At 41.3% G+C, this 280,466-nt stretch overlaps 24 protein-coding genes and 1 long non-coding RNA gene across 56 annotated transcripts in view; 10 read left to right on the top strand and 15 right to left on the bottom strand.

Moving 5' to 3' along the window:
- obscna (obscurin, cytoskeletal calmodulin and titin-interacting RhoGEF a) overlaps positions 1-3,995 on the bottom strand; it is a 42,728-nt gene extending 38,733 nt beyond the window's left edge. For 5 of the 6 annotated variants that reach the window (XM_026304641.2, XM_026304639.2, XM_026304637.2 and 2 more), the window contains exons 1-6: positions 3,746-3,995; positions 1,789-1,898; positions 1,441-1,707; positions 584-745; positions 280-384; positions 1-180 (exon numbers count right to left, since the gene is read on the bottom strand). The exon at positions 1-180 is cut by the window's left edge and continues 87 nt beyond it. In XM_026304641.2, the coding sequence (XP_026160426.1) occupies positions 1-180; positions 280-384; positions 584-745; positions 1,441-1,707; positions 1,789-1,828 (754 nt within the window). In that variant the 5' untranslated portion in view covers positions 1,829-1,898; positions 3,746-3,995. Of the gene's footprint in view, positions 181-279; positions 385-583; positions 746-1,440; positions 1,708-1,788; positions 1,899-3,150; positions 3,214-3,745 lie in introns of all 6 variants that reach the window. The other variant, XM_026304635.2, reaches the window with a different exon arrangement.
- Positions 3,996-5,875: 1,880 nt separating this feature from the next.
- Positions 5,876-11,655, bottom strand: LOC113128957 (dynein regulatory complex protein 11). Its single transcript, XM_026304580.2, has 19 exons — positions 11,518-11,655; positions 10,434-10,761; positions 10,179-10,298; positions 9,811-9,993; positions 9,651-9,722; positions 9,217-9,422; positions 9,016-9,100; positions 8,813-8,905; positions 8,588-8,663; positions 8,268-8,374; positions 8,020-8,106; positions 7,876-7,937; positions 7,663-7,745; positions 7,215-7,322; positions 6,923-7,122; positions 6,742-6,828; positions 6,478-6,655; positions 6,140-6,378; positions 5,876-6,014 (listed from the first exon to the last, which is right to left on the bottom strand). Exons 1-19 carry the CDS (start codon positions 11,526-11,528, stop codon positions 5,901-5,903), a joined length of 2,439 nt encoding a protein of 812 aa, XP_026160365.1. The 5' UTR covers positions 11,529-11,655; the 3' UTR covers positions 5,876-5,900.
- alkal1 (ALK and LTK ligand 1) lies at positions 11,088-19,437 on the top strand. Of its 3 annotated transcripts, none has more exons than XM_033325134.1 (6): positions 11,088-11,162; positions 12,641-13,558; positions 16,005-16,058; positions 16,373-16,453; positions 17,574-17,646; positions 19,303-19,437. In XM_033325134.1, the coding sequence occupies exons 2-5, from the start codon at positions 13,267-13,269 to the stop codon at positions 17,636-17,638; spliced, it is 492 nt and encodes a 163-aa protein (XP_033181025.1). In that variant the 5' UTR covers positions 11,088-11,162; positions 12,641-13,266; the 3' UTR covers positions 17,639-17,646; positions 19,303-19,437. The 3 variants fall into 3 exon arrangements, with proteins under 3 accessions (XP_033181025.1, XP_026160367.1, XP_026160366.1); XM_026304582.2 differs by lacking the exon at positions 11,088-11,162 and having other exon boundaries at positions 11,621-13,011; positions 13,277-13,558; XM_026304581.2 differs by lacking the exon at positions 11,088-11,162 and having other exon boundaries at positions 11,621-13,558.
- A 3,891-nt stretch (positions 19,438-23,328) lies between these two features.
- Positions 23,329-29,199, bottom strand: mindy4 (MINDY lysine 48 deubiquitinase 4). Of its 2 annotated transcripts, XM_026305634.1 has the most exons (18): positions 28,871-29,199; positions 28,676-28,795; positions 28,445-28,608; positions 28,095-28,371; positions 27,816-28,021; positions 27,675-27,721; positions 27,486-27,595; positions 27,282-27,398; positions 27,077-27,156; positions 26,776-26,877; positions 26,462-26,525; positions 26,069-26,134; positions 25,912-25,979; positions 25,755-25,818; positions 25,151-25,312; positions 24,637-24,817; positions 24,388-24,466; positions 23,329-24,298 (listed from the first exon to the last, which is right to left on the bottom strand). In XM_026305634.1, the coding sequence occupies exons 1-18, from the start codon at positions 28,928-28,930 to the stop codon at positions 24,250-24,252; spliced, it is 2,016 nt and encodes a 671-aa protein (XP_026161419.1). In that variant the 5' UTR covers positions 28,931-29,199; the 3' UTR covers positions 23,329-24,249. The 2 variants fall into 2 exon arrangements, with proteins under 2 accessions (XP_026161419.1, XP_026161420.1); XM_026305635.2 differs by lacking the exons at positions 23,329-24,298; positions 24,388-24,466 and having other exon boundaries at positions 24,660-24,813.
- Positions 29,200-30,339: 1,140 nt separating this feature from the next.
- nexn (nexilin (F actin binding protein)) lies at positions 30,340-39,492 on the bottom strand. Of its 2 annotated transcripts, XM_026305459.1 has the most exons (14): positions 39,338-39,492; positions 37,192-37,548; positions 36,866-37,063; positions 35,685-35,769; positions 35,439-35,587; positions 34,010-34,210; positions 33,705-33,878; positions 33,360-33,548; positions 32,754-32,945; positions 31,899-32,093; positions 31,530-31,751; positions 31,170-31,358; positions 30,696-31,059; positions 30,340-30,557 (listed from the first exon to the last, which is right to left on the bottom strand). In XM_026305459.1, the coding sequence occupies exons 2-14, from the start codon at positions 37,501-37,503 to the stop codon at positions 30,544-30,546; spliced, it is 2,484 nt and encodes an 827-aa protein (XP_026161244.1). In that variant the 5' UTR covers positions 37,504-37,548; positions 39,338-39,492; the 3' UTR covers positions 30,340-30,543. The 2 variants fall into 2 exon arrangements, with proteins under 2 accessions (XP_026161244.1, XP_026161243.1); XM_026305458.1 differs by lacking the exon at positions 30,340-30,557 and having other exon boundaries at positions 30,661-31,059.
- A 3,685-nt stretch (positions 39,493-43,177) lies between these two features.
- On the top strand, positions 43,178-49,979 carry tab3 (TGF-beta activated kinase 1 (MAP3K7) binding protein 3). Of its 2 annotated transcripts, none has more exons than XR_003295598.1 (7): positions 43,178-43,354; positions 43,929-44,100; positions 44,343-45,603; positions 46,363-46,523; positions 46,971-47,064; positions 47,146-48,782; positions 49,142-49,212. XR_003295598.1 is itself a non-coding variant. In XM_026305232.1 (7 exons), exons 2-7 carry the CDS (start codon positions 43,999-44,001, stop codon positions 49,279-49,281), a joined length of 1,836 nt encoding a protein of 611 aa, XP_026161017.1. In that variant the 5' UTR covers positions 43,178-43,354; positions 43,929-43,998; the 3' UTR covers positions 49,282-49,979. The 2 variants fall into 2 exon arrangements, 1 of the variants encoding a protein (XP_026161017.1); XM_026305232.1 differs by having other exon boundaries at positions 48,705-48,782; positions 49,142-49,979.
- A 73-nt stretch (positions 49,980-50,052) lies between these two features.
- Positions 50,053-57,133, bottom strand: tmem47 (transmembrane protein 47). Its single transcript, XM_026304791.2, has 3 exons — positions 56,189-57,133; positions 52,013-52,153; positions 50,053-51,593 (listed from the first exon to the last, which is right to left on the bottom strand). The coding sequence occupies exons 1-3, from the start codon at positions 56,412-56,414 to the stop codon at positions 51,415-51,417; spliced, it is 546 nt and encodes a 181-aa protein (XP_026160576.1). The 5' UTR covers positions 56,415-57,133; the 3' UTR covers positions 50,053-51,414.
- Positions 51,507-55,505, top strand: LOC113129071 (uncharacterized). Its single transcript, XR_003295571.2, has 3 exons — positions 51,507-51,645; positions 52,019-52,104; positions 55,436-55,505. It is a non-coding gene; the product is annotated as an uncharacterized LOC113129071 (long non-coding RNA).
- A 2,141-nt stretch (positions 57,134-59,274) lies between the features above and the next one.
- Positions 59,275-64,036, top strand: prrg1 (proline rich Gla (G-carboxyglutamic acid) 1). Of its 5 annotated transcripts, none has more exons than XM_026304786.1 (4): positions 59,275-59,349; positions 59,978-60,014; positions 60,749-60,909; positions 61,518-64,036. In XM_026304786.1, exons 2-4 carry the CDS (start codon positions 60,005-60,007, stop codon positions 61,980-61,982), a joined length of 636 nt encoding a protein of 211 aa, XP_026160571.1. In that variant the 5' UTR covers positions 59,275-59,349; positions 59,978-60,004; the 3' UTR covers positions 61,983-64,036. The 5 variants fall into 5 exon arrangements, with proteins under 5 accessions (XP_026160571.1, XP_026160574.1, XP_026160570.1 ...); XM_026304789.1 differs by having other exon boundaries at positions 59,280-59,357; XM_026304785.1 differs by having other exon boundaries at positions 59,286-59,883.
- A 404-nt stretch (positions 64,037-64,440) lies between these two features.
- cpox (coproporphyrinogen oxidase) lies at positions 64,441-67,443 on the bottom strand. The gene is made up of 7 exons (XM_026304784.1): positions 66,894-67,443; positions 66,652-66,795; positions 66,442-66,552; positions 66,170-66,311; positions 65,426-65,644; positions 65,043-65,147; positions 64,441-64,959 (listed from the first exon to the last, which is right to left on the bottom strand). Exons 1-7 carry the CDS (start codon positions 67,441-67,443, stop codon positions 64,875-64,877), a joined length of 1,356 nt encoding a protein of 451 aa, XP_026160569.1. The 3' UTR covers positions 64,441-64,874.
- Positions 67,444-68,299: 856 nt separating this feature from the next.
- On the top strand, positions 68,300-73,030 carry ccdc181 (coiled-coil domain containing 181). The gene is made up of 7 exons (XM_026304583.2): positions 68,300-68,795; positions 69,164-69,249; positions 69,476-69,586; positions 69,954-70,922; positions 71,071-71,217; positions 71,503-71,666; positions 72,092-73,030. Exons 3-7 carry the CDS (start codon positions 69,485-69,487, stop codon positions 72,261-72,263), a joined length of 1,554 nt encoding a protein of 517 aa, XP_026160368.1. The 5' UTR covers positions 68,300-68,795; positions 69,164-69,249; positions 69,476-69,484; the 3' UTR covers positions 72,264-73,030.
- On the bottom strand, positions 73,030-75,103 carry LOC113128961 (prolyl 3-hydroxylase 2-like). The gene is made up of 6 exons (XM_026304584.2): positions 75,066-75,103; positions 74,583-74,623; positions 74,290-74,381; positions 74,041-74,168; positions 73,808-73,903; positions 73,030-73,421 (listed from the first exon to the last, which is right to left on the bottom strand). Exons 1-6 carry the CDS (start codon positions 75,087-75,089, stop codon positions 73,377-73,379), a joined length of 426 nt encoding a protein of 141 aa, XP_026160369.1. The 5' UTR covers positions 75,090-75,103; the 3' UTR covers positions 73,030-73,376.
- An 895-nt stretch (positions 75,104-75,998) lies between these two features.
- On the top strand, positions 75,999-88,249 carry mfn1b (mitofusin 1b). The gene is made up of 18 exons (XM_026305114.1): positions 75,999-76,146; positions 76,576-76,733; positions 76,912-77,047; positions 77,471-77,633; positions 78,883-79,007; positions 79,200-79,308; positions 80,527-80,634; positions 80,893-81,046; positions 81,369-81,436; positions 82,938-83,059; positions 83,312-83,438; positions 84,153-84,257; positions 84,376-84,478; positions 85,125-85,351; positions 85,514-85,714; positions 85,964-86,160; positions 86,476-86,610; positions 87,178-88,249. Exons 2-18 carry the CDS (start codon positions 76,586-76,588, stop codon positions 87,245-87,247), a joined length of 2,298 nt encoding a protein of 765 aa, XP_026160899.1. The 5' UTR covers positions 75,999-76,146; positions 76,576-76,585; the 3' UTR covers positions 87,248-88,249.
- Positions 88,250-88,793: 544 nt separating this feature from the next.
- Positions 88,794-109,325, bottom strand: LOC113129326 (guanine nucleotide-binding protein subunit beta-4). 5 transcript variants are annotated; one of them, XM_026305256.2, is made up of 11 exons: positions 104,235-104,575; positions 103,898-104,039; positions 99,108-99,281; positions 98,674-98,712; positions 98,259-98,365; positions 96,028-96,091; positions 95,444-95,606; positions 94,754-94,820; positions 94,212-94,413; positions 93,331-93,547; positions 88,794-92,790 (listed from the first exon to the last, which is right to left on the bottom strand). In XM_026305256.2, exons 3-11 carry the CDS (start codon positions 99,162-99,164, stop codon positions 92,684-92,686), a joined length of 1,023 nt encoding a protein of 340 aa, XP_026161041.1. In that variant the 5' UTR covers positions 99,165-99,281; positions 103,898-104,039; positions 104,235-104,575; the 3' UTR covers positions 88,794-92,683. The 5 variants fall into 5 exon arrangements, with proteins under 5 accessions (XP_026161041.1, XP_026161042.1, XP_026161039.1 ...); XM_026305257.2 differs by having other exon boundaries at positions 103,898-104,146; XM_026305254.1 differs by lacking the exons at positions 103,898-104,039; positions 104,235-104,575 and adding an exon at positions 109,189-109,325.
- actl6a (actin-like 6A) lies at positions 109,281-121,120 on the top strand. 6 transcript variants are annotated; one of them, XM_026305248.1, is made up of 15 exons: positions 109,281-109,384; positions 109,856-110,031; positions 114,408-114,484; positions 115,241-115,415; positions 117,077-117,177; positions 117,304-117,401; positions 117,604-117,698; positions 118,263-118,369; positions 118,583-118,672; positions 118,785-118,846; positions 119,087-119,201; positions 119,367-119,447; positions 119,896-119,991; positions 120,097-120,183; positions 120,478-121,120. In XM_026305248.1, the coding sequence occupies exons 4-15, from the start codon at positions 115,298-115,300 to the stop codon at positions 120,556-120,558; spliced, it is 1,131 nt and encodes a 376-aa protein (XP_026161033.1). In that variant the 5' UTR covers positions 109,281-109,384; positions 109,856-110,031; positions 114,408-114,484; positions 115,241-115,297; the 3' UTR covers positions 120,559-121,120. The 6 variants fall into 6 exon arrangements, with proteins under 6 accessions (XP_026161033.1, XP_026161034.1, XP_026161035.1 ...); XM_026305249.1 differs by having other exon boundaries at positions 109,856-109,974; XM_026305250.1 differs by having other exon boundaries at positions 109,293-109,361.
- aldh7a1 (aldehyde dehydrogenase 7 family, member A1) lies at positions 109,980-113,053 on the bottom strand. Of its 2 annotated transcripts, none has more exons than XM_026305244.2 (2): positions 112,974-113,053; positions 109,980-112,193 (listed from the first exon to the last, which is right to left on the bottom strand). In XM_026305244.2, the coding sequence occupies exon 2, from the start codon at positions 112,186-112,188 to the stop codon at positions 110,566-110,568; it is 1,623 nt and encodes a 540-aa protein (XP_026161029.1). In that variant the 5' UTR covers positions 112,189-112,193; positions 112,974-113,053; the 3' UTR covers positions 109,980-110,565. The 2 variants fall into 2 exon arrangements, with proteins under 2 accessions (XP_026161029.1, XP_026161030.1); XM_026305245.2 differs by having other exon boundaries at positions 112,804-113,034.
- Positions 121,121-121,318: 198 nt separating the features above from the next.
- On the bottom strand, positions 121,319-124,244 carry mrpl47 (mitochondrial ribosomal protein L47). 2 transcript variants are annotated; one of them, XM_026305601.2, is made up of 8 exons: positions 124,161-124,244; positions 123,424-123,554; positions 122,845-122,975; positions 122,525-122,585; positions 122,350-122,446; positions 122,128-122,258; positions 121,785-121,880; positions 121,319-121,647 (listed from the first exon to the last, which is right to left on the bottom strand). In XM_026305601.2, exons 1-8 carry the CDS (start codon positions 124,242-124,244, stop codon positions 121,536-121,538), a joined length of 843 nt encoding a protein of 280 aa, XP_026161386.1. In that variant the 3' UTR covers positions 121,319-121,535. The 2 variants fall into 2 exon arrangements, with proteins under 2 accessions (XP_026161386.1, XP_026161385.1); XM_026305600.2 differs by lacking the exon at positions 124,161-124,244 and having other exon boundaries at positions 123,424-123,580.
- On the top strand, positions 124,168-127,493 carry ndufb5 (NADH:ubiquinone oxidoreductase subunit B5). Its single transcript, XM_026305603.2, has 6 exons — positions 124,168-124,351; positions 125,137-125,219; positions 125,814-125,880; positions 126,040-126,101; positions 126,734-126,840; positions 127,274-127,493. The coding sequence occupies exons 1-6, from the start codon at positions 124,234-124,236 to the stop codon at positions 127,392-127,394; spliced, it is 558 nt and encodes a 185-aa protein (XP_026161388.1). The 5' UTR covers positions 124,168-124,233; the 3' UTR covers positions 127,395-127,493.
- A 977-nt stretch (positions 127,494-128,470) lies between these two features.
- usp13 (ubiquitin specific peptidase 13) lies at positions 128,471-154,247 on the top strand. 2 transcript variants are annotated; one of them, XM_026304991.2, is made up of 21 exons: positions 128,471-128,788; positions 130,329-130,454; positions 133,183-133,243; positions 135,307-135,428; positions 136,113-136,255; positions 136,753-136,937; positions 137,365-137,462; positions 137,579-137,769; positions 138,236-138,307; positions 139,481-139,574; positions 141,206-141,331; positions 142,532-142,685; positions 143,156-143,330; positions 143,483-143,571; positions 144,233-144,355; positions 146,870-146,893; positions 147,279-147,422; positions 149,554-149,723; positions 151,332-151,512; positions 151,710-151,794; positions 152,110-154,247. In XM_026304991.2, exons 1-21 carry the CDS (start codon positions 128,678-128,680, stop codon positions 152,204-152,206), a joined length of 2,571 nt encoding a protein of 856 aa, XP_026160776.1. In that variant the 5' UTR covers positions 128,471-128,677; the 3' UTR covers positions 152,207-154,247. The 2 variants fall into 2 exon arrangements, with proteins under 2 accessions (XP_026160776.1, XP_026160775.1); XM_026304990.1 differs by having other exon boundaries at positions 128,678-128,788; positions 139,481-139,586.
- A 651-nt stretch (positions 154,248-154,898) lies between these two features.
- pex5la (peroxisomal biogenesis factor 5-like a) lies at positions 154,899-196,101 on the bottom strand. Its single transcript, XM_026305045.1, has 13 exons — positions 196,018-196,101; positions 188,581-188,692; positions 185,076-185,285; positions 183,380-183,503; positions 182,895-182,988; positions 180,306-180,401; positions 171,068-171,184; positions 169,948-170,091; positions 168,286-168,356; positions 166,133-166,351; positions 164,534-164,699; positions 162,163-162,320; positions 154,899-159,869 (listed from the first exon to the last, which is right to left on the bottom strand). The coding sequence occupies exons 1-13, from the start codon at positions 196,084-196,086 to the stop codon at positions 159,668-159,670; spliced, it is 1,782 nt and encodes a 593-aa protein (XP_026160830.1). The 5' UTR covers positions 196,087-196,101; the 3' UTR covers positions 154,899-159,667.
- Positions 196,102-254,294: 58,193 nt separating this feature from the next.
- LOC113129545 (leucine-rich repeat-containing protein 15-like) lies at positions 254,295-259,746 on the bottom strand. Of its 3 annotated transcripts, none has more exons than XM_033325151.1 (3): positions 259,655-259,746; positions 257,239-259,481; positions 254,295-254,404 (listed from the first exon to the last, which is right to left on the bottom strand). In XM_033325151.1, exon 2 carries the CDS (start codon positions 259,470-259,472, stop codon positions 257,256-257,258), a length of 2,217 nt encoding a protein of 738 aa, XP_033181042.1. In that variant the 5' UTR covers positions 259,473-259,481; positions 259,655-259,746; the 3' UTR covers positions 254,295-254,404; positions 257,239-257,255. The 3 variants fall into 3 exon arrangements, with proteins under 3 accessions (XP_033181042.1, XP_033181041.1, XP_033181040.1); XM_033325150.1 differs by lacking the exon at positions 254,295-254,404 and adding an exon at positions 256,154-256,284; XM_033325149.1 differs by lacking the exon at positions 254,295-254,404 and having other exon boundaries at positions 256,551-259,481.
- LOC113129007 (leucine-rich repeat-containing protein 15-like) lies at positions 256,279-264,235 on the bottom strand. Of its 2 annotated transcripts, XM_026304671.2 has the most exons (3): positions 264,122-264,235; positions 262,327-263,948; positions 256,279-256,552 (listed from the first exon to the last, which is right to left on the bottom strand). In XM_026304671.2, the coding sequence occupies exon 2, from the start codon at positions 263,937-263,939 to the stop codon at positions 262,338-262,340; it is 1,602 nt and encodes a 533-aa protein (XP_026160456.1). In that variant the 5' UTR covers positions 263,940-263,948; positions 264,122-264,235; the 3' UTR covers positions 256,279-256,552; positions 262,327-262,337. The 2 variants fall into 2 exon arrangements, with proteins under 2 accessions (XP_026160456.1, XP_026160455.1); XM_026304670.2 differs by lacking the exon at positions 256,279-256,552 and having other exon boundaries at positions 261,600-263,948.
- Positions 264,236-265,560: 1,325 nt separating this feature from the next.
- LOC117152651 (leucine-rich repeat-containing protein 15-like) lies at positions 265,561-270,020 on the bottom strand. The gene is made up of 2 exons (XM_033325183.1): positions 269,736-270,020; positions 265,561-267,858 (listed from the first exon to the last, which is right to left on the bottom strand). The coding sequence occupies exon 2, from the start codon at positions 267,850-267,852 to the stop codon at positions 266,140-266,142; it is 1,713 nt and encodes a 570-aa protein (XP_033181074.1). The 5' UTR covers positions 267,853-267,858; positions 269,736-270,020; the 3' UTR covers positions 265,561-266,139.
- A 723-nt stretch (positions 270,021-270,743) lies between these two features.
- The window catches only part of ccdc50a (coiled-coil domain containing 50a), a 31,289-nt gene continuing 21,566 nt past the window's right edge, over positions 270,744-280,466 (top strand). Inside the window, exon 1 of the mRNA XM_026304668.1 lies at positions 270,744-270,825. The gene's annotated coding sequence lies outside the window, so the exon portion shown is untranslated. The remainder of the gene's footprint in view (positions 270,826-280,466) is intronic.
- LOC113129004 (platelet glycoprotein V) lies at positions 276,850-279,782 on the bottom strand. 3 transcript variants are annotated; one of them, XM_026304664.1, is made up of 2 exons: positions 279,634-279,782; positions 276,850-279,419 (listed from the first exon to the last, which is right to left on the bottom strand). In XM_026304664.1, exons 1-2 carry the CDS (start codon positions 279,653-279,655, stop codon positions 277,468-277,470), a joined length of 1,974 nt encoding a protein of 657 aa, XP_026160449.1. In that variant the 5' UTR covers positions 279,656-279,782; the 3' UTR covers positions 276,850-277,467. The 3 variants fall into 3 exon arrangements, with proteins under 3 accessions (XP_026160449.1, XP_026160451.1, XP_026160450.1); XM_026304666.1 differs by having other exon boundaries at positions 276,850-279,393; positions 279,634-279,733; XM_026304665.1 differs by having other exon boundaries at positions 279,558-279,695.

Raw genomic sequence — 280,466 nt, forward strand, 5'->3', positions numbered from 1 at the left:
TCAGCTGCCTGTAGACATCTTGGCTGATCAGATGGTACTTCTTACTGGGGAAGAGCTCCATCCTGTTCTTGTACCACCTGACCTGAGCGTTGGGCCGTGACACCTGGCACTCCAGCAGACCCCTGTGGTGGTACATGGCTATCTTGACCCTCAGAGGACGCGCTATTTGGACTGGGAGCTCTGAAAGTAAGAGGAAGAAGCTGAAATCTTCTAGTGACCAAATGGACTTTTACATTATTTCCTCCATGTTATGTCGTAAACAGTGAAGTAATGACTCACCTTCCACTGTGAGCATGGCATAGGATGAGACGCGCTCTGCAGTGAATCTGATCTCTCCAGTGTGCTCAGGCCTGACTGACTTGAAGGACAGGGTGTGAGTTTTACCTGCAATCAGATTAAAGTTAATGTTTTATTATTTCTATGTATTTGATTTTAACCATGTTTTCTATTTTTTACATATGTAGACCTGCCTGGTACAATCGTTAAGGCCATTCAAAGTAGAGTGCAGTCTGAAGTGTGTACTGGGGGTATTTATACCATTTAGTCTGGTGTTTCTATAAAGCACAAGTGGCTGATCACTCGCCTTGGTGTCTGATCTTGATGTTGTCCCCAGGTCGGATCCGGCAGTCATCTCTGTACCATCGACCATCCACATCCACCTGGTTGACCTCACACAGGAAGGTCACGGGTTGACGCTCCATTGTGTCAACATCCTCCAGCTCCTTCACTATGTAGATGTCTCTGGCTGGCAGAGGATGAAAGGAACCAGGCAGAAACTTTTCATCGGTCTGCTCTTTAACAGTCACATCAGGAGTTTTTTTAAGACTATTGAAAGTGTTGGAATATTTTTGGTGCATTCATGCAGGTGATGAGACACTGATTCAACATTACTGTACTAAAATGAGACTCAGCCTAAGTCTACAGCCATGCAGGCTAATATGCTCACAAAAGAGGTGTATGTTTATGATGTTCATCTTATTTAGAATAGGCCTGTTAAGGCTGATGGAAATGTGATTAGTCATGTGGGTCCATGACAGGGTCTGCTAGTTCGTTGTCTCCCTCTGACACATTGGACTTATGAAGATGTGATGAAGGTTTTTCAAATCGAGTCTTTTTTGCTGATGTCCTGCTGCAATGAGGATTTTATGTTGCTGGCCTGCTGCCCAACCCTTGGGGCTCTGAGTTGGTCTCCCAGCTGAGTACCAAGTCATTAGAATACACACATGGATGTTTGTACAAAACGTCATGGAAATCCAACCAACAGCTGTAGAGATATTTCAGTGTGGAGTGGTGGTAGGTAGCTAACCAATTTATGTTCTCACCCAGGTGAAGTGGTTTCATCAGGTCTGTGATAATGTCAGTCATGATCTTGGACATACAGACAGAGAACGAAATACTGAGGCCACAGAAGTAGCTCAGTCTGTTGTATTATGTTATTACCTCTGACAGTGAGTCGGCCTGAGGTCTGAATGCCATTGGCCTGAAAAGAGAACAAGCCAGCGTCTCCCAGAGTCGCCCTGCTCAGTAGGAGGGAGTGTTTCTTGCCATGCATGCTGATGCGACAGTTTGGTTTAGACTTCAGCTGCGTCCCATCCCTGGTCCACACGCCCTCTATGTAGGCCAAGTTGAGAGTCACCTTAAAGGAGCAGCTCTCACACTCAGAGACCTCCACATCCTCCAAGCCATTTACCACCTGCAGCCGGTTCTCTGGCAAACACACACAACATTGGAGATCGAAAGGCTTCCTCCACACTGAAAGGTAAAACTGTACATGAGAAGAGAACTTACTTGCAGCTGCTACTACTCCTCTAGGTCTGTTGTCTCCCATGTCTTCCTCACTTCTCTCGTTGTTTAGGGATTCTTTAATTTTTACTTCAGTAGTCACAGAAGGGATAGAACTATAATATAATAAAAACATATGTAATAAGAACCAGTATCCAGTCACACATCATTCACACCTGCTGTCATTCACACACTTGTTTTGATAACATTTATGTTTCAAAGCACTTTATGATACAAACCAAAACTTTTAAAACATGGGCCTTTCAAAATCGAAACACATGGCAACACACACATGGCATGATCCCCGTGATGGCATGATCCCCGTGATGGCATGATCCCCGTGATGGCATGATCCCCGTGATGGCATGATCCCCGTGATGGCATGATCCCCGTGATGGCATGATCCCCGTGATGATCCCTGTCATGGTATGATCCCTGTCATGGTATGATCCCTGTCATGGTATGATCCCTGTCATGGTATGATCCCTGTCATGGTATGATCCCTGTGATGGCATGATCCCTGTCATGGTATGATCCCTGTGATGGTATGATCCCTGTGATGGTATGATCCCTGTGATGGCATGATCCCTGTCATGGTATGATCCCTGTCATGGTATGATCCCTGTCATGGTATGATCCCTGTGATGGTATGATCCCTGTGATGGTATGATCCCTGTGATGGTATGATCCCTGTCATGGTATGATCCCTGTGATGGTATGATCCCTGTGATGGTATGATCCCTGTCATGGTATGATCCCTGTGATGGTATGATCCCTGTGATGGTATGATCCCTGTGATGGTATGATCCCTGTAATGGTATGATCCCTGTGATGGTATGATCCCTGTGATGATCCTGTGATGGTATGATCCCTGTCATGGTATGATCCCTGTCATGGTATGATCCCTGTGATGGTATGATCCCTGTGATGGTATGATCCCTGTCATGGTATGATCCCTGTGATGGTATGATCCCTGTCATGGTATGATCCCTGTGATGGTATGATCCCTGTGATGGTATGATCCCTGTGATGGTATGATCCCTGTCATGGTATGATCCCTGTCATGGTATGATCCCTGTGATGGCATGATCCCTGTCATGGTATGATCCCTGTCATGGTATGATCCCTGTCATGGTATGATCCCTGTGATGGTATGATCCCTGTCATGGTATGATCCCTGTGATGGCATGATCCCTGTCATGGTATGATCCCTGTGATGGTATGATGCCCGTGATGGTATGATCCCTGTCATGGTATGATCCCTGTGATGGTATGATCCCTGTGATGGTATGATCCCTGTCATGGTATGATCCCTGTGATGGTATGCCAGTCCTGCTCAGTAACAAGGAGCACAGTAATCTCTGTCACCTCACTTGGCTGAGATCAGCTCCACCGATTTAGACTGATGCCACATCCATCAGGCTGCATGCACTGAAAGGAGGAGGAGCTTCAGGAAGCAAACAAGAGGCTAAATAAGAACTGCCAATTACTAAAGAGGTTGATATGATATTTAAGAATGTCTGCTCCTCCCACTATTAGGGCCATTTAAATATCCAAACATGGGTCATTCTGTCTCATTACCTGCCAGCTAAAATGGCATTGTATTAAATTTGTTCCAATTGTTATATATATTTCCTCTATTGGCATTAATTGTTATGTTATGAACTTTCCTGAGACCTTCTTCTTAAAGATGGCATGTAGAATGATAAATACCATGGAAATAAAAAAAACATTTGCATTGAGTTAAGATCACTCAAGAAAAGCTGAAGTGATACTGACTTGTTAAAGACTTTGACCTTTCACAAATTTCCATGTTTTTATTTTGCAATGTATGAGTCAATTTATTAAAAAACAATAATAATTTGTTCAGTAGAGTCTTAAAGTCTGGTATTGTATGCAACCAAACAAAGTAAATGATTGGAAATACTGCCAAAATAAAAAAGTATATACTAGATGTACCCACCTTCAGCATAGACAGGTGCTCTCTAGAAAGAATATTTCCTTTCATAGTCTGTTGCAGCCCAAGACAAAAAAGAAAACAGCTTCACCTGAAAAAACATCCACCATGGCAACAGATCTTCCCAGGTCTTATCTTGTGGCTCAGAAAGCCTTTAAAATTAACAACATTCATTTAGCCAAAGGAGAGCATGCCCAGGTTTGCAAGCTGCGTCCCTGTCCCCAAAGCAGACAGCCTATAGCACTTTCTGTTTTTTTCTCAGTGCAGTGGAGCATAGTGCTGAACAGCTGACATATCTCTTCCCCAAAATAGTCTTCTGTCAGTGTGAGGGCGAAGTTAGATTTGGATTTAATGATGCACAGCAACTCATTTCCAGCATCAGTGGAACCATCAAAAACATTTAGATGTATACGACAGGTTTAGCGTGTTTGATGGTTTTCTCTGATGCGTGAATGAGGAAGACAATAGTGTAAATTATATGAAAGTAACTCAATCAGGGACAGTTTGTTACCTTCAGGTGGTATAGGTGTGTAGGTGAGTGATCTGCATAAACTCTACTTTTTGCACATGAATGCCTTGTTCTACACAATCAACCTTTTCTATAAGGTTGTTTATGATAATTTTCTAAGATCTCTTCCAGCAAAAGGACTGGCCCATAATCGAAGTATAGAATATTCTGTACAGTATGTGACAGTTTAATCACATGTTCTTTACACTATATTGGTAAATGCCCTAAGCCCCAGTTGAGAGGGATCAAAGTCCATGCAGCTCCACAGGGAGTTTCCACCACTGCCACAGGTTTGATGGCACAAAAGATTAATCTCCCATTTCACTGGGTCATCACTAGTGAGGGCAAACACAACAGCACTGAAACATAGACCTCTCCTTGGATGGATGACTGATGACCAAGATCTGTAAAATAAGGGGATATGACATTGAAAAACACAAAACACAAAACCAATTAATGCCAGTCGTCCTCTAGTCCCTCCTTTTCTGAGACATAATGGGCTAAGGAGATCAGTTTGGTTTGTGGGGTTCCCTCCTCCAGCCATCAGACAGAACAAAGCCAGCACTGTCCAGCATCGTGTTCACCTCAGGATGATGGACAGCTCCATGTGCCACTACGCACTTCTAAGTCCAGTGAAACTCTATAGACAGGATAATCTCTGTGCTGTTCTGGTGGAGCACAAAAAACAACTTGTCGTCACTGAGGGGCGGAGTGACCCACAGCAGCAAATCACTCTCACTTTTCAGATGCCCAGCGCGCCATTTATTACAATGCTTTCATCACAAACCAACAGTTTGGGATAAAGTTTGGCTGCACCGTAAGATTTTTTTGTTCCCTGCAGATCATTGTGAATTTTATTGGATTAACATTATACGGCCCCCAACCACATCCTGTGTCAGTGAAGATGATCAACAGTATCAACTTGGCATCTTAAAATATGGGCCTTCACGTGTGTAGCGTCCTATTGATTGTGCACATAGGCTAAAAATAATGTTAAAGGAACCTGTGAGGGCAACGTGAGGATGTGTTGAGTGAATTTAGAACTTGACAAAACAGCTGAACACTCCACCTAAGCCTCTGGGTCCGTGTTTGGAAATACACTCCGTGTCATATATCCTCTGGTCCAGACAGCGATCATAATAAAGGACTGTGGCAATGTTCAACACATGTGCCTACAGTAGTCATGTGATTATGAGCCCAGACCTAAAAAGCCATTAAATCCATGTTTTGTAACACCATAATGTTAGTGTGTTATTTCTGGCAGCAAATAACGTCCTAAATGTAGAATTTATAACCGTTAGAGCCAAGCAGCAATTGAAACAACCTCAGCATGTCTACTCAAAGAATGGCCTTGATAATATGATGGACATAGACTGCACTCTCACATTCAAAGTCTGATTTGAAGTGTTTTATCATTTTCTCCTTTATCCAAGTCTATAACAGACCAAAGAAGCTTCATGTTTTTAATTTCTCACATCAGGCACCACTGGAAGCATCCAGCTTCAAATGTGCACTAATTACTAGCAGCAAAACAAAAAAATACAAAATGACTTTTAAATATTATTTATAATATATAATATATTAAATAGTATTTATTTGTTTGGAATTTAATGGGACAGTGTTGAATATTTCACTGCACTCAGGATGACATATTTATTTCTTCCCTTTCTTCTTTGCATCTTTGCCTTTAACTGGTGCCTCTTCTCCGTCCTTTCCTGTGGCAGCTTTAATTCGTTTCTTTCCCAGGGGGGTCTTAGCGTACCAGCTCTGGTGACACACGAGGAAGAAGTAATACTGTATAAACAAGCATCTGTCTACACTGTTAAAATAAATGAACAATAAAACAACTGCAGTCGAGAAAATGTGATAAGAACGTAAACATGACATCGTACTTTAAGGGCCTCTTCCTCTTCCTGAAAAACAGGGTCGATCTTGGCTAATGGACCAACGAACTCATCAGCAGTCAGAGGTCTGGTTGCCTGTTTCAGGATGCGATCTTTGGTGACAACGCTCTGAATCACCTGAACCATGTGACCTGGAGTGTAGCCATCCGAAATCTTTGCAAGACAGCTGAGGTCCAGGGCCTTGGTTACCTCACCGCTTCGCTTCTCGATCAGTTCTTTCCACAAGACTGGAGGTAGGGTCAAAGGTTATTTTTTCTATCAAATCAAAAATACCATATTCATATTTCACAAAACTAAAACATGTTTCACAGTCTGTCTTCCCTTACTGTATCTTGAGCCATAGTCAGGTCTTGGGATGAGGATGATTTTACTGTACATTTTACAAAGTGACTTGATGTCAGCACTTAGAGGGTCTTTAGTTGTTCCTATTATAAGAACACGATCCTCCCCTTTGATCATCTTAAGAGACTTTGGCAAATCTTTCTTCAGCCGCTTAGGGTCTAACTGTTCACACATAAAACAGTTAAAATTACCACATGAATAAATAGCTGAAACATCCTGTCCCCCTGTGTTCATCTTGCTCTGACTACCTCTTTTTCTTCCTTGGGAACTTTCTTGTAGAACATTTTCTCTGCATCTTCAATCCATATTACCGAAGGTTGCAGCAGTCTTGCAACCTGTGCAAAGAAGAAGCACATTTGAACCTTCCGGAGCCAAAACATAAATTGCTGTAAGAAGCAGTTCTATAAAGTTTAAGTACTAGTGGGTTACCTTAAAGACCATGTGAAGCATCATGGCCAGGCCACTCTTGCCCGGATACTTTCCTGCCGTGGTCAGAGGTGACAGATCGAACAGGTTGGCACCTGTCTCGTGGCAGATTGCATGGACCAACATCTTCTTACCTACACCTGCTGGGCCTGCCAGTAGGATGGCCTTTATCAGAGGAGCTTTCTCATGTACAACCTGAGAGCCTGCAAACAAAACTAAGCTTATATTCAAACACCAAACAAAATTAATGGTTAGGTTTGTTTTTAAACAGGAAAAAACTGAACAGCTTATATACCTAAAGGTAAAACTGCATATAGAGACACGACTTGTCGCACATCTGCCAATGATGGCATGGGCTCAATGTCGTTTTGCCTCAGTGTTGTCCCAAGGTAGCTATAGTCCCCTAGGAACAGGAGGAAACAACTGTTAGACCATTAGTTATCAATCTGCACTGTGAATGACTGAGCACACTGAGACAGCTTGATTCTCAGCACAAAGATTATTGTGCCCATGTGAAACTGTTCATTGTGATCACTGTCTTTTGCAAACCAGAAGAGGGCAGCACACCTCTATATAATCTCCAGATACCTACACTCACAAAACATGCTTAATTGTGAGATTTCTGTTCTGCGACAGCTGATCAAAGGCAATCACATTAAAAGCCAACATACAATTATGATAGTAAAAGGCAAAAAGGGTCAAAATGCCACACGAGTCTACACAAATAATATACAGTGTCTTACCCAAGTAATCCTGCAGCCTAACATTATTTGCCTTTTTCAACAAGCCCTGTTCCACCAGCTCCTGAAACAGAGACTCAAGAGCCCTAGTAGACGTGAATAAATGATGTGATTGTTTTCTCTGGCATGTGCAATAACTAATTTATCGACTTGATGCAACTCAATTCTATGCTGAAAATGATATAGTTCATAAGTACAGGTAATGTATTTTATCACCTATCAGCTGTTAGGTCTTTCTCCTTTTTCTTCTTCTTTCCACTCTTAGATCCTTTCTTCTTCTGTGGAGTAAAACACACATTGTGAGCAAACAGCTGGAGGTACAGTAACATGAACTGTGCCCACTGTCCTTCATTTTAGTACCTTGGCATTTCCTTTGGTTTTACCCCCTTTGTCTTTATCCACAGTCAGCTTCCATTCAGCCAGTTCTTGTCTCATCTGCTCATCTACCTGATTTGACCAAAACAGACCAATGAGTGAAACTGTGGTTTGCACTGTTAGATTTTAAAAACCAGCCACTCTCTCTCACTCCCCCACCATGATCCCTGTATCCCCTATCAGCCTGTAGAAAATACAGTACTGGCTCATTTGTATTCTGTTACCAGCATCACCTGTTTTCGAATCTCTTCTTCAATGATTTTCCTCTTTTCTTCCTTGATCAGCTCAATCTCGTGTCTCTGGTTGAAGTTTTTGGATTCATTGCGGGTTTTCCAGAAGTCTGAGGATGACAAACACTCAGCTCAGGCTTTATCATGAATGAAGAAAATAAAAATAACTATTATGGGACCGAGAGGTGCCAACTGGGCAGAAAACCTTCCTGTCAGGAGGGAAACTCGTTGTTGTACATGCTTCTCTCTAAACAACAAACTCTCAAACTGGCTTTGAACAGAATGTGACCATAATATCGCTGTTATTTTTCATTTAAACATACCTACAAAGGTTTTGCTTCCCACCTCCAAGTCTGACAGAAAGGCTGAAGGTAACATCATCAACCCTGCCTCCTCTTCCTGTAGGAGACAGTGGAGAGAAAAAGCACTTCAGAATAAAGTTATCACTGAAAAGCCAACAAGTGAAATCCCACTTAATCTATCGTTTTATCTTTATGTTGTGTTAAAGGACATGCGTGAACAGCTGACTAATAACTATGAACCCTTACTTCTACATCGTTCCCCTTTTCCTTCTTCTCCTCCTTCCCTTTTGGTTTGTTGTTTGTATCCTCCTCTTCTTTTGCTGCTATTTCTTCAATTAACTGAAAAAATACATGTAACATCAAACAGAATTCTCTCCATGCAAACTAAAAAATGTGCAATACATCAAAAATTATTATAGTTTATCATACATGCTGAGAGTGTATCTTACCTGCTGAGGGCTCTTTACAGCAAATATGAGGGCTGAACCTCCATCCTCTTCATCAGGGTAGTCTGGAAATGACCCCGTGGCATCACTGTTACAAGAAAACACATAGAAGAGGAAACGGGTGACAACACAACTCAACAGTTTAATTTCACTAAATGTCTGAATATGCCATTATTCAAGAGAGGGGACTCCGTGTCCCTTTACCGGCATTCAATGAACCACTGGCGGATTTGATCTTTCATTGTCTTGCTCATGTCATGACCCTCCACATTACGTAGTTGGTTTGTGAGAGTCACTATGGACTTCTGGTAATCTTCCTCATGCTCCTCCTGTTTAATCCATGTGCAAGCTTCAATGGCCTGGGCAGTGATTTCTGCAGGGCATGGTACCTGGTGTTTTGGATCAACAGCCTAAGATGGAAGGACAAAAACAAACATATGTTAAAAACCTTTGCTTCAGAAAGAAAAGGCAGTAAAGCACTACTCAATGCTAGAATGAATAAAGGAAATGAGTACTTATGTAGTTTCCCCTTTTTAAACAAGGTAGAAAGTGAATGTTTCAAGTAAGATAAAGAATAAGATAAGTTAATTATTGACTATTTTTACAGTTTAAAACAATTAGCAAAATTTTTTACTCACCATTCCCAGAAAAATCATTTCTTCATCCCGAGCAATTTTTGTCCTCTTCCTCTGAACGTAGCCGCGCCACACCTGTAAATCATATCCAACCAAATCTTCAGCATGAAAGATGACACATGAGAAAAAAGAGGCATGTACCACTGCGTTTACAACAAAAGACCTTCTGAATGCAGAGCGCAGCTAACTCAGTGCCAACTTTTCCAGAGCCCTTGATCCTGTACATCCTGTTCATATTCCAGCTCTCTTCATTTAACTTTGCCCTGAGGCGTCCCTGGCGGGCTCTCTCCATCACTTGTATGATCTTAATGGCTTCCTCTTGACTCATGTCCTTGGTCACTAGAGGCTGAAGTGACCATGAAAGAGCAGACACAAAAAGTTTAGTGTTTGTTACTGATTCATTAAGTATCCAGGTAATGAACGAACAATATTTTTGTTGTTGTTTGTGTATATAAAATAAAATGAAAACTTAATGTCAAAAGGTCCTACACACTCAGTCTTTAACTATGACGTGGCTACTTTTCAACTCACTTCTGGGCTTCCAGTAACCTCCATCATTTTAAGGATATCTGCCAACATCATCTTTTGCTCTTGGAGTTCTTTGTTGAGTTCACTGGAGAAATAGCGAGGAATAGGGATCTCAAGGTCTCTCTGAAGTGAAGCATAGAAAACAGCTGGTGACATTGGCCGCCATTACAAACATGCATCCCTGAGAAAGCCAGTGTCTGCTGTGGATAAAACAGTAACTTTATTCAGATCTCAGAAATTCAAAAATATCAAACTCACAGGTGTGAGCTTCAAGTCGTGAAGAACATCATCCATGTAGTGGTACTCCGAAAACTCCTTTTCCACCATTTCATTCTTCAGCTCTACCACCCTCCCCATGACACCGTCAAGAATCGCCCGAATAACTCGTCTCTTCTGAGGGTGGACAACCTGGTCATAGACCTTCTCCAGCTGTCTGAAGATCTGGATATAACGAACATAGAGCACGGCCAGGCGCTGGAAGAACACTACTCTGTCCTTTTCTGGGCGAGGGGGCTCAGCAGACAGTTCTTCAATTAGCAGCTGACTCAGCTCCAGCTGGGCACCTGCCCACATCTCATTGTATGTCCTGGAAAAGGGGAAACGATCTAATGAGGGTCAGCTGAGAAAGCCCATTAAATGCTAGGTGGGTGATATTTAAGAACAAAGACATCATGATTTAAGCTCGCATACCTTATTTATAAAGAATTAAAATAATAATAATGATTAATATTTTTACATTTGTTTCAGAAAAGGTTTTTAATGTTACAGCCCTAACAATAATGAAGATAGCTAACAGCAATAACCACATAGCTGTTCCCTCAGTGTTTACCCCCTGAATACCCACCAGGTGGGGGCGCAACAGGTAACATGTGTAGTTAACACCTGACAGGTAAACAGGATTTGCCTCTACACCCCCTTGTGTTGTGTCCCACACTGACATTATGCTGTCATAATGTCATAATGTCAGAAACTGCTGCCACAAATAAGGTAACCAGCTCATATTGCATATAATTTAAAAAACAGACTTTCAAATATCTACTTTTAATATTGACATGTATCTTTAACATTTTCATGGTGCTAGATGCTAATTTAGATTAAGTTAACTTCACTTCCAAATGTCGTGTTCACTTGTCATCACTGTTGAACCAACTTTCAAATGTATTTGGAGTTAAAAGACTCGAGTTTCTAATTCTATGTGCTAATACACATGTTATATGACTCAATGTTAACTTTGAACGATCAGCCTTTAACGTTGTTTGGCTTGTTGGCTAAAGTTACCCCTGACAAGCTAAGCTATGCTAACGGTGACTACGGAAGCCGCTGTGGCTGCTGGGACCTTTACCTTTGCGACATGACTTTGGCCCCGGGAGAGAAAAGTGTTTTTTAGCGTCTGATCAAATAACCAGATCCCTGTCCAGGTGAAAAACTGAACTAAAGCCCCGTCAGGTTCAGTCTTCCGGGCATGGAGTCCATGTTGACGCGGACCGTCTCCATAGTAACGGGCACTGCGGAAGTAACTCGCTAGTTTTTATTTACTTTATTTACTTTGTAAACACGGAGAACAACAATTCAGTCATGCTGACGTCTTTTCCTTTATGCTTTAATGACACGACAATAATCAGAAGGATAAAAAGAGAATAAGGATCAATTGATTCTTAAGGTTTTTCCTACTGAGGCTGCTTTTTAAAAAGCGCCTGTATCAATGCAAACATGCACCAGTTGACCCTGATCCTGAGGCTTAACTGGCTCTAAGATGCGTTTTTTATTTAATATGGGCACCTGTATAATGTATTGGCATATAAATTATATTTCTCTTTTACTTTTATTTATTTATTGTTGCTGTTTTTGTTGTTACTGTACTCTCAGTCAGATTCTTTTACATACAGCAGGTTTAACTACTTGGCCATAAATCTGATCCAGAATCTGGTTCTGATAAAAGTGCAAATACGATGAATGACCGTGCAGGTATAGCCGAGCTAAGGAGAGCTGCACCTGACCAACCAATCCCCACTATAAATAACAGGTGGAAATATGAACTTCTCTGCAGACTCCATTCATTCATTCATTATACCTCTAATTTGACCTAAATACTGTTTAGGCTGCAGGGGTGGCAGAGATCTGATCCAGTATTGACCTGACTCCAATGAAAAATGTAAATGTAGGCTGAATTTGAATTTCATCATTTCATTAGGCTGCAGTAGATTTTTAATCAGGGGTGGAAAACGCCCGGGTGGCTGCTCCAACAGGCGCATTGTGTGCGGCGCTTATGCGGTCACAAGACTTTACCATCGGTGGACATGCTGACAGGTCATCTAGAGGCTCACAGGCCCACACATTCTTCTCTTCTCTACATCCAATATCTAACAAGTTGCTCCATTTGCAAAACTACTTTAGTGCGCGCTGCCCGCCCCACGGTGTTTGTCGTTTATTTATTTATTTTTCATTTTTGTCTGTGGTGATTTCAGTTGTGCGTTAAAACATCCCTCTGTCTGGAAAAGGGTCATTTCATTTGGAGCTGAATAGTCCCCTAAAAGTACAACTAGTTTTATTTTGGTGCGTAAAGGAGGGGCGCATGCCAAAGTGAGCGAGTGCCACTGGAAGAAAGTGCACCAAAGATGTCAACATTGCTTTACCACCCACTCGACATCGATTGTATTACCTTGAAGAAGGTGGCTCCTCGCATAAATACGGACGCATTATTTGAAGAAAGACGGCGGTGAGCACAATCTGCTGGCTGTTCTTTGTCTTGTCGGGAACATAGACGTCGCTTGGAAGAATCTGCTGTTGGCATCAGTGTCCACTCCCCAGGACATAAACGTCTTTAACGACTGAACTAGTAAGTGGAGTGAAGTTAGATGAACTGTATTTATTTTATCCTTGTATTAACTGCATAAAGTGGATTGCACCATAGTGATTAATTCAACTTTTAGAAGCTACTGTGTGTATGTTACCTCTGACATGTCATTTGTAAAAATGCATTTTTAAAGGCTGGATCTCAAATGGTAAGCAGTGCTGCTCCTTACATTAAAACAAATAGGTCAGCTGCCTTATAGGAACCATGTGACCCCTATAGAACAAAATTTGTTTGCCTATGTTTTCAGGCAGTGAAGTCATGCAGGTGGAGAGGAAATGGCACATGCTATTGACTATCTTCTTTCTGCTCATCACCTCCGGCCAGTGTATGGACAGCAAGGAGGTCAAGCAGAAAGAAAGAAGGACCCTGCTGGATCTAATCTTACAGGTTATCAGAGACAGCCAGCAACGGGAAAAACCCGTCTCCCGGCGCTGTAACAGTGGAGCGTTCACTTCAGCCCAAGACATGAAGTTCTCCCCCCGTGAAAACCCTTTCTATGTTCCTAGGCTGGATAACAGTAGACTCATAGGTAAGCTGATAAGATTTATTTTTAAGTCTTGATGAGGAAGGCAATATTCCAGTTTTAGCATGAGAGACAACTGTCATTGGTCTGTTTTATTTAGGAGCTTGATATGTCCATGTTTATTTTTGAGATATGGACAAGAAAATTAGGTTTGTGGATTCATAGGTGATATTTGGCAATAGTATAATTACAAGACAGGGTGCAGTGTCCAGATCTATCTGTCCTCAGTTTAGTGTGTTATTATAATTGATGTATGTGTTCCCAATAATGCAGGGGACACAGGTTATATTACATATTGTTCACATTGTTCTTATGTCTAAGAAATACCTTTTCACCACGTATCTTCAGGGTATCGCTCCCTCACTCAAGCTGTGACTGGCTGCTGGGCAGACTTGCATAGGTACTATCAATTTATGTAGGAGGAGCATTGTCATGAGAAACTCGTGAATGATTCATTCAGTATGATTCATTGTGAAATCGTAAACCTGAAAGATGGCCACCCCACAACCACGCAAACACAACATGACGTCCCAGAAAGCATCTCCAATCACAGCGTCTCTGCAAAACATATGAGACAGAGCGAATAACTGCTGTGTCACATTCTGAAATTCCACGGCTGCAGCCTTTTATGGTTTGAGACTCCACAGACTGGAGTTCATTTATCTGTAAATAATAGTTTAGAGCACTGTGATGATTTGCTTTTAAGTCCTGCATAAGGAAACTGGCATTCACTGTGGAAGTGGAGATGTGTGTGAGGTGTCTGAAAAGTGAGCTTGGTTTAGCTTTACATAAATAAAACAATATATCCAGACTGGAATTAAGACATTTGAGTCAATCCTTTGACACATCTTAGATCAAAGACCAGTCAGACTGTAAGAAAGAAAAGTAAAAGTCCTTTTATGTACAGTGATTGCTGCAGCAACAGAGTTAACTCTGTTTAGGGTTGTGCCTCATTAGCATGTACAGTGACTGTTTATTAGGTCCTAAGCAAACACAATGTGTTGCTTACTGTCATTTCAGATTCTGTCTACCAGTATGTTAGTTAGATTATGTTTTAGAGATGTTGCACAGGCATCATCCAGTTTAAGGTCTATGCATTTGGAAAAGTACCTTTCTCAGACCACTGACTGGGTGGAATTTATCTTCTGAGGATATTAACAGTAGCATGTTAGCAACTGGTGCATGTGACATTAACAAAAATTCAAGGTTATACAAGGATAGATGTTTTGAACCCCAAAATAAAACTCACCCTTTAGTAGCCCCATTAACACTTCACAATAAGGGTACAAAATATTCACTGAAGTAATGTTTAATTAATGCATGATTCACGATGATTTCATGCATGAATTAATGCAAGACCATGCATTCTTCTACGTCACTGTTAACAAATGATCTGTGATTAGTTCCTACTTAATAGATCATCAATTAAATAATAGTAATTCACTTTTAATTCATAGATTTATAGATATGTCACCAAATTAGCAGGATTCCAATCAAACCAAGCTTCATTTTAGAGCCATGGATATGATCAGCCCCTCTATAAGCACAGAACCTTGTTTTTCAGCTAAACCTTTCATTGGATTTACATGTTACTGCATGTATTTATGTACACGTGCACACACACATGTATGTTGTATTTCAAAATCACAGCTATGGCACTAACCCTAACCCTATTACAGTTTCAGATTCTGTCACAGTTTCTCTTTTCACATGTGCGACATGAGAATAAGCTATAGATTGTTCACATCTGGGTTTGGACTAGATGGCACAGACACGTCCATAAAACTTTTTAAAACACTTACAGATGCAGGGCAAGATGACTTTGACAGTGTCACTGTTGCACCTTTGGTTTAGAAGAGACACATCACACTTTTTTATAAAAGTGAAATATAGAGGTGTGTTTGTCCTCATAGTGTTGATAGCCTGACTTATTGTGGTTTTCCTGTATATCTGGACTTTAAAACAATTTGAAACTACTTCCTTTGATGGATTTGGAATTGAATCCAGCACATTCTTGGGGCAGGGAGCTAAGTTACTGTTAGCCCAATAAGTAACTGCATGATGAGCATTAAACTCCCCTTCAGTAATCTCTTTAGCCTGTTAGCATGGCCAGTGTGTTAACACAGCCGTATGGATTACCTGTGCAGGACCAGCTGTCCATTGAGGATAACATGAGTGTGTCAGATCATCATAGGAACTCTGTGTTTTGTGCTTTACTGTGTTTTTCCGTGTTTTCCATTATAGAACAACAGCTGAGCTGGTCTGAAGAAATAGTTGATGTAGAATCCTAATAATACCAGTGACCATGTGTGATAGACGCAGGGCAAGATGACTTTGACAGTCACTGTCACTTTGTCACGTTTGTCACGTTTGTCACGTGTTCAGTAAAATGAGTTTTAATACAGCGTGAGCTGATAAGCTTGACATGCCTAACGGTGATTTTCTTTTCTAGAAATCGTTCCCAGAGATGTTAACTTGAAAGGAAAGTTCATTCAGCATTTCACAGGTAAGAAACTTCAGCTAAATACGCTTAAGTTTACTGCTAAGACAAAATCATTTCCACTCCTGTAAGCCACAATACTTCATGAACACTGGCAGCTCTGTGGGTCAGAAGAAGTTCAGTCTGAACCCTCAGGTCTAGTTATCCCGGACTCCTTAACCATGTCTGTGATAGTGAACTTTGTGACTCTAATCTGTTGATTACTCTCATACTCTCTGTGGTGTTAGGTGGGCTGGTGCTAGTAGACTGGACAAAGAACAAATAATGAAGCCACTGAAAAATATTTTACTTTCCCTGATGAGATCTTTTCTATTAAGCAGGACCAGTCAAGTTCTCGTCGGAGTGCAGAACACACTTCCATAGACTTTATCACAATACAAGGGACTGCTCAAGACCAGCATGTACGTATGCCTGTTTCCTTTCATGTTGCTCATTGAATACTGTGCTTAAAGTCTGATGTGCCAACTATTGTGATTGAAGTCGTCCCACATGAACAAAACATTTGTCCATGTTTGAACCAAAGTTTTGGTGATTTCAGTTTAGACATTTCTGTTTATTCGGGATCTTTTTCTTCGTATTGTCCTGTTTGAATTAGTCAAGATTTAAATGTATGAATCAACTTTTGATCACAGATCAATGGCTGGTTTGCCTCTGTCAATCAAGATTTTCACAGCTAAACTCTTAATAATAACAAAGTATGTTTCCCAGTAGCATTTATTGTTGTATATTTAGTCATGAATACTTTAAAACCAAAGTTTTAGAAGGTTTCTTAAATCACAGAAAGGCATTTTGGGAATATGAAGGATGGTTAATTAATGCTAACATGGCCTGTTGAGGTGCTGTCCAGGATTTTGTGATACTGTAATTACTTCCTGTCAATGGAAGTTGATCTAAGTTGATAAACAGCACAGTGGTCCCCAACTCTTTCAGCGTATTAGCCTTTCTGGTCGAACGGTGTAGTTCTGACTCCTTGGCCTTGTAACAGGCTGCGTATTTCTGTCACTTCAGCCAACGAGGGACGTTCCCCTTGTCGAGTGTTTACTTTGAACAGTTAGAAGAATTTAGAGATATAAGACTATCCAGTATTTCATAATAAAAAGACCAAAAAATAAACCTAATTTTTGTAGCGGAATATGTTTATTTCCTTTTTCTAATCCTGTTAATCAGCGAACTTCCCCTCAGATTTAGTCTGTAACCCAAACCCCAAGATATGAACTGCTGAAGCGCCCAGAGCTGGAACCAGAGATTTGGACCTTTCTTCTGGGAAAATGGCTTTAAGCAGACAGTGCAGAATAACTGCAGATAATGTACACTTGTCAGAGATGTGTCTGTTCAGTGATTTGCTTTTGTATGCTTTTATTATATTGTCATTATTATTATTAGGAATATTATTTGCTTTGAAATATGAAACTTTTCATTTGGTCCCAATGCTTAAGAATTCAGCTATTTAGAGAGACAGAGTCTGTTTTTAGGTTTTAATGTTTACGTCTTTATGGACTTTTTCCCTCTTTCTTTTTTCAGATTACAAAAGATGTGCAAGATTGCTAACACGATTAGCAATGAGTCCAGTCTGCATGCAGTCATAGATTAGCATGTGAGTAAAAGTTCTGTTCTCTTTTAAAGTGGGGTTCACTGCAGTACTTGCACAACTCCGATTCGACATATGCTAATGTGTCAAAACGAAGGTGGTTAATTGGTCAGAAAAAACAGGTGCCCACATAATCCGAAGCAGATCTGCAGCATCTATCTACAGTTTGAGAAGTTAGCAGCCTATTTGTTAGTGTGGGATATGCTGAAACGCATTCCTGTCAGAAAGAGGCTCTAATGTTTGAATCTCACTTTAACGTTTATTTATGGTTAGTGCTGGTTGGCTGAAGTTGCAGACAAATCAATTTCATCACTTATAGGAGTGAGAGCAAGACAGAAAGAAGAGAACACAGTTTTCACACAGTCATTTCTCTGGACTCATGAACTGGATATAGTGAGATTTTAATTCACTTTTTTAAGCAAATGTTCCCACATTTGAGCTCGTAACATTTTAGATCATGTGTCACTTCCTGCAGCAAGTACGTCAAAGAATTTGGAAAGACCTTGGGGCGACACTACTTCTCTTGATTATGTCATTTTTATTGTCTCTTTGTTAATACAGTATTATATGCTCAGTTACATATTCTACTGATCATATCCAATTGGCTGCTCTGTTACTGCATCTTCAGTGTAACCATGGTAACTATTTTGATTGTGCATTAATCTGCTGATTATTTTTCAATTAATCCATTTATATAATTAGGGATAAAGTTTTTGTTCTGTCCAATCAAAAGCACAAAACCAAAGACGTTTAGTTTGTAAAGTTGAGAGAAGCAGAAAAGACAAAATAACTCTGATGATTAATAGATGAAATTAAAATTATGGAGTGACTGTATCTTAAACGGAAATGGATTATCCAGCATCAATGAAAAGCCAGTCACAAAGCCAAACCATCTGCTTGGTAAACACCCGTAAACACACTTATACCAGAATATGTGTTTTTTGTGTGGACCAGTTGTTATTTGCAGTAGCACTCGTCCGTTCGTCTTACGCTAAACGTACACACACCAAATCTGAACATAGCCATCCTCAGGACAAATGAAGAGCTCAAACCACCGTCAGTGGAGTAATTTGAACGCAGTCGTAGTCATCTTTTGTTAAGTTAATCTTCAATGACAGCAAGTCTGATGCGTTCACTGACGTCTAGTCCTAAAACCAACATGGGTAAAAGCTTGTGCCCTCAGTGAACGCAATTAGGTCCTGCTGGTAAGTGATTGCTGCGAAAAAGTTCATCTACACAAGTGGTCATTTCATTTCATTAGAGTTTTTCGTGGTATAGGATTTTTGGTGATTAGAAAATTGAAGAGGCTGACACATTCTCGGGTATTCAGCTTCTCAAATGAATCAGATAATGAGATCCTGTCCGCACTGTTCCGAGAAATCTGACAAATGTATATCACAATCAAGAGGCTTTTGAAGCCATTCTGAAGTATTCATTATTTAGTCATCCTCACTATTTCTGAATGACCTAAGACATCGAGGAATGCAATAATGACAGGCCAGTAATGACCCTCTTTAGAGACTGAAAACACGACTTCCTCGGGAGGGTCAAGATGTCATGATGTGTCTTTGCTAGTACCGGACAGAATAATTTTCCTCTAAAATATAACTTGAAGCATGCAGACACTGCAGCTGTTTGAATCCTTTTTTAATTCTGTTTCAGGTCCTAAAATCATGGTAGAGGGATCAATGTGTTGCCAAGGAAGTGCCTTCAAATCCACAGCGGTCACAAAAACGTTGTTGTGCTTATAGTGTTTTGTTTTAGTTTCTTGTCATTACTGAAAAATCTAATGGACATTGTTGGTTATTTTTTGAATGCGTTTGCTTTTTATTTTAATGTACCTGTGTGTACCATATATTTGTAAGGAAAGTTTAATTTAATATTAAATACACCTATTTATTGAACAGGTATGTATATAATAATTTCACAGTCATTCAAAATCAGATTATTTGGGTTCAGAAAGTTATAAATAGTCACATGGGCACTGTTATGCTGATATTGTTTTCTGGTACAGGTCTGAGAGATGTGTCATGCACCATCATTATCTTCATTACATTTTATTTGGCACTTGGGTGATTGCTGACAATGCGAACATGTGGAAGTGGTGATAATGCACTGCAGTATTGAACAATAAAGAATATTGACGCACAGCATATTTTGCTATTATTGGGGACAAAAACATAAAGAGTTGGAGCAGCTCTGTAGATGCAGGCTGTGTGATGGGTGTGATCAGATTAAAGCGTATTGCAGCCCCAGTATTTGGCCACAGTATTGGGAAAATGCAAAGTCCTGTTCTCAGTTTAAATTTGTAAAAAACAACACCAACACTGAATAACATGCTGCACACTTCTTTCTTCTCTTTCTGTCTTTAACATGTGTTTTTAGGCTTCCAGCACCTTTCCAACCCAGTCTCGTCTGTCCCTGCTCCTCTGAGCAAGTGTTTCTTTATTCTCGCCTCTAACTGCAGTTCATTGTAAAATTTCTGTCAGATTCTTGTCTTTGTCTCTGGCAGTTACAGTCGTACCTGTTTGAGATTCTCGGCTCTTCCATAAAAACACGATGTTGACCAATTTGAGCTCAGAAGATGCTTAGGGTAAGACCAGCAAAAGCTTAGCACACATTCATAACCACCTCACCCCGTCAGCAGGAATAAGAGGTAGATTATCTTAAACGTGTAGCTGTAAGTGGATAATTATACATTTATTTCCTTCTTGACAGAATATTATTGTCTTTTGGCTTTTTGTAGAGTTGGCAAATGCAGTTAAAAAAGCATTTTAAGTCAGTTTGTTCCCAGTCGTCATAGAGCAGTGAATGAAGTGTGACCATGAGCCTCGTCCCACTTATATCTGTGAGTAAAGTGGATGAAAGCTGAGGTGAGCACAATGTCCAACCTGACAAGAATTCTCCTGAAGGCTCCTGCCTGTTTGCCTTTTAACTCTGTAAATGGAAATAACAAACATGAGAATTTGAAGAGATGCAAACAATCAAAGTTGTCGTTTCCTCACAGTGACGTAAAAGGCATCAAGCTTCGATTTAATGTCTATTTGATCACTGTTAATGCAGGGAGTTTAAATTGCCTTCCCCTATAGTTATAGAGCTATTCTTCTCCAGAATAAACAGGATTTAACATTCTTCCCCTTCTCATGTTGTAAATCATCTTGTGCTGAAATAGAGCATGTGTCAGGGGAATAGTTACAGTCATTGTGTACTGTTTTTGTTTGGGTAGTGAAATAAATATTGAGCCATGCATACATAGGGGTGCTGATGGACTACTTTATGAAGAAAACATACGCTAAGCCAAAGATTACAACAGCTCAGTTCTCACGCCAGCAAGTCTGTGCAGGCGCCGTAGGATCGGTTTATTACTCTGGATCATGCGATCTTCGCTAAGTTTCGCTTGTTGTGAGATCATTAAATAAAAAAACATCCACAGAAGCAACCAGTTCAAAGGGTTGGGCACTGAAATTGTGTTGAAAGGACATGTTTTCTTTAGCTTTACAGACCTTATGAGTGAGATTGTGATCTCAATCCATGCAGTGTTTTAAACTTAATATGAGATGGCTTTGTGCTGAAGGGCCATAAAATGTGTAATTGCCTCTTCTACAAATCACAGCTTCCTCAGGAACAGAACAGTCCGGCCTAGAAATTTATGCTCTATCTATTTTCTGAATATTATCAAAACTGCAAAACCAGCTAATAACAGAAAATGCCTGTGAGGTTTTTAATGACTAAATAGCTAAAGAGCTTTCTTTCTAGCACACTATATCATGATTACCTGTGACATCTAATGGACAAGGCTGATGTTTTCTGCTTGAACTATAAAAGGATTAGGCAGCTATAAATACAGTTGCACCTCATGGGGATGCACTGGGGACAGGACAGAGACAGCAGATCCTAATCTGAGGAGGGTATCACTTATCTGGAGACAAACAGCACAGATTAGGAGAGGAGACAGAAGATGCACTGGGGACAGCATGTGGGAGGGCTCAAACGCAATTACACACAAGCACCAAATCCCTCCTCTGGTACCTCAGAGAAATGCTGGTGCAATAAATAGTAAATAGAGACCAAAGCCGAGCCATTTCCTTCCTGTCAGACTGCACCCTGCTGCACAAAAGCTCAGCAGCAGAGAAGAAACATCTAAATGTTTTAACTACAAGCCAGTTGCCTCCAGCTGCTCTGTTTTGTTCTTTAAAACACATTTACAAGTTTGATTTTTTTCAGTCTTTTTCTTCTTCATTCTGCAAATAAGGACCATGACTTGGACTGACGGTAACACCAGTCTTGCAGACCTCACAGACCTTGGACCTGTTAAGCCAGTCCTAGATCTGAGTTGATCCCTGCTCACCAAGTCAATGTCTAACTGAGTCTGATTCTCGCCTTTAATTGGATTTGAAACTAAACACAGTTGTAATTAGTTGGCCCCTTAGTTACTTACTTACTTAAATATTTCGCACGCCAACTATTCAGACAAGATTATGACTAGAATAAAACCTAAACGTGGGTCCTTGTGACGTCTATAAAAGTACCCCCATCCGCAGAAAGAATTCTGTGGCGAAATCACTTTAATCCAATTTCTTAGACCCCAAGGCTTCAGTCAAGCAAACCACCTTATTTATAGTGATCACAGTAGCCGTGATGGCTGTAAAATTGTTGCAGAGGGCTCATTGATTCACTCCATGTCTCATGATTAATTCATGGCTCTTCACGTCTTTTGCGGAGTTCATAAATCTCAACATGAACCATCAGCAATATACGTTCAGAAATACAGCTTCCATTAGGAACTGGTCCACTGAAAGGTGAATGAGCTGTCACCATTACAGTGAGCTCTGCTCCAGTAGCTTCATCATGCCACAATGGAAATATCATAGACATGAGTGACTCTGACAGCTTTAATAAAGAAGGCGTCTTCTGTCGTTTCGTTGTGTGCAGTTGCCAAGTGAGTTTGTGTTGACTGGTAAACTTCCACTATATCTTCCAAGATTATACAGGGACTGTGGTCCACGTTGCAGAAGACAGTTTGATGGTAAGTGAGCTGCTGCAGCTCTGTGTGCGCCAGCTGCAGCCTCTTTGATCCCATGTGCTGGAGGTGTTGGCGCCGGTCTCTCTGCCACCCCCTCTGCCTGCTCTGATGCCTGCCATGGCTAATACTAAAGGCACCGACTGACTGCAAGGCATCTTCCAGCCGAATCTGTCTCCTCGCCCTGACATGTGGCATAGTTAAGAGTTAATTCCCAATTAGCTTCGAGTTTGTTTTCTGTGTAAGAATTACATAAATGTTCATTTATCTAATGAGGTGAAATGCCACAAATGCAGTAAGGTTATTTTTATAAAATGGATTTACACATCTGCATCACCAGATGTTTCTAAGAATTATATACGGCTCTGTTATTCGGCGTTCAGTAATTCACGCTTTAAATGAACAGTAACAAATAGCAGATGACACTGTTATTGAGGTGGCATCACATTTACATTTAACATACAGCTTTTGTATATCAAATGGATAAAGATGTAAACATATAGTGAGCTGCTTCACTTTTACCAGCTGTAAAACTCTGTAATGTCCGTGTTAAGAATGCATCATGTTATACTTAGCTTATTCAGGATTTCTGCATGTTTCAATAGAATTTATCAGCACAACAAACTACAGTATACCCACCAAAATGTTAATGAAGGTAAATTAACACGTCTCTAAAACATTTTAATCAGAAACACTGTCACATTATCACCTTGATGGCTGTTTTTTGTAGGACTGTTGTATTAGTCAAACGAGATGTACCTAATACATTGACAGCTGGTGTGGAAAATAAAATAGTTGCAGAGGTACTTTCAGTTTTAAGATAAATGCTTCAGCCGAGCACACACTGTCTTAGAAGGCTTTTAGACAATAACAAATATATGTACAATGATTTCAATGTTTCCATTTACTTGTACTTGAAGTAGCTGATCTGATTCTTCTCAGTATGTTCTCTGTTTGGCAGGTTAAAGTACTGAAAAACAATATACAAAAACTCTTCTGCCTAGCAACAGAAGTGGTATTTTTAAAGCCTCCAATGTTGAGTTACTGCTGTCGAAGGTGAAGAACCATCAAGGTAAATATCAGCAATTTAATGTAATATTCAGTGTCACACTGACAAACATACGGATCAGGTCAGTTTCAACACAAACCATCTGAATTATTATTGAGGCGATGAAAAATACTGTATAACATAACGTGACAATTATCGGACTTTGAAAGGGAACATGAAATAAAAGGGAACAGCAATTTTTTCCATTTCAAAACCAAATTGTAAAACAAGATAATAAGCTGCAAGTGAAATTCAACATTACTGTCTTTTCTGGATTCAAGTATCACAAATTCATTTAATGTCTCATAAGCAGGGAAATATCAGTATAACGTACAATACAGACAACAATCTGTGAGCACAGGCAGAGAGTGAAAGGCCACTGTGGTCAATACTGTATTTTGTACCAATTTACATTTGGTAGAAAGAGAAAACAATGGCAAACATGAAATATGCTGATAAATATCAAGAGAGTATAAACTGAAAACTGTATTGGTGATGCACAAATGTCTGTGGTCCATAATTCAAATAGCAACATGATCAGTTAGAGGATTGGCTCTGTGTCGTTCCAACTGATAACTGCATCTTTCCACCTGAAAAAAAGAACAAAAAACAGAACTAACGCAGGAACATTAGGATTCTCTGATCCTTTACAACCTAAAGTTGTTTGTACATGTGGTACCTTGTTCGGATACAGTGCTCCAGTGGAGGAATGAGATCCGTGTCCACATCCTGACATCTCGTGGCAAACTTGCCGACGGCTACAACACAAACAATTAATTATTATTAATAATAATTAAGAAGTTTTGAAATAGTAGTGAAATAGATGAACTTTAAATAGATGAGTACTCACTGGGATTATAAAACACAAACATAAATTAAAATAAGAAAGGACGAGCACTGACACTGTGAGACAGGTGATGCTACATACAGACAGTGAGGCGGATCTCCTCCTGTTGATTGGCCAGTCCGTCGTAATAGTACAGGTCAAACTCCAGGTCTGTGTCCATACTGGTCAACAGCTCCCTCTGCAGGCCGAACAGCACACTGAAATGGCTTTCACTGCACACCACCCAGATGGGGTAACGCGGAGTCTTCAGGTAAGATCCTACCTTCGGGTTAAACAGAACACGAGACAGCAAAGTTTGTCGTTTGCCATGTCAGGTCAGATGTTTCCTACTCTGATGTTGTATCACTCAAAGTGTCATTAAACCATAGGTTTGCTCATGTCATAAGAAAGAGCCACAGGCCTTTTCCACAGCAGACATCAGAATAATGTTGGCGACTCTGGTCTTATATGTGACCCAGGCATGACGGTTGTTGCTGTGCTGTGTTTCTGGCAGCACAGATGTGTCCACGATTACAGTAAACACATCTCAGTCACTTGAATCTAAGTGGAATCTGGACTGTCAGTAGCCAGAGGTCCAGCCAGCAGTGTCTCTCACCTTACAGATGTTATAGTGTTCAAACAAGGACAGCAGGCCAATGTCACAGTGGCCTTTGATTCCCTTGAGCAGAGTCATGTTGGCGTTGCCCGAGTCTAACTCCATGTCATCGTCAAAGACATTAGAGACCGCTCGGCCGCAGAGGAACAGGTTGACCAGCTCCTGGTCAGTAGAGACAAAAAGGTCATGTTAGAACCAGAATGGGTTTTATGAATACAGTAGTAGGAGGAAGTAGTATTGCTCACAGTCTGAGAGTCATCAACATGCAGGAGTGGCCCACTGCCCACTATCCCTGCCCTACCCACTGATGATTACTTGGATCAAGTGTGTTCAGCCAATCAAACGTTGTAAGATACCAATTCACTCTGTCTTCCCCAACTCCACCTTCACCTGAGACGGTATTTTCCAGCTTCAGACTGACTAGGCTCCCATGTTCAGCAGTGGGTAGGGCCCAGCCGAGAGCTGCCCAGCCCTGCTCTACGGGCTTAAAGAGCATTGATGTCATTTAGTTACACCTACCCAACACAATGTCATCCAAAGGAATACACGTGCCTTTACTGTTCCTAACAACATGTGATTCTGATGACAGAAACAACACCCATACCTGAGTGCAGTAGCCGTGGGCTCCAACCAGGGTGGTGGTGGGCACGTCCATATCCTCTCTTACTCTTAATTTAAAAAAGAGAAGGCGGATTTAAGTGTGTTGTTTCTTCATACTAGAACAATTTTTAATGCCCATTTGTTTTGGTATTTGCTTTTACTTTTCAACTGATCTGGAGAGAACAGCAGATATGGTGAGCAGGACGCATCCTAACGCCCCAGTCTCAAACTGTGAGGAACAAAGAGAAAACCAAAGTGTGGACGATGTTTTGTCTGACAGGAAAATAAAACTCAGCAAGTTGAGAATGAATTTCTCACCTGTTCAATATGCTGCTCAACGAGCGACTGCAGGTCCTTGATGCTATCTACTGTGAAACATGTTATCTAAAACAATAATAAGGTGTAGTGATAAACAGAACGCACAATACCATAATAATAATAAAATATTGCTGCAGCTACACTGTCTATTATTCTGTCACTGAATTAATCCCAAATAACTACAATTCAGATTCTACCCAATGTGCAAAGGTGTTTTTGAATATCCCAAAATAGCTACTGATCTCCCATGATAACACTTTAGACTCGTTGTTGTACTGCTGAAAAATATCTGTGATACAGACAGAAAATATTTCAGATGTTCTGATCTACGTGCTGCTTCATTCAGCTGATTTCCATCCGTGTCACTATATGAACTGCGTCACCTGTCAATACCTTTTCAAACACTCCTTCAGATTTGTAGTGTCCTGCTGGGGTGAAATGATTTCTTCCTGAATTCCTGTTTAACAACAAGAAGAAAATCAAAACACAGATATAATAAAGCACATAGTTTGAATCTCAGCACCACCTGAGACAACAAATGAATGGGTCTGCCTGGTGGAGGTGGAGGTATAGATAAGGATGATATGAGTCCAGGCAAACCAAGTCAAACCTTTAACCCTTCACAGTTAAACATCGAGGCTGAGACTGTTTGTTGGTGAATATTTGGACGTTGAGGATGAAGGGAACAAAAGTATAATCTCACATACACTGCGAGCGTAGCCTGTTTCTCCTCGCCAGCCCTCCACAGGATTTCAGCCGTGGCTAAAACAAGACATTTTCTTCTGCAAGTGCTGGATGGTCTTAATCTCCTGAGAACAAAGTAAGATCTGAAAGCAGGCTGGTCTGGGATAATAATAATACTTTTAGAACCAAAATGCAGAGGTCAACACTTAATAGTAGCTGCAGCCCTTGATGTGATTTAATGGCTGTAAAAGGCATTTGGGGAATTAGAAGAGGGCACAGGGAGGTGAACGTTAAGGGGGAAACTGAAGTGAAGGGTAAACGTACTGGAGGCCTCCAACTTTCTCAAACAGCAGATTCTTTAGAACAAACGCCTGGATGGACGCCAGAACACCACAAGGACCACCCTAGAACACAGATGGACAAATATGAACTTTACATGTTACGTCGTCTGTAATACAGATTCAATAATCACAGGCAAATGCATTTCCAACACTCTTGTAATTCAGCAGGATGGCAAAGTTGAAGGTACCTTTTTCTGCACTATTCCATATCTGAGGTCGTGTGTTTCTGAGAATGTGAAACCCTGATTCCTCCACTCAACACTAAAACAATTTAGGCTGGAACCAAGAAGAAGTGTCTTCAGTTCCTAGAGGAAAAACAGAGAACGCACAGAAAATCACCAGCAGAAACGACACCCAGCTTTTCTAACGAAACAATGAGGTGAATCACCAACCGCGGCCCTGTGCTGGTCCATGGGCCGGCCTCTGCAGCTGGGCTCTGCCACGGTTCTCTCAAAGGACACTTTGGAGAGATCTCGCAGATCGTCATCATCATCAACATCATCTGGAAACGAATCGAACCATCTCTCAGCAACACGATGGGAGATGCCCTTGAGTTCTAGCAGCACATTTAACACACTTACCTAAAACCATTTCAGACAGGCCAGACGCAGCAGGACACGTCTCTGCTCTGGGGAAAAGGACCAAAGGACACAGACACTTAGACCCTGAGACCAGTGGCACGAAGAGCATGAAGCTGTTTAAGTGGAGTCAAATCTATTTACTCTGGACAGTTTGGTCCCACTTTTCCAAAGCTGTTTTCACGCTGCACTCTGCTCCTCCACCCCCGACTCCCCCCTGTGCAGTCGATCTGAGCTATGTCTCTTTTTGGATGTGGGTCCGTCAGGGGGGGTCCTTCCCTTGTGTTTTCTTCTTTTGTGAGCAGCTGAGGACCTTCCACTCTCTGACTCTGTCTCTTTCTGTTTGAGTCCTAAAAGGAAAAACAGGAAAGAATAAAAATATGATGAACATGGGAAAAATAAATATCAGGGCCAGTTCAGCACCTGAGGCGTAGGCCTGCTGGCTATGGGTCCAGTCATCATGCCACGTCTCATTTGATTAGTTCTGGTCCTGTGGGTGTTTTCAGTCCGGGGGGTCTTTATTTCGGGCTCTCTTCTGATTGAGCCCTCACTGTCCTGGAGATCGGCAACCAGCGACTGTCCTTCCGGGGCGTCTGAGCCGTGGGCCCACAGAGCCGCTTGCCTGGCGGGCAGTCTGCCCGCCTTGGGCAGCAATGAGATGTTTGAGGGTTCTGAAGGGCAGCGTTCGTCCAAGCCCGACCTGTGAGGGCAAGAAACACCACGTCAGCATGAGCCAGTTTTCAAACAGTCCAAACAAAGAAACTGTGCCACACCTCAGGTCGGAGCCGCCCCCAGTCTTTGCTGCTAATTCTGTGACTGCAGGATCATCGGACCGAGGAGGCCCACTTCCATCGCTGCTGGTCTTGTCTCTCCCAGAGCCCTCGACGTGATGCTTTACAATAATCTCCAGGAGCGTCTTCAGAGGGGAGCCCTGGACCTGAGACGACAAAGCTACAGTCCGTGTGCTCTGATATTACCTGCCGACTCAGCGGCCCCACACTCACCTTGTTGTTTTTATAGAGAGCCTCCATGTTGAGAATCTGCCTCAGGTGAGACCTGTTGTTGATACTGGCCGCAGTGCGTGGATGCTCCTCGTCCATGCAGGCCATGGTCCTCTTCAGGCCCTGCACGTCAGAACAGCACAGGCTGACACAAGCTCTTTAGCCACCGGGCCCCGGTACCGGCGTTAGCCCGCTTACCTTCCGGCTGAGATATTCCCGCACAAGGGACGAGGACACGTCTTCTACCGAGACCACCATGATGGGGACCTGGATCCGTCGGTCGGCGGCTCCCTGGTCAGAGAAACATAGCGAGGAGGGGGAGTGCGCAGATCCGAACCAGGATCAGGGACCGTGGTCGTCTCAGAGTCCAGGGTCTCCAGGCTCAGGACTGGATCCGGATCTTGGAGGAAGTGAAGCCTGTGTCCAGTCGTTTCCATGGCGATGGGACTCGCCCCGCCCCCGCTGCGCGTACGGTCAGTGGATGAGGTAGTCCAATATGGCGGCAGACTGTTTACCGTGGATTTAGACACGTGGACCTGGCGGAAATGACGTGTGTATCCCGAGTCCCGTATTTTATCGTTCCGGCCCGCTACGATCAGGGAGGCCCCAAAGTTCTGTCCTGGGTATTTATTATCAGGGTTAATTCTGACTTTTAGAATTAATGTTAAAATCTTTTTTTCTTTAAGGTGTCACAGGCCAGAAAGGTTGGGACCCACTATATGATTTTGAAAAATAATAATAGTTTAGATAGTTTAATTTTCTGTGATGAACATTCAGATTTTAAAATAAACTTTCCCACCACTGCCAAAGGATAAAACTCACTGTCCCAGAGGATGATCCGTGTGGGACTTTCAGTGACGGTGACTCCAAAGAGAATAAATTGGCTTTAAAAATGAAAGTTAAAGAAGTTAAATGTTTAATCAAGCAGGCAGCAGGTAGTGATCAATCAAGTCTTCCCAGTGTAACAATAAAATACATCACAAAAAGTCATTTTTGTTCATTTTATTAAAACATTTTCATTTATAAGACAAATATTGAAACTAACCTACAATATCAAACCATAAATGGTTAACTACTGTCCAACACAACTGAATTATGACAGCTTCATCACGAGTATCACATTCACCTCGAAAAGAAGAGAAGGAGATTGGTGCATGAACAATCAACACATTGAAATCGTTGTGATGTTACGATCAAAGACCTTGAGTTTCATTGAAATCAGGATTTAAACATGAGTTCAGATTGTTTTGTTCCTGCAATATGTGGCTGCCGTTACAATGTGATATCATTGCAAACAAACCCTTGAGTGAAAACTAACAAGTTACCCCGTCGATATAACACCAGGCAAGTATCACGATACCTTTTACTAAAAAGGGAAAGAGAACAGAAAACTAGAATACTCAAACAAACATGTGGGATGTTTCACTGATTTACACTGATCTTTTTCTTTAAAATTAGTGCACGGGGATGTTTTACAGTTCACATTTCAATGCTTCAAGCATCACATCTGCCAGGCATGGACCATAAAGTGTGATATTTACAATACAGAAGTGTGATACTTTAAAATAGCTGGTATCACAAATATCCTTAGGGCCTCGCAGTGAAGATAGTTTGAAGTTTTGTGCAACCTGTGGCATGGGAACAAAAACCATGTTTGTTTTTGGCACAAGTTTAACAGGGGAGTGCAGCTTTACAATTTAGCAATATGTAAACAACATCTTGCATATTTTAATGTTGTGTATCCCTCCCTTAGGAATGCCAAGCATACTGCTGTTTTCTTCCCCCTGCTGTCTGACCATAACAAACCGTGAGGGATGAAGTTTTTACAAAAGCAGTGAGCAACAGGAAAGTTTCCAGAACGTGGAAGGGCATCAGTAGTCATAAGCTGCAAGAAAGAAACAGAAGAGCAATTATCCACACCTGCCATTCAGTGTGAGCTCATGAGGAAGAGGAGCATGCGGTCCACTTCACAGAGAGAAATCCAGATGGGGGGTATCATGCAATTACACCAAGGTGGTCTTACTCTCTATAGTGAGGATGCAGGTACTAGCTGCTGTGCCTCTGCTGTTCACAGCCTTGCACATGTACTCTCCCTCGTCCTCTGGAAAGGTCTCTGGCAGGTAAAGGCAGTACGTCTCTCCTCGCTCTATATACTGATAATCCTCACAGTCCTGGAGCACCTCTCCCTCAAACCACCAGGTCACCTCCGGCTTCGGCTCCCCGGTGATCTTAACAGTGAACCGAACTGGCTCAGAGTCCACCACTGACTGATTCTTAAGGGGCTTTTTAAACCACGGAGCGCCTGACCTGGCATGGTCCTCCTCATCTTCATAGGCTGCAGAGCCATTGATGATGCTACTCTCCTCCTCCCCATCATCCTCCTTCTTCTGCAAACAGATGACAACATGAATCACAAGTGTTTACCGGGCTCAACGCAACCTTAAAGACTTTCTTAGCTGTCGTGCAATAAGAATACATGTCTGCTTGCAAGCTTTACTTTTTGGAGGGCAGCATCAATCTCTTGCTGCTCAAACTGCATTCTCTGCAGCTTCTGCTCCTCTATCCTCCTCCTCTCCTCCTCTTCCCGGGCTTTGGCCATTTGTTCAAATCGAGCACGCATATCCACCTTCTGTTTGAATGGTGACTCCTCGGCCCTCGCGGGAGTCAACGCTCTTTCCTCATCCTCCTGAAGAACACAGTAGTTATAATAGTCATAGTAGTAATTCTCTGTGATATTAAAAATGGAATTAAAACAAGACATTTTCTGTCTTTGAAAAAGATTTTGCTTGTGACATCTTGAATTACTGATGTTTTGTAGGAAATTCAACATCCATGTATGACGTGTGGGCATGCTTACGTCCTGGAACCTCTCCGCTTCTCTTTCTTTAATTTCATCGTCAATGGCCTTCCTCCTCGCCCGCTCCATCTCAATCTTTTTCTGAATTTCCTCCTCAGTCAGCTCCTTGATCTTCTCAAACTTGGACTTGAGGTTTTTGGCCTGGATGGAGCCAGTCCTCTTGAGCTTAGTCAGCTCTTCATATTCTTTGCTTACAACATCCGAGCTTTCATTTATCTCTTCCTGTGAAATACAAGCCAGTTGAACTGTTAGTACTTTGTATGTTTATGATGCTGTTAAACATTTCAAAGTAAGACCAGGACTGCTGACTCTGGCCTAATTGGCTGAGAGACCTGTGTTGATGGACATTGATCTGTGTTCTAGACTCACCTCGCCCATTTCTTGTCTGAGTTGTTCAAATTCCTGCTTCTCCTGCTCCAGTTTCTTTTTGCGTTCCTCCGCCTTACGTCTCCTCTCAGCTTCCTCTTTTTCTTTCAGCAGCTCTTCAAAGTTGATTTCCAGTTTTCTAGGGTGCAGTGCTTCCTGAGACTCACTCCTAACCATCCCGTCGTCCTCATCTAGAGCCTACACGCACAAGGCAGACATTACAATTAGGGAATTAACTAACCAGGATTATGTTCATGTTGTATTATCATGTTAGTCACTACTGGGTTCAGTTAATAATACAGTGAAATCATTTAAGTCAAACTACTTACCCAATATTAAATAATCCCATCAAAAGCAGAAGCCATTCTTAGCATTTAAAAATAACACGCATCCCTAAACAAACCACATCTTCATCTGGAGCCCTCCATAAATACATCTGTCTTTGTAACTGACTGGAAATAACATACATCTGAAATTGAAGGTGTCTTACTGTTTCATCTCCATATTCGGCCTTTTCCTGATCCAAGCCAGGGCTCTTGAAGAAATAATTTGGAGAAATAAAAGGCAATGCAGGTGCACCATTTGAGCCCATATGAATGATGTAATGCAAGATCAAAAAATGATTCATCTGCATCCAATTAGAATCGGTATATAGATGGCATTTAGATAAAGTTGGTCTGAAACCTTCCGAACAAATGTTACGGTAAAGTTAAACCTTTTACTAAATCAAGCTGAGCAGCTCTGCAGGAGCAAATTAAGTCACAGCACAAACAGCAGCAAGTCACTTCTAAAATGTTAGTGCTCAGACAAATGCATGTACGCTGTACAGTGTTTGGGGACTGACTCAGGTAGACTTACCATGCTCTTGCGGGCCTCAGCAAAGAGCCTCTTCTCCTCCTCCAGCCTCTTCTTGGCCTCCTCCTCAGCCTTCCTCTGTTCCTCCTCTCTCCTGTGGCGTTCCAGCTCCTCAAAACTGGCACATATTTTTCCAGGCTCACTGCCCTCCAGGTTCAACAAGGCCATCAGCACCTCATCATCCTCGTCGACTAGCTGCGTGGAAACACAGTAAGGTAAGCTTTCAGTGCCGCAGACGAGAGCTGGCTGGTGCGGTCGGCGATTGTATGTTTTATGAAACTTATTTGTAGAATAAACATTTTTCCATTAGTGCAGCTACTTTAAAGACACAGATATTAGTCACTGCTCCTCTTCATCCAGCACAGAGCCATCTGTTAAAATGCCACCGTAGAATCTGTGTGTATGAAGCTGATTGAGCTTATTGAGCTTTTGTGCTGTTGGCTGTTAGAATATGTTACCATGCACAGACGCACTATATTTTAATGTAACATGAACTACTGTTACCAACAGATGATGACTCTGCAGGAGGATTTATCATAATCTGAGAGAGATTACTGGCTTCACTTTTTCATACTGAGTTTTGTGTTTATTTATGGGAAGCGTATTGACCATGCTCTTCCTGGCTTCAGCAAAAGCTCTCCTCTCCTCTTCCATTCGTCTCTTCGCCTCCTCCTCTGCTTTCTTGCGCTCTTCTTCAACTCTTTGCCTTTCCAGCTCTTCAAAGCTCAGCCTCAGCTTTCCAGGCCGCAACTCTTCCTTGTCTTCTTTAAATTCCTGACTGTCCTCGTCGTCCTCTCCCTGATACGAGACAACAATCCTGATTAAGTCAGCGCAGCAACAGTCACCGCTCAGTAAATAATCCATCCAGTAAGAGATGCTGATATTCCTACACTTAAATATTTTTATATTCAAAATGTGTTGATATTGTGTATTGCAGAACCAGTTCTTGATTACCATTCCCAGCCTGGCCTCCTCAAAGGTTTTCTTCTCCTTTTCCAGGCGGCGTTTGGCTTCCTCCTCAGCCTGCTTCCTCCTCTGCTCCTGCCTTTCCTTCTCTAATTCCTCAAACGTCATCTTGAGCTTTCCAGGAGTCACCTGCACCTTCTCAGAGGGCTTCTCCTCTTCGTCCTGTAGCCAAATTAGTGTGAGAAAGCACAGAGCACTGTTAATCTGCATCAGCAGTCATTGTAACAACCCGGAGCAGCCTCTAATTTAAGCATTATTTTGATGTATCTGCGTTTAGCTGACCATATTCCTACCTGTTCAACAACCGAGCGTCGCTTGGCCTCCCTGAAGGAGCGTCTGTTTTCATCGTACCGTTTTTTTTTCTCCTCCTCCACCTTCTTCTTCACCTCCTCCTCTCGATTCTTCTCCATGTCTTCAAAGTTCATCTTGATTTTACCCGGAGGTCGTGACGGCTTCGCTGGAACCACTCTCACCAGAATGGTATCATCTCCTTCCTAAATGGCGTTTGATAAAGTTTGATGATCCAAGGAACGGCAAAGGCAGAGAGAGCCAAAATCAGAAAAAGTCAATGAATGATGAAACTGGCTGAGCATGAAAGACATTCACACAGTCCGGCAGTCAGAGTGTCAGTGGGTTGGGGGTAACTGTAGTCACCATTTGCAGTAGGTCGGAGGATGGTATCAGTTCAAGATAGCAGTCACAGTAAGGAGGTCTACGGCTAATTTAGTCACTGGGAGGTGTGGGAAACATTTGCCAGTCATATGCTGTCTACACCTGGCAACTCCAGTTGTTTCTCCATCTCCAAGACAAAGAGGCAGTTTCTTTACATTTAAACTGGATCGTTTTAATCGTGAGACATTGGAACAGATCTAAAGCCTCATTGGTTGTTAATATACAGGAAACATAAAGCTAATGATATGGAAAATAAGAGGGTGTGACCCAGTGTGCATAACAGATATAAAGAAAATACACTAAAATTCCATAGATTTACTGTAAATGCCACTTTTTGCCATTAAACCTTTAAATAAAAAAATAAAAAAACATTAGGGAGGTTTTTCTATCAGTGTTAAAAAAAACTACAAACCTTTTAGGATTTTAGAAGTCTCAACATGTTTTATTATTTTGGTTCTTCCAATTATATATTTAGTAAAGTTTACTGAAATCCTCAGAAAATCACCAGCTGCTTCTAAAATGAAGGACACTGACTGAGGTCCTGCTCATTACCGATGATCATCAAAGAAAATCAACAACAGAGTCATTTAAAGCATTAACTTCATTATGACTTTGACTGTTCTCACTGTAACACAGCAGCATTAGGGCACAGAAGTATATATCCCTATAGAAGTAGCAGGTATTACCTGTAAGGATACTTACATAACCATTCCCAAGAACGACACTGGAGGTGGAATAAGCCTGAAAGCTCCATTCGCTCTGCTCTATTGATACTGCACTGATTGGAAATATTCAGATTTGGTTTTTTACATTACGTGATGTTCAAATCTACTGTGAGATGAAAATAAAGGCGATTCCTTTACAATGAGTTCAGACGCTGCTACTGGTTTCAGACCTATAGCCTCCTCAAATGCTGCTTAAAATAACTGATCAGAGTGGCAGCTGAGGATTAGCTGGATCCTTACAGATACAAGTACACCCTTCTCAACAGAAGACAGGACTGAACCATCAAGACGTGCTGTCCCGCTTCACTGTGAAAGGTTCACTCACCTCAGCTGCTTTCTGAGCCAGTTCTTTCTTTATTTTGGCTTTTTCCATTTTGTCCTGGGCTTCCCTCTTCCTCCTCTCTTCTTCCATCTTCTTCCTTTCTTCTTCTTGTCTTTGTTTCTCCATCTCTGCAAACTTCCCCTTCACACTACCTGAAGATTTCACATGCCAGGCCTTTAGGTTCCCCCTCATCCCAGAATATTTTCCTCCTCTAACCTTTATGGTGCAGTGCAGTGGTTTGCGTCTTACCTGTGATTTTGGGGACGTAGGATTTTTCTACCTTTGCTGGCTTCACCTCTTCCTCCTCATCACTGGAATCGAGTAGCTCCTTTATCTGTAGCGGATCAGATGGAAAGCGATGCTAAGGTTTAGCTGGGATCATCTCTTTTGCCACTCAGGGGCCATGCTGGTCCCAGCAAGAACATGGGCCTAATCCCTGCTAATAGCTTGGTCATGTGACCTACAGGCAGTTCTGCGATTGGGCCATGGTGTTGTTGCACAGACAGGAGATGAGAGCAGGTGTCCAAACCTGGCCAGCTATGGCACGGCTGTACACCAGGAGGTTGTTATATCTGAGTATCACTGATAATCCACTCACTGTCTCAGTGCAATTATTTCACTGCAAAGAAAAGCTGTGTTAATCTTTAGATTCTTGATTTAGAAAATCTTTCTGCTGAGGCTGAAGTGACTGTTTTCTAATCTGCCCATTTATTTCCCCATTAGTCAATGGATTAATCCCTAAAATAGTAAAATACAGTGAAAACCTACAGTTTCCTAAGGTGAAGTTTTCCACTGTCTGAGCAACAGATATTCCATTTACAGTGAAATAAACAGATTAAAGCAACAAACCCATTTAAAAGCTGGGACCAGCAGTGGCAGAAAGTACATTTACTCATGTGCTGTGTTTATAAGTACAGTTTTACAGTATTTGTATTTTCATTATCTGTTTCAAAGCATCACAATAAAAATATTGCACAAATTGTAACTATATTTATTATTTATTTATAATATTAATTCTGAAATGGGTCAAGCTGCCTAATGTAAGTATGTTTTCATGTTTATACTTTAAGAAGATTTTTTTATGACATGGCTTTAAATAGCGTGTCTGCATTATGGTGTGCAGTTTTTACTCCAGTAAACGATGTGAGTGTCACTGGGAACCAGATGAACTTTAATGTTTGGATCCAGTGGAGCGTTTGGTGCTTTAGTATTAATAGGTTTAATTACCCTCTTTTGTTATGAGCATATGCCAAAGTGGATTATTTGACAAAGTAAGTAAAAGGTTAATTATATGTTAACAGTGTGGTTGATGCTGCAGTGCGGTGCATAGAAGACTGAATTCTCACTCAGGCTGTCAGCACTGTCACCCGTCATGCCTCGTCATGCCATGCAGGTCACAGTCGGGGTTAGTGAGGTTATCTGTCTTTGACCTGCTGCTTCCTGCGATTCCACTCTCTCTCCTTGATGTACTGCTCTTTCCTCTTCTGCTGCTCCTCCTGGTTCCTCTTCCGGCTGCGCTCCTCCCTGGCCTTCTGCATGGCCTCGAACTTGCTGGTCACCTCCCCCTTGTCTTTGGTCAGCTTTGGTACGTAGGTTCTGGCCACCGGCTTTTTGGATCGGAGGAGTTTCTGTGGTTTAACAGGCAAAAGAGGAAGGTCTGTTATGTAGCAGGGGGATGTTTTTTTTCTACAAATTGATTATTCATTTTATTTTATTAATTAAAATGACTGTTTTTTATCTTAAATTTCTGTCTCACCTCTTTTTTAAGTGCCACATCAGATATATTCTGGTCTTCATTTGCATCAGGTTGTGCATCCTTTGTTTTCGTGTCCTCTGCCCCACAATTAGCTTCTTCTGATTTTTCATTTTTCTTGGCAGTTTCGTTCTTTCTTTGCTCCACACCGTTCACATGTGTCTTCTCAGTCCCTTTGCTCGCTTCATCCTTCATTTGGCGAGTTTTTTTGTCTCCTCTGCCTGATATTTTCCTCTCAGTGTCACCTGTGTTGTGCTCGTTTTCATGTGTGACATCATCCATGTTGTGGGCGACTGCAGCCGCAACCTCCGTCATGTTTGTACCACAAAGACAAGCTGGCAGGCTCTGTTAAAAGGTGACCTATGAAGGGAAGGGAGGGATGGTTCGGATGTTACTGCACAACTAATGGATTTCCATTTCGTTCTACACATCCCAGAAGGTAAATGTGCCATGTGCCTTAAACCATAATTTTTATTTATCAGATATCTTCCTTTTTACGTTCCTCTACAGTCGTGTGGCCACTGCCATTAAACAAGTCACAGCAAAAGGCAGTTCAGTTGAATGCATTTAAAAAATTACATTGGATGATATATTTTATGATATATTTATGATTTTTTATTATGTCAGTGCCGTAATAACGTCATTAGCCAGCACCCAAATTTAACATCATATGTCTTTGCTCTCATGCAGCTTTTATCCAATCACAACAGATTCACTTGTTTTAGCATATCATTGACTAATATAATAATATATTAAATATAAATATAAATATAAATATATAAATATAAAATATTTTAGCAATCAAGTTTTCACTGCTCAATAAAATTATTGTGTATCTGCTCCATAATTTTATTTTTCCTTAATGGTTTGAGAACAACTAACTCGTTGGTCTAGACCCCCTGTTTTCCCAATGAAAATATGTTTTTAATAATAATAATTTTTTCTTAGCATTGTACGAGGATTTCTATGAGCATCAGGCCCCTGATGAGACCGAGTCCACTTCCCAGTGTGATTTGAAACAGTGCAATACGAAGCTCCCTGGCCTCTATTTTTAACCCACTTGTGGAACCAGGACATGTGATCATGGCTATTTCTGCTGAGCGACAGGCAGTTGGACGGAGCTCAAGTTGGCACCCAAATGTCGCCCCACAGACCCTCGGCAAAATGGCCAGACTAAGAGCAAGACAACTGCATGGATGAGAGACTGTTTGCACCGTTAGTCATCCAGCAGTCAGACCGTTGCTGTTTATCTGTATCTTCAAATACCTTTTCTATTCAGGCATGAAGGTCAGAGTGTGACATGATGCTACTTAAACTGGGCCTTTCCATTTTAGGGTCTCATGGTGTACAAATAGTCATACAGACATATATCACATACAAACAGTGGAAATGTAGAGCTATGGATGTGGTTTAGCTTGTATTTGGCCAAAAATCATATCAGTGAGCTTCTTTACGACACAGTCTCCAATCAGTGACTGGTATTAACTCAGTGCATGTCGTCATGTTTCTGTTTTCACACAAACAAACAGAATTTCCCGATGTGGTTGAGTTTGTGGACTCATAACAGACGTGGGCCTGATACTGAGAGAAGGTTCAGCTGTCGTCTCATTATTGTTTCTGCTGCTTATTGATTATGGTCATTCTGACTCCTCCACCCTCAGTCCCAGAAACAACTGGGTGACAGTTTCTATCACACCCACATTAACCTGCAGGCTCTGACTGAATGTTTGACTGACCCAGAATATTAAACAGAATCATTTTTGATAAGTTCTCAGTGCCTTGAAGGACGATCATGTAAAAAGGTAATTACAGTCACAGGCAGTTGTTGAGGTTTTTCTGGTAATGTCGCGTTTTTCTCCTCAGTTGATGCAAAATACACATTAAAGTTTGACCCATAAACATTTGGATTCGTTCTGTTGATGTGTGATTCTGACTATAACCCACAACAACATCAACAGAACCATATTATTGCAATTATATTGAAATCATACTGGACATGAGCTGTATCCCATAGAAAACAGCAATGATTTAAGACACCTCACCTGTTCCTAAATCCAGGTGTATGACCTGTCAGGAGAGTTTTAATTCAACTCAGGTCGCTCAGACCTTGTCAGGGGCCACGATCCAACAATCATGTCGTGTAATTTACCTTTTTATCGCGCTGCTCCTGTTTGTCTTAAAATCCTTCGGGTGGGCACGAACCAGACGGAGTGAAACTCTGGCCTAGCGAGACAATCCGAGCTGCACCAACTCGACTGGCTGCTGGTTGTGTGTCGGTGAAGCCGTTTCCATAAAAGTGCCGTTACTTTCTACCGGACACCGCATTCCGCGCGTGCCTGCGGCAGGTTCAGCTGTTGCCTCGTGAGCGCGCACTGTGTCACAGCTGCATCCAAAAGTTAATAGTGTTTAAAACCCATTGAGGAGTCTGTTCAGACTAACGGGACAAATGATTGTAATGTGGAGGCCCAGTCTGCTAATGGCACAATACACCGCGTGTGTCTGCGCTGCTTCGTTTCACCTTAACGTGGGATTAAAAGACATGATATATGTAGTTTATATAATTTAGCCGTTCATAACTGCACTGTTTTAACACTTTAGCATTAGTAGAAGGCTGATAATACACTATAGTCTAGTGACTGCAGTTTGTGGTTTGTTAATGTGGTTATTCATGAATTTAACTAAAGTATAACTTTTCCTATTGAGACTTATTTTATTACAACGGTGTTTTATTTTGCAGCTATTTGTTATTATGTTGTTGTGCATTGCTGTGTGCACTTTTAGGAGGTAAAGATAAAATATGCTTTAACTCCTTCGTTAATAAACACCACTGTGTTATGAACCATCTACTAAATTCATACCTTGAGTATAAATATACGGTAAATATCCAAATAAATAGAGGAATTTTAAATGAAACGTTGCCAGTTTGTGCTTTTATCTTGGACTAACAAGATAAAAGTGGCTGAACTGGCTTAAGAGGAACTGGACAGTTTTCTGGTGAAGTCTGTTTGAAAGCACCACGACATAAACGCAGACAGACGTTATCATTATCTGCTTGTTGGCCCTTTAGTGCCAGGATTCCTGACTTATCAGTGTAGAGGGACACCAGCTTGTTGTTTTTCCCACTTAACCTAGATGTTAATGTCATTCTGCTATGTAGTGACGGTTGGAGCTCATATTGTCACGCCAAAGAGCCACACATACCAGTTTATCAATGATTGAAGTCATAAAAGCTTTCAGCATACTTTCACTACATTACCCAGTGGGCGAGTCCTAAGACAAGTCAGTGGTTGTCTTTCTGGGGATGCATGTAAATAGAAATCATGCTGCAGACGCATTTTGTCTGCTCTAACGGCTCCATGCACAGCTGCTGACTCACTGACCAAACAGGCCTCAGGCAGAACATCCAGTGTGTAAAGTCCCCATTCAGGTTTTGTAGGACTGTTCCAGACTGTGTGCACACAAAGTCTTTAATGATGTTGTTGTTGGACTGTTTTATACTACTGAGATAATAATTATCTCTAGGCCTTTTTGTTTCCTATTGTATTTGACATGTGTATTAAGCAGGATTTTTTTAGTAGCATGCTGTGTCTGAACAGGGCTGAACATAAATCGAGCCTTTGAACATTTTCACCTTGTTATTTATTTGCTTCCTGGACAGATAAAGGTGTGAGCTGAATGGGGGTGTGCTGTGTGAACTGTCGGGGCAAAGGGGCTCCATCCTGCATGGCAGCAGGGACAACAAGGGGACTGCTTTAAATAGCCCCACAGCTGTGGCAACTAATCAGCACTGTAAAGACAGCAAACCTGAGTCAGTCCAGGCCTTAGTCTCAGCTGTTGAAACACAGCCCAGTCACCCTCATGAATATACTGTGGTGGTTCAGCCCCACACCCCTCGCTGACACGAAGGTGCAAGGTCTGCAGAGCATTTTCAAGAAAACAGAAGGATGCCACCGAGCTGCACGACAGTCTGCTGTTCCCGGACAACGGGAATCTTTTTAGACAGACAAATGTTCTGAACGTCAGATATTCTCTGTTGTGTTCTTGCTGTTGGGCTGCACGTTCTAACTAGAATACTACATACTACATACTTCTCAGCTGTGAGTGAGTGTTCAGCTGTTATGTGCAGAGAAAAGGCAGCTCCACCACAAAACAGGTGCTGCCTATGGACCGAGCAGGCCGCGCTGTTACCAAGCTGCTTCAGACACAACGACCACAACGACCACAAGAATCACAACAATCACAATAATCACAATAATCACGATCACATACATGTGAGAAAAGAGACAGTTTTTCAAAACTACGTCAAATAACTTAATAACTCGACTGTGCAGCTTCCAAAACCAATTGGTGATATTGGCTCGGTTTGATGAAAACCTTCACGAACAGTCTCAACAGTGCTGCTAGACTACTTCATAATCAGATACATGCTTTTTATTTCACTACCTTTTTTCAACAGTATCTGTGCAAAAACTGCGTAAAATTATCTGGAGGCCCTGGAGTGGGCTGCATTTTTAAAATGAAAGTCTACAATCGCGAGAGAAGCTTATGGCTTTTTGAGAGCTTAAGACTTTTAAAATACACATCTCAGAGTTTCGTGTCCTCATCTCCTTCTCCACGTCAGAGGGGTCATTTCCTCTTGTCTCATTTTATGCGTCCACTTTGACTTCAGCTCATATCTCTATCCCATTAACATTAACATTTCAGACTTTTTTAGGACATTTCAGTGAGCTGGTTGTAAAACACCTATCAATGCTCACACTTCTCCATCTTTGTCACTAATTACAAATGTCACTGCCCTCAGTTATACATGTTGCACTTTATTATTATTCCAAAACGATGCTGCTCAGCTCCCTGCTTCCAAACCTGTCTGTTTAGGCCTAAGTGCTTATTCATTTTATGTTTGACAGCGTTTAACAATGCATTCACTGTGAACGCCTGTCAGTTCACGTCAATGTGACAGAACCAATTATCAAGTCATGCATTATGAATTTAGATCAAGTGACTGAACTTTTCTGTTGTTTGTGCAAACTGCAGACTCAACCATGTGAAACACGACACATAACGTAGACAAACACACAGATGGCAAAAAGGCTTTTCTTTAGTTCCTGCTCCTGTTTTTGTTTATGCTCCAGCTGCTACATGTGTCAGGAGTTAAAGAGTTTGTCATATATGATCCATCCATCACCTGTACCCCCTTAGTCCTTTAACCAGGGTCCCAGGGATCTGCTGGAGCCTATCCCAGCTCTCTTTGGGTGAAAGGCAGGGGTCCACCCTGGACAGGTCCCCAGTCCATCACAGGGCCACATAGAGACAAACAACCTCACACACTCACACTCACTCCTATGGGCAATTTAGAGTCACCAGTCAACCTGACATACATGTTTTTGGACTGTGGGAGGAAACCAGAGTACCTGGAGAAAACCCACACAAGCACAGGGAGAACATGCAGACTCCACACAGAAAGGCCCCTGATGGGTTTCAGACCAGGAACCTTCTTGATGTGAGGCAACACTGCTAACCACTTAACCACCATGCTGCTTCTTCATATATGATGTTCTATGTAATTTGGATACATTTAGGCCAAAATGAACAATAATTTGAAAACAAACCAGTTTTGAAAACTGACTTGTAAAACCTTCTGGGAAGAAATGCCAGTTTAATTTAATATATAGATACTTTATGCAATAATAATTTATATTTTATATATATTAATATATAGGCCAGCCTTGATTTGAAAAGTATCTTATTGTATAATTATACATGGTGAGTGTCATTGTGCTGTATTTACAGTACTGGTGATATCTAAACTATAATAGTTATCAATAATGTTCGATGGGTGATAGATTTGAGAGCGGTAGTGTGATCTGTCTGTGCCTATAATGCCTGATCGATTCTAAGTGTTCAGTAAAAACTGAATGGAGTTCGGTCACATGATCAATCCGCTTTCAAAAAAAAAAAAAGCATCGATCCGCTGATTTGAACTTCCTGCTCCGGGAAATCTGACAGGCTGCAGCTCGGCAGCGGGGCCTGACGCTGGAATGCGAAACTACAAGTTTTTCAGCCGAAACCAAAAATTGACAAACCTCAGCGGAGCGTTTCAGAACCATCTCAGCTCTCCCCGGGACTGAGCCATGGCCCGAGCCGCGAAGAGGGCTCGTACCGCGCGGTGAGTTGGACCGAGCCTCGGTGCCTTAGCATGGCTAGTTAGCATTAGCTCGTCCGTCAGCAGCGCTGACAGCTGCCCGGGCTACATTAGCATTAGCGCTAGCGCTACACATGCAGCGTTTCGGGGTTTGTGAATCAGCAGCAGGTAAAATCGGACGGAGCCATGAGCGTAATGATGCTGGGTGTCCTCACAGGACACTGGTGTTTTGTTTGTTTGTTTGTGTGTGTTTGTTAGTTTGTTGGTTGGTTGGTTGGTTGGTTGGTTGGTTGGTTGGTTGGTTTGCTTGCGGGGGTGATGCTGACAGCTAGCCTGCTAGCTAGCGATGGTATGTCGTCGTTGCTTGGTGCAGCGTCGGGCTCAACAAACAACAACAGGCTCGTCACGTCAACCGGCACCGCTGACGCTGGACTGTGTTTCTGCAGCATTTGCACCTCTCGCAGTGTATAAATGCATTTCCGGCTCGACCTGCCTCACACTGACTCGGTAACGATAATATTCGGTGCTGACGGGGTGTGTGACAGGCCGGCCCGGATACTTGGGTTCGTCTTCAGCTTTGTCATCTCTGCATCTGCAGGGGATGAGACGAGTTCGGGTCTTTGTACAGTTGGATCTTTGGGCCCGTTGACCCTGTGTGTTGGCTCAGGATGGCGCAGGGAGGCTCTCAGCTCGACTACCACATCCTGCAGGACCTCAAGCAGCGTTTCCCAGAGATCCCAGAGGGGGTGGTGTCACAGTGCCTTCTGCAGGTACACGCACACGCGCGCGCGCACACGCTTTTTCATGCACATTCTCAAAAAGCTGTTGGAAAATTGTGACAGTGTGAGATTCACTTGTGGTGCAGGTTGTTCTGTTTGGGGATATCTTGCTGTTGTAACCGCTTGACTACCATCCTCTAGTTCGGTCCCATGTACATTATTGTCTATGCACAGTAAGGCAGGTACCACCTGACCCAAACTACATGTCTGAGACTGGTCTCTGTTGCTCTCAGAACAACAACAACCTGGATCTTTGCTGCCACCTGCTGGCTCAGGAGAGTAACAGATACCTGTATGGAGAGTTCCATCACAGCCCGGACGAGGGACGACTGAGCCGAAACCACATGCTGCACATTAGCGTGGGCTACCCTGAATCAGATGCAAGCAAGTCAAATGGAGGATCAGTCGGGGTGGGGCGCTCCTTAGTGCACAGCACCAGTGACAGTCACATCGAACCTCAGCGGCCCAGCTACCCTGAGCCGTTGTCGGCCCCCGCCAACATGGCGCCCTCCCCAAGTTACAATCCTTTCTTCATGAACGATCAGAGCCGCTCGGCCAGCACACCCACACCTCCACCCACGATTCAGGGCATGTCTCCCACATACTCACCTGTCCAACGTTATACCATGACTCCTATAACAGTAACACTTTCACAAAGTATACCCAGCGTCCCACAGGCTTTGCAGATCCCTCCTGGGCACTATGCTAACAGCACCAACACCACCCTGTATATTCGCCCTTCACCCTCACAGAGCCCTCAGCCAGCACCCTGGTCCTCCTCTGGGGCACCTGTCTATCAGCATCAGCAGTCCCCATATAGTACTCCCACATATGGTTCACCTTACGGCTCACCGCAGCATCAAGTCCAACCGCAGCCCCAGCCGCAACCCCAACCGCAACCCCAGCACCAGCAATATGTCTTCCTTCCCATTAGCTCCCCAACACTTCCCAGCATGCCCTACCATCATCAGCAACAACTCCAGCAACAGCCTGCTGTTTACAGGCCCTACCATACAAAGGGCTCCCTCAAGAACCAGATAGAGATTACCTTGGAGGGTCCACGACCGCGCAGCAACTCACCCGTACACAACCCACACCCCCAAGGAGCGCTTTACATGGCCACCAGCCCCTCACCCAGCTCCCCTTCGAGGGGGATCACTGTGAGTGCACCTCCAGGCCCGGCAGCCTTCCACCCTATGTACCTGCAGCACCAGGGCCCCACGAGGCCTCGGCCTGCATCTTCCCCTCAACCGGGCCAGTCGGCCTACACCTTCAAAATCAAAGTGTCTCCCGGTGGTCAGGCCCAGAGGCCACCCAGCTCACCTCCTGTGGCTGAAGCAGAGTCTCTTCTCAACATGGTAGACCAAGGGGAGCAAACCGCTGCCCCTGCACCCATCCTTCCCATCTCCGCTTTACCAGGGAACGTTGCCAGTCAGTTTCAGCAAATACCCCGACGTTCAAGCTCAGGCTCCGATGACTATGCCTACACACAAGGTAAGAGAGGCTTGTCTTTCTATTGATTATGCTGCGTGTGTGCTCTGACGCTAATGGTTTCCTGATGTTTCCTGAGTCGACATTTAAGCTGAGCTGTTTAAAACAAAGACCAGAGTTAGTGTTTAGCCTTTGATTAGCTGACTTCATCCTAGAAGGTTGCTGTCTGGTTGTGGCTGGCTGCATTTCTTGCTCTCTGTTCAGGGTTTGATGTATGTGTCTACACAGGAAGCAAATTTTTACCTCACTGATATTACAGAGTCCCACAGTAGGTCAGTAACTTCCATGTTCACAAAATGAATGTTGTTGCAAATGTCTAAGGTCTCACCTGTCGCAGGTTTGTTGCTGGTCTCACTGAGAACTGTTAAAACTTGGAACTGTTAATTATTTTATTATCAAACTCTACAACTGATCTAATTATTTTATTATCCAACTCTAAAAAAATACATCTTGATTAAGTGCGAATGTTTTGTGGTGCTCATCTGCTCTTTTGTTAGTGTGTTTCGTCATATTTGAGACTTCCCCTGATTCTTATAGGTTTAGTAGTTTATGTAACTGCTTTGTGTCTGTCCATCGCTGTTAAAGATTATTTTTTTATGTTACCTCTTTATTGGTGTGTCGACGTCACTGTATCTTCATGTCAGTATTGTGCTTGTATGTTAATTTTTACTCTGTATACAGAGTGAGGAAAGGGTTTATATGAAATTGGATTTTTTCCTCTTGAAGTATAAGCTTTTCTGTGATGTGCGTGTTTCCCACCAGCTCTCTTGCTCCACCAGCGGGCCAGGATGGAACGTCTAAAGAAGGAGCTTCTGCTGGAGAAGCAGAAAGTAGAGCAGCTCAAGGCAGACGTCAACAACATGGAATACGACGCCCTTCAAAGGCGCTTTCGACGAGTCAATTCCACCAGTCTTATACCCAGAGTAAGGACCTAACACGTAAATGTCCTGCTGCACTGTTGCTCTTTACACATCTGCAGCTCTTTTCAATTATTTTATACTTTTCCACACACTGACCAATGATGATGAACCACAGTCAGTGACATCATTGAAGATTTAGACCCTGTCTTTGTCATATAGTCATATAGAGGCTCAATAGGCTCCAGCAGGTAGGTTGGAACTGACATTGTGGGTTTGAATCAGGCTTTGGGCATGTCACTGTTCAAAACGCACATGATTATGACGGTTAATCTTAAGAACAATTACACTTTACTTAGGCATTTTCAGGGAAAGAGCCACAAAACAAGTGTAATGTATCATACAAAGTGGTGTTAATAATTTCTTATTTGTAAGGAGTTTCAAAGGGTAGATGGGGAATACTTGTCTATTTTTGTCTGATCTAACTGGGTTGTGTGTTTGTACCGGCTGCAGCCTGAAGAGATGACCCGATTGCGGAGTCTGAACAGACAGCTTCAGATTGATATCGACTGTACCCTGAAGGAGATAGATCTACTGCAGTCTAGAGGTATACATACACACCCATGTGCACACATAACTGCACATTCCTACACAAACCTTTGAAGTGTGTCTCTGATTTATTTGAAAGCATTGATCTTGAAATAGCCAAGCCCAGAAGCAGACAGAGTTGCGCCCAAAGTGATGGAGGAGGTTGTGTCTCACTGCATACAGATGCAGCACTCTGAAATGACTGGTTGGTCCATGACAGGACCCAGGCTGATCCATGTTGGACCCTCACTAGGTTTGTGCACCGTGTTTGACTGGTGTCTTGTGGCCCATGTAACTGATGGCAGTATTGCCTTGAAAAGACTCTAGCCACAGTTTGTGGAAATGAGCTGCTGTGCTTTATCTATTCACCCGGCGTGGTGATGTTGGAAGCTGAAACCATCTAACTGGCAGCAGGCTCAAGAGTGTGACCAATTTACTTGCAATCAGTCCAGTGCTGCTGAACGTTTGAGCAGTGGTCTTCCTGCAAAATAAATCCACTCCCAAGTCACAGTTCTGTTGCAGACTGCAGCAGAGTTTTCTCAAGGGTTTATTTGCACTGTGCTGTATTTCTCTACTGTCACAAGTCTCGCACGGCTGGCCGAAGAGCGCGATCACCAAAGAACGATGCTGCCGTGAAAGGTTTTATGGTTCGGATTTCTGTCTGTGTTGAGCTAAATGGAATAAAACAAATTTTGTTCTTTTGGGACATTAGAGCGTTTTCCCTTTTTATTTCACTCTCCAATGCCCTTTGGCAAACACTGGCCAGGATGTCATGTAGGCACATTATTTTAGTTTTGTCTCCACTCGATAACAACAGTGACTGTTGAAGCAGCTGCTTCTTTCACCAGCACCATGGTCTGATCTGTCAATAAATAAATCTTTAGAATTGGATTTTCTAGTCAATGAGTTTAAGCATTGTATTTATTTCAGTGTCAAAGTGTTAACCCCTGCTGACACGCCAGCAGTAACATACATGCTCTGAAATAGGAAATCAGACTGTTTGCATGGTTATATGCAACTGTTGTTCACATTTAGAGATTATTCTTACTTTTTAGCTTCTGATGTCTTGCAAAATGTTTCATGTTTGGGACTTTGACCATTTTGGTGGCCAAATTCACAGTTGAACGGCTAATTTTGTTATAAGCCTATGAAAAGCTGTGAATCGTGTTCATTATTGTGACAAAGTGCCCATTTAAATGTATAATTTGAGAAAGTGATCTCTTACAGTCCAGCCTTTCATCCACTTGAGCTATTATTATTATTGAGCTGGAAAACTTTGCTTGCAGAAAATTAAGTCAAATTACAAAATAAATCAGTATATGAAGTTGACAGTGTCATCCAAAGAGCTTAGTCTAAACAGACCCATGTTGACAATTGTCCTGAATGTGATTTGGAAAAAGCTTCATAAGATTTAAATTAAATACTCAAGAAAGAAGAAATTTCAACATTTTTTATTTCAGTCAACGTTAGGGTGAAGACAAGACCCTTTTAGCTGGAGTCCTGTGTGATGCAGTGAGGAAGTTATTGTCTGTCTGAACGCAGCAATCAGTCAACAGACTCAGAGAGAATGGCTGGAAACTGATTGGCCTGATTGGACCTCTGGCTGGAATGGGCACTTCTAAACAAACTTCTGTATCTGATTTCTTCTTTCCTCCACAGGGAAGTTTGACCCAAAGGGCAACTTTTATGACAACATTCAGCCTGGTCCAGTTGTGCCGCCCAAGCCTGGAAAGGAAGGTGGGAATTGTCCAAAGCAGTTTCCAGAGACATAATCACAGAGATGTGTAACGAAGAGACACAAAATAGATGATTTGCAGGATAAGTTCATTACTGTTGCCAACTACAGATTTGCATTAAGGCTCAATTTGTCTTTTTTAACTTACAGCACATTGAAGATTTGGGGCATTTTAGTAAAATATTAGCTGACTGGTCTGTGTTGTCTTTGCAAATCTGTCGACATAAACTACACGAGAAACCTTACTACTGACATTGATACTTCAGTGGCTGACTTTTGAATATGTGTGTCACGTGTTTAAAACTCAGTTTAGCTAAAATTGTTATTGAATAAACTTTTTTCATGTACTACTTCTCCACAGCCCCTGGCTCCAAGCCTGTGCCAGGGCCCCAGAGGGACGAGGACTTCGAAGGCGCCCAGTGGAACTGTGAAAGCTGCACCTTCCTCAACCACCCTGCGCTCAACCGCTGTGAACAGTGCGAGATGCCGCGCTACACCTGAGCTTAGAGCTGTATTGCCCACCCCATCCCTTGGATACTAGAGCCCCGACCCTTTGTAGAACCTGTCTACAGATCTTCGTCTGTCAATCAAAAAACAAGTCCTTCTTACCTGCTGAGGTAGAGCCACTATCCCTCTCTTCCCTGTTGTCCTTCTATCTACTACTCCCATGCACTTTGACCCTCGTTTCCACTGGCGAGTGATGATTCTTTGGAGACTCTTCTCATGGCAGATGTGTAAAAGAGGGAGTGACATGTTGCGACTTTGGCAGTGGGTGGGATGGGGCTGCAGAACGGTCAGATCGACCGAGGAGGAGCTACAGTTTACCTAGAGAACATTCCATGCAGAATGAGTGACTGCCCTGTTTACAGAACTGCACCCATTCCTGAACTCAAAATGGAGGCACTTCCACTTTAATCCAGGACCTGTAACTCCCTCTCTGACAGTGGAACAATGAAAACAAAGGTATAAACGTTCTGACTAATGCAAAATGTAGACTGTACACTGTATCTGGCTCTGTATTAGAGCTTATTTCACTGAAAGAACACTAGAGACACTTGCATATAAGTATATTCCTGGTACTTTTATGCATATTATGCCACCCTGTATTATGTGTTCAAAAGATGTTGATTTCCTGTGCAAATGCCTCAACTTGCTGTACTTAATAAATGAGCTGATTCTATGTGACTTGACCACTCACAGATGGCATAACTGCGTAGTTTGTCAAAATTCACAGATCTTCCATTTTCCCAAACTAAAAAAAAAAAAGACACCTTTTTTTTCCACAGTACATATTTATTATGTTAGTAATGAACCAGTGGGAATCAGAAATACAGCAGCTAATGGTAGTGACATGCACACACACTCACTTTCACTAATATTGCAGGAGGGAACAGGAGAAGTTTTGACGTACTTTGAATGAGGTTTGAGAAGTTCGGCTCAGGAGCCCGTCTGGTCTAACGTCTCATGACAACACTGCCCTTCAGGTTTCAACTTAAATCTTTGAGTCCTTGTAACACTGTTCATGCAAAGTACAAAAGTGCTGTATGTCAGACCCCAACTACAGACGCTCCCTATTTAAAAAGCTTTGTATTGTTAATGGAGCCTACTCTACGCAGAGCATTCCCATCGCCCATAGAGTGAGAAGATAAGGAGACATCACATGGGGAAGTGTGTGAACACATGCTGGGTGGTCTGATCATGCAGACGTTCACATGCAGCAAATGTGATCGTTTGCCATCTTCTTTGCTGCTGGTCTGCTTGGCATAAACTCTGTTTACTGCACATACTTACATATAATACAACAATTTTATCAAAAAGCAGGCAGACCTGGGGTTATGCTGCAATCATGCGTTTGCAACTGTTAACGCCCCTGTGCTGTTTATTCACCAGCAAACGTTCTTCTCACCAGTGTGATACCATATAGAAGGTGCCTGTGGAATGTCTTCCATGCTTATGTTCACTGTCAGTACTTCAGATTGTTTTAATAGAGGTGGACGGGGGAAATAAAGCCAGTCTGTTGGAGCTTCTTGGCACACTTTCATCGGCCTATTATACTTTACGGGAAGAAGAAGGCTGGTCAGAGTTACAGATGTGCTGTATCTCTGGGGAAATGTAGCATGCTGCATTTCCTTAGATGTGCCCTGTCTTCCGCACTTTGTCATCCTCAGGATATAAATTCAATAGGATGTTTTCATCTCCGGAGCCTTTGATTCCGATTGGCCCACGTTTACATCATTTCTTGCCTGCTCTGCTCTGATTGGTTGATTAGGCCCCAGCTTGTCCTGGTATGGGGTCACTGATTCCATCTGTTACCTCCGGATTTTCTGTCCAAGTCTAGGACCTGCAGGAGAGCCACTTAAAGGGGACACACACTTATCTGAGTGATGACTTTCCATAAAAAATGAAACTGGTTTTCTTTCTCTGAGCTTTCTGACAAAACCGTGGACCAGGGTTGAGGAGAATCTTTGAGACAAGACAGTGAGTTCATAGTGTTAAATTGAAGGACTTGATTCTGGTCCTGACAATTACAATAAGCATTTGTTTTTTCCTATTGCTCTAGTCTGTGTTGAAAATGTATATTACTGAGAGAACATGGGTCAAACAGAGTCCTGGTTTCTCCTCGTCTCACATATCTTAGTAATAGTCTTCATAGTTCTTGGGGTTGAGGCAATAGAGGATGGCGCCTCCAAAAGAGAAGATGGTGGATCCCCAGGCCAGGCCGTAGCCCCAGTTAAACTCGTGGTACACCCTCAGACTGACCGTCTCGATGAACTTGATGGGGAACAGGACCAAGCTGCACGCCTGAAGCACCACTGCAGATGGAAAGTGAAGAAGAAAGAAGGCACTGATGTTAAAATGATTATGGTAAGTAGAATATGTTTTATCTGCCTGTATAAACTAGAAGAAAGAAGCAATAAGACACTTTGATTATTAACCTCCGACCTGGCGTCAACATATGTGGACATCACATGTTTGGTTGTCTGCACCATCATAGTTAATTCAATGTAACTGAAACCTGTTGTACACAAACGTGGACACTTTAGTGCTTCAGATAATGTGGTTTTTATATTTATTGGTTCCATCTAACCCCAAATAGCTAGAAGAAATCTAAAATGCAAAAAGCCAAAGCAAAGTTCAGGTCTGAGGAGGTTAAAGAACTGCAGTGCCTTTCACGTTGTTTGTTGTTTGTTTTCTTTTTTTGCTTCCCATAGAACAGACTCTCTTTACGTACCTGCAGAGAACAGCATGACAGCCACCGGCTTGTAGCAGCGACTCCTGGAGCTGGAGCACAGGGACAGCAGCGCCACAAGGAAGGACAGAAAGGTGAGGGCTGCCCCCCCCACCAGCAGGGCCAGCGTGGCGATCTGCCAGTCTGAGACAAACACACACACGAACAGGGACAGGGGAGGGAGCGGGATGAGGGAAGAAAGGCATGAAATCATCCTGAGATAGAGAGTGACATCGGTAGCTAAAACGAGGTTAGTGTGGAGAGAGCTGTGTCTGCGGCGCTGACAGGGGAGAGGAAAGTGGAGAGATAAATGAGGAAGAATATAAGGAAGAGAGAGAGGCAGCAGAGTAGGTCACAGGCCATATTGGGGAGGAACAGTAACACTGCCAGGCTAAAAAAAAAAAACGATTCCACTACAGTGAATTACCACAATATAAACACCAACTATTCGTGGTTCAGAGGCTGAGACGAAGACTCGTGCATTGTGTGAGAAGCTGGGATGCCTCTTAATGTTTTGATGTGAGCCAGTGGCAGAAGAAGAATGTGAACCATGTGGTGAATAACCCTCAATCCAATCACACCAGTTTCTGGCAGAGAAGAAATAAACAAACATGCACAGATTTCAGGCATTCAGTAACAGATCCCAAACTGACTCTGTGAGGTGATACTGACAGTGATAGATGATAATATCCTTCCTTTTTGGCTGATGCCAGCTCAGCAGCATTCTCAGCTTTTTATTTAGATTTACTCCAAAATCACCCAACTGGAAATAACTCAGTCTCATTTCCTATCCCAGCTGAAGTACCAGAGAGGAAATAAAAAGGAAACAAAAACAGAAAAACATCATAGTAGAGATTTTTGTTTGTTTTGATGAGAGACGATTCCTTCATAATGAAAGTGCATTTAAAGGAAACCCCCAGAATTTTAGATATGTAGTCATGAGACGTTGAGTGGGGGCTGTTGAGAAACATACATGTTGTTGTTTAGAGATTAAGGTCTATTTTCTAACTTTACTGTGTACTCAGGGAAACAGGAGGTCTATATGTAAACAGGCAGAGGATATTATGCTAAGGCGTTTAATTACACAGGAGGAAATAATTTTAAGTGCAGTGGGTGGAAAAAAATAAATAACATCAAAGCATGAAGGGTATATTTCAAAGTTCACAGTGACTTTGGATATGTATTGTCTTTTTTTTTTTACTGAGTATACATAGTAATGTCTATTATGGAGCCAAAGAAATAAAAAAGATTAAGCACTGCCAAGAATATTTCCTCTCTATTGAGGCAGAAAATCGTTAAAACATCCACCAGTGGGGAGAAAGTGACGGAACATAAGCTGCTTAAAATACAGTTCCCACTCTTGTTGGAGGGAAACTTTATTTCAGGGGCCAAGCAGCTCAAATATAAACAAGCATCAGCTACTTTTGACCAAATATGGTTCAGGATTGAGAGTTTAAAAATGGGCCCTGTCACCACAGGATGTTGGAAAGAGCCCACAAAAAGCAGAGCACCCTCTCTCTCCAGCCCACAGCTTCACATCACGAGGCCCCCTCGAAGACCGGCCCCTTGTCTTTCTGTGCCGCCGCCTCACTGGCTGCTTCTCAGCAAACGGCCACAGTGACTTGACCTGCAGTTGTTAAAGCTCGTCCTTGGTGAGATATTTTCTCTGGGTCAGTTCGCTGCCTTCAGCCCAGGCAGTGTGCAACAGAAAGCCTTATCAGTGTGCTCATGAAACAGCAGGGTGCAGAAAGTCATCTCATCCCAGATTTGGAACCGATCCTGAACGCTGTGCAAGAAACACGGCCAGAGCGTGAGTGCTCAAAGGCTTTGACGAACAGGAAGCGCCAAAACTATTAATCTGAGCCCCGTATGATGACAGATGGAAGAGGAGATACTGTACACAAGATCCAATCTGAGCATTAATTATGGTCCCCTGTTTGCATGTCAGGGGCTGTTGAAGTCTTAATCCGATTTCTCTGTCTGAGACATTGGTAGAAGATCTGTGTCACAGAAGAGCCTCAGGTATGTCTCTCACTGTCCCACACACTGACGCTGTGTGAGCAGCAGGAAGATCTTCATCCAGAGGTTCAACACATGGAACCACTGCCAGCTTCAAACCTGCACTGTGCTGTGACCTCCTCCAGGGAGGGCAACTGCCCGTATATGGGACCAGTGAGGCATTGTTAAGAATGTATGATTCATATGCTTTGCCCTCTCTACGTCTGACTGGGCTGGACTCACTCACGCTAGTTCCACTTTTGTTCCCCCCCCCCCCATCTTGCACTGACTTGGTATCAACCCACTGCTCCTTCGTGACTGTTCCACATTCCTAGGCCTGTGTCAGGTCAGTGTATTTTATAATTGACCTTTGACAAAGTGTGTGTATGTGAGAAGCAGAGGCAGCACTGTGTATAATTCACATTGCATGTTACTGTGCTTTCCCAGACGAACATACACATGCAAAACATCTGAGCAGCCAGCTGGTGTTTCAAACTAACAGGATTTATTTAATGCCCAGAGCATGACACTGAGGAAACACTGGGGGGTGGGGGGTGAGGAGAAACTGATTACTGGGATTCAAATCAATAAGCCTGGCCAAGCACAAGCCGGAGGAAATGGGCAGTTTGCTGTGTGCATTCACTGTGGTATGCTGCCGCTGCCGCTGAGAGCTGACACGGAGACTGCATGTCTTTATATGGCACCAAAGTGCACTTTGTCTGTGCTGACAGAGAAGGATCGGGGCCAACGTGACCCACAGTTACTCATCTCTCAGACTAGAAAGAAAACATTTTGCCAGACTAACGAAACACACTCTATCACTCAGCACACAGGAGGAGGTCACAGGCAGGAAAACATTATATGTATAGAATAATAATAATAATATCTAATAATAATAATAACAATATTATATTATTATATATACATAGATGTGACCACACGTAGACACAGACACACAAAATGTGAGATGATGTAGTCGGGGATGCAGTGCTGGATAATCCTCCATCTTTTACATCTGAAGAACAGACTTTAGACAAAGTGTGATAAAAAACCATTTGAGTAATTCAGACATTATTAAGTTTAGTTATTAAGTATGTCAGTAAGTTACTATGGTTGGACAACACCTACAAAAGCAATGCGGCCCTTTAAAATGTCCCGTAGAAGTCAGGAACATTTTGTTTTGTCAAGCTCAGTTTGACATTTGTGGTGTTTGTAATGGGCTTCAATGATATTTTAACATGCACCACAATTGAATGCAACCCTGCCACAGTTGATCCATCAGCATGAACGTTAAACCACAGGGTTGTTGTATTGGATGTATTAAATGTTGTGGTTGTCATGTTTCATCAAAGCGTAAACAAAAAGCTTTTCTGAAATCACAAGTAATTGTTATTAATTCTGTTCGTGCAGCCATTTCTCTTTTATCAGTGAATCACCAGCTGTGATGGAAATATGAAATGCTTCCAGGAACAAAAAAGAAAAGCTGAATGTGTGGACCCCGAACAGAAGTTTCTCTAATAGAGAACATCAGCATTTCTGGAGTGCTTCACTTGTCTCCCTGGTTACTAATCTCCAGGCATCTGGATCTCTGGGGAGCTCTCTGCTCTGAGCTGCCCTCGCTCCTCAGCCAGTGAACAAACCCACACAAAGGCTCATTTTGTGAGCAACAAAAGGCCAAATGAAACCCCAGCTGGTCCGCTCCTGGCGAGGCAGAATTCCCACATCATTCAGAGGCGCACTGGGCAAATGTTTCCAGTGAAGGGTTAAATAGCCCAGATAGAAAATCAAATGCGTCTTATTCTTTGAGATAAGGACAAAGTTTTTTTAAAGTCATTATTTTCAGCTTGGATTGTTCACTTTCTTATTTCATGAAGAAAGTTCTGCAGTTTAAATTAACAGGCCAATAGCTAATTATAAAGTAATTAACATTTACCAGTCTCTAGGGTGGTGTTTTATAATTCTCAGCCACAGAACAGATTGGATGAGACGTGCGCTGTCTGCAGGGACCCTTTGTTATCCCTGAGCGCTGACTTTCATTTGAATATGAATGTGGGTGTCTGTGTGCACCCCAAATTCTGCCATTTCCAGGGTGAACCGCCTGTAAAAAAAACTACAAAACCCAACTGGTTTAAAACTTCCAGACAACATGTTGGCGCATCACCCCATGAGCGTGTCTCTCACCGCTGGCCAGCGTGCTGTTGCAGGACCACTCCACGGAGCTGACGGGCTTCCAGCAGGACACCCACAGGGACAGGTAGTACTGATCATCCGCTGTGACCCAGGCCGGGCTCAACATGGCCCCGACGTCCAGACACAGGGCGAGAAAGACGCACACCAGTCCCACGAACTTCAGGGGCGTCAACGCCGAGACCCGAACCTCCTCTGTGCCGCTCACGGATGAAGCCATGTCGGCTACCTAAAGTATCTCAGTCATTAAAAAACAAGGAAGAAGAAGGATGAAGTCTGGTTCTTTCTTCAAGTCTAGAAAATGAGACAGGGTGACGTTGTGGTCGTCTCCCCTGCCCGTGCGGTTGGTAGCAGGATGAGGAGCCGCGCTCACTCCGCGCCCTGAGTCCCGAGGACGCTGCTGCCGCTTCTGTCGCCCCGACGCTCTGCTGACGGGACCGTGCTGTGGATCACTGAAATAACACGGTGCCGCACCTGCTGGGTCCTAGTGCCGAGACCCGCACAGCATCCCTCCCCATGTTCACTGACGTAGCAGTCAAAGGAATAACATGAGCTGCGGATCTTTGTCACAGTGCAGAGGAATGTGGCAGCACAAGCAAGAATTCAGACGCGGAGCCGCCTCACCCCTCATGAGCGCACCGATAAGCCTCCTCACTAGTCTCATTGATCGCAATATAATGAACAATCACTTGGTCACCTGCTATACCATTTATTTAAACTAACAAGCCAGCAGCTTGTCAGTATCGGGTACCTGTTCAAACGGGTCCTACCTGTTCGAACTGGTCCTGCTGGGGATGAGCAGCAGCAAAAAAGAGATAAGAAGAAGAAGAATAGTTCATGGAGAAAAGGCAAATCTTCATCAAGCAGAGATTTTCTGTCACCACAGAATCAACCTCAAGAGTTTGACAAAGAGGCTTCTGGCTGCAGGAAGATCCTCAGACAGCGGCGGCAGCAGGAAGGCTCCATCAAAACCAACAGCTCAGGGGTCAGTACGTTTACTGTCCTCACAGCAAGAGTCCAAAGCAGCTTTTCCTCCTACACAGTCAAACTTAATGTGGAAAACTGAATTTTAAAGTGTCTGCTGACTGACTAAGCCCTGATTTCACATTAGGTACATTGTGATGGGACTAATGCAGGGAACAGTCTGAGCTTTGTCACTTTTATATTGTGTCGTTCTCACCTCTGACCACAGCCTTGGCTTTTTCTATACATTTTAATAATAAAGGAATTTTTGTCAGTCATTGTTCTGTTATCGTCTGATGGGAGGAGGCCTAGCAGACCAGGACCCACTGCTCCTGTATGATCTGCCTCTTGGAGGGAAGCCGCAGGGACCTGGTCCCAAGAAACCATACAAGTTGGAAACTGACTTGTTTTGTACATGATCTTACAGATTAGTTCCTAATGTTTTATACAGATGTTAATCTGGAACTTCTGTTTTTCTGTTTCAGAAGTTCAGAGGTCCATCATCAGGACTATCAGAGTTCTTCGCGGGTTACAGGAGGTGGACTCCCTGGCCCTTTTGTGCTCCCCCTCCCTTAGATTCCTCCTGTTTCTTTTGTCTGGAGGCTCCAGCCTGTGAGACGTCCATCAGACTTTGGTCCACGAGGGACACAAGCTCCCTGCTGTGCATCCAGGTGCATAATCCATATACTAGTTACTTAATCCAGACCTCCTTCTTTGGACTGTCATATTCTTAAAGTATTTTAAACACAAATACAATATTCACAACAATCTTAGATTATTATCACTTCAGATTCTAATTTTTATTTCCTTTATTCGTTTCTGTAATTGATCTATTGTGGCGTGTGAATGTCGCCCTGTGGGAAGTGATGCTGCAACCAGCTGGTGAACAGGGGACAAGTGTGGCTCTTTCCATCTGGTTCATCCATTCACATTCTCACATGTACAATTTAAGAGTGTTGTCAGGTTGGTGCGACTTCTGTTCATGTGAAAAATTATTAGAGGCCTTTCTTAAATTTACAGTAAACCCTGGGTTTGTGAATGGGCCATTACAGTTCCTGCTCTAACCAGCAGGGGGACTGTGGAAGCTCCACACCGTGAAAGTGAAAATATTTCACCAGAGAACTTTAAACATGGTTTTAGCATAATTTGCCAGGTTTCCAGTTCGCAGGTGTGTAATGATGCAGTTGTTCACTGTTAGATAGGTAGGCACACACACACACACACACACACACACAAGCTGAAAGAAGCTTATGCTGCTGTTTTTTTCTCCTAATTGAACACAGCTAATCCTTTGCCCTTAGGGAAGAATCTGTAATTAATACTGATTAACATGCACACGGTTATACACAAACGTTTTGAATCAAATTAACTTTAGAGTCAGGTTTAAACAGATCTGTGGTAGACGGTGTTGATTTGTTGTACGCAGATGGAACATGCAGCTTCTAGTGGTCATTTAATGAACAAAACAAAGTTTGTGTGAGATTTAAATTTACAGGTTTAATTTTAGATTTTTTTGTTTTTAACAGCAGTTTTAATTAACTTTGTGTTTGATTTACAGAAGTTCATGTCAAGGGGGGCATGGTGGAGTAGTGGTTAGCCCTGTTGCCTCACAGCAAGAAGGTTCCTGGTTTGAAACCCATCAGGGGCCTTTCTGTGTGGAGTCTGCATGTTCTCCCTGTGCTTGTGTGGGTTTTCTCCAGGTACTCTGGTTTCCTCCCACAGTCCAAAAACATGTATGTCAGGTTGATTGGTGACTCTAAATTGCCCATAGGAGTGAGTGTGAGTGTGTGAGGTTGTTTGTCTCTATATGGCCCTGTGATGGACTGGTGACCTGTCCAGGGTGGACCCCTGCCTTTCACCCAGAGAGAGCTGGGATAGGCTCCAGCTGATCCAGGACTGAAATTTGTCAACATGCTGACATTATTCCTGTTTAAAAAGAAGAGTGATTTCTGAAACGATGATTGTGGGTAAAATAGTTGTGAGAAATGTAAAAATAAACATGATTGTGTATTGGTCAGGTGCTTTAAGTTGTAGTTATTATGTTAATGGATTTTGTTTTTGTGCGGGCTGCTCCTTTAACTCCAGGCACCAGACGCTGTGCGCATGCGCCTGCACGGAGCCACAGAGTCAGCGGAGGACCGAGTCTCGTTAATACGCGTTTCGGTCACGGAAAGAGGCGACGACGTAAAGAGGTAAAGAGGTAAAGAGGTAAAGGTGTCACCGAAAGACGCGAATCCTCTTCAGTCCGACTGTTTCGACACGAAGTCTAACAACCGTCACTCGGACGCGTTTCCATCGATCCCCGTTTCTTCGGAATCGCGTTACCCGTTAAATGGAGTCCGAGGCGGGAGCAGCCGCTTGTCACCGCCGTCCCCTCGGGTTTCTAACCGGGGCCGAGCCGCACACCGACACGCGGCCACGGGAACAGGCGGTTGGTGCCGCTTTTGTTGTGCGGTCGCTCAGAAACGTAACGGGCGATGGCGCGTTGTTGTCATTACCGATGATTCACATGCGTGTGGACACCGAGCAGCCGCCGCCATCGGGCCCCGGTTAACGGGGTCTCGTGTTGTTACGACTAAAAGTGTGTCCAGATCTTATTCTGCCCTAAAACGTTTACAAAATGTAAATGCCTTTATTATCGTCAGCCTCTGAAAACGTGACGGCGCCTGTTTTTCAGATTATACGGTGATATCACAGCGATGTTCAGTGACCATATGAAGGCAAAGGTGCGTTAACACACCTGTGTGTGTTAATACACACAGGCCCAGCACCTGTTGTCTGTTCAGATCAGAGCACTGATGTGACTTTTGTTTCCTGCAGATAAATCAGCCCAGACGTGCAGGAATCATGGGGAGCGGTAAGTGTTTGGTGTTCGAGCCAGTTTCCTTAGAAACACTTCTCCAGTTTATTGTTTTTCTCTTCTGTTGTAGTCATTTTAATCTTTTAGCACCAGGAATGTGACTGTTCGGGTTTTTCTGTCACACTGTTCCTGTTCTTTCCTCGGGGTATTTTCCACTTTCCTGCGTTCCTGGTTCCCATTTCTGCTGTTACAGTCCTGGTCTCATAGTGTGGCCCCATGTTCCCGATGTCACACTCAGACCTTTATTTGCTAATATGACAGCAGCTGGAACATTCCCATGTTGTGACAGTGTTCAGACAGTTTCTGTTTATCTTCTCATCCTGCATGTGTGAAGTTCATCCTCCAGTTACTTGCTCCAGGGACGGACGACTAAATCAAAGCTTGCTTTTGTTTTTATGCAGAAATGTGGGCACTAGGCAGCTTGGCTCTGCTCTTCTGCCTTTGTTTCAGTCCCCACGTCCCTCCCTTTCCCCTTTTGCATCTCTGTCCTGTTTTCCTCCCTTTGCCTCACTCCTCCTGCTTTCAGTACACTCTCTTGTTTAATTCCCCCCCTTCGCTCCGTCCTCCGAGCTGTTTGTCTTACAGACTCACCCCCTACTCCTTCCTCTTCTCTCGGATTTTCTTGTCTCTGTTTATTATCTTGATTCATGCATTCCCCCCCCACGCCCCTCACACGTCTTTCACTCTCATGATTCTCTGCCCTCGTCTCTGCCCCTGTCGCCCTCTCCCAGTGTTCCTGCCGGCGGATGCGGCCCACTCGGTGCTGCGGCGGCTGCGCAGGGCCAACTTCCTGCTGGAGGAGCTGAAGCAGGGCAACATTCAAAGGGAGTGTCGCGAGGAGATCTGCACCTATGAGGAGGCCCGCGAGGCGTTTGAGAATGACGAGAAGACGGTGAGGGGACTAGAGACACACCACAATTGCTCCGCTCGTGAAGACCAAATACACACAGGAATAGAAAAGTAGAGCACAGTAAAATATCTGCCACACATTGTGGATGGTTACAGGAGAATAAACCAGTTAAGGGGGACATGTGTTGGTCACATCGTGACTGCAGGCAACAAGTACCATCCTTCAGATGGACTCATCCTACCCGCTCTAACTTCAGAAAACCCAAAGTGTCCATGAAAAGTGCTGTTTTGTAGCGTTTATGTGGCCGATACAAATCAAGTAGCTTGTAGAAGTTGAATGTTCTCTCTTCAGGAAGTGATTGTTATCAGCAGGAAGAATATGCAAGGGAGGGATGTGTTTGTAAAACTATTGTGACAGGCCAAGAGCAAAGTCATGCAGATGCACATGCACAGTTCTGTGGTCTGTTTTCGTGTGGGCGTTGTTGTCTGCTCCTTTTGTAATAGGCAGCGTTCATACAGTGGATCCGGCACTTTGACTGTGGTTTTTGGAAACAGTATTATGAAACTGTGTTTACGCTGTAGCCTGCATGAATGTACCCAAGTCTAATCTTGAGCAAAAATTTGACTGGCTTTTGTTTTGGTTGGCTGCAGAGGCGGTTTTGGGAGGAATATGTGCGAGAGAGCAGTCCGCCCGGAGGACTGGACACAGTGGTTGGCGGCATTCACTCCCTCTACTTGATCATACCACTCCTGCTGGTTGTGTTCGTCATCGCCGCCGTCGCTATCACTGTGTGGCGGTGCCACTCCCGCAAACGCTCACAGCGCAACCCCAGCCTGGGACGCTCGCATCCCGACCACGTCTTGTCAGTGGTCTCCATGGACAACTGGGGGAGGGATTACCACCATGGTGACCAATCAGAACTCAGCGTCCACAGCAGCCCAATTTATCCAGGCTCAGAAATCACCTCAGGGAGAGGAAGTGCTGGAGATCCACCACCATCTTATGAGGAGGCTGTGGGCCATGCAGACATCCAGATAGAGACCGAGCCGCCTCCGCAGTACGAGGACATAGCCAACACCAGCAGCACTAGTGTCAGCGGTGGCCGTGGAAAGTAAGCCTCGTTCTATGACTCCAGGAAAAGCCCTAACCTACACTAAGACCTATCATCTGGCAGTGACACTGTTGTGGTATCACCAGCCTTCCCTTATTTAACACAAACAGGAACACTTTTCACTGTCTGGTTAATGGACTAATGCAATCTTTGCCGGAGCCAGAGCTGTTGAATTTTGCACTAACCTTTCATCAACGAGGTGATGTGATGGCAGGAGGGAGCAGATGATAATGCAATACCAAAACCAACCAACACCTCTGCTGAATTTCTTCAAGTTGCATCTGTGCTGTCACACTGTAGCAAATATTTAACCCAGCGGGCACAACAAAGGTGCATGTGGTGTAAAAAGTATATACATATATATGATTGCCATAATAAAGGGCACAGTTCTAATAGTGTATATGGGGGTTGGACCGATGCTCGTTTAAGCTCAGTGCCAATGCTTTTTTAGACTTAAGCAAACAGTAACAGATGTTTTGGGCCTTAATAGGAGTAAATTTGACTCTTTTTGACCTACAATTTTGTATATTGCATTTTGACCACCAACATATTTAGTTTTGCTCAGCCTGTTAAAATGGCAAACAATTATAGAATCATGTGCAACGTGAGTTTCATCCCACTGTTTGTTACCAGCTGACTAATCTAAGTCCAATATTTGCTCGTTAGCTCTGCTTTTGGTTGAGCAATTCATGACAACAATATTTGGATGTTCTCCATCAGTCATTTATATCAAATATTTGCTGTTTTGTGCCAGACAGGTAGTGCACCTCCAGCTTGTCTGATCTTGTTAACTTGTGTAGGCTGCCCACAGTTTTATATAGCAGTTAAAAAGAGCACTGAGACCCAACATTACATCTTTAGGCCAAAGAACTGAAACAAAGGCCAAACCTGTGCTGACTATTCCACTTAACAGTAGTTTGACTCACTGTTGACATGTCACAAATTGCTTAATGCAGGCTCAGACAGTCAAGTTGCCAAATTCGTGCATTGGTCTAACTTCACTATACACTTGTGAATATTTTTGAGTTTAACTTGTACGAAAAGGCCAGCAGTTGTAACATGGGTGCTGAAATACATTGTGTGAATATGTGTCAGTGTGCTTATGTTTTAGGAATGCATGCAGCTTGGTCACTACACCCGTGGTTGGATCTGGCACTGAACCATTTGTTGACGGTGCTCACTGGTCCATGTCCATCTTTGGGCTGTTGACAGTTGCTCAGTCTGCTTTAACTGAAAATCCTTACCCACACTTTCTTGCTAAAGCAAATGGACTGGTTGATATTCTGGAGGTGCAGGGTCTTTTGCTGTGCTGATGTAGAGAGGAGGACTGTTCAAGCAGGTTTGCAGCTTGACGGCAAATTTAAGTTGTGGAGTGACATACGCAGCATCAGAGACAGAAGCTTTAGAAAAAGAGTAATCAGAGAGTTTGGACTTGCTTAGCATGAGTAATGTACCTGTATATAAACATGTATAATCTGTACGTGTGAGACTAAGTTACAGATTTTAGTCAACACAAATGCAGTAAATGTGTTGGCACTAATGTAACTATTATACACTAGGTTGTGAATAAATGAAGGCACTTTGTGTTTAGGCTCAAATTGAGCTGCTTAATGAAGACTAGGACAGTGGTTTGGCATTTTCAGCAATAACAATGTCACTGTAACTCTGAGGAAAAGTGCTCATACTTTATATGCAATCCTGCTGCGTACACACTAGCAACCAAAAATACCTGTCAAATTTTCACTGGCACTGATAAATGCCACACACTACTCCTCCACCTGTCAGCCTTTGAGCACTGATTATGATTATGCTGTGTGTGAATTAACCTGTGAACCTCAGCATTTGCTTGAACTTGCTAGAAGTGAGTTGTGCTGGTAGGGGTAGCTTGTTTTGGTTTAGGTCAGTTGTTGTACTGTTACTTACAGAGGCCTGTTTTTACATTTGCAATGCCTTATCAAACAAATAACATGTTATATAACACTAAAATGAAAGGGAACTTGTTATAAATCCTTTATGTGCACAAGCTTGAATTGATTTGTAATAAAACATTTTAAATGCTTTGGCTTTTGTTAGTTTAAATCAGTGGTGATGGGATAGATCCATCATTCTACAAATCCAGGACACTGCTGATGTTTGTTACTTCTGAACTGGAAACACAAAAGGTGTCGCACAGGAAAAAGATCTTTTCAATACTGAAGCCATTCTTTTCCAGATACTAATTTTCAAGGATATTTCCCAAAAACAATAGTTTGAGACACCTCACCTTTGATTCACATTTGTCCTTTCTCTGTAACATGATCCAGAATCAAAGTATTGTTTGCTGCTGATCAAACAAACCAGGAAGTGACTCATTAACCACAAATGAACAACCACCAACAATGTAAACGGGGCTCAGGGCAGAACAGCATTCTCATTATTCCTCAGCCTGTGAAAAATAACCCATTGTTGTGAGCTGACGCACCTTAACATCAAAAACACATTTATTAACATTTGATAGCAGTAGTGGTACATGTACAAATATAGAGTGGCTCAGTTTGTCGCTAAGAAGAGTAGAGCTCTGAAAGCTTCGAGCAGAGCGGGCTGGATTTAGCACAGGCATAGAAAAGAAAGAACACAGCTGCTGTTGGACAAACACTTCTTAAAAGGCTCATCGGTGTGAGATGATGTGAAGCCCACCTGTGACGTCACACTATTTGTTCTCACTTTACATGCAGTAGCCAGGCAGCCAGCAGTGGCACAGAGCTCAGTCATTAAGTTTCCCAGCAGTGTCTCATTATTACAATCCCATGTGATCAGGTGTTAACACAATAACCTCACAAAAGATAAAAAAAAAACAATAGGAAAGAGAACCCAGACGTTTCCTCGATGTTTTGTTCATACTGACGTAACGCTGAAGTTACACCCACTCCTTGGGGTTTCTTAACACCTCCATTATCTCGGCCTCCTGGGTACCTTTGGCTGGTTCATGCATGTACTCCCACCTGAGGATAAATCATGACTTTGTTACCAGGCAACACCGGACGCTCGTTACCGATGCAAGAGCAGGGCGACGGCGTGACCTTACCTGGCAGTGAGGGGGAGGGACATGATGATGCTTTCAATTCTGGAGCCAGGCGTCGCCAGGCCAAACTTCACTCCCCTGTCATACACCAGGTTGAACTCCACGTATCTACAGCACAAACACAGATAACAGATAAATCAGATCAGTCCACACTGCAGTGTTGGATTACTGAGTGAGCACTTAGCTTCCTAACCGGCAGGCACTGGTTTCTTTTTACAGTATCTGAACTACTGTGTGAAAACACACACTAAAACTGTCTTCAGGTATTTGGACAATGCAGCACAGGAAACATCTGTAGTGGTGTGTGTTTACTTACGTCTTCCACAGTCTTTAAAGAATCTCCTGTGCAGAATGAATGCCTGCATTACTGTGTGTCTCTTACTCACCTGCCTCTTCTTATCTGCTGCCAGTTCTTCTCCTCGTCAGTGAAGGAGTCGTTGAGATGTTTGTATACGATGGGCAGGTAACAGGGCACCACGGTGCGGGCGCAGCTCTTGACAAAGTTGAAGGCCTCTTCCTGACTCGGAGCGTCCAGGTCATCAAAGAAGATCCCTCCTATACCCCGACTCTCTCCTCTGTGGCGGATGTAGAAGTATCTGTCACACCTAGAAAGGTTTGGAAAATTGTTTTGTTTCCATATCAGGTGAATACACAGATCAGCTATTTATAACTGCTCTGCTTTGTACCTGCTAGTTGTTTTTTGTTTCAGTCACTACCTAAAGGAATCCCAGTAACAACCCAGTTCATATTTAATGGGATCGATACGAAAAGAACAACTTACACTTAGCAAGAAAGAAAGCAAGTGCGTTTCCCAAAACTTCAAACCATTTCTTTAAAATTGCACTTCAAATTAAAATAACAAAAAGGACTTCTGACAAACCACATCTGATAAACCACACCCCCATGGTCATTCCCTGACTTGCATCATCGCTCAACGGTTTTTCTGCAACTGCAGATTTTAGGCAGAGACATCCTCTTATCATTATCTTACAGGGAGGATACACCCAGTTTAATCCACACAGAATTCAGGATGCATACGTGCTGTAGAACACACACACACACACACACACACACACACACACACATACACACACACACACGTAAGGAACTAATCTGAAGTCAAACTGTACCATTTCTTAAAGTCAGGGTAGTACTGTGGGTGGTGTTTGTCACAAGCCTCTTTCAGAGTCTTGTGGAAGTGAATCGCATCTTCTTTATTAATATAAACTGGAGTCAGGTCTGTTCCTCCCCCAAACCACCATTGCTTAGTGCCTGGAACACACACACACAGACACACACACAGACACACACAGAAGGAAACAAGGGTTATCATTCATTCATTTACTCAATAGCGTCACTGACACCAAGACACAGCTGCTGGTGTGAAAGGACCGACACTCACCATCTTCCTCTTCGATCTCAAAGTACCTGTAGTTGAAGTGCACTGTGGGGATGTGGGGGTTCTTGGGGTGGATCACAGAGCTCACACCCATGGCACAGAAAGGCAGCTTCCCTGGAGGAAAACACAGACCACGATAAAGTTCAGACACATCCAGTGCTCTGGGCCGGAGCATCCTACAGTATCACTACAGGTCAGACTGACAGGACTCACCATCTTTGCCCTTGAGGACCTTCCCTCTGCTCCTCATCTGTTTGGCAGCCTCCTCGGTCAGTTCTCCAAAAACCACCGACACATTGACTCCCGCCTTCTCAAACACCTTTCCGTCCTGCAACACACAGCTGATGCCTCCACCCCCTGACGCGCACCGGGACAAAGGGGATGCATTGAAGCACAAACACATCATATACATCCGGAACTAAAATTTGTCCAGCTGCACATCAGGACCCCCTCACCTTCCTTCCTGTCCCACCGGTCCACCTTGAACGTCCCACCGTCCACCTCCTGCAAAGCTTTGCAGAATTCGGCTTGTGTCTCCATGATCATCAGCTCCATCCTCGTACGCATGTCCCCTTTCCTCGCCTGCAGCACGCCGACGTCGGTCACCGGAAGACACATGAAGCCCCGGCACCTCTCCACGATGGTCCCCTCGTCCTCCTCCTTCTCGGCGGCGCTGGAAACTCTGGTCGCCATCTCTGCGCGCTGGAAGTGCTGCGCATTGGCCAGAAGCCCCGTTACAGCCGCCGCTGCTGTTACTGCGGCGGCTCCACGGAGCGCCAGGGACCCCCGTCTGGCCGTCCCGGACCTGCCTGCGGTCCCATGGGACATAAACCTTACTCCCGTTCCCCTGGAAAACCACCTCGCTCCCGGAAGGAGAGTGTGGACGGAGGGTAGATGGGAAAGCGCGTCTCCTGCACTAGAAACCCGCTTTGAATGAGCAGCCAAACATCGTCTCGTCGCAGTTTGAGCCGCTTTGTTTACCGAGCAAAAAACGATGGTGGCCATTGGCAGAAAGTCCCGGTCTGTGCTCGGTGCGTAGGGGTCGTGAGTAGTAACCACGTAGTTCCCGACTCCTCAAAACATGATCAGAAGTTGTGTCTACGTGAGATCTGTCAAGTGCTGCTCTTCAAGGGGCGTGTACTTTATCCGCGATGACTGAGGCACCACGGGAAATGTAGTTCATTCCGTTTGCGGCGCTGGCTTCTCCGTGTGGTGAAAGCCACAGCGAACTACAAGACCCAGAGTTCAGTGCGCCTAAACTACTACGTAGTGTTCAATGACTCTTCAACCACGTGGGAGGAATATACTGTACATTGTATATTACAGTATATTGTATATTGCTGTATACTGTATATTGCTATATATTGTATATTGCAGTATATTACAGTATATTGTATATTGCTGTATATTGCAGTATATTGTATATTGCTATATATTGTATATTGCAGTATATTACAGTATATTGTATATTGCAGTATATTTTATATTGGTGTATTTTGCAGTATATTGTATATTACAGTGTATTGTATATAGCTGTATATTGTATATTGCAGTATATTACAGTATATTGTATATTGCAGTATATTGTATATTGCTATATATTGTATATTGCAGTATATTACAGTATATTGTATATTGCAGTATATTGTATATTGCAGTATATTTTATATTGGTGTATATTGTATATTACAGTGTATTGTATATAGCAGTATATTGTATATTGCTGTATATTGCAGTATATTGTATATTGCAGTACATTATGTAATAATGAGATAATTCGTGTTTCATATGTGACAGGTTGCTTTTTGTTTTGGAGTTGTATAATATATATATATATAAATAAAGGTAATTGTACGTCTTCACTGCAGGTTATTTCTTTGTCAATACGTGTCAATAAGTGTCAATACAAGATTCTGTACGTCAGTTAAATTAGTGGCTGGTGCTCAGCAGAGCTGCAGTGGATCACAGGGACAGTGCGGTGAAACAGACGCTAGAAGCTGCGGTCAGTAGAACAAAGAAGCGGTTTTCTGAACAGAGCTTTAATTAATTAATTAGCTTTAATAAATCTCATAGAAAGAGGACGAGAACAGTTAATCCTCGTGTTATTTCGCAATTTAATCTCGCGGTAACAGGCTTTTCGTCTGGTCTATATTAAACCAAGGGAGATGTTTTTGTTTTAGTGCGCACACGGAGACTGAGAGTGCGCCTGACTACGCATGCGCCAGTAGTAAAGCGTGTTGTCGGTCTCCATGACGACGGGTCTGCTAAACCCTCAGAGGAGCCGCAGGGACTTTACGTGCACAGGTGTTGCTGCGCACACGGCCCGGCCCCGTGGGCCTGTTCACGGACAGATACTGGTGAGTTCACTGCTCGTAGCTGAAAGTGCGGTCGTCACGAAGCTTTAGGCGCAAACTCCGCCTTTGGTTTATTGGTGTGAGCCACAGAGCCGCAGAAATAACGGAAGTGCATAGGCTCTTTGTGTTCTAGTCCGTGAAAATGCTACTGCGTTACAGCAAAATACAGATTCAAAAGCCAAACCAGACTGAACGTCCATGGTAGCGACCAGCTGGAATAAGAGTCCACTGCTCACCCTGCAGTACTGACCTCTGTCCAGTAGGTCACACAAAACAAGTGGAGACCCCTGTGACCAGTTTCCACCAGGCCCACCAAGCTAATGCAGCCTAACACACCAGGTCTACCATAAATCTTTCATTTGTTCTTTTAGAGAGGTGCTGATTCAGCTGTTCGGGTCTTTGCAGAGGTTGTGTTCTGTGACAAGCTGTTGACATCCTCCATCCAGGAGACACTCAGGTATGTTCACCTGTGTTGGCCTTTGCCAGCCCAGAGGTCATGAATATAATAAGTAGAAATTAAAGATTATGATCTGTGATGTTCACATATAACATATTTTCCAGTCATCTGTATATTATTTATAATATATTTAATTTGTTACAGCACTAAATCCAAAATCAGCAGTTACGTTGACGTATCCCACTTATGAGCAGCTGTGTAAATTCTGAATCTGATTTTCTCTCAGTGGTAGACTATGACTGAGGTGGTCTGCACAAAGTCCCCGGAGGAGTATGAGGACGACTTTGAGAAGGACCTAGACTGGCTGATCAGTGAGGAAAGCCGAAGCGAGGACCAGGTAAGTTTTTTTATGACGGCTGGGCAGACTGATTATATCTAGTCCTGCTTTTCATCTACTTTGTTTTAAAATGAGCTCGTGTGATACAAAGGAGGACACTTAGGGTGCTGCTCCACTTACTGCAGACTGGGTGCTCAGCGGGTCCCTGACCCTGTGAAAGTGTGACAATAGTCTTGAGTTACCTGAGCTGGCACACCTCACGATTCGCATGTGAAACCTGCACTGTTGACATAAAGTGACAGACTGCGCTGCTGCTGGATGCAATATTGATGAGGACACACATGTCTGTTATCACACCAGCACACTGATCACCTGCTAAGTATTGTACTGATGGCTGCAGCGTGTCTCTGCCCTTTCCACCCCACAGGACCCCGACTTTGATGATGTTGAGGCAGAAATTGACAAAGAACTGGAGGAGGATGAGGAACACCAAGGAATGGAACAGAAGGATAAAAGCTGCAGAGAGCAGAAGAAAGGCAATAAAACAGAGGAGTTGGAAGAAGATGAAGAGAGGTGGCCCCCACCTATGGAGCCCCTGGAGTACGACTCAGACAGAGACAGTCCAAACAAGCCATCACCTATAGTCCCTCCTCCCCCTGGGATGGATGAGCAGACAGACGAAGAGAAGAAATACATCCTGGACAAGATCCAGCAGGCAAACCGGGAGTTGCAGGACCAGGAAGTTCCGGATATGACGAGGCACAGGCGGCTTCATTTTAAAGAGATGCTGGTTGACCTGGTGGTGCCTTCACTGGAGTTTGATAAAGATGACAACCCTGGTGAAGTGGAAGAGGCAAAGGGCAACAAGGACACAGAGACCGAAGTGTCAGGAAAGTTATCCAAGCTCAAACTTTCCTCTAGGGGAGAATATGCCGCCGAGAGCAGTGAGGGAGGCCAAGGGACGAAGGAGGGCCGAGTCCTTGTAGAAAAGGATGGGAAGTTTGATCTAGTCAGCCTGAAAGAGGTGGAGAGTCAGGGGCTTCTCCCTCCTATAGCAAACAGCTACAGTGACTACTCCCGCTTCTCCCCACTTGCCAAGGAGCAGAGTCTGAGCCCCAGGAAGACCCACAGTTCCTCCTCCTCTCCACGTCCTCCTGCTGGCTCTTCCCGATGTCAGCAAGATGTTCATCACCTCCTGGCCCCCAGACCTCCAGCGGAGCCCAGGTGCAGGCCCAGCTCAGCCATTCACATCCAGAAAGGCGGCCAGAGAACAGGCAGCAAGAGGAGGGTCCAGTCGGCCACTGGGGCACCTTTCCAGGCCACGTACACCCTCTCACCCCAACAGAAAGAGCTGCTGCAGAGAATCCAGGAGAGGAAGGAGAAGCTGGTCCAAGAGGTAGGAAGGAAGCACTACAGTTGGTCTAACAGAAGTTAATGAACAATCTGCAAATTCTGAACTCTCACCCAGAGAGTGGGTCTATATCCATATTTGAATATCTCACGTACAGGCAGATTGTTAATTACTCGTATTTATTGTTTCTCAGGCAGAGCAGAGGAAACGTGAGGAAGAGGAGCAGAAGAGGCAGGAGAATGAGCTGGCGTTCAAAGGCTGGCTGCTGAGGAAGAGAGAGCAGCTTCAGGAGGAGAGAAGGATCCACCGAGCTCAGGAGATGGAGAGAATGAATTCTAAGGTAGGGCCTCCTACAAATTTATATAAAGACTGAGAGGAAGTAAAGCGGGCAGACATTTGTTCGTATGGTACCATGATTAATGTGTTCAAATTTAAATACGTCTCATAGGTGCTATAACAAATATGTCATTTAAAAAACATCACAGAGGTGACATGAAAAATATGTGTTTTAAAATGACCCCTGACCCGAACCCTGACCGTTAACCCTGTGACATATTTATATCCCATACGTTATGTAGGTGCCATGAAAAATATGGGACTACATTTGTTCCTGCCTCTTCTGCAGAAAGACTCTTCACACCCGGACCCGGAGGAGGCCTTCAGGCTGTGGCTTCAGAGGAAGCAGGACCAGCAGCACAAAGAGAGGCAGCTGGTGGAGCTGAAGAAGCTGGAGGAGAACAGTGTTTACCTCTCACGGAGCCGCGAGGAGTGTGAGCGTGCCTTCAAACTGTGAGTTCATTTCAAACCTCAATTGTTTTTTGATTCCCATAGCATTTTCACATTTTTTTTCCCGACTAATGATGTTATAATTTCTGAAGTTGTTTTAAATCAAGTAACATTTCACTTTCTTTTTACTAAATATTGCTTGGTGTTTCTGTTTCTTTTTTGGGATGACAGTTGCAAACTGTTAAAACTGTGCACTATTTGTGGAAAGGCGCTTCCTGGTAGTGTCTTCCTCTGACACAGATTAGATATGGAAGTGTTGGCTGTGGCTCAAAACAGAAATCTGTAAAAGTGTGGCATTTTTGTTGAAAACTCGAAGTATTCTGGAGTGTTTTGTGTCAGTAATTTGCAAATAAAGCATTTAGTCAGTATGTGTTTGCTCTGAGTTGATGTTAGAGGCTGACATTAAACACACCTGTGTCCGTGCTCAGGTGGCTGAAGCGCAAACGGGCGGAGAAGCGAGCGGAGCAGCAGGCGGCTCGAGAGCGCTCCCGCAGGCTGGTGCTGGAGGAGCGGCGTGCTCGACGCATGCGAGACCTGTTGTGTACTGTCAGTGAAACCAAAGCTTTCAGGTTCAGTGAACAGCTGACCTCCCGCTTCTGAAACCAAGCCCACATCACGCAGCATCGCCTCACAAGGCCCTCGTCAGAAATCATCCTCCGACTTCATTTTAATGCTCTGGTTCTGGTCGTACAGTAATTTATCCACAGGCTGGACAACACAACACACACTAGTGACCTCTACTAAGCATTAATAAATCTAAATAATGAGAATAACAAAATGATGATGAATAATGAAAATGTATTGAGTACAGGATTTTTTTGTTGTACTTATGTTTTGCGTAGTGGCAGATGCCATTTAAATGTACTGTAGTGTTGTGTAGCTAAAGTAGGTAATTATTTATTTCATACTGTTTTTTTAATCAGGCTGCATAGATGTGATACAAGGACATGTAACACTTTGGAAAAGGTTTTATGTCAGAGGAAAATACTGCTGTTTAAACAGGCCTGCTGTTGGATGATATGGAATATAATATTTGTTCATTTGTTTCTTCATAAAAATGATTCCTAGGTGATATATATGAATAAATGGTATTATTTTATGCTGAACAATATTGAATAAATAAATTATATGCATATGGAATAATATATTTTTAATTTAAAGACATGTACAGGTACATTTTTGTGGTACAGCATCTCATAATTAAATATCAGGGAAACAAAAGTGACCTGCCTCATAAAATGATTGGCCTAAGTTTCTGGTCAGCAGTTTGCTAGATTTTACTGTCAGTACTCTGTGTGTCCAGGAAGGAGCGGAGCAATTTGTCACAACAGAAGAAAAAGTGGACAAAAAAGTAGGGACAAGACATTTTCACTTTCAGTGTTCACACAGAGAAGGACAGAGTGCAAGATCATTAACTATTCAGCATATTAGAACTATTTTTGTATGAGTGCTATTTGAAACTTAAATACCCAAATTAGAAAAATCAGTGCACTGCCTACTTTGAATATAATTATTACTGGCACAGAAATAAAAAAACCTGGAATGAAATAATATTATCATTAATAACATACAGGCTACAACAGTACATGTAAAAAAATTACTTTGAACTACTGACCACTGAATAATAGCTGTAATGTCTTTTAAATAAAATCTTTTGAATATGTGAATATGAATGTTGTCCACAGCAACAAGCACAGTCCAAAGCAGAAAATGTCAATGCCATCCGTCCTTCATGGGCACCCTGCCCTCATAGCCATACTGCAGGGAAGAGAAAACAAAAACAAAAAGACGCTGTAATATGAGCAGTCAAATAATAAAGAGCGACAGGTAGTGAGTGGCAGGGTAATGTTGATCACAACACAAGATATACAGGAACCAAAGTTGAATAGGTCTGTTTCAGATTTAGCGGCATCTAGTGGTGAGATTGCTGAATGCAACCCTCACCTTTAGAATAAATTAGAGCCGGTGTCATGAAAGGAGACCTGCTCCCTATGTACATTTAAAAGGCTCATTCTAAGACTAATACACACACTAACAACAACATATTTATGAATACTATATTCCATTTCTGCTAGTAGATCACAGTAAATATTACACATTGAACCTTTAATGTTTAAATAGAATTAAAAGTTAAGTTCATGTACCTGCAGGGTTTTGAGGACAGTGGCCCCTTCAAACCTCTCATTGGGAGTGTGTGGAGACATCCTCCCTTTGTAACCGTCTCCTGCCAGAGTGACAGTCTGGAAAAAGTGAATGTTGCTGTTGGTTCAGTATCAAACTCTCATTTATTGTTAAGTGTAATTTGCAAATCTGTCAGTCAGTAACATTTATTGTCGTCCACACCAGTTCCAGTGATTTAAAGTGTAAATGTCTTTACATGTGCCAGGTGTCTGAGCTCTGCACACTCCTCCTCAGATATAACATGATCCAACAGGACCCGCTGGCGTCCATTCAGGGCGGCAGAGTTCTGCACCAGGAGCACGCTGTCATACAACAAGGGCCCGCCTACACAGATCCCAGAATAATATTGAGAGGATGCAAAGTCCTATCTCAACTCAGGTGGTCATAAAGGTTTGAATGAACAGTGAAGAACACCGTTCATCTGCAGTGGTAGTGAAGGTTGTACCTTCTTTTAGCTGCTGTGGAGCAGCAACCGTGACGTTCTTCTTCTCTGAGATGGGAACATACTCCATCCAGCCATCTGTTCCCGAGGGAATCCTGAGAAAGCAGAGAAACAGGAGTCAATATGATTAAATTTGTATTAACTGAAACACAACACTGACATTTTGCCAAACAGTTGTCTATCCAGCAGTTGGGGAGACACATGGTCTGAAGCTGTGTCCAATATTTTCTCCATTTGATCCATCGTTACTGTAAAGCTGCTGATTGATTTGATGTTATATTAAAGATCATTTTTACCTGTTCGAGTCTTCTCTTCCACCTGTGCTGCTCCAGTAATTCTACAAGACAAAGTGACATTTTAGGGAGGAAGGAGGAGATAAATCCCTAAGGATCACACCACACTAGTGATGTGACTAACGCCTCAGATTATTTGATATTGTGCAATTTTATAAACACTCAAAATGACCAGTAGGTGTCAGTGTTGAATCAGAGGACAGAGGTGCAGGGCAGCTGTGCCAGACACCTGTTACCCCTGGTTTGAATCAGCCAGCAGCAGGGGCACATTACGGCTGCACCACACCACAGTAGGAGATCTGCTCTATATCAGACACATGTGGCCTGGCTTACCAGTAACTGTCCGTTAAATTACACAAGCTTTGTTCTTTTCTGGGTAAAACTCTCAATTAAAAGACACTGGTCTGTCAACAAGAGCTTGCAGCCTGCTTTCAGGCAAAAATGAAATGTGAACAGTAACGCTGAGGTGACATTCTGTTGACTGACCCCTTCTGTGAATTCTGCACCCATGATTGTGCTGCCAATCAGAATCAGAAGGAGCTCCAGTTCCTGTTTTTGCCTCCGCAGGTACCATGCAGCTGAAAGATTATCAAGTTTTCTACAAATGTTAATGCATATTAATTTATATTAACTTAAAAATAGACAGAATCAATGTAAATATTGGATATGTAAAACTTTGGGCACTCATTCCCTTGTTTTGGACATTCTCTCAACATCATAGAAGATCTGTGGATAGATCTTAAGCATGCTGTGTGAGCCTAAAAATATCTCAACTTGAAGTGCTCAGCGTGAAGAATTGGTGAAAGTTCCTAAAGTGAGAATAGTTAACACTCTAACCCTCCTAAAAAGCAGCTGTGACCCTAACCCTAACCCTGGGAACACCCATATTAATCTTGGAATCATGAACCGAACACGTGATTCAAGAGCTGTCAGGTTGGACACATTTTCTCCTCACTGATTGGCTGCTGCCACCAAATAAAAGTCCCGCCCCCTGTCCCGACGTGTCAAGCCACATGTAGTTAATCTGAACAGAGCAAAATAAAATAAAAGTTTGAAAACAATCCAATGCCCTTAAAAATGTATGATCGAAGTTACATATCTGCATTATTATGGTAAGAATATAAAAATAATTTGAATATACACCTGTATACATTGGAAATATACACATTGGAAAGCGTACTTTTTATTCCTTTGTGATGCTTTATATTTTGTTTAGAATCAGGCTAAAGCCTGCCATATTTAGCTTTTTCTAAATAATTATCCTAAGTCTGACTACAGCTGAGGGCAACGTCAAAATAAAGACAACTATTATAAACAGCCACCTTAAAAACAACGGATATTATGTTAAATCAAAACTCTGCAGGTCACATTCAAATGGCATTCAAGGGGGCTTTTATTTTGAAATGCATTCAGGAAGCATACTTTGTAATTACTCGCGTTGACGGTGAGGCCATTGCTCGACACAAACAGAAGGTTAGCCGGTCCGACCCAAGTCATTTGTCCGCCCTGACGCGGAGCTCCCTGAATTGTGTTATGACGATTTGCTACCTGGTGTCTTAGGACTCTGGTAAGTAAATAGTTCCACAGGCTGCTAATGCTAATGCTAGCTTAGCCCTGTGTTGCCGCTTGCAAAGTTAGCTAGCTTAGCCTGTTAGCTTGTGTCGCCTCAACACGCGTCCGCTCGTTTCCCTCAGGATTTCAACTACTGCTCATTACTACTTTAAAAACATTAACATATATATGCGTCCTTGTTTATAGGAAGGAGACACTTTATGCTATACTGACGGTCGTTTATGACCTCGGTGACAGAGAAACCAGCTCACCGGTCAGCTCTTTAGCAGTGTGAATTACCTTTAATGGTAAATGAAAAAGTTGATAACCATCAGTCAGTGATAATCAATCATCATCAAGGTTAATCAATGCATTGAGATGTTCCCATCGTTGTGATAACTGGTACGACAGTGTTTGCTCCTCCTGACCCTGGTCGTGTCCACAGATTGAGCACCATGGCCGCAGCTCCTCCACTGCGACGGACAGATTCAGCTCTCGGCGAGTTTTCTCCTCTGAAACACTTTGTTGTGGCCAAGAAGAACATTAGTGATCTGTTTGACCAGCTTCTGACTTATGTCAAAGAGACCTCAGCGTTTGTAGAAGGTGGGAGTGTTTGCTTATCCCTTTGTCACCTGTAGGTAATGTTTATTTTAGTGGACAGTTCGATGCATTTAATGTGGTTTGTCTTGTTTGTGGTGTGTCCTGGAGCTCCGACAGTCTGAATCACTGGTAAAATAGGTTTTGTGTTCCTCTAATGGGATATGACTGTGTGTGTTGACAGAGACCTGTGGGAATAAAGCTTTGGAAAACATTGCCAGTCAGCATCAAAAGCTGGAGATTCAGTCATATGCGAATAAACTTGCTGTCATTAAAGAGGTGGTGGCACGCAGACACATGAAAGTGGCCTTTTTTGGCAGGTAAACACACCTTTACATGCCTGAGATCACCTTTATGTTGTCTTTAACACTAGTCTCTCAAGCTGTCCTTTTCATTTCAGCAACAGGTGACGTGCAGCAGTTGTATAATTAAATCACTCTCCCCATATTTTTCATGTGTCTGTTTTGCTTTCACTTTTTGTTTTTATTTAATTTTGAGCAGTGTCCTTGAAGTGACACTGTGTAGTCAACTCAGTGTTTTCATATTAAAACCCCTTCTGTGTAGTTGATTTAACACTGATGCTAAGTGAACCATGTTGTGTTGCAAAAGAACAGTTTTGACTTGATATGTGTCAGCAGGAATTGTCTGTTGTCTGTTTCTTCATAGGTTTTAGAAAGAACTTCGACATGCAAGCAAATTATTTGGCTCTGTGTGTACATAGTGATTCTTTTGTTTGTTCTTAGGACCAGTAATGGTAAAAGCACCGTGATCAACGCTATGCTGAGGGACCGTGTGCTGCCCAGCGGTATTGGCCACACAACCAACTGCTTCCTGAGCGTGGAGGGCACTGATGACGACAAGGCCTACCTGAAGACTGAGGGCTCAGATGACGAGAAGAGCATTAAGGTAAATATTGTATATGTTGAGACCTGGGGGCTCGTGTGGGAAACTCCATAACTACTGAGAACCGTTGACTAGCTCTACAATTTACAATCCTGCCATGTCCACTAATCAAAATGTCTGTTGCCTTTGTCAGTTGTCACCCATTTCCACTGATACATTATGGTGGAGTTTATGTTGTTCTTCCTTATGATGATTGACTGGTGTTTGTACAGTTGAACTTATTAAACTTTGACTTTAACTACAATCATTTTTGATGAGTTTAAAGATTTTTTTTCTTTTGTTTTTTATTTACTATTGTTATAAAGTTATTCATTTTGGTCACAGGGTCAAGGGTCAAGATGATTAGATTTAAACCTCAATCAGACCACAGTCTGACCACAGTGTGTTTTGGTCCTGACTCTTCAACAGATAACATTAAAAAAGTTTTAATAGACAAGTTTCTTCAAATGAAGTGTATTCATACATACATATATATATATAATATCACATGCACTGACAATAAGGGTAATCTGTTCTATTCTGTGTAGTTTGGTATTGCTTTATTAAGGATAATGTTGAATGATGCTTGCATTTGTCTGTTGGCTTGTGACTGGACATGTGGTAATTGAGCAAACCTGCAGCTGTGTATGAGCTGCAGCAGGAATGCAGGATGTTTACTGTAGTGTCGGGTGTCTGAAATATGAGTATAACATGGGAGACTTATCTCTCTCGTCACCCTAACCCTCTGAGGTGAATAAAGGTAACAAGGGTGCGACTGAATGAGTTTATTAAATTTTCTTTTTTTAAAATTGTCTTATAGTTTCTCAACAAATCAGTCTCATCCTTTTACATTGTGTAGTTTAGTCAGACATTAATATGGATTGTCTACTGAAGTTAACATAATTAGTATTATTTCAATAAAAGCATGATGTCAGAATAGTATAATACGTTATATATTTTGAAAGTCAAATCATTAAGTAAATTGTCCTGTGTGTACCTCGAGTACCTTTGCGCATAGAAACAGCTAAAATATTAAATGTCCTGGAGAAACATCACCCCTCACAAAGTGTTACACCCATGTTCTGTGATCAAGACAATGATAATTATTGTAATATCGGGAAAAATGCTATTTTAATACCCCCAGTCTTTACTTTGGTGCAAATAAATTACTTCAACAGTAATATAACATTATTACTTGCAAAATGCTTTTACATTAAAAAGAAGCCATCACATCACCTTCTGTGACTTCAGTCTGTTTGCAACTCTTCTGCAGACTGTAAACCAGCTGGCTCATGCGCTCCACATGGATGAGAGTCTGGACGCCGGCTGTCTTGTCCGTGTGTTTTGGCCAAAGACCAAGTGTGCTCTGCTTCGAGACGACCTGGTGCTTGTGGACAGGTAACAAGATAAGTTTTTCAGATTTGTAAAATGTTTGGACAGGTTTGTAAATATCATTTTGAGAATTTCCAGACCTCTAAAAAAAATCAGATGTACACCATTAAGTCTATCAAGGTGCAGGGGGAAAAAAATATGTCACATTTTTAGAAAATATCATGGATTTGACCTCTTGACCTTTGTGCCACTCCCCAGCCCAGGAACAGATGTCACAACACAACTGGACAGCTGGATTGACAAGTTTTGCCTGGATGCCGACGTCTTTGTGCTGGTAGCAAACTCTGAATCCACACTCATGAACACGGTAATCTCTTCATCTGGCCACTATCCTGTGCAGTTTGTTATATGTTTTATATATAGCTTTGGCTAATGTTGTTTCTGCATCAGTCAGGCTGACTAATGCCACCAATACGCCTGCACTGTCATATGTAGTTTACGCTGATAGAATAACTTAAGCCAAGGATAGACTTGTTGAATTTTGAAATTGTAACTGACTGTGAAACAACTTTGCATCGCTCACCAAATGTAATGACCAACAGATCTTTTACTCACTGTTGTATGCTAAGCTGCTATGTGCCTTATGCTATTTGTACTTATTTTTATTTTTTTTTACTTTATGTTTTCTAAGTTTATTTTGCATGCCCTCATTTGTAGTTTTTACATTGTACTATTTCGTGTTTAAAGTTTATCTGTATGCACCAAGGTTTCGATTCTCTGTATGTGCTCTACATGTGGCAGAATTGAAAAAGACTTTAACTTGTCTGACTTAGACATTAGCATTATTTATATGCATGGCTACAGCACTAAAAGCATCGTGGAGTTTTGTTTGGGAAAATAAGAGTGTAAACTGGAATTGATTTATGTCTTTTGCATATGGATATGTATAGCTTAGACTTAAGCAGGAAAGTCCTATGATTAAATATAGAAAAGTCTCATCCATAGCCCCTCATCCCTGCGTGTTCTTTTAAATGTGTTCACTTAAGGTGAGTACAGTAATTTGACCACTTAAATTGTAATAAGTAATAGCCAGCCTAAGGTTTTCAGTTACATTAGTCACTTACATGTATTGAAGAGGGCACTGAAGGGGAAGTTTCCTATGCTGGGCCAATTACAGAGTCGAGAATGTGGTTGCCTGTGTTTCTATGTAGCAACACGCAGGCTCAGGCCCCACTTTTGTTTCTGTCTACCCAGGCATTTATGCAATGTGAATCTGGGTAGACGACCACAAAGCTCCTTACCCGGCAGCAGCTCTTTTTAAAGGAAAGCAAAGACACGCTCCTGTTGAGGCAATTGAATAAACCTAGGCATTAAGTAGGCAATTTAAAATGGTCAAGTAGCAAATAATGCGTTGTATACCAGTAGCCATGTGTGCTAACCAGGAGCATTAGTTTTCATGTTGTAACATCAGCTGTGCAGTGTGACGCAGACAAAACAGAAAATGCTGTGTTTTTCTGGACAGAGCAAGATGAATGATGATCACTAACATCTTTTCTTTTTCTCATTTCACTCCTCCACCCTCAAGGAAAAGCACTTTTTCCACAAAGTGAACGAACGTCTGTCAAAGCCAAACATCTTCATCCTCAACAACCGCTGGGATGCATCTGCAAACGAGCCAGAATACATGGATGATGTGAGTCAGTCCCCTGTTGTATCTGTGTCGGTTTCATGTCACGTTATTGTTACAGAATATGTGTCAACATTTTTACTCATTTTACTTTTTACTTGGTTTACTTATTTTTTTAATCATTTATTTAGTTGGTTGGTTATTTAGTTGAACTTTAGTTCACTGAAGCAAAAACATTGTCCAAATTGTTTTGGTTTAACTGAATAAACCAAATTTCAGTGTTTGCAATTACTGAGAATATAAATGTGACACCTCTCCTTCTAGGTGAGGAAGCAGCACACAGATCGATGTGTGAACTTCCTGGTTGAGGAGCTGAAGGTTGTGGACCGAGAGGAGGCACCTAATCACATCTTCTTCATCTCTGCCAAAGAGGTGCTCAGCTCACGCATGCAGCGTGCACAAGGCATGCCTGAGACAGGTGAGGCATCAGCTGAAGGCTGCTGTTGTGAGGAACAGTGTTAATTATTATTCACAAACAAGATCTGCTTTTTTGCTAAAACTTGCCTTCAGATCTCCGTACACCTGTTTGTGTGCAGCCATTGACATCCTGCTAATTGTTTTTCTTTGTGTGTGTGTTATCATTAGGGCTGTGCATAGAACATAAAACAGTGTACACTGTAGGTTCCAGAGGATGAACACTGCTTGCAGTTCTAAATGAGCCAAAACTAAGGAAAACAAAACAGGGAGGCTAAAGTGTTTATAGTTGCAGATTAACTGGATATGAACATTTCATCCAACAGGTGGAGCTCTGGCTGAGGGCTTCCAGGAAAGACTAAAGGAGTTCCAGAGCTTTGAGAGGAGATTTGAGGTCTGTGTGTGTGAAATTCAGGGTGATGACTTGGGTTAAGGTTAGGTTAGTGTCAGGTAAGTAATGGTTAAGTTTAGGGTAACTCACCTGTAAATGAATGTAATTTAATGAATGAAAACCGTGTATCTTTGTGTGCATTAGTGTGGTCTCCATGTCTTCTAATAATTTGATTTCCATTTCACAAAGCAATATATGTTTCCTGTCTGACTCCTGAGAGACAGACCTTGGAGAGCATGAAGCCATGTATTGCCATGTATTCAGCTGATGCTGACAGTGTATATTTGCTACTAGAAAGAAATGGTAACAGACACAGGCTGAGGTTAAATCAGTGCAAAGTCAAATAAAGCTAAAGCAGCTGGTTCTGCTGATAAACTCTGAGCAGGGTGAATCAGAAAGGGATAAGCAAATGTTTCCGATGACATCTGGCCCTCAGCTGTTGACACCAAGTCACTAATATTAACTATTTTTTCATTCACTCCTTCATCAGACTGTGAACTGCAACTGACACACCTGCGTGTGTGTGTTTTTTACCAAGCATCTGTTTAAGGTTACCGTACTCTGACAGAAGTTGAATAAGACGAGCTACAAGTTAGGAGTTCTTCTCCTAACTGTAAAAGCTCCCCTGAACATCAACTACTCAAACCTTACTCACTGGTTAGATGACCTCACCAACCACGCAGTTCCAGACTGGCACCCTTCAGACCAGTCGCTGTGCCTTTTTCATCAACCTGAGATTTCATTGCTGAAGTCTAGATTCACTTAGGCGAGGACGTTGCTTAGTTTTTATTCCTCTTGGATTTTGTTGCCTTAACCTTTTTTTTGTGTGTGTGTGTGTGTGCGTGTGCGTGTGCGTTTGTATTTCTGTGTTTTGTTGCCTCATCTTTCATCTAGATGTTTTGCATTTGGACAGGGAAAATTAAACTGGTGCACTGTAGAAGAAACTTATCACAATGCTGACAGCAACAGATAATATGGATCATAAGCAATTGAGAAGTGCTTAAAGATAAAACACAGAAGTTGTTAGTTTATGATTTTTTTTTTTTTTTTTAAACCCACCAAAAGCAGCTTTTGATGGTTGTGAATTTTATTCCTGAAGCCGGTAAATGATTACAGCTCAGTTAATATGTAGACACCTGTAAAAGCAACAGTCTTCAAGATGCTGTGAATATAAATATATAATTACCAACACACACATTCCTACAGTATTCCATTTTCTTTCACTTGCATTCTTGGTTGTATTCTCTTATGGTTTTTTTTAATTTTGCTGTGGGTTCACCGGCACATTACTGTGACTACAAAGCCTGGGCAGTTGGACGCAAGATGCACACACTGCTACTGTCGTTGTCACACCTGTGTTTCCATTTCTTTTCTTCTCTTGTGTTAAAAGTAGCAGGTGTCTGTCTTGTCCTCTGTTTGTCCCTGGTAGGGTGTCAGTTCATGCACCTTATCTAGCAGCAGCCCTTTTAACTGTCACAGTAACGTGTGTGTTATGGCCTCGCAGGAGTGTATCTCGCAGTCAGCAGTGAAAACAAAGTTTGAGCAGCACACTCTCAGGGCCAAGCAGATCACAGAAAAGGTCAAGAACATCATGGACGACATCAACATCAAGGCAGCGGAGAAGAGGTAAGTGTTCTGCTCCAGAATATTTTTAGTGGGAGTGGGCTGGTAAAGAGAACTGTCTGAGTTTACTGATCTGGTATTGTCTCTTTTTTGTCAAGTTCTTAAAGGGCATATATGTAGAGGTAAATTTAAAACCTTAAAGGTAAAATCTGATTGTTGAACATAACATAACTCCCAGTAGATAAAACATTTAGTGTTGCACCTGCTAGTTTGCGTTTGTAACATTAGTTCCTGTTTGGTGGGGTGGGGCTTCAGAGTGGCAGCGCTGGAGGACAGAGAGTATCAGATTGACCGACTGGAGTTTGTCAAGAATCAGCTCAACTTGCTCATTGATGACATCAAGACGAAGATCAAGGCCATCAGCGAGGACGTAGAGTCCAAGGTAATGTAGATGAGATCTGAAGCAAAAACTGTTGAATGCATCTGCTGGGTTTCAAGTGGTCTTTCTGGAGTTACACAGCCAGTCCAAGTGTTGTAGCTGTGCAGTGTATATAGACAGCAAGGTAGACATGGAGCTGTGTGGCCTGATCTAATTTACGAACGTTAATTGCACCTGGTGATAATTATAAAAATATAAAAATTCACATACGTTTTGATTAAATTGTAGTATAACACTTGTGCTATAATAAATGACAGGAAATCCTGAAGATTGAAAAAACTCCTAAAACATGTTTCATGCATGGACAGAAACAACAGTTGCTTATGGACATACTACATCGATTTCAAAGTGATCTTACTGATGTATTTTCAGTCTTAAAAGGCCACAGTTTTACTGTATTCAGCATTGCATCTTGAGACCTTACAGAGCCCCCTCTGCTGGAGGATCTTTGAATATTCAATTAAATTCAGTTTATTTGTATAGCGCCAAATAACAAAACAAAACCCAACAAATCCCTTATGAGCAGCACTTGGCGACAGTGGAGAGGAAAAACTCCCTTTAACGGAAGAAAAAACCTCCAGCAGAACCGGGCTCAGTTTGGGCCTCGACCGGTTGGGGTGAGTGGATAGAGGAGAGAGAAAATACAGAATAGGAACCACAGCCTGGCTTCTTATGTGCAGTTGATTGGACTGATGACTCTGGGCATGTGTCATGCAGGTATCCAGCGCTATGGGGGAGGAGATTTGCCGCCTGCACGTTATCGTTGATGAGTTTCGGGCTGATTTCCACCCCTCACCTCAAGTACTCAAGATCTACAAGTCTGTAAGTTCAGGCACATTTAGTACCATTCAACTACAATTTAAAAATGGAAAGGTCTCTTCTACAATTCCATATGGGCTTGTTCACATGTTTTCCATGTGACTGCTGTTGCTGTTGGCAGGAGCTGCTAGCTCATGTGGAGGAAGGGATGGGCAAGAACCTGGCCTTCCGCTGCTCTGATGCCATCAATGCTTCTGTCCAGTCTTCACAGGGATTCATGATAGGTAATTTAACTGCAATCACGACTTGTCCAAAAGAATTAGATCACCTTGGGAGTTCTGATTTGCATTGTCAGAGTTTCAGTTTTGTCAAGTGAGCAAATCTGTTCACTGTGTGCCCTTGGGCCTTAGCTTTGCTGACCCAAAGGAATGGCTGAAAGGAATTACCTAAAATGGTAATAATGAAAATTATAGAATAACTTGCAACTGGTAATATACAGATGTTTTTGTTGTACCATTCACTCATTCAGTGTTGCTAAACTTAGTTAACTCTGGGCTATGATCTGCTGCAACCAGCTCGCTGCTATATTTACCCTCCTCGCTGCCATCATCCCATGCCCCATTATTATGCTTCAAATGCGTCACTGTGTCAGACACACATGCGAGCGGTGCTCGGTGACAGCGATGTTGAAAAGGTGTTAATGTGCCCTCTAATGAAAAGGCTCAGGGACTGTTTTGAATTTGTGGTGTGATATTTTTCCTCCCAAAGGAGAAATAAAGATAATTAAAAAGAAGCAGTGATATCTCAGATACTATCAGATGTACCTTTATGGTTTTATAGATCAGTCATCATGTGGTGGTTTTCATTCTGTCCTCCTGTTATTACTGACTGACTTTTTATTTATTTATTTATTTTTTTATCATTCCCCAGAGAGCATGCTCCCTTTGCTCCCCTCCTCAGCCCAGAACCAAATCCACATGTTGGTGCCAAGCAGGAAGTTTGACTTGAGTTATGACCTAAACTGCGCCAAGCTTTGCAGTGACTTCCAGGAGAACATTGAGTTTCAGTTTTCAATGGGATGGACGGCGTTGGTCCACCGCTTTCTGGGATCTGCCAACGCACAGAGAGCACTCAGACTGATGGACCAGAACTTCCAGGTGCAGACTGGAAAGGCTGTGGGGTTGAGTTGGCTATGTAGATGGACCAACCTAAATTCATAAAGTCCTATTTAAATTCAAGAGTTTGTCATACGTGTGATGTGGTGTGATGTGGTCTGCAGTGAAGTCAGATTTTAATATGCTCTGCTCATCGTTATCCAGGTTTCTCAACCAGCGCTGCCTCCAGCCCATACACCGTCCTCAGGACCCAACTCCATAGCATCCCAACCCAACTCCATAGCATCCCAACCCAACCATGAGACAGCCCTCATGACCCAGGACGATCTGATGGTAGCCATGGCAACCAATGTGGCTTCTCTCTCCTCCCGCACCTCAATGAGCGTTATCATTGTTGGGGGAGTGGTATGTTTTCTTTTTCTTTTTTTTTCTTTGTACTTCTGAGCTACATCTAAAAAACTAATAATAATATAAAATTAAATACGAGTAGTTTAAAAGTATTTCTAGGTAAAACTGTAATATTTATTTCCAAAGGAAATACCTTGCTGAATAATCCCCTTTTATATCATTGCGTTCAGATAATTGGCACAGAAAACCACCTGTTAATGGAAGTTTTTCACCCTAACCCTCGGCTGTCTGTCTGTTTTGGCTAAGGTGTGGAGAACAATCGGCTGGAGGCTGATTGCGCTGTCAGCTTCACTGTACGGTTTGTTGTACCTGTATGAGAGAATCACCTGGACCACAAAAGCAAAGGAGCGCACTCTGAAGCGCCAGTTTGTAGACTATGCAACGAAGAAGCTCCAGCTCATCATCAGCTTTACCAGTAGTAACTGCAGCCACCAGGTCCAACAGTATGTCCTGACACAGCACCATTTATGTCTTTCAGCAGTGGAATGAAGTAGACGTAGAACTACATGAAATGTGCCTTGTAACATTATTACTATTGTAATAATATTTTGCTGACATCAAATGCTCATTTCTCTGCACTTTCTTCCATCTCTCAGTACCATTGAACCCACTGACAAAGCCTGACTCCCTGTGACGCTCCTAATTTACACACACACACAAAACCCAGCCACACCCTCCCCCGTGCCCCACCCAGCCTTCCCCCCTGTACCACGGCTAAATAAATAAGCAGTGTGACGCTGTGCCCTCTGTGTTGCCAGGGAGATGGCTACGACCTTTGCTCGGCTCTGTCAGCAGGTGGACGAGACGCAGAAAGAGCTGGAGGCAGAAATCCGCCAACTGACAATCAACATCGATCAGCTGGAGACCGTCCAAAGCCGCTCCAAGAGCCTGCGGTCAGCCCAGCTCCTTCTCTTAGGCAGCAACATGAAGGGTGGATAACTGGGGAGGAGAGTAGATGGACATCTGGAAAATTTAGTCTGGGAGAATTTGACTTAATTAGATGACAGGAGTGATGCTGCCAGAACAGCAAAAGCTTTGAAACAGTCAAATTACACAGCAGCACTGTGCTTGATGTGTGTTGTACTGTGTGCAAACCCACGGGCAGTCAGCTTATTACACACAGTACTGTTAAGTATAAAGATAAGCTGATAGGTACAGAAATATTATTAGTTCTTTAAAGTAGAATGAAATCCAATGAACACTGGGCAGTTTTAGGCAGATCTGGAGAATCTAAGCAGTTTCACTATTTATTCAACAGTCCTACACAATATTTGTTCATTCATTGAGCTTAAACTATTCAGTTTTTGTTGGAACTGTAAATCATGTGAGGATAGTCCTAGGACATATGGAAAACAGCTTTAAATGAAAGAACAGTTTGAAATTGATGGTTTAACAGTTAGAAATGCATTGAGTCACAAAATAAGACGCTTTACCTGACTGCATGTTTCTTTCCACCGCAGACACAAAGCCACAGAGCTGGAGAAACAGCTGGATGCGTTCACAAAGCAGTACCTGCAGCCTGAGCAGTGAAGCTGCTGCTCTTCATCGCTCCACAGCTCGGTTCATGTTGAGCCAATCGTTCCTCAGCCCAGCAGCGGCACCTCACCTCACCTGGTGCTCCTCAGACTACCCCGCAGTTTCTGTGTGGACAGCACTGCTGAAAAGATTAATTGATTATTCTATCAACACAAACACATTTAAGGCTGTTTTGATAATCTAAAATTTTAATCATTCATCAGTCAAGAATATCAAACCTCCGCTGCTCAAGTGGGTAGATCCAAGACCCTGTTGCTTCATTTCTAAAGTTTTGTATGTTTTTCTTTCTTTTTGTAACAACTTAATGACGGTTTTGGTAACTTTTAAAGGGACTAATCTATTAATCATTAAAAAAAAAGATTACTCAACAATGGGGAAAACAGTCTGTAGTTTCACTCTCTGTGGACAGAGTGAAGGCCCAGCCTCAACAGTATTTCCCCTCTTTGTTTCTCAACCAGGTGCTTGAGAAACAGCAGTGAACACTGTAAAACAAAACTGCCTGTAATACAGACCTGGACTCGTGGGTTTGCTCCACAAGCAGGCAACAGAATCTTGGTCGGCGTGAAGGTTAACGGCTGGTTGGGTGCTATATTTTTTTTTTTTGTTTGTTTTTTGACAAACTTTTGTCAAGCAAATGAAGTTTGTGTGTCTGCTGAGCACATGAGCTACTGTACGTTAGCAACAAAAGACAATAAATATATTTACTAATGAAAGAAAAAAAGACTCTGAATTATATGGAATTAAAAGAAAATTCGGAGAGAAATGCTTTAATTTAGAAGAAAAAGCATGTCTAAAATACTGTAGGTCCATTTTGATTTAAAAGGCTTTGGAGATCTTCTTTTTTTTTATATATATATAATATATACATATATCCTGTTTTATTCCTTTCCTGTATAATGAGAATTACACCAGTCTGCACTTTATAAAGTCTTTCTCTGAATGTGTATTGAAATACATCCAGATTTGCAAGACTATTAAATCTGCCATGATGCAAAACAGGATTTTTGTGCATTTATTTGAAAGACTTTCCTCAGAGCTCTGCATTAAAAGTACCCAGTGTTGTTTTTTCAACACAATACTACAGTTACTTGGCAGAAAATATGGTAAACAATGTATAATTTAAAAAATGTTAAATTTTAGCAGATACAATGAGAAATGTTAAAATTTCTCATTTACAATTAAACTTCACAGGGCACCTTAGACTTCTGAAGTCTTTTGATCTGCCCAGATATAAAATGTTTAAACCCTAAAAAGAGCTTGGCCTTTGACAAATGCACATAAACTTGTCCCAAATAAGACAATTAAGAAATTTTACTGTGGAAAAATTGAGCCTGTTTTAAAACTAGCTCTAATGCCAAGAAGCAACAAATGAGTTTAGAAATTTAGCACTGGAGAAAAACTGATTTATTTTTTTTTGTTTCATTTTTCTTTTTTTTTTTCAGTGCACTACAATAATTTAACTCCTTAAAGGTTTATAGGAAGATACAATATTTTTTTTGTACTTGTCTTGTTTTAATAAAGCAGGTCAGTCAGACTCTTGTTCTTGGTTAAAAGCTTTTTTTATTGGTTACAATAACTCATGGCAACATATCAGTTATCACCAAGCCACTGTACAAATACAAAAAAAAGATCAGGTGTGAAAAAGACTATAAAAATTATTCCATAACAAGTGATTATAATTTCACACAATAGCACTGTAAGAGAGTTATCATGGCACCAAGTCCCTGGTCTTCACTGGCTTAAAACATAAATCAATAAATAAAGTTGAAACATATGTCAGAACAGTAGGTTGTAGAGTCAAAGGGCAGTGCATAATTTATGTGATGGTGCTGTGTCAGTGTGATGCAACCAATTCCAGAGGTGAGGTGTCATGAAGTTGCTTCCTCCTCTGTTGACGGTTTATCAGAAACTTAAAACATTTTTATATATTCCAATATTAAATTTGGGAAAATACAGTCTTCAAATTCTGCCTTAGCTAGTGCAGGCATTTTCACATCTGATCCTTGAAGCCAAACATGAGAAATGCTAATGCCAAACATGCTTCACAGGCACAGATGAAAATACAGTCTTCGAGGTTCCGGTTTGGTCTGGTTAGGGTCTGGTGCTTCTGATACTTCAAACCTTAAAGGTAATACGTACTGTCAGATTCAACACCTCCCCATCAGTTGTGTAATTAAGGGAATAAACTGGAGGAGACTCAAGGTAAATACAATGATGTGAAATTAAATGAAGTCAAGCACCTTAATTTCATTGAGTCTACTGCAATACTCAGATGAGTGAACTGCACAGGCACATAGAAGTAATAACTTACTACCCTGGGTCCAGCTGCTAATACTGCTGAATTACACACACAGCGACAAAACGGTTGCCTGCTCAGAATCACTGTAATACAGATGATCCTTCTTTTCTGCTGTTAAGGGCTATGGTGGTTTTTTTTTTTTTTTATTTCACACACACACAGCTCATGATGAAATATGAACATGAAAACTGGGAGGGTTTAGAGCAATAGTTAATCACTTTGGGAAATAATTGATTGGGTTACACTTTGCAGGTCAGATCTGACAACACTGCCTGTAGCCTAAAACCGAATGGACAAAATGGACAAACATTTCCCAAAATGTCAAATATTCCTGAAAATAACATACATTCAGCCCATCATCATCTTTTCCTTAATCTGAGGACAGAAAACTGATGTCCACCGACTAAAACTAATAATCAACTTAATCACACCTTAGGATACAAAAGAACCATGTTCAGATATTTGCTGTCCATCTGTTTGATATGACAACACATCAGGTATAAAACAGACACTCGTGAACATAATCGATGGAGCAGGAGACGTCTGGCACTTGAGTAAAGGGAGCTAACTTTTTTTTTTTTGTCTCAATGACTAGTTTTCAGTTCACAGCTCAGGATCTGTGGATATCATTGGCACAAATGAGGAAGTAACACGTAACCACATACATCAGCAAGTCATCCCTCCTACCCCAACCCCACACACCTCAACACTGATCACATCCTACTCACCTCAAACGTATTCTCAGACTAAAAACTACAGCTGCTGTTTTTAACATTCTCTCAAAATGGATTCATTAATGCAAAAAGCTAAAGAAGCAGCTAAAACATTGCAAAAAAGATCACTAGAATCACTGTACGCTAAAGAGGGCTGTCACCTCTCAGCTGATCGAACCTTAATAAATACTACAAACTGTACTGTAGTAGAAAGCAGAACTGTATAAAAATTGATGTGAAACACTAAGTATGGAGCTGCATGTGGTCGCAGTGGTTTTCTGTAAGCATGCGTTTAGTGTTTACTAGTATCAATGTGCTTCTACTGGGGGGGGGGAGTGGTAAGAGACACACATCACTGTAGTTTCCCTATAATGAATGGCATTGTAAGGCAGAATGGAGACATATTAGTGCCACATCTCACAGGAGCACAAGCCCTCCTTTACCCTCCTTTAGCCCACGTGGGTTAACTGTTGATATTTAGAGATAGGCACCTTAGACAGCTGATGGATAGGTCCAACTCATACATATTATCTGTGTTATTTTAAAAAATGAAGCCTTTAGACGAACCAAAAATAATAGAAGCCGTATGATGAGAACATACTAAACTTAGAAATGCCACCTCTATGGGTAAATAAGTCACGTGGTCAGTTGTTTACATCTGCACTACAGTTTGTGAGTGTATTTCTAGTTCTGGACTACGTGTACATTTCAGCCAACCAAGTTGTACGTTCTTCGTCAGCAATACTTAACAGTTCATAACATGTTTTTGGTGATAGAAAAAAAATCAAATCAAATCAGTGAAAGCATTAAACCCATTAAAAATATATTTCTACAGGCTTGTGGTGGCACTGGTTTGATTTGGAGCGGCTAACATTTCAGTCCAATGCAGTCACTCAGTTCATACCTTGCTGACGACAAAAAGGACTCACTGATCCTTCATTCAGTAAAAAGAAGAAAAAAACAACATGGTGAGTTCTGACAGACATGGTTCTCTCTCGTCATCTTCTCTCATCCTCCTAAGAGGCCGCTGACAGAGTTACTGTCGTCCTGTATGGTCCTTTAATATCTTCACATAACGACCACCGCTCTCCCGTTTGTCCATATAGGTTCCCAGAGGGAGAGCGGCTGCTGCCCTCCACCTTGTGTCACTCTCCACATTGCCCTTCTCTCCGTCAGTGTTGTTTGTATGGGCAACTTGAGATGTTTGTCTCAGCTTTAAGAAACAGTGTAGATCCTATAGGCCACACACAGCTGTTGATTGGCTGCGGTCTTCAGATATTCAGCATGAGTTGATTTGAAACCACAGTCCACTTGAGTAGAGGCCAAAGTGGGGCCTCCAATAAAATAAAAGTTTTCTATCTTAGTCTAAACTTCACTGGTCTCTAGTTTGGAACTACAGATGATATCAGGCTAAAAACTTACAAACACAACTCGCTGGGTGTAAAGTTCTACTCACATCCATCTGTAATCATAACCATAGCAGTGTAACACTGTCCCTCCAAAACACGAGATTATGGTGAGGAATACTAGTGGCTGTGTTATTAAAAAAATGTTTAAATACCATCACAGCCAACATTCACATGAACACAACATTTAGAGCTACAGTACAGGATGCACAGGTTATGCCCACTGCCTGTAACCACAATACACATACACAAATGAAGAATGTTCAGCTAAGCCAACGTATATTTCTGAAAAGTGTTTTGTTTCCTTGTATTTTCCTCTTTTTGTTGCCAGATGACTGCACTTGACTCAGTCAGCAAATACCAGAAAATTTAGAAAATTGAAGGAGACTTTCCAGGTAAAATGATGATGCGTTGCTGTTTCTAAATAGTTTGACACTCACAGGATATAATAAATGTTTCTGGCATTTTCTTGTGTGGTAATGTGTGTAATAGAAATTAACCCCCCCCCACCCCAAATTATAAAAAAAAATAGTGGGAAATGAACTACAAAAATATATACATACACATTATATATGCATATATGATGCATATATACACACATAATGCTATACATATATACTGTCTTTATATATACATTTACATATTACACAGTCATCGCTTGTTAGTCAGTGACACAGGATCTTTATCGCCACCTATAAGTGAATCGGTGTAAGGGAAAATTCTTCTATTTTTTTTTGCCTTCAGTTTTTCTTAACTCTTATTCTGATTGGACAACTCTACTGAAAGCTTCTCATTTCTGTTGATGTGTAATAACTAGGTGAAAAAAAATGTCACTTGGAAAGGTACAAAGAGTCGGTGGAGCGAGGAGAGCTGGGGGTGAGTTAGGAGGATTTCGGCTGACACGGTGTGCACCCCTCAGGTCCAGCCAAGCAGATGAGTTGGGATATGCAGGACGAAGTCGCGGGGAGGAAATTGGCGGGCAGTGATCGAGTACAACAAGGAAGAGGTTAGTTTAGTTCCAGATCCGGAGGAAACTGTCCCAGGAGCCGGTGGCCACAGCCATGCCATCTTCTGTCACTCCTAAGCAGCTAACTCTGTTGTCGTGACCTGCCAGCACACCTGAAGGTCACGAGATTAAAAAAAAAGAAAAGGAATCAATTACAAAAAAAATATTTATATTCATTCTGACACTTTAATTGTTTGTTGTGGTTTGTTTGATATGAAACTATATAAACAATTAAGCGTGTTCTGCTGGACTTCACTGAAAACAAGTTTCCATCCATAAGCCATCCATGTTTGGCATCCTGGCTAATAAAAAACAGGCACACATCAAAAATTAAAAATACAAACTTTGGCAGGACATAATCCAAGATGCTATGGGCTCACAACAGAAGATCCATGTAATGAAATGAAATTAAAGATAATACAAAACGACACAATGAAGCTCTTGCTCTTCAACTCTTTCAGCTGGTGTGTAAATGTGCAATTATCATTTGAATTTGCTAATAGCGATAAAGCTACGCTCATGTCATTGTTTAAAACCGCCTGAATCTTTCAGGTTTAAGAGGGTTAGTTATCCTTGTTTTAGCAGCTGAGCTGACGGGTTTAAACGTCACATGAGGCATCGTTCAGTTAAAGCAGACGTCAGACAGCACTTACCTGCACGCTCGCCTTTCAGAGTGTCCCACACGTTGCAGTTAAAGTCATCGTAGCCTGCCAAGAGCAGGCGGCCGCTCTTGGAGAAAGCCACGGAGGTGATGCCACAGATGATGTTGTCATGGCTGTACATCATCAGTTCCTGGTCAGCGCGCAGGTCAAACAGCCTGCAGGTGGCATCATCTGAGCCTGTGCCAAAGGCATTCCCATTGGGGAAAAACTGCAGGAAAATTAAACCAGGCAGTGTGAATGTCACAGGGCTGGTCTGGGAAGAGGCTTGAGGCAGTATGGCTTAAGATGGTAACCTGCTTTAAAACAGCACTTTGACATGAGTCATATTTCCAGTAGGGAAGACGATGATCATTATATGGTTAAATGACATATACAACCTCTCACACTGATGTAGATTACTGCAATAAATTAAAGATAATAAAGCCACATTAGTCTGGGTTATTAGGACAACAAAGGAAACAAGGAAACATTTTTCAATTCACTTTCATTAAGTTTACTCATCACCTAACGTCTAAACGTTTGCTCTCTTCCAAATGAAGTGAATGTTTCAGTTTTGTGTCACATCATTTTCCAGAGTACTGACGCTGAGCGATGAAAGCTTCCTGCCGCCCCAGTGATCAAACTACTGTGGCAGCAGTTTGTTTGGACACGGTGAACACAAACCGAGCAGTTGGGATGAGAAATGACTGCACAGTCTGCCATTTAAAGAATCTCACTGTAAGAATGAAGAGAGCAAACGACCACACTAGTGAAACCCAGTCACAAACCACACTATGAAACTTGTGGTAAAGAGAATCAAATGAGATTTAGCTTTTATCAATCTGTTCTTCTCCCTCCTGTGTTGTATTTGTAACTACAGGTCGTGCACTCACGCTGACAGCATTGATGTCGGACACATGGCCGGTGAAGGACTGTCTGCACATGCCATCGCGTATGTCCCACAGCTTGGAGGTGGCGTCGCAGGCTCCTGACACGAAGGTCTTGTAGTCTGGACTTAGAGACAAGCTCATCACGTCGCCTGTGTGGCCCGTGAAGATGGTAGCCTGTTGGCCCGTCTCTATGTCCCACAGAGCACTACATGAAAGAAGGAGTGATTAGGAATAAGGTACAAGAGAGTAGTTGTGTTATTAAGAGGGTAAATACGCAGGTTTTACACCACCTGCCAGATGGCAGCATTAAGACAATAGGTAGATTGTATAGATTCTTTTGACCATGTGTGTCTATGACTGACAATGGCTCCTCTCAATTATTAGGTTAAGATGGCAAGAACAAGAGGATGGACACTGGGCATAAATTTTATTCAGTTTGGAGAAGCACATCAGTGTGTGTGTGTTTGCATATGTGCAGCATGTGAACAAGAGTGTCAGTGGAATATTTCTGGGGTAAGAGGAAAGAGCAGAAAATCATCACTCACCAGGCGGTGTCTCCAGAGCTGGTCAGTATCTGGTTATCATCCAGGAAACGACAGCAGGACAAATAACCTGTGGGTAAACAGGGGATCAGCAACAGACAGGATGAGAACTGCCCTGCCTCATCAGCACCCCTGAATTTTTACTGTTGTCCTGATCTCTTATTTTGGTTGTGGTCCACCCAAATAAAGCGTAGTTGAGAAATGAGCCTGTATTTTTTAAATATGGGATGAAGCAGACAGACATGTCCATCCTGCACTGTAGCTGCCCAAAAACAGAAGAACATCACCCTATAGTTTGAAGGATGTGCAGGTTCTAAAGCTGCAGCAGTATAGTGGTGTCACTTCTGTAAAGGCAATTTCTCATGCTGACAGAACAAATTATACTCTCAAGAACAAGAAACACCAACACACTGAACAAGGCGAATACAAATGCATCAGGAAACATTCAGAAATCAATGAGATGGTGCACAGATATAAGATCCAGCAGAATTAAACAACAGCTTGTGTTTCATTTACCACTGTCTGGCTTGTTAGCCTGATCAAGCATTTTATACATAACATTAGCAATCTAAGCTACAAAGGAACATGTGACTCAGGTACAGTATTACTCAAACAAGAAGCAACATCTTGAAAGTACAGTTTGTGTTGAGTTTCCTTTTGTTTGTTTTATTTTTCAGCTTGCCCTGTGCCCACCTGTGTGTCCAGGTAGCTCTCTGGTGACGCGCACGTTGCCTTCACGGGTTTTCAGGCTGTATATGGAGCAGATGTTGTCCAGGCCACCACAGGCCACATAGTTCCCAGAGGGGGCGTAGGCGCACGTCATCACCCAGGAAGAACGCAGAGGGATGGCATGCATCTGAGCACAGGAAGAGTCATTTCATAGTTTAACACAATGAAGGAATTAATGTTAAAATTAGGGCATAATTAAGGTTAAAGGCAGTGACATTAAGGTCAGTAAACTGGGCTGCAACCCAAACATGTGGTACACATTACTTATAGAGGTTTATTAGTACAGTTACTGAATAAAATTCACTGGGCACTTGTTTTCAGCGGATATTTCATTATTTTAAGACACAAAAAAATCTAAATGTCCCTAGCTATTAGGCTGCGGGATACTGTTTGGCCAGACTGATTTTTTAATACGTCTCTCCAAACTAAAAGTCACACAGGAGAGTCAGTGACATCTGAATGGGAGCAGCATGCTGCTCGGTGCAGAAACCAAGGTTTGACTTACTTATTGTACTAAACATTCTGCTGTTTATAATTAAAAATCTCACCTTATTTGTTGTATAGCTATCCCAGATGATTAGCTTCCCATCTTGCGAGGCACTGACAAGTAATCTGCAAACCATTTAAAAACAGCAACATCAGAGTAGGCTCCCATGTTAGAAAACCCACATGATCTATGGTACATGCATCTGGTTCATAAAAAGCAATGAAAGCCAGCCACCCTACAGACTACAGTGCTGAATGAATCTGTCTGAATGAGTTAAAGGAAACTCCGTCAAAAGGCCTGAAGTGCCCTACTCCTTCTCCCAGTATTCATTTCCCTGCATGTTCCCTCTTTCTCCCCTTCCTGGTGGAAGTCTCCTCATCCAGGGAAGCCATTTTTAATGTCCTACTCCATGTAATATTCATTAGCCCAGTTATGCAAATGTCCCAACAGTTGGGTGAGGGGTGGAAGCTTGAGGGACGGGGAAAGCACCACAAAGAACAGCGAGGGGGAAAAAGACAGGGTAGATGATGAAGTATAAACAGGGAGGATAGCGTGAGAGCTGGAGATGGTGTAGATGCAGAAACAGTTGGAACTTCTCTCTCTCATCCTGACTGGGTGTTTCCATCTCTCCAGGGACAGGAAATGGTTTGATGGTGCTACGTTAAAATCAAGAGGAAAGCCATCAAGCTCAGTTGTCAGTGTCTGTGTACAAAATAAACACTGGCCTCCTGCAGATCACCCTGACTGTGCTAGGCACACACATGCACACAAACACCACAATACACACACCTTTACGATATATATGGGACTGAAGGGCCTATGCATCACAGTCTACAGGTACTACCATTCTTAAGCTTAACAGTAAAACGTAGGTGAGACTGAAACACAGATTTGAGTGCTAACAGAAGTGTGAGATGTGTTTTCTAAAAATCTGCCAAATCTTGCAAGAAATATTGCATTTCTTTGGCTGTAGTATCTTTTCTTTTATTAGTGTGCTGCATGCATACAAAAATATGTTCCTGACTGATACTGTAGCAGAGAGTTAAAAAGGCAGTTTGTAAGTTCGCATTGTGTGACAACTCAATATGTGCAGGCACAGTCCAAGCGGGATACAGAAACTGTCCTCACTGATTCATTTTGAATCCTCATAACATTTGGAAAACTGTCAAAGCTTTCGATCTTACAAACTGCATCTTTAAGGAATAGATTAAATAAGCTGTGGCAGCTGTCTGTCTCTGTGCCTATTGAATATCACTGCTGTGCTCACAATGAGGGTGTAAAAAAGTGCTAGCACTTAGACAAACGCACAGTAGTAGTGGAGGTGGCAGTAGTGACAAGTCATTTATGGTGATATTAGTCATATTAGTAGAGTAGTAGTATTTGTAGTAGCAGTAGGAACAGCAGTACTGATAATAGTAGTATAGCCCCACACCTGGGACTGCCGTCACTGCCCCAGTGCATTGCATTGGGAGACAGATGGACAGAGAGAAAGACAGAGTGACAGAGACACATTAAATACAGAGGAAAAATCCACTGAAACCACTAAATCACAAGTTAGTGTTCCAGAAAATATTTGCAGTGACAATTGCAATTTGGTACTGACATGTTTTCTTAAGTGAAATTATGCTTTTCAACAAGTCTGTTGGTGGTAGTATTATGGAGTATTCTTATATGACTAATAAGAAAATTAAGTAATTAATTTTATAGGACAGAAATGAAGATGGTGCCAGACTGGTGTTTCCACAGCTCAACTCCTGTTGTGTGGATGAAGGAGTGTCCATGTGTGTCTGGAATAAAAACCTGTAGACTGACACATTGTCGCCTATTCCTGGCAGTGACAGGGTAGTGTAAACCGTCACCATGCTGTCACCAGCAGTAGAGAAATTCAACAGTCTGCTAGTTGTACCAGAAATTAAGACTGGGTCAGGGGAAAAATAACCCACGTTGTCTTTTCATTCTCATTAAATTAGAAAAGAAATAAGGTTAATTGTGATGATCATTATTACTATTTGTTTGTGCTTTTTATGCTGTTAGTTTTTCTTCTGCGACTCTTGGCCCCTACAGGCCACCGTAGGTAACTCATGTCAACTATAGAGCAGATACAGTATAACTCTAATGTGTTCGGTGATTAAACAACTAAACAGGCTCCCCAAAGCAGCACACTGCCAGCAGATGCAATTACAAAACCTACACTAAATACTGTTGTGAAATAAAAAAAAATAAGTGCAGCATTCAGTTTTCACATCCTGCTTGACGCTAGTAATTGTGGTGTTTGTAGAATAGCTTCACTACCTGGAGTCGCTTGCCCAGTGCATTGCATAGATCTTAGCCAGGTGGCCCCTGAGGGTGCGCCGCGTCCGCATCTGTATCCGGCCCACTGAGTCCAGACCAGCTGTGATCTGCCAAAACACAGGAAGAAGCGTCAGTGGTAACAATCGAGGGTGACACACACACACATGCTTACCACTACTGGGCACTAGCTGGGGCTGCAAAAACAGCCCAACATCACTCAGTTATGAATAATAGCAGAGCTTATACTGCTGTACAATGTCTGCAATATCTGCAGGGCTTCTGTATCGATGACAATATTCTCTGACCAGATAATACATAGAAAGATTTGCCACTGACTTACAACAAAAAGTCTAAGCAAACTGAATATGTTAGATAGATTGATGGACGGATGGATGTGTAAGGTTAACTACTGTACCTGTGACAAAGTGGAGTCACTACAGGCCTTCCTGGCATCCTGTAACAAAACAAAACATTTAAAAATCCCATTGACCACGGACAAATTTCAGCTCATTCACTTTGCTTAACACAGCCCCAGATATACAAAATGAAACATAAAGACAAACCTGAACAATATGACAATAATTACTTATATATTTTGTTTTCAGTCTCATAAAACTGACCATCAGTGGCCACAGAACAGTCACACAGCAGCAGTGACATTTACAGAACAAATCCTAGAGTCCAATTTCTGCAGAAGAATAGAGATAGCTGATTGACAAGTTATATGGAGAGTGCGTCACTGTCTGAAAACTGTGAGTCACAGCTTGCAATCAACAGACAGTTGCACACATGTGATGTATACACACATGCACACGCGCATAAACATAAACACACTCAATGTGGCCGTACCCGGATCTGATTGCGTAGTTGCTCAGCTTCCTGCCGCAACTGTTCCAACTCGCTCATTGTCCCTCCGTGACCACACTCCACTCCAAATACTGACTGGGCTGGGAAAAACACACGTGCCTACACACACACACACACACACACTCACTCACACACACACGCTTTTCCAGGTGACACCTGCAAGACAGAGAGACGGAAATACTATAAGTTCAACAGGCAGATGGAGAGCGAAGGACGGGAACACTTCCATCAGACAAACAGAGGTATCCTGTTTGGGTTCAAACCAAAAAGGAGGGTGCTGCAAAGGGTGGTGAAAGGTGGGGCTGGGTGGGGGCCTAGAGGGTGGCCTGGCTCTTCAAACACCCCCAGTCTGGTTCAAAAGGCCATCTGAGCAAGGCTCTGACCTTTCCTGACTCAATCAGCCTTTTGTGTTCTTGTATTGCGCCGTTTGCTCGGCCCGCCCCAAAAAGCCCTGAGCTAGAATGGTGCATTATACAATATGTCCAAGTGGGAAAGGGAACATCTGTGCATGTATTTATCCGTTAGGTGTTAGCTACACATTATATGAGCGTTTATTCAAACTGTGTCTGGGTTATGTGTGTCAGGCTCTGCATCTGTTTGTATGTGCATGCATGTGTGTGTTAAAAGCCGTTTCCTTTACCATGGGGAGTCTGAAAATGGGTCAGAAAGCACTTAGACACTCCTCAAAAATCTTTGGGCCACACCCCCCAACCCCGACTCATTTACCAGGCAGCTTTACAGACTGACTGTCCAGAAGTCTAACCCTCTGAGATTACATTTGTGGTTGCACTCTCTATAATTCAACAATTAGAGTCCAGCCCTTCCCCTCCACAGGAAATCATGTTAATCTAAGAGGATGATGCTTCTTGTACTTTGTCATCAGTTTTGCAGACACTTTAAAACCATTGGGCCCTAGTGACATATTCACCATATATTTTACAAGTGCCAGGCAACTAAAACAATGATGTGACATTCATACTATACTTTAACTGTGTGAAAGACACCGTCATGGACCCGACGAACGAGATCTTTGACCGTAAAGAGACACAAGGGACCGCGGGCGTTGCATTGCTTACGGCTGTCCAGGAGTGACGTCACTCTCTCCTCTGGCTGATGCAACCCCCGTGAAGAGAGGCTCTCAGCATCATCCTGCCTGTGATGTGCTCTATGACTGTCATGGATTCATTATACTCTATGTTTAGACAATCTGCCATGTCACAAAGAGGAGCTTGTGGACTACCAAATCACCCAATATGAACTTTTACACCCTACACAAATATTTTCAATTCGTGTTTTCAGCCTCAGGCTTGTGTCGTAAAATGCAACAAGAAACATGGTGTGGGAAACAGAGGAGGTGTAACTGGGGAAGATGCTAAAAATGGGCCCTTAGCATCAGTTCGAATAAAACCTGCAGCTCTGATTTTAGGTGAACCACAGCCAAAAGAAACACACACATAAATAAACAGCTCCTACAAAGATAAAGTTGACCTTAAACCATTCACCTCAATGAGTGTATGTTTTTTTCCTCAGTTGTGTGACTTGAGTCATGCAGTCAGCTGGGCCCGTGCAGGCCCAGAGCGTGGAATGGGATCAGGGGCGACAAAGACGGAGCTGTGTGCTGGAGCTGCCATTGTTTGTATGAGGTTGCCAGCTACAGTAGATGCTTGGCACCACCACATGGGAGGCTACAGTCGCGTCTGCTCTGCCCTGCTAACACTGACCAATTAACCAGCCACACGTCCAGCGTGTCCAGACTGAAGCTCTGAGCAGCCACTGTCTAAAGTGGGACCACACCGCTGACGTCTGCATAAAACTACGTTTAGGTTAGACAACGACGCACAGGGAGAAATGACATTTATAAGGTAGTGACGCACGTGAATGTTGTTGTTCTCACAAAGTGTTGCACAAAACCTACAGCTTTCAAAAGAGAAGAAATAATCAATCAACTAATCAATTAGTTGTAGCTTTGGCCTGAACTCCAGACTTTTTACAAAATATCAGTGAAAAATACCAAAACAACTGTGTATATGTTTTTTGTGTACGTGTGCAATTTCCGCACACCTGGTTCAGCTGTCAATACGTTATAAGTGGCTGTTGCACATCTGCATTACCAAGTTTTAATCCAGGTTACCAATGACCACAGAACAAATTATTTACCTTGCACGAGACACCTGCATATAAACTCTCACTTCCATTTTTATTCTACACAGACATTGACAAAGGATGAGAGAGATAAATATCTCCTTAGTCTTAATTTCTCTACAGTAGTTTGTCAGTCACAGTGAGTTTGTGGGCTCAGGTTCCCTTAATGGAGTTTGGTCATTAGTGACAGGAGACAGTGTTTGTTTCTACTGACAGTCCATCCTCAGCAGGAACTACTGCCACTGACCGTAAGTGCTTCAAGGGAACTTGTTGGTTCAGTTTGTCAAAACTGGTGAGGATTCACATCCGATCAAACATAAATAAAAACCATTAACACACACTGACATATTTTGTGTCTAACCTAAATTTGGAAAGACCTGTGCTCCATCTGGGTTATGTACAGTAGAAAGTCATACACATCTGCCACAATCGTGAACAAATGCTGATAAACAGAGCAGCAGGAGATGCAGGCGGTGCAGCTGCACCCTGAGCCACAGGGGCCCAACAACATGTAGTGGTCAAGATAATTAAATTAAATAATTTAAATACCAGATCTGAATAAATTCCGTGAGCATTTGTTTTATTTTCAATTTATAGTATACAACAAAACTGATTACACCCATGATAAAAAAAACTGTATATTATTTGTTTTAGAATGAGTCGTTTGAAAAACAGACATTTTTGACTGATTAAACTTTAACCACAACAGATGTTGGTAGTGAGAGTCCATTCTTTTATTTTTTTCTGTTTTGTATATGTGTCTTAACTCAGACAGACTCGATGCTCTGGGCTATCGATGATACCAGTCTTGCACAAATCCATGGGCAGATGTTCTGCCAGTCCTCGCAGATGCTTCTTCTCAGCTGCTCTTAGCTGGAGGGGATTTGTGCCTCTGCTTTAAAATAACCAGCTATGTTTTGCCTCACGTTCAGCAGCCTCCTCTACCATCTATATACAATCTGGTTTCTTACTTGTTCAGACATTTTCTTACCAGTGGTGTGTTAGATACGATTCAGGCTAAAACTGAGAACACTGTGGTGTTCACGGGTTCTTTTATAACCTTATGCTTAACTGGAAATTACTGAGGTTATCGCTTTTGATGGACTGACCGCAGGTAAATAGACTTTTACTGCATGCAGCTTGTGCTTTGGTACCTGTGTTTCCAATAGAGTCTATCTAAGCTTTTTGTTTTGAATTACCCTAAACTTCAAATCATACAATTATTTTAAGATAATACAATCATTTAACATTTTAGCAATACTGCACAGTACTCAGTTTCTTCGCATACTGTACAACTGCTGAAACGAGATGCTCAGCTGTTCATCAGATGTTAGTTTGAACTGTATTAAACATGTTTTCAAAAGAAAACCACACCGGGTCTTCCTTTAGCAGCCGTTATTTAGGAGCCATGAGTGTCTGCACTGGACAGATCACACTGAAAATGAGCAGGTAGCTCACAAGAGCATGTTGTCATGTGAAAGTGAAAACTGGATGGAGCACGGTGGATCAGCTGGGTGTGATGCCAGTGAATGCTCCAAGCATCCGGAGAATGAAAGATACACCTTATTAAATTCCTGTAAGGTGAGAGGTGTCATGTCTTTCTAACAAGACGTGACACCAACTCACTGAGGGTACGTTTATATTCCTGTTGTACGAAACCTCACGTACCCTGGACTGATGAAAGAATTACACATAAAGCAGTGACACAAGAAGAGCATAAATAAATGGGGCGTGTCTGAACTAAACTGGATCTGGGTGACACACATAGCCCAACATCAGATGACTCCACTATAATAACAGGTTTCCAACTATTGACTAGTCTTATTGAAGGTTAATGAAATTATTTTCAGATAAACTGAGTAATCATTTCTCTGAAAAAGTCAAAAAACACTGTGCATAGAAAACTACGCCAGCCACATATTTAAAAAGCATAAGATTATATCTTTCAACAGGTCATTTTGTCCGTACGCCCGTCGAAAACCCAAATATCTTCAAAATACAATGATGTAATACAGAAAAGCAGCAAATCCTCACTTTGGACAAGCTGAACCAGAGTATCTGATATTCTGGTTGGAAACTCAGCTGAACTGTTCAACCACAAGTCTGAGCTTTACCTGGTCTATTCAGGTGACATAACAGGTTAATACCAACTATTCTAAACGAACAGTGCCTGTTATTGGATCACACATCACACCAGAGCTTCAATTAGGAATAATCCCTATTACTGTACAACCTGTTGGTTATTTTTTTACTGTGATTAGTAGATTAATCTACGAAATGTCAAAAAACTATAAAAAAGAAAAGAAAAAAAAAAACAGTTTAAGTGAAAGTTGAGATTTTCAAATCTCCCCATTTGTTTAAACGATATTTGGTTTACAGTGATTTATGACCAACCAAGCGGCAGAGCTTCACCTTCGACAGGCTGGAATACGCAAATATTTGCCTTTTCCCCACAACCTTTACTTAAAATTGACTGAAAAGATTAGTTGCCAGTTGACTAATCAATGAATCAGCCGATTGTTTAGTCTCTTGAGATGTTAAAAGAACAGCAGCAGCCCTGCCAAACCTGCTGGAACCTGTTAGTCCACACCAGCAAACAACTTTTACGTGTATTCGGTGCAAACACCAACCTGTTGCTCGGACGTGGATATTCCGACCGTCAACAACCGTCGTGAAACGCGTCGCGCTGCCAGGTGTCCTGGGGCTGAGGCAGCACCAGGTACAGGACCGGGACCCACCTCGGTCACGGGAGAGTCATGGGCAGAGACGAATCTGTGCAGGGCCAGGCCGCGGTTGGGCAGCACCAGTGAATTTCCAGCAGTTTGGGTCGTTGGAGGAAGAACAGACCGAGGCAATGGCAGCCCGAGGTCTACGCTGTTCTAACGTTTCATCTTATTTTATTTTTCATCTCAGCCCCAAACACAGAACAAAATAACAGCCAGGCAGGAAAAGACTGCACGTCCTTACCTGAACCGCTTTTTGGCAGCGCTCGTCTTTCCAGTCGGAGTCCGATCCGCTTTCACACCACGACCATAGTCCCGGCTCGGGGGTCGCACTGGTTCAGTTCTGAGGCGGTTTGAGCGTTTCGGGCTCGGACGGGACCGACGCTCGGGTCTGACTAAATTTTCTCCGAGCCGATCACCACACCCGTGGAAGTGGGAACATGGCAACAGCCTGCGCCGAGGGGTGCGCGCCGCTGGACGGACTCACTTTTTCTGTTTTCTAACCAAGACACCCGGAGACTAAACGTGCCTCCCTCGCTAAACCAGTTTATAGTCACACCTGTGCTCCATTACAGCAGGTAATGAGGTTTTCTCCAGCTTGGCGGAAGGTCTGGAATCGGTTGTGTAACCCACGGGCCAAATGGTACCGCCTGTCAGCCCCCTCAACAAAAACGAACCGAACGGGATACAGGAAACAAATATTAGACCCGTAAACCCAAACGGACCGCGCCTCGGGTCTGTTAAGACCCTTTTCAGTCCAAAACAGTTTCGTTCATTTGTTCAAATGCTCTTAGACCGAATCAGCCTGAAGAGCCATGAAACTACATGATTAGTGCTTCAGCTGGAGGTGGGGCAGCACATCTCGCTTTGCAATATTCTAATCTGTCACCGCTATAATCGATTATCAGTGTAATATATGACCAATTCTGCTGCAGGTCTAGTAACAGGTGGCAGAACCTGTGGAGCAGGGAGCCGTGGCCCCGCTAGGACTGGACTCAACACTGATATTATTATTTATCAATATGCTGCACTATTACACAAAATATTCTATTGATGTTCAGGGCAAAGCTGTTTGCTCCGCTATCTGGCTATTGATACCACTTCTGAAACACATTTCATTTACAAAACATTTATCAATTAGTCTATAACACCTAAAAAAATATTGAAACAGTTATGTAGAACCTGAAGTGTGAACTCAGAGCTATAAGGTTCAGGTTGTGCCTGGAGACAGTTCCAGACAGTACCAAGTCTCACCCCGGCACACCACAGTTACCTTGCAAGGGCTCATTGAAAAGAATCTCCATTAGGACAGGATGAATTTTTAATGGGGCCAATGAAAGGGAGCAGTGGGATAGGCTTTTCCATATCTCTGCACGAGCCATAATCAATGGAGGGAAGATGAAAGTTGCCCAGCCCTCGGTTTCCTTTCGGAGTGGCATGTGGTCAGATTAAGTCTAATTGAATTCACGCACACAGCAGTAGTTTAGGTGTGTCAGACCAATTTCCCCCTAAACACATTATGAGGGTTCGGATTAGCATAATAGCAGCAACGTGTTGTGGTTGGTTTTTCATTAGTGCAGCTTGGATTATTTTACAATGATCATTAGTGCAGCCTAAAAATAAAGCAATAACACCTTATTAATGCAAGATGTGTTATTCACACATTTGGTTGTTTTCAAAATGAAAAATAGTAAAATTTCACTGTGTTACAATTTCAGTAAATGGAATCACAAAAACACACTGGTTACGATTGAACAGCCTCACATTAAGTGTAAAAAACAACAAAAATAATCACAAATCTACAACTAAATCAGAAACACTGGTTCTTGTCTTCACAGTAATCATGACGGCTCAGTGCTGGAAATAGATACTGTGACCGTATGAATGATGATACACTATCACGCTGTTGCCATAGCTTGTTTTAAACACGACATAATCCTGGGTCAGCCTAAGATTTTTGCCATGTCATGTTTGCAGATGCTCAGCAAATATATTAATGATTGCTGAAGGTAGATGTGCAATGCAGCTTTAGTTCTACAAAATGATTTAGGAAACAGGCTGTTAATATTTGTAACAAGACTGATTGAACAGGGAAATTCTTATTTTTTCAAATTACATAACATGGAGCTTGGACTCTGCCTCTAGTGAGCAGAGAGACTTATTAGTCAGCTGAGAATCAGAGTCCTGGTGTCTAAAAGCACATCTTTGACCAATCAGGTCCCCAGCCCATTGCTTGGCAACCAAAAGAGGAGGGAGCAAATTGACACTGTAAAAATAGCACATCAATAGCCTGGTGTCTGAAAAAATAGAAAGACACTCGTGTTCGTGAGGCTATAAATAGCCTCCTGGAGCCTGGAACAGGTATGTGCCCAGTGTCTTAACTGTTTTGTGCCTGTTAATGAGACATTTTTGCCCTGATGCACATTCAGCCCTGGCAGTGCACAAGTAACAGAGCTCAAAGTACCGTAACAGGCAACTGAATGAAATCGTTTGAATGAGAGGGTGGTTTTGTGGTAAGGAGAAATAACAAGAGCCAACCTGTTCCTTCAATACTGTGTAAAAACCAGTCCAAACCTAAAAAACAGTTGGCACAGCTTCTCTTCGTCATGTGTTTGCTATCTGCCTAGATGCAAAATTACTATATGACCTGTGCTGCAATAATAAATCTGAATGTGCTGCAGCTACCACTAATGCGCATGAGTGAGTTTGCATGCCAGAGGGAATTTAGTGTTTAATGGCTGACATGAATAACTTGAATGATGTTTGATCATTTTTATATTATCACATAAAACATCCACATACTGCTTAGTGGCTGTATCTTGCCTTCACATACTACCTCATCACTACAGTGTCTTATTGTTAAAAGGGCTAGTACACATCTTTTGTGTAAAAGAAGACTAGAGTAAAACATGCAAAAAGCAAAATCGCCAGTGTAAACACTAAAAAGTGTTTATATGTGTCCACTGTTCACATATAAACACTTACACACTGACGATTTGGCCGTGTGGTCGAAACAGATCTTTCACAGGACCGTTCAAAGATGATCCCAGTCTGTGGGTGATCGAATTAACTGGAGATAATGGGACGTCAATCTGAAGCAGCTTCTCACTATTTTTATCTGCACGCTCCCTTTTTTTTGCCCACATGAGGCAACATGTAATACTTCCACTGTATCAAAGGCAATTAAAAGGTGTAGCAACAGCAGAACCTTAAAAGGCATTATCAGGGCCGTCTTATCCACCAGATATCTCCCGGGGAGGCTGGCCGTTGCCAGGGTAACCCTCACAAATGGCAACTGACGTCAAGAAGGTAGGAGAAATACCAGGGAGAGCCAGAACTGCTATGCATAATGGATTATTGAAAAAAAGGCCCTCTTGAAGAGTGCAAAGTGACTTAAAAAATGCATGCCTTGCTGGGCTCGCCATCACTTCTCTCTCTCTGGATGATGAGGGAAAAAGACATTGACAGTCTCAGGGTTTTACTTGCTGACCAGCACAGCTTGGGCCCCACTGGCCCAGTCAAAATGACCCATTCTGAGTCAGATTCTGCTGATGAATTATCTTGTTATAGGTCACATTGTGGTCTTTTTTCCAGATTTGTGAATTCTACATTATTTCTGCTGCTTGTGAATATAACTATTTTTCCTGAGATGAAATATGTGCATCTGTGTTTGGTTGTGAACATCTCACAGATCTAATATTCTGCTGTGTTCCAGAAGAAAATCCTTTCTTTATTTATTTCTAGTTCTTTGTACCCAATTTAAATATATGCTGTCACCATGCCCAGCAGATCCCTTGCTGGTCACCTTATGTAACATGGATGCACAGTGACATTATGCATAGATTCTCACAGGTGATCACTTCAGATTATGTTTAAGTACAGAACATAACTACCAGCAATTTACTTTGTCCCTGTGTTGGGTTCTTGTCTAATCGCGGTGCTATAGTTGGCACATGATAGAGTGTCACAGCAGCAGGTTGGTGAAGAGCCCTCATCCTTTCTGTGATAATGCCTCTTGTGTTGTGTTGGAATCGACAAACAAGACACCGATTGCCGGGTTTATAGGCCAAGGTTTGCTGATGGCAGAGGCCAAGTACCGTTGCTGTCCAAATTAATACAGTTGGACAAGATTTCCAGTAGAGAACTGATGGTGTCAATTTTCAAGAAGAGCTGACTGACTATCACACAAAATATTTCAATTAAAAATACAAATTTTCATTTTCTTTAAATATTGAAATTTAAAAAAAGTTTATATTAATGGAAAATTATGTACAAAAACATATGCAACAGAACAAAAAATAGAAGCAGACATAATTAATGTTTAAAAGTCATAATAAAAATATACCTGCAGGATATGTCCATATTGAGGGCAGTATTAAATTGCCAAAAAAAAGGTGTCTATGGCAACCTGTCAAAACCTCTGTATTGGAATTGATATGTAAAATGTAAAAAATAGTCAAACACCAGGATGAGTCGGTCTGAGACCTGACTTTGGTTTCAGGGAGAAGCTGCAGAGGAAATGTGCAAAGAGAAGAAGTGAGAGTGTTTCAGTCCAGGGGAATCCCAGACACTTCTGTAAATCAGGGCAGCAACAAGCAGCACAAAGCATGAACTACCATGTTCTGAGTTTCCTAAGAAGTGAATCACACAAGTCGTGCATAGGAAAAAAATAAAGGAAGTGAGGAACAACCCTGATGTCCTAATTCCACACTCTTTTCAAATGCCTCATGTTGCAGCAACAACATATGACACTAGATAATCATTAATTTATTACCATGAGCCCACAATTATTTTGATTTGACATTTTGGCACACCACAGTTTCAGAACATAAGGTAAAGCAGGGGCCACAGCCCTTGATTTTAGACATATAGCTCAGACTAACAAGCTCAATAAAATATCTCTCATTGACTGGCGACTCTATTAATTCTGCAATTGTAGTTTAAATATTAGTTTTGGCACCACATCCTTCTCTGTTTCAGTTCAAGTTATGCTTTTAGTGCAGATTCTAAAGCATGAGACAGTTTTTCTGATGCTTCTTTGTGCTTATATCAAGTTTTTTATTTTAGTATTTACCCTGACAGTGGTGGTCCTCCTGTGCAGTACAACACAGAAGAATGAGAGGAAACATCAGATACTATGCTCAGTAGTTCAGACCAGAAACCAGAAACATTTAGAGAGATAATGTAAGCTCGTTTACCTTTTTCCAGTGCAGATGTGTAGCAGAGGAAGTGGGCGTTTTCTGCATACGTCCTAAATGGCATAGATTATGAGTCGTACAGAGAGCTGTGGTTTCAGTTCTTCCTTTCAGATGTGAGAGTAGATGCTGAGAGGGGGAGCAGTAAATGGAAAGAGGCAGAGCTGGAGTGTGAGGTAGAGAGCTGCTGAGTGGGAGGGTGAGCATATGGGGGCATGGAAGATGGGAGACCGTAGTATTTCTATTAAAGGAACAGAGTTTATTTCTCTGGTACTATAGTTACAGAAATTAGAGAGCAAGTTACAGAAAGGATCTGCTGTAATCTTCAGTTCTAGTAAGATTGTATGGTTAAGCAATTCTCACATTTTTATGTTTTCTACAATACTTAGTTTACGTGTGGACACAGCAGTTTTCAGAACGTATTTGACAGCTAAAACATCAGCATTGCTTTGTCATTTGAATATTCATGACTTTTTTCTTTATGACAATTTTTTTATAATTCTGACATATAAGTTGGCTAGTGTTTACTTCTGGGATCCCAGATGTTGTTTGTTTATATTTCATTTACCTTTATTTATTTGACTGTATTGTAAGAACTAATATGCTCCCAGATCCCAAATATATAATTTGTAATTTATTTATATATGTATGTAATTTAATTCTGTTACAGGACTTTGTTCATAAATCTTCAACAGGGAGGCAGATGTCTCTGTGGTCACTATACAGGATGACTACTACATCTGCTGCTGATTTCTTCTGTTAAAAGCTGGGAAAGAAAAGTCCAACCAAGTCAGTTTATCAACAAGGTGCCCTTTATTCATTGTTTGATTGCCTGGAAAGCACATTGTAAGTGCATTTGATGCAAAGAACACTTTTTAATGCTATAACAGCCAATGTTTTATAACCCATCTTCTATTAACTGTCATTTGTTAGCATTTGTAGTGAAAACCATGAACTGTGACTATGAAGGAATTCAATCTGCACTGCAATCATACAAATGCTAAAATATCTGAAATATGCACATTCAAAAAATACAATAATGTCCACTCAAGTTGTTTTTCCCAAAATGAACTAAGCTTTGTGTTTATACAGTATAAAGTATCTGGTACAGTTGTCTCACTTTCTTAGTGCTTGTGGAAAAGTGCACACCAGCAATCTGACACAAAACTCCTCTCAAACTGCTCTTCAAATCCAGGATAGATTTTTTATGACTAATGACACATCTAAAATTATTGAATTTTTTTGTATAATCAAAACTGACTTTCACGATGCAGAAACAACACAAAAACTAGATCTCTTGCATTAATTAGAGAACTCTGTGCCCATAAAAACCTCTCTTCGTGGTTATTGAAAGCTCTGGCAACAATCTACTTGACGGCTTCACTCAAACTTGATTCCCTGGGCCAGAGGAAGATCCTTGCTGTAGTTTATTGTGCATGTTGACCGCCTCATGTACTGCTTCCATGAATCACTGCCGGACTCTCTTCCACCTCCTGTGTGTTTCTCTCCACCAAAGGCTCCTCCGATCTCAGCTCCACTTGTAGGAATGTTGACATTCACGATGCCGCAGTCGGATCCTTTGGGCCCCAGCCAGCGGAAAACCCGGCCCATATCTTTGGTGAAAATGCTGCTCGACAGGCCCTGCTTGACCTCGTTGTTCCAAGCAAAGGCCTCTTCTTCTGTCTTAAACTTGAGGACATACAGGATAGGGACAAAGGTTTCTGTATGGACAATGGGAGCATCATGAGCCAGCCCTGTGATGATGGTGGGCTCCACGTAATTGCCAGGACGGTCCATGACCTTTCCTCCGCAGACCATGGTGCCGCCCTGCTGCTTGGCCTGCTGAATAGCTGCCAGATACTGATCCACAGCTTGCTTGGTGTGTAGAGGCCCATACAGTGTGCTAGGATCCCAGGGGTCTCCGATGCGGATTTGTTTGTACGCTTTGACGAGTCTGTCGACCACTGTGTCGTGAACACTTTCATGCAGCATCAGCCTCCTGGTCGTGGTGCAGCGCTGGCCAGCAGTTCCCACAGAAGCAAAGACAGCGGATGGCACCACAAGATTCAAGTCAGCATCCTCAAACACAATTATAGCATTGTTTCCACCAAGCTCCAGCAGCTTGCGACCGAACCGTTCCTGCACCATCATGGCCACCATTTTGCCAACATGGGTGCTGCCAGTGAAAGACAGCAGATCCACACGCTCATCCTTCGCTATGGCTGCGCCAATATCGGCACCTCCACAGGTCATGGAGCAGATTGCACCAGGTAGGTTATTCTGCTCCAACACCTCAGCCACAATCTTGGTTACTGCAACACTCGTAAGGGGTGTGGTTGGAGCTCCTTTCCAGAGGCAGACGTTGCCGCAGGTCAGAGCGATAGCATTGTTCCACCCATAGACAGCCACAGGGAAGTTGAAGGCAGTGATGATGCCAACAAGACCAACTGGGTTCCACTGTTCAATCAGAGCATGGCCTGGTCTTTCTGACGGCAGAATCGGCCCGCCGATCATTCTTGACAGCCCAACAGCATAATCGCACACATCAATGTACTCCTGAACTTCACCCACTCCCTCAACATATATCTTGCCCATTTCTAGAGACACCAGGCTCCCGAGGACTTTGATCTTCTTCCTAAGTGCATCGCCAATCTGCCTCACAATCTCCCCTCTTTTTGGAGCAGGAATATCTGCCCAGACCTTCCAAGCCTCCTTTGTCTTCTGGACAGTTTCTTCATACTCCGCCAAAGTCGCCTGAGTAACTCTGGCGATCGGCTCATTGTTGGCAGGGCAGTAAGACGTGACGACTTCCCCGCTGCCACCCCAGTTCCCGTTGTAAACACCATGGTTGTCCTCAGACAGACCCAGCTCTTTCAGCCAGGAGTATTTGGGTTGGTTGATGAGGAGGCCTGACATGGCTGCTGACTGCTGGCAGTGGACAAATTTATTTCTCAAGAGGAGCCTGCTGTGCCGGGCAAGGGTCAGGGTGAGGCAGCGCTGCATGAGTGCTGCAAACAAACCAAGTTAAAAATTAATTTTAAGTTTAAAAGGTTTAAAGAACATTTATAAATAACCTTTGACATAACAATTTCCTCAACCTTTATTTTATCCAACAGACAAAATAATAAATTTAAAATAAAACTGGAAAAAGCAGCATAGTTCATTCCAATGCAAGATATATATATATATATAGCCAACAGGTGCAGTAAAGGAAATGTAAGCTTCAGATATGACTTTTCTATAAATAAATAAAGGAGCATGTAGGGCGCACAGTAAGTTGCTTAGATTCTTATCCCTTATGCAATATTGTGGGGGGCTGGAGGTTCACTGGTCCCATATTCATTCTGCAGCATGACAACAGAATACAGATCAATAAGAACTATGTTCAGTGGCAGAAAGGGCAAGTCCTGCAGCAGATGTTAGGGCCTCCACAGTCTGGGATTCTGGAATTCTTGGGAGAACCTTGACAGACTGTTGTAGCATATGGGTTATTATATGACGCTTTAACATGGAAGCAGGTAACTTCACCTACATAATTACTTCCACTTTGGACAACCAGCTCTTCACCTTATTTATAATATAGCAATAGTGCTAACCACACGAATAGCCTCAATTTACTTCGAAGTGACGTTTGGTGACCGAGATCAATCCCGCTGCGACTGAAGGTCCCGCAGTTCACGGTCTCTTACGTCGTCGTACCGTCTCAAAACGTGAGCTACGCCACCTGCACACCCGTTACCGATCATGAACCTGCATTTATTCCACTTATACACGGTTTTTAAACTCACGTTGCTGTCTGGTCTACAGGGCCACGTCCGCCGCACGCTGTGGAAGCACTTTAGGTGACGCCACAGCTAAGACGGAAGTGCTGCCGCTGTGCTACACTGTGATTGGACAGCGGCCCGAGGCAGTGTGGCGCCTGCTTTGTTCCGCTGACCCATGCTAACGGGGTTCTTTGTTGTGATTAGCCGTACAGCGGGTTTGTTTCGGTTCCGATACATATATCAAGAAAGCAGCTGCAGTGATCATTTAGAGGATGAGTGGCGGAGTGTATGGAGGAGGTGAGTGAGAATTCACGCTCAAAATAAAACGAAATATATGTCCACGTTGCCCCGTTTGTCAGTAGCTTTAGCTCGCTATGCTAACATCTAGCTCCCCGTAGACCAAAGCTAATGCTACACACCTGTTATCATTTTAAACTGCCACGCGTCCAGGTACACCTGAATTGCTCATCACTTTAGGTGCTTCGAACTGTGATATAAGCTTACGTTGTTCATGCTGCCATAATGTGAGCCTACCGGCACCGTTAGCTCGTTGGCTAGCGAGGAAATGAATGAAAGTGGGCTTTCCGTGCTAACCCAGTCGTGCTAGCGTATATGTCGCCTACTTAGGAGCGCGGATAAACGTCTCCAAGAATCTGACAGTGTTTGACTTACAGACGGAGCATAATATCTGAAGACAGGTTTCCCTTCCTCTTGATATGTATCGACGAGAGTTTCACTGTTTCTGACATGAAATAATGTTTAATAAATGGATCTTAACGTTACTGTCACATTCAGTAGCTTTATTACAATATCCCATGTGTACTGCAGTACTAATGTTATACTGCAGTACAGTAGAACAAACAAACAGTTTGACATATTTAGTGGAGTGAACTGGTAAAGTGGAGGATCTTTCAGTTCATAAACTGACATGTAACATTGGTTGTTAGTTAACTTATTATTCTACTTCGCACCAGATGTGCCACCTTATTATTTACTGTGATTTCCCAAAGTGGACCATGTTAGTACACAATGGACATTTTGAGTCATTTAAAGTATCACCTGAAGAATGTGAGATACATAAATCTGTAGGCCCTGAATACTGTGCAGTGTGTTTTTTACTATATAAATCATTGCAATATAGTGTGAACCCATAATAGATTAATTACATTTTGGTAATTTCATTTCATTCAATTAATTATGTTGATGGTATTGTAAACAGTTCTCAAACTCAGTGCGGATCATCTTTATGCCACATCTTTGTATGACCATTGTGGACACAAGCACAGACGTCTGACAAATCAGCACCAACTCTGTTGCACCATAATTGTAATGGCAGAAATATTATCATCAACTGATGGAAAATATGACTAATAAGCATTTTTGTCTTTCTATTAATTTGTGTACAAAACAGATTTTCAGGGATGTATTTCTTGAGATGAACTTCTCTGATTTCTGCAGATGAGGTTGGAGCTTTGGTGTTTGACATTGGCTCTTATTCTGTAAGAGCTGGCTACGCAGGAGAAGACTGTCCCAAGGTAAGTGAATCATTCAAATGACCTGATTAACTATGTGTCTTTTCTTCCTCTGTGCATCTTCATCTTCCCTCCAGGGGGTACGCCAATGTCACGAAATGAGGGCTGTTACCCTGGAGACAGTTGGCATAAATTGAGTTCAGATCATTCTGGAGTACTTGCTTGGTTTTGCTTCATCTGTGCTTTAGGCAGAGATCTTGATTGTGGAAATTCAGTTTGATGAGTGAAGTGTCATAGATGGACACTCATTTTCTCTCATCAGACTGTAGCCTTATTAGTGTAGTGATAACAGTTTTATGCAAAAACCACAGGATTGTAACTATCCTAGAATGCCCTTGTCTGAGCATTTGATATGTGTGTATATATATATATTCTAGGTACTGTATTAGCTCACTGTCCTTCCTGACCTACAGTGATGTAGTTATTGCCCAGCCCCTCAAATACTGTCATTTTCCTAGACTTGGGCGTGATATGTAATGTTTCCTGCTGGTGTTAAATTGAGCTGCTGTAATAGGAAAAACCAACCAGCTAGGTATTTTTTAGTGTTTCCAAACGGCCGCACTCTTTATCCTCATAACTCAGCGGAGCATTGCTTCATATTTCAGAACCTTTATTCAATTTACTGTTTGGGATGTAGATTAACTTTTATCAAATTTGTGCTTTGTCTCACTAAAAAGGAAGCTGGTGGTAATGATAAACCAGGCACGTTAGAAAGTGTCTTGATCTCCATTGTGTTGGTTTTGTTTCGGCTCGGCTCAGGCGGACTTCCCCACAGTGATTGGTGTGACCCTTGACCGGGAAGATGGCAGTGCTCCTATGGAGACGGATGGTGACAAGGGCAAGCAAAGTGGCACCACCTACTACATTGACACCAACCAGCTGAGGGTGCCCAGAGAGAACATGGAGGTCATGTCTCCACTCAAGAATGGCATGAGTGAGTGTTCAGTCGATGTGTCTATTATCCAAAGGCCATTTTTGTTGTGTTGCATCTGTTTTCTTTATCATAGATGGTAACATCATGTACAGACAGAATTTGGTTCATGTTCAAATATAATGGACTAACAGACATGTTACTAAATGTTTCTGCTGTTGATATGCATTGCTTTAGAAAGATTCATAGGATTTTTAAATATGATAATTTGTGTGTTGATTTTAAGTGCACAACCCTGATTATTCATGTAATGTAAACTCAAGCAATGAACCTTTTATCATCCCATTTGCTAAATCCATACCTATAATTGGGCTGTTTGGCTTCTTTCGTCTGTCGTTTTTGTGAATTTGTCACAACCGCGACTGACGTAGAGATGACTGCTGCTTATCATGAATATTAATGAGGTTATTTGAAGACCAAGGTAACTCATTTTCATGAGCTCTCCCATCTAGTGCCTCATTTACATAGTCCACTTAAATGGCCTATTCAGGTTAGGTGTGAAGTGAAACCAACCTGGAGGATAAATTTTGAGACTGAAGAAGCCACTTGGATTAGCGCTGAAACAGATATCTTCACGACTGAGAATCTTCGTGGACCTTGATGGAATAGTTGTGATCATAATTTTCCTCCTGTTACTTGTTTATCTAAAGCTAGCTGTGGCTCCAGAACTGTCCTTGGCACTTAACTGGCACTGACCAGTTTTGACCTTATTTTTCTCTGTTGTCTGTGATTCAGTTGTTTCATTACAGTCTTAAAGTTTCAAAAATGTTTTCCATTTTCTGTTATTGTGCTGTTTTTCTTACATCAGTCCGACATTCAGTTAAATTATCGTGTTTCTCAAAATGACAGCTATTATCTAGGGTTTATCTACATTCACATCTGTACATTGAACTGCTGATTATTTATTTAGCCTAAAAAAAAGTCAGAAAACTTAAGATGGTGAATTACAAGTTGCCAGTTTTACAATTTGTCCACCACCCACATTGTCCAACATCTCAAATGATATACAAATCCTTCCATCAGTGAAACTCTCACTAGTGAATCAGTTATCAAAATTGCCTAGAATTCAAAGGATAAACGAGCACTGCGTTGAGCTGACCTAGCTGATGATGCGCATCAGAACCTGGTCCAGTCAAGTTTGGCTGTGAGACTATTTAGAAATGAGTGTGACACCATTCTTAATTGCAGCAGAACAGCATTGTGGGGCTGCAGGCTCCCTTAGTGGGCTGACCTGGAACATTGGTGCCTGGTGCTCATATTATTATCTGTTAAAGCTCATCAGGGAGCTAATTGCTCTATTTTCTCCACCATCTGACCTAGTGATGATGACGAAGGATACATGTTTTTCATGATGCTGTTTTATTTTTTGTACGCCTGTAGTCACAGATGAAATAATGATATACCATGAGAACATAGCTGCTGAAGAATCTTTGTATTGTTGTCTCTACAAAACACCTGAATTTTCCTGCAGGTTTGTACCAACAGCAGTGCACTCTTTCCCAAAACGAGGGGTGGAATTTGAACATTAGCTGTTATGCTCAGCTAGTTGTTTGTCTGTTGTTTCCCCCTTTATGATAGCCAAAACAGTAAATCGGCAGTAATGTTATGGTAATTTCACATTTATCAAACATGGTCTTTGTTTGTCCTTTCTGCCCTGTTTACAGTTGAAGACTGGGACAGTTTCCAGGCCATTTTGGATCACACCTACAAGATGCACTTCAAGTCTGAACCCAGTCTACATCCGGTGCTCATGTCAGAAGCATCGGTGAGTTGGCTCAGTAAATGTTTTATTTTCAGCACGGATCCTCATCAGCTCACAGAGAAACATTAGTTTGTGTTGTGCTGCCAGTGATGTGTTATGAGTGGATTAACATATGTTTTGTGTCTGCAGTGGAACACAAGAGCAAAAAGGGAGAAACTAACAGAGCTGATGTTTGAACATTACAACATTCCTGCATTTTTCCTCTGCAAATCAGCTGTGCTGTCTGCGTATCCTTTACTAATTCACTTCATCCAGAAAAAGATGGGTCATAGCTAAAATGTGTAATTTGCTAATTTGCTAATATTTAATTGTCCTTTTACTGAGGAAAATTAATGCCATTTCTCTGACGGCACGTCTGTTGATCAGATATTCTGTTGTGTCTGTTATATGTTGAACTGGTTTACATTTCCTTCACTCTGAGTATCCAAGCTTTGCAAACGGAAGGTCTACAGGCTTGGTCTTGGACAGCGGAGCCACACACACCACCGCGATTCCAGTACATGATGGCTATGTGCTGCAGCAAGGTTATCAATAAACATGACATTTACATTATATTCATTTAGTATTAAAGGAATGGATGGTGAATGTTCAGCTTTTCCTTAGTTTACATATAAACCAGGGAGGGAATACAACACTGAATGAGAATAGTTGAATATCCAGATGCTTCTCCTCTGATTTATGTTGCCACCTGCTTGTTGGAGCAGGAATGTCAGACCTACCAATAAAGCCAACTGTTCCTACAAACGTTCAGCACTGTAATGAACTATAGGTGGACAATAATGGGCCATTCAGCTGCCCTTTACTGCACATTTGTATGAAGTTAACTGATAAATGAAAAACCATTTATGTAATTTATATTAAAACACTCCCTATGTATTTTTAGGGGGTGAACATTTGCAGAGGACTGTAGATTAGCAGTTTAATGCTTTGTGGTACAAAGCTGTAGTGAGACAAAAGGTAAAAAGTAATCTGGTGGGTCAAATGGCACATGAACATGTCCCTGTGTGCAACTGTAAATAGAGTTGATATATAATAAGTAAACATGGCAGTGTTGCTTTGACTCATGTGTTCTTTCTTCTGTCTGACAGGCATTGTCAAATCACCCCTGGCTGGAGACTTCATGAGCATGCAGTGCAGGGAGCTGTTCCAAGAGTTAAATGTTGAAATAATCCCTCCTTACATGATTGCATCAAAGGTGAGCTCTTCTGAAGCTAAACTGCCCCTCATTGTAATTGGTGGAATGAGTATGCCTCGACCTTCTCATGGTATCATTAACTGGACAGGGAGAAATATTGTTGGGTGGTGTTTAAATTGGAATAATAATTGACTGTCAAGTGTGTATTAAACTCTGTTGTAAGTTTTAAAAGTGCTATATAAATCAACTGTATTACTATTATTATTACTACAGGATGCAGTGCGGGAGGGTGCTCCAGCCAGCTGGAAGAAAAAGGAGAAACTACCTCAAGTCACTCGCTCATGGCACAACTACATGTGTAATGTAAGCTACAAAAGTCTTAGACTCTTTCATGACCACGGTCAGAATCCTAAAGTCATATTTATTAAATCTTCAGAAATAAGTGGGTCTTCTGTTTGAATGTGTTTGTTTGCAGTGTGTGATTCAGGACTTCCAGGCATCTGTGCTTCAGGTGTCAGACTCTCCATATGATGAACAGTAAGAAAATTATTTGTATGAATGCATCTTTTATATATGTATTTCTACACCTGTTAAGCAGCCTCCCACTATTTCTAACCTTCCTAGGCACTAGCAAAGGACCGGTGTAGTTCTAAAACCTGAAAGTATTGGAGCCATAGCTTCTCACACATCAGTATTTTTCCACATGGTTATTAATCTGCAGAAAATAAGATTAACCCCTAACGAGCCAGCACACAAATGACACACTTCTTCCTACAGGGTGGCTGCACAGATGCCCACAGTGCACTATGAGCTGCCCAACGGCTACAACTGTGACTTTGGGGCAGAGAGGCTGAAGATACCAGAGGGGCTGTTTGACCCCTCTAATGCTAAGGTGCGTGTTCGCTCAGCAAACACCATTAGTTTACATTTGGTATCTCTGAATCAGGACAGTCAATCCTGTTATGAAAAGTTAAAGTTTCCAAATGTGTCACTTTTGCTGGTGTTTTATGAATTAGTTTTTAGTTTTGTGACTGACTGTTTGTTCTAATTACTCCAGGGCCTGTCTGGAAACACCATGTTGGGAGTTGGCCACGTGGTGACAACCAGTGTGGGAATGTGTGACATTGATATTCGGCCAGTGAGTATCTGAATCTCAGTTTTTATTGTGGCTAAAATAGGTTTATTGTACTTGTAGCTGCTCCAGTTTAAAGGTTATTTATTTAGCTGATAGTCCTAGCTAGATTAACTTTCACATTATTGACCAGGTAAATGGATTTTCCTCATTTTTTTTGTGATGTAAATTTTGCTTGCTAAGATTTTATGGTCAACAGGCTGAAATACTATTAACAATAACGTACGTTTTCATTTGTTCTACTAAGGACATTTACCTTTCTCTGGAGAGTGTTGACAGCAAACCACTAACTAAAGTGTTTGTAGATAACAGAATATAAATGACAGCTTTTAGTGATTAAACTAAAATTACTGGACATGTTTCACGGCCAGTCAGTGTCTCTGTTGTACTTCAGTGTTGCTGTTCAATTGTCAGCACTCCTCTTAAAAACAAACTCTGACCTGCTGTATTTTAGGGTTTGTACGGCAGTGTGGTGGTGACTGGAGGAAACACGCTCATTCAGGGCTTCACCGACCGGCTGAACAGAGAACTGTCCCAGAAAACACCTCCAGTAAGCTGATGCTAAATACTGATTTTCCTTTCTGTGGAATTTTCCATAGGTCTGATCTTATACTATATCACTATGTCCTACATGAACATGTTTGTCTGATTGCAGAGCATGAGGCTGAAGCTAATAGCCAACAACACTACAGTGGAGCGCCGCTTCAGTGCCTGGATAGGAGGCTCCATCCTGGCATCACTTGTAAAGAGACACACACACACACACACACACACACACACACACACACACACACACACACACACAGCAGCCAAATAAAAATGTTCTGTATCAACAGTTTTTAATCATAATTTTGAAATGATTATAGCCAGTTAATATTAAGGTTCAGGAGATTCCTAAATAGGAATAGGCGGGTATAGATGATGGATTTGGACAGTATATTTGTGGCCATTTGTTTTCCAATACAGTCACTAATCAACACGGTAGATTTTAGTTCTTCTTCAACAATATTCAACAAAAATATTTTCTGTCTGCCAGGGAACTTTCCAGCAGATGTGGATCTCCAAGCAGGAGTATGAAGAGGGAGGAAAGCAGTGTGTGGACAGAAAGTGCCCTTGATTTGATGCTGAACCCTTCTCCCCCACCACCGTCTCTGCCAGAACCTTAACATCATAAATCGTTCAGTTCTTACCCCAGACTCAGGAACATCTCTGAAAGATCGGTTTTGTATGAATTGCTTTTAATACCAAGTTTGTCCCTGTGCCTGTATGGGATTTATTGTAGAAATCTGACAAAAATCATCTACAATATCAAATGTGTCTTTGTGAAGAAATGAGGTTTATGTCCTAACAGTCAGTCTGCTGCCTTAACTTAAAGTGGTTGGTGTTTTTTGGAAACCAGGCATCTTTAAAAAGTGAGTCACATTGGCATGTACCTTTTGATCAGAACAAAATTTGTTCTGCAAGGTTTTTGCAGAACATGGACACTGGGTCAGCAACATGCAATTGGTGGGACAAACTCAGTTTGGGGTAAATAATCTTTTTACTTTTTTTTTTCCCCCATGTAGGAAAATAGTGCTCACCTGTGTTTATTGGTGTCAGCTCAAATATGTATTTAATTTTCACTTTTGCTTCATTGGCTACGTGGTCTTTTAAAAATAAAGTCTTTTTTGTTAAATGATTTTTAAATGAGTTTGTGATAAAGTTGTAATTGGCTTTAACACAAATGGTACTGTGAATATTTTCATTTGCATTGAAGCATCTTATGTCACCCGTCTGTGTCAGGACTAGCATGTAGTTGATGTTAAACAGTTAAATCTAGGGTCACATGATCCCAAAACCTTTATTAATCAGCCTGACAAAAAAAAAAAAAAAAAACACTCAATAATCAGGTGTGTTTTAATAAGTATGAAAACAGTGGCCAAAACATTTCAGGTTGATTTACATAGACAATAGTTTCCAATCATCTTCAGTTGTTTGAATGGAGCTGATTTCAGTCTGGCAGGTCCATCTATAATCAACTTAGCAGATTAAATGTAGAGAGGGCTTTGTGCCTGGACAGCTGTTGAAGTTATAACAAAATGGGGCCTTAAAATTTCACGATGAGGGAACTTTCATCTCAGGAAACCTCTCCTTTAGTTTGACGAGCCTTTTCTTTTCAAAGTTTGCTTTCCTGGCCTTTTCCCGAAGATACTTCTCTATACGCAACCTGCAAGACAAACGTGACCCAAACAAAAAAAAAAAGTCACTGACCATAAATTTTGATAACTTTGGGTTAAAACTACTTTTTTTTTTTTTTTTACTGGAGAGCGCATGGTAGTAGATGTGTGTGATGCAGCATCTTACCTTATATGTGCCTGAACAAACTTGGGTGTGTAGAACTTCTTACGCATGTATCTTTTATTCATGTACCAAGGAATAGCATACTCTTTGAACCGATACCTGAGGAAAGGAAAACAACATCCATATGAGTGAGACCACTTCTCTGGTTCTTTCTACTTGTTACCCACAGAAAGTCAAAAGTCTGCTCTGCCAACACTTAGGAAGTTTGACACCAAATCTGAAGAGACAATAGAATAGATATTTGTCTTAAATGTGAAATTCCAGTTCCGTTTTTGTTAATCTCCTCTCATGAGATGTAAACCTGTCTGTCTCCACGTAGATCTGTAAAATGACCTGGTTCCCTCACCAGTAGACATATCCCAAAACGTTCTTCCTCCAGGCTCCCGGCCTGCCTTTCTCCTGTCCCGTCTGCAGCAGGCGTAGCGCCGTCTCTCTCTCATTTACCACTGTCTCCAGCCTGATCATTGACCGTTCAACCTGGGAGGTGGAAGACGGAGAAATTTGACGTCACCGTTGACCCACTCTTTCTAGAGTAATGGTGGAGATAAAAGTTGAACTTCATACCAACCTTCCTTAATCTTTCTGGACTCGGCATCTGAACCCTTTGTCTTTTTGATTCCTGTTCAAGTGTGAGCAGCATGTTCCTTTCTTTCAGGAGCACGTACCTGAGATAGAATAAGAATAACTTACGCACAGCTGCTCAATATTTACACGGGAAGCACCAGTACGGGTGTGACTTTTACCAGAGTTTGTGTAAATCCTCGTTGCTCTTTGTTCTCAGCTGTTTGGCAGTCCATGGTGCACCTACATTATTATGGCAAATGAAAAAATAAAGGTCGAAATTAGACTTTAGTTTTGGCGGCACTGCTACACACACGTGAAATATATATATTTCAACTTTATGTTTCATTTCCAACACATCCCTAAGGGTTTCCTTTGGCCTTTATGTACAGTGTATCACCAAAATGATTCTGATGGCACACAGAGGTGCCTGTAAAGCAGAACAAGTTTCATTAGAACAACCAGCAGACCATGCAGCTGTTCTCAGCCGAATGCTATTCACCTGACTTCACAGCTGTCTCTCCCCAGTTCTCGGGGAAGTCGAAGAACTCTTCCAGCCCCCTTCTGCTGATGGTCGTGTGCAGAGTCCGACACTGAGCCGCAGCGCAGATGGGAGCGCACCAAAACTTCTCTCTGGTGGGTGCAAAATAAATTCCCACAGTAAGACTTTAAGGGATAATCCACCCTACGCCCTGAAACAGGTGCTTCTCAAAAACAGCATCCAGTACTGTACTGAAGTGCTTGTTGGTTTATGCGTCTATTTAGAGAATAATGGTAAGAACAGATGGGCCTATTGTTGAAGGAGTGTAGAACATCTCAATCTGATGCCAGAGGTTAGTGCCACCTCCTCACCCCTGCAGGAAATCAATCAAGGAGATGCGAGGTCTGTTTTCCTGTTGGGCATCCTGAAAGTCTTTTAGAGATTAGCCTGCAGGCTGGGGCCTGTAAAAACCTTTATTCATTCAACAAAAGCCTCCAGACTCATTTTACAGCCCAAACACATAATACCGACCTCAGCTCTTCAGTCCGTCTCTAGTTTAGTCTCATGGACAAACGTCTGACGTCAGCGGCTGATTCCTACCTGTAAAGGTGAAACTGGTGTTTGTCCAGAGCAGCAGCGCTGTAAACACTGATCGCTGGGGATATTCTGACCACACGTTGAAACTGCCTGCAAAGACTCAAAACGCGTCCTGCCGCCGAGGACACCGCCATCTTTAACATCATCACCGCATTACCCGGCATGCATTTCCTCTTATGATTTATTTGCACGAGAAATAAAAATCGTTTCTTGGTTTGAATTTTCTTGTGATTAAAACACAACATTAGTGTTGTAACGTTACAAAGAAAAGTTACACCATAATACAGTTAAACTACATATAAAAAGGAGCCGTCCAGGTGACACTGAAGTTAGCTTCCGTTTCGTAAACGATTGCACATCCAAGTTAAAGCTTTAACGCTATATGAAATTTACTGTCATACTACTACTATTATTATTATTATTATTATTATTATCACTATTATTCAAGTAAAAATGTCGCACCGCTTCCCCCTCCAGACCAAGTCCAGATCAAAATCATTGTACTTGTTAAATCTGGACTGAAATAACAAAGCAAATTACGTCTTAAAACACCGTTTTCAGTTTTCTTTTAACGACGTATGTATGTACAAGTCTGCTACAGTGGTTTCTGATCTGTCCACGGTGCGGTCTGGATGGGAAACGTAGTAAAACTGGGGGTGAAAGTTGGGAAACCTCACGTTGCCTTTAACCTCCTAACCGGAAGCTAACTTCAGCAGCCCGCCGCTTTGCCCTAACTAAACATGGCGGTTTCGGCTTCGCCTCCTCATTGACGAATCACAGTCCGTGTTGTTGCGCCGCGGTCCCACAGTAGCTATGGTGGGCATGAGCGTCCTCAGGGCTGCTGCTGCGTTTGCAGCCAGACTGAGTCCTCTGAAATCTGGAAATGCTGCAGCGAAATTACTCACTCGACAAATCCCACGGACAGAGCAAGGTGAGGGACACCGTGGCCGCTGGGAGAGTGAGAGGTTCGAGCCCAGGGGCCGTCTCTGGAAATGACCTTGTTAGCCTGCTAACACGAACTAGCTGCTAACGTAAACCTTTGTCTGTAAAGGGCATTTAAACTGCTTTTAGAGAACTAAAGCAAGCGGCATTGTGGTATAACTGGCCTATGAATTGTTCTACAGTGTTTTAATCAAAATGTATGATCAGTATAATCATATTCAAAAGTTCACGTAGCCTATAGTTTGTGTATTATTGGCCACAAGATAGTTCAGTCCATTCAAAGGTAAGACAAAACTTTGATGAGTATCATTAGATATAGACAAATATGTTGTGTTTTAATCTTAGAATAAATGGCAATGCAGTGTTTAAGACACTGGTTGTTATGCATGAGCTCATTCTGAGCACAAGACTAAAAATGCATGTTACAGTTTTAGGTTTTGAAATGCAAAACAACACATCTGACACCTGAAACTAAACTATTATTTAGGACACTAAACAGCAGATTAATGAATAAGGACTATATTCATTATTTACGTCACATATCAAGATAAAGCTATGATAAATATCATAATAGGGATTTTGTCCATGGTATCCTATTATTGACACGTAAGGGGATTGTATATAATGAGGCACTGGACACTGAAACATTTGATCTATATGACATACCAGAATCACAGTCTGTCTAGTCTTGCAATTTCAGTGCTATGATAATATGGTACCTAACTGTAATTGATACACACTGGACCTAAGACCGCTCCTTGTTTTGCTTCGCAGTGGCTATTCGTTGGGGCCATGGAAAGAAACTGTTTGTCATCAAACCCACTGAATACTATGACAAGAGATTTCTTCATTTATTGGTGAGTATTCAAGCACCATCTCCGTCGCTGTCTGTGATCATGACAGATAAAGGGGATTGTCCGCGCTCAGAAGTCTGTGGTGTCATGTGTAGATGGTAAGATGAGTCGGTCGGCTTTTATAAACGGCGGTGTGGCAAGTCAGGCCACTGAAGTGAAGCTTTGCTGTTCAGAACATGATACTGAAAGTCTGTAACATAATTTTACTTAATTTCTGCCTTTCCAACACCCAAACAAGTTTCAGACCTGTTCTGTATTAAATCCACCTATTAAACATGCACATTGTCACGCTTATTTTAGATCATGATTGTGCATGCTTATGCCATATTCATATTTCTCTTAAAGATGCACTATCCAGAATCACTTACAGTGAGTTCAGTAATAGAATAAGCCTACACACTCGAAACTCTTGCATTACATTCAAATAGTGAGCAAAGCTTTACTCTGTGCTTCTATGAAGTAGAACATGTTGAAATCAAAGTCTCCAATACCTTTATGTAACAATAACAGTTAGCTTAGTTGGATCTTCAGTCTTGATCGCCACTAATGTAGAACAACATCATAATTGCTTGATCATTTTTTTGCCTTTTTCCACAGAGATATTACATCCTGCTGACTGGCATTCCTGTGGCTGTCTTCGTCACATGTGTGAATGTCTTCATTGGTAAGTATGCATGTGTTGTGTTCACACTGCGTGTCAGTGTTTTTAGTTATTTTTCATTTGATGGACTTGGAATAGTTTAAGATGTGATTTAATATATAAATCAGTTAAGTTTTTAAGTTTTATTTTGAATTTAACTGGTGTGTGATTTGTGTTGTGAAGGTGAGGCAGAGCTGGCTGAAATTCCTGAGGGTTATGAACCTGAGCACTGGGAGTATTACAAGGTATACAGCCTGCTGTTCTCTCATTAGGTCTTAAATGGTTTTCAGCTCAAGTTTTTGTTGCAGTGTCAACATTTAAAATACCCACTAATGTCTTATGTGACTGGTTTCTGCAATTTTCAGGTCCAAGATATTATATTTGAAGTGTTACACTGTGTCTACACGTACTTCCATTACGATTTCCAGAGAGGAGCCTGTGCACTATTCCTCTTCCGTGCAAATGCTCATATTTTAGAGAAATTTAAAAGAATAAGACCTAACAGTGACTAAATTTCCTCAGCTATTTGATTACTATAAAATCAGTGCTATAGTTTCTGTGGCGTTATCAGCAGAGTGTCTTGTGGTCATGCTAAAGGCATGCTAAAATCTCCTAAAAATGAGTGCTTAGTTTAAGCCAGAGGATGGTTGTGAATATGTCAGGATGTCACATATATGTCTGATGATTTATGATGAAAAGACCCTTAAAAGGACCAATGGGCTGAGGCAGACCTGAAATAAAAACATTACTCTGAGACTTGCGCCTGTCACATTAGACTAAAACTGAAATAGTTGAAAAGTTTGACAATCCTGCATTTCGCCTGCACAAAATGCTTCTGCCATTATTATACGCTTTTGTCTTCTTCCTCTCGTTGCAGCACCCCATCACCAGGTGGATTGCACGAAACATCTGTGATTCTCCAGTGAAGGACTATGAAAAGATGATGGCTGCAGTCCAAATAGAGAAAGAGAAGGCAGATATGAGGTGAGTGGTGGCACCGGTGTCATCTGCCATCTGAACCCTGTCATGTATGAAGTTTGCGCCGGTGGAGAAATTTGTTTTTTTTTTCTATATGAAAGCAAAACATGAACATATCTAGATCAATGTAGAAATATCACAAGCATGTCAGACATATTTGTATATAGTATAAAATAAATTGATCAAAGAGAAACAGGGCAATTAAAAAACCTTAAACCTTTGTCACGAATTAAGGATAAAACTAAACCCAAACCAAAAGGCAAAAAGGACCAATGATAACTTACATCTGTTTGTCATAAGTTAATATTTGCGTTGGCGATAAAAGAGTTATTTGTTAGCAGCTCCTTCACACACTAAAAGAAGGGTGTTTTATCTGTGGCATGTAAGAGAGGCTACCATAAGCACTGTTTTATCAATTCACTGTTTCTGTCTTCAACAGGTTGGCACAGTTAGAGGTGCGTCGTCACATGAGGCACAAGGGAGACGGGCCCTGGTACCACGTGGAAACTCTCAACAAGGACCTCATCGATCAGAGCCCCAAGTCAACACCCGACAACTAACCCCAAGTGATCTGCCATCAGCACATTGTGCCGATCAGTCTCACTGTTTGTACATTTTTTTCCCTTCTTGCATAAATAAAATATCTATATGTACTCTGATACTGTGGCTTCTGATGTCTTTACTGAGTTCACATGCAAAAAATGTCTTTACGCTTTCTAAAGTACAACTGCTGCATGTAAATGGCTTCAGTTACTGGGCTGCTCAGTCAGTGTAAGTGTGTCCCCTCACAGCAGCAGTGTCCTGTGGTTAAATCCACTGCCTGGAGTTTGTACCTAGTCCCTGTGTCCATGTGGGTTTCCTCTCTGTTCTAGTGAACTGGAAACTTATGTGGATTTAGAGAAGTTTTTCTGATCTGTGTGCATTTTAACCATCTCTTTAGTTTTTTTTTTAATTGACCATTCCAACCCTCCCACTAACACAGGAATTTGAAAAGGTGTACCAAATGCAGTTTTGCCTCTTCTGTGCTAGAATGTGGGATGTGTTGATTCAACTGGATGATGGTTCTGGAGGCTGATGTGTGCTCTCTAAAACAGTTCCAGCAAAAACAAACCTTCATGAATGAGGAATTATTGCAGGACGTTTGCATTTTATTGCCTCAGTCGCAATTAGACGTTTCCAGTCCGTAAGTGTAACATGTATATAATATAATGTGACACCTCAATTGCTTAATTTTTGCAGGCGGTAATATTGTCCAGCTGGTGGTAGAGCCGAGCAGACCAGATGTTCGCTGTCTGGTGGACAAAAGGCCTCTCAGCAGATGGAGGGTTATTGAATTAAATCACATCTCAGGTGTGATGCAGGAAATAAAAAAGCTTTACTTTAACAAGAGCAACGACTTTTACAGATGAAGGATTTTGCTGCCCTCCCAGATATTGCAATTAGACGCCATTAGGAACGAAGGTGTAGTTTCTAACCATGTTTTCCTGGATCCTGGAGGGGAAAACATGGTCGTAGTAAGTGTGGGTGGCTTTGTGAATCATCCTCTGAGGTGGGAGGGGCCCTTCTGGTAAAACAGCCCTGTGCGCTGAGCGGCGTCACCGCAGCCAAACAGCAGCAATGTCATTTCTGCGCAGGTCAAATTCTTCTGCGAGGAAAAACAACCAAAACAAACCGAAGCAGAACGAGCAGCATTAGCCTTCGTGCCGCCTCCGCCCCCGTGTCGTTTTATTTTGGTGTTTTTTCAGCGTCACATCCCGCTGGCCGAGGAATGTGGACAGGAGCGCTTTAAAAATAGCATCCCTGCTCTGACAGCGCTGCCCCGGAGGCTCCGCACTGTGCGAACATGGCTGCAGACCTCGGCGAGCTGCTGGTCCCGTACATGCCCACCATCAGGGTCCCCAGAACAGGAGACCGGGTTTTCAAGAGCGAGTGTGCCTTTTCTTTCGAGTCACCCGTAAGTCTCCTTTTTATGGTCATTTGGGTTGTTTTGGGGGCTGACAGTCTGCTCTCGTGTGTGCGTGTGCATGTGTGCGTGTGCGTTGGCCAATGTGCAATGAATAAATGGTGTTTACATGCCCGGAGAGACGGATGGAGGGTTCCGCTCCAGCCAAGCCAATTAACCCATTAAACCGAAAATACTAACACACCTGTCTGAGCTTTGAGCCGACGTCAAAGGTTTTGCAGCACAGGTGTGTTTACCGCCACCTCTCAGTGTGTTTCAGGGCACCTGGCTGAGCGTTTGGCATGAGACAGTTTTTCACATTGTTTTGTGGTTTCTTTATCTGCGCGTTGGTGTTTAGCCTTTATTAACCATCAGCCATCAATTTGTGTGCAGGCGCAAAGTCCTGCTGTGCTCAGTGTATAATGGCTTATTAAAAATTCATGCAGTATATGGTTGTACTGTAATACTCATACTCATATTCAGTGTTGTGGCCTTGTTTGTTCGGTTATTGGTCCATTGCAGGGTTTGAGTTCTCATCGTCCATTTTGACCCTTTTGAAATGTTTTGTGGTGCTTTGTTTTTTTCTGTGCTGTCAAAACATTTAACACTTTAACTCGTGTTTGTTCTTTTATGTCTGAATTTACAGATTTGATGCAGATCTTCGCTTTTCCTGTTCCTCAATATTTGTGACGGGCATTAACACGTTGTTAGATTGAAAACCTACTTTCTCTGTTGAAGCCGTTTATAAAGGTGACTCAGCTGTCTGGAGTTCATCATGTTGGCCTGAGGACTGGTGTATTTTTATCCTTGCACTCTTCAAGCTCATATGTCACTCTGGCCCACTTAAAGGTTTATCAGTGAGGTTTCTAAGGCCTATGCTGACTTCAGATTTAGGTTACTTTTGACAGGGTATTCTTGATGTGTTTGTCTGACGGTCCATGTGTGAAGTGCAGGAAGATTTTTCTGCTAGAAAAAAAGTGTCTTGTCGTTAAACATGAGCTGTTGGTCTCATGATGATGTTTTGAATGTGAAAAAAACAATCAAGTCTTTGCTTCCTGTTTGAAGCTCTTTCAATAACAGTTAATTACTCCCATATGTGGCATGAGTGGGCATCAGGCCGCAGGCACTTGTTTGGCTTAAGTAACGTAAAAGGTAGCTGTGCTTTTTCCTGTAAAAACCTGTAATAAAATAAAAGAACATCTTTTTTCTGTTTGAGGTGCTGGAGCAGGTTTTTGGCTGTTTGGCAAGAGGCAGGAAAGCCTTTTAAAAGCTGCCTCCAGTATCTCTATCACTTGTTAATGTTATGTGTTTAATATCATGACGATGCTGTCACTCTTTGCACTATGAGCTACTTGTGAGTGGATATATATGAGTCACATTAAGCAGTAAAACCAGCTGCTGGTAAATTTATTAAATGAGGCAAAATACAGAGAGATATTAGTTGTAAGATCAGGAATTTCATCATTTTTATTGTTTTCTTTGTTAAATGTGCTGTTCGGTCAGATATTCGTCACTGTGCTCTTCAGCGTTACTGTTTGTTTTGGGTCTGCAGGAGTCTGAGGGAGGCCTGTATGTGTGCATGAACACATTCCTGGGCTTTGGACGAGAACATGTGGAGAGACATTATCGCAAAACAGGGCAGAGTGTTTATATGCACCTAAAGCGACATGTCAAAGAGGTAAGTTGCCCTCTGCTTTTACTGGTTTGTGATTTTGAACTGGGGTTAAAAAGTAGGACTGGACGCAGTAGCAGGTCAAGCATGTTTGTTTATACAGCGATTCTAAATGCACATTTATGAAAAGCTTTAGAATCAATAAAACAACAGCACAGAGAGATGATAAATGTCACTGTAGCATGGGACAGAAACATCTAGTGATATTTAAACTTCTTAAATGTTTAACCTTTCACCACTCAGTTTCAGTGATGATGCACTTTACAAAAACTAAAACTAAAAACCCAACAATTCCCTTATGAGCAGCCCTTGGTGACAGTGGAGAGGAAAAACTCCCTTTAACGGAAGAAAAAACCTCCAGCAGAACCGGGCTCAGTTTGGGCGGTTTTGGTAGGGGAGCTCAGTGCACTGACGGTCCTCGGGCAGTCTAGGCCTATAGCAGCATAACTAAGGGATGGTTCAGGGTTGCCTGAAGCCAGCCCTAACTATACGCTTTGTCAAAGAGGAAGGTTTTGAGTCTAGCCTTAAAAGTACAGAGAGTGTCTGCCTCCTGAACCCAGGCTGGGAGCTTGATAGCTAAAGGCTCTGCCTCCTAAATTCAATTCATATCTTATATTGTTGTGCAAAAAATATCACAGAATGGCCACATGTGATACTGGACATGCAATGAAACAGCAAGCAGGAATGGAAAAGTCTGTAACAGTGTTCTTCAACCGTCTCTTCAGCATTTTTAAGCACCGTATAAACATTTAGGACATGATTTATAACATAGTACCATCTAGCTGTAGCTGTTAGGAGTCCATTAGTGTATTTGTTAGCAACTATAAAGCTACTTAACACTACACTAGGGTGTATTATAAACCAGTGATGAAATATTTGTATATTGTTAAATGCTGAATAATGTGGTTTAGAGTAAAGAAGAAATATCTGATGCAGGTGTATTTCACTACCTTATTTTATTTGAGCTTATATTTCCTCTGAAGTCTGATTCCACAGTTGAAGAAGCTCTTGTGTGGCTGTTTTGCAGCTCATGTCATACTACCAGGAGCTTTAGATAAGAAATGCACATTATTTAAACATGGGCTGCGCTGTTTGCCCTGCATATTATGTAGCTTGATCATTGTCGCTGAATTTGAAAATGAGGAAAACAATTTCTTAGCTTTCACTGGCCTGTTGTGACCTTCAGACTGAGACCTGTCTGTGGCTAACACTTGATATGTTTTGAGCTCTGTTTCTATCCATCTGCACTCCCCATATCTCAGCTCTAACCTTTCACACAGTTCTCCTGGAGCTAAAGATTGGCACCACTTAATTTCCTAATGATTTTCCTATGGAGTTTCCTGGAAAGAACTTGGTCATTTGGTGCTAGTTATGTTGTAAGCAGCAGTTTTCAGTTAGAACAGTTATGTTGTTTAATTAAAATTAATTCTAGTGAAACCAGTTTTAAATCTATAACAAACTGGTCAGCTGAATTAAAACTCCATATCAGTTTGCAGGCAGGGTTACAATTCAGCGTAACCTGTTCACAGAAAACCTGACAAAGCAGCAAAGAGGCTCTTCACTTCCTGTACGTTTATTCCAGGTGCATGAATGAAAAATGAGCATTTTAGTAAATCTGTATTTCCATTGATAAACAGTTTCTAAATGATTGTTTATCTTGGTTTAAATGGAGCATTTTTTTCAAGCTATTTACCATTTGACATAACGCTTTCAGAGGAAACAGAATAATAACAGAAAAATACTGAAATTACACACCAATAAAATAAAATGTAATGATTTAACTCAAGTTACTGCTGAAGTTCCCCATTACCAAAACCTTACAACTAACTTTAAATAGTTTATATTAGTACATAGGGTGGACAAAAGAGAGTGTTAATTTTTTTAATTAGAGCACACATGGATCCAAACAAACCTCTGGTCTCTTTAAAGTTGATGGAAAACAACAAAGGGTTTAGCTGCTGCCATGTTTTCTCACTGGCTCTAATTGCTCCCAGATAAGCTTTGCTTTGTAAAGAGCTGCTATTTCCATGCCTGGATCTGGCCAGAAACAGCTGCTCACATTCTGCAGGCTCCTGAGTCTGCTGTTTTTTCCCATGAGTCCACTTGGTTTAGAGTGTGTCAGCATTCTCTGTCTTTCTGTCTGTCTGCCTACCGCGTCTTCCTCAGTCGACAGAAACTGACTGGACTAAAGGAAACCAGCCTGTGGCACTGGGTTCTCTACACTCAGTGATCTAGCAGGTCCATGTCTTGCATGAATTCACTGACAAAGTGTTTTTGTTTGTTATTTTGATCCATGTATCAATGATAAAAACGGTTATCTGAGTCTGTTAAAGATCAGTTATTTCATGCTGGGTTTGATAACCAGTAACCTACATCATGGAGACCATGTAGTGGAGCTAAAGGAGAAATATGGGCAGAGACAGATGATGACACACTATCCAGGTCAAATCCGGTCCAAGTCGACCAATCAAGCTGGGCAGCATAAGCATTTCAATTTATCATTGTTTAATTTTGAGCCTGACAGGGCGCGGGTTTCCCCTGCCTTGTAACCGGACCTGGCAACTGGAACATCGAGCATCTATTTCTAACAAAATGACAACCATCTGCATTATCCTGTAGGAGCCAAACATAAAAGCTTTTTTCAGTATTGGATAAAGAAATGTCAGAAGATGGTTTTAATGTAATGAGGGTTCTTGGATCTAATTGAATCCCGCTTCCTTCCTGTTTCCCACAGAGGCCCACAGGAGCTGCAGGAGGCGCCATCCCCAGACGAAGAAATGGAAAAGTGTTTCTAGGTAATTTAGTTTTGCACCATCAGTTAAAGGGATTGGTGGAGAAGTATTTAGATCTTCTACTTAAGTAAAAGTATCACTGCTTCAAGAAAAGCCCTGCACTCAAAATCATACTTTTATCAGTAAACTCTAGTTACAGCGTTAAAAGTAAATCTACAGATTGTTCAGAGAAAAGGGTGATCTGACTTCTTAATAAATAGCACATTGCTAGATAATACAGCTGCTTCAATGCAGAAGCAGCATTTTGTAATGCCGGTTAGATAGTAGTTCCTAACCTAGGGTTCAGGCTCCTCCAAAGGGTCACAAAATATATCTGAAGGGTCATGAGATAATTAATTGGGCAGGAAGAAAAGGTTCTGCTCATCAACACTTTGTAGACGTCATAAAAATGACGTGAAGCTGCTACTAATACTTATACTCTTATTAATACTAATACTTGTTCTGCAAGAGGTTACGGCCATAAAGACTGGGAACCGCTGGTTTAACTTTCAACAGTGGATTGTTTTCTGCTGTTATATTAGTTTTTAGAGTAAAATCATGTGTTGAAACGAAAGAAGTAACTGTATCAGTGTGTTAAATATAGTGAAACGTGGAGTGGTAGACATTTACCTTTTAGACGTATAAAGTAGCATAAAATAGAAAAAACAGTGCATGTTCCACCAAAGATTAGACACCAGACTAAAACCCTTGTTGGCAAATACCTGCTTTAGTCAAAGGTTCTCTCATCATATGTGAAAACAAATTCAGCTTTTTGATTGTTTTTACAATGAGCGTCAAATGTGATTTGTGTGGTCACAACCAGCTCCGTCAAGCTGGTGTTGATATTTGTTCCACTGTGGTGACCCGCCAGCTGCTCCTGCAGCCGGCCTCTACCCAAAGCGTCATATATTTCCCATGATGTGGCCTCTTCTTCCTCCTCCTCATGAGCGCTATATATAGCCCATTTATTTGTATATTTGGTTGGTAACTAAATCAAAGACCGGCCTACTCCCCTCCTCCTGCGCCTTATTGGGGTGAGGATAGGACGGTTGGTTTTCCAGTGGGGCCGCCTCCTGTCAGCTGCCACCACCTGTCACCCTCTCATGTAGGCTGGCACACTTCGGCTGCAGCTATGACGCTGCTCGGAGAGGACCAGGTGTCTCTCCCCTCGCCCTCCCTCGCTCACTGCTGGAGGAATTTCTTCCATTCTGCCTCTTTGTAATTGACTTTTTTCTTTTGGCTCAGGATTTAGCCATTGCCCAGACTGTTGAACGTTAGGTCAATGTCTGTCTTTAATAGAGGTTTGTGAGACTTTTCTTAAGCTGTTCTTTTCTACAGTTCCGTCATTCATTTTGGATCCTTGACGTGACAGCGGGCATGTAGGTATGTGTCCGCCCGGCGTCATCCCCATACCAGTCCGGTGATCTAATCGATCCCCTGCGAGCTGCTAACATCAGATGTTACCATGAAAGCAGTGGCCACAATAACAATGTCATGGATAAACAACGAGTCATTACACGACTTTACGCCGGAGCAGAGAGCAGGCAGCTGTATATGGAGAGTGAATTGGGAGAAGACGCTCATCTCTAGATGTCTCCCAAGAAGTTTATTCTGGCTCAAGTGACACAATATCATCTAATATCATTTTCCTCAGCTGCTGAAATGACAATCAATAGGTCAATCCACAGAAAACTACTTACAAAAAACTTTCAGTAATAATTTCAGCCCTAATTTTGATAATGTGATCATTAATAAAGGAGAGCGCCATAGCTGCACAGACAAACGTATACAACAATAACTCAGAAGTAACTCCTTAGAAATGTCTATGCTGTGATAAGAGTGTGCTAAGTTCCTAAAGATAGCTGTACATAAATTTGTAGTAACTGCAACCTTAGACTACTATAGTACTGACTGAAGGAACAAATTAACAAAGAGCAGAGCCCAAGAGCACAAAAAAACTGAACATAACACAGAACAAAGAACCCAACCATGGAATAATAATAATAATAAGGTAACATCGGTCAGCAGTGTTTTTAGCAGCGATCACTGTCTAACTGCTGACTGAATGTTTGCTTCCTCCCTTGAAGATTTAGAGCTAAACCGTGATTTTAACGGAGAGGACTATGAATACGAAGACGAGGCCAAGCTTGTCATTTTTCCAGACCACTTCGAGATCCCGTTACCAAATATTGAGGAGTTGCCTGCTCTGGTCAGTGAGTTGGTGCTGTCCGGGCTCTGTGTGTGTTTCCGTGCATGTCGAAGGGGGAAGGTGCACTCAGTGGTTCCCTTTACACTTAACAGACAGGTTTGTTGCTCTGTCTTAAAGAGCCACCACTGCTCAGGTGTGTTTAGGTTGATTTGAGAGTGTAGAACTGTTTTACGCTCAACAGTGAGAATCTGAGTTATCACACCTAAACGTTTTTATTTGGTAGTTTTAGGAAGAAAAACACAGATCTGGGGAACGACTAGGTGCACGTCGGTGCCTTTATCACTTTTATGTCTGTATGTCAGTGCATCAATAAGTACAGAGAAAATAATTCACTCCTGTTTTCTATTTATTTATTTTTTGTTTAGAGCTTCGTTTTGATATGGCCATGGTTTTTATTTTTTGTTTGTAATATGCATGTTTAATTTAACATAATAGATATAGAAATTGTAGCAATGCATACATTTTATACATAATTAAGGAACAGTTTATTTTTAAGTGCTGTGCATGATTTATCTTATGCTGCTGTCCTCTCCTCCTGTGCTGGGGAAGCTTTATATTTTCTTGCATAAATCTTGCATGGCTATGTTTGTACTTTTTGTGGATGATTAAAATAGGATAGTGTTTAGTGATAGTAAAACATTTTTATTCTTTAAACAATGACGATGTATCTGCCCACCTACCCAGGTGACCATCGCCTGTGACGCCGTGCTCAATGCACCATCAGCTTACAAGAAGCAGGAGCCCGAATCGTGGGAAGAGGAGATCCAGGTGTCCAGACATGCCAGGAGCCTCAGACAGCTGGACAACGGGGTCAGAATCCCACCAAGGTAGGGCAGACACCGCAGACACCGCAGACACCGCAGACACCGCAGACACCGCAGACACCGCAGACACCGCAGACACCGCAGACACCGCAGACACCGCAGACACCGCAGACACCGCAGACACCAAAGTGTGACACAACATCATACGTACGATGTGGCCTTAACATTTGTGTGATACTTGTCAGGGAGTATAAATGTTTGTTTCTAACTAGATAAGTACAGACACCCCGACTCTGCTTCCATCCCTGTGGCTAAGTCTGGTAAAACATGGATATCTTGACCTGTTCCTCCTTAAATGTTTTTTCTAATGCTTGAGACTTTAAGTGCCACTGATTTGAGATTGATCCTGCCTGACCCTGCACATCAGGCCCCACCACTAAATACACATGTGGACACTGAAACTCTAGCGAGGAACAGAATAAAGGGAGATTGTGATCAGTCCACGCGTCTTTTTTAAAAACACCACAACAGAACACGTGTCTCTGTTTCTCTGTTGTCAGTGGCTGGAAGTGCCAGAAGTGTGAGATGAGAGAAAACCTGTGGCTGAACCTGACGGACGGAGCAGTGCTCTGTGGGAAGTGGTTCTTTGATGGGAGCGGAGGCAACGGCCACGCTCTGGAGCACTACAGAGAGACCAACTACCCCCTGGCCGTCAAACTGGACAACATCACCCCAGATGGAGCAGGTCTGAGACACATAACTTATTATCTAAAGTGCTGATTAAAAACCAGAATCTGATTTATTACCTAGTGTTAATGATCCATGTCCTGTAGCTCGGTGGAAACAGAAGTTTGTCAAAATGTATTTAAACCCAGAAAAAGTCTTAATTTGCCATGATTTCTTTTATTTACTCAGTTCTTAATGTTGGATGATGTTCAAATACATGGTTTCTATTATATCATACTGGTGCATCTGATAAACCAGTATCAGTAAGTGTAAACAGAGTACCTTTGGACGTGTTCGGGTAGAAATATACAGTGTTTGTTTTATTTATTTGGCTGTAAACAGCACAGTAAGGGGAACATGATGACCAGGATTTGTAATTAGAAAATCAAGTATTTTCTTTAAAAATCAGACCTTATCATAATGACTGGCTCGTCATTTGCTTTCAGATGTGTATTCGTTTGAAGAGGAAGAAGCTGTGTTGGACCCCCACATATCAGAACACTTGGCACATTTTGGAATAGACATGCTACAGATGCAGAAAAATGTAAGTTGTCTTAGTATCACCATTCATTTTATTATTTTAATCCATGTGTGCCCAACTAAAACTGAGGGCCGCCTCCTGAGCAGAGTCACCCAGCTGTTCTCTCTCTCCCCCTCCAGACAGAGAACGGACACCACACAGACAATAACGCCCGGCCACGGGTCAGCGAATGGGAGGTGATCCAGGAATCAGGTATGAAGCTGAAGGCGGTGTACGGCTCTGGTTTCACAGGCATCAAAAACCTGGGCAACAGCTGCTACCTCAGCACAGTCATGCAGGTGCTCTTCAGCATCCCAGACTTCCAGAGGATGTGAGTACTGTACAACCATATTGTTTCTAAGTAGGTGTATTGTTTTTGAATACAATGATTGTGAAACTGTAGTATATCAACTCTTTTTGCACAATATAAAATTTCATTTGCAAGTATAATATTATATGTGATATATATTTTTATCATAACACCAAAATAAAACCTTTAAGAAGAAATACCATATTTGTATATGCTATAGTGAGGACTGTGATTTTGACTGTAACAGTAGGAGGTGAACCAAAGAAATAACTATTGGTAAACTCTGGTAATTTAATAATTTCTATAAATAAATTTAAACACTAAAATCATAGGCAAATATTTCAACACAATATTATTTTCATAAAAAAAACATGTCACATGGAATCAGCCGCTAAAACCATCAGCAGACGGTGTTATCGTCCTCGCAGCAGCACCTCGTGTGGTTTCCCATTGGAGGTGAGCATGTGACAGGTATTTTAATCTTTAGGTATGTGGGAAATCTTCAGAGGATATTTGACTACTCACCCCTCGACCCCACCCAGGACTTCGCCACACAAATGTAAGTGACTGGAGTCTTACATAATGTGCTGCTAAACATACAAATGAAGGTGTCTGTGACTGTGTGACTGTGGTTATTACTAATTAGCTGTAGCTGTTTGAAATAACTACATAATCACATTACTATTTCATAATAATACAAGCTCTTGTCTATGAATCATAGTCAAGTAAAAAAGTCAGATATATATATTGTTGGGTAAAGCCTGTTTTCTCACATGTTCTGGTAGATACTTGTTGTATCAGTGTATTGAGAGAAGCCAGGCTGTGGCCCTGATGAGCAGCTTCATACGCTGAGGCACAGCCCAGATAAACACATTTATCTGCGGCGTTGCAGAGATAAACACGTCTAAAGCCATCGCTGGTCATATTTGTGCCTGTCAGAAACAAATCAGGTCACTCAGGAAGAAAATCTATTTCGAAATGTATTTATTGCCTCAGCTGTATTGAAGAGACCTCATCTCCTGTCTTTGAAGTTACTGTGTGAATAAATCTTTCTGCTTTTTAGGCAGGATGACTGTAATTATTACCTTGTACCCAGGGATCTATTAATAGCAAGATGTCGGAGGAGACACAGAAAAATCTTTCCAGACAAACATGAAAAGGACTAAACCAATTGTACTACACTCTTAAACGAGCTCTGTGGCTGTAATTGTGCAAATTAATGCAGAGTTGTTTGACAGAGCAAACTGATCAGAACTGTGTATAATTGTAATAATTGAAAACTATGAAACTATTGAAAATTATTGCTTTAAATGCCCCTTCAGTTAATATGTGCTGTAGTATTTCCTGTCATTCACTAAATTCTGGACCATGATTAGTGTTACCTGTGAAAGTGCCTAATGGACATCTGAGCTATTCAGAAACAATTAAAGACTTCAGCAGAGGACAGAATATAAATGTGATATATTTCTGATAGTTGTAATTGTCCATTTTTTAAAGTAGACCTGAACAAAAACTGGTGCTATTGACTGTGGTGCTGAACTTAAGCCAGATGTTTGAGACTGTAAATCCAGCGGTTAACAAGTTACCTGCTTTGTGAAACAGGTCCAGAAACGTTTGCTGTGATGAGAAGATGCCAGGGTGTCATCCACGAAATAACCCTAACAACACCAGAACAAAACTAAAAGACTGACTGTCTGTTGGGATGTTTATGCCTTTGCTTTTTGTCTGATAGGGCTAAACTGGGACATGGACTGCTCTCAGGCCAGTACTCCAAACCACCCATGAAATCTGAGCTCATTGAACAGGTGATGAAAGAAGAATACAAGGTATTAAACCTGGTATGTGCAGCTCCCAAAGTGGGTCCATACTGACAGGAGCATGTTGATGACTGGTGGCAAAATGAGAGTGTTGTCAAGCTCGTCAGTTTCAACAACTTGACGCAGTTATTCAGTTTTTACTGTACTCGAGGCATGATCTTTGCCTTTAGTCTGAAAATAGCTGCTTGCTGCGTACCCACATGTGCTCTAGTATTTTGCATTTAATTCACCGCATCATTGCTTAATTTCATCTTCAAGCTGTGCTTTTGTTGTTCTTCCTGTGGTTCCTCAAGTTCTTCTGCAGTTCAGCTGATTTGTTTGGTTATTTCTTTTGGTGCTTTGCTTTATTAAATGCACATGATAGGAAATGGCATTTTTAACCACATACTGTAATAGACATGGGCATAATGGGATCCAGTGCTTCCTTTAACAGCCACAGCAATTGAGCTGTGACCCTGCACTTCCTCCTCATGTGGCCTCGGAGTCAGGATTGGACACGTATTGACAGCTGGGAAGGAAAATGGGCGAGGCGCTTGTGTTGGCATGTTGTGCTCAAATTTGTACTGAGGAAATTATTTTCCTCTACTAGAATTATTATGGGATGCCTGTTGTCTTGATGTAGATCAGTCTGTCTGATTAGTCAAGTAGCTTTTTGTTTGTCATGTCAGCCATGACTGTAAACACAGTGAAGCTACATATTCACAATATGCAATACACCGATTAAACACCAAAAGATTATGGCCATCCTGTCATGTAAAGACCCATTGGTACGGTTAATTATACTGGGCGGCATCAGGGGCAGCTTGAAGCCATTAATTACCTCAATGCCCATTAAATTGCAACTCACAGCTGCTCAGTGAACGAGACAGAACTGAACATGGTGGTCCTACACTTCAGTCATGTACTGGTGTCGCAGGATGATATAGATTTCTTTATAATCAATTGATTATCTACCATATGTCACATATATAAAACACATGGAGTTGGTGTGGATCTATCTTTTATCAGAAACTGTCTCATCAACGAAACACAGTAATACATGCACACTATATTCAGGTACGCGTTAAGTTTTCATTTTCACCTAAAAATATTATGCCATATAATGTATTTGAACATTTCTCTAAGTAGAAGAGCGAGGTGACAAGCAAACTGCAGACTGCACTTTGACTTGACTCTATCTTACCAGCGCACACACACACCTTCCTGTTTCCTGTCACTGAGAAATCGATGTTGCTGTGTCAGAATCCGAGCAGTTAGGTTGGGTTTATCGCAGCCTCGGATGATGGGATCTGATTTGGCTCTCCTAGCTGCATTTAAACATTTAAATGGCTTAACCGTTTAGAAAGGCAAAGAAAAGGTGAGAACCTTATTTTTGATTGCTAGTACAGGCAACATCTAGTTTTGTTAAGGTTAGCGACAGTTATTATTCATATTAATTAAGAAAAGGCACAGAATAAGGATTTTTCATGCTTGATTTTATTCAAATTCTCCTGTGCAGACGCTGGTACTGGCAAAGCCACCCATAGCTGTCACTGTGTGTATTCTAATATTCACATATGGTCTGCTGTCCTGTCATGCTTCTCTCTGAGACAAGTGAGTGTTCATGCACGTTCAGTGACGCCCAAATGTTTTCATTCCAGCACCAGCAGAAGGGCGTCTCTCCCCGGATGTTGAAGTCCCTGGTGAGCAGAGGACATCCAGAGTTTTCCTCGAACAGACAACAAGACGCCCATGAGTTCCTCCTGCACGTCGTTAACCTGGTAGAGGTGAGTGAAGCTAAATAAGATCGTCCATTCAAATGCAAACGGTTTTACTGTCTAAACGTTTTTAATTGGACGGCACTGGGAGATGAATGTAGGTAAAGACGTGAACAGAAATAGATGTTGTCATTCGTAAAACCTGCTGGCTCGACAAGCTTTCATTTTCCCCACAGTGACATCTGAAGGTTTTCTTGATCCTTTATACACATGGACAGTTGTTTTGACTAAACACAGCATACTTTCTCCTTGGTTGTTACATACACAGGGTTTTCCGACATGTCTTTCTCAGCCGGGATATATTTAGTTGGGTGCCATCTGTTTCAGAGGGAGCCCAGAAAATGCTCCCTGCTCCGGCTCAGCCACGGGGCCATGACCAGACACTTCCTCCGTCTCATGTCGTAGTGATCAGCAAAACAAACCACAACGATTCTCCCAGGCCTTTTTCCTCCACCACAGTTTAGAGGGCCCGTACTTTATTTCAAAACACTCTTAGTGTCCTCCTCTGCTTTACAGCACAGCAGAGCTGTCTGTAAGTTAGATACTGATTTAGTTACTCATAGACTGCAACCGACTACCTACCACCAGCAGCAATGTCAGCCTGCATACTTGGCCTGACTAAAATTATAACTTGATTCTTCTTAGAATAGAAGGGCTGGGCTGCAGAGAGGCCGTCATGCAAACTGGTGTGTTAGGTCGCTGTGCCATCCTTCATCACGGTCTTCAAATAAACACAGTGTAAACTTCAACGACCCTGGTGACAGGGCGCTGAGCTGCTCACCAGGACCGATTAATGTGTCTGCAATACTGCTTTAACGCTGTCTGTTAATTGAGGTGGTTTCTAAATTACAGTTGTATCTACACCGTCAATGACTGTTTCAAGAGAAGTTGTGCCAGGACACTTTTATAGACCACAGCAAAGAATAGCTCACGGAGCTATCGTCCAAAGCTTGGACTGTCCTATTTGCATGCTACCTCTCTCTCTTCCCCAGATGTATACTAGTTTGAATAACTATTTCAAATAAGATTGTTTAGGGTTGATAGATTGACCTTCTTTCCAAACAAATGCTTATGTGTTTGACTTGAAATTGCCAAAAGCCAAATATTCACTGTGTTCGCTTCAAGTACGGTCAAACTGAAATATGTGGCTGATCTCTGAATTTGTTCATATTCTCACCCTCTCCTTCCTAAAATGTTTTGTTTCTGCAGAGGAACAGTGCAGGTTTAGAGAATCCTAGTGACGTCTTCCGCTTCCTGGTGGAGGAGCGAGTTCAGTGCTGCCAGACACGTCGGGTACGATACACTCAGCGCGTGGACTACTGCATCCAGCTGCCAGCCCCCATCGAAGCCGCCACCAATCGAGGTAAAGGAACCCCCACACATGCACATACGCACACGCCGTTCTGCTGCAGTAGGAAGCCACAGCTGCCTCCGGTCCGGGCTACTGGAATGATTATGGGTTCAGGTAGTAGGAGGGGTTCTCTCCAAAAATGAGTATGTCCTGTTCTTACATATTTGATGTGATATATGACAAATGTTATGTACTATTTAAATAAATGTAAATATTAACAAAATATAGATATCACGTTAAATTTGTTAGTTCAATTGCTGTAAACAAATGTGGACTGGTAAAGATGATGGTCTCTGTCTGAGCCAGTGTAGTGGACAGTGCTGTCGACAGCAGTCCTGAATGCCACACGCTCCCCTTCAGTTATTTTTTGTATCAAACTGACACTTGTACCAATCTTGATTTGGAAAACACTGAATATTATGGGGGACTCTGACTGGTATAATTTATTTTATATGGTATTGTCTTTGTTTTGATGCTGCCAGAGGAGCTGCTGGCATACGAGGCCAAGAGGAAGGATGCTGAGGAGAACATGAGGGCTCCTCCTGAACCAGTGAGAGCACGGATCCCCTTCACCGCCTGCCTGCAGGCCTTCACAGAACCTGAGAACGTCCCAGACTTCTGGAGCTCCGCGCTGCAGGCCAAGTCAGCTGGAGTCAAGTAAGTGTAGCCCACCTGTTCTTAGTCCTGCAATGACTGCTCTACATTTTCATTAGTTCACGTCTTTAAATTAAAACCATGTCTATCTATAAAACTTGTATTACACTCTTTTGAATCCTGTTTTTGAACATTTTTGTAATTTTCCTCTGCAGAACCTCCCGTTTTGCCTCCTTCCCAGAATATCTGATTGTGCAGATCAAGAAATTCACATTTGGGGTTGACTGGGTGCCAAAGAAACTAGGTAACTGTTAAATCTCAGTGAATGGGCTTTAAAATATATTTCACTGTGCTCCATCAGTGTGGTAACGCAGTTACCTGTAGTACAGCAAATTCCCAGCAGATGGCAGCATTGTGTTGTGCTATACAAGCCACATAGTATACGGACATGCTGCAAAAGTTAATTTTGTTCAAGTCATTAATGGCCTCACCTGCACTTTTTGGACACACAGTCATAGACTTCTCATCCTGGAGTTTGAAATGTAATTAAACACAGAAATTTAATGATTAAAAGTGTAAGTGTTATTAAAAGTGTATATCGCTGCAACTTAAATATCCCAAATTCTCTGTGACACCGGGGCCTTGCCGTGTGCCATTTTCACTATTCACATATGGCCGCGTAATGAGTACACTGATATTATATTTAGTGATATGTCTGTGGGGTTTTACATTATCTGCACTCACAGTTGTGTTTTGTGGGTGGAGTGTCACAGTCACGACCAGCTAACAAAAGCCTGAGAAATAAAACGAGACGTTAAACTCCACTTAACAACATCTTTAGTGTAATTACGGTGCTAGAACGTGACTCACTTTTTCTCACCCGTCAATATTAAAGTGGAAAAGATGTTAGAAATTAAGAGCATGCTGTCATCCAGACTTTGATGTCCGTGTACATTCCTGTATAGACTTGGCCATAGATGTTCCAGACTTTCTGGATCTGAACCGGCTGCGGGCCACAGGGTTACAGGCGGGTGAAGAGGAGCTGCCTGACCTCATGCCTCCTATCGTGCTACCTGAAGACACCAGAGGTATAAACAGGACATTTGATAAGTGATGGAGATGCTACCTGTATGAATGACAGCACACTTTTTAACAAAGCATAGCACTGTTCTTACAAACAGGACCAGGTTAAGGCACCTATTTTATTCATTTGTATCTTATATCACCACATAGACATGTTGGTGCCAGCATTTGGATCTGATTCCTATAAATTGTTATTTTAGTTTTCGCACCCAAAATTTACTGAGAACGATCCCACTGGGCTTCCATGAATCACCTACCGTGGCCCACGGGGTTATTTGAGTCCAGGTGTGGAAGGGAAGAAATGCAAAATAGCACTGAACCGTTTGGGGCATTTTTGGCCCTTCTATTTCAATTGTACAGGCCTGTTATTAATTTTAAAGGGCATTGCTTTCCCAGAGCACCTGTGCTTTTGTCTTTTAGATTACGCAGATAGCTGAACATATTTTCACTTTATTTATATACATGAAACTTATATATATATTATCCAATAAACCACTAAGTTAGTGATGCTTTCAGAAGTAACCACATTGTGTGTTAATGCTAATATACTTTTCATATTGTGTAGGGTATTTTTTTGACAGAGTCAAATGATCCATGAAATTGTCTCTAATATGATATTCTGCTCAAAGCCACCCAAGTTTGCTCTTAAGGGCAAATCAAATGGGATCTCATGGGAAAAGCATGCTCCGTCAGTTCCTTAAAAGTTCTTGTGTTCAGTGTGTCTAAGCCTAATACGTTATAATGATTTCATGAGATACTCTTGTAATGCACTTCCTTGGGCTCTGTCTAGAAACTTGGGCGCATCGGTCGGTTTGCTTAATGGTTTTTCCAGTTCTACATACTTCAGCCTTTTTGTCTACATCTCCTCCTAAAGATGGAGATAACGGCCTCCCTCCTTTTGTTTGTCTCCTTTCTGAGTGTAATTCCTATTATCCTCCTTAGCTACATGCATCTATCGGCGTCCTCCTTAATATTTTAGCAGGTGTGAAGCACAAAGTGTTCAGGCTCTCTCCAGCAGGAGCAGAGTAAAGACACAGCAACATCTGCAAACAGCCTTTGCTGTCCAGTTGTTTTTGGAGCTTTACAGAATCATTTAAGTGGCTGCTTCTTAGGGCAGAAAACTACAGACTGAACATGTTTGTGTGAGTGCGCCTTAATATTTCACCACTGAACTGTATGAACTGTACCTGCTACCTCAGTCCTCCAAACCAATTAAACTGGATTAGCTTCTTCGAATAGTGCAGCTTCCTCTTACGACTCCTCAGAGCCAGTGTCCTTTCTGTCAGCTGAAACTGCCTTACTTAGGCAATGTTTCAGATCTGCCATAGACAGCAACAAGCAGTGTGGGGCCTCGATGAAATCTGTGTAATCTGTGTTTCTCATATGTGGTAAATCTGAGCTGGATGAGTAATTTGAATCTCTGCTTTGCACTTGACTTCCCTCAGCATTTCTGGTTCTAAAGACAGGAAAGTGTAAACATGTTCTAGTGTGTAAATGAACTGAACTATGAAATGAAAAGAGGTCAGGAAATGACATATTGTTATTTCACATTTATATGGGGGGTTTTGTCTGTTGCAGATTAACCCTGCTCTACTATCCTCAAGCTTGCGTCAGCAGCGATGAATCATCAGTCACCTTTCTGTCTCCAAAAGGCTTCAGTGCTTCTCATTGATTACACAGCACAGATGTGTTTACCCACATGATGCTTGAACCCTATTATTTTTCATTGTGTGTGTGTGTGTGTGTGTGTGTGTGTGTGTGTGTGTGTGTGTGCGTGTGCGCGTGTGCGCGCGTGTGTGTGTGTTTCATCCGTTCAGTCAGCTCTTCCAGGCCGTTTAAAAAATGCACATTCACTAATCAGATTATCTCCTTGAAGATTGAAATGGAAAAACTTAGTCATGTTGGGTTTTAATTATCCACAACACACTGATGTCTCATTCACAGTTCTGACAGAACCTGACAACAGACTAAAAATGGTCTTTGTAGTCACAGTGTGGTCCACACACAGTAAATGATTGAGGGATTGAGCAGGACGTACTGAAGTTGTGATTGCAGGGTTTGGGAACAGCAGGAGTCCATCAGTCTCCTCACTATGGGTGGTGAAATGCTTCAGAGAACAATTTGAGTTGAGCCCATCTTGCAGCTAACTCAGCTGTGTCTGCATAAAGAAATCTGATTAATTGGGATGTCCAGGTAGCTCAATGGTGAAGGTGTGTGCCATAAAACCTCAACATCTCTGGTTTGATTCCAGGTGGAGACCTGCTGTGGCCTGTCATATTCCTTTTTCTCCATTTCCCCCCGTGCTTCTGTATTATATCATACTGTCAAGGTGAAAATCCAAAAAAACCTAAAAACTCTGTATTACTCATGGCTAAATTAGCAGTTGAGCCAAGTCTTTAGGGACCACAGAATGTCCAGGTTTGTACATATCAACAAAAGCAAATGCATGAAACCTTCTCTGTGACAGTGTGAGATGTCTGCAGTGACCTTAAACTGTTTTCTTTGTTTTTATTTTTCAGATAACTCCATGAGCTCTATAGACTGTGAGTACTTTCCCTTCTCACTTACTTTTTACTGTGTGTGAATATGTAATTAAAGCCATGCAAAATGTATTTAGGGCATTGGGCAGTAGTGATGAATGCTACAGAGCCAAACATCTGACTGTGCACATCTAAGCAGGCGCTGCAGCTGCTCTCTACTTCCGAGCAAACTTTTCTGTTTGGCTCTGGCTGTTTCAGCCCAACTCATTTCTCTCACTGATAAAGCATCTCTCAATAAAGAAACTTCCCCAGGGCTGGTTCTCCTCTGCTCTCACTGTTTGATGAGGCCCAAGAAGAGAGCTGTTTGGTTGTTTAACCTGGACTGTTACCAGCAGAACTAAAAGAGCACCTGTATGTTTTAGTTAATGTCACTCTGTTGTGTACCCAGCCCCGGAAATAGACGAGGCAGCAGTTATGCAGCTGGCAGAGATGGGCTTTCCACTGGAGGCTTGCAGGAAGGCGGTTTACTACACAGGCAACATGGGCCCCGAGATGGCCTTCAACTGGATCATAGCCCACATGGAAGAGCCTGGTAAGCGGATGCCACCGACAAAGCGTTGAGGCACTTGGTGGATGTTTGATCAGCAGAGAGAGTGGCCACATGCAAGCGCACAATGGAGCAGCCTAGTTATAGCTGTGCTGTAATTAGAAAGACAAACAGGTCACTGTGATAAATCTAAAATATTGGCGTCAGAGGAACTAGTTGGATCGGATGTCCAACTATCAGAGACTCTTTTGGGTCAGTTTATAGAACTGCAACCTCATAGATATGGTACATCCTTGCGTTCAAAGTAGGACGCCCAATAGGAAAGTAATTCATTCTTGAAAGCATGGCAAAATTAATGGCAAGGGTCTAATGAACTCAGAAAGAGTCATGAAAAAATGCTGAATGAGCAATGAGTGTTTAGTGGGTGTTAATAGGTAACTGTAACCCAGAGAAACAGAAAATACTACTAGTCCCAAATAATCAGAGCAGCAGCTGCACTGGAAGAGCCACAGTTCTGCAGTCGTTTCGGTGCGCTACACGTTTCAGGAGGTGACTATGAGCTGGTAAGGTCATTAATCAGCCTGTTGCAGACACTTGCAGAATGGCCCTTTGAACAAGCTGGAAAAAGCCACAACAGTATACCGCCCTTTATTCAAGGATGCTGACAGAATAAATTACACACAGGCAAGGCAAACTTATTTGTATGGGACCTTTCAAACACAAAGGTAATTTAAAGTGAGAGACACATCTTCTTCCATCACACAGAGAAAACAGTGCTGTTTCTGCACGTGACATCCCTCTGCAGGTGTTTTAACGGTGTGCTTTCATCTGCAAGATCGTCACCAGAAACTTTGTCAGAGCTGACTTTGTCTCTCGTAGAGCCTCTCAGCAGTGGAGACGCTCCCCCGAGGTGTTCGCTCGTGTCACTTTTATTTCCCTGGTTGGCTGTAAAGGGCCTCTACAGTGGAGGGAAATTAGAGCAGCCCCTTGCCTATTAGTTTTTAAATGGGTCTAATGCATCTGCATCATGGGCCACAATCAGGCTCAGTAAAATCAGTGAAACAGTTTGTCCCTGTCTGCTGCCAAAGGTTGCTTCATTTTCTGCATCCCAAACATTTGTCTGGTAGAATTACTTTCTAAATAGTCACTTGAGCTCTTTTCTGTACAACCTAACCTGTCACATAAGTAGTAGTACCACATGACATTTCTGTTCAAAGCCAACCTCAGGGTGATGCATTAATAAATTTAAATTTCATATAAGGTGTTTTAATGTGTTATGAGCCTCATAGAACAGAGGGCCTATAAACTTAATAAATGCCTTTTATTAAGGACTTAATGTCGACACAGATGGAAATGTGCAAACATACTGTTCAGTTGTCTTTTATTTTTCTGCCTATAAGACGGCTTTCTTCCTGTGGCATAAAAACATCTGTATAATAGGCAGTGGAAAGGACACAAACAAGGAGGCTGAGATAGAGACGGTAGCGGGAGATAAGTGCTATGCATTTTTATGGCGAGGACAGTAATGAAAGCTGTGTTTATGGCCAACAATGGAGTAATTACAGTAGGAATGCCCTTGTTCCAGGGTTGAAGGTGACTTCACTTTCATTTGAATCTGTGGAAAGTGCTGAAAGACCTGCAGTTCCTGTTTGACATAGGAATATTTTATTCTAAGTTGTATTTTAGGAAGAGGCTATAAGTGTACAAATAGTTTCTCAGTGTTTAGATGTAGAAGGTTCTTCGACAAACTCTCTTTTTCTCGTGTATTTTTCTGAACCACAGTAACATCAAGAATCTAAGTTTCATCTTTCCAGACCTCCAGTCATAAATGCTGTTGTGAGCTTCTCTAGAAGAAAATAGTTGTTGGTCACTTGTTTAGGAAAATCTTAATTAAATGTATTTGTGGCTGCTGCAGATGACTGGTGAGCCTTGCATATGCTAATCTAGGTATTTGTAGTCAAATGCAGGGATTTATCAAATGTTAACATTTAAGCTATTAGATGTTGTCACATCAGCTTTTACTTCTGTTACACACTGAAGAGTTTCTACCCTAAAATCTTCTGAAGATGCTCAGTCCACAGCAAAAGAGACAATATGTCTAAGTTCTGGTGACTTTGACCTCCAAGACAAATGAGCAGCAGCATCTCATTCTGAAGCACATGTTCTTACTGCTCAGACTTTGCAGAGCCTCTCACACTGCCCTCCATGATGGACCTTGGTCCCTCTGCCAGTGACGGTCCCATGGGTGCCACCCCGCTGGCCAACTCACCCCCTGAGGAGAGCGTCGCCATCCTCACTTCAATGGGCTTCCCCCGCAGTCACAGCATTCAGGCACTCAAAGCCACGGTCAGTCTTCTGCCCGCTCTGTTCACGTGCTGTGTCAGCTAATCAATAACCTTTTTCACATTAGCTGGCATCAAGATTTATTTTCCAAGTACTTTCTGACAACTGATTATTCACACGGGTCTTATTCCGCAGTATTCTTGTGTTTATGGTTTATCAACCTCAGTTTATGGGTTTCTACGTTTACTGCTACAAACACCTGCAGCCAAAATTGTTTTGAATGAACATAATGGGAAATGGGTAGCGAGCATGTGAGGGACAGTCATCATGTGTGAACCAATAAAAACAGAAGGGATCTGTAGGTGGTACTTATTCCTCATTCAGCTTAGGAAAGAGGCTTGAGCAGCAGAAATCTTGAGGACAAAGAACCACCCACACATTTTGATAAGTGAGAGGGCAAAAGCACCACAGCAATGACCGATCAGCACCACAACTGGGGAAAAACAAATTGAAATAATGAATTTGATTACTCATTTATTCAACAAACAGAAAAATCCACCTCTTCATCAAAAAACAAAGGACACAGCTTGTCTGCTGTTTAAATTTAACATGTCCGACATGTCAGTGATTTAAATAAGTTTACAAATAGTCCCAGCAGCATACAGACCCCTTTCAGGTTTAGCATCATAATCTCTACCAGTAACATGTCGAGCCACTTTGTCATCACGTGTGTGGATAACGCACAGTACAAAAGTATAGTTTTTTTATGTAAATCAAAATAAATGCAGCTACAGCAAAATTATTACCTCTCCTCTTTTGAAATGGCTCCTGATTCTCACGTTTCATGTTTTAATATTTCAACGTGCCCCCTCAGCAAAAATAGCCCAGTGGACTATTAGCCATGAAAAGAGACACCGGGCGTCTTTGTTTATCACCCCTGACTCCATCAAACTCACACTGCTGAGGTGAAAAACATGGACACATATTCCTCACGGGGGGTGGGAGGGTGTGAAGGGGAGAGGGGTCTCATGACCGGTTTATTATTAGCCCGAAATTAGGGGGAACAACTTTTTTTTCTACCTCAGTGACCTGAGGAGCAGGAAGCCAACCAAACCTCCTCCCCATGCGCTTGTTAGACAGATATTCTCCAGGAATCACACGTCTAATTTGGAATCAAAGCAAACATCATCAGGAGAATTTAGCACAGATGGATGTTTGCCACCTCCCTGATAAATGATTGCTCATTTTAACATGTACTATTTTTGTTTCTCACATGCAGAAGAGAGACAGAAAACAAAATGCAATATGAAAATCTCTAATCCTCAGCCGTGATTGTATTGTATGCGTTGTGTTTGCAGACCATAGGTCTTCTATGTGATAACATTTCTTCTTACTAATATTTTTTTAAACATTCGTGTTGTGCATCAGTTTCTGTGCAGCAAAGGTTTTCTCATAATAGGTGAAGTCCTCATATATGTATAACAGAACAAGGTTTTCTGATTTTCTCATTATAAAATATTGAACTACATAAAATTCTGTGGATTTTAAATTGCGAAATGTACTACTGACATGATTTAAAACAAACATCAACACGTAATACTGTGATATTATAGGCGTTTTGGCTCTTAGCATTTATAATGTTTGGGGTGTTTCTATTTCAACATCCATCAGAACAATAACCTCGAACGAGCACTCGACTGGATCTTCAGCCATCCGGAGGAGGAGAGCGACGGCCTGTCAGACATGGCCGACACAGAGCCCAACGATAACACCTTCTCTAACACACCCTCACAGAGCGACTCCACGATGTCGCCAGACATGACAGGGCCACGAGTCAAAGACGGACCGGGACGTGAGTGACTCCGCATGACTGACTTCACTAAGTGCAGCTGTTTTATGTATCTATTCCTGCCCCTCATCTAAATGTACATTTAGCAATCCCCGACTAGTCGACAGGTAGAATTAATCTCAATGTTTCTGCTGGTGAATTTCAATCTTTCTACACTCCAGAAAACTACATTACTCTGTTTTTTTTTTTGTTTTGTTCAGGCTATGAGCTCTTTGCCTTCATCAGCCACATGGGAGCTTCCACAATGTCTGGACATTATGTCTGTCACATCAAAAAGGAGGGAAGGTGAGTTGTACCCTCTTTTACTACATTATATTTATTCGGGTGTTTTACCGGTGGTACAAAGCTGTGAAGTGACTTTGGATGTTTTCTGTTATATCATTTTTATTTGTCACATATTCAGTTGAGTTTTATAACTAAGCTTTTACCACTAGAAGTCTAGAAATAAATTATTCAAAGTCAGTCTGTTTATTTAGACTCAATAGGGGAAAAAATAAATCGACCCATTTCCTCCGTCCTCATAAGTCAGTTTTGAAATGAGTGACAGCGTTTCATCCAGCACAAAAATAGTGTCTTCTTCGTGTGTTGATTTTCCTGCAGGTGGGTTATCTACAATGACCACAAAGTATGTTTGTCAGAGCGGCCTCCAAAAGACTTGGGCTACATCTACTTTTACCATCGACTGTGTAGCAGTTAAAGTTACCACCTCACAACCTTTAAAGGATCGCCGTCTTCCACTCAGAGGACTGGCAGACAACACTAATAACAGCCACAGTGGAAAAATGGAAATAACTTCTCAGACCAGCTGCTCGCCTTACAGTGATGTCATTCAGGATCAGCCAGGAACACTGGTCAGGGAGGGAAAGCAATGTCCTTTTTGTGGTTTTATGTTATGCTTTAAATGTATATTTCAGTGTTTATGTTAAAAAAGACGTTTTCCTGACAGAGGGATCTGTGCAATTTCCACTACTGGAGTGCTCTGTACACAAATTAATGTCACATATCAGATCTCATTTTTTCTCCTCTATGCCTTCAGCTACTGTGCCAGTATTTTCAAAGTAGTACATTTTATAAATGTATTTTGAAATGGCAGTCCTTCACTGCCAGCCCTGAAATGCTCTGACACTGCAACACATGAAAGAAGTGACTGTGCTGCTCATCGCATTTTGCTTTTAATGAGAAACTACCTGCACTGTGGTACCCCGGCTGAGCTGTCAAAATAGCAGCGTCTCCTTCCCTGATCGCACTTTGTTTGACGAGAATTACTTCCTATTTTGCAGTTCATGCAGTACAAGTGGACTTTTTATTCACCAGCAACAAGCAGTTGAATGTGACATCTTAAATTTCTTTTCAGTGCTAGTGAGCCTGTTAATCTTTGAAGTGGCCATTAGTCTATGAGGACACTGCATTAAATTGATCAGTGCACGTGTGAGCTAAATAGAAGTTCCCTATCCTGCAGTCAATTTCTTTTATTATTTTCCCCAACATGCAAAATATCGGCAGGCAAACCAAATGGTGCAGCTGGTCCACTTTGCCTCCTTTATCAGTTTGACAGATTCAGATTTTTATCCAAACCATAAAATGAATGTTTCCCTGGACCTGATGCCACATTTTAAAGGTCAGGTCATTCATTTATGCACCTGAAGGTTTTTCATATCTAAAGCAATATGCACTATAGCCAGGTCTACTCTTCAACCCGCTACATATGAAACAGGATGCACAGTGACTCTTCTCATTTCAAATGTACTCACAGGCTCGGTGCAGTGCTGAATGTACAACTTCATGGTGCTCACTGCAACCACAACATGCAACAGCTTTGCTGTGTAGTTTCTGTAACATCATGCTGGAAAACCTCATGTTTGTCAGACATTCATAAAATTACAGCTTCTGACTGTCGGTGGTCTCCAAATATTTTGTTCGTATCCTCTTTCTCGTTACTTGTGTGCTCCATAAACCTGGAATCTAATTTAGTTTGTTGTAGAGTGCGTTGATGCTTAACTCCAGCTGGTGAAACTGTCTTTCACTCAGCAATGCATTTGTGTGTGCAGATTATAAAGGGGAGTTCTACTAATAATTTAATTTTACTTACTAGTTATTGTGCCCTCTTAAAAGTCAGTATGTCTCATGGAGAGAGAGAAAACAATCCTTTGACAAGAAAAGAGCTGAAAGAAAAAACTGTTTAGTGGAATGTGATTGTCCTTAAAAATGTCTTTCAGCAATCAAGTAAAGTTTTTTTTTAAAAGAGTGTTTCCTTGAAGGGGAATGCCTTTGCAGACAAATGTTCAGATAAGTATGTACAGAATAACTCCATGTTTCTGCAGTGCTTACCTTTAGCAACTCTGTGTCTAGACCTTTGTGAGCAGAGCTTCAGTTTTATTAAACCTCGACCTCTCATCCTAATTAGAGACTACCTGATAAACTGCTGCAGTCTTCGTTGTCTGTGCAGGTCTCTATGCAAGTCTAGTGTTTCTGCCGTTCTTGTACTGAAAAAAATATTTTTTTCCTCAGAAACCAAATGTGTCCTTGTGTCAAACCTGGTGAGTTGGTAAAGCTGTTGTCTGTTTAATGATGCGAGTCATAGCTGTTTTCAGATATTCTGTGCAGTTCATTTGATTCCTCAGCACCTTTTGTTCCCCCCTTTTTCATTGTCATATTTGTATTGTCTTTTTGTTTCAGCTTTCCCTCCAGCTCGGTCTCTTCCATTCTTCTCCTCCACGTTATTAAAATGTAACAGCTCAGTTTGTCACGACAAGGGTTTTTTAACTGACAGCATGTGCACTAGGCGTTGACATTTAGTCATTTGGATCGTACAATTGTACTTTGTGAGTTTTTCTTTTTCATTTAACTAAATGTCAAAAAGGTTCTTCACCCGTTTTTACTCTATTGCCTTTTCGCAAACAAGTTTGTGCCAGTTCTGTAGTTTTCAATATATAGTTTTCCTGAAGGAATTATTTAAAATTGACTTTTGTAAATGTACATGTTTGTTCAAACATGGCATAGGTGTATGTGAATAGAGTGATGACACTACAGCATACCCAATGGCACTGTTTACTTACAATGTTTGGATAATATAATAAATGACATCCTTTGTTGAGACTTGGAGTCCTTAAACTGCAGTTCGGGTGTGACTTTTACTTCTCAAAAATAAAACACAGGAGCATAGAATATATAACAACAGTTTATTTTAAAAGATTACTTTCATATTGTATGTTTTCAAAGGTGCTAATGCTTTCCTTGTGATTATACAGGGAGAGTAATATGCAATATAGTAGGCTTCTCAAGAAATGAATTACTGTATATAAAGTATATAATTTCTAGTTCATTCATCAAAATATCATTTTATTCATGTCTGATACATATATAAGTAAACCAGAACAAACTGCCTTTGTACACGTTGAATGAATTAAAGGAGTGAAGAATGAAGTGCACACGTACTGATAACCTTCATGAACCCCAACCAATTAAGCCATAATTAACATTTCATAACTCCTAGTGTGCTAAAACAAATTATAATGACATCACCATTAACAAATATTTTCTAAATATGGCAAACAAAAGTGTTCAAAATTGAAAACTATATAGTGTGTAGTGGGTTGGTCTTGACAAATCATTGAACTCATCAGCTCTGTCATTTTAGCAAATAATTTTTGGTCACATAATTGTGTCATTAAAATCATCTGGGAACCCCTGTGATACGGTGATAAATGATTAGGTCATATCATCATGCTGATTTTCAATTATGCTTTCTACTACTGTAGACCTATATACCATTATATTATACCATTATACCCCTGTGATTGATAAAAACAATGTATTAACCAATATTATAAAAAATAAGACAAGTAAAGACAAAATACATCAACATAAGCATGAAATAGTCACATAAATCAATATATTTTGAAAACTCAGCATAGCGTTCTAATGAAATGTTATTGTTTTTTCACAATAGCATATTTTCATTCCAGCAGTTATTTAAAAATTTCCAACACAATTTTCCCCAATGTTTTTTTTTTTTAATAATGCCACCTTTAATTACAAAATCTGTCTGTCAATCAAGACAAACAGGTCGGAGCTCGATGTGTAATTGATTTAAATATTTGCATTATATTTTACCTTGAGTCTTCAAAATATTCCAGCATGCTCCATATCTGTTTATATGGTATAGGTAACCTGAAAGAATAAAGCAGTACTGCTTCATATGACATTTTAACTTGAATATTTGCAGTTTTATAGTGGCTTTGTGAAAGTGTGCGTGTGATGCAATGGTAAACATGATCAAGTCTTAACACTAAAAAGCATTTGGTAACAAGAGACTGATAGCTTTATAGGTTAGGGTTATTGCAGTGATTACTGATTAGTTACTAATTAAAATTTCCACAGAAAACAAACAGTAGCCATTCAAAGCAATGTACCAATACTCAAGCCCGCGTGAGTTTGGAAGAGAAAGTGTTTGCTCTGCTCGAGTCTTGCACACTCACTCATTCTATGCAAGAAAAAGCATCTTGTGTAGAATATTTATGGAATATATGTGTGTATGTATGTATGTGTGTATATATATATATATATATATACACACATACACACATCACTTTTTGTGAAGGTTTCAGATTTTAAAAGTGCATCATAGGAAACGTCATGTTTTATGTTTATACGTTAGTGGGAGAGAAACAAAGCACTTCCATGTAGTTCATGCATACAAATGAAAATAGTCTTTAAAAAATCTAGAGGAGGCTCTACCATGCAATCAACCTCAGTCTGTTCCTCAGGAGCATGCAATAAGCTACGTGAGTCCACCTGAGAGGATATAGTAGGAGGTTCTACAAAATGAAAGCTGTCATCAGGAATCCTATGTCAATGCGCTGCAGTATGATGCACACAGAAGTTTAGATTTTAAGCCAGCAATTTAAGTTTTTTTTTAAAAATAATTTTGGATTTTTAACACTACTATTACAGCATTTTGAAATCCAAAACAAGCTGAGACCTACAACCTCATAGGAAAACTAGAGTTGATTTTGGAAACAATTTAGCAGACATCACGTTTTGAGTTTCTACGGCTCACTGTTGACACAAAAACAGCTGGGAGGATAATGTGTTAATATTTACCAATGGAGGAACACTGGCCTGAGAAATAATCTCTTAAAAAACCATTAGACATGAATTGGTGTTATAGTTCATGGAAAAGTGCCCTGGACATGCTGTGACTGATGCGCTGAGAATGATATACCCATGGCACAGTACTCGTCATGCTAATCCAGTGTGCACATACACCAGAAGTGACTGTGGTGAATGTGACTAGGCTGAGATAGATGTAGGTACGCAGTTGTAGCATAAACACCAGTGTCTAAAGTCATGCTTGCTCTGTAATGCTGTACTTCGGTGCAGTAATGGAGAGCTAAGTGCTCATGCAGGCACGATAACATGCCCAAAGTGACAATACTTAACATCCTGATTTTTAGCAGGTATGAAGTTTGTCATATTTGCCATCTACATTTCGCCTGTTGGCATGCTCACACATCTTAACCAGTACAAAATAAACAGTAAAACTGAGGCAAATGTCAATGTCATTAGATTTGCAGACAAATTTTGAGTAGCGCTGACTAAAAAGTCAGGGGCTCACCAAAGTTGTTACACTTCCTGAGAGGGGTGTGAGTGTCTGCTGAATTTCATGGCAGCCCATTGATATTTCAGTCTGGACCAAAGTGGTGTACCAACTTAAAGACACTGCCACGGCCACGGGCATTGGTGCTAGCATATCTGAAAATAATCTATTTGGTAATTTAATGCATATTCAGGAGAACTGCACTGATGGACTCCGTGATATCGCCCGTTTATTTCAGCAAAAAGCCACACTGTCAATCAGCCAGTGTTTAATAAAGCAAATATATTTGTGCATCCATCTCTGCTTTGGCCTCATTGCCTTTGCCACTGTGCAGTCAATGTGAGACCCTTCTGAATCAGCTTGTTAGACATATGTGCTAAGTCTCACTGGACTCCTCTGCCTCTTTGATCTATTAAACATCGTAATTGGCCATAGAGATTTATTTAGTGTCTGACTGCCGTAGCTACTCATGCATCTCATCCTGAAATATGTTCCTGTGGATAAGTTATTAATGTCATTTGTTTGACAGCAGTTAGTTTTCTAGTTAATGCGCTTACAAAGGAGTTTTCTTCTCAAAGTGCATATACGTACGTTCCACTGTGGATCTGTTAAATTAAACATGTCTGATAATAAAGTTGATGCATGGCAGTGAATTTGGTGGGTGTGGAAGTCAAAGACCCATCACTACACCAAATATAAAGGCCACACTTTAGGTGGATGGCATTTTTGTCTGTTTGTGTAGCTGTGTATTTTTCTGAAAAAGAAGATGCTGTTTTCGTTCTCATACACTTTCCCAGTGAACCGCTTCTTCTTATACAAACCATGACATCAAAGTCGTACAGTTTGGGAGATGAATAGCTCTCGTACTGGTCTCTGGTTCCCCCTGATAGCATTTGTTCAAAGCTCAGAATAACCACTTCCTTTTGATCCACAGAGGCAGAGAGGGACAAACTGACAATTCAGAATGGCAACATAAAACATGACCTTTTGCATAGGATCGGAGAATAAAAGCCACTTTCCAGAGCACACCCTTACTGTGGACACGCCTGTTAAACACCAAGGTGCTGAGCTATACAGTATGGCAGATTATCTACCATTTACTCAGTTGCACAGTGAAGAATGGGATGTTCATTTCATGGAGTGACTTTCAAACTGGCAACAGCAGTGACGTAAGTGAAGTGTCAGCTAAGAAAAACGTGTTTTTAAGAAAATGTGGAGCTCAGGTTATATCTGAAGCAAGAGAATCGCTGCATTTTATACAATCATGTTTTAAATGACCATGACGTGAATAGAAGTTTCTGTGCCCAGTATGATATTTAAATCATGTGTGATGGCAACTGATTCAGTGCATGAGCTCGGCTGCCTGTGGAGGCTTGCAGCTGCACATCTTTTACCTGTAACGTTATTACTATATTAAAATGAATATGGTTGGGAAACCTGTTAAAACGTTAGAGCTTCTAAAAATATTCCAGAAGATGAAAGAAATGAACTATGAATGAAAAATGAAATAATATTTTTAGACCTGTAAAATATGAGAATATTTGAGAGTTTCCACACTAATAAAGGTTTTGCAGATCAGTGTTGTGTTGCTCGTGTCTCTAACCAGTCAGCATAAAGGGAACAAAGAAAAGCTACGAGCCAAGACCAGAAGATAAAACCCAGGAAAAAGAACAATAATGGCTCAGAAAGCGCTTAAGTTTTGAAGATGACAGTTATTTAAAGAAACTGAAACCAGTCTGAAAATGGCTTGGTGTTTTTGTGTTGCCATAAAAATAGAATAAATAAATAGTTCGCATGCATTGGAGTAAGGCTTTATAACCCGGCTCACACATTCCACTTGGGTTGAGGAAGTTATCTGTTCATCAGAAGTGCAGTGAGACGACTTGCAAGTGTAGCCTGTGTCCATTTTAATCAGGAATCCATTTATGAAAATGCTTATTCATGCAGTATCAGTATTCTCCACCAAAGGAGGACTAAAGGGAGCCAGGAACAGAATTTGGAACTCCAGGTTATATGGTGCAGTCTTTATCATTGGCTTGCTAAATCCATCCTTCAGCCGTGTAAGACGGTCTTGAGTCTTTGAAAGTAATTGGATAACGAAACTGTTTTTTCCATCCCTCTTCTTTTCTCTGCAAACAGCATGTGAAATTTCCTCTGTGAGATTCTCAAACCGTCTGTCTGCCTGTCTCTTCTGTCTCAGCTCTGTTCCACTGGATGAGTCAGTTTTTAATTGATGTGTTCTCTAAGGCATTGCTAGTACAATCTTTGCCTGTCCTTGTGCTCTTCAGGGAAATCACAAATTGCAGTGCAAATCCATCACAAAGCAGTCAGTTCAAGCACTTGGAAGAACCTCTCCTCAGAACAGGTCCAGGGTACTTGTGCGAAAAATATAACAGCTTCGACAACTGTATAGTTAGTTTTGACGTGCATAAAAACCACACTACTGTCTCTAAATCAGATCCAGTTCATTCTGACGTGTGCACTTTGGGCTTTTGGCTGTTGGGTAGAAATCCAAGAGTAAGTTAATGGGATGATGCTATCATCACAAGGTCTTATTCTTCAAATGTCTAAGTTGAAGGCCCGCATTAGAAGATCAAGGTCACCAATATTTGCAGCCTGGAAGAGTTCGGGCTGGTCCATCATGGATAAGGCTATCCTCAGAGCAGCCCAGATGTTTCCAGACATCACCTGATGGGACTGCTGGCGACTCCGGCTTTTCCTCTGAAGACTTAAGGCAGTCAGGAAGTTACTCGCCGCCTCTCTGGGGAAGCAACAATAAATGCAATCAATTTGGCTTAGAGGATGAAGAGGCTAGATTTATAGACAGTCGTGAAAGTCTGAATAAGTCTCTTTAATAAAGTGTGTAAACATACGGTTCTATTTAGATTCCAAAAGTGAATTTGCCTATTGCTCACATGTTCCCAGCTGGCTAGCATGTAAAATGTTAGATCGCTATTCACAGTAGTTCAATATCTAGTCCTGTGAATAGTCCCTGTCACCAAACTTATAGCACCGTCCATCTATGGTGCAAGGACGCATCTCCCCGACGCTCTGGTGGCTTTGTGCAACAGGTGGGGTCAACAAAATGTACATCTTTCATATTAGTAAATGGGCCTGGTGACCTCATATAAAGACTATTTCCATGAAAGATTAATAAAGTGTTCTGATTCAGATTCTCATACCAGCAGAGCTTCATCGCCTTCAACCTGAGCAGGGACCTAATCAGGCAGAATATTGAGAGCAAGTATGACAGGACCTTTAAAGGTTTGTTTGTTATCTAACATGCCGACACCTGGACCAGAATGAGAAAACGCTTCGCTGGGGTAAAACAAGTATTTAAATTCACTTCATCCGTCTCCTGTCATCCAATAGCTAAACATCTTATCCCGTATGGGCCATGAGTGCATGGGGGAGGTGGGGGCTGATGCGTCCTGGACTCTGGACAGGTTGCCAGTTTATCACATAAGGTGTGTTTCAAGTGATCGGCCACATCCTTTGTTGGCTGCATCTGAAGGCTGGCTGTGTCATAACCCTTCAAACTTCATTTACATCTAGGACACAAATGTTCACCAACTTCCTCTGTTGCAGTGCTAATATGAAGCCTGCTTTGAATTATTTTCCAGCAGAAACCATCTTCTTCTTTGCTGTCAATACATTTACATCCCGAATTTGCTGATATTTAGCAAAGGGGAGTTAATAAACGCTGACTTTGTCCAAGTTTGTGAAATAAAACCAACATTTGAAGAAAAGCGTGTTTTAATCAACTAGTTTTGCTGCAGGTGTCGTTGGCGGAAGTCTACCTGGTGTCGGATCGAACCGCCATCCGTGTGTCGTGTTTAGCAGCGCACGAAGAAGAAGCAGGTTTAGCTGTGGTTTAGCTTTGGAGTCACAACCGCCGCACTTTCTGCCAAGTATGTTGTTTCCCTGTGCTGAGCCCATCGCTCAGGTCCTGACATGTGGAGTCAGAAACGTTTGTGGAGAAATAATCATGTTTTGTCCCAGGAGAGTCACGACTTCGACGGCGGCTAGCTGGCTAGCTAACGTTAGCATCGACCTAAGGATCGTTTTCTCCTCAATAAGCTAAGTGTTTGTTTGTTTACTCTGTTTGTTTGTTTGTGTTTTTTACTTTGAGTGTTTGTTTGTTTGTCTGGTTTCGTTACGCTAGACTATATTTCCTGTTCAGTTGGGTACATGGTCATTAGTTGTATTGGTCGGTGTGTGTCTGCTAGCTAACGCTAGATTACTAACTTATACAAGTACTGAGCTTAAAGTATAAATACTGCAGTGTAATAGTACTCTGTTACAAGTACAAGCCTTCATTCAAATTATACCAGAAATACTAAAAGTACTCCTCTCACATGTAGCATATTTTATTTTGTTGGCTCATGTTTATTGGTGCATTATTGGTTTTGTCATGTGAGTATTGCAGCTGGTCAGTATTAATTAATTAACATGTTAACTAATGTTAACTAACATATGTGCTTTTATTTTGAGGTGCTTCACATACTGCTGGCTGGTTTGTGAACTTCCTACTGAGGAATAGATCGACAAGGTTGTATGATTGTACTGCATTTTGTAGTATATTAAAGTTATATACAATACATGTAGTGAAGTAAAGGTACAGTATTTTGAAGTGTGAAGTAGCAGACAATGGAAATACTCAAAGTACAAATACCTCAAAATTGTAGTGAAGTACAGCACTTGAGTGCTTAATATAGTTACTTTCTACCATTGTGCAGCTTTCTGCCAAGCTCGGTATTTTAAATAGTTGCTGAGTTTGCTCTTGCTTAAAAATCATCACTCCTCAGTCTGTCTGAGCGATGAGTGTATTGATGTAAAGTCTGTACATTTATATTATACGATTATATTGGATTATATTACTTAAATTATATGACCTTCAGGCTGCAGATCTGTCTTTATTTTTCTATTTTAAACTTCTTAAACTGCCAGTATTAAAAAGTCACTGTGACATTCCTACATTTTTGACTTCACACCAGTGGATCAAATGTGAGTGGAAACTTTGCCCCACTCTCTTATAGCCTTAGCTCACTTACCTGTGTGCCCCCAGATTAATACAGCTGATGCCCAGGTTGTATCGGGATCTGATAAATCCTGGTTGCAGCTCTAGTGCTCGCATGTAAGCCTCCACTGCCTCCTCGCTCCGGTCCCCGTTTGCCAGCGTTGCCCCCAGGCGGTTCCACAGCAAGTAGTCCTGGATTGATGATGAGAGAAAAGAAATGTCAGAGGGTGAAGATGAAAGATTTGTGTTAGCAAAGTTTAGGGTGTTGTCAGCCTGGATCGTTTATTACTTAGCCTGAATTAAAATTCATCTGCAACACCTCTTTAATTATCTTTTAGTCTTAGATGCTTCCAGCATTTGAAAACCTGCAAGTGATTTAGAGCTGAATAATCTGGGCTGCTATACTACATTATGGGGGACATTATGACAAAGCAGTGTTGGAGCAGCAATCTATAATTTGCTTGTTTTTTTTTTTTTCTTTCTTTTTTTTGATCGTACAAACACCAGTGAAGTGTTCTGGAGTGTTGCACACCTCCCTGCGATAAATTAACAAGGGTAATTTAAGGAGAGCCGCGTTGCATCACACTGGGTGTCCTTGTCATTGTTTCTCACCTGCAGGTAGACAGGCAAATACAGAGGTCATGGTCTGCCACAGGATAGATGCTCTACATCACTGACTAAGCCTAACAGCAGGATGTGATTATTTCCCTTTGCGTTCAGAGGTATTTCTACAGCAGGGGAGCCGATATTACCAAGTCAAATGGTGGAGGTTGGATTTAATAGTGAGTAATATTTGTGCCAGTCTGGGACAGTGCTGGGAGGACGGACTCATTTGCATGAAGCAAATTGAAGAAAGGTTTATGGTTGGTTCTGTGCTTGTATACCAGTGTATTAAATATGAGTCTCATTCTGCGTAAATGTGTGTGCACTTTACATTTTGCTCTTCTCTTGTGCTGGATCGTGAGTGAGTATGTAAGAGCAGTCAAGAGTTCATGAGGCCAAATTTGGCAGTTGCTTCCTTCACATAATGCTATGATAATTCAGTGTGCGTCGCTGCATCTGTTTGCATGAGCTCTCCCTCAGTATTTCTGCCTTCAACTTCCAAGCATGTGTTCATGCTTCATGAGGGTTTCATGTTTGCTCTATGGGTTTGTGTACAAATATGTATGTTGCTTTTGTATAAGTGTGTGTTTACTTGTTTTAGCTGATCATATGAATTGTGTTATAAATTGCAACAGTCTTAATATATTTATAATATATGAATGGTGTCATGGAATCTGTATTTAACAATTAGCTGCAGGACACTACACAGACCTATCACTGATTTAAACATACCATAAAATTACATTATATTGCAAAAACAGAGTTTAGCATTTAATTTGCAGCTCGTCATATAAAAACACAACTTTAAAGTACTTTGTAGAAATATTAAAACATGCTGATTATTTATTAATATACAGTATTACAGTTTGTTTTAACTCTCCAAAACAAGTTGATGATGGGCATTTCTAGTCACATTATTTGATGCATAAAAGATTTTGAGTACTCACTGATACTGTACATGCTATATTATGTTAGCATTGACCAAGATAATTGCTTTGAAATAGTTATATCTGCTCTTGCCTCCCTCAAATATTTAACAGCTTATCAACAATAATCAGCAGTGACATGCAAACAGCCAGTGTCACTGGCTTCATATGTGGTGAAAACAAACAGTAACAGTTTGGTAAAATATATTATCTGTGAATATCTGAATGAGCCTCTGAGCATCCATAAATAGTATTTCATGAGCTCAGAGCACAGAGTTAATTTGTGTCAATGCAAAACCAGCTGGAGTCACCCAGCTGTCAGACACGTCTCTGCAAATAAAACCAGTGCATCCCATGTCAGTTACAGTCAGCCAGTCAGGGTGCTTTAAAAATTGTCTGCTGCAGCAAGAAAACATTGCCAGTGAAAATAGAGTTCTCAAAATATTGATATCTCCAAATGCCAAAAAATAAAATTTGAAATAATGCAATGACTAGATACGTTTACTCATCTAAGCAGAAGTGCCAATATCACACTGTACAGTATTTCCCTCCCTTTTTTGTGGTATTGCTCAAATATATTGTTTTGAAAATGCCAATTTATTGTAGCATATTTGCACAATGTATAGAGTCCCTTTGTTTATTTTCATGACATTGCCACATTTTCAATGTTTTAAGTGTACTATATGTTTGTCATCAGAAAGAGGTCTGTTATTTCCATTTTGATTTAAGATGCTGATTTCAAATTAAGTTAGTTGTCTTTCACACTTCTTATTTGGTTCTGCCTGAAAATAAAACCAACCACTGCGATACTTTCAGCCTGCAGCCCCCTCTGCCTCTCCTACAGCATTACTCCGTCTAATGTGTGGGTGTTCCTACCTCAGGCCGCACTGACAGGGCCGTATTGAACGCCTCCACCGCTTTGTTGAACTCTCCGCTAAGGTTGTACAGCACCCCAAGGCCTGTCTGCAAATCCGGGTCGATGCTGTCAGAGTTGTGCTGAACTGCTTCCAGGAAGTGCTCCTTGACCTCAGGTAGCAGGGAGCTGTGGACACACAGACACACAGACACACACACACACACACACACACACACACAGATGAGGATTAGTGCGACTTAAGACTGCTGAGAAGTGCTCTTAAGATGGCAGTATTGTGATGTGAAATGTATTGCATGTCAGCTTTTATTCAGTGTAAGAGAATGTGAGAGGTGGAGGGAGAAAGGAAGACTGAAAGGAGGGTAAAGAAGAAGAATAAAACAAAAATAGAAGTGAGAGTAGAACTGCAGAGAAGTGATTACAGTAAGGCTGAAGAGAGTGATGGAGTGAGAAGCAGAAGGATAATATTACAAGGATTAGAAGGGCAGTAATTGGGATGTTCCTTCATCTCTTTACATTGACCAAATGATAAATGATTTGATAAAGTGCTGCTTTAACTCTGAAGCAGAATTGGGCCTTTTGAGTCTGATATACCTAACAACCTAATTTTTCTGGCTTTAGATAACAGACAGTCTGGACATATGTAGCTCAGTCAGCTGAGTCGTCTCGCCAGTGAAATTACACCAATACCAGCTGTGAAATAAGTTTTTGGTCCCTGTGTCAGGTCAGAGTAGTTGGAGTTTAAGTGAAACAAATGAGTCTGAAACTCCTGGGAGGGAGCTTGTTTTTACATGTGCGACATGCAGCACCTCATACATCACCCAGTCAATAGCTCTGAGCTGTTAGTAAAGGCTGAAACTCTGATGTGGCATTTTAATGTCAGTTCTTAGCCCCTGCATGTTAATGTAACAGCTGCAGATAATAGATTTTCTTCTTTCATACTTTTGATATTTCTACAATCACCTTTTCTACTGATAATTAGTGGATATCAGATTTTATACTGATTACTACCAGTAACTCTGTGTCAGTCTTGGACGGTAAAACCAGCTGTGCTACAGCTTTTAAGCAGACAGACCAAATCCTCTGTCATGGTGATGATTTAATACCTATACACATAAGTGGCTAAAATTGGAATGACTAGCTGGTTAATCCATTAATAAAGTGAGAGCAAACTAATCTGCAACTATTTTGTTAAGTCAATCAAGTGTTTCAGATGTTTTTCACAAAATTAGTGGAAAAAGGCCAAATACTGTTTGATTTCTGCTTCTTAAATGAGATCTCCTGATTCTTACCATTAATTATAACTAAATAAACCAGGTTTTAAACTATTGGTTCTTAAACTATGATTTGATTTATTCATTAAACAAAAAAATAATTGTTTGAACAATGAAAATTAACTGTTGAAACCCTGTTTCCCAGAGTCATGTCATCATCAGAGGTTTCTAGCTGTTGGCTAACAGTGGAAATCTTTCAGGAGTGTGTAGCTGTAGGGACACTGGGCCTTGTGGAAAGGTAAAAATATAAAATATATGGTAAAGAAGACCATTTTCATCAGTTTTTATGTTGTAAAGGTCTGACTGTTCAGTGTCATTCCCCTTCACCTTTCATGTCTGACCATGTTCAGAGCATGAGACATCCTGCGTTGGGAGTTTGGGGATCCCATCAAATGGGTCTTGCCCTTCAGCAGGTTCTTGTACTTTGGATTGTGTCGCATCCAACGAAGCAGGGCCTCGCAGGCATCATGGCACATACCAGTGTTGGTCAGGCTCACTGCCAGAGCCATGAGAGCTTGGAGGTTGTTGGGGTGGAGCTCTAAACACCTGGATGGAGACGAGACCCAGGCACGGGAGAGGAGAGATGTTGTAAGGTTAGTACTTCAAAGAGAAATCTAGATTTGACAAGCATTAATTGGGACAGGACGTAGAAAAGCGACATCAGGCGGAGGCTAATGATTTCTTGGTCATGGATGAGCTGCACCTCTCCTGCTCTGCATCTGCTGCAGGGAGCCAGGTTTGCATGATGCCATCAGCAGCAGGGTTACATGATTTGCATTAACTTTGCATTTAGAAAAAAAACCCCTGATGGAAAGTCTGTTGGGAGCGAATGCTCGGTTGGATCACTGGTGTGTGGGCCTTTGTAATTTAAAAGTTGGAGAAAGAGCAGCACTGTGTTGGATGAGAAACTTAGAGGAGAGAGGCCAAATCACGGTTTAGCTTTCATCAAGATAATTTCGAAGTCAGATTTACCACAGCTTTCTTAAAACCCTCATAATCCCACTCACACCAAATTATTTCAGGCCCCTGCTGTATTGAGCTGTAGGTGAAAATTGCATAAACCTTGGTTCCAGCTACACAAATCCACTGTTTCCCATACACAAGGTCTAAATAATTCAAATAATCTGCATTTTCTTAAATTGAGAGTGACCATGCAACCATGTCTTCCAGGAATAATCCTGGATTGCCCCGCCCACTCATTGAGACCTAAATACTTATTAATCTATGTTATATAAAGGTTTTCCTGTTAAAAAGAAGGTCAGCACGGTGGAGAGTGGTTAGCACTGTTGCCTCGCAGCAAGAAGGTTCCTGGTTTGAAACCCATCTGGGGCCTTTATGTGTGGAGTCTGCATGTTCTCCCTGTGCTTGCGTGGGTTTTCTCCAGGTACTCTGGTTTCCTCCCACAGTCCAAAAACATGTATGTCAGGTTGATTGGTGACTCTAAATTGCCCATAGGAGTGAGTGTGAGTGTGTGAGGTTGTTTGTCTCTATGTGGCCCTGTGATGGACTGGGGACCTGTCCAGGGTGGACCCCTGCCTTTCACCCAAAGAGAGCTGGGATAGGCTCCAGCAGGTCCCTGGGACCCTGGTTAGGACTAAGGGGGTACAGGTGATGGATGGATGGATGGATGGATATTAAAAAGAAGAACTGTACCAGAATATTGAGAGTACTGTAACATGGTGCTTGCCCTCTGAAGTGGTGCCATTGTAGCAACAACAGCTCTAAAGCCAGATAAACATCTTATCTCACTTCATACCCGAACACACCCTTCACAGATGGAGCTATTACATAACAAAGTTAAAACCACGCAAACTACCTAAGATCTCATTGTTTCAGAATATGCACAGGTCTGTCAGATTGAGTGAGATTCTTTCAAGGATTGGAAAATAAATCATTCGCATCCTTTTTAATCTCATTTATGTAGAACATTGATTAAAATATTTATTTCACGCAGCAGGCCATCTCTGTCTCACTTTCAAAATGAAGGCTGCGTTCTCCTGAATAGCTGTGTCTTGTGCTTTCTGTTTGCTTGTCACTGTTCACACTCCCAGATAGGTGCAATTTCTGGCTTTATGAGTGTTATGAATGAAAGTGGGCCACCTCCCATTGAGGTCTCTGTTCATATCCCAAATCTGTGCAATCACCATGTGAGATGTCTCTATTTTAAGAAATCATTCTTTCCAATTGCTGGTTTAAGAACTTAAAATGAAGTGAAGGTGTCTTTTCAGCCATATAAATATACCAAATATTTACATCAGAGTTTAGTTTTGTTTTTGCTAAATCGACTGCTATGAAAAAGTTCATTGAAACCTCTCAGGCAAATTTCATATGCTGGGCTTCATCTTTTAGCATGACATTTCCACAGAGTCCCACTTGTGCACACATATGGCATCCTCGAGCAGTAACAGCTGACAGTTCTGCCATGGCTGATTGAGATTTTTGATTTAACATGGAAATTTGATGCAGTTGTTTCTCCCTACCTCTGGAGGGAGACAATTGCTGCCTGTTCGTTCTCATTTTCAGCCTGGGTTGTCCCCAACACTTGCCAAGCCTGGAAGGAAACAAAATACATTAACTGTAAACAGCACATTGCAAACCATAGCTGCTACTGTCAAAGGGCTGAAACACACTCAGCATCATCTGTCAGGCTCAGTGTTTGAGCACAGAGCCACTGATGCCAGTTTTTCATATAGACAGGAAGGAGCTGGAGTGCATTTAAACATTCAAAACTCTGAGGAGTGTGAAACTTTCATGAGGTCAAAGAAAGGCACATGCAGTAATGAGTAGAAATTGGCAGTGTTGAGCATGGAGGGTTGTCTTGAGATGCTCCATTAAGTCATCCAAGCAACAGAACGATACCAGATATGACTAGCTGGCATGCTGCTTTATCGCTTTAAAAATTTACTTGAGGAGTCCTCATTTATTTAGAGCTGAATGATTGATGAATTAGTCAGCCAACAGGAAAGTTAATTAGCGACTATTTTAAAGAAAGATTCTGTCAAGATTCCATTTTTATACTGGAAATATTTGGATTTTGGACTTTTGGCTGGACAAAATGAGACATTGAAGGCATTGCCTTGGCCTTTGGGAAATTGTGGTAAATACTGTTATTTGACGTATACACAGAAAATAACAATTTGGGAGCTTAAATAGTGAAAATGGAGATGTCAGCTGATGTGGGCAGCACCAGTGTTGGCCCACATCAGAGAACAGCAAAGTGAAAGTCCCTTGATCAGCACAAGAGGGCAAACATGATGTAACTAACCCAACGATTCCAAAATGTGAGATTATGAGATTACGTCTCTTTATTTTGCGTCTGTAAGGGCACCCTTAATAATCTGTTCTGCAGCAAATCTCTGTAGATGCTTTTTCGTTCCACTTTTTAAAATAAGGGGTGAAATTGTTTCTGAATGATTCAGAGGTCTTCACGGCGGGGCAATAAGCCACTAAGCACCCTAGGAGGAATTTTGGAATCGTATTAGTTCCATACACCGCGGGATAATCCTCTCTTCGGAATAACTGGCACATTTCTGTATATTCCAGGGGATTCCGAAAAGACTTTGTGTGAAGGCTTTGCTCTTTCGGCTGCAAAGAGGTCACTTCTTTTGAAACGAGGGGGGGAAAAAAACCTGAGGATTGAGCTATTACTCAGCTCACTGCGCAAATGGAAATTCTCTTCAAGAGTATGAGCATGAGTGTTTTTGCTACAGTAAACAACTTTTCAGACAAGGAAAAATCCTATAGACAGTCAGGCTGTGGAGTCTTGCTGTTATTGTACTGTGGTCAGTGAAGCCTTCTTCCTCTCCAGCTTGTCTTATGAGGTGGAATAAATGGAGTTGGATTTAATCTTAAAGTTAATCTTAAAGTTTGTACTGAAGCCGAACTGCTCCTGCAGGACTACAGCTTTCTTGGCCATCTGTGCTGTAAATGTGTGTAATGCTCCTCCTCTTTTCAAAATACAACCCAGCTGTAAATGCATATGTCTCTGCATTTAACCTGACCAGTTAAACGAAAAAACACATTGTTTGTGCCTGTGCCTGTGCGTGTGCGTGTGCGTGTGCGTGTGTGTGTGTGTGTGTGTGTGTGTGTGTGTGTGTGTGTGTGTGTGTGTGTGTGTGTGTGTGTGTGTTAAGTGAATTTACCTCTGAATCATGAGGGTCCTGTAAGACAGCTGCTTCCAGCAAAAGCACAGCATTTGGCAAGTCTCCCTCTCGAGATTTCTTTAGTCCCTCTTCAAATGCGTTAGGCAAGTCCTTATAAGGATTATCTGTGTGGAAGTAGTAACCCTGTCAGCAAAAAACGGACAGTGGCAATGTCAGTTTCTATCTTCCATATTCAAATGCAAACCAGGACAGCTGTCCTGTGCAGTTGTATATTTAAGCAAAGCTCCAGCAGCAGGAATTGATCTTTTCTTCTGCACATCAAACCTGGCCTCAGCTCCTTTGGCTCTGTCTGTTCTCTTTAAATGTTAAACTTTGCATTTTCAAACTGTGATTACCCTAGTGTGTTGTTGCCCGTTTCTGAGCGTGATGACTTTGAAACAGCGTTTTTCTTTAAGAACTAGTTCTGCACTGGGATAAATCAGAAAACCCAGAAGCCTGATCTTGTGTGATATCCTTGCATAAGAAGGTCGGCTGGGGGTGAGGTTTACTGAAACTCACAAACATCTTTTTTTATCATTAAAAGTAATGATATATATGGACTATCTCACATACATGTCACAAAGGTGTTTTACATTCACTAACACCTAAAGTCTGATCATTCAGTACTTTAAAAGAAAAGCAACTTCTTATTTATCAGTGTTGTCATTTTGTTATCCAAAAACTTCAGTTCCCTAAAACATTTGAAAACCTCACAAGGTGTCGTGGCACTTTTCTGGTTCTGAATGGAGACGTTATATTTCAACCTCACTGCACTATGACTGCCTTAAATCAGATGATACCAAAAGGAAGGGAATGTTTTTTCTGGAGATTTTTCTTCTTCCAGTCTTCATGCCAAGCTAATCTTCTGGTGGCTCGTGTATTTGTGAGTTTCCAGTAGGCAGGATTGAGTGCCTTTTTTCCCTGCTGAGACTATCTAAGTTAGGAACCATGAATGAATCGGGTGTACAGTAGCTTTAGATAAACTCTTAGTCAAAAATATAATAAACATGCTGATTCTGCAGTATATTTACATAGGACGGCATGTTTAGTCTGCAGAACACAGGCTGTCAATACTGTAAATGTTTCCAAATACTGATTGTAACACCTTAGTCAGAGTTACCTTCTCATGTGGAGAGACAGTCGAGGGAATCTGTGCCTGCTCATTCTCTGTCAGCCAGTTGCGCCGAGCAAGCTCTTCCCACTCAGCCTGCATCTTATCCCAGAACTCGGTGTCCGACTACAGCCATCGGAGAGAGTAGGACACAGTGGGAGGATGGATAGGCACACAATGGGGGGAAGGAAGGAATGAGTGATTAGTGCTCAGCGGAACAACGGCTCTTGTAATTTCCCAGCATCCAACAGTTGCAAATGTCACGTATGGTGTGCTGGAGGTAATGTATGGACTTCACACTTCTGATGACTCATCACATTTGCACATCGAGGCAGAGCTTAAAGGAACAATCCATATATCAATTCATCATCAGTCATTCTCATGAAAAACCAAAGCATTAGTTATAACAAGTGTTAATGTTTTGTGATGCAGGAAGTTTATAGTAATATCTGCAGCTGGTAAAAAGGCTTGAGTTTACAGTCAGTTAAGAAATGCAGAAGTGTTCATGTCTCTGTGTCTGCCAGCCTAAATGTTTTAATCCTGTAAATAGACTTCACATTGATGTGGTCAGAAATGTCAGACCGGGGCTTTAAAGTCTCTATTAGCTTGACATTTGTTATTTTCTGGCATTTCAATTAGCTGACCGGATGCTTGAAGGTTATTGTGGATGGCTAACCTATCAGTTAAAATATCAGTTCACTTCCTGGAATATCATCCTGTTTTCTATCCAGCAGGAGACCAACACCTGCAGAGTGAAGGTATTAGATACCAGCTTATAGTTTTATGTCTGCAAACATCAACCATAATTTTGAGTGAGACATAGTCCAAAGATTTTGGAACACAACTTCTATTTTCTAAGCTTTGATAGACTGCTGCTCCGTCCTCTTGCCCAGCGTCACCTGGGAGATATAGAGAATGGATGTACCTTTATTTAAATTTTCTTGCAATGTAGAATATGTTGTCTAAATGTAATAGGAATTAATGGCATTAAACCAACATTCTCTGGTTCTAGCCGTTAGACAATATTGGCTTCAATAGGGGTGGGAAATATAATTTTTTCGATGCATCGTTGTTCACTTTAAAATGATTGTGAATCGATGCAGAAAAGTTAATAATCGACTTTAATACCTGCACCTGCTTCATTAAAAGCTGCAGTTTTGAGACATTTGGGATTTTTTTAAAGCAGGAGTCTGCAGAAAGTAAATCTACTGTCTGTCTGTTTATGGTAAATAAACAGCGAAAACAACCGGAGAACAAACTGAATTAAAACTTTTTATGAGGACTGAAAAGTGAGGGACGGTGATTTTATGGCTTTTCATCAAGGATAATTCATCTTTTAGACTAAAAACATTTTGTTCCCTGGACTCTTATGAAAAAACTGATATGCAACACCTGCCGTTTCAGTCCATGTGTGGATCTGTGCACGTCAGCAAATGTAAGAATTACTGTTTTGCACTCTTTTAAGTTATTACCCTTATTAGTCCCACAATGCGCACACACACCGTGAACACACATCCGGAGCAGTGGGCAGCCATTGCTGCTGCGCCCGTGGAGCAGTTGGGGGTTTGGTGCCTTGCTCAAGGGTCTCTAGCTGGCTATTCACTCCGCCCCACTGACAATTCCTGCCGGTCCTGAGACTCAAACACGCAAATTTCGGGTTACAAGTCCGACCCTCTATCCATTAGACCACGACTGCCGACTTGTTAAACGTTAATGAACTGTTGTTGCTGTGATAATTCAACCGTATATGGTTTTATACCTTTTGAATCGTGAAGGTTTCTGCTTTCAAATGATATATAGTTTGTTGGACTTTATTCAAAAAAGGCTGACGATCTTTGGAAATACATTCGGGACTACAGTACGAATACAGGCGGCTGGGTTTTAACAGGTAGATCCAGAATCCTGTTTTGGCAGGATCTGGCACAAATTAAACCCTGGCTTCATGTATTTACCGAACTGAACTAAATGGAATCATTGCCTTTACACTTATTTTTAAACAGGTACTGTATTAGCAAGTGCTAATCCTGTATCCTGACTAACAACCTGGACTATAGCTGCATAGATCAGTAAAGAAGTCAGGAGAAGATACTAGTACTCAAATAAAAGCAGTGCACATTTCCAACTTCCACGTTAAGTTCCTGCCAGAAATCATTGCACACTTCAGCAATCAAGAGTGCCAGTGTGTGGAAAAAGCCTCCGCTGTGCAGCTAACTGTTCTAATCAGAGTGATGTTGTTTTGATGATGAGTTTGCCTCATTTTATAACTTAAGAACACTGAGAAATCAGTCATTTGTACTTTCCCTCAAACACAGTGTCCGATTAGTTCTCAGTGGGAGAAACGCAGGTCATTTGTAAAACGTGAGGCAGAATGAAGGCCCAGAAACAGACAGAGGCACAGTGAACAACAACTTGAAGAAAGACAGATTTCCTCTCAAGTTTATTTGATGGCACAGGAACAATCCTGAAACTCTGACTTTTTGAAGCCAGACTTGCTCTGAAGGTTAAGCCATTTCTATGTAAAGCTTTCCTTTGTAGATCTTTATCTACGTATTGTCGTATAACTATACGCAGTTTTTCGTGAGTGGTCCCTTTGCTTCGGGAGCACAGCAGTGTCACTTCAGACACAGTTAATGTCCTGCCTGTTTTTAATGTGAAACTTGTAACTTCCCAATTGCCACAGTGGAGATTTTTTCCAGCTGGCTGACTCCATGATTCTTGGCTGTCTTCCTGTCAAGGCAGCGCACACAAGAAAGAATAATGCCAAACAGAGCAGAACAGCCTCCTATGACTTATTGAGTCCTTTGTAGCCAGAAGCCCATCAGTATATGACAGCACTGTGAACAGTTACTGTGTGTAGTGACACTGTAGAGGGCAGCAGGGTTAGAGAGATCTCTGTGTGTTTGTCAGGGGTCTTCTCATCTCTACATCTTAGTCTTATAATTGACATGGAGGCCACACTGTGGCCCCTGATGGCGAGAGATGGCAGGTAATTGCAGGCTGCCGACTCTCAGACAAATTGCCTGAAGGTGTGTTTCCACTGTCGGCTCTAGCAGGAAGTGCAGATGTGCGAGTAGTGATGCTATTAAAGTCATAGATATCATATGACTTATATTTAGAGTAACATTTTGCAGGTAAAAACTGTCAGTTCAACACTGAGTCTTACTAAAGTTCACACTGTAATTTAAGATTTCATTTTGCGAGGGGGGGCACTACTGTTCCTATTGCTTTTTATTATTAAATCAGCTGGATTGACTGGAAATACTGGCGTATTGTAAAGGTGCCCATGGGGGTTGGGGCATGAGATGGTAAGAAATCAAATTCTTGTACAAACTGTATTTTTTTTATTTGGCTTGTCATGGTGAAGCTGTCTCCTGAACAGTATATAGAGCAATTAACGTATCAGACTCCCTTTGAGATAAATGGAGTGGAACTATAAAGGAACATAAAATCTCCAGCTATAGCACATTTACCTTAAACGTTTACTTACTGTGAGTACATTACTGGAGTAAATTGACATTCCAGCACTGTTTGTAATGGCTGTGCAAAAGTGTGATATCACTGCATAGTCGATCGCTTTTTAGCAGCTTTCAATCTTCAGCTTGTGATTGGTTTTCACTCTAGAGCCTTTGTGCCCATTTGAGTAATGTAGACTTTTTATTCATTTTATTTATTCCTCATTATGTTTGGGGCTGTATTTGTACATAGACGTTATTTATCATCGTGTTATTTTGTGCGTCACAGACAGTCAGTTGTTTGCACTGTGAAATCCTATTTGGTGTGTAACTTATCTCTCCTTCAGTTGTGCCATGGATAACAACAAATTGTTTTCAGAATTAAAATGGAGTAAATATGCATATATGTTAATTGTAATGTATATGAAATGTAGTACATAGTTATAATGCAATGGAGATGGGCATTGGCAGTTTAATTATATGAAACAAGGGCAAGATACAGCAGGTAATTTATATCCTGTGTATCAGCGAAACGAACCCATAGATGTGACTGTAATGTCAGCAGCTCTGACGAAGTGTTGGGTGAAATGGATTGAATCCAGGGTGCTTCCTGCCTCCCAACATGTCACTGCTGCCTTTGAAATGAACTGGGGGCTGGGATGAGGTGGAGATTCATTAGTTACTTCATGAATACATTATTGACAACATGGATAATTATGTCAACACCTACAGAGGTTACACATAGCAGCTGGTGTCACACACTTTTAAAAAAAGGTATATTTAGACTCTTTGTTTTCATCTTGAATCCATGCATTTTTTTATACAGTGGAAACAAATGGAATCTGGTAGGAAGATAGTTCTTGATAAATCATGCTAGGTCAGCTAAAACAAACTGGATCTGCCAAAGCAAATTCAGCATCTATGTCTCTCTTTGGTATCCCAATTGCTAATAGAGCTCAAAATAGAGGAAAAGACTTAAGAATTAAGAAGATTAAGAACAATTGCTGGCACTTGGAAGACCTGTCTGGTGTCAGCTCGCCCATTTAAAGAAGCATACTCAGTTTTTTCTAAGCAATAAATATTTAAACTGAAGCCCTGTTCTGTGTTTTGTTATACCTGGATGTAACACAAACACAGATAACAGCTTTGCATGATAGTCTTGGTGTGCTGTTATGAAAGTCTATAGACTATTCTATAGATACAATGGTATAAAGGAAAATGTAGTCCTCCAGGCTTTCCAAGCTTTCCATCAGGCAGCCTATATAACACGTGCAAGTTAACACAGCTCCACTTGTTTAATTGGTAAACTAAGTTTGTGTCAGTGTGTTAGTGAGATTTCAGACAGTTACTCTACCAGCATCAGTCATTATAGGAAGAAAATAGATAACGTTGCAGATAATCAGTCAAATGGACCTAGTTTCCCATTTAGTTGCTGGCAAAGTGGGGTCATATGTTAATTTAATATTATATCCACATTCTTCTCTTGGTAAAATTGATAATGTGAAGCACTGATTTAACTTTTTAAAGGGTTTGATTTTAGACTGTATGAATAATAGCAACTTAACATTGCCTGGGCTATATTGGAACTCAGGTCTCTAAATTCATGAGAGTGCTTCTCAGGTGAACTTCATCTGTGGACATGTGTTTGGGCTGTGTTAACTAGCGATGCAGCCTTTGCAGGAAGCCAAGCACGTGAACAGGGGTCACCTATCCACTTTGCCCAGGGGGCTTACATTACAGAAAGTCTCATTAAGTGTCAGACAGCAGCCTCCCAAAAAAGAGCTCATCATCTCCAGAGCAGGCCTGGCTTGGCCTTTTAATGTTAATGAGCCACCCACTGCTCTACTACATCTACGGTGTAGGCCAAGTCCTTGGTCAGCAGTACAGAAATAGGAGGCTGGAGTCCTGATAATGTCACTCACTGAAGAATAAAATGCATTTCAGTTAACAAAGTGCTATGAATGCACTTTGGCAGACAATACGATTACCCACTAAATGGATGTCTGCGATAACAACACAGTGCTACTAAGGCCAGGACGTTACAAAATTGCAATGAACTGTGAATTACATTGCCCAGTATAATGTTCTGGCATGTTTCATCCATTACATTAAGACTGATTTCTCTCATTCTCATCAGCACTGACCTGCATCAAGCCTGTACTGTGGTTCATATTGTATTTGTATTATACTTTTATTACTAAATAGGCCAGAAAGCTTGTAATGTAATTAATGGATTATTTTCACTGACTACATTCTCCCAGTCAAGTCCAGGTAAGTACTATGTGCACGACTGGGACTGGAGCAAGACAGAGCATCTGAGCCCTGCCTGTGGTTTAGGAAGCAACAACAGGTTAGAATTAAGGTTAGAAACAGGTTGTGTTTTTAGTTAAATATTGGTAGTAAACGTTTAAAGTCACCACTGACCTTTTCAACAGCTATAAAATTTAGATATGGATAATAAGAGTTTAACAAATTACCATGTAAACACCATAAACCCTTCTAAAAGTGGTTTCTCACCTGAATCTGCAGCTCTTCTCAGTTTTAAAGAGCTTTATAGTAAGTTAAAGGTACCGTGTTTGCTGGAATATAAATCACACCAGTCTAAGTCGCTTTAAGTACAACAGCCTTGTTTAGCAGAAAAAAACCCCATATACGGCACATTTGTAATTACACTAATTATAGTCTAAACTAACCTATGAAGAACGTAGGTTAGACATAACAAGCCGAAGTACATTATGAAATTCATTCATCTGTGTCAAGTTAAACAACTGCACCAACGTTAGCGAGGGGGAGATGAAGCAGCGTCTCCTCCTCCTCTCTCAGGTTGTCTGAATGTTGACCCTCCAAACTGTGTTTCACCTGCGCTTCAAATTTGCAGTATAGCTCTTTGTTTTGGGCATTTTCACTTGTGTTACACCCACAGTCTGAGTTTGTTAAACATTTTTACTTTTTCTGCATTACAGTATTACCACTAATACACACATATAAGTCGCTTTGCTATGTAGGTCGCAGAACAAGCCAGAGGAGTAAGAAAAGTGTGACTTATAGTCTGGAAAATACAGGAATGGTTTTGCTGTGTAAGTGCAACTTCAGTCTCACTGTCAGAGCTCTCATTGTCAGGCAGCTGTGGTCTACAGTCCACGTTCTCAGCACCAGGCTGAGAGTTAGCTAGCTACTGAACATGTCGCATAAATAAGATATAGAACCAGATATTTCCCTCAGGAGTTAATAGAACCCCGAAGCAGAGGCAAAAGACAGTGAATATTGTACATTTTTGCCAGGTGGTCAGAAACAGAACTTATGCTAATGTTACTTTGCAAAGTTCCCCATAACAGTGATTGTGTTTATGTGAGTCACTGCAGATTTAACCAAGATCCTGAACTTTCCTCAACGTTAATGAGAAGTTTAAATTGCCTAGAGAACCATAAAAGCAATTTTTTTGTGACTGTATATGTTTCATTAAAAAGTTCTTGACATGACACCTAAAAATACAATCCAGGTGGCATCACATTTCTTTGAAAATGCATTTGTTGTTGCAGAGCTGTGGCTTGTTACCTCGTGCCCCCTTCCTCACATGCTGAGACTTTGCAGCTCTTCTGCCAGAAAACCTTGTGTAGTGGTCTGCTTGAGGGATTGCTGGTGGAAGCTGCTCAAGGAGGTGAAAGCGTTACTCATCTGCTTTCTCCATCCACGTTTCCCAGCAGGTTCGTGCAATTAAAACCACCGACCTTTCGATTACTAGTTTGCTTCTGTAACTCCCAAGCAACTGCACTGTCTGCAATGTCTCGCAAAACTGCCACAGACCAAGATAAAAGTGAACCTGTCCTTCTGCTGTTTTAATCAAACAAGAGGCCACCCAGTAACCTTCATTTCATCTTTATTACCACCGCGGGAGAGGTTTCTCATGCCCCACAGCCAAAACATTGTTCCCTGAACTCACAATTTTCCCTGCAGCTGTCCCAGGGTGTCTCTAATAAATAAAAGTATTAAATTGTCATCAGCTCATGGTAATTGATGGTGTCCTTATATGACATGGACAGTCACTGCTCAGAAAATATCTCTGTATCAGCCTCTTTCTAAATGAATTCAAAGCTGAGTGCCCTCTCTTGTGCCACTGCCGTTTTATTCTTCCTTTTCAAGCATGAAGCCTACGGTTTCTCATCAGTGCCAGCTTTGTAAAATGGATGGTATTTGTCTTCAACCTCTCTGGCCCTAATTTTCTAACATTTGGCTGCTTTGTCTAATTGAATGAATTGGGAGAAAGACAGTCTGATGAATTAATGTTCTTTCTGCAGTCTGAGCAGTCTCTACCTTTATGCCTTTGTAAGTATGAAACAGTATGCATATGCACAACTGCTTAAATGGAAATGATCTAATTGTGGGCTTTGACATTAGCATTTGAAGCCAAAATAGCTGACCACTTGCATCACGGCGCCTCTAGAGTGGAGGCCAGCACTCAGGCCGCTCGCTCGAAGCTGTGGGATACTGTTACAGATCGATGCTCCATTCGCAGGCGCTTGTCCAGGAGCATCTCAGAATCTAATCACTTACCTGCCCTCGGGCTGTGCACTGAGACTCTGCCATTAGTTGGAAGGATGCAGCGTAGGGGTTATACAAGATGTGACGACATGGCTAAGTTTGGGAAGGGATTCCCAAGCGGTCAGCTCTTCTAAAGCTGCCCCTCTCACTTTCTCACTGTTTTCCTGTCCCTGCTCTATTATTTATTGACCATTACACATAGCCCGGCGTGCAACAGTCTACGGTAGACCTCAGCTGAGCTGAAGTAACTCAATAGTGCAGTGTTCACTCCCATTTTCTGGGAAGGAGCATGTCCATTGAGTGGTTTTATTGCATAAAAAATGTCTGTTATCTAATCTCGTACAGAAACTCTGCTCTCAGGTGAGATGTTGTTGGAACAGTGTGAGGTAACTTGCCAAAAACATCTTCATCAGTACAAAAGTATTTAAACCTATTGTGAAAGAGAATCAATAGTGATTGAAGTTTCATTGGCTCCTATAGTAATGAAAAAGAAACAAAAGTTTATTCTTCATCACAAGTATGCAGTTTTCAAGTCAGTTTCCATGTCGTCATGGGCCTGATAGCACAAGAATGTCAACTCAGCACATGCAGTGTGTCAGTCCACAGTCCTATGACCGATTAAGCCTTTTCTATTTACTGTAACTTCCTCTTCCCCTGCTGTGTCTGGTATGTCTGGCTGTAAAATGGATGGCCTATTTGCTGTACCTTCCTATTGTTAGTCAGCTTAGAGTGGTGAATGTTTTTCTGGGTCAAATGACTTGTGAACGTCAATGTGTGAATTTAGCATGGGCTATTAAACTATCAGCTAGCACCACAGGGGTGCAGGTAATACATTGCAGGAAGCACAATAGTAATCATTTGACAAAAAAGATAAAAAGCTGAAGGAAATTAGCTCCACAGGGCTTCGGGTTGATATTTAAATTACAGGAGCGATTATGGGGCTACATGGTGGAAATGTGATATTGAAGAAAGTTTTCTTGGCCTAAAGTTCAGCAGCTCTCATTTTATTACATCATTGTTTTTATTTTGACCAAGACTCGCCCTAATAAAATTCATCTTAATGATGCCAGTGGATGGAAACGTATGTATATTCGCGTTTTCTAACTTCTGAATTTGGACGGAAACGTCCAAAGCACCATGACAAAATCACCAGTGCAAAAATCCTGTTTTTAATATCAATAAACCAACTTTGTCTTTGAAAGTCAGCAGGGGAGATGGTGACGAATGTGAGGTCTACTAAGCAGCACTCTGCATACCTCAACAGCAGCCTTGGCCCGCTCAAACTCCTCCTCCAGGGACTGATGTCTGGACAGGAGGGCGCTGCCCCAACGCTGCTCCTTTGTTAGACGAGCCTGTCTCACACACACACACACACACACACACACACACACACACACACACACAAATTTTATATACATTTATGCATTAGCAAAATCCATTAAACATACATACACTCATTCACACATCACAAACGCACACGTCCACACAATCGTCCAGAGGGAGAGGCAGGCAGGTAGAGTGTGCAGGGTCAGCTGTCTCTGCTTTCTCAGGGATGAGTAAATATCCCTGCCTCGACAAAGCCTCTGACATGCTTAGGAAGGCCAGCAGAATCACTGCTGTCAGCATCTCACCCCTTCCCTCCGACACCTCCCCATCTGAATGCCATGCTCCTCATCCCGGCTCTGTTTCACCCCCCCCCCAGTCCAACCCAACCCACTCCCATCTGCACATGCAATTTCAAACTAGTGTTTTCTGACAGACTATTACAAACTTGGATATGAAGCTTTGCTCTGCAGCAAAAATCTGAAACCACTTTCACAGGAGCGAAGTGACTAATTTACATGAGTCCACATTGTCCCAACACTTTAAACAGCAAGGGACAAATGATTTTCAGATACTTTCATATATGATATGGCAATAGACTAACTGTAAATAGCAGTGACTTTATGTCTCCCATAGCTGGCAAATCTATTAAAGGCAGAGGAATCAACTGTTCCATGTGTATGGAGTCAGTGGCTTCCCCCATTAAGTGCTGCTGGGCAGTCAGGCCAGACTGCCATTATGTAAGTTTAATTGAGGTTATTTAATCTCAGTATAAAGGGGCTCAGAAGAAGTGTTCTCATCCTCTTATTGTAGATGGCACATTTTTTATTTACAAGAACAAAATGCATGCAGTGTTAAAATCGCACAACATTTAGTCTTTGTTCAAAATGATGTGTTGCGAAAAGAAACTATTGTGCTGTAATTGGGTTGTTAAAGGAAAAATCCACCCAAAAACGCTCTTTACTACACAGTTATTGGCCATATGTTTATTTTCATTCTTTGTGTTTTTGCATTCCACATATGAGGTCTACTGTGATACACAGGTCAAAGTTCTTGAAACAGTGGGCCCTTGATTTAAGACAGTACGTCCATCGTAAATCAAGCAGACAAAAAACATCCATCAGTTCTGGGCGGCTGAAGTTACAACTGTCACCTAGTTGAAAACATGGTCTCTGGCTGACTTTACTGTTTCCAGTTGACCCGTTTTACAATAATGCTGTAAACGAGTCCTAAATATAAACTAGGTGGTTAAAAGGCCGAGGCTAACGCTACATGACGCCAGAAAAAAACATCAGCATCTTCAGCAGAAGTATATTTTCACATATCACAAACCTTTTAGAATGAAGACTGATCCCGCTCCAGTTTTTCGGCACACATACCCTATCAGGGCTAATCTACAGACAATTTGCTCTTAAGACGAGGGTTTTAGGAAATAATTTTGTAGTCTACGGTTACTGTTCCATCATTTTTATTTTACCAGTGGAAAATGTGAGGTGAGGTTAAAAGTGTATGAAAAGCTACGAAGTGGAGATTACTTAGTCACTTATTAGTCACCGGTTGAAGAACGAACGTCTGTACCCAATAATGGTGAACGCTCCTGGAATATGCTCTTCATATCTAACACTGCACAGTTATGTGGGGTGGATTTTTTCTTACAACTCAAGTTTTTGTGCCACAGACTTGTGTTGGTTCTGTGTACAGTATGTAAATCACATGCAACACACTACTCTCTTATTTGCATGCGTTTTCCTATGAGTGTGTGTGTGCATATGTGGTGCCTGCCAAGTCTGAAACTCAAACCTCCCTTTCCAGTATATCAGTCAGCGAGCTGCTGTGGAACTCCTCAGAAAAACAAACAGTGCGTTTGTTTGCCAATAACACATCGGACAGCTATCTTTAATCCCAAATCTATTATTTAGCATGATGCTGAAAAGGTGATGTATGCTTAGCTAGCTTGGTGAGATCAACGCTAATGGGCTCAGAGTAAGGCTGCTGAATAATTCATAGGCTGTTAACCTAATAATGGCGTCTGGAAACAAGACCCCTTATACAGACCTACACAGACATTAACTCAGGAGGAAAGCGCTTGACATTTGGACCTCGTAGCACCACACAGGAACAATCTCAAGGCCAACGGTAGATCTGGGTTTCCTCTAAGGTGCCTTTTGGCTCAATCACCTCTTTTTGGTCCTTTAAATAAGATTTAGTGAGATGTTGTGATGCTGTTTTCCCGGTGCAAATGTATAAGTCTTTCAATATTATATGAAAGGATGCATAGGGAGGCTTACATGTCTTCCACTAATATACTGCCTGTTGAGCTGAAATGGAAGAATTGTAGGTGTTAGGACAAAATGATGGGCAAACAACTGCACAAGAGGATGTCTTATTAGAAACAAACTTTAATATTCATACTGAATAATCATGCATTAACACTTGCTGAATAAACAATTTAAATTCATTACATTAAACTATTATGTTACAATAATGATAACTGCTCTGCTCCTGTCACAGTGAGCACTTACCTGAGACGCTAGGGCCGACTCTGGCTCAGCTTTACTGTTTGTTTCCAAGAAGTTCTTATTTGAGGACTCCAGTTGGGTTTTAGAGTCTATAGACCTGTAGGAGAAGATGGAAACATTGGATAAATGTCATAGATGCTTCACACTCAGCTTGATATGCTTTAGATGTATTTCATATCTACTCTACAAGCTTTAACCTTTGTCTTCTTTGAACTCACTAACCCGTTAGCACCATACGAACTGAACCAGGATAGGAGCCAAATTCTAGGGGCTTCTACATGAATAACATCAACCCTCCTATCAGAAAGGAGCTCTGATATGGACAGTAACTGTACATGACAACTATGATTGTGTTATGGAAAATGTCATGGCTTTAACAGTTAATTTGTCTTATATGTAGATGCATTCAGTATATTTTCTGACATTTAGATAGTGGGCTGATACCAAATATCACACTGAACATGATGCCTGATGGGGACAAAACCTACCACAGAAACTCGTTGGATGAGTTCTTAGATGAACGTCGTTTTTCCAGCTTCCATTTTCTGTTACTGTTTCTCTCAGGATTTGGGTTCAGATCTTCCCATTTATCCAACGATGAACCAATGATAACTAGGGGCCGCAATAAAATTAATAAAAAATCATAAAACACTAAACGGACTAAATAGTGAAGATGCAAGTTCGTTTAATTTGAGGCACACCAAAAACACACTAAAATTACAATTGATCTATGGAATATCAACTATACTGTGTTCACTTCAGCAGCTGACTTAGTTTTTGTCCAGATCTGCTCGGCAGTAACACACAGTCCATTCACTACAGTCAGTAAAGGTATTATTGAAGAGAAAAGTTCCTTCTAGTATGTGGATCCTGCTCTCAGCATTATAATATGTGTTATAGTGACGGTGACTTTATAGTTTCGGTCTAATTTTGGTTGAATATTTTTCATTATTGTTTTGGAGACAAGTCTGTTATCTGTTAATTTGAACAAATGCTAAAATGCTCTCAGCTTTGTGAAAAAAAAAAAAGATCTTTGTTGTGCCATTAAGCAGTAACACTAGTTTAAACTGCTTATGTTTTTCACCAGCTGATAAGCCCTTTAAACTCTTTGTCTCCTCTAATGTCACCTTTTGGAGAGGACAAACACGGAGCTAAAAAAGGGCAGACAGTGCTGTGGGTGTCAAACAAAAAATGAATAAATAAATAAACATCTGCCCACGTTGCTAACAAGACAAGACGTTTTCCTTGTCAGTTATGCCAGGTCTATAATCAGTCTCACTGCCATGAATGATTCACTGCACTGTATGCATAATTGACTGCATAATTAGTTCTCACTAAAGACTTTAACCTTTTCAACTGGCAAAAACAAAACTAATATGTCATTTCCTTTTAATGTTAATTTAGCATGATCCCTTTCATTAGAGAAAATTGGCTTGATCCCCTTGACGTGGAGGTGAGATGTGCAGTTGCTGATCGGACTGGGAGTTGGATGTGGTTTTTAGATTTAAGGCTGCTGAGAAATGGAGGGGAGAGAGCAAGATGAAGCAGGACAGAGTATTTCAGGCTGGATATTAATGCTGATGAAATTGTATGTGAATAACTTTTCACAATAGATCACTATCCTTCATTGTAGTGAATAAGTTATACCACAGGGATGCGGCACCATTTAGTTATACTGCCTGAGTTCTTCTGTGCATTTGCACTTTAAAGTCGGCAGCAGGGCAGTGGCCCCTGTAGAGGACGCTGAGGTCGTGTCCTTAGTGTCTCCGCTGGGAATTCAGAGGTTTTAGCAGTCGGGCACGAGCTCACACTCTACAGTTAAATGTCTTTGGGCTGATTCTACCTGGATTCAGAATTTATCCATGTGAGATTTATTAGTATAGTTGGCTGTAAAAGGGAAGACGGTAGATCTTCATGTTAAAAACATAACACACTTTAGAGTTTTACAGAAATGCCCTAAAACTATCATCACCGTAATTAAAGGGGAAATAAAATTTAGGGGCAGCTATTTCAGAGTACTTAATACTCTGGTCTTCATTACTGGATGTTTGGAATATAAGTTACAGGAATGAAAAGTCAAGACTAATATAGATAAAGGGGACCTCCTGCTCCACAGGCCTGCTCGTAGATGTTTTTGGCTGCAACAGAATTTTAAGCACAAACCATAGAGCTGTCTCTATCTACCTGAGTCTAGTGATACCCTCTCTGGGGTCCTCATGTTTGGTCCTGTCTGTTCAACTTCCACCTGGATCAGTTCCGTCTCATCGGTTTTTTTCCTATGAGGGTTGGTTTTCTGGGTATCACCTCGGGACGACAGGGGACTCTTCCTGTCCTTGCTGCTCCTCCTCTCGCCTGGTTCACTGAGATCCAGCAGGTCCAGTGTTGAAGACAGAACTGTGAGGTAGACAGGACAAGATTAGATTCCTTCCCTTTATAAGTGCAGATTTGAGTATATGAATGTTGTCGAGCAGTTTTTTGTTTTTCTTTTTTTTTTTTTGGCTATGTGATGAAAACCTCACATCTTCCTTTAAAGGCACTGAGAGGAGCCTTTGACCTGTAGTAGCACTGTAATGTAAATTCTTGATCACATTCCTGCACATTATAGCACCAGGGTGAGGTGCTATAATGTGGGAGGGTTTTCTCTGCTTGGGGCTTTGTTTGCAGTGTGCAGCAGGTCATTTCTTAAAACACACTAAACAGTGAAGTTGGTTAATTTGTGTCGCACCAAAATCGTCCTTTGATCAAACGAAATACAGCAAAACTAAAACTGATCTATGGAACATCAGCTATGTTGACAATTGTGTTCAATTTGTGAAGTAAGTTTAATCTGAGTCTGATGAAGTTGTTTTAGTCATTGAAGTTTTATTTTTAGCCCGGTTTTAGTGCAGCAGACAAAAACTAAGGTCATTTTGGTCTAGTTTTCTCAGTGAGTCTGACTTTTTCCTGGGTTTTTAGTTTTTATACTTTTTATATAATGTAATAATATTGATAAAAACTAAATAAAAGGCATATATGATAATTAATATCTATATCTGTGTAGTATGGCCAGAGATTTAGATTATTTAAACATGATTGTTTACAAAGAAATTCCCAGAATAAAACCAATTTGTATTTTCATGCTAAATACTTTCACTCCATAACTTTGTTCCTTGAATGAGGATTTAAAATAAGGTTTTAAAACTCTTTCCAAATGTTGTTTTCTGAATCTTTTTGGTAAGTAATTTCAGTTCATGTGTAGTTTTGTTATTATGATGCAATTGCTCATTTGTATTGACTGGCCTTTGAGATTTTCAGAAGTGTGTTGTGTTTTGGAAACGCTTTAAATGACAGAGCCCCAAGTTTCACTGACGTAGTGGAGTGAAGCTTTGATTTTGATTCACGTGTTTTCTGGCTCAGCGAGTTGAGCTGTCAGCGGCACTTTGGAAAATATGCTGCTGCTCTTTTTAAAGAATGTGAATCTATTTCAGGCCCCTGCACAGTCTGATAAGGATACGGCAGCCCCTTGAGGAGCTCCGGTTTGGTCAGTTAAGTAATTTAATCTCAGGTTGTTAGAGCGGCAAAGGAGGACAGAGCCTTCTGTCCAAGGTCTCAACTTTTGCCTGTTGTGTTTTTCGGCTTCATGATTCCGTTAAGATTTGATTCTAATAGTCAGATTGCATTGTTGTGTAATCTGAGTAATGGTTGTGACAGTTTTAGAGTGTAAGCTTTTTTTGTGTAGTAGATTTCTTTAATTGTAAATAATATCCACACTACCTATTCCCCTCTGATTCTCCTCTTCCTAATTTATAGCCAGTTTTTTTGTTTTGTTTTGTTTTGTTTTACATCTTGTAATTTTCTTTGTTAGTGTTGTGGTCTGTTGTGATTTGAGTCAAGTCAGCAATATGTGCTGCTTGTTTTTATTACCTGTTACTTTCTTTGGTCATTTTAGGAGAAAGAACTAAAGTGAATGAGGGTTATAGTCATACTTACTGTGTGTATCTGGGAACTGAAACAATAAATAAATTTCATCTGAATGTCGTTTTAAAGGTGAAGCTTCAGGTTTAGCAAATGCGTTTTTGAATATCATGTTTTCTACTTTCATCACTTTCTATCATGACTCCTCAATCCATGCTACTGGCAGCGTCATATACAGGTAACATAATAGACATGTTCATGAATTATTTGGGATTTTCTAGTGATCGTTGTCATTGTCATATACTGTGTGTCAGAAGCAGACGCTGTCAACACTCACATTGGGGTGGCAGTAGTTGCCAGCTCAGTTACACTAAGATAAAAAGTTCACAGCCTCAGTAAAACAGCATTTTTATTCATTGGTTATTTGGGGAAGCTACAAAGTTTTCTCGTTCATCTCCCAGGACCCCGACTGTGTCTTTGTGCAATGCAAGCTCAAAACTAAACACACATGACTGTGTAATTGGTGCACTGCTGTTTCATGACAACCAAGTGAGAGCATTTGTTGACTGAAATCTCTGCGTAATTAGAGACTGTGCTTGTCTTTCATGCCTTGTGCTCTTTAGATGACAAGTACAATTACAAATCAAGGGACACACTCGTGAAGAAGGTTGCCTGAAGAGTTTTCAGCATCAAAAAAGAAACACAGGCTGCTCATGAAAAGGCAATGATGTCAAAAATGTTTTGGCACCCTTGAGTGTAGTTAAAAGGCTGATGAGACCAGGAAGACAGTTTTCTCATCATCTGGATTTTTTTTTTTTTTTTTAAACAGGGTGCTGTTAAACTATTTTTATCTAACGGCATCACTGGTCTGATAGTGAGCAGATAAATACGACCACAGATCATTTTAATGGAGTTATGAGCTTTTCAGCTCTGCAACATAATGATGACTACATTAAAAAATTAGCGACATACATACTAAAAAACCTACGAGCACCAAACCTCTGACGCGGTAACAGCGTGAATTTCATCAATACAACTAAACAGGAGAAAGTTGCTAATGTGCTAATGCTAACTCTTCAGCTTCCTTGCTGTGGGGAAATAATACAGAGTAACTACAGCAGTCCTGAATGAAATCTTTAACCCCATAAAATAATGTAGTTAGCTATGGATATGTTCCTTACTCTTGGGAATAACTTTAGATTCCCACTGTACATAGTGAGGGAATGCTCGCTAATGACTGCGTGAACTGGTGCCATTATCTGGTGACATGAGTCTCCAAAGCTCAGGAAACACGAGTGCATCCTGTGCAGAAGTCTGTTAGAGGTCGAGACACATCTTCATCAGCTGGGAAGAGTTAAGGAAACGTGTATCCTGGGACTATTAGTGTTCGTGGGACAGATACACTCTCACGTCATATTACAGCTTTTTCTATCATTGATCTCTGATCAAGTGCATTAATGTTTATTCTTCACAGTGAGTCCCGTGGTGTCTCAACTGTATATATCACTACCAGTAGGTATGAAGTTGATTTAATAGAGACATGGCATGCTCCCACTGTTGTTGCCATGGTTGGTAAAAACATGTTGACGGGAGGCAGCACCTAATGCGTCAGTGAGTCTCATGTGTTACAGCAACAGGCTGTTTTCTTCTATTTAGTGGAGTGTAATTGTTCAGTTTTTTAAAAGAGTATTAATGTAATTATTAAATTGCATCTTAAACAGCAAATGAAACCTGATAATTACCCAGAATACGTAAAGGTGGAGTTTTGTGCAGACTGAAAGTCACTGTACTGTACCAGCTGTGTTGGAAGTCACTGGGCGCGAAATCCCATCGCACTTAGTCTCGCAGAGGAAATCATCGATGGACGGGCTTAGAAGGGGCCGGCTCTCTTGTTGCTCACTCACCAGCTGTAAGGGCAAACAGACGAGACAGTTCAGACTCACTTTGTTTCTCTGAGCGTAACTTCTGCCGAGTCATTTATTCACTGCGTCTTGACATCGATCCACTGAAATAATTTAAATGTGTGTTGATTCATTCAGATCTAAGAAGGAATGATTTTTGTTTTTATTTGTTTGGGTTAATATGAATGTGAAGAACAAAGAGCATCTTACGCTATTTCAACCTTATTCTACTCATGTAACAGAGAACAGAGAACCTCTCGACCACACAGGATCATATACTCTGTACTTAGAGTTGTGCAAATGCCCTGTGGCTGCTCTTAACTGGTTCTGGTTAACTGGTTCTCCATATTGTTGCTGCATTAGTGGGGGATCGGTGCTTTTCATTTGTGGCTGATGTTGCCCAAACGTTCAGCTATGACCAGCTTTTTTTTATACAGCTGCTCGATCTAACATCAGAATGCAACTGATGATGGAGACACCACAGTCACATCACTGTGTCAGCATGTGCACACAGAACAAAATGAGGAAAATGAAGAATGTTTTTATATGCGCTGTAGTTTCCTGGCTCCTGTTAAAGCTGCTTTAGCACATTGTCACTGGCCTTCTGTCAAGGTTTGTTGTTGATCTACAACAATCTACAATTTTGACATCTGATAGTAAGAGAAGCACATGTCTCTGTGTAAAAAACAAACTGTTTCATAAACTCTGTTAAATGTAAACACTTAAGGAAATTGGTTGTGCACGTAATCTCACTGAGTTTTCTAATCACCGTTGACAGAATGACTGCGATGAGCTGGGCTGAGAGAAACCCAGTGGACAAGTCCCAAAATATAATTGCCTAGCAATTATTGCTTTTCTCACCTTCCAGATCATGAAATTGCTAATCATCTCGCCGGTGATGCACTAATTTGTAGGTTTGCCAGTGCAGCTGCAGAATAGGTGGCTGCAATTTACCTACCACAAACTGGAGGTGAAACCAGTTTTGACCCATAGAAAGCATAAGCCAGTCTGGGCAGACTGGAAACGGTTGCTATTGTAGCGTCCCAGGCCGTGCCCACAAGCAGACTTTAATGACGGTGCCAAAAGTTTAATTACAAGCATTGAATTGGCTGCATGCTATTAGCTTGATATGAAAGCTGCTGAATGTATAAACTCTGCCCTTACAGTTAAAGATATTCAGCATATTATATCCAACTTGAATCATACTGTGAATTTCTAATAGCAATTTAACCCTTGTGTTTTATTGAATTTGGCTTTACTTTCCCATTATTTGGTATGTACTGATCCGTAAAAATGATTTTTTTTTTCTTTAAATATCCTATTGGGATGTTATTAAGATGTTATTAAGACCTAAGACCTGTGTAATTACATATATTACAATATCTCATGTTAGCTGAAATAAATTCTACCTTTATGAAGATGATAATGGTATTTATATATAAAGGTATTTATTCAGGTTTGTGTGTTGCATTATGCAGAGGCTGCCATCACTGACATAAACACAGTAGGCAAAATAACAAAATAATTATAATTACGCAGTACAGTTCCTAAGCACCATAAAGTGATCATGCATTTAAATCAGTACCTTTTAAAAACTGAACACTAAACTTCAGAGATGGGATTTATTGCAGGACTATTCCTTTAAACTGCAATAAATTTAACTCAGTGCGCCTGATAAACTAGCAGCTGAGTGTGTGTATATATATCACTTCAGTTTGTCAATAGGTAATTCAGAGACAAACAAAGGTGGAGTGTGTGTTTTTAAGCTGGTAATTGGAACTTGTTTCTCCAGAGAGCCAAACAGAACATCAAACGAGAAAACTAATTACAGTCTATGATGAGGTCGATATTATGAATTTTGCTTCGTGCTCAGCTTTGCATGTATAGTTCATGCATATTTAAACCACAGGAATATTTCTTCACTTGGCAGCTAATGATGTCCAGGAGAAGAGTGAAAGCAATAAATGCAGAAGGTGACGATAACTAGGATTTAAAATTTTTCTGCACAAAAAAAAAAAGAGAAGCACAGACCTAACTTTTACTGCAGACCGGCAACCTTTGAAAAAGGCCATAAATAACATCCAGAGAAGGGTCATTACTTTGTTGAGTGAGAGCCTGTGCTGTGCTGCTAGAACGCTGACCCAGCACAGGTAATTAGAGTTTGTGCTGTTCTTGTGTCTGAATAAAGCTTTGGTCCATGGGAAGTCGCACAGTGTGAAGTAACCTGATTTCACCCTCCGCTGCCGCCGGGAAAATGCATTTCCCCTAATTCTAAACTACAGCGACAAATCATAGGTGGAGGATACACAGGGGTAGACATGTTTTTAAAGGTCAAATTTATCAGTGATTTATAGTGTTTGGGAAAAGTTTAATTGAGTCTGTGAAGGCTGCAGTAGTGTTAACTCAGCCACATTTGTGTTATTGTAGCTAAAACATAATTAGGAATTATGAAGTTGACAGACCCAGCCCGAGAGGACAGAAACTGCCCGTCATTTAGAGGAAGCAAGAACAGCAGCATTCATCCTCCCTGCTATTATAGTCACCTCAAAACACTTTTCCCTCTCAGCCTCTGTTCATTGCGTTATGTCTGGGGCTCCACTGTCTGTCTGGAAATAGCTTCTTCTTTTAACAAAATAACCTCATTAATCCAACAACACTGATCTGGTTTACCTGGGCAGACATTTAAACATCGCACACTGCATTAAAAATGATTGATGATGATTTTTAAATTAGTTTGTTTTTAAACTTCCAGTCTGTCTAGAAAATAAGAGCTGAAATTTATTTTAGATTTTTGAGTATTTAGATTGAGAATACTTTCTCATTTATCAAGACTCTAGTTACAGCTTCTCTATTTGGATGTTTTTCTTGGTTTTATGTGATTATAAATTGAATATTTAAGGATTTTGTTTTGAAGATGTGATTTCTGGGAAATTATGAAAGGTATTTTTCATGAGTGGATTTCAGTAGGTGAGTGGGCGATAACCAAAGGAACATCTGTCAGCAAATAACAATTTTTTGTGATGCTTGTAAAGTGTCTTTTGGTGACATGTGGTGGTTACTGTCTGTATTAAATGGAGCTGAATTGTTGCTTTGAAAATCCCATAATGTGAAAACCTAATGATAGATGACCTTCGATTTCTCCACTTTTTATTTTTGGGAGCAATAAAAATGGAAGCAGGTTGAAGCTTCCCCTGATGTTGGGACTTATTGACTGAAGCCCAGAACTGTCAAAGGCCTGAATGCTGGACACTTACACCATAATCCTAAAGTAATTTAATTCATTACACTTGGTTTTAAGTTTTTAAGAAAAATGAAAGATGTTGACAGGATCGTGTCTTGGAGCCCTGCTGAGTCATGTTCACAGCTGAAAGCTGGCAGCGTTAGCACTTTCTCAGAAAATACAACATGCTGTTTAGTTGTGGAGCTAAAACATTATTGTGATAAACTGCGACCCGCGTGATGCTTAATTGACTCACAGAGGATTATAAAAATGGGATCTCCGGTGCAGCAAACCTCTGCTTCACCAGCTGAGTTTAGGTAAAAGAGGTCTCTTATAAAAGTCTGTCAAGTATTTAGGCCTCCATAAAATAATGTCACATCTTCTAATGTTCTGAGCAGATATACGTGAACGTGGGTGATTGTGAGGATGTGGGTTGTGTCTGTGCAGCTCCTGATGGAGGACGCTCGCTGTCTGCACTGATCTTTGTAGGTGTTCAAAAGCACTTCCTGCCATGGGGGCTCAGTTTAAATAATGGTTTTGAATAAATGAGAACTCTCCATTTTACTCTTCTAATCATCCAGAAAATGAGGACAGTAAGCTCTACTGCATTCATCGGGGAGATGCGTCAGGGACTTTGGTAGCAGGTAACATGCAAACGCCAATTATAGGTTCACTCTTAACCCAGGGGGGCACCTTTCTCAGCTGTTTGTCCATTACAGTACAAGGAGATTACCCTTTTCCCTTGCTGCCTTTTTTTTTCCTGTGCAGCTCTCCTATTGTAGCGTGATGCTCCTCCTCCATGCAAAGCGCTGTGGCATTTTGTTTACAAGCGCTTTAAGGAGTAATCTAGAAAATTATGTAATGGAAAAACTTCAGCTAATTGTGCCGCTTGGGCTTCACTCCAAGAGATCTCTCAGATGTTGCTGTCAAGGGAACTGTGTACCAGTTAAACTTGTCAGAGCCTTGAAGGCGGGGAGGTTTAGGTAAGGACAGGAGGAGGTGGAGAGGATGGAAAACACTGCATAAGGGAAACGTGGATGCAAAATATGAAAGCAGTGAACTTACATCAGTTGTTATCTAAAACCTGGAGGCTGTGTGAAGAATGACAGGCTTTATATGACATTTAACATTTCAGAAAATGTCTTTGTAAAGCTTCTCTGTACTGCATCAGGCTTTGGTGTCGAAGATGTTACTGCACCGTGGGTAGTATTACGTTGTACCATGTACTCCTGTGGGTCTGCATACTGGACTTCACTTAGTTGGGCTTAGTTTTATGACTCACCATATATAAGATTTGTCCTTGGACTGCAAAGTTGGAAAAAACCCTACATTTTCTACTACTGTGGATTTTACTTTTTAAGACACTGGTATTATTCTGCCTTGTTCTATTTTCAGCTATGGATTAATGAACATTTGGAAAAGTGCAAAAAGCTTCATCAGCGTTTCGGCTTCATAGTTAATACAGTTTATAAAAACATTTCATTTTTAGTTTTGGTATTTTGATGGGATTTGTTTACAATAGGAAAAACATTACCAGCCTTATTCAGTCACATGCTTCGGTTTTATACTTTGCTTTGGGTCTTTTGTGCTTCACAGCAGCATATTTGCTCTTCGGGATACATGCACTGCAAATGAAGGGTCATATTTAAAAGCTGTTTCTTCTACCAGGACAGTCCTCTGACACTGAGGACTAAGCAGTTTCACTTATAATTCTGGTCTTGTTGTTATGGGGAGACAAATAAATGTACGTGACATTTGGCTTTTGCTGCTTCAACTTTAATGTGCTTGGCTTTGCACCGTATCTTCTGACCTGGCCTGAGACCCCTAATTTGGGTGATTGGAGACACTGTATGTGTTATTAAGCTTTACAGAAAGAATATAGGAGCCTCTTCGTCAACAAACAAACAGGGACGTGGTGTCTCTCAAACTGCAGCCTCAGCCACAGGAGAGCTCTCCAATCACGAGTTGTATCTGGCCAGGTGGAAACAACATCAAGTGGTTGATTTGACACTGCAGTTATTTCAATTTTGTTGTTATTTTTATGAAACAGGGTTTTGATTAAACTCACATACAAATCATCCAAGTGAAAGAAGACTTACGCACTTGAGAATCCAGAGACCAACGCAACCTTTTCTTTTTAGTTTGTTCATCTGTCAACTGCTCTTAGCAAAACGATAAACACTTGTAACAGCAACATAATCATGTCTGTGCTTGTCATATTTCCAGGTATGTTGAGCAGTTACTGTAGTTCTGCAGCCTTTAAGGTTAATACAATTTGAAATGGTATTTAATCATGACAAGAATGCCAAAAATGAGGCTGGTTCTTACTGAGTTTTGTAGATACGACTTTTGAAAATGTCCTACAGTAATATCAAACAACAGAACATAAAAACGCAGTATTTTCTTGTCATGGGGCCGGACAGCAAGACCTCACTAGTCAGATAATCAGATTTACCCCGATACTGATTATTTTTATACATGAATATATTTTCCTTCATCACGTCGGATCTCGTCTGATGTGTCAGTCCTGCTCTGACTGATTCTCTTTCTGACTGTGTCTTGTTGCTTTGTTCTGGTTACGTGTCATTGTTTTAGCTATTGTCACTTTATAGACAATTAGTGAAGATTCCAATATAATTAAATTTAGTTTGCTAAGAAATTCATAATGCTGTAATTTGCCAAACGTGATTTATTCCAGCTGTCTTCATTGTAATATATATGTCAAACATACGCTATATGTCTGGTGGCAGTATTATTGCACAGTGCCTGTTGGTGGTTATATTCTGTGGCTAATACGCCGTAGAGAAAGTGTTGACTTGGAAGCTGTCGGTGCACGAGGAAGCTTCATGTGGAATAAACCTGACATGGGAGCAGTAACATGTATTTGTATGGTTCTCTTGATCTCTCTGTGTTCTCTGAAACATGAAGGTATAGATTTTTTTTCAGGTGGTAAAATGTTATAAACAGATAATTGTTTATCTGTTGTCTCTATGAAATGATTATTTCTGTAACTATACAGCTTTTTAAAGGATTAGAATGCATTACAAGCATAGTAGAAGTACCACATTAACAAGCTCTGTTGTAGAAAATGGACAATAAATTATGAGAAATCATGATGCCCACATTAGAACAATATGACCTATGTGTTTTTTTTTTTAAATATACTAGTTGTATCTTGCTAGCCTGAACTCTGTCAGCAAGTACAGATTGTTGCTGAGCTATTATTAAATCTCTTCCACTTGAGTGGAACCAGTACCTTTGTTGGACGACAGCTTATCAAACCAGACACAGAGTTAGAAAATCAAACACGAATAAAGCATGCTACAAGTTATTAAAACACAGGCACATATAAAAGAGGACGCAGCAGCACACACACACACACACACACACACACACACACACACACACTATACAGCAGCAGTCAAGCACAGAGCAAGAAAACTCATATTGGCATCTGGAGCAGCGACTCCATCCAGCTATAACACTTAAATAGCAAAGGAGAAGTGAAAAGCTTAGCAGCGGGCACAGCAATGTGCTGCAGTGTTTTGTTCTCAGAGAGCTCAGTCAGTATCTCCATGCCACGCTGTGTGGCATAGCATTTTGTAAATACATTCACACTCTTTGTGCAGAGGATTAGCTGCTTATGAGGTGTAAAAAGTTCGGGAGGAAGTTTGCGTGACCTGATTAGGGATGGGAGAGGAAATTTATGTTGACCCTGTGGTTAATCCCCCACAGTACAGTGCTAAATGTACAATAAAAGTTAAGTAGAAGAGCACTATGAATCTTTCAGGAGCTAATTTGAATAAATAAAAAGTAAAGTGGGCAATTGCAGTAATTTGAGGCTGCTTCTGCTGCTCATAAGATCATTATTCAATATTTGTGTAAATGCAGGGATGCAGAAGGGTTTTATACCCCATAGAGCAGCTGGAAATGAAATGAGTGTTGCTTTGTTGTTAGATACAACAGTCATAAGGCTTAGATAATGAGTTAGTAGACAGTGGAGGTCAGTTACAGGACACTCAAAGCTTTGCAAGTGTTTCAGTACAACCAACAGAGGAGGACGATCCACGTGGAGGGAGGGCGGAGGGGATTCTGAAATAGTTCTGCCCACCTTGGTAGTCACTGTGAGGAGGGGCTTCCCTTCTGATGACGCCTTACTTGGTATCTCCTTCAGGACCATGGCAACAGCCTTATCTGCAGCCCTAGAGTCTTTGCCCTATAACAGTGAAATCAACAATGACTTGTGTCAGGACAGTTGGTCAACTTTTGCTCCCTTCTTACAGAAAAGACTTTAGCTTATGATGATGGAGATTCTACAGCATGTGGGGCAGTCTAACAACAAAACATCGACTGAAGACATTTCCACAAGACTATGGCAATGAAAAGAGGATCACTGCACAATGCAGAGTTGAGTGTAGACAGTGATGAGTATGGTCGTCCAAAACAGTATTTTGTCCACGCTGTGATTCAGGAATATTGTACAGAGCACATTACACAGACAGCCAACGATGCACTGAGAGCTGCTGTATGTATCGTACCGTGTACACACATTTCTAAACATATAGAGAGAGAGACAGAGATGAAGGCGCATGTCTACTACTTATAAAACGTTGTTGTTGGTGATTGTAAAGCAGCACTGGATGTTTACAACACTGGAGGCTGTAATGATTATTTACTCTGTTATTATCTGGTTTCCTAGTCTTCTATGAGAGTACTATATCTGTTTGGGTAATTAGCAGTTAGTGTAGACAATTAGCTTAGACAGTGTCTTCATGTTTTCAGACCTGGCTGAACTGTGACCATAGAGATATAAGAGAAAACAGTCTGATTGATTGTAGTCTGTCTAGATTTCTTAAGCACTTATTTGGACTGAGATTTGGTTGATACTGTGGTGGACTGCTTGTCGAAGTGCCATCCATCCATCCATACGTCCGTTCTCTGTAGCACTTTGGTGGCTGGAGCTGTTGTTAAAGCGCAAATATAATTAAATAATAATTAAATTCATCACACGGTTCCTGGCCTGATGCTCCTGTCTCATGCGACTGTACTTGTGGTGTTAGTCCAAGTTATTTGCTTGGTTTAGTTTAGGACTTTCAATTGTGTCAGTTTCCTTGAAATCAGTTTTTTACCAGAGATGGGCCTGATCAGATCCTATATCAGATCGGCAGCAGTGGATTGGAGTCGGATTGGAACTGACAAAATGTGGATTGGCCCATCTTTAATTTTTTACGTGGTAATCTATAAAAATACAGTTAATCTGTGGGTTGAAGTCCTGTATTCTGTAGAAATACCTGATTTTAAATTGTTAGTTCGTCTAATGCATGTAATTTAATATAATTTAATGATTAATGGATGTTAGCAGTTATTATGATTCCCTCTGACAGTCACAGGATGTGAGAGCCTCCTTATCATTTATCTGCTGCTGCTCCTGAGGAATTATACGTGAGAAAAAAATCTGTTAATCTGCCGGATGGTCAGTGTAGAAGTTTCCCGGCTTGTTTCCTTAACTTTTGTTTTAAGTTTTCGTCAGCAGTAGTGGTCTCATCACTGTGTAAACTAATATCTAGACTTTAGTGTGACCTTCACTACACTACAATGTTCCCCCTCGAGCATAAACTGTCCCGCCCTCCGTTCACCACCCACAACCTCCAGGATGAAAACTAGAGCTTGTCCAATAATTTCCAAGGCCACATTGCATAACAGTAAAAACTGATTACATAAGAGGTCAGATTGATTTTTGCCAGCCTATTGTCATCATTTTCACCTCGATTTTATGGCAGAAGCTGATCTGCAAAAACCAGCGGCTTTCCCTTAGACAATCATTCAGTTGACACTGTACCCATAGCTGCAAGATAGATGGTACAGCATGCTGTTAATCATCTGAAGACACACAGATGTCGTGGAATTACTGCTGCCATGGGAGAATACACATTTCATCTCAGAAAAGGGCTCATCCTCCTGCAATCAAATTTGCTGACCAGAAAGAGACAAAGCTGCTGTTCATCACACTCAGTTTCTACATTTTGTGGAGTCAGTGACGCCGTTCAGGCAGAACATGAAGAACACTGGAGCCCTTTTAGCTGGGTGGTGCTAGGGCTTTTCAGTTTTCATTTGCCAGAAAAATGAATTACGCAGTTCTTTCACTGATTTCCTCAACTGATCATGTCACAAAATGCATGTGCCCGGGTTTGGGAGGGATTTTGGTTGAAAGCCTAATGCTCCTAATAAAGTCCCAAAAGCCACCTGCGCCCACTGGTCTCATTCAGTTCAACATAGATAGAACAATAAATGAGCAGCATCTTGTGCTGAAACACTGCCAGGAGCAAAGGGGCATTCACAAGACCAGAGATGATTCAGAAAAGCTCTAAACAAGTCTAAACATTTGGTTCTAGTTTTTTTTGTGTGAATGGCAGATGATGCAGATGATTTGAAAAGCGGATGCGAATGTTCCCTCTGTGCCGTATGTGCCAGGCAGGTATCGTGTGAGCCAACAGTGCCGATGATATCTTCCACCAGGCACACAGTCAGTTTGTGTTGGCGTACAGTCTTGGCTGGCTGCTGTGTTGTTTTGTGTCAACTTTTGCTAAACTGGCACTCTTTTTTTTGTGTTATTGTTGTACATAGACTTGGCAGCACGTTGAAAACTGGAAGCTTTTTTCATTTTTTTACATCTTTGTCTTACTGACACAGCTGTTTGAAAACTTTGAGTATGAAGGATGAAGGCTTTTGTTCTGCTGTTCAGGCTGCCAAAGGAGAGAAATGGTATTTAAGATGGAATTTAAATTCATGTTTTTTTGTTTAAAACATCCGATTCAGGGATTAAGAATAACAGCTATTAACATTTAATTGCCTTCTTCCCTAATACAGCAGCACCTGTGACCACCTTGGGGTGTTCTGGGAGATAAAATCAAAGAAACAAATTACACACCCAAGATTAAACTGACTGCAGGATCATGCAAACAGGCAAATCGAATTATTAGCTGCTGTTGGTGGCAGAGGACATAAATGTTGCTGTTTATCTCAAGGCTCAGAAAATCCATTTACTCTGTCCCAGCCACCACAGCAGGATCACTCCAATCTAATATATTTACTGGAAAGTTGGTGCTATACACATTCTCTGAGGAGTAATTGAAAAGCTTTATGAATTTCATTACAAAGAAAAATCTGATGAATTGCAGGTAGTCACACAAGTCTGTTCTGGGGAGTGTTTGTTCCACATAGAATAAGACGTTTTGAAGCGAAGCTTCTTACATGAAGAAGAAGAGTTGGACACTGCACTCGTTATGTTTTGTAAGGAGGCAACGTGACTTTAGCTTGACTTGACAGATTGTCTTGATGAGTGCCCGTCGCTGTTTCCAAGTCCCTGCCCACAGACAGTTGAAATCACAATGATGAATTGCTGAGCTAACAAGCTAATGATCGCCGTCCAGAGAACTGCTATTTTGGCACGAGTTAAGGTGGACTTAGCTGAGTTTTGGCCAACCCTCGTTGATTCTCAGCAGTTAACGTTTTTTTTTTTATAATAAAGATAAAGCCCCTTTAAGACATGAAATGTGTAACATTGCTGGCTTTGTCATCCAGATGTAGATGCCGTGTTGTCACGATACCAAAATTATGACTTTAATACCAAAACCTGCTGAAATATCTCAATACTGATACTGGACCATACGACAGCACAAAACTAAACCATCCGGTAAAATAAAGGAATTATAGATGACAGAACATAGTAGGGTCAGTATTAATGAACTGAATAGATGCAAAAATTACTTTCATACATTGTCAATTATTGAATTTTTAAGCAGCAACTAATAATGATCAGTAAAATTACAATATTAATGCAAACATATTGTGTTTTGCATCGTTCTCTTTGGCATTCCCAGGACAATAATGACTATAGCTGAGAATCTCATGTGTCTTTGCTTCATTGGATTCATTGAGAAGTCTCTGAATTTTTACTTTTTAGACGTCATCTAGAGGTTGTTGGACCTGGTTCCATCCGTTTGGGATACTGACCTGTGGGTTTGTAACCCTGCCCAGTTCTTTTTCCTGTAGTCTGGCTTATTAAGCTGTAGGGAAGATTGAAGATGGCACATAATATGTAACTGCTGCATACAGTATCAGTGTTTCTCCTATAACAATACAAGGATGGTGGGCCGCCATGCCAGCAAGACCCCACACCGTGCCTGTATAACAGCCTAATTATTAAAATTTTACCTTCCATTTCGTATGAATTTGGAAACAAGCATTTAGTCTGTCGGCTGCCTCTCTCCGTGTCCTCCCTGGTTCAGTCTGATTCTGACAGCTCTAGTAGAAAAAGTGAGACCAACCCTGGAATCCATGAATGAGTGTGACCTGAGAATGTCACTTTTAATGGATTTCAAGAAAATGGAAATGAGGCATCATCTTAATAAGCTGGCACAGTTCAGGTTTAATATTTTCATGTGGAACCACAATGTGACTGCATTTGTCTTTTGCCTGCACTTTCCAATACATTACACCAACGACATGATGTGTCACTAATCAGTGTCATTATAATAGTTTGACATAACACAAGTAATCATCTTGGCGCGAATGTGTTGTAATGAAGTGAAGGTGAGAAAATTTCCCATAATGCAACTAATGCTAGTAAAACCTAAGAATCTGGAGACGGTTCTTAGTTTTAAATGCTGACATTTAGGTCCTGTGTTATATAAGAAGAGAGGAGACTTTACTACAAACTGTCTCAGTTTGGGAAAGTATCCATCAATATAAAGCTCAGGTTGTAGACAGGTCACTTGTTTATCTTGTCTCACATACATTATTCAAGTTCTGGTATCGATGCCTAATAAGGACATTTCCATTTCTGTTTCTAATGGTGTTGCAAGGAACAGTCAGAACCTGGAGTGCAGTCTGCTTGTTCCCCACATGCTGCTGTCAGCTGACTCTGATAATGCACTGTGGTTTTTGATGTGTCTCACCTCTGACCTCTCACCTCTTACATGACTCTGTCTTGGCTTCAGAGGGAGGCCACAGACAGTAGCTGGGATGCGCCTCTGCAGGTGTAAATGGATCACAGGGATGAGGACACACTGCACGGCCAGCAACATTCAGAAACAGACTTAGTTAAGCTTCTGTATCAGGGGCTGGTTTTCTAACTATGCATGGCTTACTTATTGCTGATTACCTGGATCAGGTGAGTTCAGCCCATAATTAGCTGGAAGACACCATCTCAGGTGAGGGTGGAGTTTAGCAAGCGAAAGTGAATTGGTATCTTCCAGCTTCTGATTGGCTCAACACACCTGATCCAGGTAATCAGCAGTGGGTAGGGCAGGTATAGTTGGAAAACGAGCAGGACAGTAGATGTCGAGGATGGAGATGAGCACCCCTGCTTTATAACTACACAAAAGAAAACTGTGTTCTCTTAAAAATGAAGTTCTCAAAGTACATCTCATCTTCAGACTCAGAATAGCTGTGTGTTTGTTCACAACAAGGGGTTGCCAGTTACTGTAAATCTGTGCTACAAAACAGAAAAACATTTCTGCCACATTTTTTTCTTTGCTCCAATCATTGTCTCATTGTCATGTGAATGAATGAGTCATGCTGAAGTGCCAAAACCAGTGAACATTTGCCACCAGATCGCCTCAGGTACGACCTCAGCTGGGCCACTCACGTTGTAGTTCGTTACGGTCATTACAGGCTGTAGTGTTATTTATGAATACACCTGCACATTCACATGGAAACTTTGAAAAGTGATGGGAATCATGCATGAGACAGTGGTCCCCACTCTGGTGTGAGGCTCAGGGTGTTTTAGGATCCTGAACACTTCAGGTGTTAAAGCTAATGGACTTCCAATGTTGCTAATATTGCAGATAAGCTATGCTAATGCCTATAAATGTTACTCTAGCTCTTCGGTTTTATTGCTGTCCTTTCAGCTGAGGTAGCTCACAATTGACATTTCCTGCCACTGTTTATTAGCTTTCATAAACTTTACGGGGATTGGTGTCTGTAATGAAGCGGGAATGTGGCAGCTACACATTGTGTCAGTGAAAACCACAGCCTGACGCGTTTCTGAAAAATAATCAGACTCAGAATTCACTCTAGTCGCAGCTGCCTTTACATCACTGTCCAAAACTGTTGGTCTGGTTTTGTACCAGTGTCACGTCAAAGACAAGATTTTATTTTTCAATTGATGATGGCTAATACAAATCACATCCAGGATTGCAGCCTGCAGCTGTTGGAAGTTTACACTGTCGCACAAATAACTGCTCTCTCTGTCTTCTCTCGTCAGAATGTGTTTAGTACCTCTCATGTTTCTAGGGAGGTTTGTAAAGACTTGAGAAATGGGACATTAAGTCATTGCCAACCTAATAAACATGTCTGAGCCCTAGACATGATCTAACTCTCAGAGGAACTTTTGGTTTGTGAAGCAATGTTCTTTTGTGCTTGTGGCAAGATGATCTAACTTAATGGCAATTATTCCAATGTCGATATAATTATAACCCTAAAACACAGTCGGATACATGGATTTATTATATCATCTTTTTTAGTCTGATAATAAATCCATATTTTCTTCATAATGAAAGGACAGATGAGGCCACTAAATGAAATATAAACATCTAAGGCTGCAGAAATGTCTGTTCTACATGATCCCTATAAAACGACAGTGTGGTGTTTTTATACTTTGGTTCTGTGCAGTTTGAAAAAATTATATATATTGTTAATTATTAATATTTGTTTGCTCTTATTTTCATTCATTAACATTAACTAGCAAAATTTCTGCAAATAAAAGAAAAATATAGTGGCACACTTTCCAAATTATTGGGATTACCTTGTATTTGCACAGATTATTCCCCTCTGATGGTTTGAACAGCACAGTTTAACCACTGATCTGTGTAGGAGTGTTTGCCTGTCAGGAAAGGCTCCCGTGGTACTGGGACTCACACATCTGTGTGGATTTGAGCTTTGGTGACACAATTCTTCAGTCAACAAAAGAGGCGATTTGGTGAAAGCCACTCTGGCTGCATTTCTGCATCTGCTGCATTCAGCTACTGAAGGACACGCCAGACTTCTGCTGTGAATCAGGCAAAGTTTTTTTAAATCTGCTTTAACTTACTCAGGTGTCACACAGATGAGATTGCCACTGTAGCAGCACAACGTAACCTGACTGTGTTTGCCCTTTCTGTTACGATTTGCAGCAGCTGTTGAATAGAAATTAGACTATGAATCTTTTTATCATTTATGCTTGCTTTGATTTGACCTTGGTGTTATATGCTCAATGCAGCTCACTGAGCACATTCTCTATATAGTGAATGTCTTATGAGACGATAACTATCACATTTAGTCGATTCTGTGCCACTAACTCACAATAGTTAACTCACTTGTTAATGATGAACGGGTTTCATCAGGTAGCTGACCAGATCAGTGCAGTGATAAAATCTTTTTTTTTTCATAAAGTGGCAGAATGAGATTAATTTCAACACATTTGCACTTAAACAACCATCAGTACTGATTTGTTCAATAGAGGAAAAGTATGTCTGTTATGGTTTTGATTGTTGTCTGTGGTTGATAACAGATCTGGTATCACAAACACTGAAGACTGTTACTTTAAAATACCTGTTCAAGCTTGTTTGGCTGTGAATGTTGTGAGGATGTTTACTGTTGCTTGATAGCTCCCTAGGGACCAAATAAAAAACCAAAATGCACCGGCAAGCTGCTGATGTGCACATGCTGACTAAAGGTAAATATTGCATAACTTATGGGAGATCCAACATTGTTTATCTTCGATGGGGTCCCAAATTCATTAACCAAAACTTAATTAAGTAGTTTCATCAAACACCCAATCTGTCCCCTATTAGATTTATATACTGTGCATGAAAATAATCATTCAATTCCCTGTAAACCTAATTTCAGCACAGCACAACTAAACATATTTCATTATGGAGAAGACGGGTCACGGCAGCGGCTTTCACAAAAATGAAGTGACACTCCAGGAAAAGCAGGGAACCGTAATGCCTTATAATGGGGATAGATGGCAAAAACTGTCCCTGAGGGTTTACAGGCTGCCGCTCCATAGGACAGCTGAGCAAATATGGCTTAAACAGGAACGAGTGCAAAGGCATCAGGCTGTCTAGTGTGTGCGAGGCTATTATGGCCCATTAAGAACCATGAAACTACCTCTCAGGTCACACCATTAAGAATCCTCATGTTGAACTACTGGTCACTATACCTGAGGTGCCAGTGCAGCTTCTGGATAGACATGAAGCAGACACACCTGCTGCCTCAGCGTTTTCAAGCTGACAACCTCGTCCATAAAAAACATTTAGTATTTCACCAGAAAATCACCACTCATGCATGTTTTTCTAACTCCTGCACAGTCATATTGAAGAAAAAATGAAAAACTAACAAGCAAATCACCTGTTTATATGTTTGTATCCCAGCATGCATTTGGAGAGAGACACCTAAAACTGCTTTCTGGTCTACCACAAGGCCGACATGCTCGACCAGGTTAGTTTTCACTTTACTGAGGTAATCTGAAAGAATTAAAGGCCAAATAATTACAGTTGGCTTCATGTGGATGCCCTGACAAAAACATTGTAATAGTTGCAAATGTAAAAATATTACAATCTACTTTCTGTCCTTGCATCAATGTTGTGGTTAATGTTTTTACACAACCAGTGACAAGTGATTTGCACACCAAAGTAACACTCTTACTCAACCACAATTCTGACCTTTATGAAAGCAGTTATGCTTGGAAAGTGTTAGTCTTTCCTGGTGTCACGCAGTGTAGTTCATTATGAGTCTGGTGCACAGAAATACCACTCTTTAATCTGACCATGTTATCTGGTGTTGAAAACCCTGTAAATGTTCATGCTTTTATTAGAACCAGAGTATTAAATAACCCTCAGTGGCCTTATTTCTAAAAGCAAATGTGCGAATAAAAGAGTCATTACATCAGAATAAAATATCCACAATATTAAAATACCTTTTTACTGTTAAATTGTTGATTTGGAGACACCAATTAGTAGAACTGGGGGTTTATAACAGCAAACCTGTGTGATACTGTGAATCAGTAGGGCCCTACTACTTGAGATTTGTTATCGATTAATGTGCACCAATGTGACGACAATATTTCCTCAATGAGTAGTTTTTAATTACTTAAATATAATGACAGACATGAAGCGGGAACGCTCCATATTCATTAATTAATTCAGTGACGAGAATGAAGACCTGTGAGATAAATGCTCCAGTAGGTGAGTAGGATCCCACTGAGCCACAACTATGGTCTGATAAGCTAATATACAATGTCATACAACATGTTGTGTAACACTACCCAGTTTTTTTGTTGAGTTTGACATTTCATTCTGGGAAACAGCAGGTGACAAAGTGTATCCAAGGCTGATCTAGGCCACTTTCTGAAGTCTACTCTTATAGTCTCTATATTAGGGTTAAGATTTATAAATAAAAAAGCAGCCAGCGGGCAGATCATGATCAGATCATGCTCATACTAAGCGTCCAATCCTGGATGAGAGCATTGTGTACTGTACTGTATGTAACCCTGTGACTGCTGTAGGCTCATGTTGAAACATGAAGCACAGGCTGCCGCTCATAAAATATTAACCTTGGCTTACAGAGCATGTAAAAAGCATGTCAGTTTCAACAGAGACTGTCCTAAGACCCGACTCTAGGGGCGACTGTCATCCTACACCAAGGGATGTATGTTGGACTCATTAATATGTATTTACATAGCACACTGGGCTGAGAATACTTGTGAACCGGTGAGAGAAACGCTTCTCAAAGTGTCTGCACCAGTGTAAAAGTGGCCAGTGGTATTCATTACAGGCAGCTCCCAGCAAGAGAACAAACATGAGATGATTTCTGGCAGATAAACATTTCATTAGAAACTGTACTTTGCATTTGGCAAATATAAACACAAGGATTTTGCTGAGGTTTCTAGTGTGCTTGGTTGAACACTGAGTAGTGGATAATGCATCTCCGTTTCTCATTATAACTGCATATATTAAATTTTGATATATTGTGTAACTCGGGCTGGTAATACAGTGCATGTAGACAGAGATAGCTTTCTGGCTGGAGGTATGTACAATATGTATGTAGAGTGTAATATGATTTAAAAAGAATTAAACTGTCAGTAAATGTGTTTGTCGTCCATATTTCTGCCAAAGAGCAAATAGTTTGTATTTAATAATATCAGATGTAAGCAACGTTTCTGGTACTCTCTGGCTCAACTTGAGCTGCGTTTTTGTTTGCTCTTATCTTACTAATTGCAGCACTGGCATAAATGTCTTGTTACTCATATTTTCATGCTCACACTAACACACTTGCACCCTCAGAAAACTGTCAGATGCTGTATTTACCCTTCTTTCAACATGCTTTTCTTTCCTCCCTTCTCCTGAAGCTGTATGTATTCTCAGGAGACCAGTACCAGCTACCACAGCATCAAATAATAGGCTTTGTTTTGACTCCCAGTCTTCTTAGCAGGGGAAGATAGATTTTCCCTTTCTAGGGCTTCTTTAAATCACTCCTCATGTCAGCTGATGGAGGGAGAGAAGCTTTAAAGTGAAGTCTATCCATGGCTCCAGTGATAGTCATGTCAGTCACAAGGACGGCGAATAGGCCTTCACCCACACATGACACCCAAGCAAAGCAGCCTTGTAAGCCCTGCTGTCACCTATTAATCATTAATGCTATTGGAGACTTAAACTCTTGAATTTGTGATTATACCGTGTAGGTGTTTCTTGTTTTACCTTCCTGGAGGTCCAGAAATTAGCTTGTCAGCACATCCCTGCTGTTCTTTCTCCTCAGCTATATTTTCTGCTAGAGGTGATTCTGAATAGCTGCAAATAACACATCACATCCAGTTATGCAATATTGTGCTGTTTGATTGACAGGTTGACTATAAACAATACACGGTAGACCATGACCCAGGCCCCTTGATTTGCAGGGAATTCTGGGTGAGAAAAAGCCAGACTGTTTTGACAAGGGAGGAACAGACACACCAGAACCAAGACAAAACAAAATGTTTGCAATCAGCAGAAAAAAAGCAACTGCATCATCAATAGCTCTTGGTAAGGCACATAGTGACATGAATTAACTATGGGTTATACAATGCAAAGGTTAATAGAATATAATACAAATATATAGCAAAACTGTGATGGATTGGTGACCTGTCCAAGGTGGACCCCTGCCTTTCACCCAAAGAGAGCTGGGATAGGCTCCAGCTGATCCCTGGGACCCTGCTAGGAATAATAGATAATGGATGGATATATAGCAAAATCAGTTTCCCTGGAACGTTACAAAAGTACCTCAACCGGTATGATCAAGGAGCCAAAAATGTCTTCCTCTGAATGAAGGCGATGCTAAATACCAAAACCTGCTCAGGTTTATGCAGTGCAGTGTTATGAGTTTACTGTTAATTCCCCTAGAAGCCCAGCCAGCAAAGCTTAAAATAACAGTAAGCAAAGCAGTGTCTCTGTTTCAGCTATGAAACAAATAAGTCAGTCAGTTCTGTCCTTCATCCTTCTGTACTTACACACCAGGAGCACAAAGGCCATCTGTGAGCTACTGGAAAAACTGACAGACTTGTAAAATACCAGCAATTTAGCAATTTCTCATTCAAATTGCTCCATGGTGTCGGATGAGACTAGTATACCTTGTCAGCTTGTTTTATTTTAAACAGCACACCTGCCCTGAGCGCCTGACACAGAAGGTGTTGTTTCCATGTAGGTTACATTAGTATAGATGATTTTTATTTTCAAACTATTTCCTCTTTTATCATGGAAAGATTTATTTAAAGTCCATTTGTCTGTAGTTGTCACACAGACCTGGGTCAGTAGCACAGCTCCAATAGATTACTGACTCAGCTGTCTGTCCCTGCTGATCTGAACCAGTAAATTCAAGCCCAGACTTTTCCAAACTTCAGGGTGCATTTGCATTTGAGACGGTCATAGTAATTCTGGAAAAACGGTGCCAACCAACGCACCATGCACAGTGCAAGACCCTTATTTTACTGCTGCAATATGAATACATTTTTAGCCTTGTTCTTTTTCCCCTCAAACGTTATTCAGACAGTGAAAGAAACATGGGCTTAGTGACAGGATTGTCAAGAAAAAAGGAATGAATTCAACTTGACATTAAATTAACTTTCACCCAGGTTGCTGACATCTGTAATGTCTTTCTCCTCCATCTGCTTTGAATGTAGGCTCTTGTCTGTCATGAGTCAGAAACCAAACAAAAGAAACTCATTTATCTGATTGATAGTCAAGAGCCAGATGGGCAGGAAAGACCTGACACGGCAAAAGAAACCAAAAAAATATCCAATTCGTCCCGACATTAGGGACACATTTTCAATCAGGAAAGATCACACAGTCTTGCTAATTGACCTTATCCATTATAAGTGTAGCTGTTTGACCTAAACCTCCCATTAGCAGACCCAAACTCATCCATTTCCTCACCAGTGCTCAGTATGAGACCTGCAGGTTTCTGTCAGTGCTGAACTAAGGGGTTGTAATTCCTCCACCAGCAGCAGAGCTGAGCTGGAGGGAAATACAAGAAGCTGACATTACAGTCTTGTTAGAGTGCCTCATCTTCTGTGCTGCTGAAATGCTGCACCACATCTCTGGCTATAATTAACCTAAGAGAGAGAAGAGTGAGGCTAGAACAGAGCAACGATGAAAGATCACTGAGCTACAGCAGTGGGCCCAAATTTCCACACCTCATTTTTTTGTCTGTCTTTTTATATCTTTTTATTCAGCATGAATTGTTTGGCAAAATATATTTTACCGTAATTGCTCTAAAGGCTATTTTGTTCACTGGGGTTGTGTGGGTGATCAGATCTGACTGACACTGGCCCAACAACATACAACAACATGCTCACTCTCAGGCTGAGCACTCGCTCACTTCAGCGCCTCGTACGAACAATACGAAACAAGACAAAAGCTCTTTCCTGACCCACTGGCCAATTTCCCGTTTTGCTGTCAGCTGCTCATTAAGAAAAACATAAAGGAGAACACTGAGCCCTCTTGCAGAGCCAGCCTGAAGCAAACTTTCCACTACACCTGCGTCGCCACTTGCAGCTCGGCCTGTGGCTGCTAATGATGAGGGATGGCAGTAAAAGGAGGAGGATCCCCCCTGTGCTTTGAGCAGGAGGGTACACTAACCTGATTACTAGTGTCTGCCTGGAAAATGGCATTACATCCTGGCTGAAGACCGCTCTCTCGCTTTGAGCCCCCGACCGTCCTAGAACCAGGTGGCTGTGCTGCCTTTGTAGATGAATTTATCATTGTGCTTTGAAAGGAGCTGTCATACACACAGCTACTAGGCACCTGTCTGCCCCTGAGTGCTTTGATTGCAAAATGCGGCTTTCTGTCTTCTCCATGAATAACTATTCCAGTCCATCAAGATGTGGTTTGACTTCATTACCCACCTACATTAAGGGATGCAGGTCTAGCTCCCTTTCTGATACGTGGTGAAGGTGTTGCTGAGTATGGTATGCTACTGGGAATTATAGCTGGGATGTGGACACTAGGGAAAAAACTGGACCATCACTGTGCAACTTCAAAGCTGAGAGCTGTTCACAGAGAGACCTTTTAATGAGTTGACTTAAACCAGAAAATTGGCTTTTACCACTTAGATACCTGCAATTCAATCCAGGCCCACTCAGTTGTCTGTTCTGTCTCAAGTATCTGTGGTACAGAAATAGACCCAGCGCTATTTATGGAGAGAGAGCGACAAAGAGAGAGACAGAGAGAAGTAAAAGAGATCGAGAGTGATGTTCAGTAAAAAGAAGACCATCAATCTACAGCCATGAGAGAGGCTCTGTGAGCCTCATAACACAATCCATCCAACACCTGAACCAGTTTACAAAAGCCCATCACAAATGTCAACCACATGATGGCGCTACGAGAATCTGTCGCAGATTTATCCTCAGGGAACCGAACTTCATGGTAATCCATGTGATGTTTGTTGTCATTCCTAGAGCCCATATATTTTGCCATAAATTTGGAGATAATTCGCAGAATCAGAGACGTCATTGACTTAAAACCAAAGGAAGTCAAGTGAAAAGACTTTACATCTTCTGCAGATAATTTCATGGTGATTGATCCAACAGGTGTATTTCAGTCTGGAGCAAAAGGGCAGACAAATCCATCCATAGGGTCATGCATTATTTTTCCACTGCTGGTCAGCCAAGGAGATTCATCCCAGTGTTGTTTAATGCTGTGTTTTTGTCTTCTGACTAAGATTTTACGGGAGAGCTTGGCTGTGAAACTGAATTTTAATCAAAGCAAAGTGTTCTGGGTAATTTATGCCATTTTACCACCACAAGCAATTACATGTCATCCTTGTTGACTTTATTGTTCCTGTGGTGGTACCTTTAAACCACACACACACACACACACACTGTAATCAGGTTGCTCAGACACAAACCCATGAGGCCCTTGTTACCTTGAGTGACTTTGGCCAATTAAAGCCCATGAAAACAGCAGCTGCAGGAACAGAAAATTGTAGGGAAGAAGAGGAGGAGGGAATGGCTTATTATGTGCCAGTATCCGCACCACAACAACGTCCCGACCTGCTATCATGAACAAGTTTTTTTATCTGATCCTCCTTTTTCAGGCGTCTTCTTTCATAACAGTTGGCCCCGATCAGACTCTGGACCCTGGGCTGTTCTTATTCCTGCTTGCCAGTATATGTGACTCAGTCTGAGTCCTAAAATCATCAAAGCTCTCCATTAGAGCTGCCAAAGTTGTCACATCACGTGTATATGCAACTGAACCAACATATGGTTGGATTTGATCCATATTATGGTAGAAAATGGCCAGATGAATAAAAAGCAGGCTTCTTGTATATCAACTGTCAAATGTCCTGGAGAGATGTTACGTTTGCTCACCGCCACCTGGAGCAATACGGTGTCACTCTGCCTCTCTTGAGACCCTGACACCCAAGCCCACCTCCCTGCTGTCACCCAGCCTGCCTCTGGTCCACCAGTCTGTCACCAAAATGGATCAAGGTCCTGCCAGTAATGGACTATTGTTTGCGGATGCTCACCCATGCTGTGAGAGGAAATTAATGCATCCATTTACATATCATAAAAGGATCTGACTACTTGAGGAGAGGACAGCGAAGCAAACGTTCAGGATTTCTTCACCATGATGTGGTTTTATTTGACTGTTTTCACGAGTTCATGGTTGGTTTCATGAGTTTCGTTGTAAATTTTTTTTGTACTCGTCACCTACAAAGAAAAAATTTTGTTTCAAGCAGAACCATTGCATTGCAAGAATTTATACTTTCTAAAGTGAACAGTCACTTTGTTCCACTCAGGCATTTTGTCTAAAGAACACTATCTGGACCATTGCCTATTTGGGCTGATACTGTTATCAGTAAAACAGAGCCAGGAAGCTGAGCCAGGACTTCCAGTGCACAGACAGATCCAAGTGATTAAGCAAACATTTTAAAAAGCTATTAGGTAAACCACAGACACATGAGGCAGAATTACACCTCAGGCTGCCAGAACCAGCTTCTCTTTTTTTTTGTTGTTTTTTTAACCTTTTGTTCTTGCATTGTCCAGGTAGCAGTAATAGGCCTTTATTACAATAATACCCTCTTGATTTAAACCAAACTGAATGCACTGAATGCATTTCTATATGAAATATTTAACAGACCATGCTTTCCTGCTTCTGAGGAGAGCAACGCTGCTGCCTCTCAGTTCAGAAAATTGAGGCTCAAATGTGATGCAAACCTAATGTCAGGGCGCATCTGGAGGGTGCATTAAGCAGTCGTTGTTCACTTAGACAATCATTTGTGGTTACTGATGTTTTAAAAGCATTTACTGGACAAATTCAGCAATGCAAGTCCAGTCAGTGCACGTTGTTCTACTGAGCAAAGTGGATGACCTCACATCCTCTTTAAAGTGGAAGGTGTAGGCCTTTAAAAAGCAGCGTGTCACTTATACTGTAGCTTATTTCTGTGGGCACAGTTTTGTGAATGAATTTGTAGATTTTCTTACAATGAGATTGCACAGTACCTGCAGGGCATTCAAAGTCATTTTATTTGAAGAAAGGGTGCAGTCAACCATCTAATGGCTGTTTTGTGATCATCACATTGTAATAGTTCAAATCTATCAAACCAAAGTATGACCCATGTCTGAAATGGGAACTGCCAGCTGTTATAGATGGGTCTCCATTGTGAGAATCCTTTAGAACGGGCAAGAATAGCTTCTCTTTGAATATGTCTGTGTGTAGATGTCTGTGTGTGCATGTATATAAAGGGGTTGCAGATCAGTCTTGGCCCACCTGTATTTGTGTGTGTTTGTGTGTATGTGCATGTGTGTGCGTTTTACTGTCTAGTAAAGAGAAATTGTGACAAAGACAGAACTAGAGAGAAACACCCACAGGCAGCTCATTACCCATCCACCACAATCACAAGGAATTCATCAGAAGATAAATGCTCTCCCACAGTCCTATCGATCTACGTGGAAGCATAAACTCAAGGCGTCACTGACTAACGCAGTGAACACAGATTCACGGCCATGAAACTCTTTCCCAGTTAGCCTCAAGATATTTTGTTATGGTTGCGTCTCTGTATCTTATTTCAGATGACAGGTTTTATGGGTCTTCACCTAAACTCAGCAGTAGTCTGCCTTTAAATGTGTGACAGTAAGTCAAACACTGATCAAGGGTCAATGTGGCTTAATGCCATTTATTGCAAGTAAAGGAGGCATCAAAATCCAATGCCAGGATAATGTCTTCTATTTTCTTGGCAAAACTCAAACCAGGCTGGATTTCCCCCTGGGCCTTTTATCAGGAGACTGATGTCCTGATATGACTGCGAAGCCAAACATCACAAAAACAGATTCTCTGGAGACCGAAAACCACATTGCTGTGCCGCTCATGCAGAGCAGCTGTGCAAGGTGAGATACTGGTAGCAACTTTATTGCCAGTGTTATTCCTAATTCTCTGCGCACCAGCTCAGTGGGTTTCATTTGCTGTTGTCCTGACAGCTTTTAAAGCCGATTTAGAGCTGTGTGCCTTTTTATCTCGTCCTGTGGGACCTTTCTCACTGACGCTTACGCCTTTAAAAACTAGGCAGCAGCCAGTCACACCAGAAATCCAAGATAGCACTGGTTTCATTCGTCATCATACAATGCATAAGCATAAGACTGTTCATTAGCATCATATGCAGTTAGGCTGATCTGTTACAGTCTCACCCTTTGGAAAACACACACTGCCAACCCATACACTTCCTTTGCCAGATTATGTTGTGATGTGCATGTACAATGAAATCCATTGGGATCTTGATAAAAGCATCACAGCGACATGCGGTTTTATTGAGCCACCTCATAGCCTCGTATCAAGGAATGATAACATCGCCTTGCTATTCCAAGTCCTTCCTCTTTGGTCACAAGAACAGAAGGGGAGCATGACAGGACAAGCATTGTTATTTTCAGCAAGTCTTCAAGATTGCCAAGTGAACACATGGGTTCACTTGGCAATCTGTAATTATTAGGTGCTAAAGGATGTTTTCTGCATTCAAACAGATATTCAGTGAGGCCACAGTGCAGGGATTCCTTTGCACAACATGCACTAGGCCTGAAGCAGAATCTGGCTTTGTGCCTGGCTATCGATTGGGTGATCTCAGATTTCAAAATAGCCTCCAGGTGTGTGGCTAATTTAGGCTCCTATTTTTAAAACTGAATGTCAAAGCAGCTCTTTCATTTTTTCAGAAGTTTTTGTTGTTGGTGCCACTGCTTCATCAGCCACACTGATGATACCTGCTCCATCTTCCACAAAGCACTTAAGATAATAACAGGCTGAAACCATCATAAGCCAAAACAATCAGTCTAAAGAGCTGCCTTCATCAGCGCAGTGATGAACTTTGGTGTTTCTCATGTTTGGGTTACTTAAGTAGACTCATGGAGTCATTCCTGATGAGGAACATATCCTGCTTTCCTCATGTAAATGTCAGACTTCCAGCGCAAATCACCAAACTGAGGACATCATCATCAACCGGTCGTTTCTTTATTGGTCATCTAGAATGGGCTGGTCTAAGAGTGTCTGGGATGGGGCAGCATGGGGAGGGTGCTCTTCACACAAGATTAGATGTGGGCAACGGTGCTGATTACACAAGGGGCTGTGAGGCACATGTAATCACGCCATACAGCTTAGTTTGGAGAGTTTCCATCTCTGCTCTGTCGGACTGCCTTTTGAGAACTTCTTGTAGCAAATGAATGCAGAGAGGAACAAACTGTAATAATGATCATGCTGTGAAAAGGCAACCGTCACGTCTCTGACTGTAAGATATTTCTCTAACAGTCTCAGTCTGTTATTGGAGTTAAAGCTGTTGTCCATAAAAGAGGCTGCCAACAGTGCAGTGAAAATACCACACATTATCTGGTGCTTCAAAGCATGAACGCTTCCTCTCTTGTGCGCTGATTTACATTTCTAAAAGAGATGATGCTATACAATAATGCTCTAACAGGAGCTGCAACCTGCTGTTGTTTTTATGTAAATTGTACACAACTTTTTAGATGCTTTTAAGCGCCAAACTAGAACTTAGATTATTCCATGTTATGAATATGGGGGAAAATGTGAATGGACTGAAGATTTTTAAAAATGCTGAGAAATGAGCAGTGTCTTCAAAATAAGTTATAGGACGTGCAGAATATATGAGAGATTAGCGAAATGAAGAATGTTGGCATTTAAATAGATTCAGCCTCTTATATTATGAATCACTGGGAGTTCAAACTATTGGTTGATTAACTGATTATTCAATTAACTATATTGATACGTTTTGAAGTCATTTTTCAGCACGGTTTTGGTGGGATGCCATGTCAGGTGGTCTACCGTGGGTTAGACATTTTTGGTTTTTAGTGAAATATCTACTGGATGGATTGCAGTGAAAGTGACTTTTTTTATCTAGGACAAATGAGTCCGAAAATTTTGATTTGCCTTAAACAGAAACTGCAGGCACGACCATAAACCTTAAATGTACTTTGTGTTTAGTGCAAATGGTCAAGTATTAGCATGCTAACATACCAGACAACTGCTACCTGCCAAACATCAGTAAGTTCTCATTTTGAGCTTATCAGTGAACTTTAACATTAGACAGACTCTTTCAAAATATTGAACATCAAAATGTGTATGTTTTAAATTTTTTCTCAGCTGCTTTATTATAATTAACTTAAATTTATCTGGGGTTTGGACATTTGGTTGGGCCAAACAAGCCTAAACTTTGGGATGGGCTATTATTTTCTGACACAGACCAAATAATCGGTCTAAAAATGTTGACAGATTAGTCAGTAGTGGAAATACTGTAAAACGCTATTGCAGGCATAAACCAAAGTAGTTAAGCATTTTAAAAATGATTTGCCCAATTAGTGAGACAACCCTTTAAGGTGGATGTTTAAGTCTAAACATCCTGAGAGACCGTTTCTCAAATCATTTAAAAATTGTACAAAAGAAATAATCTGTTGCTGTTCAACAACAACTCTTCTCTGTCTTTATCTCTTACTGCGCCATTGTTGAGCTGTGACTGACCTTTTCTGTGGCTGCCTTTATGACTGCACCGGGGTATATGATAGCTGGAAGACAGGCTTTAATTGATGCGATAGCAGTCTTGAGGTTGGCAGGGGTGAGGGAGAGGAGTGCGTAGAGAAATGTTGGAAGTAGAAAGGTTACAGTCTGTGAAGGTTTCTGCTCAAGGTGGAAAATGTCTTTTCGTGAGTTTTGGATGACAATGATGTGACAGGAGACAGCCGGATTCCTGTATAATTTGAAGGTTTTATTTTTTCTATGAACACTACAGGGTGACTGTGGTCGTGTTTGTACTTTAAAATGAGGTTGCAGATTAAATTCTGAAAAAACGTGTCTGAGATGCAGTGCCTGAGGTTAAAGTCCACTTTGGAGTAGTGGTACAGTCAGTTTAGTAAAGTCAATTCTTGAGTAGAACCATGTTTCAATGCCTGACTGCCCCTAATTGAGCCAAGTCATTTCAATGACCTTTTCATCCCACTAGGTAGATTTCTCCCTTGTTGAGCTGAAAACACTGCCATGCTGACAGCTCAGATTCTGAAAGTGCCACAGACATGCAGTTCTTATCTATTGTATGCTGGAACAAGATAGGTCATTTTTAGTACGGTCTCACCTAATTAACTTATTTAATTACTTTCTTACATGACTTGCAAATGTAGAATTTCACAAATAAACCTGTGAAACCTGTATTTTGTCTATTTGTGTAAATTGTTTGCTTATTTAATCCTATAACAGAAATCTAATGTGGTATATAAACACACGTCACAAATAGGGTATAAAATATATACCTTGTTTTTTGACTGTGGCTTTAAACCAAAATGAATGTCTGTCCTATGCTCCTGTTAGCTTAGCTTGTTGACTTTCAGCTGAGCGGCGTCACAGTAGGAGGTTTATATTTATATCTCTATAGCAAAACTTTATTTATGTTCCATTACGGATAAAATTGATAAATATGCTGCCGGCAGAAATGGAATAAATGTGTCGTCATTTCTGTGTAATAACCAGAAGGTACCAACCATTGCATCTTCTTAATCTTAGAATGAGCCTTTAAATCTACATTGGGAGCAGGTCTCCTTTCTTGGAGGCAGCCATGTTGTGCTGCCATGTTTCTACAGGAGCTCAGAATGGACAAACTAAACACAGGCTCTTGCTTTAAAGTCATACCTTCCCTCTCTTGCCTGGAAACGGTTGGTGAGGGGTGTGAGTAGTGGTCAGTCTCCGCACTAGATGGTGCTAAATCCTTCACATTTCACACATTTCACCTTTAAGTGAAGAGAGATAATAGCCATTGTCCATGTGTGCCTATGCAGAGAGCTTGTGTTCAATCCCACACATAGTAGATAGTTTACTTTTTTGTTATTTTGTACAGACAACTTGATTTAACGAACAGATGTAAATCTGGCAAATCTGTTTGTTTCTGTCACTGTGAGACTGGGTGTTTCTGAGTTTGCAGTATTTGTAGAATGACTTCACAATGTGAAAATTAATTATAGGAAAGGAAGGAATTAATTGAACAAAACACTTGGCTATAAAAGCTTCATTACACTGTAAAATGGGAATCTAAGGAGTTGCTGTATTGTGTCTACAGTTGCTTTCTATTTAGAAAAACACTAAATACCATTGACTGACATTCAGACATTCATCCCAACCAGGCTGTGAAACATTCGATAGTTATGCTGGTACAGCCAGTTCATTATAATGACACTGTGGTCAGTAGCTTGTTCAGTATACTTACAAGTAAAAGAATGGAAAAACTTGATATAGTATAAATTCTGTCCATCTGTTGTCAGACCCTTTAGCAAAATTAGGAAGTGTGTCTAAAATTATACTTTTAAATTAACTCTAACATCCTACTGCTTCTAATTCAATAAACTGAAGAAGGAAACTGCATATTAATATCTTAGAAAAATAGTGTGTGTGTGTGTGTGTGTGTGTAACTGTGTTCTACCAATATGCCTGCAAATGTGAAAGTTAATGAGACAAACACACACTTCGGGTGCATTCAGCTGTTAGTGGAGCATCTTGATTCTTTGACATCTTTGACATCCACTACTCCAAGTCAGGGACTGCTGATCATCTGTTTAAAGAATTTTAGCGGTCAGGACTAAAATATGTGAGAGACTGTAGTATTTTATGAGATTGGGGTAAATATGTAAAAGTCCTCCCTACTTTAGCTTGTTGTACCACAGTTGAAAAACATATTCTCTATTTTTAATTCTTGTAGAACATTGCCTACTTGCGTTTTAAGACAATTTGCCCATTTTACAAAATTTCAGACCAGTCTAGACAATATTGTTCCTGAGGGAATAAGGTACATGACAGCAGGAGGAAGCAGGGTTTGACATTATTTACTGTATATGGTACGTCTGAATCTGCAAAAACAAGTTCTGCTTATTGTCACATTGTGGACAAAGGGGCTGTTTGTCTTAATCATAAATAATAAAACCCTGTTCTGATAGTGTGGGGGTCTGACATAAACATCCACACAGCTTAGACAGCCAAAAATAGCAGTTCCGCTATCTGTGTTACTTGAAGTAAACCTTCTTATAGCTGGCACACACCAAACTGACACACAGGCCTCTTTTCCGGTGTCAGACACAGAAACAGCTACACTCCCATTGCCCATCAATGATGGATTACACTGAGAGAAGAATGAATTGGAAGATGTAGTGGAACAATGTTTGTCTTGCCACCAGAATAAAAGCTGCAGAAATGAATGGGTCCCTATTTAGAAGGAGCATAGTGAGACATGCCTTTGTTTTGCTAATATATTGACATTGCTCTCTTCCTTTCTTCAGTGCTCTCAACATACATTCCGTCATCGCTCCATATTGAAATCTTTATCTCTTATCCAGAGAGAGAGATTTGTTCCACTGAAAAACAGTCCCAGTTCTTTCTCTCCCTCGACATTTCTCTCGGATTCTCTCCACATGGATCTGACACTCTGGCCCTTATATCTCAGCAGCTAATTGCAAGTCAGAATTCTTCAAATGGTGATTAGAGGTGCGTGGTCAGTAAAGCTAGCTGCCTTGTAATTATGAGAAAGTAATTTCAACGTGTATGTTGGGCAAAGGCTTTGCATCAGGGTCCGACAGTTTCCAGCTCTGGTCTCAGTTTTGATGCCTGCAAAATACCTGGAAATTATGTGTGTAGGTAAATATGTCAGGTCAGCCATCTTCATTGAGGGAAAAATAAATTCACTCAACGAATAAGAAAATACATCAAATATGTCTTGTGATGTAATCTAGGGTTATTATTTTATAATAATGGTAATAATGGTAAAGTGACACCAGGAGATAACTCATGCAAGATGGGATCCTTGCGTCATCATAAGGTCATGTATGTATCATCGTTCCCTCCACTGCCAAGCAGTGTTGTCTACATGGAGACGAGCCAGGAGAGCAGGGGCTTCGACCTCCTCCGGAGCAACCTGCTGCAGCCCCTGTTGTGTGGAAAAGCATGAATCACATACCCACGCCTTGTGTCATTACCTGCCCTTTTGTGAATATATCTACATGCTCAGGGGGATAGAGACAAACGCACACACATTATGGCGTGCAGTAAAACCCAAACACTTATTGTAAGCTTGTAACTACGCACGTACAGGCGTGCAGTGAGATGCACATGCAGTCCAAGCCAGGTTGCTGCCTGTGGGACTTCTGCTGAGCAGTCAGTCCTGCCCAGCTAACAGAGCTCCCTGCTTTTAGACCTCCCTGCTGCTGTACCCTGAACTCTGTATGCATCCCGTCTGAACACCCAGCTCCTGCCTGAGCTCTGCTCTGCAGCCCAGCCCAACTTCTGCCAGGGAATTCATTAACTGCACATCTCATAGGTATTTATAGAAATGCAAGGCAATTCCTGCTCACCTGCTTCCAACAGACAAACCCAGAGTGGAAGTTATAGTATGTTGCATAGACACTGAGAAACACTGGGTGAACAACTGAAGGGAAGTGGTCTGACCTTTCCTCTTCTTGTCATCTTCACTTAGAAACTGGAAATCCATCCAGCACAAAACGCTAAACAGTTTCCATAGTCACATTTTTTCTGTCTCTGCAAAAAAGTACATTACCACATTTTCAGCTACAGTATTATTATCCTGCACATTTCATCCGTCACTCAGCATGTACAAATAGTATCAGTAGTAGTAGTCGATTCCTATTTCTACACCAGCCTTGCACAAGAGAGCTTTGTAGAGACAAATTATTGGTTCAGGCGGCAGAGAGGTCTTGAAACTCATTTAAAGGAAATTAAAGCAGCCTCAGTTACTGTACATTTCATTATTTGGACTTCCTTACGAACAGCTTGGATTTCCAGCAGTCAGTTGTAAGTACAGGGCTGCGATGGAAAGAGTTGAAATTGTCATTAGTGGTGATCATGAAAGGGATGTAATTGGTATTTGTGGGTACACATTAATTGCTGTGATAATATGCAGATATTGGTTTTTGCAGAGTGTTCTCCTGTAATTATATGACAAGATCACTGACTCAGAGAGGAAGAGCTGTTGTGCAGGGCGAAGACAGAGCTGCTACTCTAGGTTCAAATCTAGAGGCAGGATGTCGGGACTCGGCAAATCAAAAGACGAGTATCTCTTGCTCAAGGCACAAACTCGGATTTTCTCAGCACAACAGTGACGAGAAAGAACCATGATGAAGACAATGGAAGTGTTTTTTGTGTTCCCCATGTAGCAAGAAGCCTTTGGATATACCTCACTAATGTGTGTCATTACATTCTGTCCTTCAGAGATGAACATCACACACATGTGGGTGTGTCTGTTCATTGAAACTGTGTTATATGCTTTCAAAAGTCAAATCACATCAACCTTTTTATGTAATTTAGTTAAATGATGACACATTTCAAGAAGACCACAGCTACATTAGCAGCTCTGTGAGGCTGGAATTAGACACAGCAGGCTTTGAGCTGAGTGCTAATATCAACCTGCGATGGTGATGATGTTTGAAACCAAAGTCAAAGCTCCAGAAGCACGTTTAAAAAATCAATTTTCTCATTCAAATGGGTCTTCATTTGAAAGAGCCATTATTGATTCATAAAATTCATGGATCAGTTGTTAAATGTATGCAATTTCTGGCGTGCTCTGCAGACTAGTCTCGTTGCAGGGTCTCACGATACTCGTGCAAAGTGATTAGTCCGCCTGCGAGGAAGAACCACAACATGAGAGGGCGAGCACCGTCAGGCCTGAAGGCAGATGTATGGAAACGTTTTGAGCTGGACAAAAACAGCAAGCTGTGCCAACTCGAGGTGAAATATTGTGGAAATACCAGTCAATTCTGAATCAAATCAAGATCTTGTTAATCGGAATCTAATCAATTCATGAAGTCGGTACCCAGCCAGTCATAATTCCATAGGAACACTAACCAGAGCAGGAGACCATGGGGCATCTACAAAATTTAAAGGAAATCCCTGTCAAAGTTGTTGCGTTAGCTTAATCTGGTGTGTGACCAAACATTAGCTTGAACATCTTTTGGCTCATTAGATTTGTTTCTGTTTCATTGTAAATTAAATATATTTGACTTTTGGACTCTTGAGTAGAGTAATTGATAATGCTTGTTAATTATTGCTGTCACGTTAGGGGAATATGGAAGTAGAATAATGGTGCAGTTTGTGAGGAACCATAATTCGCCTTTGAGGAAATTTAGTACTAATATCTGCCGACACAGAGCACAACCTGTGTATTTAGTACATTTACATAAGAGGACTGGCACTAACTCATCACTAAGCACCCCCTTTAAATATCTAGGTGTAAATCCTGCCCACATCTGCCACAGTGAAGTGTGTATTTGTTTATCAACAGCCTCATATCCATGATAGCGCGTACGTCCCTGGGGGACCAAACACATGCTCTGTCCACACCAGCACTGAATCGCCTGGATTCTGGAGCAAATTAATTCCCAGTTGGAGAGTGACTGTTATGAATGGGCTGGGCCAGAGAGATGGATGGGCTACCCATTCTTTGGCACAGCCCTCTGCTCCCAGTAACAAAGATGCTGGGGCCTGTCCTACTTTTGTGGTAGGAAAATGTGGCTTCGTACAGTAGCTCAGGGGACTCTCCATGTGGGACTGGGAGGGCCGCCGTGTTAACAGACTTGGAACAGAAAGACACCCAGAGGAAATCTTACCAATGGAGAGAATGATGCAGCGCTGTGAAGCTGTGAATTTTGGTGCTTCACATTGATTATATCCCTTCTCAGATACAGGCAAGTTGTTTGAAAATGCCTGCAACACCGTGTTGACATTTGGTGTGTGTGTGTGTGAGAGAGAGAGAGGCGTTAGTGCAGGCTAGGAAGGTCCCATGACATTCAGTCTGAGACTCATAATGTTGTGCAAATCTTGTGAGTGACTTCTCAACAACACTTATCCACCGTCACCGTCGGCATTCAGCAGTGCTCTTTTATTTGAGGTGCACAATAAGCAAAACAAGTCTGACACAGGATGACGCCATTATTCATCTTTCAAGCAGCCATCACAGTATGGGAGCATGTGGTTGCAAAGAGTTTCACACCTGTACCATAATCCATCTCTGGTACCTTTGACATGTCAACTTACTAGATATTAGTGAAACTACAGGAAAACATGAATTAGGATAGTATAAGTATAAGTACATATAGTATAAGTGCTGATTTACAGGCATTTTTGACTGGTTGTTTATATATTGAAGGATTCCCTGTTTTTCAAATTAGTGAATGAGACTTTTCAGAAGAAAATGTGTAACTCATAAATCATGAAGATTAGGCAGAGGTCATAAAATCATTATTCACTTCATTTGAATAGTTTTATGAATCCCTGTCCAAACAGATTTTCAGATGTAAACAGCTCTCTACAATTAATCTAATCTTTAGTAGGTGCTGACAAATCAGCATTTCTGAGTCCTGCTGGGTGAGGAGAAGTGACTGGACATAAAAACACAGGAAACACAGTCTCATAACCTCAGTCCCATCACACCGACTGCTTAGGGACTTGATTAAAACTTAAATATAAAAAATGACTCCTTATAATTAAGCACCATGACGGTATTGCATTCCTTTCTTTCCTCCATCCACTCCCTTCATCCTGTTCTCTCACATCTGCTCATATCATTCACACCCACATCTGTCCCTAATGTTCACATTTTTTCATTTTAATTATTCTCTGGGATGGATGAGCGGGTATTCTGAGAGCACCAGTCACAGTGAATGACCAATTCCCATACTGCCACGAACAACCCCCACCCCAGTGTCCTCAACCATTGTACAGGACAACTGCTGCTGATGTATGCTTGAATGTCTCTCGGTCCCCCTCTAGTCCACTCTCTGTGGCCTCCACAAGCTGCTCCGATCCTCATACAGCTCCTCCATAAGAAGACTTCCATTTTGAAAAAGAATTATGAATTTAGCACTTCCTAACAGTTTTTGGAAAGATTGAAAGTGAAAACATTTACTTCTACTACACCAAAACACATGGGTCTTTATTTTATTTATTATTAACTATTTGGATCTGTATTTCTTTGTATTATTGTTATTATTAGTAGTGGTAGTGGTACTGGTGGTACTGGTAGCAGTAGTAGCAGTAGTAGCAGTAATAGCAGTAGCAGTAGCAACAGCACCTAAGTATGAGTACCTGATAGTGTCTGATCTCAGAAGCTAAGTAGGGCTGTGCCTGGTTAGTACTTGAATGGGAGACTTGGAGGACCAGGGTCCACTAGACTCAGCTATTGAGGTTGCGTTAGGAAGGGCATCCGGCTTGTGCCAAATCATACGGACAAATTGATCGGCTGTGGCGACCCCAAATGGGAGAAGCCAAAACAAAAAAGATTCGTGATGCATTTTACAAATTTAAACTCACAGAAACAAGGTTCAAAAACAGAAGCACGGGTGAGTTTTCCACTCAGCTGTGTCTCTTTTAGACCTTTAGTTTCCTGTCCTGCTGCACATCTCCAACAAGGAGAGAGCAGCACTGTCTGTAGAGCTTTCATTCCAGCCGGATACCACCTGATTTCGCTCATTATCCCTGCTCCTGAAATAGTTGGGCTTATTAAATCACTCTTAATCAAGACCACGGTTCATTAAATCAAGGGCATTTTAAAATGGTCTCTGTGGGGACAAAAGCTTGCAGGACCCCTCTGTTACGCCTGAAGCTGACCATCAGGGCCCTGGGAGAAGTCGTGGCGAAAGTCTCATACGGCCACAGTTTTATAGCCGATCGCTATGTGTCTGTAATGTGTTTGTGACGGGCGTGCTCGGAAAGACTCCTGATGATTGTTTTGTCCCTCACTAGTTCGATTGATTGGAATATTTTAAATCATTAGGACTTGCATTATGAGATTTTGCATTTCATGAAACGCATCATCTGATTGTACTAATTCTCTGCATTTTAATGCGTCAGTATCCAGCATGTCTGCGACGAGTCTTGGCTACAATGAGAACAAATCCAAAACACAAAAAGGCTGCACCAAGTACGGTATACATATCACCAGGACAGAGCACAAAACAGCGATGCATTGATGTTTGTATTGTGTCTTACGGAGAGCGGGAGGATCACCTGAGCAAATAACTTTTCACCCAACCAAAGTAAAGTGTATGAACAATTCATGAGCTGAATGACTAAGATCTTAAGAGACATGATCTACTTCTAATCAACGATAGCATCCATCCACAATCTTCCCTGGGGTGACTTATGGTAATCAAATTATGTAATCATGTTGTGCTTAACAGAGCAAATATCCAAAGGCCTTGGAGCATCACTTCCATTGAAGGATGTCTTTTATATGCACAGTACAAGTGTTCCCGTAATTGGATTCACTGTAAACATGAATGTTGAAGTAGGGAAACCACTGCAACAATTACACACCAATAAATAATGTCAAAATGTTATGTGAATGTGTCTTCGATAGTACTGGTCATTAATTTGGCAGCTAATGAGGGAAACAATAAAACAATCTACAGGATGAGGAATAGACTAAATGTCTAAAGATGCTACACCAAAGCGACAATATAGCCTGAAACAAAATCTCTTGCAGCTCGTTGTTTGATAAAGATGAACAGCCGTGCTGATTCAGCTCACTTCACAGCATCTTGCACCTTCACAGAAAGAACAATGAGGCTGACATCCAAGCCTCTGAATAGCGTCAGTCACTTGATACAGTAAGATGATCCTTTCCTCGCAAAAATGAAACAACCTGCCATTTGCACAAAACAAAGTGGTAACGTCTGTGAGATGCTAACATCACCTTCATTCACTCTGACACTACAGAAACAAAAATTCATGGCTGGAGAAACCGAAGACACGAGCCCAGCACTGTGTTTCTGCCAAGCAGCTCTGGTCACGCAAAGCTCTGATATTACCCATGTCCATGCCCAGTCGACACCAGCCAACCAGGAGGACACGAGCTGGCATCTTTAACGAAACCCTGCTCATGCCAAGATATTTGATCCACCCAATATTGTACCACAGATCCACAGCAAGTATGCGAACAAGTTATTCTGTTTCAGGAAATGCCTCAGGCCTCGTGGGTTATACTGCCACAATACACCAAACCAATAGTTACGTCAAGTCACTGCGAAATAACAAGGTCAGCAAATAAGAAATACTATAAAAAAGAGGGAAAGAAAGGACATCCTTATCTTGCTCCCACATCCAGCTGCTTCCTGAGCTGCAGCACCCACAAGCTGACAAATGGTATCGCACTGACAACTGTGTAATAAAAAAAAAGGACTTACAAGTGTATCTGCTTTGGGGAAGGGAATATGATAGCCCTGAATATGAGCAGCTGACTGGTACTGCACCAGCGTAACATCAGCAGATGTATATAGAATGAGCTTTACTTAAAAATCTTACTTTACTTACTCTTATATATCTTACATAAAATGTGTGCAGTGCATATAATAGATGACACACTTGAAAGTCTGTTCCTCTTCAGAAAGCCCTCCACGTCTAAACGCATTCATCTTTATAAAGCATAGCTCATTATGTTTCTGAGAATGTAAAACAAATCTATATTCATCTGTCACTGCCAGAAAGTTGTACAGATTTCATATATTTGTCAGTGGTTGCCATGATGTAACAAACCCCACCCATTTCCCACACAGGCAATACATCATTTTCCAGCCTGTCTGACAAAGGGCTGGCTGTTACTCACAAGTTCAGGTAGCTCTGATTTGCACACACTCACACACACTTGACTTCAAGGAGAAAGTGTTGTCAACATCAAGATAAATGCATCAGATAAGAGGGCGAGCGTCGTGGCAAAAGATCCATTACCAGCAGATAGAGCATCTGCTTTGCATTCACTGGGCACTTGCTGCTGAATTAGCCCAACGTAATGGCTGGGAAGGAGCAGGCTCTTGTTACAGTTACGGTCCAAACAAGGCGCCGTGTCGTGACTTGCATGCATGTGATGAGAAACATGTCAGATAACATCATGGGATGAAACATAGAAAACTGATAGAGAAGGTGATGTGTTCAGTCTCTGCTTATGCACCACAGCTGCATATCACAGGCCTTTGATTGACAAAGTGCAAACACAGCTGGACTAATCCGGATGAGAACTGCTCACAGCCTTTTCATGCATTTTCCATGAATACTGCTGCTTGAGCAATATGTCATGAAATATTCAATTTTGGTCTTTAATGCTCCTGAGTACTGACTCAGGAGCGGTCTTTTATTACATAATGTGCTGTCTGGGAGCTCAAGTCTCTTCTCAACCAGCAGAATTCATTCAGAGAACAGGGGCGAGCTGAGCAGGAATTATTCATATGCGCCTTGAGTTGATCGAGTTCATGTTGTTGACACTTGTTTCCAAGCGCCGTTTAGGAGTCTGGGGGGCAGTTTAGGAGTCTGGGGGGCAGTTTAGGAGTCTGGGGGGCATTTGCGTCCTGAGCGGAGGCACCAGGCTGTTCGTCATCCAGCTGCTGTGTCATGTTTTGGTCGTTTGAGCGGAGTTTCGTTAGTACTGTACTTCGCCGTGGGAGAAACCGACGTCATGCATGTCGTCATACATGTTGTGATGAGGCGGCTGCTCTGACTGAACCGGAGCAGCTCGTCGCGTGTTTACGTTGGACACGAGCATGCACGTGCAGTGGACGCGCTACAGCAGCGCTTTGTTTTGTCAGTGAGTATCGGAAATAACGCGGGCATCAGCTGACCACAGGAGGAGATGCGCCTTTATACCGCAGCTTAATCAGATCTACCTGAGAAGGCCCTTCTATAATCGATCTGCCTTAGGTAGGAGGGAACTCAAAACCATCTCAGTCTGATCTCAGCAGTCCGACATCTCCCTTGTGTTCAAACCACCTGAACATGACCTAGGCTGAGTGTAGAAGTGTCTTCACTTGGTCTATTACAAAACACCAGTCCGTTCGTTTGGTAAACGAATAAGCACCTGACTCACCTGTAAATGCCCCTGGTACATATTGAGCACACAGGTCAGGTCTCTCCGTCAGTGGACCTTCAGACTTGCTCCAGACTTGTGTGGGGCTGGAAGTGCGAACATTAAACGCTGCGCTGCAGCGGAGTTTTTGGACGGGAGGTCCGGAGGGGCGCACAGAGCGGAGCTGTCCTCTCCTCGGGTGCTGGAACAAGCACTTTCAGGATTTCTGTGCGCGGTGACACCGAGGTGTGCCGGGCGCAGGAGGAGCGCGACTCCGGACTTCTAGCAGATCCCTTACGTTGCGCCGACGGCGAATAAGAGAGCAGCTGTGAGTTATTAGAAGGAAATCTTGCAGTCCCGGAATAAAAACTATCTCCGCTTTTTTAAGTCTTCATCCCGAACACGCTGCTGTTTCCTTGTCGCTCACCTTGTCTCTCTGCGCCTCTTCCTTCTGGTTTAAATGTTAAATGTGGCTCCATCCTCTTCTTATAGCGCGCTCCTCTCTCTAACCCGGCCCAGTGCTGACGTCCTCCACAAGGAGGCACACCAGAACCTTTCCCTCTCACACCACACCTAAAGATCCAAAATGTGCATGTTGAGGAAGTGTCCACTTATTTACTGCCTGTAGAAAAACAGCAAATTTAATTAAGCCAGTTGTCTAAAGGGAAGTGATATCGGCATGTGATGAACAAATTAGCTGTTGTTCCAGCCATCCAAGCTATTTAAGTCATGGACTTTCCAGTTCATTATATGGGAGAAATGACCCTACATTTAAACATTATAGCACAAATTAGTCTTATCGTCTTTATTCACTTCAGTCTTCTCAGCATTTCTCACTATGTGGATAAAAATGCCTCTTAAATAATTCAGATTTAAACATTGCATGGGCAGGACATGCTGGGCACCGAGCAGACTGGGCTATTTTCCTGTTATGTTAGTTAATATTGTCATTAGGAAGAATTTTATCTTTTATCTTTTATTATCAAAGTATGCAGGCTCATTAGCGCCTCCTGATAAGAAGATGCTGCTTTTGAACCCCAGAATGTTTTAACAAGGATTTTCTGTGTGTAGTTATTGTTTTTACAGGTTTTACTTCCTGAGTGTGTGTTAGCCCTGTGATTGACCCATGGCCTGAAAACACCTTAGTATTATATGTAAATGTATAGAGATATTTATACTTTACTCCAGTCTTACTATATCTTTTATCTGACACCTACAGCTACTGTTATTATTACACATAAACATTGTCAAAGAGTAGAGAGTAGTTTTTTATTGATGCACAACTTTAAAATGTATAATGTGCTGCCTTAATGTTTGTTTCCGGCCTAGATTATGATATAAATACCCTAAGTTGGAGAACCTATCATTCTTATCCTCACTGAATGTTGGGTGCTATTCATTGCTCATTCTAAATAAGGAAAATGCAGCATTTCATAAGTTCAGCATGTGTTTTGCGTGTAAGACTTTCTCTTCCCTCGTAGCTGCGTGAGATAAAGCTGCACCAGGCAGAAGATGGCAACAAGAATATGTCCAGTTTTCTCATATATATATATATATAATCTGTTTCTATGCAACAGCAGCTCAAACTTCGAACACTTGGGATTATGTGTCGTCCAGCAGTCAGGGACATTGCAGTCTTTCCCACCCAGTGTTTTGATTTTCTTCATGCCCTGCCAGATAAAAGCAAATCCAGCCCTCAGGCATGAAAATCATCATATCTATTTATTATTAGGCCCTGTGTTATGCATGTATAGTTTACTAGAAGTGCACAGACATAAATTTGCCAGGCTGCATATCAATACATTCTCATTCTCTTCAGATTGTCTCCCACGTGTTTTATCAATGAATAAAGACCAAGCTGTATGAATCATGTGAGATGACAGATGTGTGCATGTTGCCTTCTGAATGTATTTTTAGATTTCATCGCACGGTGGTTCTGTTTGTTTTTCCTTCAGCTATCAATCTCCCTGTGCTGACAGATAGCAGGAGAACATAATTAACATTAAAATTACTTCTCAATACAAGGGACCACAGAGTCTTTGCTCCCAGACAGACAAGTTATTTCAGTCAAATTAAAATATTATTGTCTGTCCCTGTTAAAAACATCTTGCTGCTGTTTCCATCAGTGCTGAACAGGGAATATAGTGAGAAAAACATATCTTGAGCAATTGGTAATAATATATAGAGATGTATATTACACCATATTAGTATTTGTGTAACATTTACACAATACCTCAGAAACAGTCAATTAAATAATAAATGTTGGAGAAAGTTTGAATAAACATGACTGAGTTCAACACTAAATATAATGGAACTCATCACCTGTAAACATCATTGTGCTTGAGTTGTCATTATGAGCTCGTTACTATAGACTGTTATTCTGATATTAGCATTTAGCTCATTACCTGTCAGCGTGTCTGAAGATATTACAACCACCAAACCTGGAGATGTGAGGTGTTCAGTAGAGTGAAGGCAAGAACAGTTTGTGTGAATGAAGACAATAAGGCTTTGTTTAAAGTCGCATGTGTAATGCCACTTCCAATAAGTGTCTATGATAATTATGATAAGTTTTTAATAAATAAAAAGAGACACACTTGTTCGGAGCAGCGGCAGCAGCAGTGAGTGGTGTTACTAGTGCAAAACAGTACAACAGCTTTTTTTCTATACTGCGTTAATGACATGTATTCACCCCACAGCATGATTCACTCATTACCTGTTAGCATCCAAAACTAACCACAGGTGGCATTACCTGTAACCTTAACAGAAAAGGCTTCATAGCAGTGCGTCAGAATATTATAGAGGAATTACAAAATAGAGAGGACATAAATAGAGTTGACACATTCTTGTGAGCCCATTCTTAGCAGAAGTACACCAAATATTCACCTGACAAATATGCTTATTAAAAATGAAAATCTCCATTTTGTGTCATCTGTCATCTGTTGGCTAATAGGTATGTTGTGTCACATCACAGCTGGTTTAATCAAGCTTGACGTCAGACTTGTGACAGAAATGTGCTGATGCTGATCCTGAACCATAGCAAATAAGGAAAAGTTTTCATGTCATGAAACACAACACAGTAGATAGGACTATACAGCAGAAACTACATGCTGATGGTACCTGTAAACATCTTTACCATGCCCAGCCACATATGATTGGCAGACATGCCATTGTTGCACAACCCACAGCAACAGGTCACAGACTGTGTCAGTCAACACAATTTTGTACGTCAATTTATAAATACATGGAAATTGTCGTCTTCTGTCCTTGACTATTTGTCACCCTGGGTATTGTGTTTGTTTTGTGGTGTAATAGATCACAGTAATAACAGGACACGTTATATTTGACCCTCAGCAAGTGTCATCCTGCAATCTGAGTGTGTGTTAGAACGGGCAGACATTTTAGGGGAGATGGTGGTTTGTTTGTTTAATATTTGCTAAGTGTGAGCAGAAAAAACCTTGGTACTGTAGTTTTTCAGAGTAATACTTGAATCCAACCTTCTGCGTAATGATCACAGTGACTTGTAGGGCAGAGGTGATTCTTGTACTTCTGATTGTCACTATGCAGGTTTACGTGACATATTCTGTCTTTCTCTGAAAACTACAAGCTTCATTAGGTCACCTCTGACAAAGTGTGGCTTATTTTGATTTTACACACAGTAACACCTGATGTGCTGTTTGGAGGACAAGTCATTAGCGGTGAGCCAACAAAACGCAGAGCCGAGGCAGAGAATGACAAAAAGTTAATAGAGCAAACAAATGATGTCAAATGAGCCACAGTGGCAGGCACTTTGTACCAATTTTCAGTTTCCAACAAACCCAGTTCCCTTTAGGCCTCTGCTGTGTCTTGGCTTACGTTATACACCAGCTCTAACTGCACAATAGGACATGCAGAAGCTGGACTTCTTGTTGAGTCAAAACATTTTACCACTAAACCAACTGGCTTCTTCGGTCTGAGGGAATTTGGTTAAAGATCTCAGTATTCATCCTCCAGGTTGGTTTCACTTCACACTGGGCCTCAATAGGCTTGTTAGGTGAACTTCAGTATGGAACTGAACACAGTTGGGGATCGATCTAACGGTCGATCCCTCTGATCCACAAACTGAGTGTCAAGTGTGTCCTCCTTGAAGGACATGTGTTCCTTGACCTCCTGGGACTGGATGACAGGGCAGCCTTGTAGATTAGAGACAGGTTGTGTGAGGGTTTTTCCACTTGGACATTTGTAGCTTCTCTGACCCCTCTCTCCAACCACCTATCTTCTCAGTCCAAAATATGAACATCACTGTCTTCAAACGAGTGTCCTGTTTCCTTTAAATGGAGGTGCTCAGCTGACTGAGGTCCTGAGGAGTTAAGTGGTTGTTTGGTTTCTCCGGTGTTCTGAGCATTCGTCTCTACATGGGCTGCACACGCTCCATTGCTCAGTTTTCATTTTGGTGTCCGGTCTTCAGGGTGAACCAGTCTCTGTCTCAGTTTGTTAGTGGGTCTGCAGTGAACTGGTATTTGGTGCTGGAAAGATCCTTCCAAGCCTCTCTGTTTTTTTCCTGTCTATCCTGAGTTTGTTTGTCCTCAGCTTGTCTTTCTGCCTGATGCGAGAGCTGCCTCTGCTATTTCACTGGATATTACACTGGAGTCACAAACTAATAGAAACAACAATCAATTGTTGTTGTGCTTTTTCAATAAAAACAAATATCTTGACCTCATATTTGATATGATAATGTGATACAATTTTTGTGTCCTATAAAAGAACAGCTATGTGTATGTGATTACTTATATACTTATATATATACTTATTACTTATATACAAAGTTGTAGAAAGTACGTTTGCAACTTAAATAGATCAGAAACCTTTTTCGGATGCAATGAGTTAAATATGTTCCAGTTCTTGCAAACATTGAATTTTTAGTATTTACTGTTTAAAAAACTGCTGCTTTTTGCTGTGGGAGGCACCGACTGCGTTGATCTCACTACAAGATGTGTCAAATGAACATATCAAACTGACTTGTCATAGCCTCAGACTCAAAGCAAAGAGGTGAAGCTGCTACCAGTCATCCTGACACCCATCAGTAAGTGGATCCACAGGTTGACATATCCTTTCACAGCTTCGATGACAGTCCAGACCTTTCAGTGGGATACAGTGTCTTTATCTGGTCTGTGGTGACCTGACTCTGGCTGGAGTTTGATTAAACTAATGGCCTTGGTTAACCTTGATGTACTGGAAGATTAAACAACACTGCCTTGGACTTGTTCTTTCCTATGGCGAAGTATGGCCCAATTCATATTTGTAGCTGTTATAATAAGCAGGGTAGGGGTCAAATAAGGTTAATGTAGCAGAGAAACTAGATGGTGTAGACAGATGTGTCTCATTGCAGAAGGCATGTCTCATTACACAGAAACTTGGGGGAAACAAACACTTTATGGATAAAAAGTGGTGGGTGTATTTGAAGTTAAAGGCTTATTAACACATTGAGGTCTTGCAGAACTTGTGTTGTTGATTTTTTGGGGGTGAATGCTCCCTGCACTAAAGCTTATGGCAGGTACAGCTGATCTGACTGCTACTGAAATAGTGTTACAAGCGTACATGCGTCAGGTTTAATGCCTAAACAACAGTAACTCAGGTAATGACAACAATGAAGAATTATGGTATGATAACAACCTACTGAACCTTCCAGTACATTCCAGTCGGTTTCAGTAGGTGAGTAGGGACCTACAGAGCCATAACTATAGTCTGATATTAATAACAACATGTCGGTTGGTTCGAGTATTTCAGCTCTGTTTCTAGTTTTAGACATGGGTGTGACGGTAGAAGCAATAAACCATAAGCTCAAGTCCTCGAGCCCCAGGGTCCTGGTGGTTTTCTAATTATCGCTGCCCTGTTCACTGTTGATTACCTGGATCAGGTGTGTTCAAGAGATCAAGATCAAGAGGTTTCATTGTCATACACACAATATAAACATAACAGTTACACTGTGCGATGAAATACTTATTTGCGACTCTCTTTCCACAGTAGTCAAAGTAAAATAGAAATAAAGTAGATAAAATAAAAATAAAATAGAGTAGTATATTTACATAATAAACTATAAAACAGTGCAGTGCACTATGTACATTATAGCAGTGGTTGCAAATGAAAGTGACCTGTGCATATATAGATTGCACTTACAGAGCTTCAGCCAGTCAGAAGCTGTAAGGGCAGTGGCCCTCGAGGAGTTTGAGACCCCTGTAATAAAGGCTCACTCGACGTATGTGTAATTGTCCGATGTTGAAAACATTTAGCGTGTGATTGTTATGATTATAAATGTGCAACATTAACATTTCAGTTAAGTGTTTGGAGTAGTAATAGCTTGTTAAAGCTCACATATAATGGTTTGTTACGTGCCCACTGTAATGTTGGGCTAGCACAGTATCTGAATCATTAATGTCCAGATGACATTTCCACAGAGAAAATCTGTTTATTTAATCTGTAGTCTATCCAGTTGCGCTGCAGGCTTCTTTACCACAGTTATCTATGCACCGCATGGGATTCATAATTCATGTTTCTCAGATATTCCCTCAGATGAGTAGAGATATACGCAGAAATCTCATTCATCTCCATCGTAAATACATACTTATATATCAGCTGAACTGCTCCACATTAATCAGACTTGGACTATTCATGTGCAGAATTTTTATTTATCAGTAAATGCAGGATTTGCTTGATGAAGACAAAAGTAGATCAAGGGGTGTGCAGTGCTTTGATATCACTACCCGCTGATTGTTAGAGCATTTAGAATGCAAATGCACATGTGCCTGTTTGTGCTGCATGTAGTTGTTTGGTGGCCCATGAAAGCAGGTTGCATTCACAAGCCCCCTGAGCTGCAAGCGCCTTCAAACAATATTGACCCCTCAGTGCCTCTTCTTTTATCAGTGCACTGTGCCAAACATGAGCTCTGTTCCTCCCTTCTCAGGCTCACTCGAATTTTAAAATCAAACCTTTAATGCTGTTAAAAACATGGGAGACCATGGACATAAGAACAGTTTGACTGGAAGACCGCACACCTGTCGTCTGTAGCGATGATATTACGTTGGCGAATCCACAGACACAAGATTTCACAGAAACTCGTGTGGTCAGACATGACTTCAGAAGCCTTTTCCTTGTCGGCCCTGTTGTGGTATGTCGATATGTTAAAACCCTTGTGTTGTTGTCAACAAGCTTGTTTTCCTTTTCAGTGCTTTATTGCCTTGGGTTGTGTTGTGATGCACTGCCATGTTTGTTGTAAAAGTATGCAGCCTCCGATTGGTGACGTTTCCTGGGGCAGCTCACTCTCATTGGCCGTTGTGGATATTCTGTCGTAGCCTCCCTCACCAGCAATCGTAAATATAAGACATGTTTGATGTTTATGATCCCTGTGACCCTATTGTGTAGCCTGCCTTAAAGGAAAGCACAATACAAAGACCACGCAGGCTATATGACTAAGGTTAATACATAATACTAAGTGCTTTGTACTCTGACTTTCATGCTTCTTATAGTTTTTCTTGATAAGCAGCAGGTCATGTTGTTCCTGGTTGTTTATCCACAGGTGCTCTGGTTTCTTCCCAGAATGCAAAGACAAGCAAATTAGGTGAATGTGAGCATGAATGTGTGATACTCCTGAGATACTGTAGTCTGGTGACCTGTACAGGGTGTACCTGCCTCTTGTCTAGTGCATCCTGTAACAGACTCCGGCACCTTGTGACCCCGAACAGGATTAGCTGGGAATGATGGAGTGTATGAAAAGGGCTTCAGTTTCTGCAGGAGTGGGCAATAATCAAAAGCACTTTATTAGTATTATTGTTTTTTATTATTCATTAGATAAATTTGAAAAGAAAAGCTACATTAGCTACAAGCGTAACTCGTCTGATGCGACTTAACACTTAACAGAACAGAAAAACCAGTCGAGTCTTTCATTAGGACAGAATTGTAGTGATTCAGTAAAACTAGGACTTTGGACTGTTGGACTTTTCCATTGCCACATGTTCTCATGTTTCGTAAGTAGCTGAACAGTTGAATTTACCATTTTTGACTGTTCCAACATAATTACACAATAAATCCGACACCTAAAAACAGGAGAATCGCGTTTGTACGTTGAACAGGCCGTGAGTGCAGTTTAGCATCTCTGTGTCGTTAGCTCTCAGGTGAACAAGCACCAGGTCCAGACCAGGGTGCCGTTAGTCTTATCTCTCTCCTTCTCGCTCACTCTCTCCGCCCTGTTGGATTTGCTTGCTTGCTCTGATGATCAGAAACCTGATACCTTCAAAACAAAGGAGAGGAGCTGTGATGTGATGAGATACGAGACAGATGGAGGGCCCCAGAGAGCGTGTAGCTTGGGGGTGGTTAATTGTCACAGGAGGCTGATAACTACCTGCTGTCAGTTTCATACAGATGCTAATTACACATCCTGGTAGCAGTGAGACTCCCAGGTGCTGCTGTGTTACTGTGGGTGTGGCGTTCCTTATGTGCAAGATGTCATTGTGCAAGGCTGCCCTTTTACAATAAGGCTGAAAAACATAAACTCAAGGCAGGTGACAAATAAATAAATGTATTTCAGAGTGAAATATTATACAGCCTTTCATTCTGTCACCAGCAGTTAAATCCTGTTGAAATTAGCAACCACTAGGCCTAACTGATGCTCTTACATCAGATATTTTGTCAGCTCTGGGAGCAGGCAGGTAAGACAGGTGCGTTATTTTTATCCACTCCCTCTAATAACCCTTATTGCAGTGTTATCTGTGGCAGTACTACCATCATACAGTGAGTCCAACTCATTATCATTGTGCATAAACAGTGAAAAGATGTTTCTGGTGTTAACGGCATTTACTTCAACAGTAAAGCAAATAGTTTTATTTGCACACACTATATTTCTATTTCTGTCATTAGAGACAAATCCAGAGCAAGAGATATTTTTTCGTCCTTGAGATCAGGTTGTGTCAACTAATATGGGTTTATTATTACCGGAGACGTGTGCTCAGGTTAATCTTGTTTAATCTGTCTGGAGACTGACTTATTGCCAAATTAAAGCTGAGCTGGAAAAAATAGTTTATAGTGATGTTTAAAGGTTGCTGACATTTCCCGCTGCCTCATATTTGCAGACCCACTGTACAGGCAGTAGATGTTAACATTCACTGTAGTTAAACTCCCGTCGTGTTGGTGAAGACAGGAAGGGTGAATGACAGGAAACTGTGACCAGGACTAAATCCACAGTCAATCCACAATCCACTTTATCATATTATTTCAAAGTGTATTAATATGACAACATTATGTAAGCCAACATTTTGTGTTTTGAGCTGGATTTAGATCTGAACAAAAACATTTGTGCCAAGTGTGACAGAGATATTTTCATATTCAATGTGCATGACAAAAAATGATTACATTTGGCTCAACAAGGATTAGACAGCAGAGTTTTTTCCCTCTTGTGTAAATCCCATCAGAGTTGGCTGAATACCCAGTGTGTGTTTTGACAGGGTACAGTGTACGAAGGCTTTCAGACCGACACAGAGGGTGTGATCATCTTTCAGTGCCACCTGTCAGTGGTGACAGCTAATAAAACACTTGTGTGACCTCCCAGCACACAATAGTACATTGGGCTCACTAGCTTGAGAGGCTTTCAGTGATTCACACAGGCATAATGTTGTTATGTGCAAACCTCATCATGGCAGTTTTTCATGTTTACATTTTAGGTTGGAAGATTTCATGTTACCGATAAAAACCTCTAGAAAAATGTCAGAAGTGCATGATGGTGGGGGCCGCTGGTGGTGTAGCGGTAGTGTCCCTGTATATGCAGGAGACGCCGGCTGTCATATAAACCTGCATGTCTTCCCTTGCTCTCTCTCCTAATTTCCTGTTTCTCTCCACTGTCCTATCAATTACAAAAAAAAAAATTAAAAAGTGCATTGTGAAAAAGTTAAAAATATTAAGCGACTTGAAAGTTGAACACAACTGAAGTGTAGCTGAAAAAACAATTTGACTTATGACTAAATAGCTCAAAAATCACTTTCTTTGCTTGTTTAGGGCTTTTAGCCATGACATGAAAACAGTGAAGATATTAGTTGTTTCGTATGACGTTAGGTTAGCTGTGTTACAGCTGGCACTATGATCAATTTCATATGATTTTTCTTGTTAAAAACAATATGAATAATTAGTTTGTGTTCGTTTGCCCCTGATGAAACAATATGTTGGCTCAGAATGATGTTTCCTTCAGAGTTTATCAATTTACCTGCAAGGTGGATTTGTGCAAATTGAATAAGCTCCAAACTGCAGCAAACTACTGTGACTGTACTGGGAAGCTCCCTGAAAATATTTATTTTTGTGAATATAAATCATAAGATCTTGTAGAGGTGACTTTCTTTTTGATCAAAATATTGGAATAAATTAGTTGAAAACTATCACCACTGCAGATTTTGTCCTTATTGTTCACAGCCTATCAAGCAACTTTAAATTTTAAGTGTTGATATTGTTGTTTAAAGGGCAGATTTAGTATTTAGGCGACATAACAACAGAGAAACTAGGAGTTACACAGTACTGTAACGTTTTTAACACACCAGCCCCCGCATACATTATATGTCCCCCCCTGTACTAAGCCTCATTAATGTTGTCTTTCCACTGACACTGTAAACCAGAAACAGGGTCACATCTCCCCACCCTCTCTTGGATGTTGGATTATTGAAGACTGCTCTTGTCCTCCTCACTGAATGAATGGATGAGTCTTTAGAGATGGATTGTTTTTGTGGGATGATGTGTGAGCTCAGCAGTTTGTGTGTATAGACAAAGATTAATTAATAGCCTTGTCCCTGTATCATGCATCTTCACTGTATTATTAGGCTTTAATACCACGTGTGTTTGCACAAATTAATGTAATTCTAATATATTTGTGTACAGCTATAATGGACTGTGAGTTTAATTTTTTTGCTGGTAGTTTACCTGATCTAGTACCTTCTTTCTGTTTCATATCCTCTATAATTTATAACTTTGGTGTGCGCTATACCACACCATGAATTTTTAGCTCCACACCTTAGAAATATGAAACATGTTACATGCTATTGGAAATTGTAAATAGACTGTTAGTTTTGGTGCATGAAACGTTTCCTCCTGTTAATTCTTCAGTGTTAATTCACTGAAACATGGAGCTCACCTGTCAGAAACAGCATCAGACTCACGTCCTCCTGGCTCCTTCCAGACCTCAGTGGACTGTTAAGGTTATGAGCAACACTTAATAGACCCCGAACTTCATTACTCATTATTTGTCAATATTAGATCAATACAGCAGGTGTTCAGAGTAAAAGCTAACGATGTGGAGATGGTGTTGAAGCTTCCTCTACAGAAAAGTGTTGTTTTACTCGTGCACACATCTGTCATGCATTATTGTCATGCACTTGGAGCCTCAGCTTTTTATAGCTGTTATTATTGTGTCAGATTTTACAGATGTTTTCAAATAAAAATGTAGTTACAGCCATTTCACTTTGGACACAGTGAGGAGATTTTTTTAGTTCAAATGCAGGAGCTGAGTGCATAATAATAATGCCAGCCAATTAAAACCCATAATTAAAAACCTCCAAAAGTGTTTGGTTAGATTAAGAACAAAAACAACAACTGCTGAATCAGCTCCCAGTCATTAGCATCTCACAGGAAAAGAAAGGGAACCAAACAGCAGCAGACCAGACAGCAGTGCTGGTGCAGTACAGTATCGATGAATGCAGGCTGTAGTATAATGAGTCTGGCTGGCACATCAGATGTGGAGGGAGCCGAAAGGACAGAAGGCTAAATTAACATTTTTTGTTAGAATAAAAAAAGTATTTATTGCTGCGAGTTGCAGTTTTTCAAAACCTGTATACACATGTCTTTTTGTGTTTTTTGCTCTTCGTGTGTTATTGCACAGAGTCTGCTGGCTTTCTTTCATTACTGCCCCGTTTTAATATCCCAGTTACACATATAGTCCTGTCTGGGAGCTGCATATTAATCTATGTACATCCACAGATTCAATTTCAATTCAGCTCAATTTATTTTATTTGTATAGCGCCAAATCACAATACAATCATCTCAAGCACTTTGCAAAAAACAAAAACAGATGCTGCTGGCTGTTAAACAGGTCTGCTGGGAAATTCACTTTTTCTCAAGGGCATCTTGACACTATAGCCACTGATGGAAACCACATCCCAGCTGTGTCATTTTGCCGCCTACCCTGGCACATCTTTGGCAGCTCTGTGGTGTCATATGGAGCCAGGACAGTCCTGTGATGACCCTTCACACCACAACAGCTCACTGCTGTTCAGACAAACTGGCACTGGGACTCACACACACAAGAAAGCATGTGTTAATCACGTCACCATATGGTATCACAACAGTTAGGAAGGTATTTATGTTTGTTGTGTATTTATAACGATTGTGGTGTCTGTGTGAAAACTATGTACCCTATTTTCCAGAGTATAAGTCACATGGGAGCATTAGTCGCTTTTAGCAAAAACAGCCTTGTTGAACAGAAAAAAACATATAGTCTCTTTGGTGTATAAGTCACATTTCTAATTATACTAATTATAGTCTAAATTAGCCAATGAAGATCGTAGGTTAGACATAACAGCAAGCAGAAGTGCATTATGAAATTCATTCATTTGTGTCAAGTTAAACAACTGCACCAACATCAGGGAGAAGCTGAAGCGTCTCCTCCTCCTCTCTCAGGGTGTCTGAGCGATGACACTCCAAACTGTGTTTCAGCTGCAGACTTTATTACCTGCACTGTGAGGTCTGCAGTACAGCTCTTTGTTTTCACTTGTGTTACATTAGGACTTAGAGATAAGCACGTTCACTTTTTCAGCGGGTATTATCTTCAGTTAAGTCAAGAGTGCCAAGAGGACCTCACCAGAGTTGGCCAGATGTTTCAGATCAAGAACAAATGTTTTTTGGGGATGTCAGTGCTGTTGTTTTGGCCTGAGTGCGAGTATTGAACTATACCACTAAAGTTTGATTTTAACACTTTAATGACTGTGGTGGTCTCCTGAGTTGTGGGTTTGACTAAATGTCTTGACAACCATCAGATTCTCATGGGATTTGTTACAGACGTCTCATGTCTGAGATGACATGGATCCAAAGCTAAGATCATACAGACAATAGTCTGTCTGGAACATTAAATTCCCATGTGTCATTTTCAGATGCCATAACAAACAAAACTACATCGTGCTGTGCCTCTGGTGTAATGACTAAGTATTAGTATTTCTGAAACGCTCACATGGCTCCACAGACACATCCTTCGATGACTGACAAGGTGAACGTAATCATGGCCAAGGTTGGGTGGTCCGCCAGGATATATCTGATAAACTAAATGAGATGGAGAAATGATGAAGTGAAAAACCTCTGGCTCTTTCTCTAATAGTCTCTGTGCCTTCCTCTCTGAGCCCAGTCTTGTCACCATTGTGACAGGTGAGCAGCAGGAAAAGCAGAAAACATACAGGTACAGACATTTGTTGTGCTTGCTGCTTTTAGGAACTATATGTAATGCCAGTCTGGAGGGACAGGATAGATAGAGTCATTGTATATTGCTTTGTCTCTACACCTGGTGACTCAGCATTGCAGGTGCTAGTTTAAAAGCCACCAAAGTATTGAACAGCGGCTTATTCCACTACGCACAGTCAGAAAATTAGACTGCTGTCCTGGTGCTAGCACATACGGGTTACATGCTGATTAGCCACGTCTCCCCCATCTGAACCCATCTAATTCATCAGTGAGCAATTACTGGTGACCTTTAGTGACCTCTGAATTTGACATGAGAGGGTTCAGTGGTAGAAGGTGACTGCCCTTTGCCTGATGCAATGAAGCGAGGCTTTACGAGGCTGTATGGTCTCACACAGACTCACTCTTTCAGCTGCAGCAGGTAAATGAGTCATTACAGATAAAAACATACCTTCCTGTTTTTTGATTAGAGTCACAGCCACTGAACCGACTGCTCGGTTTATTAGTTGACAGTCATCACTGGGTTGAGTCAGTGTGGAGAATCAAATGCATGATGACTCAGGCTGTTTTTGTTCGTTTTTTCTATATCCATGCCGTCTGTTTTTAGAAGAATAGATTGTGGTCAACTTGTTTTCCTTTGCCTTAAAATTGCTATGTTGCGTAACAGACAGACTAAGCTGCAGAAACCACAATGTGGAAACCTGCAGCAAAATGCAATAAGAGAAGAAATCACTATTGTACATATGCTATACCTCTGGGTTTGCAGGCGGCTTATTGGATGCAGTGCATGTTTTGAGACAGGCATGGCATGAATTTGAGGGATGTTAGGTTTTAAATTTTTTAATTTAATATAGTGTCATCACTTATCACCCACAACTAACAACTAGTCATGGATGTTTTCTTTGGTTTATATTGTAACAGAGTGTACATCTAACCAGCTGTATACCTGGTTAACATCTGTCACAGGATGAGCACAACTGTTTTGTTCACCTGAATGAATTGTTCAAGCAACAGCACACTGAGACAATCGGTGCCTCCAGCGATCAGTACCTCTGTCAGGCTGAGTTATTTTATAATGCTGGTCACAAACCAACACTCCGCTTGGTCAGCACAGCATCTCTAAGTATGGCTGGGAATCCCCGAGGGGAGGAACCAGAAGTTCAAGGGTAAACAGCTGCTGAATACAATTCATTGGTTAGTCACTGTGTAAACAAGAGTAGGGTGTTATGAAAATGATGTTTCAGTTATGTTTTATAGACAAATACCTGTATATTAAATTACTGTAGGATAAATTGTAGGGTTGATATGAGAAAAAATATCAAATATACTTTATTGTACTGTAAGCATACTGTGTATGTAGATGAACTAATAGTTCCTTTGTATGACAGAAAATAGTTTTGGTTCAAGCAAATTGAGACAAAGTGTAATTTTTTGTTTTCTTGTTTAGAAAAACAATAATTGATTCTGTTGCTGTATCTGATTTTTCAAACTCCACAAAACATCAGTTCCTCTTCAAGCAGCCAAGATGTTTAGAGATTAATATCAATTTACTTTCTTTGTGTACTAAAAAACTACACTAAAAAAATCCATGACAGGTTCAACGCATTTGTTCCATTGTTTCACTTCAGTGAGAGCCAACCTGCTGGCATTCAATATGTAACAGGCCAACTCTTTGCCCATACAGGAAAATGTGAGTTGGGAAAAGGTGCCAGTGCCTTTAAAGGGAACAATCCCTGCCTTACGTAACACTGACAAGTCTGCACTATTGTCTCAGAGGGAGTTCACTCTTCATTTTGAACAAGTCTCCTGCGTGTGAGCGACAGTAAACATCCACAATTGCACATGCATTATCTAGCTATTCTGTACGGATAACAAATGGTTTATATGGGTGGGCAGTCGGGGAAAATGGAGTATTTTTCTGCTACATGGTGTTTTCAGTCTGGATAAAATGTTGACAATATAGCCAACCTGCAGATGTCTAATGGGACATGTGTAATCTATGTCTAATCCTTTATACTTCTCTTCCTATGGAGATAAATACAGGCCCTACAAAATCCTGGAGAAAACCTTAAAGTTGTGATGCAAACCTCTGTCAGTCTCAAAAAGCACTTTTAGATGTCAAATTTGAGATTTCTTATAAATTTGAACCAGGGCTGCAAGATGATGAGCAACATTAATGTTATAGGTGTTGAGATGACTTTGAATACAAACAGGATGTTTGGGCTATAGTTTTCTGCAGTGGCATCAACATTACTGATAATTATACAGTCACTTACAATAAGCAGTCACTCTCTGCCAACACAATGATGATTAGTGTTTTTTACTAATCTTGGCTAATTAGTCTCGATGGGGCATATTTAAGAAGAAAATATCCAAGAGATGTGAAGGAAATGAGTAAGTTTGATTTATCTTGTATAGGGTTAAAGGTGAATAGCTGGCATGTAGCTGTGACCTAAGAAAAGCTTCATAAATTATTCATTTTTCTCAGTCCAATGAAAACAGAATTAAAAAAAAGGTGCAGATCCAGAAAAACTGTGTAAGTGTCTCACGTACTGCTGGTACATATATTACTTTACAGAGCAGGATGGAGGTCAGACAAACTCAAACGTTTTAAAATAGTAAATATACTGAACCAGCAGCAGGCAGTGTTTTTCTTTTTCTTTTGGATCTAAAAGGGTCATCAGGTAATCTCTCTGGTCACATATTTGGTCTTTTCTCTGGGATTTTGTCAGTCAGACCCCTCCTACAGAGGTTTTATCATGGCTTCAGTGTCACGCAGTGTTTTAGTGAGAGCAATGAAAGGAAAGCTGGTGGAGATGTTTATCTGCTGTTGTAGGTTTCAGTGGAGAAAGGAAGCATTGATCTCTGTTGTTCTGTGTCTTACAAGCACATCTAATTCTGCCAACGTGTATGATTTAACCACCCTTAGTGCACAGAACATTAGAATGTGATGTGTATTGGATTGTTTACAGCATATACTTGCACACATAGTCTAAAAGTTTTTTAAACTTATGATTTATAATCTAGCCGAGAGACTTGGAGTTGGACTCTAGTTGCACTTGAGACTCACACACGCAGCGACTTGAGACTTGACTTCAGATTTGTCCTCAGAAAACTCGGAGTCCAGATTTAGGCTGTGAAGAGTCTTTATCTTAAATAATTTAAAATATTACAGATATGGAATGAAATCCATTAAGTAGATGATGTACATCGTTTATCTGATTTTGTAGCTGTGTCTTTTTCATAGTCCATGATAATAGCCAGTTTGAAATAGTCACCTACAAAACAACTGATGCCTGAGCTGCGACTGTGTGCTAATAGATAACGCAGGCTTGATAATGCAGCTTTGAATTCCTGAGATGTGTCACAGCAGTTTTCTGAACAGCCTGGTCAGCATGTAGGAAATGAACCCTAAGACTTGGGTTGGACTCGTCCGTGTGCTTTTGATAATAGACTTGTTGGTTGTGACTGTTTAGGCACATTATGTTGATTCTTACCTGAATCTCTCTCTGTCAGCACTTTGGTTTGATTCATATTTGTTCCTTCTTGCTTTGTTCCTTATTCTTGTTGTAATGAATAATTTGCATAATTCTGCAAGATGCATTTGCATCATTCCTGCAAACATTTGTTGAAACTGTGTTGTTCAAAGTACGTAGTGTTTAGAAAACACAAGTCCTGTTTTTTGATTGAGGAGGAGGAGATGTATGACCCCAGTCTGATAAACAGACATCAAATGAAAAGTGGCAGGCCTAAGAGAGCTGAGATGTGATGTATCGTTTGAGAGCTCAGAGAAAATGGACTGTTCGCCCTTAACATCCCAGTCCCAGTGGCTGACCGCTGAGTCACGCTCCCCCTCGACAAGAACAACAGCAAACATCCATCTATTTTCCATACCCGCTTATCCTTTGCAGGGTCACAGTGGGCTGGAGCATATCCCAGCTCACAGTGGGTGAGAAGCAGGTCTCAACCTTCACAGGTCGATCACAGCACTCCTGACAGTGCCCAATGTAAAGTCAGATCTTAAGTTATATAATCAAAGGCTTCATGCTAATGCAGGTTATTTATAAATGTACTGCATCTGTTATCCTTTAGCTCACTTGCTACCATATTTCATGTGGTATGAAGGTCGAACACTGGTAGGCTCTTTTCTGCTGCTGTTCATCTGCTTTCAGTTTTCACCCCAAACAAACCCTGATAGAGCAAAATGTGATGCCATTTTTTAATAAACATCTTGGTTGTCTCATCCAAAAGAGTATGAACACGAAACAGATACATAAAATATGTAGAAATAAACATTATATTAGAGACATGACTTTACTGTATGTAGCCTGCACATTGCTATAAAGTGCATGGCACCATCATGTAGGAAGAAATTCAACGTAAAAGAAGAAACTTTGGGTGGTCCTAAGAAAACAGGGGGCCACCACTGGATGTGCAAGATGCCGTACAAACAACAACAATGCAAACAGTAAAAATGGCCATTAAATGTTTAGTAAAGGTGAAAATATCTCTGAACTCACTCACAGACAGTAATAGGTTACTGCTTTTATTGTTTCCAGCCCAAACACAATAAGGTCAGCGCTAGCAGCATGTAGGGAGAGCGTGGCTGCTGCTCTCCTGAATTCAAACAGCTTTTCTAGGAGCCTTGAAGGTGTTTTCAAATAAGCTTCTGGCTAAAAATGCCACTATGTACAGAAAATGAAAAATTCCAACAGTGTCCAGCAATAATTCAACATACTGCTCACTCACTTAAACATAATGGCTTCAAAATGGTGATAGAGATGCATAAATGTCTGCCAGGTCTCAAGTTTAACAAGTCACTGGACTATCCAGCCCAGCTGCAGTCAGCTCATGAATTTAGGTTTTCTGACATTTTCAGTGAGTAAATCCAGTTCCCTCTGTTCACAGAAGAGTAACAGAGCAGTCTTTCTAGGGTTAGCAAAGAAATTTAAAAGGTCTCTTACCTTTTCAATTTTTCTGTTGGTTGTTTAGCTCTTCTCTGGATAATTTATCATTTCCATTAGATAGTCCCCAAAGGGATTTCTGGTTAAGCATCCATGACCAGCAGATCCTGTAAAGGTTTATTGAAAATAGCAGCAACCTCAGACAAAAATGTCTCTATTAGTCAATACTGTACAAGAATTTATAAGACACCAGTCAATAAATGAATTAATTCTCAAAAGAGGCATTCCCTCGGAAACTAATGTCCAAGGCGTCTTTATCATTGATCTGGAAACATGCACTGTTTCTTTGCATTCAGTCTTCTCTACATTGGAGGACTTCATTTCCATTTATATTGCTATTTAATGCTCACTGCTGCTATGTAGGGGAAGCACCCGGCCACAGCAGACAGGAGGCCTTGTTGGGCCAACAGTCCTGACATATGTACCAAGATAAACCCCCGTGGGTCAACCACATGTCGGTATGAGGGAAGGGATAAGTAGGGAGTGAGTGGGTTTGAGCTCGAGGGTGTTCAGAGAGGAAATGGAGTTGAGGAAGTCTTTTATTCCCATCATCCTCCCTCTTTATTTGACCACCACAATACTGTATGTGCTCTAATATTTAAAAGTGATATTGATTGATCTATATAATAGAAGCTGATACCAACTGAATCTACTGTTTGAGATGAAAACAAGCAATCAAACATGGACCGAACAGAACATTTTTCAAACTATCCAGCAAACCAGGTTTCAGGTTCAACTGAACAGTTAATCAGAGCATAAAGGACGTTGTGCCAGCGCTGACACTTATTATCAGACTGAGTCACAGTTTTCTGAGGAGTTGACATTTGGCACAAGGATTCAGCGAGCAATGAAACAGAGTGTTAGCCAGACTCTAGTGTTGCCCCAAGTCTCTGTTGACAGATGTGCAGCACCTGCATTGATTATAGGCGCATGAAAGACTTGTATTTAAATGCTGGATGAGTCTTTCCAAATAAAAATGCACTATCAACCAAATGTACCACTGGCTCTGCAGTCTGGTGTTCTAAGATGAAACTTCCTTCCTCCTGAGCTCAGACACCCTGAGAAGCCTACTCAGTTTATTGGGAGCTTGACAGAGGATTGTGTGTGCACAGATTAATCATGTGGTTACTGTTGTTGTCCAAAGTGTAAATCTGTCTGATGATGGCTGCACGCTGGGCCCCAAATCACCTGCTGTGCCAGCTCACTGTGCAGCATCTCTCCACAATGACGGAGAGGCACTGTCATCTGCACACCACAAACTGGATGTGCAGCTGTGAGCGATACACAACACGTTTGGATGAGCTCATATGTCTGCCTTTATATTAGGTTATATTTTGTGCACCATCACTAATTCCTCCATCCACCAGCACCTCCAGATACTGCAGGGAGTTAGAAAATGTATCATCGTGGCCGGAGGAACAGTCGTGGGAGAACAGACTGGGGGAGATTGCAGTTGATTTCTGCCTGAGGTGACACTTTGGCACATCTGCACAGGTGCATTCATGGCAGAAGTGATTCAGGCTGCTGCGTCACCAAGGTCCTATCTGTGAAGCCCTAGAGACGCTGAATCTATAGTGCTGCCTGCCATTACATGTCCGAGACACTTGCTCTGGTGATTGATAAGCTCATAAAGGTGTTTACACACAATTTAACAATAGAGACCAAAAAACATGGTAGAGAATATGCAGTTTCTATTTTCAGGCAGCCCACAAGTGGCTGTTTAATTTAATACATGCCTCCACATGCTCTTGAAGTTTACTATTTATTAGTACAGTGTGTGATGAAATGCTAAAATCATTTACTGCTGTTGAGAAATGCTCATCCTGGTCTCCTAAGATCATCACAATAATTCAGATTTGATTGATCCATTGTGTTAATGACACTGAGCTCTGCACAGATTCTTGTGATAAAAGATGGAATAGAGACCGACTGAACATTAATGAGCTCAGGGTTTGAAATGAAAGTGGCTTTTTCTTTAGCCCTCCAGAAATTCTTTCTTTCTCTGCTTCTATCATTAGCTTCACTACAGCTGGTAGGTGCTTCTTCCTGCAATAAACCTGCTGGTGAGTTTGGACCTTCTTGGGCAGTGATGAAAATAATAATAATAAAATGTCACAGATTATACTTTCAAATCTCCCCAGATCTCTATCATGAGGCTGCTGCACAGGATCTGAGGTTTATCGTCTGTTATTCAGCCAGTGTGATACAATCGGCTGTATTGGCTGTTCTATTAAACACAGTTCACTTGATGAGTCTTCGCTGATGGATTATTAGTTAAATTTTGTTGGCTGTCTGGTAATGTTTGAGCCTAGTTTGACAGAATGGTGATGCTTTTATCTAAAAATATCCAGCTCTCTGTTGAAACATGAGGAAGTTCAAACAGGGACAGAGTGTGTCTTTAAATCACTCTGAGAGCCTCTAGGTGATTTTATTCTCTTAGTGAGTTTTAAGGTTCAGTATCGTGTGTCTGGGAGTCTATCAGGATTTGTTTATGTTCCACTGCAGCTAAAAAGCTGAAAGTTTTGAAATGTGTACAGTGTATTGCTGTGGGCATGTGTATGTTGGTGCATGATGTCCTGTGATTGTTGTGGCCTTTTTCACATTATGTGCCTCAACGGTTATCATCAGTGTGAAAAACAGGTTGGCATCAATGCGGGTGATGCATCTGCTGATGCTGGCAGGCAGAAACTCGTACGCTCCTCCAAACACGCTGTTATCTGGGCAGAATTTAAAATGTGTGCAGTAGGTTTTTCTTTCACTGCAGCCACTTTTACTTGTCATGACAGGAAAAGCATGGCTGTAATTAATATCATTAATTCTGACTGCATTCACTATTGGAGTCATTGTCATGGATTTGTGCATGGGATCAAAGGGCAGACCCAGATGCAGACACAGAGCCAAGGCGAGGTGTAAGAGCGCAGGTTTATTTAATATACTAATTATATACTAATTAACCATGAAGGCTCAACCAAAACAAGAAAACAAAGAAACACTGCACAGAGTCCATGAACAGTCTGTAATAAGAAAATGTGTTAACTGGTAAAGGCAAGTGATTGACAGCACATGTAGACACAGGTAGATGCAAACATGGAACAACAATCTGGCACCGGGTCAAAGAGAGCAGACGGGCTAAATACCCGCAGCATCATTAAACCCAGGTGAGAGTCATCAAGTTAACTTGAGGTAAGTAAAGTAGACATTCATGGACCAGGGCCAAACAGGAAACAAAGCCCCTGGTGCATCATGACACTCATGACACACTTCAATGGAGCAGCGGCACCTTTCACATTAGTACCAGCTGTGTTTTATACAGTTAGAGAGTTTGCAGTAAACAATAGTATTCAGGTGTGATTCTAATATTCACTCCAGAAAAATATCTGAATTTTCAGGCTCCAGATGTTTGTTGCTGACTTGCATCCTCTCTGTTTGGTATAATCCAAACTCTCATTACAGGTTTAATGTCAGTAGTTTTAAGTTCATTCATTCATTCATTCATTCATTCATTCATTCATTCATTCACCTTTTTTTGCAGGTGTCCTACAGAAACACATATTTACAATAAGTGAAGAAACCATCTACTAAAATACACAACTATATAAAAATAGTGAGTTGCAGCACAGCTCAGTGTCTATAAGTACAGTTTGATATAGAAGTGCTGGGTGGCTGCATATCTAGAGGTCAAGTTGGGAATGACAATATACTTCATTTTCGTCTAATTAAACCCCAAACCTTTCCTCTGTTTTTGACCCACAGAACAGTCCTTTGGGGTAGAAGAACAGAAAAGGAGCAATCGCTCTAATTGCAAATGGTCAATTAAAAGCTGTGAATCTGTAAGTTGAATGGCAAAGTGTTCTCTTGTGCCCTGTGTGCTGGGCTATTGTCTCATCATCTACAGGGGGTATAGCAAAGGTGAAACATCTCATTAAGTCAATGACAGCATCATCTCTAGTGTGTTTTACTGCAAAAGACCCCACAATACCTGAAACCTCTCTACTCGAGCGACTCAAATTGACCTCTGAGAGGACAAAACAGTGTCACTTTGGGAACTATTCATTTTGGTGCCTGTGAATCCAGGTGTTTAAATTTTGATGAAAGACATTTTTGTCACTCTCCAAGTTGTTTCCGTAATATCTGACTCCCTCCTTTGCAGATGGATGAGACCTATGGCTGCGTAGCCAGCAAGAGTAATTTGTAACTAATATTAGACAAAGGAGGAGGGGACAGGGTAAAAATAGGCACATCTTTTTTCCAAGCAGAGCTGTTTCTGACTCATTTCCTTATACAATTCTTGACAAGTCATTATTTTAAGCTATTACTTCTTCTTGTTTTGGCAGCTGGGTCATTGGCATCGTTACTCAAAGTATGATCCAAGATTCATCTTCTTATCCTTCCAGGCACATTAACATTTTTCACTTTATTTTTTCAGTTTTCTCCAGGGACTGTTCCTGGATGTCGTGGTTACTAATGCTGACATCACTTTGGTCAAATGATAAGATTCAATTCTTTAACTTCTTTGTAACTTTCTTGGTGAAGCTCAATTTTCTATCTCACTTTATTGATTGTCACACAGATCTGGTCAAATAACTGATAATGGTTTAATTACAGCACCCTCGACTTTCTGTTCACAGAGAGCTGATCGAGCAGACTTCTGCTATCCTACTTGACATTCATGTAACAACCCACATCCAGACCTTTTCACCTTTCAGTTTCAGTATTTTTATATTATTGGAAATACAGTACTGAAGTCTTAGGCACTTATATATTCTTGTCACACAGCACCATCAGGTGTCTGATTGATCCCAGGCTCATTGTGCAGGACAACAAGCTCATAACGACCCGCTAAAGTTTATAAAGAACTATTTTCAGTGGCAATATAACCCAGGAGTCCTGCAGCAGATGGTCTGACCCCCACAGATCTTGGCATTATGGAGTCAGTCTGGGATCACAAGCAGAGACAGAAGACACTGGGACAGCCTGAGTCTAGAGTCTAGAGTCTTTTAACAATAACCATTCGGAATAATAAAGTATTTTAAAATAGCAGGAGCAAAGTTTTTCTTTGCTATGATGATGTGTGACATTTAGTGTAATCTTTATTTTTTTGCAGTTACAGTTTGAGTTTCTGCATGTGGGGCTCTTTTTATTTTTTCATGAACCAACTTTTTTATGAAAATAAAGAAAGAATTCCAAGCCCCTAAGGCTTTTTTTCTGGAAAAGATATGCTCAGAATAGCAAATGTAACATGCTTTATGCATTTCTGTCTAAACAAATATCACTGGTATTTTATCTACTAGAGGCAATTTAATAATATGTTTTTGCCTGCAGGGCATAAGCATTTGTCCAGATCATCATGAGAAAATCATTTCACAGAAATAGCAAAATATTTAGTAAGCTCTGAGTCTGCCACAATGCAGCACGACAGTTTCAGTACCTGGCAGATTCCATTTTTAGCAGCGATTGAAAAGGTGTCATGGTGACCCCAGTCCCTTGTTGCTGCAGTCTGCTTGGCTGGTGCAGCTGGCAGGCAGAGGCCGACTCAGCTGGCACTGCTGGAGCCTCCTCGAGCAGGAGGTTGGCTGGAGTACGTGGGATCAGATGCATGAGGCACCAAACGCTGTCTGCCTGTAAGACCGCTTGTGCATATGTGCCTTTGTTTCTCTGTTCTACATAGAACACAATACAAAGACATGGAAGCTACTCTTCTCTCTTTCTGTTCTGGTCCTTACTTAACCCTAACCCTATTCAAGCAGCAATTATAGTGTTTGTGTAGCGTAACATTTCAGGATTAGGATTAGAGCCATGTTTAGATATTAGTCAAGTGGAGGTAAAGGTTAGGGTTAGTACTAGGGAACATGCCATGTTAATATAGATATTATGTACTGACATTAAAATCCAGATAGATAGATGGATGTATAGTGTGTTGATCTTTGCAGAACCCAAGTAAAATACTGTTTCTATTTAGTTTCTGCTGTGCATGTGTAAAAAATAATACAGGTTTACAATTATTAATAGTTGTGACAGTAAAAGACTAAAACTTAAAGGAAGTCGTTTAAAAAGAGGCAGGAGTTTTGGGTTGTTAAATGTGAAACAGATGTAAGTGTTAGTCTTATAAGAGTAATTTTAATACTGCTAAGCTTGTGTCCAATATCAGTGAGGCAGTACTGTAAAGTATTTGATGGCCCTTGTTTGTTTCAGGCTATATTTGTTCCCAGTGTGCTCAGAAACACCACAAATCTCAGGTATTTTAGCTGTTGTTTAGGGGAGATCTATAATTTATATAATTTATGTCTCAAATTGTCCTGAACATTGCTATTTTAGAAATTCCATGTAATTCAAACATTAATATGAAAAGAGAATTTATTTCTTTTCTGTATTTCTGTGCATGCTGACATTTGTGTGTGTGATCACAACAGCAGGTAGCACGTGCCCTAGCTGGAGGGCAGCTGCAGGGCCGAGTCCACTGAGCCAAAAGAAGACAGTCACGTCTGTGTCAGACATGATTAGCTGATGAACAACCACATCATTGGAGGCTTAAAGCAAGACTATTAGCATAAGCCATCTATAAAAATATGCAGTAACTGACTATGGAATATAAACGTCTGAATGGATAAATACAGCAGATGCGTCAGTGCAGAACATTAAATGGTTTTGAATCCACTGATATATTTTCCATGGGACTGAAAGACTTCAAGGCAAATACGGCGCATTGACAAACTCACAGTAGATACAGAACAACATGGGTGGACATACCTTTGTCACAGCCTTTCAAATGTAACTCAAACATTTACTTTCTTTATATGTCCTGGTCTGTTCTGCAGACATTTGTGAAAAATGATCCACTGTCTTCAGCAGTCACATGTTGACTAACTCCAGGCACTTTAATGTCATTTTTCTGAACTTGTTGCACTGGCGAGGGTTTTGTATGGTGAGCTGTGTAGACGACAGTACCTGCAATCCTGCATGGCCACAGGGCTCAAACTATCACTGTATGGCTTTAAAGACACGTTGATATATGCAATCAATTTGTGATTGATTTGTCATGAAGTGTTGTCTTTCCTCTCCGGGGTTAGCTAGCTTGTGCAACCTGCCTGGTCAAGGCTGAGAACCTGTTTCACTTTAAATCTCTCCACTTTGGATTATTTCAGGTAGATGACATTTTTTCTATACCTCAGATATAAGAACGAGCTGGTGCCCATCATTAAAATCAGTGTTCATCAGCACTGACACAGAGTGATACTGTGAAAACAATAATTCAGCCACTTAGCTGTCATATGTTCTGCATATTTTCTGTAATAGGCCTCTGTTGGTCATTAACCTCAGGTGATCAGCTCGACTGTCCCAGCTGAAAATCGGTCCGCTTACTGCAAACTTTTTTTCCAGTTGAAATGTCTTAAGGTGTCTGTAATGGGCTCCTCCTCATTTTATGGCGCTTTATGTTCTTCCCCACATTGCCCTTTTCACACGCCATTACCTCCTCAGATCCATTTCAGACTCATTAGTAGGACTTGCAGGCTTATCCTTCCCTAAAAGCAGAGGCTAAAGGGGATATGACAAGTTCTTCTGCTCCTGGAAAAGGCTCATTTAGCTCATCTAAAACTGTAGAACTGTAAAGCCATTGAATTTGAAGTGAGCTGAATTAAGCACATGTTTTCTTACAGTGGAGCTGTGTGGGAGATGAAAAGATCACTGAAGGAAGATAAATGTGAGTTTAAAGTTATTGCATGAACTTATAGTTTACTTTGGATTGTGCTACAGACTCTGTATTGCATTAGTGCTCGGGATTTATTTTAAAGGTTCAATGAGTCACATAAATATAAATTACATGTTACGTGTTATATGTTAAATATGTCAGTGTGTAATCACTGTAAAATACCAACCAGTGTATCTTCTTGATCTTAGAATGAACCATCTTATCTGCAGAGGGAGCGGGTCCCCTTTCACATAGGCAGCCATATTGCCATGTTTCTACAGTAGCCCTGACCATACAAACCAAACACTGGTTCTAGACAGGGATTCATGTTTTGTTTGAAAAGTGATGACTAAATTCCACCTAATCTTTCACGTTTTACTAGACCTCTAAATCACCTGGGTGTAGTCCATCTAATACAGACTGCTGAGAGTAGATTAGATTAAGAAAGACCCACACTGCTTTAAACTCTGTAAGAAACATACAAGCTGGTATTTGTAAGAATCCAACCCTCTATCTAGTGTATATTAGTCTATGAAAAAAAGAAGGCGAGCTGCCTTTTATGGAATTAAAACCCAGCTCACCTTCAGGGCGTAAAACTCAGCAACCAAGCTCTAGTCATTATAGTCTCATTGCCTCATAGCAAGGTCACCTTGTTGGATTACACTAACCTTGGTCTGGTTGGCCCATTCACAAGTAAACTGTATTGTTTTGATGTCAGAGTCTCAGGTGCACTTGATCACCTGTACTATGAGTTTTTTATATTATTGTTAATGGTTATAAAAATGACAACACATTGTATAATTTAAAGTGAGTTAATTAATTAATTGAACACTGGGCCTGTTGTCTATTTGAGTACTTCTAGTGTTGTATTAAAGGGAACACTTGTGAGATTTGTTCATATGTGCAAATATCAGTGTATGTGATTTGAGTTTTATTTTGTGTTTGTACCATGTTTTTACAAACATCTTCAGAATCTGTGGAGTCTCTGCTTTCATTTGAGGAGTATATTGTGTGTTTTCCATAAATGCCGTAGCAGTAGAGCCAGAAATGTGGTGAGTGGGTTGACACAGCGGTGATGTGGACTTTGATATTTAGTTGTCATTTGAGTTGTGTTTGGGGCATGTAGTCCATGTTCTGCTGTTAAATTTGATGTACAACTTTGCTATATTCTTTTGGGATCAGTGCATTGTTTCACGCTGTGTTTGCTAACTGCTCCTCTAGGTCAAAAGGTTAAATGATCAAACTGGCCCTAATAACATGCTCTTCTTTAAATAAGTCCAGAGAGTTTGACCCCCGACATTTCCATGGATGCCCTGGAAAGTCAGAGACACTTTTGAATTCACAACTGGTGCTGCCACTACACTGAGGCCAGTTTAGCAAAGTTAACAACAGAGAATGACTTTAACATTTGGACCCCATGAATGTGCAGCAGCATCTGAAGACACTGAGAGAGACATATCTGGCTTAGTGTGGTCATGAGCTGTGAGAAGCTCAGACATGCAGTCCTCTTAGTGCTGGTTCTGTTCAGGGACAGGAAGTTCATACATGCTTAATATGAAGGACCAGTGCTAACACTGGAGATGAAAGGTGATATTTGATGCAGACATTTAAACTGGTCTTCAGTTTTGCATCTGGAAAGCTTTTGGACAGGGCGCATAAATTAAAGGGCCACTGTTGAACATAAAATATAGGAATAGTAGAAACATTTATTTAAACAAATTACATCAAACGCTGTTCTCTATCCTCTCTCATTTCAGTGCTATTAGTGCTATGTCCTCTGTAATTGTGTTTTCTAATTGTGAATTTGCAGGGGACTTACTGGCAGGACACATGGCAGGTAGTTATGAGGGTATTTATGAGCTGATTCCAGTATTTTTATATTCGCCCTTTTTAAATTTGTCTTCTTTTAGGCCCTAACATATAAATCAAAGTTTTTGCATCCCCCCACCCAGAGTTTTATTCATTACAGTGTGATGGAGTGGATGACTTCAGGACAGAGTGGACTAAAATACACCAGTAAATACTGAAGACAGCGACCGCTTATTTTATGTGGAGACAAGAATAACTTTTTGATGCAACATCACAACATTGGACTTAAAAGTGAACAATGCATTATCTTTAGCTGCAGATCAGAGTGGGATGAAATATTCAGCGACACTGTTGGTTTCCTGTTGTCTTGCTATTGGGTTTTGTAGCTTCTCGGTTTTCATCACACACATTTTGTTTGCATGTTGGTTGGGGGCAGCCTTGATTTTGTACTCACTGGTCAAGACATGTTAGGATTAAGAGGCTGATATTAAAATGCAGTGTGGGTTACTCTGCTGTACCACATGCATGTCTATCCAGATACAGCTTCCTACTTTTACATCTGGAGCATCTGTCTTCGGTGTGGGCCTTCTCCATATATCACCCAGAGGACAGTGCAATAAAGCAAAGTTATGTTACCCTCATTCAGTCTCTTCTTTTGATTTTCTTGCTGTCTGGGACAACTTCATAGTGTTTCTTTTCTTTACAGAAGATTCTTCCAGAGGGGTTTATGTAACTTGCCATGTCTGGAGTCAGTTTGTATCTCCCATATTTTACTTGAAAGTAGAATCTGTGTCACTGGATTTCTAGGGGAACCTAATCTGTAACGTAAAGTAACAGTTTGAAAGAGGGAGGAAGAACCAACTGGAACATTTTAGGAGGTGAAACGGTTAAATGAGTCTTTCTCCGAAGGTGCCATGTTTGTGTCATGCTGTTTTATCCAAAACAGAAGTGCCCCCTAGTGGAAGACGTACACAGTAAATGTCCACAAATTTATATTAGTGGCTCTTTGTACAGCAAGAGGCAAAAAACTAATCGCAGTGGCAGAGAGCAAACAATCAGGTTTTATTAAGATAAGTCTTAAGTTTTAGATGTTTTATTAATTATCTCACATCACATGTACAATACAAACCCACACACACACATGTACACACACACTGGGTTAATGAATCTGGCCTGCTGGTCTGTTCCTGTGGTACTGTCTAATAAAAGGCCTAATTAACATACTTAACCTTTAGCTATCGGTCAAACACAAATCAGTTCCAGACCAATGTTGTGACTCTGCCGCTTCCTACATTTATGAAATGTGGGATTCATTTATTCTGTTTAAAGATTAACCTTCTCTTCTGAAGAAAATGCAGTAATGTCTGTTTTTACTATTCTTTCGACACAGAAAGTTAATAGAAAACTACAAATGAAGAAAACATAAAGCTGAAGTACTTGATATGATGAAATTAGCCATTGTTTTGTTTTAAGCCTATGAAATTAATTAAATGACAGATATGTATTTGCCATTTCCAAAAGGTGTTGAACAATCTTTGCCAAGCTCTTGTTTTCATACAGACAGGAGGTTCTTGTGGATCTCTGGCTCCCCCTGTTGTAAGGGTCTGAGTTTCAGTGATTAGTCCAACAGATTCACACGAAGGGTTTTTAATCATTGCACAATGTGTTGTTTATATTACAGCTTACAATTTGTTTCAGACGTCTTTCAGAGCCAAAATAAAACGGATAATGCAGGTTTAAGAAGCAGTAAAGTCCACTAGTGTACTCTCTTGATGTTCAAACAAGTGGGGCAATTTCTAAATGATCTTATTATTTAAAGAAAAAGTCCTGTAACTTTCTGTTATTTACATGACCACTACCATTTCCCATTTTAGTGAGTATTGTAAACAGAGCATTTGTTGTGAGGAAGAAACATGTTACCTGCTGCAGCAGTGCGACTGTGACTAATTAACTAACTATAGACGTCTATGGAGAGCTGGGATAGGCTCCAGCAGATCCCCGTGACCCTGGCTTTCAGGAAAAAGCGGGTAAAGAAGATGGATGGATAGACGTCTATGGCACAGACAAATGACCTAAACCAAGTTTTAGATTCATATGCATGGTGACGCTTTATTTTCAGGGTCCTGGATTTTCCAGATAATTTCCTGGAAACTTTTCTCATATTTTTTTTATACATTAGTTGGTATTTAGTTCTTAATTACTAGGATATATCCAGGAGAAATGGAAAATATGCTACACCCAGTCACCAGTTTCACTTAAACATAGTGGTTTGAAAGAAAACACTAATGCAGCTATGAACTACATTCATCCAATGTGCAGCATGAACATGAGTATTTATGTGCAATAAATGCTGCCATGCTGGTATAATCCATGACAGTTAAACGTGATGAAAAAGTTAATCCCAGCATCTATATCGATGTCTGTTTCTAAACACTCCACATATTAACTGCACATTCTGTTCTCCATCTTCTTTATAGTACGAAGTTGAACACAGTTTTCTTGGAAATAGCTGGAAAATATGGGACCTAGGAAAAGAAGGTCTTACCAAACTGGCCTTATCCCTTAAAGTCCTCGAGTCTCTGCTTCTTGCAGCGGCCTCAGGATGACCTCTCTTCTGTAGGAGAAGTGGGTGAGTTTGATCCTGTGGTACATCCTCTGTCTGCTCTGCAGCAGGCAGTACAAAGACAGAGTGAACTTGGCCAGCACCAGGGTGCAGGTGATCTCCACCACCAGCAGGGCAGTGTAGATCATCAGCTCAGATTTGCACTGATGAACTTTGTTTGTTTGATAGGGGAATGAAAGTGATGCCGCATGAGAAACAGGTTCCAATGGATAGGTGAAGATCACTGGAGTGCTTGCTGGAAGAGGTGTTGTAGTCCGAAAGGTGGTGGTTATGATTGTAGTGGTGGTGGGTGTGGTTGTTTTCATGGCAGTTGTGGGTGCGGTTGTTGTCATGGTGGTTGTGGGTGCGGTTGTTGTCATGGTGGTTGTGGGTGCGGTTGTTGTCATGGTGGTTGTGGGTGCGGTTGTTGTCATGGTGGTGGTGGGTGCGGTTGTTGTCATGGTGGTTGTGGGTGCGGTTGTTGTCATAGATGTTGTGGGGGCGGTTGTTGTCATAGTGGTGGTGGGTGCGGTTGTTGTCATGGTGGTTGTGGGTGCGGTTGTTGTCATAGTGGTGGTGGGTGCGGTTGTTGTCATGGTGGTTGTGGGTGCGGTTGTTGTCATGGTGGTTGTGGGTGCGGTTGTTGTCATGGTGGTGGTGGGTGCGGTTGTTGTCATGGTGGTGGTGGGTGCGGTTGTTGTCATGGTGGTTGTGGGTGCGGTTGTTGTAGGAAGAGCTGTTGTGGTAGTGACACTGGTGGTTGTCGGTGGTTGTATGGTTGGGAGTGTTGTTGTGATGGTGGTGGTAAAGAGAGTAGTTGTGGGGGGAAGGGTAGGGCAAATCAATTGGTCCTCTGTTAATGACTTGATTTCCTGCCCTCTCAGAGCTTCTGGGTACTCGCAGAACACAGGATCTATGATCTTGTCAGAGTTTTGCTTCATCCAGAGGTAAAAAGAAGTCAGCTGGCAGTCACACTTCCAAGGGTTATTATTAAGGTACAATTTTTTTAGTGTTGTTAAAGGCCCAAAAATTCCCTCAGGAAGTGACTGCAGGTGATTGTGATCTAACCTGAGTTTGACCAGGGACTGTAACTTCTCAAAGACATCTGCATCCAGCGACTGAATCGTGTTGTTGTGTAGATTCAGGTCTGTGAGCTTCTCGAGGCCTTCAAAGTACTCAGGAGACAAGGTGACAAAGTGATTTTTGAACAGATGTAGCTTCTTCACCTTCTTCAGAGGGCTAAATATTCCACTAGGAAGAGTGTTGAGGTTGTTTTGGCTGAGGCTTAATTCAGTCATTTTAGGCATTTCTCCAAAAAGCACTGGTGGTAAACTGCTTAGGTTATTCTTCTGTAGGGTCAGTGTTTTAAGCTGCGGGAAACCAACAAAAAAACCCTGAGGTAAAGTAGTCAGGTGATTACCATCCAAAGTAATCTTAGTTAGTTTGTCTTTGTGTGGAAATAAATTAGGCGATAATTCTGCAATTTCGTTCTGATGCAAGCCAATCTCCCTCAGGTTTGGTAAATTCTGAAAAAGTTCTTCAGGAATGGTGGTCAGCTGATTTTCATAAAGCCGTAGCACCTCCAGTTTGTTTAGGCTTGAGAACCAGTCAGCAGATACAGCAGAAAGGTTGTTTTTAGCTAAATGAAGTGAAACAAGGTTCTCAAGATCATCAAACGTCCCATCTTCAATAGTTTCGATCTGGTTCCCATGTAACTGGATCTCTCTTACTTTTTTAAGGCCATCAAACAAGCCTTTCTCCAGACTGTGGATTTTGTTAAACTTTAGTATAATCTTCTCCAGCTTGCTGAGATCTTTAAAGACACCCACTGGAATTGATGTTAATGGAGTGTTGGAGATCTCAACCTGCACGAGATCTACCAAACCTTCAAAAGCTCCCGGCTCAATAGATGTTGTGTTAGTGTTCAAGAACTCCACCTTTTGAAGATGAGAGTTATTACTGAAGGCTCCTTTGGGGATCTTTTCAATGTGGCTGACCAGAAAGAAAACCTCTGTCACACCTGGTCTCAGCTGGCTTGGGATGTTCGTAGTTGAATCACTAAAAACCTGTTGGTTTTCTTTGGGACAGTCTGTCTCTTTTTCACATTGTTTGTTTTGAGACAGTGAGGACTCAAACAGTAAAGACAGAAAAAGAAGGATGATTCCTCTTCTTGACATTTTTAGTTGCTATAAAATGAAAAACAATCTTATGTATAACTGAGTAAATACATTTTTTCTTTACAATACACAGTTTTTCTCTTATGATGATTCCTGATGACATTAAAACAAGCTTTGCTCAGTCAGGTTATTTAATTGTTTAATGTGTTTTTACAGTCAAATGCCAAGAAATATTTACGTACCTGAATATTTCCTGGTATGCCACAGAAGCTTGTTACAGCCGTGATGAGACACAAACCAAGTGCAGCCTCATTAGTTATCTTCTGTACTAACGTTGGTCAACACGTGGGCGTGGCTTAACACACTTCTGCAGCTTGAGATAAGAGCAGGCAGGGATGTACAACTTTGCTATATTCTTTTGGGATCAGTGCATTGTTTCACGCTGTGTTTGCTAACTGCTCCTCTAGGTCAAAAGGTTAAATGATCAAACTGGCCCTAATAACATGCTCTTCTTTAAATAAGTCCAGAGAGTTTGACCCCCGACATTTCCATGGATGCCCTGGAAAGTCAGAGACACTTTTGAATTCACAACTGGTGCTGCCACTACACTGAGGCCAGTTTAGCAAAGTTAACAACAGAGAATGACTTTAACATTTGGACCCCATGAATGTGCAGCAGCATCTGAAGACACTGAGAGAGACATATCTGGCTTAGTGTGGTCATGAGCTGTGAGAAGCTCAGACATGCAGTCCTCTTAGTGCTGGTTCTGTTCAGGGACAGGAAGTTCATACATGCTTAATATGAAGGACCAGTGCTAACACTGGAGATGAAAGGTGATATTTGATGCAGACATTTAAACTGGTCTTCAGTTTTGCATCTGGAAAGCTTTTGGACAGGGCGCATAAATTAAAGGGCCACTGTTGAACATAAAATATAGGAATAGTAGAAACATTTATTTAAACAAATTACATCAAACGCTGTCCTCTATCCTCTCTCATTTCAGTGCTATTAGTGCTATGTCCTCTGTAATTGTGTTTTCTAATTGTGAATTTGCAGGGGACTTACTGGCAGGACACATGGCAGGTAGTTATGAGGGTATTTATGAGCTGATTCCAGTATTTTTATATTCGCCCTTTTTAAATTTGTCTTCTTTTAGGCCCTAACATATAAATCAAAGTTTTTGCATCCCCCCACCCAGAGTTTTATTCATTACAGTGTGATGGAGTGGATGACTTCAGGACAGAGTGGACTAAAATACACCAGTAAATACTGAAGACAGCGACCGCTTATTTTATGTGGAGACAAGAATAACTTTTTGATGCAACATCACAACATTGGACTTAAAAGTGAACAATGCATTATCTTTAGCTGCAGATCAGAGTGGGATGAAATATTCAGCGACACTGTTGGTTTCCTGTTGTCTTGCTATTGGGTTTTGTAGCTTCTCGGTTTTCATCACACACATTTTGTTTGCATGTTGGTTGGGGGCAGCCTTGATTTTGTACTCACTGGTCAAGACATGTTAGGATTAAGAGGCTGATATTAAAATGCAGTGTGGGTTACTCTGCTGTACCACATGCATGTCTATCCAGATACAGCTTCCTACTTTTACATCTGGAGCATCTGTCTTCGGTGTGGGCCTTCTCCATATATCACCCAGAGGACAGTGCAATAAAGCAAAGTTATGTTACCCTCATTCAGTCTCTTCTTTTGATTTTCTTGCTGTCTGGGACAACTTCATAGTGTTTCTTTTCTTTACAGAAGATTCTTCCAGAGGGGTTTATGTAACTTGCCATGTCTGGAGTCAGTTTGTATCTCCCATATTTTACTTGAAAGTAGAATCTGTGTCACTGGATTTCTAGGGGAACCTAATCTGTAACGTAAAGTAACAGTTTGAAAGAGGGAGGAAGAACCAACTGGAACATTTTAGGAGGTGAAACGGTTAAATGAGTCTTTCTCCGAAGGTGCCATGTTTGTGTCATGCTGTTTTATCCAAAACAGAAGTGCCCCCTAGTGGAAGACGTACACAGTAAATGTCCACAAATTTATATTAGTGGCTCTTTGTACAGCAAGAGGCAAAAAACTAATCGCAGTGGCAGAGAGCAAACAATCAGGTTTTATTAAGATAAGTCTTAAGTTTTAGATGTTTTATTAATTATCTCACATCACATGTACAATACAAACCCACACACACACATGTACACACACACTGGGTTAATGAATCTGGCCTGCTGGTCTGTTCCTGTGGTACTGTCTAATAAAAGGCCTAATTAACATACTTAACCTTTAGCTATCGGTCAAACACAAATCAGTTCCAGACCAATGTTGTGACTCTGCCGCTTCCTACATTTATGAAATGTGGGATTCATTTATTCTGTTTAAAGATTAACCTTCTCTTCTGAAGAAAATGCAGTAATGTCTGTTTTTACTATTCTTTCGACACAGAAAGTTAATAGAAAACTACAAATGAAGAAAACATAAAGCTGAAGTACTTGATATGATGAAATTAGCCATTGTTTTGTTTTAAGCCTATGAAATTAATTAAATGACAGATATGTATTTGCCATTTCCAAAAGGTGTTGAACAATCTTTGCCAAGCTCTTGTTTTCATACAGACAGGAGGTTCTTGTGGATCTCTGGCTCCCCCTGTTGTAAGGGTCTGAGTTTCAGTGATTAGTCCAACAGATTCACACGAAGGGTTTTTAATCATTGCACAATGTGTTGTTTATATTACAGCTTACAATTTGTTTCAGACGTCTTTCAGAGCCAAAATAAAACGGATAATGCAGGTTTAAGAAGCAGTAAAGTCCACTAGTGTACTCTCTTGATGTTCAAACAAGTGGGGCAATTTCTAAATGATCTTATTATTTAAAGAAAAAGTCCTGTAACTTTCTGTTATTTACATGACCACTACCATTTCCCATTTTAGTTGGGGACTACTTTTGTAGTCCGAAAGTTGGTGGTTGTTGTCATAGTAGTTGTGGGTGCGGTTGTTGTCGTGGTGGTGGTGGGTGCGGTTGTTGTCATGGCGGTGGTGGGTGCGGTTGTTGTCATGGTGGTTGTGGATGCGGTTGTTGTAGGAAGAACTGTTGTGGTAGTGACACTGGTGGTTGTCGGTGGTTGTGTGGTTGGGAGTGTTGTTGTGATGGTGGTGGTAAAGAGGGTAGTTGTGGGGGGAAGGGTAGGGCAAATCAATTGGTCCTCTGTTAATGACTTGATTTCCTGCCCTCTCAGAGCTTCTGGGTACTCGCAGAACACAGGATCTATGATCTTGTCAGAGTTTTGCTTCATCCAGAGGTAAAAAGAAGTCAGCTGGCAGTCACACTTCCAAGGGTTATTATTAAGGTACAATTTTTTTAGTGTTGTTAAAGGCCCAAAAATTCCCTCAGGAAGTGACTGCAGGTGATTGTGATCTAACCTGAGTTTGACCAGGGACTGTAACTTCTCAAAGACATCTGCATCCAGCGACTGAATCGTGTTGTTGTGTAGATTCAGGTCTGTGAGCTTCTCGAGGCCTTCAAAGTACTCAGGAGACAAGGTGACAAAGTGATTTTTGAACAGATGTAGCTTCTTCACCTTCTTCAGAGGGCTAAATATTCCACTAGGAAGAGTGTTGAGGTTGTTTTGGCTGAGGCTTAATTCAGTCATTTTAGGCATTTCTCCAAAAAGCACTGGTGGTAAACTGCTTAGGTTATTCTTCTGTAGGGTCAGTGTTTTAAGCTGCGGGAAACCAACAAAAAAACCCTGAGGTAAAGTAGTCAGGTGATTACCATCCAAAGTAATCTTAGTTAGTTTGTCTTTGTGTGGAAATAAATTAGGCGATAATTCTGCAATTTCGTTCTGATGCAAGCCAATCTCCCTCAGGTTTGGTAAATTCTGAAAAAGTTCTTCAGGAATGGTGGTCAGCTGATTTTCATAAAGCCGTAGCACCTCCAGTTTGTTTAGGCTTGAGAACCAGTCAGCAGATACAGCAGAAAGGTTGTTTTTAGCTAAATGAAGTGAAACAAGGTTCTCAAGATCATCAAACGTCCCATCTTCAATAGTTTCGATCTGGTTCCCATGTAACTGGATCTCTCTTACTTTTTTAAGGCCATCAAACAAGCCTTTCTCCAGACTGTGGATTTTGTTAAACTTTAGTATAATCTTCTCCAGCTTGCTGAGATCTTTAAAGACACCCACTGGAATTGATGTTAATGGAGTGTTGGAGATCTCAACCTGCACGAGATCTACCAAACCTTCAAAAGCTCCCGGCTCAATAGATGTTGTGTTAGTGTTCAAGAACTCCACCTTTTGAAGATGAGAGTTATTACTGAAGGCTCCTTTGGGGATCTTTTCAATGTGGCTGACCAGAAAGAAAACCTCTGTCACACCTGGTCTCAGCTGGCTTGGGATGTTCGTAGTTGAATCACTAAAAACCTGTTGGTTTTCTTTGGGACAGTCTGTCTCTTTTTCACATTGTTTGTTTTGAGACAGTGAGGACTCAAACAGTAAAGACAGAAAAAGAAGGATGATTCCTCTTCTTGACATTTTTAGTTGCTATAAAATGAAAAACAATCTTATGTATAACTGAGTAAATACATTTTTTCTTTACAATACACAGTTTTTCTCTTATGATGATTCCTGATGACATTAAAACAAGCTTTGCTCAGTCAGGTTATTTAATTGTTTAATGTGTTTTTACAGTCAAATGCCAAGAAATATTTACGTACCTGAATATTTCCTGGTATGCCACAGAAGCTTGTTACAGCCGTGATGAGACACAAACCAAGTGCAGCCTCATTAGTTATCTTCTGTACTAACGTTGGTCAACACGTTGGCGTGGCTTAACACACTTCTGCAGCTTGAGATAAGAGCAGGGAGGTTTTTAATGCCCAGCCAAAAACTACACCGCTCTGCAGCATGGCTTCGAGATTACAAAGCTGATATATTTTTTATTGGTTTTTATAATCACAGGCATTTAACCTGTGCAGTCATCAGTTTAATCAAATGAGTGTTGATTTTGAGGTTCCTGGTTCAAATCCCATTTGATCCTGGGGTCTCGCTGTGTGGGCTTTCTATCAGGCCGGGGTTATATTTTATTGGTGACTCCAAACTCCCTGTAGCTGTGAATGTGTTTTTCTCTATGTGTGTCCCACCTCTCACCCACTGTCAGATGGGATGGGCTCCAGCGCCACCCTGGATGTGCCAGGATACTGGATTTGGCCACTCATTGCCTAAATAATACTCCAGCACTGATGTATCACATCAATTATAAAAGATTTTTCATTGGCTTAGTTCTGCAAACACTTAAACAGTCATCACACACTTTAAATACTTTTGTATGCACAAGTTTTCCTTTTAAATGGATACATTTGTTCCCAGATTAGGACACTCCCTACAGTTTCCTCCAGTTCACATGCTGTTATTTCCAGATTGTTGATTATATTTTATTTCAACCTTCTAACCAGGAACTTGTTATTGTGAGGCAGCGTTTAGAGCTACATTACCGCATATGTTAGTCATTTGTTCTGTCCGGTCTGTAATTGCAAACAAAGCAAGAAGTGGATGTTTTCAAACGTTCAGACTTCCTCACATGAGCTGCAGTCTGAATTAACTGAAAGGCGACTGGACACACAGCAGGTTAGACAAGCTTTGAGTTAGCATCACTCAACATCTGAGTGTTTATAACAATGAAATCTTTGCTTTTGACTGTACATGGACAGATTAATGTTCAACTTCTGTTCAGTTCAGTTCCAGATGTTTGTGGTACATCCTGACCTCATCCTGCCATTTCCCTTCACCATCACCACCTTTAAATCTACTCAGGGTCGATGGTTTTGTTCTTGTTTCCTACAAATTGAATTGGCACATTTAACATGAAGTGTTCTGGTGATTTTCAAAAATCTTGTGATGAGCTCAACAGGTTCAGTATCTTACAGCAAATGGGCTCTACTGTAATGTATAAATAAAAAAATCATCTAAAATCATCTCTTTTAGATGTAGTAATGTATTTTCCTTTTCTTCTGATACGTCAGTGTCAAATAGGTAGGCTCCTTTTCAGAAGCATTTAAGGGTTTTTTAATAACCCACTCCATCGCATAATAACGTGGAAATAAGCTGCATGCATGTGTACGTGAAGGGCTTAGTTCGGTACATAATCAACACTAAATCAAATAATTATCCACTAAAAGTAGCTCATTTATTCAAGGTATAATAGCATTTTGCATTGAATTATACAGCAGACTCAAAGTTACATGGATTTTGTTTGGACATCCCTTTTCCAAAAAAGTAAAATCCCTAAATATGTTGTTAGCACAGTCATGGTCACTACTTTTACTAATACTGAAAATGAATGAAGTTACAAATAAAAAACCTGTTCAACATCATCCTGAATGCAGTCTAAATCTTACTAAAAGAAATGTAGATTTTCAGTGCATTTGTGTTTACATTCATTAAAAGGTTCCAGTTTTCCTCATGTGGGCAAAGTGTTTTTACAGTTAGTGTCAGTTCGCATTACACAGCACAGATAAAGACGAGTGCTGACTGGTTAAAAACTGAAAGCTAATCAATTCAAAAGCAAATCTGTTTCCTTGTTTGTTCTAGCTGAAGGAAGTAGTAGGAAGTAGTAGAAAAAAGGAAGTAGTACTTTCTATCACCACTCGGTGCTCTAGATTATCCAAGTACACCACAGTAATCAGTTTCCATTGGCTGTGGAAGTCCCTGGGTTGTTGAGCCAGGGTGGACTGGTCTACAGCACAGAGTTCTTATTTCTGCGACCAATATTCCCCCTGCCTCTCTTGTTCTTCTGCCAGCACACAAGGCTGATGATGACAGCGCTAATGATGACAGTGGACACTGCTGTGATGGCGATGATAAGGATCCAACTATTGTTAGGGCCCATTCCCTTCTCCCCTTGTCCACTGTCGGTGACCTCGTCGTGCACTGACGTGGGTGTGGGCTTTACGTCAGGTGAGGAAGTGCTTTGTCTGGTCGGAGGGGTATTGGGTTTTCCTCTATTCTCGGCTGAGGTCGACACAGGGACCCCAGTAGAGCTGAGAAGCATCAAGTCCTTGTCTGTCAGCAGAGAAATCACCTCGCCTTTCAGACTCAAAGGTATTTCACACACCACAAGGGTTTGGTTGGCCTTGGATGGATGCTGTTTCAGCCACTCCCTCAGAGGCAGAATATCCTTGTCACACCTCCAGGGGTTCTGCTGCAGGGCTACTTTGTCTGCCACAGTGAGGGCATCGAGACTTTGCTGTGGTAAATGGGAAAAGGAATTATTTTGCAGGTCTATCTCTCCCAGGTGGCTTAAGCCCTTGAGGAAACCCAGAGGGAGTAAGCTGATGTTGTTGTGCTCCAAAGAAATATTGACCAGGTTGGGCAGACCTTGGAAAGTCCCAGCCTCCATGGTTGTAAGCAGATTGCTGTGAAGTGAGACCTCTCCCAGCTGCTCTAATCCCCTAAAGGCACCTCTGGAAACATGACTGATCTGGTTGCGACTGAGGACCAGGAGAGTCAACTTAGTCAGATTTCTGAATGTGTCATCTTCCACACGGCTCAGTTTGTTATTATACAGCCACAGTTCCTGTAGAGGCATGGGCCCAAACACCTCTGGACCCAGACTACTTATCTGATTTTTATGCAGGGTGATCTGGGAAAGGACCGGGAGATTTAAGAAAATCCCTTGTGGAAGAGACGTAAGCCTGTTCTGGGAAAGAAAGAGCTTCTGGAGCTTCTGAGTCTTGGAGAACAGGTTATGGTGGAGGTAAGTGATTAGATTGTCTTGTAGGGACAGTTCCTCTAGGTTTCCAAGGTCCTCCAAAATGCCTACGGGAAGTTCCCGTAGTGAGTTTTTGTTAAGCCGTAAGGTTTTCAGATTAGAAAGACCCTTAAATGTCTCTTGAGACACTTGACTGATATTGTTTCCAGAAAGAGAAAGGAGTTGGAGCTGAGTAAGAGGGTGAAAGGTTTCCACAGGTACGGAAGTGAAAAGGTTCCTACTGAGGTCTAGGATTTTCAGATTTATCAATGAGGAAAACCAGTTAGGTCGGATCACCAACAGTTTGTTGCTCGTTAGATTAAGAGACTGAAGCTTTCGAAGATTTTGGAACAAGGCCTCAGGGAGATTTTGCAGTCCGGTGCCAGCAAACGTTAATACACTTATGTTCTGAGTAGAATCAAATGTGCCAGGCTGCACTTCCCTCAAAACACTGTCTATAATCACAAAGTTGTTAAGGGCAGTAGAGAAATCAGAGAGGTCCTCTCGTTTCAAAGAGTTGATGCTGCATTTAGTGAGTGTGAGGGTGTTGGTAGATGAGGGTAGAGCCGTGGGGAAGTCTGAGAGGGCACTGCATTTAATTGTGGCTCCTTGACAGATGCATCTATTGGGACATACCCAAACAGCATCATTGAAGGAACAGAGAAGTAGCAGCACATGGAGGATCAGAGGCAGGTCCATTTTCCCCTAGAACAGAATAAACACTGATGAGGTTGGTTATGAGTCATGTATCAGATTTACTTTGATGACTAAAGACTTGATTATATAATAAATAATAAATTATAATAAATATTGCTGTTTGTCCTTGAAAGTGCACTTCACTAATTTTACATAGCAATTTTAACAAACTTTTCCTCGGAGCATTTTTCTGCAGACCTGGAGCGGCTTCGTCTATTGTGACTTAAGTGATTGAAAGCCCTGAGTGTTTCTGGCTTGCAGAATGCACATTTGTAAAAGATACCATGAGCTTTTCCACAGGTTGGGTGGGACGGCCTAACAACAATGCTCCTGCAGTATGGTTGGGTTTTCAAATAAAAGTGCATTTTCTTTGTTTGGGGTCTTTATGGTATATTGTCCTGCTGCATTCTGCAGATTTAAAAAGTAATTTCTATTTTGGTTTTAAATCACTGTTGACTTTGCTCAGTTTGCTTCACTCTAATCATGAATTGGAATAATTCATATATTTGCATTTTTGCATTTGATAGCTGTTAGTTTCTGTAGTTTGTTGTTTTTGTCTAGGAGCCCACTGGACTGACTGCTAAAACACCACTGGCATTAACGTTGTTGATTCAGGGTTTATGGTCAGTAGCAGTGATGTCAGTTTGCCTGCATGTGCTTGAGGCCGAGGCTGCGCCACCGTTTGTATTAGCACACGAGGCTCCATGACAATGACCTGCTTCACCATACAAAGCTATTTGCCAACTTAAGATTGGCAAGCATCAGTGTTTCTCACTGGCTGAGGTGTATTTGGCTGCAGAAAGAGTCTTTCTGAGGAAGTAACTTTCTAAAGACACTCATATGTCTCTCAGAGGTCTTTCTTTCTTTCTTTCTTTCTTTCTTTCTTTCTTTCTTTCTTTCTTTCTTTCTTTCTTTCTTTCTTTCTTTCTCTTTCTTTCTTTCTTTCTTTCTGTCTTTCTGTCTTTCTTTCTTTCTTTCTTTCTTTCTTTCTTTCTTTCTTTCTTTCTTTCTGTCTTTCTGTCTTTCTTTGTCTTTCTTTGTTTCTTTCCCAAGTTTTAGAAATAGCTCTATTAGCTTTAGTATTCCTTCTTATTTGTTCATATGATTATATGTGTAGTAATGACTATTCCCTCTAGTGTGAATCAGAAGTTCAGGGAAGTCATTCTGACTGCACAACTATCAGAAAAGTAAATGTCAGTTATCTGTTGAGTAATGTTCCATCTGAATTCAGTTCCCCTTCCCTTGCATTCTTTGCAGTGGAAATTACAAAGGCTGCATTTTACACAACATTAGTAGCTTTCAGAGACGTGAGACATTGTCTCATCATTCCCCCTGGAAACAAAATCACTGAGAAATGTGCGGGCTATGTACCTGTTGTGAATTTCATAATGTTCTCCCTTTGGTATATAAAATAATGTCCCAGTCTGCCCTGGTCTGGGAGAACCTGGAATGATCTGCAGTGTAACGGCTAAAGCATTTCCACTTAACCAATAATTGCTTTGCCCATCGGCCTCTTGCCAGAGCTGAAAGCACAGTCTCTGGCATGAAAAGACCGAGTGCTAGTTCAATTTACATGCAGTGTAATAATAGGATTTTGACTACCACTTTAACTGACACATGAGGACTCGTACATCAAGCACATTTTCTAAGGAAACTACACTCATTTAATTCAGTCCATATTAGGGATAAGATGCTGTTCTGACGCTGTCCCTGCCTGATGTACACTGGGTGTTTTAAAATACAAAATCCATCATTATACGTTTTCTTTTGATCATCATCTCTCTATGGGTTTATATATACAGCACTGTACATTTCATCCTTGTCACCAAATGTTCTTTGACACCTGTATTACTAACAGCAAATCAATCAGCAGTCGTCAAACTTACCTCCAGTAGCCGATGACCTAGTGAGCAGTGACAGTGAGTTGCAGTTATCTTTTATATACGTCCTGCCTTCCTCCCCAGCTTTACAAATCCCGTAATGAAAGTTTCCAGCACTCTCTGAAATCTCACGTCACATTTCCCCGCTCTTTGACGTCAACTATGAAGCTTTTTTTGGTTTTGTTTTGTGTTTTTGGCCCTGAGCTCATGTAATCCACAGGTTCTTTCTCCGGCGCTGTCGAGCGTCCTGGCTGTCCCCTGCCCCCTCTGTTCCTCTCACACTCACATTTTTTACTAAATGTGGTGTGAGGGGTGGGCTGAGAAGCCCCACCCTCTTGAACTAGATTTGTGCTTATATTGAATGTTTAAATGCATGTAAGGGGATGTGTGACCTGTGCTATCTTATATTGATCTCTGTATGTTGTAACTACATATTTGTCTTGTCTCCTTCCAGGAAAAACATCCATACTTGTGTTAAAGTTTAGGTTAACAAGGAGGGTAAGAATTTAGTTTGGTTAAAAACAATGAGATGGTTTTGTGCGTTGTTGTGTGTTTGTGTCTGCCTCCTTGTCTGGCTGTGTAAGTTAAGCACAACTGCACATATTTTTGAGATGACGTCCCTGATGTGCTTTTAAGCTGATGGTTTGGTTACTTGGGAAGTTTTTGGATGTGCTCACTAATCCACAGTTAGTGGATTACAGATTGCAAAATGTTAAAAACAAACAGCTGAACGAGCAGCAGCAGCAGAAATGATGATTTTGTATCCTAAACGACAGAGTGAGCCCCTGGGCAGGAAAATGAAACACTTTTCATTGTATAATTATGGACAACAGGATGTGATAAGGCTTCCTCTGGCAGTAGAGGGAGGTTTTCTGTGTCTGCATATACAGTATGAGGTTGAATGGGACAGACTGAACCCTAAATACTTACAGGATGTATCCAACCCATTCAAGTTACCAACCTTTCTCAGTATAGCTGGAAACACTACATCGCTCTGAGAAACATCAGTGAGTAAAAGTGAGATGTTTCTTCTTGAACCTGTTCGTGGAGAGTCGGTGTAATTTGGCAGCGGCGCTTTGAACATTCCTTTGGTGCTGTAAGTGAATCCATGTGTTTTGTAAGAGTATAAACTCCCTTTCACCACAGAAAACAGACCATGAGGGTGGGCTGATGTATAGATAATCAGTTGCTGCAGTTTTCCTGATGTTCAGTGTAAAAACACTGAAAGATATAAAAGATAAAGTATTAACAGCAACAGTTCATATCAGTTTTTTATAATTGACACTAACTTCACTGACACAGTTGTTTAGGAGTTAGCCTATATGCGAAAGGCTTATTATTATTTTTGTCTTGGCAATGACCCTTAGTGACCTGTGAACTACTACTTAAAAAGAGACACTGCAGTACAGTATATAAGCACTGGAGCGCCTCTGTGATTGTCCAACCAGAGTTACAGATTTGAGGTGCAGTAAAAGCAACTATTCCTAGGGAGCTTAGACTAGATAGATATTTAATAGGTTTACATTTCCCCAAAAGATTTGGAAAATATTCTTTACATAGCTAAATAGTGCATGTCTACATTTATTACTATGACTTGGTTTGAATTCAAAGCATCTCATTTGGGTTGGAACCATTGGGAAGGTAAAGCAAACACATTGCAAAGAAGTTTCTGTAGCTAAAACTACATTTTTGTTCATGTCTGAGTTTGTTAATGTCTAAAAGGACAATGGTAGACTCCTGAGGCCAAAACTGCCCTTTGGAAAGTGTCTCAGGTTCATCACAGACAAATACATGTGTTATCTCTCTGTTTTGTTCTTTCCACTTGTTTTGGACTGAGTATTCCTCTGTATTCCTAACCTCTGCAGTGTGATTTCTTACCTCCACACTCACTGTGTGTGCGTGCGTGCGTGCGTGCGTGCGTGCGTGCGTGTGTGCGTGTCCACTCTTGTGTGAGCTCAGTGTACTGGAAAGGCCTAATCACTTGTTGTCATAGCAATGAACTTGGGTGCTGTCCACCAATTCACATCTCTTTTGTTATAAAGTCCAATAAATTCCTGAGGAATTTGTGGCATCAGCTGTGATTTTATGAAAGTTTAAACGCTTTTCGGACCATCAGTCGAACATTCTCTCTGGCTTCACCTCCGAATAACAGTGTAAAATGGGCTTATTGGGTTGATTTGATACCACAGCTGACAGTAACTGTAGGAATGTAACTTTAGTCATATGAGCTTCATTGACAAAGTTCCCATGCAAAAAACATTAGTATGAAAGGATCAGGATAGAAATCAGAGCAATTATTTTTTCCTCATACTTTTTCTGGGCTCTATTTAAGTTCTGTTGTGTTGTGAGTGAGCTCGTAATGGATGCTATGGTTGGTTCTGTTGCATAATGTAAAATCCGTGGACACATCTTTGCAAAGGGAAGAGTCGTGTCCAAACTTCTTTCACTCCCAGACCTGATGCACCCTGAACGCTAAATAAACTGGACTTTCCTGTTTTCAAGCCCATTACAATAGAGTATGATCTTCCCAGATCTGATTCATTTTGGGAAAGCACATGTCTCAATAATTTCCATTTAAAGAGAAAATCCAGCCAAGAACCTCAGATAAGAAAGGAGGAATGTTTACTGAAGTGGTTCTCTGGATCCTGGTACAACCTTGTAAAATACCACAGTTCAAGTCTGCGTAGATAACAGTCCCACTGCATTTATTCTCCTGTCAAATCACAGAGTTGTTGGGCTACATAAGAACAGAATTTCTGAAATATAGATTAATACCTTTTCATTTTACTGATAGAAATATAAGAAATATCACCAAAATAAATAACTGAGTCAATGTCAGGAGAAATGAAGACCAACAGATTAGATATTCCTCACTGTTTGACCCATAAACCATCTTTATCATGATATTGATGCTCTAGGTGTTGGTTCTCATTACTATAGTTTAACATGTGGCTGGAGCAAACAGATGCAGAATAAAATGACCTCATAATTACTGATGGGAGCAGCAGAAATAACATCATCTTTAGGAGTTTTACAAGAACTTCGCCCCTAAAAAAAGGCCAAGAAAGCAAGCAAGAAAGAAACACACACAAACAAACCCGACAGATCCAGAAATGTGTTGTCTGAATGTGCATAAATTATAGAAATACTTAATGAATTTTTATGTAGTTTGAATATTTCACCACTAGAGGGAAACACGTAAATCCTTTGTGTTGACCACAAAGCCATATCCTCTTATGTGAAAGATATTATTACATATAGAGTAGGTTTGTCACTGGTATGGGAACAACATATAACATGGAAAATTTACATTAGCAGGGATCAACACAAGACGATGCCAAAGGAAGAAAAAGAAATTTGACAAAAATAGGAACGAAAGAAAGAAAAGTTTATTTTAAAAGGTTTGCCACTAACAGTTATTTTCATTAATGATTAATCTGCCACACAGATTTAAGAATTTATTTATTCATTGTTTAGTCTGTAAAGTAGTGGAAAATACCTATCACAACCTGCTAGAGCCCAAAGTTATGGGATCAATTTTCTTGATTGGGACAGTGAACAGTACAAAACACAATAATTTAATCTACTAACATATAAAGCAAAAAAAACAAATTTTTGGAATGTGGGACCAGCAAAGTTCTGTTTTAAGCTCATGTAATGCATTATATGCTATGAACTAAATAAAGCTGTGTAAACAGTCTATTATACTCTGCAGCCTATTGTCATTGAGGAGGAGTGTGGCCAGTGTGGTTAGTCTGGCGAACAGCTGAGGATGTAGATAATGGAGGCCGTTGGATCTCAGCAACAGTTTCTGAAGGTTGGGAAAGCAGCAGAAAAGGTCCGTAGGCTGGAAATCTGGTTGTAATGAATTTTTAACTCCTCAAGGTTGACAAGGTCATAAAAAATCCCAGCTTCAAGCACCTCTATCTCATTGTATTGGATACTGAGCAGGCAGAGGCTGGTCAAGAGGTGAAAGATGGTAGGTGAAAGCTTCTTTATGGAGTTCCTGCTAAGGTTCAGATTGGTGAGTTTGCTCAGTCTTCTGAAAACATCTGATTCCAGACTAGTCAGTTTGTTGTGGCTCAGATTCAGATCCAGCAAAATGATAAGTCCTTCTAACATGTCCGGTACAATGGTCTCCAACTGGTTTCTACCACTGGTTTCCCTCTGCAGTTGGACACCATCATTGTCCTTTTGCTGTTATGATCATGCAGCTGTGCACTTTGCTTCTCTTGGGGCTGAAGCTGTCTGGAGGAGCTAGACACCCTCTGTCTGTCAAATAACCCTGCCCCTGCTTGGCCGAAATACCCGCCCAGATGCCACTGGTCTCACTTGTCATGGTTCATGCTAATCAGACCAGCGAACTTTCCTCCATATTCCTTCTACCTGGGACCTTGGACTGAATAGAATGAGTCTCAGACTTTGGAAATAGCTTGGGTAGACATATTTTAATAGACCTTATGTTCATGGATGTCTGAATTGAATTTATTAAATTAGTATCAAACCTAATGTAATTTTATTTTGGATAATAATTGTGGTTTATGTTTTACCTAAACTGGTATAACTTCTGTAATTTCCAATTCCCTATTTCACTCTTGGTTTGCATCAGCTTTTATTTTTTTTATATGCAAAGTCTATTAAAAATCATATTATATATTACATTAGGCTATAGAGTGGGTATAAAAAGAGCTCTAAATATGATATAAGTGACAGAGAGGATGCTGGTTCATTTCCTGTGGTCTTATCTCCACAGCAAAGCCTCAACCCACTTGTGCTCCAGTTTATGGTCTGAAACAGATAATACCTGTTTCTGTACCATGTCAGTGAGGGTGTTTTGTGTCACAGGCCTGTAAGTGATAAAGTAGTTGGATATGAAATGTGCTTCTAAATAAACGTAGTAAATGTGTGATACTCTCGACATGTCGAGTGCGTGTAAATCAGAGAGACAAAATATTCTCCCAGTGTTGATTAACTGGCTGCTCACTGACAGCGTGTTTAATTTATAAAATCTTACATGGACTTGCTTCACCACCACCGGGTGAGTTCATGATGTTAAAATCAAGCATTAGTGGCAAAGTAACCAGAGCCTCTACTAGAGGCGACTGTGCAATACCTCATAGACGCACACTATACAGTAAACAGATGTTATCAGTCAAGGGCTGTGAGATACTGTGTGCTACAATGATGCTTTAAGAGGAACCACATCTGTGATCATTAATTTTATGCCAATATGTGCCATATGTAATGTTGTATGTTATTATATCTATTTGTTGTTGTGTATCGTGGATTTGCATTTGTGTTGTGAATGGTCTGTTCTGCTACGCTGTGCATGATGGTATGTGTTGTTTTTGTTGTTTCTTCAGATCTGCTGGGGACTACAGATGTAAAGCCTCTTGGCTAATTCTGGCATATGTTCATTAATATGTGCTGTCCTTTTGAAATAAATAAAAGGAAAAAAACCCTGTAAGATGGGGCAAGTTTATTTGTATAGCACAGTTCATACACCGAGTAATTCAAAGTGCTTTACAGAAATAAAAGACAAGTTCGTATGGCACCAACATGTCAGAGATGTACTGTGGTGCTGAGCCATGAAGAGACTTATATACAAGCAGGGCTGTTTTAAAGTCTATTCTCTGAGCAACAGGAAGCCAGTGCAGAGATCTGAGAACAGGAGTAATGTGGTTGTACTTCCTGGTTCTAGTCAGGACCCGAGCAGCAGCGTTCTGAATGTACTGCAGCTGCCTTACAGCTAGTTTTGAGAGCCCCATGAGCAGTTACGGTAATCTAACCTACTGGAGATAAATGCATGCATGAGTCTCTCCAAATCTGGTTTAGGCATGATCCCTTTGATTCTGGCAATGTTTTTGAGATGATAAAATGTGAGTGATATGTAAATCTGAGTGTCATCTGCATAGTTATGGTACGACACATTATTGCTGCGTTTTAATTTGCCTAAAGGAAACATGTAAAGACTGAACAAAAGGGGTCCCAAGATAGACCCCTGGGGGACCCCACATGTCAAGGCCATTTGGTCAGAGACACAGTTACCAATTTCAACAAAGTACTTCCAGTCTTCAAGATAGGACTTAAACCATTTAAGGCAGGGGTCTCAAACTATCCTCCTGCGGGCCATTTGCAGCCCGCAGGAGGATAGTTTGTGGCCCCCGCCTTAATATTAAAGTTTAATGTTAGTGCGGCCCGCAAGTTTGATATGTATGGCACTTTAAGGGGTCGCACACCGAACGAGAAACGCAGCGTCGCGTCGCGTCGCGCCACGTCTTTAAAATTATTAGTGTACGCACACCGGCGGTGCCGTTCGGCGTCTGTCCGTGGCGCCCAGCTACGACTCAGGACGCTGTTCAAATACCTGCCGCGCCACAGAGCGCCTTCTGCATGGTTTTATATTAAATAACATCATATTTCTCTCAAATCGTCGTTAATACATTATACAAAGACACCACTGCTGCAAAATACTACTTGCATTGGTTTTCAAAAATGTAAACACATAATTAAATGTATAATAAACGTAGTCCTTTTAATCTTATTATCTAAAATTCAGGATTATTTTCTTTATTTTCATCAGATCATTATTTTGCATATACACTGTGCATTATGCATTGTGCATATTCTTCATTACCATAAAAATGTTAAATATAAAAAATAGATATTATAAACTGAAACCGAAACTAAAATAGAATAGTACATTTGTTTAATTAAAATACAAAAAAAAACTTTACAAGCTAACGTTAGCTTTTACAATGTAGTTGCCTAGACAACAGATACAACAAAACAATAACAGACAACAGATCATATTTATTACTGATTGATTTATTTATTTTCTATTCATTTTATTTTATTTATTTTCTTCTTAATTCTTAATTTGTTTATTTTTTTATCTTATTTTGTGTTAAAAAATAAAAATAAAGAGATTTAGGAAGATTGGAATTTTTTTAACAAAGCTTTTCTTGTGGAAACCCTGATGTGGCCCAGCCTCACCCAGACTCTGCCTCTAGTGGCCCCCAGGTAAATTGAGTTTGAGACCCCTGATTTAAGGGCAGTACCAGAGATGCCTATCCTTTGTAGCAGGATCACAAAGCAGCACTCAGATCCAGGAACAGGAGCTGTGCTGCCAGATCCCAAGTGAGTTGTGTTCTGTGGTCACTTCCTCATGATGGATTTTCAGTCACCTTACACCCCAGTGATTTAGTGGACTGTTTCTTCAGGGAAAAAATGTATTAACTTAAGACACATTTTTATGTCTAAGTCTGTGAGTAAATTGCAGCAGTTTTATGAAGTTCAGTTTTTATCCTCTGAGTGTTTTTTCTGTCTACTTGAAGTTCTCAGGAACCTGACAGGGGAAAGAATAAGTGTGTTCCCTTAGTCCTGCATTTAAAAAAATGTAATTGTTCATAGGTAAAACCAAATAATACTGTGATCTGGAGTTTTCCATGTATTTCTGGCCTTTTTCTGTTACTGGCTAATCTCTGCAACATGGCAGGTACACAACCAAAACAGTACATGAAGCGCAAAATGTGAAATGTTAACAAATTATTTATGTGCTCTATCCTGTTATGTGATGCACCACAGAACAGGTTATTGTCATAGAGAATTTATTTTTGCATTTTTCAATCTGAGCATTTGAAAGGAAAATGCAGACATTTGCTTTTAACTTAACACAACATGCTCATGGTAAAGGACAGCTTATCTTGGTCTTCTGTGCACCAGCTTTGTTAACATGTTACGCTGAAGTATTTGCACAGTCAGCCTTTAGCTGATCCACAGGCCTGTTGAGGCGATACATGGTGTACATTGCACAAAAAATCATGAATAAGCCAGTGACCACAAGAAGCATGTGACTAAACATGAGGAACCCAGCCAGTGCTGTATCTGAGGGCAGAAACCACACATACACCCAACCCTTGTGAAAGTTGTGGTGAATAAACTCGGGCCCCTGTTCAACGACCAGTTGGCCATAAAAAGGAAGTGCATCGTAGGAAAGAGTCTCAGTGATGAGAAGAAGCTCATCATCAGGTAGAGCAGTGGATATAGTGGGGAGGGAGTTTGCGACGTCAGAGGTGGTTGGTTTTGCAGGTTGAGTGGTTGTGGAGCTGATGGCTCGTTGTGTAGGTTCTTGGGTGGTGGCTGATATTGTTCGAAGCGGTGTGGTTACTGGGGCTGCAACTGATGGCTGTCGATCAGTTGTGATGGCGTGGGGTGGTTGTGTTGGCTCGAATGAGTCCTCTGTTGGAAAGTTACTTTGAGGCGTTGTAGCATTGCAAAAGTTGAAGTCCTCATCACACAGAGAGCGAATTGTACGGTGGATTTGATATGTTGGACTATGACACATCACATCCTCATTGTCAGTGACCACATGCTCATTAAGGCTTATCCATCTCCAAATACCTCTGATGCTACAAGTACAGTCCCAAGGGTTGCCACTCAGAGTAAGAGTCTTTAAAGCTGTAGTGGACCAGAAAATATTTCCTGGAAGAGTCTTCAGGTGGTTATTCTTCAATTCAATGATCAAAAGTCCTCCATGGCCTTGAAAGATGTTTTCTGGTAGACTCTGCAGCTTATTGTCATTGAGGAGGAGTGTGGCCAGTGTGGTTAGTCTGGCGAACAGCTGAGGATGTAGATAATGGAGATCGTTGGATCTCAGCGACAGTTTCTGAAGGTTGGGAAGGCAGCAGAAAAGGTCCGAAGGCAACTCCCTCAACTTGTCGTTTAAATGAAAGTTAAGCGACAAGAGCCCAGACATGTTAGCGAACAGATTTCCAGGTACAGTAGTGAGATTAGTGGCAAACAAATAAAATTCTCTCATCTCAGGCATGTGACCCATCAACTGGTCTGGCAGAGACAACAGTGGATTTTTGAAAATGGTAAGCTTGCTCAGCTTGGGCATGTTGTAGAAGGTCTTTTCTGGGATAGCCTGAAGTCGGTTGGACGACATAGTGAGAGTCTTCAGGTTCCTCAGTGACCAGAACACCCGAGGTGCAAGGCTGGAAATCTGGTTATAATGAATTTTTAACTCCTCAAGGTTGACAAGATCATCAAAAATCCCAGCTTCAAGCACCTCTATCTCATTGTATTGGATACTGAGCAGGCGGAGGCTGGTCAAGAGACGAAAGATGGTAGGTGAAAGCTTCTTTATGGAGTTCCTGCTAAGGTTCAGATTGGTGAGTTTGGTGAGTCTTCTGAAAACATCTGATTCCAGACTAGTCAGTTTGTTGTGGCTCAGGTTCAGATCCAGCAAAACGATAAGTCCTTCTAACATGTCCGGTGCAATGGTCTCCAACTGGTTTCCATCTAAATGCAGCTGTTCCAGGTCGGTCAGTGGACTGAACACTTGAGCAGGGATGGTAGAGAGGTCATTGGACGACAGCTTGACAGACTTGAGCTGTGGAACGACCTGGAAGGCCCGGGGGTGGATAGTGTGTAGGTGGCTGTAAGACAGACTGAAACGCAACAGCAGATGCTGGTTTGCCAGGCTGTTTTCATTTATGACATTCATATTAGTGTCATTGAGCCGCAGCGTGTACATGTAGAGAGGCAGCTGCTTCGGTATATCTGTGATGCTGTGGCCAACACACATGACAGCACCTGTAGAGTCACACCGGCAGCTGCTGGGGCAGACCGAGATGCAGGAGAGCTGCGGCAGCATGAACTGGAAGAGTAGGAACCAAAATCTGCCTGCATAGTTGAAATAAAGACACATTTGGACACACAAACTGTTCATCATTGCATTAAATTATTAATTTAAGTTTGTCTTGTTAATAATATGCAAAATAGCAGTTTATAGCAACAGTGTCCCACTGTTAAACTACCTACATTTTTCTCAAACTGAAATTTTATTGTCAGTCTGTTAACGCTGATCAGGAATTCCCGAATTCAGATGAGTACCCACCTCTGCAGTTGGAATCCATCATTGTCCTTTTGCTGTTATGATCATGCAGCTGTGCACTTTGCTTCTCTTGGGGCTGGAGTTGTCTGGAGAAGCTAGACACCCTCTGTCTGTCAAATCACCCTGCTCTAAATATGATATGAGTGACAGAGAGGATGCTGGTTCATTTCCTGTGGACTTATCTCCACAGCAATGCCTCACCCCACTTGTGCTCCAGTTTATGGTCTGAAACAGATAATACCTGTTTCTGTACCATGTCAGTGATGGTGTTTTGTGTCACAGGCCTGTAAGTGATAAAGTAGTTGGATATGAAATGTGTGATACTCTCGACATGTCGAGTGCGTGTAAATCAGAGAGACAAAATATTCTCCCAGTGTTGATTAACTGGCTGCTCACTGACAGTTAAACTCTGTACCAGGAGCAGGAGCTGTGCTGCCAGATCCCAAGAGAGTTGTGTTCTGTGGTCGCTTTCTCATGATGGATTTTCAGTCACCTTACACCCCAGTGATTTAGTGGACTGTTTCTTCAGGGAAAAAATGTATTTAAGACACATTTTTATATCTGAGTCTGTGAGTAAATTGCAGCAGTTTTATGAAGTTCAGTTTTTATCCTCTGAGTGTTTTTTGTCTACTTGAAGTTCTCAGGGACCTGACGGGAAAGAATAAGTATGTTCCCTTAAACTGCTGAAAACAATGTAGTAAAGCTCGTGTACGATTAAAGTCCTGTATTTGGGGAAAAAAAGTAAATTGTTCACACCAATAATAATGTGATAGGGAATTTTCCATGTATTTACTATTACCTGCCTTTCTGGCTAATCTGTGAAACATGGCAGATAC

The sequence above is a fragment of the Mastacembelus armatus genome, chromosome 4 (genome assembly GCF_900324485.2).
Source record: "Mastacembelus armatus chromosome 4, fMasArm1.2, whole genome shotgun sequence".
Lineage (NCBI taxonomy): Eukaryota > Metazoa > Chordata > Actinopteri > Synbranchiformes > Mastacembelidae > Mastacembelus > Mastacembelus armatus.

What these genes read in the sequence shown, in the direction of transcription:
- aldh7a1 (XM_026305244.2), bottom strand. Translation starts at nt 112,188, where the DNA reads ATGCAGCGCTGCCTCACCCTGACCCTTGCCCGGCACAGCAGGCTCCTC.
- LOC117152651 (XM_033325183.1), bottom strand. Translation starts at nt 267,852, where the DNA reads ATGGACCTGCCTCTGATCCTCCATGTGCTGCTACTTCTCTGTTCCTTC.
- mfn1b (XM_026305114.1), top strand. Translation starts at nt 76,586, where the DNA reads ATGGCCGCAGCTCCTCCACTGCGACGGACAGATTCAGCTCTCGGCGAG. An exon ending in GCTTTGAGAGGAGATTTGAG is followed by an intron (nt 81,437 to 82,937) that starts GTCTGTGTGTGT and finishes ATGGCCTCGCAG; the next exon opens with GAGTGTATCTCGCAGTCAGC. An exon ending in TGCAGCCACCAGGTCCAACA is followed by an intron (nt 86,161 to 86,475) that starts GTATGTCCTGAC and finishes CTGTGTTGCCAG; the next exon opens with GGAGATGGCTACGACCTTTG.
- alkal1 (XM_033325134.1), top strand. Translation starts at nt 13,267, where the DNA reads ATGTTTTCAGGCAGTGAAGTCATGCAGGTGGAGAGGAAATGGCACATG. An exon ending in GTTCATTCAGCATTTCACAG is followed by an intron (nt 16,059 to 16,372) that starts GTAAGAAACTTC and finishes TCTATTAAGCAG; the next exon opens with GACCAGTCAAGTTCTCGTCG. An exon ending in GGACTGCTCAAGACCAGCAT is followed by an intron (nt 16,454 to 17,573) that starts GTACGTATGCCT and finishes TTCTTTTTTCAG; the next exon opens with ATTACAAAAGATGTGCAAGA.
- pex5la (XM_026305045.1), bottom strand. Translation starts at nt 196,086, where the DNA reads ATGGTCCTGAAGGAGATACCAAGTAAGGCGTCATCAGAAGGGAAGCCC. An exon ending in AGTGACTTCCAACACAGCTG is followed by an intron (nt 185,286 to 188,580) that starts GTACAGTACAGT and finishes TCTACCTCACAG; the next exon opens with TTCTGTCTTCAACACTGGAC. An exon ending in AACATGGTCAGACATGAAAG is followed by an intron (nt 164,700 to 166,132) that starts GTGAAGGGGAAT and finishes GTGTGTCCACAG; the next exon opens with CTCCCTGCTACCTGAGGTCA.
- LOC113129326 (XM_026305254.1), bottom strand. Translation starts at nt 99,164, where the DNA reads ATGAGCGAGTTGGAACAGTTGCGGCAGGAAGCTGAGCAACTACGCAAT. An exon ending in ATAGCTATACAACAAATAAG is followed by an intron (nt 95,607 to 96,027) that starts GTGAGATTTTTA and finishes TCCTGTGCTCAG; the next exon opens with ATGCATGCCATCCCTCTGCG. An exon ending in AGAGCTACCTGGACACACAG is followed by an intron (nt 94,821 to 95,443) that starts GTGGGCACAGGG and finishes GTTTACCCACAG; the next exon opens with GTTATTTGTCCTGCTGTCGT.
- mindy4 (XM_026305634.1), bottom strand. Translation starts at nt 28,930, where the DNA reads ATGGTGGTCTCGGTAGAAGACGTGTCCTCGTCCCTTGTGCGGGAATAT. An exon ending in CTCTCTATAAAAACAACAAG is followed by an intron (nt 28,609 to 28,675) that starts GTGAGTGTGGGG and finishes TTGTCGTCTCAG; the next exon opens with GTCCAGGGCTCCCCTCTGAA. An exon ending in TTGAGCAGCATATTGAACAG is followed by an intron (nt 25,980 to 26,068) that starts GTGAGAAATTCA and finishes TGTTCCTCACAG; the next exon opens with TTTGAGACTGGGGCGTTAGG.
- usp13 (XM_026304990.1), top strand. Translation starts at nt 128,678, where the DNA reads ATGGCTGCAGACCTCGGCGAGCTGCTGGTCCCGTACATGCCCACCATC. An exon ending in TGCTACAGATGCAGAAAAAT is followed by an intron (nt 137,463 to 137,578) that starts GTAAGTTGTCTT and finishes CTCCCCCTCCAG; the next exon opens with ACAGAGAACGGACACCACAC. An exon ending in GCTACCTGAAGACACCAGAG is followed by an intron (nt 144,356 to 146,869) that starts GTATAAACAGGA and finishes TTTATTTTTCAG; the next exon opens with ATAACTCCATGAGCTCTATA.
- cpox (XM_026304784.1), bottom strand. Translation starts at nt 67,443, where the DNA reads ATGGCCACCATCGTTTTTTGCTCGGTAAACAAAGCGGCTCAAACTGCG. An exon ending in TGAGATCGAAGAGGAAGATG is followed by an intron (nt 66,312 to 66,441) that starts GTGAGTGTCGGT and finishes TGTGTGTTCCAG; the next exon opens with GCACTAAGCAATGGTGGTTT. An exon ending in TACCCTGACTTTAAGAAATG is followed by an intron (nt 65,645 to 66,169) that starts GTACAGTTTGAC and finishes AAACCTTTCTAG; the next exon opens with GTGTGACAGATACTTCTACA.
- LOC113129545 (XM_033325151.1), bottom strand. Translation starts at nt 259,472, where the DNA reads ATGTCAAGAAGAGGAATCATCCTTCTTTTTCTGTCTTTACTGTTTGAG.
- actl6a (XM_026305246.2), top strand. Translation starts at nt 113,222, where the DNA reads ATGAGTGGCGGAGTGTATGGAGGAG. An exon ending in CTTACATGATTGCATCAAAG is followed by an intron (nt 118,370 to 118,582) that starts GTGAGCTCTTCT and finishes TTATTACTACAG; the next exon opens with GATGCAGTGCGGGAGGGTGC. An exon ending in TGTCCCAGAAAACACCTCCA is followed by an intron (nt 119,992 to 120,096) that starts GTAAGCTGATGC and finishes GTCTGATTGCAG; the next exon opens with AGCATGAGGCTGAAGCTAAT.
- ndufb5 (XM_026305603.2), top strand. Translation starts at nt 124,234, where the DNA reads ATGGTGGGCATGAGCGTCCTCAGGGCTGCTGCTGCGTTTGCAGCCAGA. An exon ending in AGAGATTTCTTCATTTATTG is followed by an intron (nt 125,220 to 125,813) that starts GTGAGTATTCAA and finishes CTTTTTCCACAG; the next exon opens with AGATATTACATCCTGCTGAC. An exon ending in ATGTGTGAATGTCTTCATTG is followed by an intron (nt 125,881 to 126,039) that starts GTAAGTATGCAT and finishes TGTGTTGTGAAG; the next exon opens with GTGAGGCAGAGCTGGCTGAA.
- nexn (XM_026305458.1), bottom strand. Translation starts at nt 37,503, where the DNA reads ATGACGGAGGTTGCGGCTGCAGTCGCCCACAACATGGATGATGTCACA. An exon ending in GACGCTCGGTTGTTGAACAG is followed by an intron (nt 33,879 to 34,009) that starts GTAGGAATATGG and finishes ATTTGGCTACAG; the next exon opens with GACGAAGAGGAGAAGCCCTC. An exon ending in CTGAGGCCCGCAAGAGCATG is followed by an intron (nt 32,094 to 32,753) that starts GTAAGTCTACCT and finishes TTGTGCGTGTAG; the next exon opens with GCTCTAGATGAGGACGACGG.
- prrg1 (XM_026304785.1), top strand. Translation starts at nt 59,857, where the DNA reads ATGTTCAGTGACCATATGAAGGCAAAG. An exon ending in GTGACCATATGAAGGCAAAG is followed by an intron (nt 59,884 to 59,977) that starts GTGCGTTAACAC and finishes TGTTTCCTGCAG; the next exon opens with ATAAATCAGCCCAGACGTGC. An exon ending in TGCAGGAATCATGGGGAGCG is followed by an intron (nt 60,015 to 60,748) that starts GTAAGTGTTTGG and finishes GCCCTCTCCCAG; the next exon opens with TGTTCCTGCCGGCGGATGCG.
- tab3 (XM_026305232.1), top strand. Translation starts at nt 43,999, where the DNA reads ATGGCGCAGGGAGGCTCTCAGCTCGACTACCACATCCTGCAGGACCTC. An exon ending in TGACTATGCCTACACACAAG is followed by an intron (nt 45,604 to 46,362) that starts GTAAGAGAGGCT and finishes GTTTCCCACCAG; the next exon opens with CTCTCTTGCTCCACCAGCGG. An exon ending in CCACCAGTCTTATACCCAGA is followed by an intron (nt 46,524 to 46,970) that starts GTAAGGACCTAA and finishes TACCGGCTGCAG; the next exon opens with CCTGAAGAGATGACCCGATT.
- tmem47 (XM_026304791.2), bottom strand. Translation starts at nt 56,414, where the DNA reads ATGGCTTCATCCGTGAGCGGCACAGAGGAGGTTCGGGTCTCGGCGTTG. An exon ending in CAACAGCACGCTGGCCAGCG is followed by an intron (nt 52,154 to 56,188) that starts GTGAGAGACACG and finishes TGTTTGTCTCAG; the next exon opens with ACTGGCAGATCGCCACGCTG. An exon ending in TGTCATGCTGTTCTCTGCAG is followed by an intron (nt 51,594 to 52,012) that starts GTACGTAAAGAG and finishes TTCCATCTGCAG; the next exon opens with TGGTGCTTCAGGCGTGCAGC.
- LOC113128961 (XM_026304584.2), bottom strand. Translation starts at nt 75,089, where the DNA reads ATGGGTGCAGAATTCACAGAAGGG. An exon ending in GTGCAGAATTCACAGAAGGG is followed by an intron (nt 74,624 to 75,065) that starts GTCAGTCAACAG and finishes TTTGTCTTGTAG; the next exon opens with AATTACTGGAGCAGCACAGG. An exon ending in GGAAGAGAAGACTCGAACAG is followed by an intron (nt 74,382 to 74,582) that starts GTAAAAATGATC and finishes CTGCTTTCTCAG; the next exon opens with GATTCCCTCGGGAACAGATG.
- LOC113128957 (XM_026304580.2), bottom strand. An exon ending in AAAAGGGGAACGATGTAGAA is followed by an intron (nt 8,664 to 8,812) that starts GTAAGGGTTCAT and finishes TGTCTCCTACAG; the next exon opens with GAAGAGGAGGCAGGGTTGAT. An exon ending in TGACTATGGCTCAAGATACA is followed by an intron (nt 6,379 to 6,477) that starts GTAAGGGAAGAC and finishes CCCTACCTCCAG; the next exon opens with TCTTGTGGAAAGAACTGATC.
- mrpl47 (XM_026305601.2), bottom strand. Translation starts at nt 124,244, where the DNA reads ATGCCCACCATAGCTACTGTGGGACCGCGGCGCAACAACACGGACTGT. An exon ending in CACCAGTTTCACCTTTACAG is followed by an intron (nt 122,976 to 123,423) that starts GTAGGAATCAGC and finishes TGCACCCACCAG; the next exon opens with AGAGAAGTTTTGGTGCGCTC. An exon ending in TTTGTTCAGGCACATATAAG is followed by an intron (nt 121,648 to 121,784) that starts GTAAGATGCTGC and finishes TTTGTCTTGCAG; the next exon opens with GTTGCGTATAGAGAAGTATC.
- LOC113129004 (XM_026304664.1), bottom strand. Translation starts at nt 279,655, where the DNA reads ATGATGGATTCCAACTGCAGAG. An exon ending in GATGGATTCCAACTGCAGAG is followed by an intron (nt 279,420 to 279,633) that starts GTGGGTACTCAT and finishes TCAACTATGCAG; the next exon opens with GCAGATTTTGGTTCCTACTC.
- ccdc181 (XM_026304583.2), top strand. Translation starts at nt 69,485, where the DNA reads ATGACTGAGGTGGTCTGCACAAAGTCCCCGGAGGAGTATGAGGACGAC. An exon ending in TGGAGAGAATGAATTCTAAG is followed by an intron (nt 71,218 to 71,502) that starts GTAGGGCCTCCT and finishes CCTCTTCTGCAG; the next exon opens with AAAGACTCTTCACACCCGGA. An exon ending in TGTGAGCGTGCCTTCAAACT is followed by an intron (nt 71,667 to 72,091) that starts GTGAGTTCATTT and finishes GTCCGTGCTCAG; the next exon opens with GTGGCTGAAGCGCAAACGGG.
- LOC113129007 (XM_026304671.2), bottom strand. Translation starts at nt 263,939, where the DNA reads ATGTCAAGAAGAGGAATCATCCTTCTTTTTCTGTCTTTACTGTTTGAG.